This window comes from Phyllobates terribilis, unplaced genomic scaffold, assembly GCF_046119375.1.
Source record: "Phyllobates terribilis strain yellow unplaced genomic scaffold, ASM4611937v1 Scaffold_9__5_contigs__length_417890890, whole genome shotgun sequence".
Lineage (NCBI taxonomy): Eukaryota > Metazoa > Chordata > Amphibia > Anura > Dendrobatidae > Phyllobates > Phyllobates terribilis.
The window spans coordinates 35,045,410-35,320,000 of NW_027362769.1; the positions used below are offsets into that span (position 1 = coordinate 35,045,410).

Consider the following 274,591-nt stretch of genomic DNA (forward strand, 5'->3'; position numbering starts at 1 on the left):
CTGTGGACCAAAAAGCAACATGACATTTTCCTGGCATTTCTGCTTGGGGGGTGAAAAAAACCTCAGATTTTACTTTTGAATCAATTGAATTAGAAAAACATGCACAAAAAAACACAAAATGCCACAACTATTTTGTTGATTTAATTAAAGCATTTATTGACATGAATTTTTCCGCCAGGAAACCTGCCTGTATAGGAAAGTGTATTGGAAACAACATCAGCAGAACATCCTGCCACATCTTCTTGAGGCTGTGAGGAAGAAGAGAAGAAATATTTAGGCCTCAATTCAGCAGGATTGTGCTCAGTGAACTACACACACTGTCAGGTGGGCGACATTACACTGATTAATATACCACCTTGGTTGATGAAATCCGTCCTGTGGTTCTTGTGTAATCTTTACTTTCAGTTTAAAGATAATGATATGCTCGTGCTCAGGGTGGCCTGTGGGGGGCGCTCTATCTGGTGCGCCGCTTACTTATTCATCTGTGTGCTCTTATGACAGATCACTGTGCCTTCACTGACTTGCCTCCTATTTTACATAATGTGTCTAGTAGTGTGGGGTTAGGTAAAATAGAAGGCAGGTCAGTGATGGCACAGTGATCTGTCATAAGAGCATACAGATGAATATGTAAGCAGAGCACCAGATAGAGCCCACCCCACAGGCCGCCCCGAAGCACGAGCATATCATTATCTCCAAACTGAAAGTAAAGATTTCACAAGAACCACAGGACGGATTTCATCAACCAAGGTGGTATATTAATCAGTGTAATGTCGCCCACCTGACAGTGTGTGTAGTTCACTGAGCACAATCCTGCTGACAGGTGCGCTTTAAATGTTTTGTCCACTACTAGGACAACCCTTTCTTGATCTAAATGTTCGGCCCCGATTAAAATAAAAAAGCCTATACTCACCTCCTGTGCTGGCGCTGTTCCAGCTGTGTCGGCACTTGCGATATTGGGGCCCACGTGTAGTTGTTGTGACACGTGAGCCAGGCACACAATCAGCGCTGGCGTCACTGTCCCGCCTTCGAACGAATTGAACATGAAGAGGAAGTCTGGGCTGCAGCTGATCTCTGACTTCCTCTTCATGTTCAACTTGTCTGGATGCGGGGACAGTGACGCCAGTGCTGATTAGGCACCGGACTCACGTGTCTCAACAACATGTGTGCTCCAGGATCACAAGTACCTACAACTCTGGAATGGTGCCAGCACGGGAGGTGAGTATAGGCTTTTTTATTTTACCAGGGCTAAGTGTGGGATATTACAAAGAGTTGTCTGCACTGACACAGAATTGCACTGACAACACTTCTTAACAGGGCTGTGGAGTCGGTAAGCCAAACCACCGACTCCTCAATTTCCATGACATCGACTCCAACTTTGACTGCCTCATACATGGCTTATGTTTAAGTGATAAATTTACTGTAGCACAGATTCATCTCAGCTAAAAGTTTAGACCCTTAGATCAGGAATAGGACAGACATTTATAGGACATTTCATAACTTTCCCAAATTCTTATGAAAAAATATTCCCCACAAACTGCATTGAACTACTGTACCCAATTTATTATATATTGTAGGAGTCGGAGTTGGTCCATTTTATACCGACTCAGACTCCACCAAAATGGACTCCCGACTCCACAGCCCTGCGTCCTAAACTGTATGTACAGGAAGGCAGAGATGGTAATAAACCATGTCTGCTTTCTCTATGGGGAGTCTGCTCTCTCTGACAACAAATTCCCCTACTCTACCAGCTGCACGATCTCTCGTCATTGCAGAATGCGGTAATATGATGAATCTACCTTCAGTGCTGTTGGGTGATCTGCAAACAATTAAAATGCTTAAATGAAAGCCACAAATAAACACTTGCAAAGAATGCATAACAATGTTTTTATGAAAAAAGCCTTCAGATGGTTTCACACAGCATTTTGACAAGTTTTTCGTCAATGTTTTCTACATTGTATTAAGAATGTATGTACAAGCTGAAACTTTTCATAATAATGCTCAGTGTACTTGCTATAATTCTGTGCACCCTATATTACCTTCTGTTCCCCAACATATGATGATATGTGGGGTGGAGCAGCAGTCAGGCATGTGCACTTCCACTCCGTTCTACCCATCGGTGCCCGCGGTTTGACCTCCACTGATTAACAAGTTAATGACTTTCCTGTGGATAGGGAATAACTTGTTTTCACTGGGTAACCCCTTTAAGCATCACAGTATCATTTCATCTCAATTAACACCTTAAATGAGTGGTCTGAAACTACATTTTATTTTACTCTTAAATCTCTAATGTCATAAACTAATTTTTTTGCTTATATACTTTAATTAAAAATTCCCTATCCTTCCCTCCCTACTCAAACTGCTTTATTATTTTTTTTTACTATTTCCTGTGCTATGATGCTTTGAGAATCCCAGTGCATGCTGGGATACTCAAACGAAGAGTCATCACAGGAGGGGGCTAAGGCTGCGGTCACTGCCACAGCCTCTGCCCCCACCCTGAAGCAAAGTGTCATACGTGACCTCAAATTCAGAGGCTGGGCTAGTCTCTGCTCTACTAATAATGTGTCAGTTGTCAATTGCAATGGATGCTCAGTAAGATCTTGTCACTGTGTATTTTTGTTCTCCATGCACAGTGACAATGCGCTCTCTTGTAGTCTCTTATCACAAGTGTCAAGTCGGCAACAGAGCGCACTGTCATTGCACATTGTAAATAAAGAACGAGCCAGCAGATACCAGGGCCGCCTACTCAAGTGATGCCACTCCCGTGTGCGGGGCTGGTCTCTGCTCGCTCATTCTCTTTTTATATTATGCAATGACAGTGCGCTCTGTTGACCCTGAAACGGAGGTCACTGCTGATGCTTCATTTTGGGGAGGGGTCAGAGGCTTCAGCAGTCACTGCAGCCTCCTCCCCTTGATGACGACTCGTTTTGAAAGATTCGATTTTTTTGAGGATACAGCAGTTTTCTTTATTTTTTAATAGAGGAAAAGTGGGTTGATTTTAATTTTTAAATGAAAAAGAAAAAAAAGTCAATTTTTTTTTTTTTTTTATTTATATTTTTACTCTCTTGATATAAGTTCAACTCCTATTTCTCCCCCCCAGGTGATCCAAGATTGCAGTTATGGGATCTTCAGCTAACCCTTGCTGCCATGGTAATCTGTCCGGGGAGCTGAAGGAAGCCAGTGCGCAGGGTGTGCACAATCACTGATATAATTTAAATGCCCCTTTTGAAGCTTCAATGTCAATTAAATCCTGCTGTCAGCAAGTTACAGGCAGATGCCAGCTATGTATCACATCCGGCATCTGCTTTGTAGGAAGCAAGCTGAGATCATGAATCCGCTTCAACACATTCCTTATCGACCTATGATGAAATTGTATGTCATAGATTGTTGAGGGGTTAAACTTCAAGAAAATCAATCTGTTGAGGAGTTAAACTTCAAGAAAATCAACCTCGTGTCTGAGAACATAAGAGCATAAGCGATTGTAAATGAATGTCACCTGCTTTGGTGCAAATGAAAGTGACAGCAGGTGCACTGGAGAGGCAGCAGCAAGACAACCCCCAGAAATGGAATGGTTTTTCAAGTGGTGGCCACAGACAAGTACATTCTCTATATCCTTGGCTGATTCTTTTCTAGTTTTGTTTTGCTAATGTCCTTGTCACTACTGGTAGCATGAGGTGTAACCTGAATGGCTGCGGTTATCATAAGTAGCTCATCTCCTCCAGGTTGGCAAATCCATTAGTGCCATCCCAAGGTTTTCTATGTCTCTCAAGAGCATGGAGCAAGATACCAGAACACGGAACGTTATACAAGAAGAGCTGAAGTGGACATCAACCCAGTAGCAGGACGGCTATCTGCCCCTTTGTGTGAGGGGGGAACAGGAGCATTATCAGAGCCCTTAAAATGACCTCTAGTGGGCTACTGGTCTGCATATGCAAATGTGACATATGTGGTAAAATGTTTGGAGAAGACGTGTGGTGAACTTTAACTGCCTGCAAAATCTTCCAACGTAACTCATTTTGTGGTTTGCAGGTGAAGGTCTGGGAAGGTATATTTTTTAGGCTTGCACAAACTCCCAGTGACAGCAAAGAATTCTCTGACTGCTGGGATGAAATCGTAAGAGCCACTATCAAACTTTATGTTGGTGCAGTGGGCGCTGGGTTCCTCCTGGCACAGGACAATGCCCGGCCTCATGTGCCAACAGACAGATTGTAGGCAATTCCTGTATAACAACAGCATTAATGCTAGTGACTGGCCCTCATATTCTCCAGACCTGTCTCCAATTGAGAATCGTTTGGACATAATATATCAGTGCATCCGATACAGAACACCATCCACCAACTCATCAGGAGCATGCCCAGTTGGGTTCTCCTTTGAGTCCAATACTTACTTCCATTTTCAGAGTGATTTGGAATCCAGCGCTCAGTCGGTTCATGATTTGGGATCCCATTGATACATCATTATTTTGTCAATGAATTACACAATTTATATAATTAAAGATTTTCAAATTTAATATTTTGTGCAAGATATGACTGGGGATTTAAATTATTCCTTAATTTTTTTTAAGCATTGTCCTACACGCTTAATAAAGTGTAAAAACATATGCTTGTTTTTTTATTTTTGATATCACAATCTATATTGAAAAATAGAAATCTTGCAATTTTCACAGTGGTGACTAGAGCTGGTCTAGATTCATACTTTCTTTAATAAAAATACACTTATACATTAGCAGCAATATATTACTCAGACCCTACCTTCTGTACTGAAGGGTGTGCAAATGTCGCTGTGAAATCACCTGCTGTGAATGCTGGAGCTTGTCACAAGATGTGTAAGAGGTGTATATACAATGAGGTGTCTAAAATAGCCCCAGTTGCCAGTTTGAAAATGCAAGAATTCTTTTTCTGATGATACATTCCCTTTCAGGAGCATTATGATTGCAGTTGCAGAGGGTATGACCGCAACTGGGCTCATAGAGGAGAGGTGCCTGCCGACGCCAGCGCTGTTTGCAGCCTCGGACGCACATTCGGGTGAAGTATATAGCAGAGCAGAGAGCCACCAACCTCTTGCAGTGCAATAGTTATACACGCCACAGGCCAATCAGAGGACAGCAGCTGACATCCCTGTTATGCACCCCTTGGCTTTCTGTGCTGGATATGGAGGAGGCAGAAGAAGCGGCACATCATGGGAGTGGGGACAGGTTAGCAGAATCATTTTATTGTGTTGCAGAAGAGCAACAGGATGGGGAACATTGTTATAGGGAAGGTGCCAGGACAGTGGACATTACTAAAGAAATGGGTCAGGATGAGGTACATTATTAGAGAGGTTAAGGACCAGGATGGAGGACATTGTTAAAAAATGATTACAGAATGGGGGCCAGGACAGGGAGCATTATTATAGAAAGGGGCCAGGGTGGAGGATATTTTTACAGGATAGGGGCCAGAATAGAGGGACCACGGTGGGGGACATTTTTACAGGATGGTAGTTGGGACCAGGTACATAGTCACTGGATGGGTGCCACCTAGAAGTTATGATTCCTAAGTATATAGGAACACCTACTGTCTTGCCTAAGGAACCCGACATGTGCTGCTAACCACCAGCACTAATTGGATACTATTTATTTGCTTTTAACCCTCCGTCACATGCAATATCGGTTCTAACGAGTTCACATACAATGTGACTGTCAGGCGCAGGCTAGAAAAATACCTATAATATCTAATGTTTGCAATTTCAGTGCGCTAAAAGTGATCAGTGACCTTCATAGGGATGTAATAAAAGAGACTACACATAATCAGGTGCAAAAAAAAAAAAACATTTACTTAACATAAACTAATAACTCTGAAATACAAACATTTCAAAACTCCCGCCAAATAGTCCCCAGTTCGACTCTGTCAAAAAACTCTACAAAGAAAATTTATGGAAACAAACTTAATTTTAAGGTACCTTAAGTACTATTAAACACATATTCAATCAGCATTAGATCCTGAAGTTTCCCCAGAAAAATTACACTTGCAGAGCAAAGAGCAAGAATTACACATCATTTTTGCATGTGTCAGGCAGATTGCATTATGACATTTGTGACATTCATAATTAGAAAGCCTTCTGATTCCGCTTTCCGTGGTGCAGGTGGTGCATCTCCTTCTTTTGGGAGGTGGTGCAGGTGGTGAATTTTCACTATCATCTTCTGGGCGGAATCTTTTGAGCTGAATTTGAAGGCGAGAGGGGATACCGATTGTTTTCATACTTCTCCTGCGTAGCTCTCCAAGCACTAGTTCATGGGCCAATTTTTTCAGATAGAATCGTCTACGGAGTGGTTCAAGCTTGTTTTCAAGGTAAATGACTTGTGAATTTATACCACCCAAATTCAACATAGCAAAAAATATGACCATTGGCCAGCGTTTGGTGTTTCTGCTGACGTTGAAAGTTGAGCGCATCTGATCAGCTGTATCAACACCCCCTTTGGTTGCATTATAAAGTGTAATTATCTCCGGGGTTTTTTGTGCCTCAGTCCCAGGATCGATGGCATCATCATCATGAAGTGTTGATAGAAGAAGTACAATTTTTTTTGCTTGTGGTACATAGGAAACCAAAACCTTTCCATTATGGAATGCAAACATACTGCTGTACTGTTGTCTCCCTTTCACACTTACAAACTGTGTAGGCAATTCTTTTTTATTTTTTCTTACAGTTCCGACATATGAAAGCTTCTGCATTTTCAGATAATCAATCAGATCACAATTTGAAAACCAATTGTCAGCTGTTATATTGCGACCCGATCCAAATAAGGGCTCAGCCAGTCTTTTTACTACATCACTGGGTTTGTTGCTGACACAGTAAGGACCTTCTGGTTGTTTTCCTGCATAAACTTCCAGGTTGTAAGTGTAGGTCTTACTGGCATCAACAAGGGCATACATTTTTATTCCATATTTGTTAGGCTATGATGGAATATATTGACGAAAGGCACATTTACCACGAAAACCAGGGAACATTTCGTCAATAGTGAGATTCTCCCCAGGGCAATAGCTTTTTTTTACAGTTTTCAACAAATTTTTGGAATATATCACGAATTGGAGCAAGTCGGTCATGTGTTTTACGTTCGGTTCGGGTAGTTCTGTCGTCAAACCGAAGGCAACGAATTAGGAGCTTGAATCTGTTTATGGACATAACAAGGCCAAATTTTTCAACTCCATCCCCATCTTTACTCCAAAGTTCCTCCAAACTTTGTCTATTTGCCCTATAAGCTCCTGCAAGGTATAATAATCCAAAAAAAGCACGCAGTTCTATTTCATCTGTGGCCTTGATGGTTCTGTTGCAGATGAACTTGTCCTTTTATAATGTCTATATATTGGTTGGTATATGTGACAATAGAGTCCAGAATGTCATCTGTGAATAAACTATTCCAGCATTCAACTGCAGTTTTTGCATTACTTGCAGTTCCTATAACTGCAGGAAGGTGAGTAATAATGTTTTGAGGTTCCCTACGTTTTTTCTGGAGTGGCTTCTTGTTCCATTGGGTTTTTTTTTATCTTTTCCCATATAATAAGATTCTACATCTTCATCCTCATCACTGTCACCATCTTGCTCTGTTTCAGAATCCACTTCACATACTTCCACCTCATCATAAGAATCAATCTCATTTTCCTCTCCTAAATCCTCATTCAGTGTGGGGTCTGCATCATCTAACAGCATGTTTGTTACTTCCTTAACATCAAGGTTTTCAGCAGATAATCTGAAGCAAGAGAAGGAATATGTGTTAGGGAACTACTGTATATGCCTGAGCAGCACACTTTCTTTTTTAATCTGCCTTATTTCTATGAAATATCCTCACACTTTGTGCTATACATTCATAAAACAAGCTAAATAAACAATTGTGATGAATAAAAACATAAAATACCAACCTTATTGAGTGTGACGTGTTCACATACAATGAGCCTGAGAGATTAGCGCAGTTATATCTGTCCTCCTGAAGCTCTGCAATCCAACTGTGGTATGAGGTTTCACAGAGCTGCTAGAGACAGGAGACTACCTGGAGGGAGGGGATTTCCTCACAATCTGGTGAGGAAGGAGAAATGAAAGTAAAAGAGATGTGCCTGTCAGGCCTATTGTATGTGACGGAGGGTTAATGTGGATTTTGACGTGTGTTTAGGATCATTATCCATTTGTAGAAGCCATCCTCTTTTCAACTTCAGCTTTTTTACGGATGGTGTTATATTTGCATCAAGGATTTGTTGAAATTTCGTGGAATCTATTCTTCCCTCTACCCGTGAAATGTTTCCTGTGCCATTGTCTGTAACACAACCCCAAAGCATGATTGATCCACCCCCATGCTTAATGGTTGGTGAGGTGTTCTTTTCCTGAAATTCTGTGCTTTTTTTCTCCACACATACCTTTGATCATTGTGGCCAAAGTGTTCTATTTTTACCCTCATCGATACACAGGACTTGTTTCCTAAATGCATCAGGCTTGTTTAGATGTTCTTTTGCATACTTCTGACTCTGATTTTATAATGAGGACACAGGAGAGGTTTTCTGATGAAGACCATATTTGTGCAGGTGTCTCTGAACAGTAGAACAATGTACCACAACTTATCTTGACCTCCACTGTTCCTGTTAACTGCTATTTCTTAATTACATTTTGAACTGAGGAAAGGACAACTTAAAAACACTTTGCTATCTTTTTGTAGTGCCGGCGTCCCTGCCCTCTGCTAGGCAGGGACGCTGCTCCCCTCACCGCTCTGCCCCGTGCCCGGCGTCCCTCTCCCGCTCTGCTGTCAGCGCGCGCTCCTTCCCGGCGTCCTCCTCCCGCTCTGCTCTCAGCGCGCGCTCCTTCCCGGCCCCTGTGCTTAGGGCGCGCGCGCGCGCGCTCCCCTCCTCTTAAAGGGGCCGCGCGCGCCGTCCTAAGGAGTCCCCGGCCAATGGCCGGAGGACTTCATCATATATAAGGCACCTCCTCCAAAATGGAGGTGCCCGAGCAATGTTGTTTGCACCTGTGTCTCACCTGTGCTTCAGCCCTCAGGTCCCGTTGCCAGTTACCTGTCAGATTCCTGCCTGATTACTTGCTACCTGTCCGCTAGTCTGAGGTCCGACGGTCTGCCTTACTACTCCTGTCAGTCTGTCTAAGGACCAGCCTGCCCGCTCACCTGGGAGCGTACCTCAGCTACCTGCCTGCTTGCCTGAGGTCCGACGGTCTGCCTTACTACTCCTGTCAGTCTGTCTAAGGACCAGCCTGCCCGCTCACCTGGGAGCGTACCTCAGCTACCTGCCTGCTTGCCTGAGGTCCGACGGTCTGCCTTACAACTCCGGTCAGTCTGTCTATGGACCAGCTTGCCCGCTCACCTGGGAGCGCTTCTCCGTTACCTGCCTGCTTGCCAGCCCGGAGGCTCCGCTGTCACGTGCTGTGACCACCAGCTACTCCAGACTCTTGCCCGCTCACCTGGGAGCGCTTCTCCGCTACCTGCCTGCTTGCCTGCCCGGAGGCTCCGCTGTCACGTGCTGTGACCACCAGCTACTCCAGACTCTTGCCCGCTCACCTGGGAGCGCTTCTCCGCTACCTGCCTGCTTGCCTGCCCGGAGGCTCCGCTGTCACGTGCTGTGACCACCTGCTATTCCTGAGACTCTTGCCCGCTCACCTGGGAGCGCTTCTCCGTTACCTGCCTGCTTGCCTACCTGGAGGCTCCGCCGTCACGTGCTGTGACCACCTGCTATTCCAGAGACTCTCACTTGCTCACCTGGGAGCACACATTCTCCATCTGCCTTGCTAGCCTACCTGGAGGTTCAGCCATCACAGGTCGTACCTACCCTTTACCCAGAGACTGCCCCGATCACTTGCCGTGTCCTCCTGCCCGTACACCCAGAGACTGTCCTGGTCACCTCCTGTGACTACCTGCCTGGTCGCCACCCGCTCCCTTACAAGGACCGCCCCCTTGTATTGTAGCCCAGAGGTTCCGCCTCCCAGACCCGTTACAGTTTGCTCGGGCCATGGAACCCGGTGGCACCCAAGCTCCCTCGCTCTCGGACCTCTGTCTTGAACTGTCCCGTCAGAGGTCCCAACAGGAGTCCATCATGGGTCACCTGCGGAATGTCAATACTCGCCTGAACACTCTGTCTGATCCACCAACAACCTCCGCCAGTGCCATATCTTGCAATCCGGCAGCTCCGCTGCCCACTAATACCATGGTATCCTACCCCGGACCCCGGCTTTCTGCACCTCCTCGCTTCGGAGGCGACTCCGTCCAGGCTCGGGGCTTCTTAAATCAGTGCACCCTGCACTTTGAACTTTTGTCCCACCAGTTTAACTGCGACCGGGCCAAAATTGCCTTCATCATGTCCCATCTCACCGGGGAGGCCCTGGCCTGGCTAAATCCTCTATGGGAGAGAGGAGACCCCCTGGTGTCCAACTTGCCTGCTTTTCTCACGGCTTTCCGGAAAGTCTTCGACGAACCCGGACGGAAGACCTCATCTGCATCATCGTTGCTACGCCTCCGTCAGGAGAGTCTCACTGTGGGCCAATATGCCATACGGTTCCGTACCCTTGCCTCGGAGCTGGCCTGGGATAACGACGCTCTGGTTTCCGTCTTCTGGGAGGGTCTGTCCGGCCGTATTAAAGATGAACTTGCCGGTCGGGACATTCCTACCACTCTCGATGACTTAATGACTCTTGCCACCCGGATTGACCTACGGTTCCAGGAGCGTGCCAGAGAGGTCACCCGTGAGAGGAGGTTACCACGTCTAGCTCCTACTTTTCAGAAACCCGTCACTCCTTCTGTCTCTAACCAGGTACACCCTCCTGAGCCTATGCAGGTCGACCAGACCAAGATGGTCAAGACCCGTCAGGACTTACGCCGTGCCGAGGGGACCTGCTTCTACTGTGGCAGTAAGGAGCACCGGATTCATGCCTGCCCGGAGAGGTCGGGAAACGCCTGTGTCTAGGTTCGCTCAGAGAGGTCCACCTAGACAAGAATAAATCCTCTCCATCCCTGCTGTTGTCAGTTTCAATCGTCTACGGGGAGAACCGTTATTTCGAACTAGCCCAACTGGACTCTGGAGCAGCCGGGAATCTTATTTCACAGTCCCTGGTAGAGAAATACCGCATCCCCACCAAACCTCTGGCTGTACCCTTGTCTGTGGCGGCCGTGGATGGGGGGCTCTTACCACGCCCCATCCAACTCATCACCGAATCCATTACTCTGCAGGTGGGAATGCTGCATTCTGAAAGTATCTCCTTTCATGTTCTGCCTGGACTCTCTCACGCCCTCTTGCTAGGTCTGCCTTGGCTCCAGAGACATGCACCCGTGCTTGACTGGCAAACCGGAGAAGTCCTTCGCTGGGGACAAGACTGTCATAAGACCTGCCTGGTTCCCGTCCATCCCGTCCGTCCCTCTCCTACCCCAGCTAATCTACCTGGACTTCCAATTCCTTATTGGTCTTATGCTGATGTCTTTAATAAAAAGGAGGCAGAGACATTACCCCCTCATAGACCATACGACTGTCCCATCGACCTGTTACCCGGTACTACTCCTCCCCGTGGGCGTATTTATCCTTTATCCGCTGCTGAGACCCGGTCGATGTCCGAATATATTGAGGAGAATCTGGCCAGGGGATTCATCCGGAAATCTACCTCCCCGGCGGGAGCAGGCTTCTTTTTCGTCAAAAAGAAGGACGGCTCTCTCCGTCCCTGTATAGACTATAGAGGCCTAAACCAGATCACGGTGAAGAATAAGTACCCCCTTCCGCTCATTCCAGAATTATTTGATCGTCTGAGGGGGGCTAGAATCTTCACCAAACTAGACCTCCGTGGGGCGTACAACCTGGTTCGTATCCGTCAAGGGGATGAATGGAAGACGGCATTCAACACCCGGGACGGCCACTATGAATACCTGGTAATGCCCTTTGGTCTCTGTAACGCTCCTGCCGTCTTTCAAGAGTTGGTCAATGACATTTTCCGGGACCTTCTCTACTCCTGCGTAGTGGTGTACCTGGACGACATCTTGGTCTTCTCTCCGGATCTCCAGACTCACCGGAGGGATGTTCGTCAGGTCCTGCTCAGGCTCAGGCAGAATCACCTCTTCGCTAAATACGAGAAGTGCCTCTTTGAGCAGACCTCGCTTCCGTTTTTGGGCTACATTATTTCTCAGACCGGCCTACGAATGGATCCAGAGAAACTGTCTGCCATCGAGAAATGGCCCCGACCGGAGGGGTTGAAGGCCATTCAGCGGTTCCTGGGCTTCGCCAACTACTACCGCCTCTTCATACCACACTTCTCTTCCCGGACTGCCCCAATTTCCGCGCTCACCCGTAAGGGTACTAATCCCAAAGAGTGGCCGCCCGAAGCAGAAGAAGCCTTTCTTTCCTTAAAACAGGCCTTCTCTTCCGCCCCGGTGCTGCATCGCCCGGACGGCAACAAGCAGTTTTTCCTGGAAGTGGACGCCTCCTCCTCTGGAGCTGGAGCGGTACTTACTCAAAAATCTTCTTCCAGGAGGATGGTAACTTGCGGCTTCTTCTCTAAACTCTTCTCCTCCTCTGAGCGCAATTATTCCATAGGAGATCGAGAGTTATTGGCCATCAAACTGGCATTGGAGGAGTGGCGTTACCTGCTTGAGGGGGCTCTTCACCCGGTAATAATTTACACCGACCACAAGAACTTGGCTTACCTCCAGCATGCCCAGAGACTTAACCCGCGCCAAGCCCGGTGGTCCTTGTTTTTTGCTCGTTTTGATTTTGTCCTTCATTTTCGCCCGGCTGACAAAAACGTCAAGGCGGACGCCTTGTCTCGATCCTTTCTGGTATCTGATCTCGAGGAAGATCCGAAACACATCATCGATCCCGCCAGAGTAATGCAGGTGGCTCCCGTGAGTCTAAATCGTCTCCCTCCCGGAAAGACGTTCGTATCAGTACCTGATCGGGAGAAGATCCTTCACTGGGGTCACTCGTCTAAACTGGCTGGCCACGCTGGTCAGAAGAAGACCCTCCAGCTTATTTCCCGGCACTACTGGTGGCCTACCCTGCACAAGGATGTAATAGACTTTGTTTCTGCCTGTGTGTCCTGCGCCCGCAACAAGGTTCCGAGACATCTGCCAGCCGGTCGCCTCCTTCCTCTCCCAGTACCTGCTGCCCCCTGGCAGCATATTGCAATGGACTTCATAACTGACCTCCCACTCTCTGCCGGTTGTACGGTCATTTGGGTGGTCGCTGACCGCTTCTCCAAGATGGCTCATTTCGTTCCCCTGCCAGGCCTCCCGTCTGCACCCGAGCTAGCTAGAGACTTTATTCGTCACATCTTCCATCTTCATGGTCTGCCCCTCCACATCGTGTCGGATCGTGGGGTACAGTTCACCTCACGCTTCTGGAGAGCCACTTGTAAACTACTAGACGTCACCCTGGACTTCTCTTCCGCTTACCACCCACAGTCCAATGGTCAAGTGGAGCGGATCAATCAGAACCTGACCAGTTACCTCCGGCACTTCGTTAATGCCCACCATTCTGACTGGGTGGATCTCCTACCATGGGCCGAGTTCTCTTACAATAATCACGAGAGCGAATCCTCCTCCAAATCCCCGTTTTTTGTAGTCTTTGGTCAGCATCCTCGGATTCCTTCTCCTGTCTCCACCTCGGTGGACAACCCGGCTGCGGAATCTCTCGTTAGCAAATTTTCCTCCATTTGGGAGAGTACCCGATCCGCACTCCTTCAGTCGTCCGAGCGGATGAAAAGACACGCTGACAAAAAACGCCTGGATCCTCCTCAATTTCGTCCAGGAGATAAGGTCTGGCTCTCATCTAAATATGTTCGACTCAAGATACCCTCGTACAAGTTAGGGCCTCGGTTCATCGGACCTCTGGAGGTCACCAGTCAGATCAACCCGGTGGCCTATAAATTGAAACTCCCGGCCAACTTACGGATCCCTAACTCCTTCCATGTATCTCTCCTCAAACCTGTGATACTTAACTCTTTTTCCAAGTCTACAGGTACGCCTCCTGCTCCGATTTCTGCTGAGGACGAGTTTGAGGTAGAGAACATTCTTGCCACCAAAAGGGTAAGAGGAAAGACCTTTTTTCTGGTAGATTGGAAGGGGTTTGGTCCTGAGGAGAGAACGTGGGAGCCCCGGGAGAACATCCATGCCCCTCTCATCCTAGCTAAATTTCTGTCTGGCCTAAAAAAGGGGGGGCCTAAAGGGGGGGGTACTGTAGTGCCGGCGTCCCTGCCCTCTGCTAGGCAGGGACGCTGCTCCCCTCACCGCTCTGCCCCGTGCCCGGCGTCCCTCTCCCGCTCTGCTGTCAGCGCGCGCTCCTTCCCGGCGTCCTCCTCCCGCTCTGCTCTCAGCGCGCGCTCCTTCCCGGCCCCTGTGCTTAGGGCGCGCGCGCGCGCGCTCCCCTCCTCTTAAAGGGGCCGCGCGCGCCGTCCTAAGGAGTCCCCGGCCAATGGCCGGAGGACTTCATCATATATAAGGCACCTCCTCCAAAATGGAGGTGCCCGAGCAATGTTGTTTGCACCTGTGTCTCACCTGTGCTTCAGCCCTCAGATCCCGTTGCCAGTTACCTGCCAGTTACCTGTCAGATTCCTGCCTGATTACTTGCTACCTGTCCGCTAGTCTGAGGTCCGACGGTCTGCCTTACTACTCCTGTCAGTCTGTCTAAGGACCAGCCTGCCCGCTCACCTGGGAGCGTACCTCAGCTACCTGCCTGCTTGCCTGAGGTCCGACGGTCTGCCTTACTACTCCTGTCAGTCTGTCTAAGGACCAGCCTGCCCGCTCACCTGGGAGCGTACCTCAGCTACCTGCCTGCTTGCCTGAGGTCCGACGGTCTGCCTTACAACTCCGGTCAGTCTGTCTATGGACCAGCTTGCCCGCTCACCTGGGAGCGCTTCTCCGTTACCTGCCTGCTTGCCAGCCCGGAGGCTCCGCTGTCACGTGCTGTGACCACCAGCTACTCCAGACTCTTGCCCGCTCACCTGGGAGCGCTTCTCCGCTACCTGCCTGCTTGCCTGCCCGGAGGCTCCGCTGTCACGTGCTGTGACCACCAGCTACTCCAGACTCTTGCCCGCTCACCTGGGAGCGCTTCTCCGCTACCTGCCTGCTTGCCTGCCCGGAGGCTCCGCTGTCACGTGCTGTGACCACCTGCTATTCCTGAGACTCTTGCCCGCTCACCTGGGAGCGCTTCTCCGTTACCTGCCTGCTTGCCTACCTGGAGGCTCCGCCGTCACGTGCTGTGACCACCTGCTATTCCAGAGACTCTCGCTTGCTCACCTGGGAGCACACATTCTCCATCTGCCTTGCTAGCCTACCTGGAGGTTCAGCCATCACAGGTCGTACCTACCCTTTACCCAGAGACTGCCCCGATCACTTGCCGTGTCCTCCTGCCCGTACACCCAGAGACTGTCCTGGTCACCTCCTGTGACTACCTGCCTGGTCGCCACCCGCTCCCTTACAAGGACCGCCCCCTTGTATTGTAGCCCAGAGGTTCCGCCTCCCAGACCCGTTACACTTTTTATAGCCTTCCCCTGCTTTATGGGTCTCCACCATTTTCATTTTCAGAGTGCTAGCCAGCTGCTTAGAAGAACCCATGGCTGCTGGTTTTTGGATAAAGAAGGCTAGGTTTTTGTAAAGCTGAGAAATTAGCATCACCTGGCCTTTCCTAATGATGATAGTGAACAAGCCATAACCCTAAGGGTATGTGCGCACGTTCAGGATTTGAAGTAGAGATTTCTGCAGCGTTTCTGCATCTCCCTGGCAGGAAAAACGCTGCGGGAAAAACACGCATTTTGACTCATTTTTTGAGCAAGAATATGCTGCATCCAAAGCGCTGCTGCGTCCGGTGGGCACATGGCCTAAAAAAAAAAAAATGGCGTGGGCTCCCGCGTCATTTTCATAACCAAGAGAGGAAAAGTCGACCGCTGGGAGCTGATATTAGTTCCCTGGCTATTAATAACCGCCCACAGCTGTTTGCTTAGTCTTTTCTGGCTGGATTACGGGGGAACCCAGAAAAAAGTTGACGTAGGGTCCCCCTATAAAATCTAACCAGAAAAGGCTAAACAGACAGCTGCGGGCTGATATTAATAGCTAGGGAAGGGGCCATGGATACTAGCCCCCTCTGCGTCTAATAATATTACCCCTCAGCAGTCCCAGAAATGGCGCATCCATAAGATGCGCCAAATCTGGCACTTAGCCTCCGCTCTTGCCACTGCCCTGTAGCGGTGGTTTAATGGGGTTGGGGTTCATGTCAGCCTTGTATTGGAAGCTGACGTGAAGCTCAGGTTAGTAATGGAGGGCATCTATAAGACGCCCCCATTACTAACTGCGTAGTAAAGTTTTCGCCGCTTTTTCAATAAAAGACATGGCCAAAATAAAGTATTTTAATTAAATAAAATGACACATAATTTTAAAAAAAAATTATTTTACGCTAGTCCCCGAAGCCCTCGATCTTCTGTAAAAAAAAAAAAAAAAAAAAAAAGAAGAAAATAAAAAACAACCATATCCCTCACCTGTCCGCTGTCACAAAGTAGTCCATGATTACCGCTGTCATGATTGTACTTCGGCGATCCGGGTCACTTCTACAGCAGTGGCATCAGCAATCACTGATGTCACTGCTGTAGAAGACAGCAGTGTACACTGACAGGGGTGTAATCACTCCTATCAGTATACATTGCTGCTGCAGGAGTGAGGTCACTGGGATTCATCAGCTGATCAGCCCCAGTGACCTCAGCATCAGTACTGAGAATGTTTCCACGCAGCACCGGTGCCGTAAAGTGAGCTCTCAGTGGAAATTTCCACATCGTGTGCGCAACACATCAGGATTGCCATTGCAATAGCTGGCAGAGCGATTATCAAGCGTTTTTGATGCTTTTCCGTGCAGAAAAACTGCCGCGAAAACGATACGTGTGCACTTAACCTAACAGGCTAATTAAGGTCTGAAACCTTGGTCAAAGTTATCTGAGCACACAAATCTCCAAGGGTGCCCAAACTTTTGCAACCGCCCATTTTCCTTTTTGTAATTTTTAAAATGTAAAAAATGACTATATATATATATATATATATATATATACAGTCATATGAAAAAGTTTGGGCACCCCTATTAATCTTAAGCTTATTGTTTTATAAACATTGGTGTTTTTGCACCAGCTATTTCAGTTTGATATATGTAATAACTGTTGGACACAGTAATGTTTCTGCCTTGAAATGAGGTTTATTGTACTAACAGAAAATGTGCAATCTGCATTCAAACAAAATTTGACAGGTGCATAAGTATGGGCACTTCAGCAGAAAAGTGACAATAATATGTAGTAGATCCTCCTTTTGCAAAAATAACAGCCTCTAGTCGCTTCCTGTAGCTTTTAATGAGTTCCTGGATCCTGGATGAAGGTATTTTTGACCATTCCTCTTTACAAAACAATTCCAGTTCAGTTAAGTTTGATGGTCGCCGAGCATGGACAGCCCTTTTCAAATGATCCCACAGATGTTCAATGATAATCAGGTCTGGGGACTGGGATGGCCATTCCAGAACATTGTAATTGTTCCTCTGCATGAATGCCTGAGTAGATTTGGAGCGGTGTTTTGGATCATTGTCTTGCTGAAAGATCCATCCCCTGCGTAACTTCAACTTTATCACTGATTCTTGAACATTATTGTCAAGAATCTGCTGATACTGAGTGGAATCCATGTGTCCCTCAACTTTAACAAGATTCCCGGTGCCAGCATTGGCCACACAGCCCCAAAGCATGATGGAACCTCCACCAAATTTTACTGTGGGTAGCAAGTGTTTTTCTTGGAATGCTGTGTTTTTTTGCCGCCATGCATAACGCCTTTTTTGTATGACCAAACAACTCAATCTTGGTTTCATCAGTCCACAGGACCTTCTTCCAAAAAGAAATTGGCTTCTCCAAATGTGCTTTTGCATACCTCAGCCGACTCTGTTTGTGGCGTGCTTGCAGAAATGGCTTCTTTCGCATCACTCTCCCATACAGCTTCTCCTTGTGCAAAGTGCGCTGTATAGTTGACCGATGCACAGTGACACCATCTGCAGCAAGTTGATGCTGCAGCTCTCTGGAGGTGGTCTGAGGATTGTCCTTGACTGATCTCACCATTCTTCTTCTCTGCCTTTCTGATGTTTTTCTTGGCCTGCCACTTCTGGCCTTAACAAGAACTGTCCCTGTGTTCTTCCATTTCCTTACTATGTTCCTCACAGTGGAAACTGACAGGTTAAATCTCTGAGACAGCTTTTTGTATCCTTCCCCTGAACAACTATGTTGAATAATCTTTGTTTTCAGATGATTTGACAGTTGTTTTGAGGAGCCCATGATGCCACTCTTCAGAGGAGATTCAAACAGGAGAACAACTTGCAAGAGGCCACTTTAAGTAGCTTTTCTCATGTTTGCATACACCTGGCTATGAAGTTCAAATCTCAATGAGGTTACAAAACCAAAAAAGTGCTTTAGTAAGTCAGTAAAAAGTAGGTAGGAGTATTTAAAACAAGAAAATGATAAGGGTGCCCATACTTATGCACCTGTCAAATTTTGTTTGAATGCAGATTGCACATTTTCTGTTGGTACAATAAACCTCATTTCAAGGCAGAAACATTACTGTGTCCAACAGTTATTACATATATCAAACTGAAATAGCTGTTGCAAAAACACCAATTTTTATAAAACATTAAGCTTAAGATTAATAGGGGTGCCCAAACTTTTTCATATAACTGTATCTACACACACTGCTCAAAAAATAAAGGGAACACTTAAACAACTCAATGTAACTCCAAGTCAATAACAGTTCTGTGAAATCTACCTGTCCAGTTATGAAGCAACACTGGTTGTGAATCAATTTCTCCTGCTGTTGTGCAAATGGAGCAGACAACTGGTAGAAATGATAGGGAATTAGCAAGATATCCCCTATAAAAGGAGTGGTTCTGCAGGTGGTGACCACAGACCATTTCTCTGTTCTCATCCTTTTTGGCTGTTGTTTTGGTCACTTTTTCATTTTGCCATTGTTCTCACCCCTAGAGGTACAGTAGCATGAGGCGGTGTCTACAGTACAACCCACAGAAGTTGCTCAGGTAGTGCAGTTCATCCATGATGGCACATCAGTGCGAGCTGTGGCAAGAAGGGTAGCTGTGTCTGTCAGCACAGTGTCCAGAGCATGGAGCAGATACCAGGAGATATGGAGGGAGCCATAGGAGGGCAACAACCCAGCAGCAGGACCGTTACTTCCTCCTTTGTGCAAGGAGGAACATGAGGAGCACTGCCAGAGCCCTGCAAAATGAACTCCAGCAGGCCACAAATGTGCATGTGTCTGCATAAACGGTTAGAAACCGACTCCATGAGGGTGGTATGAGGGCCCGACGTCCACAGATGGGGGTTGTGCTCACAGCCCAACACCGTGCAGGACGCTTGGCATTTACCACAGAACACCAGGATTGGCAAAGTTGCCACTGGCGCCCTGTGCTCTTCACAGATGAAAGCAGGTTCACACTGAGCACATGTCGCAGAGTCTGGAGATGCTGTGGAGAGCGATCTGCCTGCAACATCCTTCAGCATGACCGGTTTGGCAGTGGGTCAGTAATGGTGTGGGGTGGCATTTCTTTGGAGGGCCGCACAGCCCTCCATGTGCTCACCAGAGGTAGCCTGACTGCCATTAGGTACCGAGATGAGATCCTCAGACCCCTTGTGAGACCATATGCTGGTGCGGTTGGCCGTGGGTTCCTCCTAATGCAGGACAATGCCAGACCTCATGTTGCTGAAGTGTGTCATCAGTTCCTGCAAGATGAAGGCATTGAAGCTATGGTCTGGCCCGCCCGTTCCTCAGACCTGAATCCGATTGAGCACATCTGAGACATCATGTCTCGCTCCATCCACAAACGTCACGTTGCACCACAGACTGTCCAGGAGTTGGCTTAAGCTTTAGTCCTGGTCTGGGAGGGGATCCCTCAGGAGACCATCCGCAACCTCATCAGGAGCATGCCCAGGCGTTGTAGGGAGGTCATACAGGCACGTGGAGGCCACACACAATACTGAGCCTGATTTTGACTTGTTTTAAGGACATTACATCAAAGTTGGATCAGCCTGTAGTGTGTTTTTCCACTTTAATTTTGGGTGTGACTCCAAATCCAGGCCTCCATTGGTTAATAAATTTGATTTCCATTGATGATTTTTGTGTGATTTTGTTGTCAGCACATTCAACTTTGCACAGAACAAAGTATTCAATGAGAATATTTCATTCATTCAGATCTAGGATGTGTTATTTGAGTCTTCCCTTTATTTTTTTGAGCAGTGTATATATATATATTTGCCTAAAATACAAAGGAAATGTGTCATCTCTAACTTTAAGCCTTTTAGAGGTCATTTCATCTACTTGCTTAAAAGAGTCGTCCACTACTATTCAAAATAGCCCAATGTGTTTTTATGATGAAAAGAAGCTTCTTTCTAATTACCTCCCGCTGCTGTTTCTGCCTGTGAGCGGCGCTATCGCGGGACGCTCACAGGCAGCACGTGACTCCCCCCCCCCCCCCCCCGCTGACGTCACGTCACGTGACTCAGCGCTGTGGTCCCCGCGGTGGCTGCTGGGTTGTGGCTGGGTTACCCCGGACGTCACACCCAGCATCCACAAAGCACTTTTGTGTCACCCCAGGCCTGGATGCCACAAATAATAAAGGCTGTGTCTTAGAGCAGGAGGGAGGTTCCCTGGTCAGGGACCATTAGCAAGCAGCACCTCCTGTCCCAGGCCAGTAGGGGGAGCAGGCTGCCCCTATAAAAGCTGGAACTGAGGGCAGGGTTAGAGAGACCAGAACCCACTTCTGAAGCACCCAGAAGGGTTCCCAGAGGAAAGGGACAGGTCAGCAGCAGCTGAGGAGTCCGGTAGGCAGAGGAGCAGCAGTGAGCCAGGGACAGAGGCGACGAGAGCCGGTCCTGGCTGAGAGAGAGAACTACACAACCGGACACTGGGGTCCTAGGCTGTCAGGGTTGCAAGCCCGGCAGCAGAAAACCAACCCGCAAGGGATTTCAGGTTCCTTGGCCTAAGAAGCCTGGAGGCTCCACCACACAGAGGGACTAGTACAGCACGGAGAAGTAACAGGTAGCTAAGCCCCGAGTCGCAAGCCATACAGGCGAAGTACACGGCCAGCTCAGGGACGTGGGCTATCACACCACGAAAAGGGGGATAGTCAGCAAGGGCAGAGAGAGAACGGTAGGCCTACCCACTCACCCTGACCAGTGGGGCTCGCCCGAATGCTCTCAGACACCCAGGCCCACTCCTACCCTGTACTCCTGTTGGGTCATTAGTACTAACTACAATAAAGACCCTGGACTGTTTGAAGCAGACTCTGAACCCTTATTATTGCGTCCTGCACCATCACCCCCAGCATCCTATTACACTGCCCTGAGGCTACACTCTTCCCGTGGGGAGTTATCCTATCCCTGTGCTGCATACCAACATCAGCCTCAGCGGTCTGCCTTGCAGCGGCGGTCATCCCTGACCGCAATCCACAGGTGGCGTAGTCGGACATTCAAAACCCTACAAATAGACTGCCACAGCATTTGGTCTGACCACCCTGAGCCACGGGATCGGGTTGCCACTACTACCCCCAACATTGCACTGAAGCCCGGTTCCGGGTGCCCCACGGCCCAGGGGGCGAGTCAGCTTTGGCGTAGTCGGCAGGATTGTGACCAACCCGCCACAAACGGGTATTGCGTGCCTGAAAAAGACTTCATACTTACCTGAAAAAGAGGGTTCCCGCCATCGGGCGCCATCTTCGGGACGCCGCGCGGGAAGAAGAGGGGCGTGGACGTCCAAACCGCGCGAGACCTGAAGCCCCGCCCTACGCACCGACGCTGCGCAAGGTCCTGGAAGGAGAGAGAGCGACGCTGACGTCGCCAGGACGCGACGCAAGGTCCTCGCCCGGAGCAGCACCAGCGGAACCGCGGCCTACAGAAGAGGATCATCGGAAGGTAGGCCACGGTTAACTAGGGGGGAGGAAGATGACGGACGCGGAAGGACCTTCTGCCACCAGCGTGGCTGCAGCAGCGGTGATGCCGCTCTCCATGCCCTACATCCCCGGAGCAGCCTGGCTGCCCCAATACTCAGGGGAATCCCATACCTTAACTGACTTTAAGGAAAGACTGCACAGTTTATTCAAAGTTTATCCCCTGACAGAAGAACAGAAAGTGAGCATTCTGACGGGGCAGCTAACCGGTGCAGCCCAGCGGGAAGTGAAATCATGGTCAGATGAAGAGAAAAGGACTGTAAAGGACATTCTGACCCGGCTGCGGAGTACCTTTGATACCCGTACCTCAGCAGAAATCAAAATGCGGTTCTATGGCTGTAAGCAGCGAGCCCAAGATAGTATCAGAGACTATGCCCTAAATTTACAAGAAGCTCTGGGAGCAATTAAACAATCTGACCCTGGCAGCATACAGGACACCGATAAACTGTTGACTGACCAGTTCATAGAAGGTCTGCTGTCCAGCGCCCACAGAACCCAGCTGCGCCTCATGGCCCTACAGAACCCCGATTTGACTTTTGCGCAGTTTAAAGATAGGGCCATCCGGGTGCTCCGAGAACCCGCACCAGGTGGCGCTGTAGCTTCCCGGCGCCCTGCCATCACTTACCACCAGGGGGCAGCACCCTACCCCGCAGACCTTGTGGGGGCTGATGCACAGGCCCTAAATCCATCCCAGCCTGCAAACCTGCACCATCAGGTCCAAGAGCTAACAAAGAGTGTGGCTGCATTGACCAGGACCGTACAGTCATTGCAGGTGGAACCGTCAAGACCAATCAAGCTGGCTTCCAGTCCGGAGGATGTCCCGTGGCGTCGACAGAGGAGGATCCCGTCGTTCAGAGGGAGGCCCGCCGACCGTTACACTGAGGATGGACAGCCGATTTGCCGCCGTTGCAGTCAGCCAGGACACATAGCAAGGTACTGTACTTTAAATGGGTCCGACCTGCGGCAGAGGGCCAACCCCCAGGCATAAGGTCATCAGGCCCGTCTAATTGGCGTGATAAGTACGTGGGGGGACGCCCGGTCTTACCCGTAGTGCTGGACAGTATCCCCATGAGTGCACTGCTGGACACCGGGTCTCAAGTGACTACCATCCCCTACGTACTTTTCAAGCGGAACTGGAGTGACGCTAACATAACCCGCTATCCAGACGATGACTTGAGCATCATCGCCAGCAATGGCCAGCCTGTGCCGCAGGTGGGGTTCAGAGAGATGACCATCAAGATTGGTAAGGTTGAACTGCCGACACAGGGAGTGATCATTGTGGACATTGACCGTCGTGAAAGTCACCCTAAAATAACCTTGGGTACTAATGTGATTGAAAACTGTCTTTCAGAAGTAATTGTGATTTTGCAGCAGGTGGCGATGAATGCGAGCTTCAGCCAACAGAGGGTCCTCCAGAAAGAGATAAGAGCCCTGATGAGACGGCAACAGGTAGAACTGTCTGGTGGTGAGATCGGTAGCGTGAGGATGAGCGACCCGTTCCCCATTGCCATGCCTCCCAAAAGCGAAATGATGATCTGGTGTCGGACTGCAATCGGGTTAAGAGGGAGAGACTACTAAGCCATGTTAGAACCCGTGTATTCAGACAGCAGGCCCACCATTTTGACAGCCAGGGGGGTGGTTGATATCCGCCATGGAAGGGTGCCCGTCCGGATCTTAAACATCGGGGAAAGGGAAGTACACTTGCCCCGGTACGCTACACTAGCCAAATTGTTTGCCGTCGAACACAATGCTATCAGGGTCGTGGAACCCTTGCCTCCATCTTCCCCGGTGGAGGGTAATGGCTCCCAGAAACACAAGGAGGACTGGTGCCAGAAACTCCATGTGGGTGCTGACTCCACTCCCCTGCACCAAAAACAAGGAGTCTACCGGGTGGTTCAGGAGTATGAGAGAATTTTTAGTAAGCACCCGCTAGACTTCGGACGAGTAAAGGGAGTAGAACACCACATCCCCACGGGGAGCCACCCACCAATAAAAGAGAGGCACAGACCTGTACCCCCTGCACATTATCAGAACGCAAAGGGCATGCTGAGAGAAATGAAAGAAGCTGGGGTCATTAGAGACAGCTGTAGCCCCTGGGCAGCCCCCTTGGTTCTCGTAAAAAAGAAAGACGGTACCATGAGAATGTGCGTGGACTATAGACAAATCAATCGTATCACCCATAAAGACGCGTACCCGTTACCTAGGATAGAGGAGTCTTTAGCAGCTCTAAAATCAGCTAATTTCTTCTCTACTTTGGACCTTACTAGCGGGTACTGGCAGGTTCCTGTGGCAGAGGCTGACAAGGAGAAGACCGCCTTCACCACCCTGATGGGATTGAGCGAATTCAACTGTATGCCCTTCGGGCTCTGCAACGCACCAGGGACCTTCCAGAGGCTGATGGAATGCTGTCTAGGGCACCGAAACTTCGAGACGGTCCTACTTTACCTGGACGACGTGATTGTCTATTCGAAGACTTACGAGGACCATCTAAAGCACCTGGCCGAGGTGTTCGAAGCCCTGGCAGGATATGGCCTGAAGGTGAAACCCTCAAAGTGTCACCTGTTGAAACCGAAAGTCCAATACCTAGGACACGTGGTGAGTGCAGAGGGAGTAGCCCCCGACCCTGACAAGGTTACTGCCATCAAGAGCTGGCCAAGCCCTTCTAACCTCAAAGAAGTGAGGCAGTTCCTCGGGTTGGTAGGCTACTACCGAAGGTTCATCCCCGGGTTCACAAAGATGGCAGCTCCAATGCAGGACCTCCTGATAGGCCAGTCCAAATCCAGAAGTCACAAGCCACCCTTCAAGTGAGACAAGCCGGAAGAGGAGTCCTTCCGCCAGTTGAAGATGGCCCTCACGGGGGATGAGATCCTGGCCTACCCCGATTATGGCCAGTCTTTTATCCTCCACATAGACGCCAGTAATGTGGGGCTGGGAGCCGTGCTGTCACAAAACCAACAGGGCAGAGAAAGGGTGATCGCGTACGCCAGCCGGAAGCTGAGGCCCACTGAAAGAAACCCGGAGAATTACAGCTCCTTCAAGCTAGAATTCTTGGCAGTGGTATGGGCCGTCACAGAACGGTTTAAGCATTACCTGGCCTCCGCAAAGTTCACTGTGTACACGGACAACAACCCGCTGACACACCTGGACAATGCAAGACTAGGTGCCCTAGAACAGCGGTGGATGGCCCGGCTATCCAATTATGACTTCACAATCAAGTACCGGGCAGGCAGGACCAACGCCAACGCAGACGCCCTATCAAGAATGCCCCACCTACCTGAAGGAGAAGAAGACTCGGAAGAGCTGGAGGAAGTAGAGCTCCCTGCATTCCACCGGTATGGGGCCACTCAGTATTCACACCGGGTAAGAGACAAAGACCTAACCACCGTCATGTTCAACCCCTTACCCCACCACGGCTGGGCTGAAACGCAAGATAGTGACCCTGCAATACGCCTGGTGAAAGACCTGTTAACCCAGGCAGACGCTAGCCCTGGCCCGGACGCTCCAGAAGAAGCCAAGCAGATATGGAAGGGGAAAAGCAGGCTATTCCTCTATGAGGGTAAGCTGTGCAGAAGGCTTGTCAACCACCGGACGCACGAGCTGACCTGGCAGGTAGTGGTCCCAAGGCAAGATGCAGCAATGGTCCTGGAGGCCTACCATGGCAGAGCGGGACACTTCGGGTGGAAGAAACTGGAGTTCCTACTGAGAGAGCGGTTCTACTGGGTCGGTATGAGAAGGGCCATAGAGAAGTGGAGCAGGGACTGCGGCCCATGTCACCTCAGAAGGAAGGACCGTACCAGCCAGCAGACACCCTTGAGGCCCATCATCACCAGGCAGCCTCTTGAGCTGGTAGCTCTGGACCATGTGAAATTGGCTCCAAGCCGGTCGGGCTACGTCTATGCCCTGACAATTGTGGACCATTACTCCCGGTTCCTGGTGGTGGTTGCTGTTAAAGACCTGACAGCCCAAACAGCGGCCAGAGCCTTCCAGCAACACTTCTGCCGTCCATATGGGTATCCGGAACAGGTCTTGACAGATCAAGGTCCAGCGTTTGAGGCGGAAGCATTCCTGGAGTTCTGCAACCTCTACAGCTGTAGGAAGATCCGGACAACGCCTTACCACCCGCAAACCAACGGGCTGTGTGAGAAAAGGAACAATATCGTCATTGATCTCCTCAAGACGTTGCCCCTGGAAGAACGCAGCCTGTGGCCGGAGAAGCTGCCAGACCTGATTGACTTGTACAACCATATCCCGGTGAATGCTACAAATTGCACCCCGGCTTACCTGATGCGAGCAAGACCAGGTAAGCTGCCGATAGACCTGGAGATGGGAGTCCCGACACCTGAGGACACCTCCCCAGACGCGGACTGGGATACGGAACGGCGGCTACAGTACAAGAAGGTACAGGAGAGTGTGGAGAGGAGTCTGGCTCAAGCGAGAGAAAAGCAAGAGAGGCCCTTCAACCAACACGCCCCTGCTGGTCCCCTGGAACCTGGAGAGCAGGTCCTGAAGCGGAAGAGAAAGCTTCATAAGCTAGATGACCAGTGGGAGAGAGACCCGTACACAGTACTGCAGTCCGACCACAACAACCCGAAGGTATGTGTGATTACCAAGGATGGAGGAGAAACCACTAGCACCGTCTCCAGAGACCACCTAAAACGGTGCCCCGAGCAACTACAGAGTCCAAGTGAAGATCAAGATGACCTTGAACCCGCAGAGGGCAAGGAAGAAATGATCAGCACAGTTCTCGGAGAGTTCCCCCAGACCTGGACTCGAATAAATGATGCGATAGTGGTACCCGTCCTACACTTCCTTCAGCCTACCCAGCAAGAGCCTACAGGAGAGCAGAAAGAACAAGAAGAACAAGCAGCCCCGGAGGCAGAAGAACCCATGCCAGCAGCCCAGGAGAGTCAACCCTCTGCTGACAGTGAGCCTGCCATGCCTGCGGTAAGCCAAAGAACCCGCAGACAGCTGCCTGCCCTGCCTGTGAACCCAGCTAGTAGCTGTACCCTTAATACTAGTGGAGAAAGCCAGGTTAGACCACCACCAGACAGTGGGTTACGCAGGTCAACCCGGAGCACTAGGGGTCAAATACCAGCTCGCTGGAAGATCTAAAATGCACATTGTATATATTTCTGTGTTATGTTTGTACCCTGGTTACTAATAATGTTTCTCCAGTTTTCCTAGATGCAATGGACTGACAGGTTATGGACAGTGAATAACCGGAACTACCATGTAGATAGTTGCACCTGGTGCCCTCTTTCGAAGTTGGCCACAGAAGAAAAACCTGTCCGGCGTGGCCTCTTTGTGGTCCAAAGTAGGTAGCTCAGCCTTGCCGCCACGCCCAAGGCCAGGAACTTGGGGTTTATAGGGACAGGTCCCCACATCGCTCAAAAACTTCACCTTATTGGGTGAAATGGACACCCGGTCACGGATCATACTGTGACCCTCTTCTTTTGTTGGTGAAATGGACACCCGGTCACAGACCACACTGTGACCTAAAGAAATCAATATGTGGTGTAGTTTGTTATTTCCTTCCCTGTTGTGTTTACGGTCATGTATTGATACCCTGTATTTGTGTTTCTTGTTTAGTCCCGGAGTACTAAAATTTACTAGGGGGGAATGTGTCACCCCAGGCCTGTATGCTTCAAATAATAAAGGCTGTGTCTTAGAGCAGGAGGGAGGTTCCCTGGTCAGGGACCATTAGCATGCAGCACCTCCTGTCCCAGGCCAGTAGGGGGAGTAGGCTGCCCCTATAAAAGCTGGAACTGAGGGCAGGGTTAGAGAGACCAGGACCCACTTCTGAAGCATCCAGAAGGGTTCCCAGAGGAAAGGGACAGGTCAGCAGCAGCTGAGGAGTCCGGGAGGCAGAGGAGCAGCAGTGAGCCAGGGACAGAGGCGACGAGAGCCGGTCCTGGCTGAGAGAGAGAAGTACACAACCGGACACTGGGGTCTGAGGCTGTCAGGGTTGCAAGCCCGGCAGCAGAAAACCAACCTGCAAGGGATTTCAGGTTCCTTGGCCTAAGAAGCCTGGAGGCTCTGCCGCACAGAGGGACAAGTACAGCACGGAGAAGTAACAGGTACCTAAGGCTCGAGCCGCAAGCCATACAGGCGAAGTACACGGCCAGCTCAGGGACGTGGGCTATCACACCACGAAAAGGGGGATAGTCAGCAAGGGCAGAGAGAGGACGGTAGGCCTACCCACTCACCCTGACCAGTGGGGCTCGCCCGAATGCTCTCAGACACCCAGGCCCATTCCTACCCTGTACTCCTGTTGGGTCATTAGTACTAACTACAATAAAGACCCCGGACTGTTTGAAGCAGACTCTGAATCCTTATTATTGCGGCCTGCACCATCACCCCCAGCATCCTATTACACTGCCCTGAGGCTACACTCTTCCCGTGGGGAGTTATCCTATCCCTGTGCTGCATACCAACATCAGCATCAGCGGTCTGCCTTGCAGCGGCGATCATCCCTGACCACAATCCACGGGTGGCGTAGTCGGACATTCAAAACCCTACAAATAGACTGCTACAGCATTTGGTCTGACCACCCTGAGCCACGGGATCGGGTTGCCACTACTACCCCCAACATTGCACTGAAGCCCGGTTCCGGGTGCCCCACGGCCCAGGGGGCGAGTCACTTTCCCAATGAATGAGGAGAGGGAGAGCACGCGGTGGATGCTGGTTGTGACGCGTGGGGTAACCCCGCCCATAACCCTGTAGCCACCATGGAACGCAGAAGAGGGACCCCTGGCTGCATCCAGAATCATGACGAGACATCAGCGGATGTCAGAGCCGGCTGCAGCCTGGGTTCACGTGATGCCTGTGAGCAGCCAAGGATAGCGCCACTCAGAGGCAGAAATAGCAGAGGGAGGTAATTAGAAAGAAGCTTCTATTCAGCATAAAAGCACATTGGGCTATTTTGAATAGTAGTGGACAACCCCTTTAACTGTTCACAATAATTGTAATTTTGACCACATTGTGGCCCATACATTATAAATTTATGCAGCCACAATTTTGAACATTTAAGCTGTATTGAGGTATAAAAGGTGGACACTATTACAATATTGGGCAGAAATGGTGAACATTACTACTGTATTGTTGCACTGGGGAGTGGGCATTACTGTTGTATTTGAGCACAAAGACAGACATTACTACTGAATGAGCACACAAAGATGAATTTTAGTGTTTTACAGGGTTTAAAAGAAGTGACATATGCATTAGTATTGTATTGGTGGCATTTCTACTGTGAGGGGTCACAATGGGAGACATCACTACTGTAATATATTTTATTTTTGTGGATACCATTACCTTGGAAGGAGCAATAGTTAGGTATTGTTACTGCGCAAAGCATCAGGGTGGTACTATGGCACTTTTTCTTCATCTTTTGCAGTGTAGAAGTGGGGGAAAAGTGTAGAGAGCACTGTAGAAGTGATCGCCATAAACGCATGTGTCTTGCTTTCTGCAGAGACGAGTATTGGCTGAAAGAAGTCATAGCAATCTGCACCAAAAGAAAAGCCAATATGAATGACCTCATGTGGAGGTGTTAAAGGTAAGTCACTGGATTTACCTGTATTATATACACTTATACCATCTACAGAGCTCATTTGTATAATGCCACTGGCGGTAATATTAGTGTTAGTACTTTGTTTTTTGATAATTTGATCAATATCATGCTATGACTCAGTGGTTGTAATATGTGGTCTGGTAATGGTGGGGCGGCATTTGTCCCTTGTTTGTGGTATTATTGCTGTATTGGTTTTGTATAGTGGGTTTTGTTCAGTAAGGATGGTGGTTATACTCAATGGTATACTAGGTGGTGATAATGCATGATCATTGTGTGGTGGGATTTATCCCCCTTATATGGTTTATTATTGGTGCATTAGTTTTGGTATGGTCATTAACAGTAGTGATATTTGGTAACTGTATGACTACAATTTAGAAGTATTACTTATAAAATTATCTTATTGCTGTGTTTTCTATAAGATTTATATATTTTATCTTTAATCTTTTTTGTAAAAATATGCAAACACATATGTTTTTATAGGCTGTAGAACACTACAAGGGCCCATACGTTTGATGGACATGCTCATTGGGGCACAGATCCAGATTTTATGCTAAGGCCCATAGGACTCTAGTGTTTCCATTGTTCCCTTTTAATGATCTTAATGAAGTGCTAATGCTGTTGACCTTAATTATACCTTATTTTGCACCATACTATTCCTTGGGAAATGTTCAGTGTGTCAGAGCCAAGATAGGTCAATAAAAGTACTAACATCACTGTTGACCAGAGTGCTGAAAAACATTAAGGGGTGTGAAAATTAAAGAAGGAATGAGGTTTACAGCCTGAAACTGGGAGAAACTTCCTTTAAAGGGAACCTGTCATGTGAAAAACACTATTAACCTGCAGACAAACTGATACTACCTGCTAATAGTAAATTAACTTTATTCCGTTTCAGTCAGGGGGCGACGATGCAGGTTCATTCACCGCTCCGTGTATAGAGGGCGGCGGCTGTAACAGCACCCGCCACTGACTGACAACTGGCTCTAATGCTGAGCTGCTGTCAGTCAGTGTCGGGGGCGCGGTTGTCCTGTCTATACACAGAGCGGTGACTGAAACCCGAACGTTACCGGGAGAAATAAAGTTAATTTCCTCCCGGCAGCGGGGGTTTAAGTGCCGAAGCAAGGTAGCTTCAGACCACTATTATCCTGCAGATTAACCCCATATCTGCAGGTTAATAGCGTTTTTTCACAAGGCAGATTCCTTTTAAAGGGGTTTTCCAGGATATATATTTTTGAATAACATGCTCTAGAATAAAAAACACAACTGGTACTGATGTGGAAACCTGTGTGGAAAGGTTTTAGAAGAAACTCAAAACAGAGAGTCAGTGTACAGGCTCGTCTGGCTCTCAGATGCCCAATCATCAGTTTTTATTACAATCACAGAGATAAGGAGAAAGGTGTAGCTTCATTCTTCTTTAGGTAAAGTATTTTAATTGGGGAAAGGAAAGTATTTTAATTGGAAATAACAAAATCGTAAATTATGGGCAGATGTCCTTGAAACTAAACCTAGTTCTCTCCAATTAACTATATTTAAAAAAAAAAAAAAAAAACAAGAGAAACTTCAAACACCTTTGTAGATACATACAATGCCCTATGCTATTGGTTATATTAATAACTCTTATAAAGCTAATATTAAAAGACAAAACTATCAAAGACATAAAGTCAGATTTAATTGTCTAAATAATAATCATAGTATAAAATCTTAACCATAACAATTCCTCCCTTTTTATTATTTACAGACAATTTATCCATCGGCTACTTCCCCATGCTAGGAGAGTCTGGAGGGGACAAATCTCATTCAGCGAAGGATACCTTGCTTGTAAATCTCATCATATATGTTTTCTGGAGGAGCACTGTGATATTTTGCTGATGTGTTAACTGACGGTCTATGATGTCTGATCTTGCGCGTCTCTTTACATAGTGTCGTCATAACAAATATACCAGTTCTAACGACTACATACACTAGTAGTACCAGCATTCCTATCTGTAGAATGCCTTGCAGAATGCCCATCAGCCACCCACCTATACCCTTGAACCAATTGACGGGATTAAGAAATGAAAAGGTATTGCTCCACCAAGAATCCTTGTTTTCATGTTGTTACTTTAACCATTTGTCCCTCATTTCATTAATTACCTCTAACTTGGCTCTTACTTGGAAATTCCCTGTGGGGTTTATGTAATGGCAACAGGTAGGGCCAATTATCTGACACATCCCACCCTCCTTAGCAGTCAAGTAGTCTAGTACTATTGTATGCTGGTTAACCACCGCAATGATCTGGGCCTGCACTGTATTGGTCTGATTTACTATTCCCAATATTTCCCATATCTGTTTATCTAGATAGTCAGTTGATTCCACCAGTTTATCCCACATTTGTGTAATGAAAGGGTAAATGAATATACTACTAATTATCTTATTCCCTATTCCTATTTCCACTATATGAGGTCTACCATTTGGTTTGGAGCGATTGTCTGCAGCTAGTTTATAAAGGGAATGTTTGGGGACAGCATTAATATCTAGGTCACCATGCGGAAGTATGAAGGTAGCAGGCATAAGGCGTGCTAGGGTGCAGGTTCCTTCTGCACCCGAGGGAAGCCATTTATAGGCCCGGTGACCACATACTAGATATAAATCCTTAGGCAATATGCAGGGTATGATGTCAGTGGGACTCCCAAGACAACATATATAAGTCAAAAGTCCTTGGATTGGAGGTTTGGCACACCAAGTTCGGTTGTTTTGGAAACCAACCTCATTTCTTGGGCATGTCTTAGACTCAAAAGGGTAATTAAATGGGTCCAGCTGCTCACAAGTCTGGGCAGAATCTGTAAACTACAACTCGCTATTGTCCAAAAGTCCATGTTTTTTTTTTCTGAAAACATCTATCATCATGAATCATGAAATTGCTCTCACATCTTTTCCAGTCCTCGGAGAGTGGGCATTGTAAACTTAACTTCAGTTCTTTTACTGGAATCTCACCTACTGGAAACTTCTTAGCCCTGTGTGTTATAAATTTACCTTGTACTAAGTCCAGCTCATACCAGTGTTTTAAGCAACCTGTGAGATTTATCTGTAACCATGGACTCTTCACCCACCCCGCAATCTGTACCAGAACCACATGGCTGCTGGTGAGGTTTCCTCCATTGTAATGAGCAGTATTAAAAGTCTCTTAATGGAAACAGCTATAGTTGAAAGCCTCATATGGGGTTAGGGGCACTGCGTGATATGGCATAGTATTAGAGGATATTGGGCTATGGGTGCGTATCCAGCAGTTCCTAGGAACGTCTTTAGAGTCCATGTCTCGGAGTAGGACTTGGTGATGCTTTATCAGTTTATTGTCCCAGTCAGGGTCGGACTGGGGTGCCTAGGGCCCACCAGGAGAACTGACTCTAGGGGCCCACACTACAGCCCACCATAAACGGTTTTATTACTTGTTATGCATTTCTATAATGCACTATAGTTACATGATTGGCTGCACTGTGAAGCACTGAGCGGCAGGACTTTCTTCGGACAGTCATTCCGTACTGCCAGAGTCCCTTTAATGGTAACTTGTCACCTTGAAAAACGCTATTTATCTGCAGATATAGGGGTAATCTGCAGGTAAATAGGGTTTAAAGCCTGGTTAGACGGCTTATTGGAAAAGCATTGGCTACACGGAGAAAATTACATTTTATTCTCCCTACTGCCACTCGCTTCCTGTCATAGGATCGGTGCAAGGAGGGAGACATTACAGTCACCGCAAACTACAAAGTGAGCGTGCTGCAATAACGTCCGGCACCTTGATTGTGACACTTCCATGGAGCCCAACCTCAGGCTGAGCTTCATTGAATGACTAACATGGCAGCAGCACCTGGCAATTAGTGCTGAGCGAGCGTGGTCGGATAAGGTGTGATCCCAGCATGCTCGGGTGTTATCCCAGTATCTTGTAGTGCTACTATGCTTGAATCCCCAGGGTAGTATGTTTTGCGGCGGTAGACAGACGCAACACATGCAGGAATTGCCGGTTTGTTAGGTAATCCCTGCATGTGTTGCTTCTGTCTACCGCCGCAAAACATGTTACCGCAGGGACTCGAGCATATTAGCAGAGCACTACAAGATACTCAGATAACACCCGAGCATGCTGGGATCACACCTTATCTGACCACACTCACTCAGCACTAGTTGCCAGGTGCTGCTGCCATGTTAGTCATTCAATGAAGCTCAGCCTGAGCTTGGGCTCCATGGAAGTGTCGCAATCAAGGTGCCGGAAGTTATTGCAGCACGCTCACTTTGTAGTTCGCGGTGACTGTAATGTCTCTTATCCGACCACGCTCACTCAGCACTACTGGCAACCCATCAGCAACCTGCAACTGCGTCACAGGGGGCTGAAGGGAACAGGTGACTGAATGCACCGACCATTGTGCTATCTAAATGCCGCTGTCAGTGATTGACAAGGGCACTTAAATACTCAAAACAGCAGCAATCAAGGCGAGCTCTGATCACTGCTGTTACAGGCAGACGCCGGCTATGTAACACAGCCGACATCTGCCCGGTATGGAGCAGGCTCAGCTCCTGAACCCGCTCCATACAAGCACATCCCAATGGTGACAGTTATGACAAGGTTAGCAAATTTCACTTGTCTGTTCCTAAATGTGGAAAGACAAATGGAATTCCCTAAAACATGTGAAAGATACCTAATAGATTTAGTAAAGGTGCCTCAAGCATATGAATGTTATTACACACCACAATGCACAGTTACATACACGCATCTTACAAAAATACATATTCTTACAGATACGCAGACGCGCACAAACACACAGACGCGCACAAACACATCAGTACATGAATACATCATCTGAACCACCATCAATTGTAATGTCAGGTCAGCCCCATATATCTTTCTATCACATAAACCTACAACTCCCAGTATGTAATTAACAATAGAGATACTGGGAGTTGTTATCAGTCATCATCAGACTGCGGACCATGCAGGAACCACAGTACTGATGAGACACAGGCAGGATCACAAATGAACATTTACATCCAGGTATCTTACCTGAGACGTCTTCTCTGATTAGAGTTGTTCTCTTTCTTTTCTTCCTCTTGTCCAGACTCCATGATGACTTTTCTCATCCACAGCTTGTCTCTGCAGACTTCCATCTTCTCCGGTCTTCTGCAGCACATCCCGACACGATGCCCTTAAAGATAGCAGAGTCATTATAATGCTCCTGAATAAAAATATCTACACTGAGCCCCTGAATAAACCTAACTCTTACAATGCTCCCTGCACAAAACATGACATACACTCTACCCCTCTTATGGTACCTGCTCTCCACACTGTCCTCTCCTTACCATACTGGGCCCCCTCTTCACATTGTCCTCACACTGTGTCCCCCCTATACTGCCCAGTGTATATACTGTGCCCCTTCATCACACTCTCCCCTCCTCGGCATACTGTTCCCCCCATTCTGTGCCCTCACACTGTTTCCCCCATACTGCCGCATCTCTATACCTTCCCCCACACTACCTAGTCTCTGTGCTGTGTGACCTCACATTTTTCTCCCTCCATACTGTCTCCTCACACTATTCCCCCACTCTTCATACTGTTTCCTCACACATCCCCCTTCCCCATTCTGCTCCTGCACTCATTCCCACCCCTCCTCTGGTTCACCATACTGTTTTTTCACACATCTCCCCATTCTGTCTCCTAAAATTTCTCTCCCCTCTCTCCCCAAATATAATAAATCTTCGGAAGACCACACAGACATGCAGAAGCGCTCTTACACACACGAAAGCAAGCGCACACAGACACATACTAAGGGCTCTTTCACACGTCAGTACATGCGGTGACAGTTTCCACACGTACCAGAGACATTGGTACACGCAGACCCATTCAAATGAATGTTTTTACCTGCTGCACCTCCCGCAAAACGTTCTGCACACTGATGACAGCGCTCTTCCCAAGCACCGGGTGCTGAACGCTGCTCTCATCATAGATCCCTGCCGGCGCTGTGATCAGCAGCAGCAGAGTCAATGATGAGAGTAGTAGTCTACTCCCGCCGTGTAGAACTGTAAAAATAGGAATAAAATAAAAAAATCCTTATACTCACCTCTCCTAAGCATCACCTGCTGTAATCCGTGCAAGCGCTCACGCCGAGGAGAACGACTCCTGCAGCGAGTGGGCCCTGGAGCTGCGCTCAACAAGGGGTGCCCTGTCAATCACTGAGCGCAGCTCCGGGGCCCGCTCGCTGCAGGAGTCATTCTCCTCGGAGTGAGCGCTCACACGGATTACAGCGGGTGACGCTTAGGAGAGGTGAGTATAAGGATTCTTTTATTTTATTCCTATTTTTACAGTTGGACACGGAGGGAGTAGACTACTACTCTCATCATTGACCCTGCTGCTGCTGATCGCAGCACCGGCAGGGATCTATGATGAGGGCAGCACTCAGCACCCGGCTCTTGGGAACAGTGCTAACTGTACACTGATTCCCAAGCGCCGGTACGTGTCACACGGATGACACACAGGTGGACACGGATATCTCCAGTCCCGTAAATATCAGGACATGTGAAAGAGCCCTAATATACACACGCAGATACACATACTCACAGAAATAGGGACACGTGCACACGCAGGCAAACACACACAGAAATGCACACGCAGTCATGCTCAGACACACTCAGACAATCGCACACAAAAATGCAGACACGCAGGGAAGTACGCACACACGTGTGAAGACACATATACACACGTAGACATGCAGGCACTCAAATACATACACACAAACACATGCAGGCAAATACAGTACACACACGCATGCAGGCATATACACACACACTGTACACACACATGCATGCATATACACACACACATGCATGCATATACACACACATGCAGGCATACACACACGCATGCATGCAGGCATACACACACACACGCATGCAGGCATACACACAGACACGCATGCAGGCATACACACACACACGCACGCATGCAGGCATACACACACACACGCATGCAGGCATACACACACGCATGCAGGCATACACACACACATGCAGGCATATACACACATGCAGGCATATACACACATGCAGGCATATACACACACACACACGCATGCATGCTGGCATTTACACACACACACACACGCATGCAGGCATATACGCACAAACGCATGCAGGCATATACACACACACACGCATGTATGCAGGCATATACACACACATGCATGTATGCAGGCATATACACACACATGCATGTATGCAGGCATATACACACACATGCATGTATGCAGGCATATACACACACATGCATGTATGCAGGCATACACACACATGCATGTATGCAGGCATACACACACACGCATGCATGTATGCAGGCATATATACACACACACATACATGCATGTATGCAGGCATATACACATACATGCATGTATGCAGGCATATACACACACACGCATGTATGCAGGCATATACACACACACGCATGTATGCAGGCATATACACACACACGCATGTATGCAGGCATACACAAACATGCAGGCATATACACAAACTGTACACACATGCATATACACACACACAGGCATATATATATATATATATATATATATATATATATATACACACACACACACACACACACACACACACACACACACACACACACACACACACACACACACCCATATAACTCACCCATAAAAATTTGGCACGGTGCTCTTGACATAAAATTGAAGCAGTGAGAGCTGTAGGCCTGCAGCCTTGTTTCCAATTCCAGGCCAGGCCACATTCCACATATCCAGCCCCGGAGCCGGTATTAAAAAGCCCAGAGTCAGAGCAGGAGAGAAGGGGGCGGTGCTCCAGTGCCACCACCTGGTCGGGAGCCGGTATTACTACAGGGGAGCAGGCCAGAACAGATATGGAGCCGGGATGGAACCGTATGAGAATCCCTGGAGCAGGGAGAGCAGAGCGAGACGTCGGGTTCTGTGGCTCCGGCGTATCATAGGACGGCCCCGGAGCAGAGAGAGAGCACTGCAGAGCGCGGCCGCGGCGTATCAGAGCCCAGACGAGAGCACCTTCAATGTCACCTGACACCACAGTCTGCCACAGAATCCATCCTCTTAGTGTCAGAGAGTCACGTGGTAAGTATGCTGCATGCACGTCACCGCAGGCCCGCTGTCACCAATGAATGTGCCGTGCGTGCGACGCTACATTTGATTCAGCCGCGCTTTTAAAAGGCTCACACTTTTAAAGGGCCCCCGCCACCAATTCTCTCACTCTCATGTCGGGGCCCACCGGGAAATTTCCCGATTTCCCGCCAGGCCAGACCGACCCTGGTCCCAGTCTTCCTTTAGTAGCTCATTGAGAGTCAGAGCAAGGGATGGAATTGCCATTAGCAAGATTATTATCTTTGCTGCTGCCGAGGCTCAGGACCTTTTTGCAGTGGCTGGCATGGACCCAAGTATCTTTGCCTTGGAGCTTGACAGAAGTGGCAGTGGTCAGTAGCACTTGAAATGGCTCACTGTATCTGGGTTCCAGTGGTTTCCTCATATGTCTCTTGACCACGACCCAGTCTCCTGGTACCAATGTGTGTGTGCCGCTTATGTAGTTGGGGTCTGGGATGGAGGAAAGAACACAGTTATGAGTAACAGTCAAGTGTTTGTACAACTCCAAGATATATTCAGTGAGGGAACCAAGGGAGGCCTGCAGCTGCTGCGGGAAAAACAACCCTGTCTTAGGAACACTACCAAACAGTATTTCATATGGGGACAGGTTCATCTCTACCCTTTCGGGCGGTCCTCACTGAATACAATGCAATGGGCAAGCAATCTCCCCAGGACAAGTGTGTTTCCTCCATGCACTTCTGAATTTTTAATTTCAGAGTACCGTTAATGCGTTCCACCTTCCCACTACTTTGTGGGCGATAGGGAACATGGAAAGCCTGTTCTATCCCCAGAGTGGCCATGATCTGTTTCATCAGTTCTCCAGTGAAGTGGGTGCCTCTGTCACTCTCTATGGTTTCGGGCACCCCATATCTGCAAACCACCCCACTTTATCGGCGGTGGTTTTTGTGTTAGCTTTCGTCACTGCCCAAGCTTCAGGCCACCCAGAGAAAAGGTCAATGCATACCGGGGCGTATTCATAGGTACCCGTCTTAGGTAGCTGTATGTAGTCCACCTGCAGTCTCTGAAACGGGTAATCTGGTATTCGTGTATCCCCTATCGGGTTTATGTTTTGCACAAACGAGACATCCCTGAACATACTTTGCAGCCACATTCGAGAACCCTGGGGCGCACCAATTTTGTAGCACTACTGCACACATCACACCCTTTGAATTATGCATCGGGGAATGTGCTAGGGAAGTAATCATGGAAAACAGGCTGCGAGGGAGGCAAATCCTGGTGTTTACCTGCCATACCCCTGACTCTGACCGTACAGCACCCGCTTTGGCCCATGCGTTCTGTTCGTGTGGGGGAGCCTGGGTCTGAAAGACCTGCAGTAGTTCACGATCAACAGTCTCCTCTGTCAAAGGGTAGCTTCCCGCACTCTCGGTCATTAAGCCTCCTAGCAGGGTCGTATCTGCTATGGCCAGTATTCCAGTCCGAGGTAGTCGTGCTGCTTCCTTAGCCGCCTGGTCGGCTAAGGCATTCCCTACGGCAAGAGAGTTTGTTCCCGTGTGTATGCCAATACTTTGACTATGGCTGCCTTTTGGGGAAGGGTGAGTGCTGTGAGTAGCTGCTCTACCGCCTGCGCATTCTTTATAGGTTTGCCAGCAAAGGTCAGGAAATGACGGCTCTGCCAAATGGTGCCAAAGTCATGTGCCACCCCATAAGTATATCGCGAGTCAGAAAATACATTAAACTCTTTACCTTTTCCCAGATTGCCGCTGCAGCAAGCGCCTTCAGCTCAGCATCTTGCGCAGAACAGCTGGAGGAAAGTGTTTCTTGTTTTACTGCCTTACCATTGTGGACTACTGCATACCCTGTGATGAACAGTCCTTGATCACTGTTCCGAGCTCTGGAACCATCTACAAAATACTCAGCAGAGGGGTTAGTGAGGGGTACATCAGTGATATTGGCCAAGCCCTTTGTTTCTGCCTCCATCAATGCCTGACAGTAATGTTCATGTGTCATGTCAAACTGAGCTTCATCTGCTAGTTTGAAAAACAGGGTTGGATCTTGACTCATGGTCCCTCCCTCTTCCCCATCCTGATATTCTCCTCCCTTTTCTAAATCCACTGGTAATAACGTAGCTGGGTTTAGAACATTACAGCGTTTGATAGCTATATGGGGCGGCGTGAGAAGGGAAACTTCATATTTGGTCAACCTGAATGCTGAGAGTTTGCGGGTTTGAGCTTGTAGGAGTATTTCAGATACTGCATGAGGAACTTGGTGTGTGAGGGTATTTCCTAGCACTATGTCCTTTGTCTTTTTAACAAGTTCCGAAGCAGCGGCCACAGCTCTAACACAAGCAAGAGATCCCATCATGACTGGATCTAGTTAGAGTAATTCCTTAAAGGGCGCTGTCTGCCACCGTGGTCTTTTGTGAGGACGCCAGATGCATGTCCACCTTGTTCGTGACAGTACAGGGTGAAGGACTTGTCATAGTTTGGGATACCGAGAGCTGGTGAGGCGGAGAGGGAGAGATTGAGGGTGTGGAATGCATCAACTGCCTCGGGACTGACGGTGAAAGGCTCGGTTTTGAGGCATTGGAACAATGGGGCCATGGCACTAGAGGCATTTCGAATTCAGAGACAGCAATACTGGACCAGGCCCAAGAATGCCCGAAGGGACTTAGTATACCTGGGGAGAAGTACTTTTAGTATAGCCTCTACCCTCACTGGGCTGAGATGCTTGATGCCTGGAAACAGGCAACGCCCAAGGAAGATGACTGTGGACTTACACAATTGGAGTTTTGAAGATTTGCAGCCATGTTCTGCTAAAAATATCAGCAGAGATTGAGACTCAGTGTGGCACAACTGATCTGTGGTACAACAAAGGAGGAGGTCATCCACGTATTGTAAGAGTATGGTGGATGAATTAAGGGGGTACCAGTTGTCTAATACTGTCTTTAAGGAAGTGGAAAACAAAGAAGGTGAGTTAGCGGCTCCCTGAGGAAGGATTGCTCATGCATACTGGGCACCTCTGTGGGTGAAAGCAAAATAAGAGGTGCACTCTGTGGATAGGGGGACAGAGAAAAATGCATTGTCCAGATCAATCACTGTGAAACAGGTAGCTGTGATGGGGACCTGATTCAGGAGAGTTACTGCATTGACCACCCGAAGATCATGGACTATACGATAGGCAACTGGCTGTCCAGGTGGCGTTTTCTTTTTTGACTGGGTACAAGGGGGTATTGAATGGGGAGGTTATAGGGACAATAAGGCCTCTTGTCAGGAGTTCTTGGACGTTTTCATGTATTGCTTCATCCTGGGCAGCGATTAATAGGTACTGCTTTATATGGGGAGTTGGGCACCTGGTTTAAGTTTTACTGTCACTGGAGGAATGGGCAATTTTCCCACGTCAAGTTTGCTATGTGCTCACAGCTGGCTGGGTATGTTCTCAAGCCAAATAGGCAAGGAATGGGGTTCAGAGTGCTTGGTGTCCAGGACTGTAGAAAGTGTCAAAGACAAGAGACTACACAGGGTGCCTTCGTCAAGGGGGGTAGTCATCTTGGGTCCATTTGGAGTGAATTCAATGCAGGCTCCAATTTTCTGCAACATGTCTGTCCCTAACAAATTGAACGGTACATCGGGGGAGACTAAAATCTGGGTCACAATTGAAATTGAATTATGCAAATTCAGTCGGAGGGGCTGAGTCATTTGTAATTTAGTAGGTCGTCCCTCTATCCCTTTGCAAGTCTCATATTCGGGGGACAGTATGTTCTATGGAACATGTTCCTTCTTTAAGACTGTACGGGTTGCTCCAGTGTCTACCATGAATGTAACAGTTTGTCCCTCCCCCAGGGAAATGGGAATAGTGAGTGTGGGTCCCAGAGGGGTGACAACAGGGCAGAGGGAGACATTTGGATTGCCAATTTCCTATGGATGGGTCAGGGAAGTAGCTGTTGATTTTGTGGGACATTTGGCTGAGAAATGCCCTTTCTGCCCACAAGACCAACATTCTACATTGCTGTAGTCTCTACCTCCTCCTTAATGGCTGTTCCTCCCTCTCCCTCTTCCCCTTCTAGGCTGCATGGTGGCCAAATTAAGTTTTTTCTTTGACATGGTTTCTAGTTCAGCTCCCCGGGCTATTTCTTTCAGGTCAACTCATTGCGTAGTGCGCCACTCCAGGCGACTAGTGCGTACTGCAGTCTGTAGGGTTGGGTTAAGGCCATTCATGAAACATTGCAGCAATAATCTGCGATCTTTATCATCATTATGCTCATAACCAATATCCAACCATGTTTGTTCTAACACAGAGGCATATTCTGAGACTGACTGAGTTTTGTCCTGTACTACAGTCTGCAACAGATCTTGGTTCTTATCCTGTTCTGCCCGAGCCCATTGTAGCATCCTCAGTACAAATTCTTGCCCTGAAGCTGTCGTGTCCTTAATGGCTGGTTCCTGCCCTGGCATCATTTGAGTAACTTCCATGAGTAAGGGGTCACTACCTTTTTGTAAAATGACTGAGACTAGGTCATCTTTTGTGGCCTGATATGCCTCCTGGACTCCCTGGAGGCGCGTTCTGAATGTTAGGGTTTTTTTTCGGGGATCCGGGAGTTGAGTGGCAAGAGCAATTAGCTCACTTGGGGACCAGGGCTTGTATGTCTCTATTGGCCATACCTGAGGGTGATTATGCAGTGGTTGATTATTTCCATCAAGCCCTGGGGGTATAAACTGTACATGACTTGTAGTCCTCATGGGGAAAAGAGGCACAGTGTGTGTAATCCCTTGGAATGAGGACATTGCAGAGGAAGAAACAAAATTGTCGAAATTAAATATGGAAATCGAATCCCTCAAAAATTCACTCAAAGAACGATTTGACAAAAGCATTTTTGATTATAAAATGCAAAATATGTATACAAACGTTTCTAAACTGGAAGGAGTTACTACCTCCAGAAAAAAATCCAGATTCATCAGGGACAATAATGACTATCAGCTGGACCAGGTGTATGAATGGGGAAGGTGGGAAAAAGTCCACACACCCAGATCAATACTGAAGCGTACATCTACATACAATAAAAAAACTCCACAGAACTTACATGTCAGTTTTAGTTCATCTGATCCAGATATATCAGATAGTAACACTAATGACTCATATTCCAGTCATTTAACTAAGGATTTTTCCTATTACCAAAATATAAAAAAACACAGAAGAAACGCAAACGAGGTGGATGGAAACACACCAAGCACCTCAAGAATGCGGACTCGTTACAGAAAGTAACAAATTACTTATCTCCCACGAAGAATGTTCTTAATTTATCCAAATGCCAGCTTACAAGTGAACAAATCCTAGTTCTATCCAATGGATTAAATTTTGCGCCAGAGAGGAAATTTGACCTTTTTAATACCCTAAAGGATGTCAATAAATTTGTAAGAAATTTGACAGTGAAAAGACATTTTTTTGATGAAACTATGGATGTACAAAACAATATAGATTGTGAACAAACAAATAACGAATTTCGCACTCTTAATTTTCAAGAGCAATCAGCACTACTGCATCTTCAAGACTTAGAAGAAGGAAATCTCTTCTCACAATATAATATCAGTTTAGCCCAGTCCTTTACAGGGCGGAATCCTTTTTTCTATCCTATACAATCGAGAATGGGAGCTATGGATAAATTTCAGGAAACGATTCATTTACCTATACTTTTGACCCCAAGTGTATAACATTTCTTGATCTAAAACTAGAGATTCTTGATAATTCCATCATTACCTCTACATTTTACAAGCCCATATTAGGGAATACCATTTTACATGCTAAAAGTGGACATCCGCGGCATACCATAAAAACAATACCTGTAGGGGAACTAACAAGAATTAAACGTAACTGTAACAGTATAGATAAATTGGATGAAGAAATCATCAAGTGTAAAAACAAATTGAAATCTAGGGGCTATCCAGATTGGTCTCTAAAGAGAGCAGAAAAAATAGTACATAAAAAAGATAGATTGGATCTAATTGATATATCTAGTACAAAAATTAATAAAAATAAAAATTCTTTTGAAATAAATCATAAAAAACGAAATGTAATTTCTTTCAAATATAGTGCACAGTTTCAGCTAATTAAAAACATAATATTAAAACATCTTCCTATCCTATATGAAGATAATGTTTTATCAAAAATCCTTGATTCTGGAGTTTTAGTGGTTGCGAAAAAAGCACAAACAATAGGAGTACTATTATCATCTAGTCACCCAAACAATAGGCATAAACGCCACACTTGGCTTAATTGTAAAGGGTTCTATAGATGTGGTCACACTAGATGCGGCATTTGTCGCTATATAAAAATTACTAAAACCTTTACTAATGCCGATCTAAGCGAAACACATAATATAAGGAGTTACTTAAATTGCAATAGTAGCTATGTAGTATATGTAATTAAATGTACTATTTGTAATTTGTTATATGTCGGATGCACTATGAGAAAGCTAAAACAACGAGTGGGAGAACATTTAAGCGATATTGGTAATGTCACTAATCATAATATCTCTTGTGCCTCCAGACATTTTATCGAACAACATAATAGAGAGACATCTTCATTTCAGGTCTTTAGTATTGAAAAACTTACGTCTAACCCACAGGGTGGAGACAACAGGAGACGCTTACTTGATCGAGAAGCATTTTGGATGTATCATTTGAACACTTGTCAACCAAATGGTCTAAATTTACGGAGAGAATTGTTGTTCCATTATAGCGAGTGAATTACCTCTATATGCGTGGTCTTTTTTGTCATATTACTTGTTTTATTTGTGTATATGTTTTGTTAATTTATTTTTAAATATGTGCATGTGAATCTATGTATCATGTGATCTCTATTCTGCATGCTGATTGGTGAACAATGGTTTATATACCATTGGTATGCCTTTTACAAGCCAGTCTTGACAAAGAACGCATCTCCCGCGTTCGAAACGCGTTGCCCTGGCTATATATTGTGAATATGGAATCTGATTTTTAAAGTTTTTCCTACAATAAAAGAATATTTTTGGGACTTTTTATGAAGCTGGAAATCCTTTCCTTCTATACTCTGTGGAATCACTGCGAGCAGTTCATCGCATCCGTGCTTCAGGACGATCTTGCTCAGGTGAGCTGGTGAAATTCCTCCTTCTATTATCCATAATGATATGCTGGTGCTCTCATTATGTATTCATGTATGCCTATCTCTGCCTTCTGGAAAACAAAAACAGTTGGAGCGCCAATTGTGAAGAGCCAGAGGTTTGGGGGGGGGAGAAATGGGAGATGTTGTGACCACTCACCTGGTCCTGTTGTGCCAAGGAGCCCGCACAACAAGGGAAAACGCTTCCAGGTGGGAGTCTGTATGATGACCGCAGCTTAACAGGGACTGCTGTGAGGAGTTTCTTCCTGCTTCAGCAGTCACGTGACCAGGACCGTGTGACCGAAGTGGGCTTCCCACAATGACATCACCGCAGGTCCTGTAGTAGGCTAGTTGTAAACAGAGCAGCTTCCACCGCTCTCCACACAGGAGATTAGCAATCAAGAAAGAGGGAATTGTGCGGTGTTAGGGAAGCGCTAGATCAACTAGACAGGGAATTAAAGTTATAAAACACAAACCTTTTATTGTTTAATACGCTCTCTAAAGCCACGACGCGTTTCTATATCAGAAGCTATCTTCCTCAGGTAGATTAGAGAGCAAATGAAAGATCAACCATTATATAGGATAGGTGCACCAATCAAAAGACACTAACAATTATGACAACACAGGAAATACAAAACAGGAAGGAAATACACAAAAAAAGGAAATAAATATTGTATAAATATGAATATAAATATAAAAACTACATTAGATCAAAAGATTAAAAAAGAGGATAAAAGATGCCACAATATACCCAATAATGTCATGATGTACTAAAAGCAGGGATTATAAATAAAATATAAATTGATTAAAAACTAGAAATGCATGAATAAGAACCAAGAGAGAACTAGGGCTAATGAATCACATTCTCAATTGTTATATTAACCCCTTTAAAGCCCATGACGTACTAATACGCGTCTGTGCCCTGGGACTAAAGGCCCCGTCACACTAAGCGATGCAGCAGCGATCCCGACAACGATACGACCTGTCAGGGATCGTTGCTGCATCGCTAATACATCGCTGGTGAGCTGTCAAACAGGCAGGCTCACCAGCAATGAGGGGAGCAGCGATATCGTGGAAAGAATCGTTCCACGATGTCCTGCTCCCGTTACCAGCCTGCTGCTTAAGCAGGAGCAGGCTGGTAACTATGGTAAATATCGGGTTACTAAGTGCACGCGTGCCCCTAGTAACCCGATATTTACCATGGTTACCAGCCAGATTGTTGGTCCCGCTGGTCACACACAGCGATGTGTGCTGGCCAGCGGGAGGCCAACGACCAAAAAATGGTCCAGGACACTTTGCAACGATCAGCAACCTCACAGCAGGGGCCTGATCGTTGCAAAGTGTCACACGTAGCGACATCGCTGGTGAGGTCGCTGGTGAGTCACCAAAACCGTGACACAGCAGCGATCTCGCTAGCGATATCGCTTAGTGTGATGGGGCCTTTAAGAGCCTGACCCGTATTAGTACGTCATCGCGCGTGCACACAGGCTGTGCGGGCGCGATCGCCGCCGGGTGTCAGCTGATTGTCACAGCTGACACCCGGCACTATGTGCAGTGAGCTCTCCCGCACCGCTCCCGGCACATTAACCCCCGCAATGCTGCGATCGAAGTTGATTGCAGCATTGCGGTGGCTAAGGGGAGGTGATCGGTATACTCACCTCCTCTTCCGGCCTCCAGCGCTGTCTGCCGCGGCTTCCCGGGTGTTGCCATGACGACCCAATGTCGTCTTGACAACATCCGGGTCACCAGACAGAGAACGATTATTTGGTCATGCGCAGTGCATGACCAAACAGTCTTCTCACTGTGCAGCGCTGACTGCCTGCATAGCACAGGGATGGTGCTCCATCCCTATGCTATGCAGGCGATCAGAATAAAAAAGTGAAAGTCCCACAGTGGGACAAAGTAAAAAGGTAAATAAAACTCTCAAAGTGAAATAATATATTTTTTAAAAAATTGTAAAAATATTTAAAAAAAATAATCCACCAAAAATAAAAATATAATGTACCCATCAATAAATATTATTATGAAAAAAAAAAACAATAAAAGTACACATATTTGGTATCGCCGCGTGTAACGACCTGACCTATAAAACTGTCCCACTAGCTAACCCCTTCAGTGAACACGGTTTTAAAAAAAAAAAAAAAAAACGAAGCAAAAAACAATGCTTTATCATCATACCACCAAACAAAAAATGGAATAACACGCGATCAAAAAGATGAATATAAATAAAAATGGTACCGCTGAAAACGTCATCTTGTACCGCAAAAAACAAGCTGCCATACAGCTCGATCATCTGAAAAATCAAAAAGTTATAGCTCTCAGAATAAAGCGATGCAAAAAAATATTTTTTTCTATGAAATAGCTTTTATTGTGTAAAAGCGCCAAAACATAGAAAAACTATATAAATGTGGTACCGCTGTAAACGTACTGACCCGAAGAATAAAGCTACCTTATCAATTTTACCACACACGGAGTAGAATAAAAAAATAAAAATAAAAAACAATTCCTGAATTGTTGTTTTTTGTTTATTCTGCCTCCCAAAAGCTGTAATAGAAAGCGATCAAAAAATGTCACGTGCCTGAAAATGGCACCAATAAAAACGTCAACTCATCCCCCACGCAAAAAACAAGCTGTCACATGACTCTGTCGGCCAAAATATGGAAAAATTATAGCTCTCAAAATATGGCGATGCAAAAACTAGATTTTACAAAATATGTGTCTCTTAGTGTGTGACAGCTGTCAATCATAAAAACCCGATATCATTCTGGTATCTCTGTAGTCGCACCGACCCGAAGAATAAGGTGGTCTAATCATTTATACCGCACTAGGAACGGCGTAAAAAATAAACGCTAGGGCTGGGGATGGGGTTAGGGTTGTTTTTTTTTCAAAAGTAAAAAAAAAAAAAAAAAAATTGACGATATGGCTACTTGAGTTGGCATTGGGTGCTCGGGTATGCATTGAATATCACGGGTGCTCGCGTCTCCGCCCCATATGCTTCGGGGCCAAAAAAACCTCGCGGGGATTGCCTGCAATGCACGAGCGATCCCCGCATGTTTTTTTGGGGGTGTCTAATAGCCATCAAACATGCGGGCGGGGACTCGAGCATTTCACTTGAGCACCCGTGATACATGGTGCATACCTGAGTACCTGATGCAAACTCAAGTAGCGAGCACTTGCGCTCAAGACTAATGACAACTTATTCAATATGATGACCTAATGTAAACAAATTCTGTGTCGTACCTCTGGGTTCAAAATGTTCACTATACCCCTTGAAAAAAATCCTTGAGGGGTGTAGTTTCCAAAATGGGGTCACTTGTGGGGGGTTTCAACTATTTAGGCACATCAGGGGCTCTCCAAACGCGACATGGCGTCCGCTCTCGATTCCAGCTTATTTTGCGTTCAAAAAGTCACACAGTGCTCCTTCCCTTCTGAACTCTGCCGTGCGCCCAAACACTGTAATTTCCCCACATAAGGGGTATTGGCATACTCAGGAGAAATTGCACAAAAGTTTTTAGGGTCCATTTTCTCCTCTTACCCTTGTGAAAATAAAAAAATTGGGGCTAATACATCATTCGTGTGGAAAATGTTAGATTTTTTTATTTTCACGGCTCCATGTTATAAACTTCTGTAAAGGACTTGGGGGTTCAAGGTGCTCACCACACATCTAGATAAGCTGAGGGGTCTAGTTTCCAAAATGGTGTCACTTGTGGGGGGTTTCCACTGTTTAGGCACATCAGGGGCTCCCCAAATGCAACATGGCGTCCGCTAATTATTCAAGCAAATTTTACATTCAAAAAGTCAAATGGCGCTCCTTCCCTTCCGAACCCTGCCGTACGCCCAAACAGTGGTTTTCCCCCACATATGGGGTATCTGCTTACTCAGGAGAAATTGCACAACAAACTGCATGGTGCAATTTCTCCTGTTACCCTTATGAAAATGCAAAAGAGGGGGCTGAAAAACATTTTTGTGGGAAAAATGTGAAAATTTTATTTTTACGGCTTAATGTTATAAACTTCTGTGAAGCACCTGGGGGTTCAAGGTGCTCACCACACATCTAGATAAGTTCCCTGAGGGGTCTAGTTTCCAAAATGGTGTCACTTGTGGGGGTTTCCACTGTTTAGGCACATCAGGGGCTCCCCAAATGCATCATGGCGTCCGCTAATTATTCAAGCAAATTTTACATTCAAAAAGTCAAATGGCGCTCCTTCCCTTCCGAACCCTGCCGTGCGCCCAAACAGTGGTTTTCCCCCACATATGGGGTATCTGCTTACTCAGGAGAAATTGCACAACAAATTTTGGGGTCCATTTTTTCCTGTTACCCCTGCGAAAATAAAAAAAATTGGGTCTAAAGTAACATTTTTGTGAAAAAGGTTAAATGTTCATTTTTTTCTTCCACATTCCAAAAATTCCTGTGAAGCACCTGAAGGGTTAATAAAGTTCTTGAATGTGGTTTTGAGCACCTTGAGGGGTTCAGTTTTTAGAATGGTGTCACTTTTGGGTATTTTTTGTCATAAAGACCCCTCAAAGTGACTATAAATATGATGTGGTCCCTAAAAAAATGGTTTTGTAAATTTTGTTGGAAAAATGAGAAATCGCTGGTCAACTTTTAACCCTTATAGCTCCCCAATAAAAAAAAATTTGGGTTCCAAAATTGTGCTGATGTAAAGTAGAGATGTGGGAAATGTTATTTGTTAACTATTTTGTGTGACATATCTCTTTGATTTAAGGGCATAAAAATTCAAATTTTGAAAATTGCAAAATTTTCTAAATTTTCGCCAAATTTCAGTTTTTTTTAACAAATAAACGCAAGTGATATCGAAGAAATCATGAAGTACAATATGTCACGAAAAAACAGTCTCAGAATCAGGGGGATCCGTTGAAGCATTCCAGAGTAATTACCTCATAAAGTGACAGTGGTCAGAATTGTAAAAATTGGCCTGGTCATTAACGTGCAAACCACCTTGGGTTGTAAAGGGGTTAAGGCCCTCAGGGGACAGAGTGCCCAATCTAAAAATCCAATAACTCTCACGATTAATTAAATGACCCAAGCGGTCCGTCGTGGTTTCAGCAATCTGATCAATAATTTTAAGCCTCAAGTCAGTAGGATCCTTATTATGCGCCACAGAAAAATGTTTAGAAACGCTATGTAGAAGGAAACCACTACGAATGTTAGACCTATGCTTATTCATCCGTGCATGCATGGCCTGTATCGTACGGCCCATGTACTGTAGGCCGCACGTACATTCAAGATGATATACCACGAACATGGAGTGACAGTTTAAAAATTGTCTAATGGTATATGTTTTGCCAGTGGTGTTCGAGGAGAAAGTCTTTGAACCACTCAAGATGCTCTGGCAATACATGCATTTTGGGGACCCACAAGAGAAACAACCACTGATCAAATTGCCCATACAGATAAGTTTGGTTGAGAATTAGCTGGTACAGCTGAAGGTACTGGTATAGTGGGAGGTTCTGGCAAAGGTTCAGGTAGGATTTGGTAAATCGTTTCATCAAGTGGAGAAAGGGACTGTGCTTGGGTTTTTTGGGAATAAGTTACTTCGTGTGTAGTTAATAGGGATAAATTAAGGGAATCCATATTACCTTGTGTGGAGACTAGTGGTTGTGAAAGGTCTAAACCAAAATCTAAAGTGGGGGGAATACGTGGAACAACAGGTTGATGTTAACAGCTACCTTTGCTTTGAGAGAAGACACCTCCCTAGATGGGTCAGAAACGTACAATATGGCCAATACTGGAGGATTAGAAAAAACTGTACCAATGATTCTGATTTTGCCCTGGAGGCCAAAATCCTCAACAAACGGTTCAGGCAAAAAGGATATCCACGGAAACTACTGAGTGATGCCTTTCAGAAATGTAGAGCATTATCTCAAGAGTCCTGTATCATAAAACTCCAGCTCCGTTCCCAAGACAGTATTGTTAAGAGTACGACTTCGGCCAGTGATAATACCCCTGATGACGCTACTGAGTTGAGTAACTGGAGCCTGGTGACTACTTATAACCAGTCTCACAGGAACATCCAGAAGTTACTAGACATATTCTGGTTCATCCTTAACAGCGATCCGGTCCTCTCTAGGCACCTTCCTGATAAACCAAGGGTGGTGTTCAGAAGGGGTAAGAACCTCCGCAATATGGTGGCTCCTAGCAACACGCTATGTGAATCCTCTCCAACCAAACCTATCTGTATGGGCAATTTGATCGGTGGTTGTTTCTCTTGTGGGTCCCCAAAATGCATGTGTTGCCAGAGCATCTTGAGTGGTTCAAAGACTTTCTCCTCGAACGCCACTGGCAAAACATATACCATTAGACAATTTTTAAACTGTTACTCCATGTTCGTGGTATATCTTCTTGAATGTACGTGCGGCCTACAATACGTGGGCCGTAGGATACAGGCCATGCATACACGGATGAATAAGCATAGGTCTAACATTCGTAGTGGTTACCTTCTACATAACGTTTCTAAAAAAAATTCTGTGGCGCATAATAAGGATCCTACTGACTTAAGGCTTAAAATTATTGATCAGATTGCTGAAACCACGACGGACCGCTTGGGTCGTTTAATCGTGAGAGTTATTGGATTTTTAGATTGGGCACTCTGTCCTCTGAGGGCCTTAATTTAACAATTGAGAATGCGATTCATTAGCCCTAGTTCTCTCTTGGTTCTTATTCATGCATTACTAGTTTTTAATCATTTTATATTTTATTTATAATCCCTGCTTTTAGTACATCATGACATTATTGGGCATATTGTGGCATCTTTTATCCTCTTTTTTAATCTTTTGATCTAATGTAGTTTTTATATTTATATTCATATTTATACAATATTTATTTCCTTTTTTTTTTTATTTACTTCCTGTTTTGTATTTCCTGTGTTGTCATAATTGTTAGTGTCTTTTAATTGGTGCACCTATCCTATGTAATGGTTGATGTTTCATTTGCTCTCTAATCCACCTGAGGAAGATAGCTTCTGATATAGAAACGCATTGTGGCGTTAGAGAGCGTATTAAACAAAAGGTTTGTGTTTTATAACCTTAATTCCCTGTCTAGTTGTTCTAGCGCTTCCTTAACACTGCACAATTCTTTCTATCTCTGCCTCCTGACAGGTCACGGTGCTTTCAGTGACCTGCCTACTATTTTACATACTCACTTTGTAATTTGTGTCACATTGAAATTTACATTCCCCAAGATGGCGGCTGACAGCGCATGCGCAGTAGCATCTCTCGTTTGCCGAGAGATGCTACTGCGCACATGCGGGTGCCATTTTGCTTTTGGAAAAATAATTTGGGTGTAGCAATATGGCGCAGCGCATGCGCAGTAGCATCTCTTGGCAATCGAGAAATGCTACTACGCACACGCGGGCGGCGGGGGCCATATTGCTGCAGGCAAGTTTCTTTTTCCTCTAGCAAAATGGGGTCCACGCGTGCGCAGTAGCTAAGCGACGCTAGCAGCGCCATGTTACTGCAGGAAAAGGAAATTGTCCAGTGCTTGTCCAGTAGCATTTCTCGGTAGCCTAGAGATGCTACTGCGCATTTGCGGCGCAATATTGCTGCACCCAAATTCTTTTTCCAAAAGCAAAAATGGCTCCCGCGCATGCGCAGCAGCATCTCTCGGCAAATGAGAGATGCTACTGTGCATGCACTGGCGCCACGGCCATCTTGGGGAATGTAAGTCTCAATGTGACACAGAAATTACAAAGTCAGTATGTTAAATAGTAGGCAGGTCACTGAAAGCACAGTGACCTGTCACAAGGCAGACATAGGAATACATGAATACAGAAGCAGAGCACATGCATATCATTATGGCAGAAATGAAAATGAAGATTAGAAAAGAACCACTGGACGGATTTCATCAACAAAGGTATCATTTTACTCAGTGTAACGGCACCCACCTGACAGTATATGTGGTTTACTAAGAACAATTCTGCTGACAGGTGCGCTTTAAAGGGGTTGTCCAGGACTGCCTAAGAACTAATAGGCAGGTAGTTGCTACCTACCTGCCTGCTGTACCCAGCGTCGGTCTCTGCCAGCACACAGCGGTCACAGACCGCTCCTGCCAGCCATTCACATGAATAGAGCAGAGGCTTCTCTTTGCTCTGTTGACAGTGCGTGACTGCTGACGTCGTGCTGATTGACAGCCAGCTCAACTGCATAGAGCTGGCTCAATCAGCATGATGTTGGCAGTCACACCCCATTGACAGAGCAGCCCGGAAGAGTAAGAGCTGCTCTGTTGACGTGGTGCATCTGAATTGCCGGTAGGAGTAGTCAGTCACCACTGTGTGCCAGCTCCGAGTAGAACAGACAGGTATTTAGCAAGTAACTGCCTGTTAGTTTTTAGGCCCATAGTAAAAAAAAAACAAAAAAAAACCAGTCCTCTATAAACCCTTTAAAGAGAACCTGTCACCAAGTCGGTGTCTATTTTGGTGGTGGACTCCTAAAATATATTGTAAATTGGGTTCAGTAGTACAATGCAGGATGTGTTGTCACTGTTTTCATAAGAATTTGAGAAAGTTATGAAATGTCCTATAAATGTATTTCCAATTCCTGATCTAAGGATCTCAGCTTTTAGTTGAGATAAATCTGTGCCGCACGTTATGCACATGCTCAGTAGTGACCAGTGCTGTGGAGTCGGAGTTCAGGGAAATGTATTCTCCCCAGCAGCATTCGCTTTCAGTCATGGGGGCGGCGCCAGCGCAGGTTCAGTCGCTGCTCTGGGAGGCAGCTGTAAGCGCACCCCTGGCCCTGATTGACAGCTGACCCCATTGCAGAGCAAGTATCAGTCAGGGCCTTGAGCGCAGTTACAGCTGTCTCTCTGTATTCTCAGCGCAGTGACTGAACCCGCGCCGGATCCACCTCCGTGACTGAAACCTGAATGCTGCCGGGTGGAATAAAGTTTGTTTTCTCCCTGCAGCGTTTGGCTACATGCAGGCGCCGGGCAGGTTAATAATGCTATTAACTTGCAGATTAACCCCATATCTGACTGGTTCCCTTTAAGGAGCCCTCCCTTTTTAAAACTGCCTAAGTGCTGCAGTTGCTATTAACTTTGGAATCTGAGGTGGATATAGTGGTTTTCTTTTTTTTTATGCTTCTTAGCTTACACTGGGGAAAAATAATAAAATCTGAGTTAAATATCATTCTAAGGTCCAGTGGTCTTTGTTGCCAGCGGTAATGTACCAACTAAAGCGCACATGATTACTGGCCCAAAGAGGTAGTGGCAGGGTGCAGTATAAGGCTGTGTGCCCGCGATGTGTTTTTAATGCGTTTCTGCAGCGTTTTTGCAGCTGCGGAAATGCATGAAAAACGCATGATAGAAGGGCAGCAATGATCCCCAATGATAATCCGCATGTGCTGTGCACATGCTGTGGAAATTTCCGCTGCGGATTATCATTGCGGAAAAAAACGCAGCACTACCAATTATTTTGCGGAAGTGCTGCGTTTTCGCCGCCATTGACTTGCATTAGAACGCACCAATTCCGCAAGACTGCATCTGTACTTGCATAATTGGCGCGTTCTAATGTGTGGATGGTACCCGGGTGTAGAGGAGGGGAGAGTCTCATCCACACCCAGGTACCATTAAAAAAGCTGTAAAAAAAAAGAATAAAATGAAAAATAAATGTATACTTACCTTCTGGCGGCCCGCAGTGCGCTCCTCCTTGCTTACCAGCGCTTTGCGGTGGAATGAAGGACCTGCGCTGACGTCAGAGTCATGTGACGGGTCACGCGACGCTGACGTCAGCAGGGCTTTCAATCCACCGCTGCCAGCAGCTGGGACGGTGAAGCAAGACAGCGCGGGCCATCGGAGGGTAAATATACATTTATTTTTTTATTTTTATACATTCTCTCGGGTCACACTGTATAAATCCATGCCGTTTGCATTTATATAGTGTGACCTAGTTGTCACAATCACTTTCCAAGTGATGCTAATCGCTTGGAAAGCGCTTGTCAATCCACATGCGGAAATGCCAGTGAATAACGCTTCATTTCCGCATGTCCCTGGCAGGAAAACTCATGTACAATCCGCATGCGTTTTTTTCTGCCAGGGAGATGCAGAAACGCTCAGGAAAAAATCCTGAGCATTTCTGCATCGTGGGCACATAGCCTTAAAGGGGCCGCCCTGGACCCGTGGAGGATAAAAAGATTAACAACAGAAAACACAAACAGTGTTATCTCTGGTCCCATCCATTTCAGCAAATGATGACGCAGATACAGCTCTTTTGTCCATGTTATCACTGTGCTGTAATTGTATGGCAGGCTAGAGAAATGTTAATGTCCTATTACGGCTTGGGGTAGGAAAGAATTAAGAAGAAATATTGTATAATGCTGCAGTCATAATGTGGAGTCACAACCTGTAATTTAGGATACTGACTGTGGGAGAATCCGACTCTCAGTGGCGACTGCCACATAAACAGCTTTCATGTGTTAGCTATGTGAAGTTTATTGACAATCCAGTAAAAGGCTGCTCAGTGATTCTGGAAGTCCTGCGGTTCCTATATTTTGTTAAAATGAGTCAAAAATTCCTTTCCCAGCATAGGCGTAGCCAATAGACTGATGGTACACTGTGTACACCAAGGGCTACAAAATAAAACCTTTTTAAATTGGCCAGTTATTGCTTATTATTTTATATAATCTATGTACATTTACCACTTTTGATTTGAAAATGTGGGGTTCTGTACAAATACTCTCATTAACTTAATAATTTATTTTAATACTTCATTAGTGTTGTATGCAGATAAGGTGGTCCAAGTACCGTGGGTGGGGCTGCAGAGTTTGGAGCATCCTCCACCGGACACTTTCACTGGCTAGCTTAGCCTCCCACATTGATAGACATGGCTGAGAATCAATGCAGGGGATGGAGTCGAAGAACAATATCACTCTCCCGTGCCGCACTACAGGAACCCTTGAGTGATTAGGAGTCTCTCTTACCCCCTTCAAATACACAGTTTTAATATACACAAATCACACGATTCGGTAATAATTTCATATTCTCATATCTGTTTCATGTCAAATTTCTATCCATACATTTATAAGGTAGCCAACTTGATTTCTAATTTTTTTTCCTGACTTGTCAAAAAATAATGGACAGCCAACGTTTTTTATGACACATTGCAAAACCTCAATATATCATTAAAATTTTAAGCCAATAATACTAATATGAACACATTACCATCACTTACTCTACACTGTAAAATGGCAAAACATTGCAATTATAAAACCTGTTCCAGTTTCTCAAGCTTCAAGAAAATACCACGCATCCATGGGTGTACCCACCGTGGGGCAGGGAGGGGCAGCTGCCCCCCCCCTAGAAGCAGGCACGCAAGCCGCACACCAGGGCCGGCGTCAGCACCTGGGCAAATGCCGCTGCCCTGAGCAGGCGGGTGGGCCTCTCACCGTCAGTGTCCGCTACCCCCCGCTTGCTCAGGGCCCCAGCACTCGGCACAATACTTACCCCTCCCCGTGCCTCCGCAGCAGCTCCTGCATCCTCCGCGGCTGCTGTACTGTGACGTCTCAGGTCAGAGGGCGCGGTGACGTTTTTACACCGCGCTCTCTCCTGAGCAGTCACGGTGCAGAGCGAGATGAGGCCGGCGATGCTGGAGTCCGGAGCAGCGGCAGCAGGTGAGATGTGAGGTGAGTATTTGATTTTTTTTTTTATTATATGGAGGCCTGTGGCAATATAAGGGAGGGGGTGAGGTGGGGGTGTGTGACATCCTGCATGGGGCATTATAAGGGAGGGGGGGGTGACATCCTGCATGGGGCATTATAAGGAAGGGAGTTGGTGTTATCCTGCATGGGGCATTATAAGGTGGGGTGACATCCTACATGGGGCATTATATGGGGGGGAACAGCCTGCATGGGGCATTATGTGGGGGGAACAGCCTGCATGGGGCATTATGTGGGGGGGGGACAGCTTGCATGGGGCATTATGTGGGGGGGAACAGCCTGCATGAGGCATTATGTGTGGGGAACAGTCTGCATGAGGCATTATGTGTGGGGAACAGCCTGCATAGAGCGTTATATGGGGGCCAGTATTCTGTATGGAGCGTTATATGAGGGCCAGTATCCTGCATGGAGCGTTATATGGGGGCCAGTATCCTGCATGGAGCGTTATATGGGGGCCAGTATCCTGTATGGAGTGTTACATGGGGGCCAGTATTCCGTATGGAGCGTTATATGGGGGCCAGTATTCTGTATGGAGCGTTATATGGGGGCCAGTATCCTGCATGGAGCGTTATATGGGGGCCAGTATCCTGCATGGAGCGTTATATGGGGGCCAGTATTCCGTATGGAGCGTTATATGGGGGCCAGTATCCTGTATGGAGTGTTATATGGGGGCCAGAATTCCGTATGGAGCGTTATATGGGGGCCAGTATCCTGCATGGAGTGTTATATGGGGGCCAGTATTCCATATGGAGCGTTATAAGAGGGCCAGTATCCTGTATGGAGTGTTATATGGGGACCAGTATTCTGTATGGAGCATTTTATGGGGGCCAGTATTCTGTATGGAGCATTATATGGGGGCCAGTATCCTGTATGGAGCGTTATATGGGAGCCAGTATTCTGTATGGAGCATTATATGGGGGCCAGTATTCTGTATGTAGTGTTATATGGGGGCCAGTATCCTGCATGGAGCGTTATATGGGGGCCAGTATCCTGCCTGGAGCATTATTTGGGAGCCAGTATTCTGTATGGAGCGTTATATGGGGGTCAGTATTCTGTATGGAGCATTATATGGGGGCCAGTATCCTGTATGGAGCGTTATATGGGGACCAGTATCCTGTATGGGGCATTTTATGGCGGCCAGTATACTGTGTGGAGCGATCGCTGGTTTCTGAGCTATTGTGGAATTTACAATAGATATCACTCATGTAATGTAAGAAGTAAAATCTTTGCATTGTACTATATATATATATATATATATATATATATATATATATATATATATATACATACATACATACAATGGGTACGGAAAGTATTCAGACCCCTTTAAATTTTTCATTCTTTGTTTCTTTGCAGCCATTTGGTAACTTCTAAAAAGTTCATTTTTTTCTCATTAAAATACACTCTGCATCCCATCTTGACTGAAAAAAAAACAGAAATGTAGAAATGTTTGCAAATTTATTAAAAAAAGAAAAACTGAAATATCACATGGTCCTAAGTATTCAGATCCTTTGCTCAGTATTGAGTAGAAGCACCCTTTTGAGCTAGTACAGCCATGAGTCTTCTTGGGAATGACGCAACAAGTTTTTCACACCTGGATTTGGGGATCCTCTGCCATTCTTCCTTGCAGATCCTCTCCAGTTCCGTCACGTTGGATGGTGAACGTTGGTGGACAGCCATTTTCAGGTCTTTCCAGTGATGCTCAATTGGGTTTAGGTCAGGGCTCTGGCTGGGCCAGTCAAAAATGGTCACAGAGTTGTTCTGAAGCCACTCCTTTGTTATTTTAGCTGTGTGCTTAGGGTCATTATCTTGTTGGAAGGTGAACCTTTTGCCAAGTCTAAGGTTCAGAGCACTATGGAAGAGGTTTTCATCCAGGATATCTCTGTACTTGCCCACATTCATGTTTCATTCAATTGCAACCAGTCCTCCTGTCCCTGCAGCTGAAAAACACCCCCATAGCATGATGCTGCCACCACCATGTTTCACTGTTGGGATTGTATTGGGCAGGTGATGAGCAGTGCCTGGTTTTCTCCACACATACCGCTTAGAATTATCACCAAAAAGTTCTATCTTCGTGTCATCAGACCAGAGAATCTTATTTCTCATAGTCTGGGAGTCCTTCATGTGTTTTTGAGGAAACTCTATGCGGGCTTTCATATGTCTTGCGCTGAGGAGAGGCTTCCGTCGGGCCACTCTGCCATAAAGGCCTGACTGGTGGAGGGCTGCAGTGATAGTTGACTTTGTGAAATTTTCTCGCACCTCCCTACTACATCTCTGGAGCTCAGCCACAGTGATCTTGGGGTTCTTCTTTACCTCTCTCACCAAGGCTCTTCTCCCACGTTTGCTCAGTTTGGCTGGACGGCCAGGTCTAGGAAGACTTCTGGTGGTCCCAACTTCTTCCATTTAAGGATTATGGAGGTCACTGTGCTCTTAGGAACCTTGAGTAATGCAGAAATTCTTTTGTAACCTTGGCCTGATCTGTGCCTTGCCACAATTCTGTCTCTGAGCTCCTTGGGCAGTTCCTTTCAGCTCATGATTCTCATTTGGTCTGACATGCACTGTGAGCTGTGAGGTCTTATATAGACAGGTGTGTGCCTTTCCAAATCAAGTCCTATCAGTTTAATTAAACACAGCTGGACTCCAATGAAGGAGTAGAACCATCTCAAGGATGATCACAAGGAAATGGACAGCATGTGACTTAAATATGAGTGTCTGAGCAAAGGGTCTGAATACTTATGACCATGTGATATTTCAGTTTTTCTTTTTTAATAAATTTGGAAAAATTTCTACATTTCTGGTTTTTTTTTCAGTCAAGATGGGGTGCAGAGTGTACTTTAATGAGAAAAAAATGAACATTTTAGAATTTACCAAATGGCTGCAATGAAACAAAGAGTGAAAAATTGAAAGGGGTCTGAATACTTTCGGTACCCACTGTATATATATATATATATATATATATATATATATTTCTCTTCGGTATCTGTGACCATGGCTTGCCCCCCCCCCCCCCCTAGTTTTGATCCTGGGTATGCCCATGCACACATCAATTATTTTTTTTTTATGATCAGGGGAAAAAAAAGCTCTATATTTACTGACTTTGCAGGAATTTCTGGACAGTTGGAAACCCTGTACATTATCCATTTCTGAGACATGGCAATTAACACAGTCTTTGACAACCACGTATATTCACGCTGAGTATGCGCTGCTTTCTTAAGTTCTTATGGAGACATCGCATGTAGCAGGTCCAGCATTCACCCACGCACACTTCCAGACTTTTCAGGGACACAATGTGGCCAAGCTCAAAGAAGGAGTAAATAGCATGTGGGTGTCCAATCAGGGAAAATGCACAGAAATGTAAAGTGACAAACCCAACAACGATAAATACAAAGATTACAGTTCTAAGTACATTACTGAACAGTCGTGAATAGTACATAAACGTATTACAAAATTGTGTAAATATCGCACAATAAAAATCATACTATTATCAGGTAGGATCAGTATATTTTAGTTTTGTGATATTTTTTCAATATTGTTTTATGTTGATGTATTATTTGCAATTGTCGTGTAAAATTCATTCTATTGTAATATTTGTATTTGTCAATGGTGGGTTAATCACTTTCAGGGATCGTTCACACAACCGTATTTTCAGTCCGAGTTATGGCCGTGGAAAAAACAGACTGCATTCGGACCAATGTTATTCAATGGGGCAGTGCATGTAAGTGATTTTCTGACTTGCACTATTTTCTTCTGTAAATCAGATGAGATTCACTCATTCAAGCAATGAGACCCATGTTAGTCTATGGGAGACCCGAGCATTTTTGCGGCGGCACCCCCGGCAGTCTGTAGAAAGCCTAAAAAGTGCCAAAACGATAGTGACAGTGCTCAAATTACATGGGGACAGCATGGGGATCGCCCCAGGAAGCATTTCTGACCCCCAGGTCACTGCTGTCAACAACGTGGTCAGAGGTATTAAGCCACTTTTACAGGCTCACAATAAAACGTTCAAAAACAAAACTGAAACTTTTTTTCCTGTGAAATAAGTTAAGGAACTTCCTTTCCAGGGTAAAGACTTGTGTATAAGGTAAAATAAATAACCAAAAACAAAAATACTCCTCCACACCTTGGGCTATGTTCACAAGGAGCATTTTTTATGCGTTTTTGCACTTTTGTATTGCTTTCAACTGTGACAAATGCATTCACCGGGAAATGTCATTTTAACATTTTACAACCTTATCTGGCCATGTGCTGTGTGACACATGCATACAGTGCTGAAAAGACATGGGAACAGCATAGGGAAGACCCCTGGAAGCATCTCTGACACCCAGGTCACTGCCTAAAAGTTTGCCCATCAGAAGTGATCCTTGCCGCATCAGAAGATGCAGACTTGCAACTTCAATTGAACCTCCCCATTCCTTGCAATGCAAGCGCAAGTATGCAGCCTGCCACCCACCCCCCACCCCCCAGGCTGCAATACCACACTGCTTGCTTACTTGCACTTGAAATTGGGCCTTTTAGGCATATGGAGGCGGAATCTGGCTGCGTTGGCGGCCTGGTATCCATACTCAGTCCCCAGCCGCCCAGCGGCCGGGTGTCCACAGTCGGTCCCCAGCAGCCAGAGGGCGGCCGGGTGTCCATGAACGGTCCCTAGCTGCCCCTATTTCTCTTGGGAACTCCCCCCACCACTTTTCTTAGCCTGGCCTGCTTTAGGGCAGCATTGGACGAGCCTACCAGAGAACCAGACTCCTCCGGTGGGCCCCGGCTTCTCCATCAGGGGAGTTGAGAGTGCCAAGGTGAGGAGCATGATGATGATGATAGAAGTTAGCATCTGCTTTGTTTTCTTGGAATGCAAGCGTAAGTGTGCAACCTGCCACCCACAAACCCCCAGGCTGCAATACCATACTGCTAGCAAGCATGCACTTGAAATTGGGCCTTTTAGGCATGTGGAGGCAGACGCCGGCCACCATGTCATGGCTGCGTCGGCGGCCTGGTATCCATACTCTGTCCACAGCCGCCCGGCGGCCGGGTGTCCACGCTCGGTCCCCTGCCGCCTGGGGGCGGCCAGGTGTCCATAAACGGTCCCTAGCCAACCCATTTGAAGGACAGCCTAACCATAAACACGTGGACAAGTGAATGTGGCCAGGGATGGTCCATCTGACTGACGCCTTGACACTGGGTTAATATTGTGGAAGCCGGGACACAGTTGGACACTGGGATGCAACACGTCCTTCAGACATAGAGGATTGCGGGTCCTGGGTCAATCAGACTTTAACACATAGTTCAGAAGGTAGACAGCAGCAGTGGTCGGCCTCCTACACAACGAGTAAATTATTCATGATCATAAGGCCATCCATCTCCTTAGCTTTCTGTTCCTTGGAATGCAAGCGTATGTATGTAGTAGCGGTTAGGCCTGAGGTGGGCAGCGTTTGGCGCATATCCTACCTCCTCCGAGGATTGCTGGATGTTTTCCTGCTACTATCCCAGTTCTATGACTCCCGTTAAAACAAAGCTTCAGGTGATGAATGATGGATGAGGTGGTGGCAAAGGAGAACGAGCAGGAGGAACAGGGACCATTCACATCAATATCAGGTCAGTCAACCACACATGTCTTGTAGGATATGTTTCTGTACCAAAAGGAGCGGTTCGGCTACATAGTTATAGGGCATACAGTGAGTGCAATGCCTACCAAAAATTTTGAGGCACTCCAATGCCCCTTAGAAGTGACATAGAGGTCAGAGGGCCTTAAATAAACCGTTTTTTTCATTTATAGCAACTGGGTCTCCTGTACACTGGTGGCCTAAGCAGTGAATGGAAGGTGTTCCAAAAATTATGAGGAACTGCAATGCCCCTTGAAACAGACGTGGATTACAGCGTACTAAAACCTTCTACCCATTATTGGGGAGTGGGTCTCCCTTAGTGTTTGCCTATGCATTGAAAAGCAAAAGCTGACTAAAATTAGGAGGAAATGCAATGCCCGTTGCAAGAGTCGTGGAGGTTAGAGGTAATTAAAAACAACATTTCAATGCCCCTTGGAAGAGCTGTGGAGTTCAGAGTGGTTTAACAAGACTGTTTTAATGCCCCTTGGAAGAGACGTGGAGGTCACAGTAGCTTAACAAGACGGTTTTAATGCCCCTTGGAAAAGTGGTGGAGGTCGCAGTAGCTTAACAAGACGGTTTTAATGCCCCTTACAAGAACCATGCAGTACAGCATATTAAAAACATTACTCCCATTATTGGGGAGTGGGTCTCCCATAGTCTTTGCCTGTGCCTTCCAAGCAAAAGCTGCCAAAAATTAGGACGGAGGAACTTGCAATGCTGGCAACACGGATCATGGTCACCCTGGTGGTATAGTAGTGGTGGAGGCTGAGGATAAGGAGAAGAGCAAAAAACAGCTGAAATGAGGAATCATATACCCATTTGTGGGTGTGAAGCGGTGCATGGGAATACACCTCCCGAAATAACACAGTGGATTTGACTTTATGTTACTCTGCTGTCATTAGGTGGTGATGAGAAGTCTGGCCCAATCCAGCCCTTGTTCATTTTGATAAGGGTCAGCATTGTCCGTTGACAGGCGAGTGCGCTTATCAGTTATAATTCCCCCAGTGGCACTAAAAACATGCTCCGATAACACGCTGGCGGCAGGGCAGGCCAGGACCTCCAAGGCGTACAGAGCGAGTTCATTCCAAGTGTCCAGGTTGGATACCCAATAATTAAAAGGCACAGAGGAATCACGGAGGACGCTGGTACGGTCGGCAAGGTACTCCCTCACCATCTTTTGAAACTTTCCACTCCTTGTGAGAGTACCCCGCGCCTCAGGGCCTGTAAGCTGGGCGGGTCTCAGAAAACTGTCCCAGAACGTTGACAGTGTTCCCCTGCCTCTGCTGGATTGGAGTTGCGTCTCTCTCGCCTGTACGCCTTGGTAGGGCAACGAACTGTGTCCTCTGCCGCTAGCGTGTTCAGATGAGATTTTTTTTTTAACAGTTCTGCAGCAAGGGCCTCCTGGTACTGCCATATTTTTGTAGACCTCTCCACCTCAGGAATAAAAGAGTGAAAGTTCTCCTTGTAGCGGGGGTCTAAAATTGTCACCAACCAGTAATGACTGTCACCCAACATTTTGACAACGCGAGGGTCACGGTTAAGGCAGCGTAACAAAGTCAGCCATGCGTGCCAGACTGGTAACGGGCAAGACTTCCGTGTCCTCACCAAGATGACGACTGACCATGCTCTCCTCCTCCTCCTCCCCCCTGTCCTCAGGCCACCCACGCTGAACCGACTGTATGACAGTTGCACAGGTACTACCGTCTACAGCGCATGATACCAGCTCCTGTTCTTCCTCCTCCTCCTCTCCCTCATTGTCCCCCAATGCACGTTGGGATGAGATGAGGCTGGGCTGTGTGTAATCACCTATTACAACTTCTTGATCCATCTCATCATACTCTAGCTGCAATGCCTCCTCTTTAATTCTCTGCAGAGAGCGTTGCAAAAGACAGACAAGTGGGATGCTGACGCTAATGATGGCGTCATCGCCACTCACCATCTTGGTGGACTCCTCAAAGTTTGTCAGGATGGTACATATGTCAGACATCCAGGTCCACTCCTGAGGTCTTATATGTGGAGTCTGACCTGAATATCGATGGCCTTGTTGCAGCTGGTACTCCACAACTGCTCTCTTCTGCTCACAAATCCTTTGCAACATGTGGAGGGTAGGGTTCCAAAGTGTGGGGACATCACACACCAGTCGGTGTGCCGGAAGCTGCAAACACTGCTGCAACACAGCAAGAGCGGCGGAAGCTGTATCCGACTTCCGAAAATGAGCTGACAGGCGGCGTACTTTCACGAGCAGATCTGGCAACTCGGGGTACGATTTAAGAAACAGCTGAACCACAAGGTTAAGCACATGAGCCAGGCATGGTACGTGTGTGATCTTGCCTCGCCTCAGAGCCGCCACCAGGTTACGGCCATTGTCACACACGACCATGCCTGGATGTAGGTTCAGTGGTCTCAGCCACAGATCTGCCTGCTCTTTCACAGCTGTCCACAACTCACAAGCAGTGTGAGGTTTATCATCTAAGCTTATGAGTTTCAGCACAGCCTGTTGCCGCTTGGCTGAGGCAGTACTGCAGTGCTTCCAGCTTGTAACTGATGTGGTGATATCTTAGATGGAGGCTGAACATGAGGAGGAGGAGGATGGGCAGGAGCTGTACACTGTGGGGGCAACTCTGACTGACATAGGGCCCGCAATCCTCGGCGTGGGAAGGATGTGTTCCGTCCCAAGGTCCGACTGGGTCCCGGCTTCCACTATGTTTACCCTGTGCGCCGTCAGGGAGATGTACCGTCCCTGGCCACAAGCACTTGTCCACGTGTCCGTTGTCAGGTGGACTCTCCCAGTAACTGCGTTGTTGTGGGCACGGCAGATGTTTTAGGACACGTGCTTGTTTAGTGCGGGGATGGCACACCGGGCAAAATAGTGTCGGCTGGGGACCGAGTACCGAGGGACGGCCACCGCCATAAGGTTGCGGAAGGATTCCGTCTCCACCAGCCTAAAAGGCAGCATTTCCAACACAAGCAGTCGTGAAATGTGCGAATTTAGGACTGTGTCCTGTGGGGCGTTGGCTGCGAATTTGCGCTTTCGTTCAAAGCTCTGGGATATGGACAATTGAACGCTGCGGTGGGACGTGGACGTTGATGCTGTTTCTTGAGAAACTGCCATAACAAGTGAAGACTGAGAGGAGTGGGCATCTTTGCATGCAGTATGGACAGGGGATTGCCTTGCACGCACAACAGGGGGTTCTATTACACGCACAACAGCGGAAGAAGCAGTGGTGACACCCGCTGACACTGGTAGTGGACCCTGGGGTTCGCCCCACAAAGTCGGGTGCTTTGCTGCCATGTGCCTGATCATGCTGGTGGTGGTCAGGCTGGTAGTTTTGTCACCCCTGCTGATGCTGGCATGGCAGGTGGTACAAATGGCCTTTTTGGGGTTATCAGCAGAGTCTTTAAAAAAATTCCAGACTCTGGAAGACCTACGGGTTGTACTGGCAACGTCCCTCGTGTTGGTGTTACGGGGAACTGTTGCCCGTCTTCTGTCTGCGGCCACCACACTGCTTCTTCCTGCCTGTTGGGGTACTCTGCCTCCCTCCCCCTGTGTGCTGCTGGCCTCGCTCTACGTGTCCTCCTGCCACGTTGGGTCAGTTACTAGATCATCCACCACCTCCTCCTCTTCCACTTGCGCACCACGATCCTCCTCCTCACTTCGTGGTAATTGTGTCTCGTCATCGTCCACCTCTTGTGACAAATTGCCAGCGTCGACTTCCTGTGGCCGTGGCTGTTCAAATATTTGGGCATCGGTACATGGGATCTCCTCTTCCACCACTTCAAGCGGAGCAGGCGAGGGGCACAAATATGGAAATGGACCAGTGAACAGCTCTTCAGAGTGTCCAAATGTGGGATCAGTTGCTGTCTGACGACACTCGGCATGGTAGGAGGAAGGAGCATCAGGGTGAGGAGGAGTATGCGGTCGAGACTCACGGCTACTAAAACTTGACCGTGTGGAAGACAGACCTGAGGTGGTGGTGCCCAGGTAACTGGAAGTATTATCTGCTATCCAATTAATAACCTGTTCACACTGATCAGTTCACAATACTGGTGTTGTAGTGTGCTTCCCTAGTAATTCGGTAAAGAAGTGGGAGCGAGAAGATGTGACTGTTGGTTGTGGCACATTTTTCACCTTGGCCACGGTCCCGTCCTCTACACGCACCATCACCAGAACGTCCAGTTCCAAGCGCCTTGCCCATTGTAAATGAAGTAAAATAGCTTACACTCGCACTATCAATGGAAAAAGGGTAATAAAAAGGAGCTTAAAACCATGGAAGAGGAAAACCACAGTTCTATTTCTCTGGCCTACAACAGACTATTTTAAACAGATATATTTGTGTCTGAACAGTCAGGGAGACACTATTACTGTTTTTTTTTTTACGGAAAAAATGCCAAAAGCAGGATAATACAGAAATTTGAACCGTGGAACTGCAAAACCACAGTTCTATTTCTCTGGCCTACACCAGACTCTTTTAAACAGATATATTGGTGTCTGAACAGTCACAGACACACTCAATTTTTATTTTTTTTTGGGGGGGGGGATACCAAAAGGTTAATAAGACGCGTATTTGTACAGTCTGACTGAGGAAAAAACAAATACATGATTTAGATGAAAGAAAAAAAAGGATTTTTCCTGGCCCCTGAGACCGGGGGATAAGTCTAGCAATTTGACCAACAGCAGCACACAGGACTGTAATGCAGCGTTTGCTGGTATAACTACTGCATCTCCTATACAGCCTGCCTGCCTGCCTGATATCTGGGATGGATATTAGTCCTGAAAAGGTCTGTTTGTTTGATTTTACAGGCTTTAGAGACCCCACACTACCTATTTCGCACTATATGTCTCTCCCTAACTCAGCAGCACTCTCCCTACACCGTCTGATCCAGAGCGACTGTGTCCAAGATGGCGGCACCCGGTTTTAAATACTCGAGGTGACGCTGTGCGGCCAGCCAATCACTGTAATGCCCACAAACAACATGGCTGCGGCATTACAGTGACTGGCTGGCAATCCCTGCATGTTCATTGGCTATGTAAAGAGCGCCAAACGTGCAGGGCGGAGACCCGAGCTCCCGCCCGAGTAACCCGGAAATGCTCGGTGCTCGCCGAACATCCCGAGTAGTGAGATGCTCGGGCAAGTACCGAGCAGTGTCGAGCATGCTCGCTCAACACTAATAGTAAGGCATCTGATCTTTACAGATACATTGTAATTCTGTAACATAGGAAACTGTAAATGGTTCTGTAAATGATTAATAGCTTCTGCTGTAAAAAAAACAGATTGTATACAGACTGTACATGGTTGATAAGTGAGAAAAAAAAATGATCCTACTTTTCTGGATGAAACTGAACTTTTTTTAATACAGGTGTATGAATCTACCCTAATGAAACATTCCCACGATGAGCTTTTGGTGAGTTTTTGATGTTGCAGATTTTCTGCACCTATTAAGTAAATTAGGTCACTTGCGGGTTTTTTTTACGTTGTTACATGCATTTTTGATGCTGTTTTTGTATCTTCTTAGTGTGTCATGTTTTAAATAAAGCTTTGTTGTTTTTCATACTTTCTGGTATTTGGCTTGGACCAAACTTTGATGTAGGCATGCGTGGATTATATGCATTTTTGATGCATTTCTGCCACAGAAATACACAAAATGCATGTGCATTTTTTACCTGCTGAGTTTCCAATGCAAGTTTATGGGGCAAATCTGCACAGAAAACTTGGTGTATCTACAAGAGAAATTGACATGTTGTGGATTTGAGAAACGCACCGCAGTTGAGTTTATACTAAGTAAAAAAAACAAAACACAGTGGACATGAGATCTCTATAGATTCCAATCACTTGCTGGAACTGTAAAATGCTTCATTTTTGATGCAGCGAAAATACATAGTGTGACAAACTCGTGGGCACACAGCCTAAATTTCAGTTCCTCTCATTTTATGATCGGTCGTCCACATGCTATTTAATCCTTGTCTAAGATCAGCTATTGTTGGCTGGTGGTACTGGTAAGGATCAGCAATTAATGAGGGTATGTATAATTTTATATGGTCATCCAAAAGAAAAAATGGTGCTTAGTATATGCATGTGTGCATAAGGTATCCATGGGTCCCAGATCCTGGCTAATTTAGTCATTTAAAGCACACCTGTCAACAAGATTTTGCTTAGTAAACCACATACACTGTCAGGTGGGCAACATTATACTGAGTAAAATGATACCTTTGTTGATGAAATCTGTCCGGTGTTTTTTTTATTCTGTATTTTCATTCCTGAGATAATGATATGCTCGTGCTTCGGGGCGGCCTTTGGGCAGGGGCTTCATCTGGTGCTCTGCTTATGTGTTCCTATGTCTGCCTTCTGACAGGTCACTGTGCCTTCACTGACCTGCCTACTATTTTAAATACTGCCTGTGTAATTGTTGTACGCATCAAGATATGCTACTGCGCAAGCGCGACCGGCTGCGCCATATTTCTTTTTTCCTCCAGCAAAATGGCGCCCGCACATGTAGTAGCATCTATCGCTTGCCGATAGATGCTACTGCGCTAGCGGTGTCATTTTGCTGGAGGATAAAGAAATTTGCCTATATTTATATGTAATAATAAACGGGGTCGTTTGTTAAATGAATGTTGAGATGATGCCCTTGTTTGTACATAGTGAAACATGTATTGTGCCAACTACTTCTCATATATGTGGCATGGATTGGAGAGCCCACCGGAGGATCCTCCTGTTCTCCTATGGGCCAGTCTGAGCCTGTCCATATGGCATCCATATTTATACATCAACATTTTATAATATACAGTACATGATCAAATATAATTTCCTAGGTCAATAATGATAATGTATCTGTAAAAATCTGATGCTATATGGATAATCTGTGTGGGATTTGATTTTTTTTTTTGCGCACCCATAGACTTGTATATACGAGTCTCATCCGAGCTAAGGAAAAGAAATGTTATCTGAATAGCATTATTGAATTACATTCATCAATGTGCTGCTGATTTTTATTTGGACAGCACACATCTGTATAACACACCTGTCAGTACGAGCTATAAAGCACAGTTTGTTTAAAACAAACCGCAGCCAGGGGAAAGGGGTTTTCCAAAACAGGAAAATGTTTTTAAGGCTCCCATACACATACAAGGTAACCTGACACATGCTGCCCCTGGCTTGGGCTATCGGGCATTGGTTGTATGATTTTGGAAAGGTATGTTTGACTTTGAAACACTGTGACATTTCAGAGAAAACCATAATTTAAAAGCTGCCAGGGACCGAGCTATATGGGAGACTAATCGGACAGGCGTGTCTCCGTTGGCTTCTCCTTGTCAGCTGCCAATGACTCACAGGTTTCTCCTTATACATGCCTACAGGGAGAGACCCGTCATTCAATGGGAGCAGGTGGGGAAAAGCCCCAGCCTTTTTGACTAGTCTCCAGTGCGGCTTGGTCCACAGACAGTTTTTAATGTTTTTCTATTAGACGCAACAATGTTTGAGTAAAATACACATGGCTGAAATCGTACAGCCAGAGCCTAATACATGCTGCCTGTGGTTCAGACAGCATGTATTAGCTGTCAGGTTCCCTTTGATGTGTATGGGAGTCTTAAAAGGGGTTTTCCTGTACTAGAAAACCCTGTGCTAGGGCTGATGTTTCTAAAAATCGCTGTCAGGTTCCCTTTAAAAAAAATAAAAATCGGATAAGCCATTGGGACTGGCCAACCATGTAATGTGTAAGGGGGGGCTTTCAACTCTACCTTGATAGCATGTCAAAGCAGAAACAGATCAAGCAGCTTAAACTCTTAGCTGAAAACGGTCACATGTATTGGGGAATCAGAGAGATAACTGTTAGCCGAATGAGCATTCACCCGACTGTTATCTATGGTGCTCAATTGCTATATGCCCCCTGTAAAATAATAACAGTCTATACTCACCTCTGGCTCCAGCGACATCGGTGCCAGGTCGCCAGGGCTCACATGACGTTATGTCACATGAGCTCTGCAGCCAATCAGCGGCCGATTCCCTGTCACTTCTTAGGGACAAATCGCCCCTGTTGCTGCCTGGCATATTCTAGGGACTATTTGGTTTGTACTCTTATCCTCTTCTTGGGAAATTTCTTAATTGTTAAACATACTGTATTTGGCCTGCTCCAACATACATGCCATATATAACTCCATAACTGACTCACAATTTTTACATGGTATTCTGCGGCAAAGTTTATACTCTATACCAAAGGGCTTCACCATACGCACCTCAGAGGGTTTATAATCCTAGTATTAATTTTACCAGATTCTGCAATCAATCCAATGTATTATAGACTCAAATAAAATCAATTTTTTTTAAGTATATATTAAAAAGTGTTGATTCATAAAATACAGATAGGACAGACAAAGAATACATCAAAAGTGTTTACAGCACTGCATATAGCTGTTAATTTATATATGGTACAATCCTGCAAAAGCCCATGCTGGAGAGATTTTTTTGAGATACACAGGTGCATATATGCCAAAGACAGGCTATGAATGACAAATTAGCACCACTATGGGTGGTAAATCCCAATGTCACACCTGTGTATCATAAATGAAATAAACACAGCCAGGTCATTATTTTACATTAAGTAAGCACATTGGTATTGTGTCTATCAAATATAATGTCCATAGATTACCAGGGAGCAGGATAGAAAAAAAAGAGTACAGCAGGCTGACACACAGAAACCCCCTAAGAGACCCCTACGCGCGTTTCCCTTTTAATGTTACCGCTTCATCATGGGGGATATGGCGATAAGTCATTAATGTAAAATAATGACCTGGCTGTGTTTATTTCATTTATGATACACAGGTGTGACATTGGGATTTACCACCCATAGTGGTGCTAATTTGTCATTCATAGCCTGTCTTTGGCATATATGCACCTGTGTATCTCAAAAAAATCTCTCCAGCATGGGCTTTTGCAGGATTGTACCATATATAAATTAACAGCTATATGCAGTGCTGTACACACTTTTGATGTATTCTTTGTCTGTCCTATCTGTATTTTATGAATCAACGCTTTTTAATATATACTTAATAAAAATTGATTTTATTTGAGTCTATAATACTCCGTATTCCTCCTGATTAACTAATGTCATAATTTGGAGTTTGATGGGGTTGCAGGGCCGTGATGATCCGGCTATGCTCCCAAGTATTTACATATATAATGCCTAATCTGGGATTATTTGTGCTAATCAATCCAATGTGTTTGGACGTTTTGAGCAGGGGGTTGGACCAGATGACCCAGGAGGTCCCTTCCAACTCTACCATTCTATGATATGATTCTATGACTCTGACACTCCCTTAGCATGAAAGCTTTATTGAAATGACATGCACATAGAGCAGAGCTGAACAAGCAAGTCCATGCTGCGCTTTAGGGCCTGTTCAGACGAGTGTATGAGATACACGTGTCAACCTGGCCAATGTTATTGAATAGGGCTGTTCAGATCACAGTTTTTCATAATGACCAAGTTTCCATGTGAAAAAAATCACAGCATGCACTATTCTCTTCCGTGTTTTGGATGGGACTTGCCCATTCAAGTCTATGGGAGCACAAAAAAAATTGAATTCCATATGGATTATCCGTACTGCATCCGATCTTTACACATACATTGCCATTATTAACATAGCTAACTGTATTTCATCATGTACATTTTACACTGCTGAAGTATGAATACAGATGTTACATGGATGACAAATCGAATGAAAGTTACAATGTTTATATTAAATGGGGTTAGGAGAGGTACTGTATATACATAATGTGGGGGTTATTCTAGCAATAAAATGTGCATTTAGACCAATAATGTACGCTGCTTGTGCAAACGTGATGGGATCGCAGGTCACATGATCGCTTCCTGTGATGTGGCAGGTCCTTTTGGTGTGACCCGATTGGAGTTCATGCATATGCTTGTGGACATACTCCTTTGGCGCCTATCCATACACCTATGGTGATTTGTCTGACGATCTTCCACACTTATGATCCCATATGAAGTGATTGGTGGGTGGTTGCTTAGATATTGAGATGCCAAGCTTGATAGGTTAACTGAGGAACAGTACATATGAAAATAATGGTCTAATATTTGCTTTGAGTAAGATTGGATTTTATGGATATCATATTTAAAATAACCTCTGTGTTAATGTATGGCTGTATGTTTTTTTTGTACTACATTATAATTATCTAATTATTATTGATGTGGGGGTTGTACCTTTGCAATGATTGGGGATCTATTGTGAACCACACTACATAAGGACGGCCCCTTGTTGGTTCACCTATACTTGACAAAGACCCACACAGGGTCGAAATGTTGTGTGTTTTGGGATGAGGGGAATAAACAACTTTTTTTGCTATTGAACACCTTGGTATGGACGCTGTCTTTTACTTTTGTAAATCGGATGAAAGTTGTCTGAATTTTGAAAGGATGTTGTTTGCTTAGTTTCTGCTGGAGGGACTATAGGGGTTAGTTTACACGAGCAGACAATGATTTCAGTGATGAACAATGCGATTGTAACACACGACTAGCAGATGATGTCAGACAAATGATTTGTACAGAACGAGAATCGTGAATGAAATGGTTGAACATCGTGCTCTGTGATCACACAAGATAATCTGAAGTGTATTTACTTCAATGTTCACATCCCGTAAATGACCACTAATTATTTAAATACATCAATCCAAGTATCGTGCAAACAATTCCGTTGAGACCGTACAAAAAAAGTAATCCAATTAGCGAATCAAAAACCTTTTCTATAATACATTTATGTACTTGTCCCAATGCTCCAACTGTTACTGGACTATTTTTTGCCTTTGAGCACGATCAACCCTATTGAGTCTTCACTCTTCCTTTTTGTCATTCTAATTTTACATTTACGTTACACACTTTTTGAAAGTTAAACTAGAATATTTTTTTGCTTGCCTAAACGATTTCATTCACGATGAATGAGAATTTTTGGACACATCAGTCACTTGCTCATCCCATTCACATTACACAATCATCGTGAACAATGGGTCGTTAGTGTTAGAATCTGACGCATTGGTCAGTGCAAATGCAGCTTAAGATGGGTAGAACGGATACTAAACATAGGTCTATTATGCACACTCAACGCAATTTTTTTTATAGATGGAGGCTCTGGTTAACACTTGTATTCATTTACTCTGGTCTGTTCTGTGATAGGCGCAGAACAATGAAATTAATGGAAATGCTGTATTCCTGTTTCTGCCATTGTGTCCATTTTTAAAGAGGACAAAATAGCGCCGAATTGTGCATTATTTTGGCTGCCATTCTTGATGGAATCTACATCTAACAGAGTAGCCAACACTATTGAGAACAAACCTGAATTTGCCCCTCTAACATGTATGAACCATCCCTCACTGTAGAGGCGAATGCCAGCAGAGGAAGCCAGGAAAGCAATGATTTGTAAAGTATATAAAGATCTAACAGAGGCTAATAAATCAAAAGTGTTTCCCTTATGAGGGAAGTTACATGAAAATAGTTTTCCGAAGTCTTTACATAACTGCAGCAAGAAAAATCTCACAAATAGGGCATGCCATTTACTGGTGGGACAAGATAGAAACACTGCTCTGGCTGGAGCCTTCCTATGTGTAGCACCAGTGTAGTGTTTATTATGACTCCTAATATGATATTATTATTCATTAATAATATTATAAACACATGTATGTACATTTGTAAAGTCTCTTGCAAATTGTAACTAGGTGACTTTCTGAACTTTGAGCTAACACCAATTTCCAGTGAAATTAGATAAGGAACTACTTCTCTTCCAGCAAACAAAATGATAAAAAATGACCACTAGTTTATGATTTTTAGTTCTCTCTTTAGAAGTTTGAGCTTTTTGGGAACTAAGAAGAGGAAGAGGAGGAGATACAAAATGTCCATACGTCAAGTTATTAGTGGTGACATGGACTCAATAGGCCAAAAGTCAGAGGTATGAATAAGCAGGCAGCTGATGGTTGGTCAACAAAAATATAAAATAATTACACTTAGGGTTCTTTCAGATTAGCCTATTATACGGACGTGTACTGTCTGGGTACGACACAGAGGCACCCACTCCTGTTTTTACAAACGTGCCTGTGCACAAAGCCTATACTCAATACGGAATGTGGAAAAAATCTCAGCGTGCTCTACATTGGTCTGATTTATGGAGCAGACTAGTGCAGGTAAATGGCAGGCGGCTTATGTACTCCCACTATATGTGCACGGGCACACAAAGCTGAATATTGAGTCACTCACATCCACAATCTTCAGACAGGACTGGCTCGAGTTTTCATACTGTCATCTGAAACTGGCCTTAGTGGGAACCTGTTACCATAATCTGTTTAATCTGCAGGCACCATATTATAGAGCAGGGAGAGATAAACAGATTGATATATAGATTTATGAGAAAATATTCAGTATAACCTGTGTTTTATTCATTTATACCTCTGCTCTTTCTGGGTTTTCGGTCCAGTGGGTGGTCTCATCAGTGGCTGACAGCTTTCTTTGTATAGGTGTGCATATAGAGATAGCTGTCCGTCACTGATAAGACCGCCCACTGGACCGAAAACCCCAGGAAGAGCAAAGGATTAAATTATTAAAACACAGGTTATATTGAATGTTTTCTTACAAAACTACACTGCTCAAAAAAAAATAAAGGGAATAGTCAAATAACACATCCTAGATCTGAATGAATGAAATATTCTCATTGAATACTTTGTTCTGTACAAAGTTGAATGTCAGGACAACAAAATCACACAAAAAATCATCAATGGAAATCAAATTTATTAACCAATAAAGGCCTGGATTTGGAGTCACCCCCAAAATTAAAGTGGAAAAACACACTACAGGCTGATCCAACTTTGATGTAATGTCCTTAAAACAAGTCAAAATGAGGCTCAGTATTGTGTGTGGCCTCCACGTGCCTGTATGACCTCCCTACAATGCCTGGGCATGCTCCTGATGAGGTTGCGGATGGTCTCCTGTGGGATCTCCTCCCAGACCTGGACTAAAGCATCCGCCGCCTTCTGGACAGTCTGTGGAGCAACGTGACGTTGGTGGATGGAGTGAGACATGATGTCCCAGATGTGCTCAATCGGATTCAGGTCTGGGGAAAGGGCGGGCCAGTCCATAGCTTCAATGCCTTCATCTTGCAGGAACTGCTGACACACTCCTGCCACATGAGGTCTGACATTGTCCTGCATTAGGAGGAACCCAGGGCCAACCGCACCAGCATATGGTCTCACAAGGGGTCTGAGGATCTCATTTCGGTACTTAATGGCAGTCAGGCTACCTCTGGCGAGCAGATGGAGGGCTGTGCGGTCCTCCAAAGAAATGCCACCCCACACCATTACTGACCCACTGCCAAACCGGTCGTGCTAAAGCATGTTGCAGGCAGCAGATCGCTCTCCACGGCGTCTCCAGACTCTGTCATGTCTATCACATGGGCTCAGTGTGAACCTGCTTTCATCTGTGAAGAGCACAGGGCGCCAGTGGCGACTTTGCCAATTCTGGTGTTTTGTGGCATTTCTTTGGAGGACCGCACAGCCCTCCATGTGCTCGCCAGAGGTAGTCTGACTGCTATTATGTACCGAGATGAGATCATCAGACCCCTTGTGAGACCATATGCTGGTGCGGTTGGCCCTGGGTTCCTCCTAATGCAGAACAATGCCAGACCTCATGTGGCTGGAGTGCGTCAGCAGTTCCTGCAAGATGAAGGCATTGAAGCTATGGACTGGCCCGCCCATTCCAAGACCTGAATCTGATTGAGCACATCTGGGACATCATGTCTCGCTCCATCCACCAACATCATGTTGCACCACAGACTGTCCAGGAGTTGGCTGATGCTTTAGTCCAGGTCTGGAAAGAGATCCCACAGGAGACCATCCGCAACCTCATCAGGAGCATGCCCAGGCTTTGTAGGGAGGTCATACAGGCACGTGGAGGCCACACACAATACTGAGCCTCATTTTGACTTGTTTTAAGGACATTACATCAAAGTTGGATCAGCCTGTAGTGTGTTTTTCCACTTTAATTTTGGGTGTGACTCCAAATCCAGGCCTCCATTGGTTAATAAATTTGATTTCTATTGATGATTTTTGTGTGATTTTGTTGTCAGCACATTCAACTTTGTACAGAACAAAGTATTCAATGAGAATATTTCATTCATTTAGATCTAGGATGTGTTATTTGAGTGTTCCCTTTATTTTTTTGAGCAGTGTATATATCAATCTGCTAGGCTCCTCCTGCTCTATAACCTGGTGCCTGCAGATTGGTCTGCATTTTCATGGTGACAAGTTCCCTTTAAATGGCTTGAAGGACAGATTGCCAAATGGAGAGAATGTGAGAAGGATAAAGCACGGGCACGGTGCAGACAAGAACTGCTTTGACTGGCATGTTAATTGTTATGCAGTTCTGCACTTAAAGCTGCTGTGTACCGGTAAAATCATGCAACCAATAATAGTCTATTTCTTACTCATGGCTGCTCTGCGTGGCCTTGCCCTAATTCCTGGTATTGTTTAGGTTTTAATGTCTGCTGCTGATTGTAGCGTGTTAATTTGGCCTTGCTTTTCTTACATTTGTCGCCAATTCGGACTCCTCTAAACTTATCAGAAATTAGAAAAATAAGGTTTTGTGTTTTTTAAAGAGACAAAGCTACTCTTGTTCCTGAGTTGTGTCTGGTATTACTCCTATTGAAAAGAATAGGAACTGCTCTATAGTATAGTACAGGCGGTCAGAGAGCGGCCGCAACACATGGAATTGAGCTGCAGAGCACAGTCACCTTCAATCCTTACATCAGGTCATCACCCGAGCTAATGACAGCTGATTAGTGGTACTGATGGGTGTCTGCTGAGGCCCTGTGGTATCACATCAAAAATACCCCAAAAATTACAGGCTAGAAATGTATATTCTCAGGATTTGTAGTGCTTCAAATTTAATAACATCCTTATAAAAGTCTTCAGATGGGTTTTCCTTATATCATCCGAGATATCTAGGTTTATGCCTGAAGTCTCTGTAAATTGGGGACATATATATATGTAATCAATGTAAAAAAAATTTTGCTTTTTATTTTTTATGTGTTTTTTTATGTAACTATTCCCTAACCCTAAAAAAAGAGACGGCTAGAAGATTAAAGGGGTTGTTTGGTCCAAATCGTTAAGTTTGTAGTCACTCCGTGTGACTGCAGACTCATGAATCCCCCCAGCACACGCACTGCAGGGATTCGCCGGTTTCTGAGTCAGGACTGGAGGATATGAATGTGTTATACATACTCCTAGGCAGAATCCATCCAGTGGACGTGGCCTTGCTCCATACACACAGAGTGACTGACTGCAGACTTACCATTTTGGACCAGACAACCCCTTTAAGTAGATAGCCCCAGGTGAGTGAAACTAGCAAATAAAAACATAGAATAAAACCCTAAAGAAAGACTTTAGTTAATCAAAAACTAAAAATGCTCAATGGCGTCCCCATTAGTTATGAGCGAGCACTAAAATGCTCAGGTGCTCGTTGCTCGGGTAGAGCAAATTGTAATGCTCAGATGCGCGACCCGAGCAATGAGCCCAATGTAAGTCTATGGGAAACTCGAGCATTTTTACGGCACCCCCACACACCCGGGAGCCCTGCAGGGAGCCTAAAAATTGCTGTGATTGATGGGAACAGTGCTCAAAGGACATGGTAACAGCATGGGGAAGACCCCTGGAAGCATGTCTGACTCCCAGTTCACTGCTGTGAACAATGTTGTCAGAGGTATTACGCCACTTTTACAGACTCACAATAAAACATACAAAAACGAAACCAAAATGGATTTTCCTGGGAAAAACGTTAAGGAACATTCTTTCCAGGGTAATGACTTGCATATAGGGCAAAATAAATAACCCCCCAAAAAATGCTCCTCCACACCTTGGCCTATGTTCACACGTAGTGTTTTTGATGCATTTTTGCTCTTTGGCATTGCTTTCAATGATGAAAACAACCTTCACCCGTAAATGTCATTTTAATATTTTACTATCTTATCTGCCCATGTGGTATGTGAGACATGATCAGACACATCCTGTTTCATTTATGAAGGAGGGACTCTGAAAGTCACAAAGCCTATTTTTATAGGACCATCAGGCGGCCCTTACTATTGTTAAAGGGCCAGCATTCGATCCTCACTATTATATTATTAAGGAGAGAGTCTCTTATACTGGTATAGCATATGCAGTGACTGTAAGGCCTGCCCAAAATTTAGAAAAGCCCCAAATACACCTTTAAAGACACATAGAGGGCCTGATTAAAAAAAAATAATTTCCCATTATTAAGGAGCGAGTCTCCTATAGTGTTATAGCGTATGCAGTAACTGTAAGGGCTGGCAAAAATTTGGACGCACTTCAATACCTTTTAGAAGAGACACAGAGGAGGGCCTCAGTAAAAAAAAATGTTCCCATAATAAAGGAGCGGGTCTCCTATACTGTTATTGCGTATGCAGTGACTGCAAGGGCTGCCAAAAATTAGGACACACTCCAATACCCCTTTGAAGAGAAATAGAGGAGGGCCTCAGTAAAAAAATGTTCCTATTATAAAGGAGTGGGTCTCCTATACTGGTAATGCACATGCACTAAGGGCATGGGCTGAAAAACATTTACCGCTGGGGGGGTATACAGGAACAGAACATACTGTATAACATACAGAATGTTAGCGGTAGGCCTCTAAAAAATTTTCCTACGGGCATAGTAAACACCATTACAAAAAATTATGTGGGTGTTGCATCACGGTCACACTGGTGATATAGTGGTGGAAGATGAGGAGAAGGAGATGGACAACAGAAAATAAGAAAAATCAGGAAGCGTATACCCATGTGTGGGTGTGAAGAGGTGCATGGGAATAGACCCCCCCCCCCAAAAAAAAAGCCACTGGATTTGATTTTATGTTCTGCTGCTATCATCTGGTGGTGTTGAGAAGTCTAGCCCAATCCAGCCCTTGTTCATTTTTATAATAGTCAGCCTGTCAGCATTTTCAGCTGACAGGCGGATGCGCCTATCAGTTGAAATGCCCTCAGCGGCACTAAAAACCCGCTCTGACAAAACACTAGCAGCAGGGAAGGCCAGGACCGCCAAGGCGTAGAGAGCCAGTTCTTGCCGCGTGTCCAGCTTGGATACCCAATAATTATAAGGCACAGAGGAATCACGGAGGACGTTGGTATGGTCAGCAAGGTATTCCTCCAGCATCTTCCAAAACGTTTCCTCCCTTGTCAGAATACCACACTCATCAGGGCCTGGGCGCTGGGAGGGTCTGATAATACTCTCCCACACCTTTCACAGTGTTCCCCTGCTTCTGCTGCGTCGTATTTGTGTCACCCTCACCTGTGCTCCTTGGTTGTCCAAGGAACTGTGACCTCCGCCACCTGCGTTTTCAGATGGGAATTTTTTTAATAATTCCGCAACAAGGGCCTTCTGTGTGTGAGGTTGCCTAGCTTCAGAGCCACCACCAGGTTCTGGCCATTGTCCGACCATGACTGGCTGTAGGTTTATCGGTGACAGCCACAGATCTGCCTGCTCTGTTACAACGATCAACAACTCTTCAGAGGTGTGCGCTTTGTCTCCAAAGCATATTAACTTCAGCAGTGCCTGTTGCCGCCTGGCCGAGGCAGTGCTTCAGTGCTGCCAGCTTGCGACTGATGTGGTCATTTCTGAGATGGAGGCTGAAGAGGAGGAGGTGCAAGAGCTGTAGAATGTGGGGGCAACCCTGATTGAACCAGGTTCCGCAATCATCGGCGTCGGGAGGACGTGTTCCATCCCAAGGTCCGACTGGGTCCCAGTTTCCACTATATTAACCCAGTGTGCTGTCAGCGAGATGTACCATTCCTCGCCACAAGCCGCCATCAGGTTGCGGAAAGATTCTGTCTCCACAAGCCTAAAAGGCAACATTTCTAGTGTAAACATTAGAGAAATGTGTGAATTTAGTAGTGTGGCCTGTGGGGCGTTGGCTGCGTATTTCCACTTGCGTTCCAAGGACTGGGGTAGGGACAAATGAACATTACGCTGGGGCAAGGACGTGGACAGTATCGCAATGGTTGCAAGTGTGCAATGACAGGTGCTGGGCGGGAGGCAACTTTGCTTGCGCCATGGACAGGGGATTGGTGTGCATGTACAACAAGCAGAGGTGTCACCCGCAGACACTGTTTCTGGACCCTGGCGTTCGGCCCACTAGTTAGGTGCTTTGTTGTCATGTGCCTGAGCATGCTGGTGGTGGTCAGGCTGGTAGTTTTGCTGCCCCTGCTGATGCTGGCCTGGCAGATGTTGAAAATGGCCTTTTTGGGGTTATTTGCATAGTCTTTAACAAAGAAGCAGACTTGGGAAGACCTAACAGTTGGACTTCCGTCGTGTTGGTGTTTCAGCCTTGTGTCTGTGGCCACCACACTGCTTGTTCCTGCTTGATTTGGTGCTACGCCTCCCTCCCCCAGTGTGCTGCTGTTCTCGCTATGCAGGTCACCTTGCCAGGTTGGGTCAGTGACTTCATCATCCACCACCTCGTCTTCCTCGTATGCACCCTGGTCCTCCTCCTGACTTTCTGGCAATTGTGTTTCATCATCATCCACTTCTACTGCTACAAGCGATCTCCTCTTGTCCCGCTTGAAGCTGGCCGAGCAAAAGGCCCAAATCTATAAATGGAAAAGTGAACAGCTCTTTGGAATGTCCAAGTGTGGGATCACCTGTCTCCGGGCACTCGGCATGGTGGGAGGAAGGAGGATCAGGGTGAGGAATATGTGGTTCAGACTCACGGCTATTGATACTTGACCATGTGGAAGGTAGGGTGGTGGTGGTGGTGGTGGCAAAGTGACTGGAAGCATTATCTGCTATCCAACCAGCAACCTTTTCACTCTGCTCTGGCTTCAAGAGTGCTGTTCTGCAGCCCCCTAGTAATTGGGACAGGAAGATAGTTCGACATGATGTGGGTGTTTGTTGTGCTTCCTCAGCAGGCACAGTTTCATCTTGCCCACCGTTTCGGCCTCTGCGTGCACCATCACCATCATGTCCACTTCCTCGTCCCTTGCCATAAGCCTTTACCATTTTAAATTGAGTGGAATATTTGGCACGCTCCACAAAATGTCTGAATTATTGCCGCAGTAATATGCGATCACGTGTGCCAACCACGGTTTTAGGCTTTGGCCTTGTAGTACAGTATTGGTTAGTGACAAAGTGTGAATAGGTTCAACAAATCACAGATGGCTGACTTTAAATGGAGTGCAATATTTGGCATGTTCTGAATAATGTCTGTATTATTACTGCAGTAATATGCGATCACGTGTTACGACCACGGTTTTAGGCTGTGGCCTTGCAGTATAGTATTGGTCAGCGACCAAGTGTGAATAGGTTCAACAAAACACAGATGGCTGACTTTACATGGAGTGGAATATTTGTCATGCTCCAAATAATGTCTGTATTATTCCTGCAGTAATATGGGATCACGTGTGATGATGGAAATGTTTCTCTGCCTACAGAATACAGCAATGTGAATAAAATAAAATAAATCTGCCTGTATTCTGCTAATATGCAAATAGAGCAGAAAAATGGAGTACTGTATTGCTTTTTAAGCAAATAATCAGGATTAAAAGGAAAAAAATAGCCCTGATATGCAGGGCTATGAATATCTGTAACAGTAGCAGCAGACAGAACGTGCACAAAACGTGCAATGGACCCTATTGTGCCGTATACACTGTCCACAAACCCTGCCTAGTAATATATGCAGCTGGATTAGTTCTCAGAAGGACTGTTAGTTCAGATGGATTTATATCTTGCTGTAGAATACCTATATCTAACTATTACACCACCTATTCTGTCCCTCACTCAGCAGCAGCTCTCCCTACTCTGCCTGTTTCCGGGGTTCGCTGTGATGAGCATAGGGTCACCAGGTCTTATATAGACCTGATGACACTATGCGGCCAGCCAATCACTGTAATGCCACAACCAAAAAGGCTACAGCATTACAGTTAGTGGCAGCCAATCTCTGCATGTTAATTGGCTGTCTAAAGAGCGCCAAACATGCAGAGAGGGGACCCGAGCTCCCGCCGGAGCATCCCGGAAATACTCGAGGAGCGCCGAGCATCTCGAGCAGTGAGATGCTCGGGCGAGTACCGAGAAGTGGCGAGCATGCTCGCTCATCATTAGTCCCCATACATGGTCATATATAACATAATAAAGTATAGAGGGATACTGGTGATAAAATACAGTATGTAACAACTAAATATTTATGTACTTTTAGTGTTTAAGAGCTGAAAGTATGACAAATAGGTAGATGTCACCTTTAGAAGTCACAAGATGGGTATATATAAACTAGGCTAATTATGACCCTTAACCCCTTCATGACATGGTGATATTCTGTTTTTTTTTATTTAGTTTTTTTTTCCTCCCCTTCTCCCAAGAATCATAACTTTATTGTTTTTCCTACAATATAGCCGTATGAGGGCTTGTTTTTTGCGGGACGAGTTTCACTTTTGAATTACACTATTCACTCTATCACAGTGAAATTGCAAAAAAAGTGTTTTAGATGTTTTATTTACTATGTTCGCTATATGGTAAAACTGACCAAACAATATGATTTTCAAGGTCAGTACAAGTACGTAGATACCAAACACGTATCGTTTTTTTTTTATTTGAGTGGTGAAAATAATTTGGAAATTTGTAATACAGAAAAATTGCGATTGTCGCCATTTTCCGAGACACGTAACATTTTCATTTTTCAGGATATGGGGCTATGTGATGGTCACAGCTGACATCCGGTGCTATGTGCAGGGAGTGGTCCCACACCGCTCCCAGCACATTAACCCACGCAATGCTGTGATCGAAGTCGATCTCAGCATTGCGAGGGCAAGGAGGGAGGTAAGTGCCGGTACTCACCTCCTCTCCAGCAATGTCTGCAGCGGCTCTCGGATGTTGTCATGACGACCCGATGTCGTCATGACAACATCCGGGTCACTAGGAGGCAGAAAGTTACTTTGGTCATGTGCAGTGCATGACCAAAGTAATGTCTCCCCTGTGTGCAGAGCTGACAGGCCGCATGGCATAGGGAGCTGCTGCTCTCTATGCTATACAGCCAATCAGGATGCAAAAAGTGAAAGTCCCATAGTGGGACAAATGTGTAAAAGGAAAAAAAAGGGTAGGAAAGTGGAAAAATAAAAATAAAATTGTAAAAATATAAAAAAAAAAAATTGTAAAAATAATCCCCAAAATATAAAAATATATTGTACCCATAATATTTATTTATTTTTCCATAATAAATAAACTAATAAAAGTACATATATTTGGTATTGCTGCGTTCGGAACGACCTGACCTATAAAACTGTCCCACTAGTTAACCCTTTTAGTGAACAGGGTAAAAAATATAAATAAAAAACGAAGCAAAAAAAAAATACTTTATCATCATACTGCCAAACAATAAATGGAATAACACGCGATCAAAAAGACGAATGTAAATAAAAATGGTACCGCTGAAAACGTCATCTTGTCCCGCAAAAAACAAGCCGCCACACAATTACATCATCTGAAAAATAAAAAAGTTATAGCTCTCAGAATAAAGCGATACAAAAAATGATTTTTTTCTAGAAAATAGTTTTTATTGTGTAAAAGCGCCAAAACATGAAAAAAAGATATAAATGCGGTACACGTACTGACCCGAAGAATAAAGCTGCCTTATCAATTTTACCACACGCGGAACAGCTTAAAAAAAACACCCCCCAAAAATTCTGGAATTGGTGGTTTTTGTTTATTTTGCCTCCCAAAAGCTGGAATAGAAAGCGATCAAAAAAATCACATGTCCAAAAATGGTACCAATAAAAACGTCAATTTGTCCCGCAAAAAACAAGCCGTCACATGACTGTCGGCCAAAATATGGAAAAATTATAGCTCTCAAAATATGGCGATGCAAAAACTAGTCTTTGCAAAAAAAAAAAAAAAAGCGTCTTTTCGTGTGTGACAGCTGTCAATCATAAAAACCCCATATGAATCTGGTATCGCTGTAATCGCACCGACCCGAAGAATAAAGTCATCTAATCACTTAAACCACACAAGTAGCGGCGTAAAAAAAAACAACTCTGGGGTTAGGGTTGGACCTGGGGTTAGGGTTGGGATTTTTTCAAAAGTAAAGAAAAAAAAAATGATGGCGATATGGCGACCAGTGTTGAGCGCAAGTACTTGAGTTTGCATTGGGTGCTAGGGTATGCACTGAGTATCGTGGGTGTTCGAGTGACATGCTCGAGTCTCTGCCCCATATGCTTCGCGGCCGAAGAAAACGTTGCTGGGATTGCCTGCCATGCACGAGCGATCCCCGCATGTTTTTTTTTTTAGGTGTCTAACAACCGTGAAACATGCAGGGCGGGGACTCGAACATATCACTCGAGCACACGTGATACATGGTGCACACCCGAGTACCCGATGCAAACTCAAGTAGCGAGCACTTGCGCTCAAGACTAATGACAACTTATTCAATATGATGACCTAATGTTATCAAATTCTGTCGTACCTCTGGGTTCAAAATGAACACTATACCCCTTGATAAAATCCTTGAGGGATCTAGTTTCCAAAATGGAGTCAATTGTGGGGGGTTTCCATTATTTAGGCACATCAGGGGCTCCCGAAATGCGACATGGCGTCCGCTCTTGATTCCAATTTTGCGTTCAAAAAGTCACACAGTGCTCCTTCCCTTCTGAACCCTGACGTGCGCACAAACAGTGTATTTTCCCCACATATGGGGTATTGGCGTACTTATTGCACAACAGTTTTTAGGTTCCATTTTCTCCTCTTAGACTTGTGAAAATAAAAAAATTTTGTGGAAAAAGTTAGATTTTTTTATTTTCACGGCTCCATGTTATAATAAACTTCTGTGAAGCACATGGGGGTTAAGGGCGCTCACCACACATCTAGATAAGGTCCCTGAGAGGTCTAGTTTCCAAAATGGTGTCACTTGTGGGGGGGTTTCCACTGTTTAGGCACATCATGGCCTCTCCAAACACAACATGGCGTCCGCTAATTATTCAAGAAAATTTTACATTCAAAAAGTCAAATGGCGCTCCTTCCCTTCCGAACCCTGCGGTGCGCCCAAGCAGTGGTTTCCACCCACATATGGGGTATCGACTTACTCAGGAGAGATTGCACAACAAGTTGCATGATGCAATTTCTCATGTTACCCTTATGAAAATGCAAAACTGGGGGCTGAAAAACATTTTTGTAGGAAAAATATGAAAATTTTATTTTCATGGCTCCGTGTTATAAACATCTGTGAAGCACCTGGGGGTTCATGATGCTCACCACACATCTAGATAAGTTTCCTGAGGGGTCTAGTTTCCAAAATGGTGTCACTTATGGTGGGTTTCTACTGTTTAGACACATCAGGGGCTCTCTAAACGCAACATGGTGTCCGCTAGTTATTCAAGCAAATTTTACATTCAAAAAGTCAAATGGCGCTCCTTCCCTTCTGAGCCCTGCCAGGCGCCCAAACAGTGTTTTTTCCCCACGTATGGGGTATCTGCGTGCTCAGGGGAAATTGCACAACAAATCTTGGGGTCCATTTTTTCTTGTTACCCCTGCAAAAATAAAAAAAATTGGGTCTAAAGTAACATTTTTGTGAAAAAAGTTCCTGTGAAGCACCTGAAGGGTTAATAAACTACTTGAATGTGGTTTTGAGTACCTCGAGGGTGCAGTTTTTAGAATGGTGTCACTTTTGGGTATTTTCTGTCATAAAGGTCCCTCAAAGTGACTTCAAATGTGATGTGGTCCCTAAAAAAATGGTTTTGTAAATTTTGTTGTAAAACTGGGAAATCGCTGGTTAACCCTAATAAAAAAAAAATGTTGGCTCCAAAATTCTGCTGATGTAAAGTAGACATGTGGTAAATGTTATTTATTAACTATTTTGTGTGATATATCTCTCTGATTTAAGGGCATGAAATTTCGCATTTTGAAAATTGCGAAATTATAAAAAACTTTGCCAAATTTCCGATTTTTTCACAAATAAATACAAGTGATATCACAGAAACGTTACCACAATCATGAAGTACAATATGTCACGAAAAAACAGTCTCAGAATCAGCAGGATCCGTTCAAGCATTCTAGAGGTATTACCTTATAAAGTGACAGTGGTCAGATTTGTAAAAATTGGCCCGGTCATTAACGTGCAAACCACCTTCGGGGGTAAAAGGGTTAATATTGCGCTTAGGGGACTTTAAGCTGCGATTGTCTGTTCACTTGTACTATACTGTGAAGATCACAATCTCCTGTGAATGGCAGCCACAGGCTGGCATTCACAGGAGTATCATAATGACAGCCCATAGTCCTCCATATAGTATAATGCACAGCCCATAGTCCTCCATGTACTATAATGCACAGCCCATAGTCCTCCATGTACTATAATGCACAGCCCATAGTCCTTCATATAGCATACTGCACAGCCCATGGTCTTTCATATAGTATAATGCATCCCATAGTCCTCCATATAATATAATGCATTCTCCATAGTTCTCCCTACAGTATAATGCACAGCCCATAGTCCTCCATATAGTATAATGTATCCCATAATCCTCCATATAATATACTGCACAGCCCATAGTCTTCCATATAGTATAATGCATCCCATAATCCTCAATATAATATAATGCATTCTCCATAGTCCTCCCTATAGTATACTGCACAGTGCATAGTCCTCCATCTAATATAATGATCCTCCATAGAGTATAATGCACAGCCCATATCCTTCATATAATATAATGCCCAGCCCACAGTCCTCCATACAGTATACTGTAATACATAGCCCATATCCTTCATATAATATGATACACAGCCCATATCTTTCATATAATATAATGCACAGCCCATATCCTTCATATAATATAATGCACAGCCCATGTCCTTCATATAATATAATGCACAGCCCATATCCTTCATATAATATAATGCACAGCCCATGTCCTTCATATAATATAATGCATAGCTCATAGTCCTTCATATAATATAATGCACAGCCCATATCCTTCATATAATATACTGCAAAGCCCATAGTCCTACATACAGTATAATGCACAGCCCATAGTCCTACATTCAGTATAATGCACAGCCCATAGTCATCCATATAGTAGTATGGCCACTGTGTACTCACTGATTTAAAAAAAACTAACTTGCATTCCCTCCACTCCTCCGCCACGCAATGTCCTCTTCTAACCCCGGCAGCTGACTTCAGCGTGCAAGTGACTGGGGCGCATGACGTTACTGCCATGCACACTCAGTCATGTGCACTCCGACGTTAGCCGCTGGCCTCTGATTGGCTGGCAGCGTGTATTGGCACTAGGGTTGAGCGAGTATGTTCTGTCAGAGTATGCTCGGGCCGAGCTCCAAGTATTTACAGCTGCTCGGTGATATGTTTGAATCGCTCCCGTGTGCATGATTTGCAACTGTTTGACAGCTTTATTACATGTGAGGAATGTGTAAGAAATAGACATTCCTCATGACGCACCCCTGGGCCTACTTGGTGTAGCGTTGCGCACGCGGGGACTACCCGGAGCCGGGCCTGTTGGGGGTAGTAGTCTCGTGGCGGTGACCCGGTCCGTGCCCAGGGAGTCAGACTAAGTGGCGGTATATTAGCAGTAGATGTAGGACGACTACGCCACCCGTTGAATGCAGCTATGGAGCTGCCGCTGCAGGGCAGACCGCTGAGGCCGGTGGTAGGATAGTGCAGCGTAGATGGTATAACCCCCAACGGGAGGGGTATGGCCTCAGGGCAGCCGACGTGGATGATGGGGGTAGCAAGAACCACTCAGAGACGATGCGGTGTAGTTCAGGGTCTTTACTGGTGACAAAGATAGACCCTCCCGGAGTACTGGCTAGCGGTCGGGGCCTGGTCAGTCCTTGAGCAGATGGGATTCCCCTTGGCCAGGTGGAGTTGTAGGCCTCCCCAACTAATTGTACTCTTCTGGCTTCCTTGCTAGAGGCGGGTAAAGGTAGCCCACGTCCCTGAGTGTACCGTGTGGTGCTCACCCGTATGGCCGGTGACTCGGGGCCTTCTAGTGGCTTCCGCTCCACGACGGCGGTGCTGGTCCCACGCGTGTGACCGTGCCTTCGGGTTTCTTGGCCAGAGGACCTGAAATCCCCTGCCGGGCGGTTTCTGCTGCTGGGTCTGGGTTAATCCCCACAGCCTCGGACTCCAGGTCCGGTGGTAACTCTTTAATCAGGGCGAGCTCTTCAGCTGCCAGCCCCTGATTCCTTTTAGCACTGCTCCCACAGAGCTCCTGATCTCTCTTTCCTATAGCTGCTTCTCTTCTTCTAAACTCTTCTTCTCTCTAACCCTGCCTCAGCCCCAGCTTTATATAGGGGAAGTTCTTCCCCTCCCAGGACTGGGCAGGAGGTGTGGCATGCATAGGATTCCTGACCAAGAGACCTCCCACCTGCTCTCAGACATAACATTGCTATTACTGTGGAGACCAGACCCCTGGGGTGCCACATTCCCCCCTAGTGAAAGTTAGTACTCCGGGACTAAACATATTTTTGTAACATAACAAATTACAAACAGAAACAACGCAATAAAGAAAAACATTAGGATGGTCACGGCGTGTCCGCAACCGGGTGTAACTTTTGAGGAAAACAAGGGTGTCCATTTCACCAAAACAGGGAGACGTAACCAGGTAGGGGTCTGTCCTGCCCCGAGTCCTTATCAGTCTTTTAGTCCGTCCTGGGTTACGCTCCAACTATATACACAAAGGATTCCCGGTAAATCCACCAAAGACTCCTATAAATAACTAGAAACACATAATTATACACAAGCAACAATAAACAGGTAAACATTAATAAAATAGCTTGAACATTTAGATCCTCCACCGTATGGGCAGCTGGCCTCTAGTGACCCTAGTGGACCTACGGAGCTGGCTGATTGGTCCTGAGCTACAGGGTATAGGGGCTGTCAAGGGTAAACTGGGCAGCCGTCTACGGACTCTTTGGCTCACTAGGGGTATGGCAGGCTCACTATAAGCAGAGGGTTGATTCTCCTGGTCTGCTTGTGTGGGGTCTTCTGCCTCCTGGACCGGCTGTTCTTCCAGCTCCACCTGTGTCTCCGTAGGTCCTTGGGATGCTGGTTGGAGGAACGTGAGGACGGGTACCACAACAGCACCATTGACTTGAGTCCAAGACCGAGGGAAGTCTCCGAGCACAGTACTAACCATATCTTCCCTTTCCTCTACGGGTCGAGGGTCTTCTTGTTCCTCTTCAGGGTTCCGTAGCTGTTCGGGACACTTCTTCAGGTGATCCCGGGATACAATGGCTGTGGTTTCCCCTCCGTCTTTACTGATTGTACAGATCTTTGGGTTGTCGTGGCTTGAGGGCAGTACGGTGTACGGGTCCTTCTCCCACTGGTCGTCCAACTTGTGGAGCCGTCTTTTCCTCTTCAAGACCTGCTCTCCGGGCACCAGGGGAACAGCGGGAGCATACTGGTTGTAAGTTTTCTCTTGTCTTTCCCTAGCTTGACAGAGACTTCGCTCCACGCTCTCCTGTACTTTCCGGTACTGCTGCTGCCTCTCTGTGTCCCAGTCTGCTTCTGGTGAAGTGTCCTCGGGTGTCAGGACTCCCATCTCCAGATCAACAGGAAGCTTACCAGGTCTCGCCCTCATTAGGTAAGCCGGGGTACAGTTGGTGGAACCTACAGGGATGTGGTTGTATAGGTCCACCAGGTCGGGCAGCTTTTCAGGCCACAGACTACGTTCTTCCAGGGGCAATGTTTTCAGAAGATCTATCACCACCTGGTTCATTTTCTCACAAAGTCCATTAGTCTGCGGGTGATAGGGTGTTGTTCTTATCTTCCGGCAGCCATACAGGGTGCAGAACTCCTGGAAGACTTCCGCTTCAAAGGCAGGCCCCTGGTCCGTCAGCACCTGCTCCGGGTATCTGTGCGGACGGCAGAAGTGCTGCTGGAAGGCTCTAGCTGCTGTTTGAGCCGTTAAGTCCTTGACGGGGACGACAACCAAGAACCGGGAGTAGTGATCCACGATGGTTAACGCGTAGACGTAGCCACTTCTGCTTGGGGTCAGTTTTACATGATCCAAGGCTACCAGTTCCAACGGCTGTCTGGTGATGATGGACTGCAGGGGAGTCTTCTGGCTGGCACGGTCCCTCCTTCTTAGGTTGCATGGGCCACAGTCTCTGCACCACCTCTCGATGGTTCCTCTCATGCCTACCCAATGGAACCGCCCGCGCAGCAGGAACTCCAGCTTCTTCCATCCGAAGTGCCCAGCTCCGTCGTGGTATGCCTCCATCACCATAGCTGCGTCTCTTCTTGGCACCACTACTTGCCAGATTAGTTCATGCGTCCGGGAGTTAACCATTCTGCGGCACAACTTTCCCTTATAAAGGAACAGTCGACTCTTCTCAGCCCACAGTTGCTTGGCTTCCTCCGGAGCGTCTGGGTCAAGGCGTGCATCTGGCCGAGTCAGCATCTCCTTTACCAGACGGACGGCAGGGTCACTGTCTTGCGTCTCCACCCAGTTGTAATGAGGTAAGGGATTGAACGTAGCGGTTTGCTTACTTCTTACACGGTGGGAATACTGGATAGTCCCATGACGGTGGAACGCGGGGAGCTCAACTTCTTCCAGTTCTTCTGAATCTTCCCCTACGTCCGGTAGGTTTGGCATCCTGGACAGGGCGTCTGCGTTGGTATTGGAGCGTCCTGCCCGGTATTTGATTGTAAACTCATAGTTGGACAAGCGGGCCATCCATCTCTGCTCTAGGGCACCGAGTCTTGCAGTGTCCAGGTGTGTCAACGGGTTGTTATCCGTGTACACGGTGAACCGGGAAGCAGCAAGGTAGTGCTTAAAGCGTTCGGTGACTGCCCACACCACTGCCAGGAACTCTAGCTTAAATGAGCTGTAATTCTCAGGGTTTCTTTCGGTGGGTCGCAGTTTTCGGCTGGCGTAAGCAATTACCCGTTCCTTCCCCTGCTGGATCTGGGACAGTACGGCTCCTAGCCCGATGTTACTGGCGTCGGTGTAGAGGATAAAGGGCCGGCTATAATCAGGGTACGCCAGGATTTCATCCCCCGTGAGGGCCATCTTCAGCTGGCGGAAGGACTCTTCTTCCAGCTTCTCCCATCTGAAGGGTGGCTTCTGGTTCTTGGCCTTCCTGGACTGGCCTATCAGGAGGTCCTGCATAGGAGCTGCCTTTTTGGTGAAACCGGGAATGAACCTTCGGTAGTAGCCTACCAACCCGAGGAACTGCCTCACTTCCTTTACGCTGGAGGGGCTTGGCCATTCCTTAATTGCGGTGATCTTATCAGGGTCGGGAGCCACTCCGTCAGCACTCACCACGTGTCCCAGGTACTGCACCTTTGGCTTCAGGAGGTGACACTTGGAAGGTTTCACCTTTAGGCCGTAACTTGCCAGAGCGTCAAACACTTCCGCCAGGTGCTTCAGGTGGTCCTCGTAGGTCTTGGAGTAGACAATGACATCGTCCAGGTATAACAGGACCGTCTCAAAGTTCCGGTGTCCCAGACAGCACTCCATCAATCGCTGGAAGGTTCCTGGTGCGTTGCAGAGTCCAAACGGCATGCAGGTAAACTCGCTAAGTCCCATCGGGGTGGTGAATGCGGTCTTCTCCCGATCCGCCTCTGCTACAGGAACCTGCCAGTACCCGCTAGTGAGATCCAAGGTGGAGAAGAAGTTAGCAGATTTTAAAGCAGCCAAAGACTCCTCTATTCTTGGTAAGGGGTACGCATCTTTGTGTGTGATACGGTTAATTTTCCGGTAATCTACACACATTCTCATGGTGTTGTCTTTCTTTTTGACCAAGACTAGTGGAGCTGCCCAGGGGCTACAGCTATCCCTGATTACCCCAGCTTCCTTCATGTCTCTAAGCATCCCCTTGGCGTGTTGGTAGTGTGCAGGGGGTACAGGCCGATACCTCTCTTTTATGGGAGGATGGTCTCCCGTGGGGATGTGGTGTTCTACCCCCTTGACTCGCCCGAAGTCTAACGGGTGTTTACTAAACACTCTCTCGTACTCTTGAACCACCCGGTAGACTCCCTGTTTCTGGTGGGAGGGAGTGGAGTCAGTACCCAAATGTAGTTGCTGACACCAATCCTCCATTATTTTCGTAGAGCCGTTACCTTCCTCCGGGTGAGATGGAGGCAAGGGTTCCACAGACTGTATAGAATTTTGGTTGATAGTATATAATTTGGCTAGCGTAGCATACCGGGGCAGGTATACTTCCCTTTTCCCAATATTTATTATGCGAACGGGTACCCTCCCATGGCGTACATCAACTACCCCCCGTGCTGTCAAAATGGTGGGCCTACTGTCTGAGTAGACTGGTTCTACCATGGCCTGGTAATCTCTACCTCTCAGACCAATAGCTGCCCGGCACCAAATCATAATTTCACTTTTCGGGGGCATGGCAATAGGGAAAGGGTCACACATTCTTACGCTACCAATCTCACCACCGGAGAGTTCCACCTGTTGCCGTCGCATCAGTGCCCGGATCTCTTTCTGGAGCACTCGCTGCTGGCCGGAGCTGGCGTTCTTGGCAACCTGCTGTAAAATGAAAATCACCTCTGCAAGACAATTTTCAATCACATTAGTTCCTAGAGTTATCTTTGGGTGACTCTCGCGCTTGTCAATGTCCACAATGATCAGTCCCTGTGCTGCCAGTTCGACTCTACCGATTTTAATGGTCATTTCTTTAAATCCGATCTGCGGCACGGGTTGACCATTGCTGGCAATGATACTCAAGTCATCGTCAGGGTAGCGGGTTATATCCGAGTCATTCCAGTACTGCTTGAAGAGCACGTACGGGATGGTGGTGACCTGTGACCCGGTGTCCAGTAGGTCACTCATAGGAATGCCATCCAGTACCACAGGCAAGACTGGACGTCCTCCCACATATTTGTCGCGCCAGCTCGATGGGCCTGGTGATCTTTTTCCTGGGGGTTGGCCCTCTACCCCAGGTTGTGCCAGTTTAAAGGACAGTACCTTGCCATATGTCCGGGTTGATTGCAGCGGCGGCAGATGGGTTGTCCGTCCTCGTTGTATCGGTCGCTGGGTCTTCCTCTGGCCGGTGGGGTCCTCCTTGGTCGATGCCACGGGATGTCCTCCGGTCCGGATGCCAGCTGGATCTTCCCTGGAGTGGAAACCTGTAAAGACTGCACAGTTCGGGTTAGCGCAGCAACGCTTTTAGCTAGCTCTTGGACCTGATGGTGCAGGTCTGGAGCCGGGTCATTGTTCAAAGCCTGCGCATCAGCCCCCACAGGCCCGGCCGACAAGGGCGCCGCCTCCTGGTGGTAAGTGATAGCTGGGCGCCTGTGGGTCACAACGCCACCCGGTGCCGGTTCTCGGAGCACCCGGATGGCTCTGTCCTTGAACTGTGCAAAGTCCAGATGAGGATCCTGTAAGGCCATTGCCCGCAACTGGGTTCGGTGGGCATTGCAATATAGTCCCTCTATAAATTGTTCGGTCAACAGCCTGTCCTCGTTTCCCACGCCGTCAGGGTCGGTCTGCTTAATGGCTCTCAGGGCCTCTTGTAGGTTTAGTGCATAGTCCCTTATACTCTCATGTGCTCGCTGCTTGCACCCATAGAATCTAAGCTTAATCTCGGCTGAGGTGCGGGTATCAAAGGTGTCCCTCAGCCGGGTTAGTATCCCTGCGACAGTCCTCCTCCCAGGTGGCCAGGACCTTACCTCCCTTTGGGCTGCCCCGGTTAGTTGGGCCACCAGGATGCTCACTTTTTGCTCCTCTGTGAGGGTGTACACCTGGAAGAGGCTATCCAGCTTTTCTTTAAAGTCATTCAGGGTATGTGACTCCCCTGAGTACTGGGGTAGCCAGGCTGCTCCCGGGATATAGGGCATGGTGGAAGGCATGACTGCAGCAGCGGTGGCGCTGGCGGGGGTTGAGGCAGTGAAGCTCTCCTCCGTATCCGACATCTTTCCCCCCCCCAGTGGACCGTGGCCTACCTTGCGATGATCCTCTTCCGTAGGCCGCGGCTCCGCAGTGGATCGTCAGGGTTGAGGACCTTCCGTCGCGCTCCTGTGACGTCGGCGTCTGCTGGGCTCCTTCCAGGACCTTACGCAACGTCCGGACGTGAGGCGGGGCTTCAATTCTCGCGCGCTTTCGGAGTCCACGCCCCTCTTCTTCCCACGCGGCGTCTTCAAGATGGCGTCCAACGGCGGGAAAACTCCACGGATGGCGGGAAGAAGGCAGAAGATGGCGCCGGATGGCGGGAAAACTTCGCGGATGGCGGGAAGAAGGTAGAAGATGGCGCCGGATGGCGGGAAACCTCCACGGATGTCGGGAATCTTCACCACTGGTAAGTTTGAACAGTCTTTTTCAGGCACGCAGTACCCGGTGGTTGCGGGCACGAGATCCTGCCGACTACGCCAAAAGTTGACGCACCCCTGGGCCTACTTGGTGTAGCGTTGCGCACGCGGGGACTACCCGGAGCCGGGCCTGTTGGGGGTAGTAGTCTCGTGGCGGTGACCCGGTCCGTGCCCAGGGAGTCAGACTAAGTGGCGGTATATTAGCAGTAGATGTAGGACGACTACGCCACCCGTTGAATGCAGCTATGGAGCTGCCGCTGCAGGGCAGACCGCTGAGGCCGGTGGTAGGATAGTGCAGTGTAGATGGTATAACCCCCAACGGGAGGGGTATGGCCTCAGGGCAGCCGACGTGGATGATGGGGGTAGCAGGAACCACTCAGAGACGATGCAGTGTAGTTCAGGGTCTTTACTGGTGACAAAGATAGACCCTCCCGGAGTACTGGCTAGTGGTCGGGGCCTGGTCAGTCCTTGAGCAGATGGGATTCCCCTTGGGCAGGCGGAGTTGTAGGCCTCCCCAACTAATTGTACTCTTCTGGCTTCCTTGCTAGAGGCGGGTAAAGGTAGCCCACGTCCCTGAGTGTACCGTGTGGTGTTCACCCATATGGCCGGTGACTCGGGGCCTTCTAGTGGCTTCCGCTCCACGACGGCGGTGCTGGTCCCACGCGTGTGACCGTGCCTTCGGGTTTCTTGGCCAGAGGACCTGAAATCCCCTGCCGGGCGGTTTCTGCTGCTGGGTCTGGGTTAATCCCCACAGCCTCGGACTCCGGGTCCGGTGGTAACTCTTTAATCAGGGCGAGCTCTTCAGCTGCCAGCCCCTGATTCCTTTTAGCACTGCTCCCACAGAGCTCCTGATCTCTCTTTCCTATAGCTGCTTCTCTTCTTCTCAACTCTTCTTCTCTCTAACCCTGCCTCAGCCCCAGCTTTATATAGGGGAAGTTCTTCCCCTCCCAGGACTGGGCAGGAGGTGTGGCATGCATAGGATTCCTGACCAAGAGACCTCCCACCTGCTCTCAGACATAACATTGCTATTACTGTGGAGACCAGACCCCTGGGGTGCCACACTCACATGTAATAAAACTGTCAAACAGTCGCAAATCATGCACACGGGAGCGATTCAAACATATCACCGAGCAGCTGTAAATACTCGGAGCTCGGCCCAAGCATACTCGGCGAAAGGGTTAACAGAATATACTCGCTCAACACTAATTGGCACGCATGGACCCGATGGATCTGTGCGCTGCAATACACTTCAACTGGATGTGTGTCCGATGATGGACATCCAGTTGAAGTTTCTGCTGGTGTCAGCGGGCCCCCAACCCGAACAGGCCCTGTCATGGTCGCGACCTCTACGACCTTGGTTGTTACTCCCCTGGTGTTAAGCCTACAAGTGCTTCTCACTAAATTAGAATATCATCAAAAAGTTAATTTATTTAAATTTCTTCAATACAAAAAGTGAAACTCATATATTATATTCAGTTGTGCTCAAAAGTTTACATACCCGGGCAGAATTTTCCCTTTCTTGGCCTTGTTTTAGAGAACATGAATGACCTTTTCTCCACTCATGGTTATTGGTTGGGTGAAGCCATTTATTGTCAAACTACTGTGTTTTTTATTTTTAAATCTTAATGACAACCAAAAACATCCAAATGACCCTGATCAAAAGTTCACATGTCCTGGTGATTTTGGTCTGATAGCATGCACAGAATTTGACACAAATGAGTTTGAATAGCTACTAAAGGTAACATCCTCACCTGAGACTTGTTTGCTTGTAATCAGTGTGTGTGCATAAAAGCTGAGTGAGTTTCTGGGATCCAGACAGACTCTTGCATCTTTCATCCAGCCACTGACGTTTCTGGATTGTGAGTCATGGGGAAAGCAAAAGAATTGTCAACGGATCTACGGGAAAAGGTAGTTGAACTGTATAACACAGGAAAGGGATACAAAAAAATATCCAAGGAATTGATGATGCCAGTCAGCAGCGTTCAAACTGTGATTAAGAAATGGAAAATCAGGGGCTCTGTAAAAATCAAACCATGGTCAGGTAGACAAACAAAAATTTTGGCCACAACTGCCAGGAAAATTGTTCGGGATGCAAAGAAAAACCCACAAATAACATCAGCTGAAATTCAAGACTCTCTGAAAACTAGCGGTGTGGCTGTTTCAAGATGCACAATAAGGAGGCACTTGAAGAAAAATGGGTTGCATGATCGAGTCGCCAGAAGAAAGCCATTACTGTGCAAATGCCACAAAGTATCTCACCTACAATACGCCAAACAGCACAGAGACAAGCCTCAAAACTTCTGGAACAAGGTAATTTGGAGTGATGAGACCAAAATTTAACTTTTTGGCCACATCCATAAACGTTACATTTGGAGAGAGGTCAACAAGGCCTATGATGAAAGGAACACAATTCCTACAGTAAAGCACGGAGGTGGATCGCTGATGTTTTAAGGATGTGTGAGCTACAAAGGCACAGGAAATTTGGTAAAAGTTGAAGGAAAGATTAATCCGCAAATACTGGAGGCAAATTTGCACTCATCAGCCCGGAAGCTGCGCATGGGACGTACTTGGACGTTCCAACATGACAACGATCCAAAACACAAGGCCAAGTTGACCTGTCATTGGCTACAGCAGAACAAAGTAAAGATTCTGGAGTGGCCATCTCAGTCTCCTGACCTCAATATCATTGAGCCACTCTGGGGAGATCTCAAGTGCGCAGTTCATGCTAGACAGCTAAGGAATTTACAGGAACTGGAGGCTTTTTGCCAAGAAGAATGGGCAGCTTTACCATCTGAGAAATTAAAGAACATCATCCACAACTACCACAAAAGACTTCAAGCTGTCATTGATGTTAGAGGGGGCAATACACGGTATTAAGAACTGGGGTATGTGAACTTTTGATCAGGGTCATTTGGATGTTTTCCGTTGTCATTAAGATTTAAAAAGAGAAAACACATTAGTCTGACAATAAATGGCCTCACCCAACCAATAACCATGAGTGGAAAAAAAGTTTTTTTGTTATCATTCATATTCTCTGAAACAAGGCCAAGAAAGGAAAAATTCTGCTGGGATATGTAAACTTTTGAGCGCAACTGTAGATTCATTACAAACAGAGTGTTAGGCCGGTACGCAGGAGTAGGGCTTTCTCACGGCGTCCGGCCAGGCCCTTTCCTGCTGGTCAGTAATTGTCAGCATTTAGGGTCCATTCTAGGGATTCTAAGTGTGGTTTCTGCATTTCTGCTCATGTGCCACTAAGCCATGCCCCCTTGTGGTCATGTGCCGCTAAGCCACACCCCTTGCGGCCATGTGACTCTAAGCCACGTCCCCTGCTGTCTGGTACAGCGTGGTTGGTTGTCCTGGGGGGCTGGGGCTGTCTCTAGTGTATTTAAGGGCTCTGTGGGCTCCGCCCCGGTGCCTAGTCTCTAACCTGGGGTGAGGTCTCTGGCAGTAAATGCAGTGTGTGAGAGTCATTGTCAAGGGTTCCTGCTGTGTGCTCCCTAGTCATCCTAGCCATCAATTAGGGCTAGGGGAAGGCTGTGAGCAGCACGCTCTACCGTGTCGGTTCACCGGTTGGTGTCCACGCCACGGAGGCGTCCTTGCTACCGATCCAGCATTCCAGGTCTCCGCCATTGTATGTGTGGTCACACTGTCGCTTTTACACCCATGTGTTGGTGCTGCAGAGATCCTCCTCCTCTTTAGGAACTTAAGTTCCAGGCCTTTCCTGGCCTGCAGCTATCTGCAGCTCTATATGCCGTCATCTAGTGCTCAGGCGTTTCTTGCTGCCAAATCCTTCCTGCTCTGCACAGCGGTGTCTTGCAGGGCAGAAGTTTATTAGTTTTGTTTCTGGAGTGTTGCTAACTCCCAGCATAGTACCATGTTTAGTTACTACTTGTGTGTACACATAACCCACTAGTTCATTTCTTTCTCTGTGCTTAGCTGAACATTCCTCTGGGACTCAGCTGCTGCAGCTCCTCTGCAGTCTGGTGGACCCCGTGTCCTTTAGGTTTTATTTTATTTTATTAAAGGACATGCCAGCATAACACAGAGTGATCTATTTCAAGTGTTTATTTCTGTTAATGTTGATGATTATGGCTTACAGCCAATGAAAACACAAAAGTCATTATCTCAGTAAATTAGAATACTTTATAACAACAGCTTGAAAAATGTTTTTTAAATCTGAAATGTTGGCCTACTGAAATGTATGTTCAGTAAATGCACTCAATACTTGGTCAGGGCTCCTTTTGCATCAATTACTCCATCAATGTGGCGTGGCATGGAGGTGAACAGTCTGTGGCACTGCTGAGGTGTTATGGAAGCCCAGGTTGCTTCGATAGCTGCCTTCAGCTCGTCTGCATTGTTGGGTCTGGTGTCTCTCATGTTCCTCTTGACAATACCGGCGAGTTTGCTGGCCAATCAAGCACAGTGATACTGTTGTTTTTAAACCAGGTATTGGTACTTTTGGCAGTGTGGACAGGTGCCAAGTCCTGCTGGAGAATGAAAGTTCCATCTCCAAAAAGCTTGTCGGCAGAGGGAAGCATGAAGTGCTCTAAAATTTCCTGGTAGACGGCTGCGCTGACTTTGGTCTTGATAAAACACAGTGGACCTACACCAGAAAATGACATGGCTCCCCAAACCATCACTGATTGTGGAAACTTCACACTAGACCTCAAGCAGCTTGGATTGTGTGCCTCTCCACTCTTCCTCTAGACTCTGGGACCTTGATTTCCAAATGAAATGCAAAATTTACTTTCATCTGAAAACAACAACTTGGACCACTGAGCAACAGTCCAGGTCATTTTCTCCTTGGCCCAGGTAAGACGCATCTGGCATTGTCTATTGGTCATGAGTGGCTTGACACAAGGAATGCAACACTTGTAGCCCATGTCCTGGATATGTTTGTGTGTGGTGGCTCTTGAAGCAATGACTCCAGCAGCAGTCCACTCCTTGTGAATCTCCCCAAAATTTTTGAATGGCCTTTTCTTAATCCTTTCAGGGCTACTGTTATCCTGGTTTCTTGTGCACCTTTATCTACGACACTTTTTCCTTCCACTCAACTTTCCATTAATATGCTTGGATATAGCACTCTGTGAACAGCCAGCTTCTTTAGCAATGACCTTTTGTGGCTTACCCTCCTTGTGGAGGATGTCAGTGACTGCCTTCTGGACATCTGTCGAGTCAGCAGTCTTCCCCATGATTGTGGAACCTACTGAAACAGACTAAGGGACCTTTTTAAATGCTTCGGAAGGCTTTGCAGATGTTTTTTGTTAATTATTATAATTTACTGAGATAATGACTTATTTGTGTTTTCATTGGCTGTAAGCCATAATCATCAACATTAACAGAAATAAACTTGAAATAAATCACTCTGTTTGTAATGACTGTATATAACGAGTTTCACTTTTTGTATTAAAGAACTGAAATAAATTAACTTTTTGATGATATTCAAATTTAGTGAGAAGCACTTGTACGTGAAAATGATAGCTGCATAATTAAAGAAAGATCAATGTCCATCAAGTTCAACTAAGGAATGGAAAAAGAGATGGATGAAGGGATAAGAGTAAGCTTTCAAACTTTGTTTCCCCATATTGATCCAGAGGAGGGCTTAAAAAAAAACAAATCAAGAGACAATTTCCTATAAAAAGGAAACATTTTCTTCCTGACCACGAGTGGTGATCCGACTGGATCAAAGTGGTTGTCCAATATTGAAATGAAACTTTTATTTAACACGTTAAAACGGTGGCCCGCTATTAAAATAATTTTTCTCTCTTCTGACATGATATAGTTGGAGGAGAGGGAAATGGCACTCCTTCTTTTCCAAGCCCTGTCGTGTGCCCAAACAGAGGTTTTCCACCACATATGGGGATTCACCGCACTCAGGAAAAATTGCACAACAAATTGTATAGTACATTTTCTCCTGCTACTCTTGTGAAAATGCAAAATTTGGGGCTAAAAGAACATTTTTGTGGGAAAAATGTGATTTCTTTTTGTTTTCACGACTCTACGTTAAAAACTTCCGTGAAGCACCTTGGGCTTCGAGGTGCTTACCACGCATCTAGATACATTCCTTGAAGGGTTTAGTTTCCAAAATGGGGTCAGTTGTGGGAGGTTTCCACTATTTTGGCACATCTGGGGCACTCCAAACGCGACATGACGTCCACTCTCGATTCCAGCTATTTTTGCGTTCAAAAAGTCAAAAGGTGCTCCATCCCTTCTAAGCACTGCCGTGCGCCCCAACAGTAGTTTTGTCCCATATATGGGGCATCGGCATACTCAGGAAAAATTGCACAACAAATTTTGGGGTCCATTTTCTCCTCTTCCCCTTGAGAAAATAAAAAATTTGGGGCTAAAAAAATATTTGTGTGGGAAAAAGTAAAATGTTCATTTTTTCCTTCTACATTCCATTAATTCCTGTGAAGCACCTGAAGGGTTAATAAACTTCTTGAATGTGGTCTTGAGGACTTTGAGGGGTGCAGTTTTTAAAATGGTGTCACTTTTGTTTTTTTCTTGTCATATAGGCCCTTCATAGTCATTTGAAATGTGATGTGGTCCCTAAAAAAATGGCTTTATAAATTTTGTTGGAAAAACGAGAAATTGTTGATCAACTTTGAATCCTTTTCTATCTTCCTAACAAAAAAAAAAATATTCAAGTATTTCAAAAATGATTCAGATTTAAAGTAGACATATGTGAAATGTTATTTATTAATTATTTTGTGTGGTGTAGCTATTTGACTTAACCCCTTTACGACCTTGGGATTTTCCATTTTTGCATTTTCGTTGTTTGCTCCACTTGTTCCCAGAGCCATAGCGTTTTTATTTTTTGGGCAATATGGCCATGTGAAGGCTTATTTTTTGTGGGACGAGTTGTACTTTTAAACGCCATTACTAGTTTTACCATATCATGTACTGGAAAAAAATTCCAAGGGCTGTGAAATTGCAAAAAAAAATGCACATTTTCTGAGACCCGTAGCGTCTCCTGGTGAGGGCTTATTTTTTGCGTGCCGGGCTGATGTTTTTATTGATACTATTTTGGGGTAGATATGATGTTTTGATCGCCCGTTATTGCATTTTATTGCAATGTTGCGTCGACCAAAAAAATTTAATTCTGGCGTTTGGAATTTTTTTCTTGTTACGCCGTTTATCGATCGGATTAATTATTTTTTATATTGATAGATCGGGTGATTCTGAACGCGGCAATACCAAATGTGTGTATGTGAGGTTTATTTTATTTTGAATGGGGCAAAAGGGGGGTGATTTAAACTTTTATATACGGTATATTTTTTAATTTTTTAAATATTTTTAAAAACTTTTTTTTACACTTTTTGCTTGCTTCCATAGTCTCCATAGGAGCCTGTGTAGCCTGTGCTACATAGAGGTGATGAATAGATCAACTCTATGTAGCAGAAATGCTCCTGTGCTATGAGCGCCGACCACTAGGTGGGGCTCATAGCGATCTGTAAATGACAACCACTGGGGTCTGCTGCAGACCCAGGCTTGTCATGCCCACCCATCAGTGACCCGCGATCACATGATGGGCGGGGCTAAGGCCGCACTTCCGGCGCTGTGCTGTTAAATGCCGCTGTCAGAGATTGACAGCGGCATTTAACTGGTTAACAGCCGCGGGTGGATCGCGATTCCACCCGTGGCTGTTGCGGGCACATGTCATCTGTAATAATCAGCTGACATGTGCTCGTTTCAGTGCGGGCTCTCCGCCGGAGCCCTCACTGAACCAGGGGGTGATGGCCTGGGGCGTACTAATACGCCCCAGGCCAGAAAGGAGTTACAGGCAAAAAAAATTAAAGTTTGAAGTTTGAAAATTGCATAATTTTCACTTTTTTTGTCAAATTTTTGATATTTTCATAAATATACACAAATAATATCAACCAAAATTTACCACTAATATGAAGTTCAATATGTCACAAAAAAAGAGAGTCTCAGAATCACTGGGACCCGTTGAAGCGTTCCAGAGTTATTACCACATAAAGTAACACTGGTCAGATTTAAAAAAATTGTTCTGGTTGTTAAGTTCAAAATTAGCTCTGTCACTAAGGGGTTAAGGTATGCACACGGATAGAAAAAAAATAATTGCATACTCAACTTTCAATGCCCCTATGGATCCTGCTTACGGAAAGTCTTCGCCTGCTCTATTCAGAAGTTAGAGTACATTGGACACGCCACTCTTAATGAAGGGATGTGGTACAGTAAGATGCGCCTAATTTAACACAACATTTAATGAATTAGGCAAATCATATCACTGTTATTCTTGTTCCTCATCAGAAATATTACTCTGGTTGGAAACTGGAGTACATTTCTGGTGCAAGTGACGCGCCCCATGGGCCGTGGGGTACCCGGTGCCGGGCCGGTCGATGCTGGGGGATGTCACAGTGGCGGTGACCCGGTCTGTGACCCAGGGCGGTCAATAAAAGGAGTTATGGATAGGGGATTTATAGTGTTTTTATAGAGTTTGTGACGCCACCTGTGGAATGCGGCTAAAGGGAGCCGCCGCTGCGGAGCAGTCCTCTGAAGCTGATGTTACTGCAGCAGGGATGGTGTAACTCTCCACAGGAAGAGCTAGCTCCAGGGCAGTGTGGATATTGCAGGTTGTGCTGGGCGTTGTAGTGCAGGGGTTGATGGCGCAGCAAGAAATACAGAGACAAGGAAGTACAGTCCCAGGGTCTTTACTGGTGCTGATTAAACAAGCCGGGACTAGGGTACTGGCTAGAAGTGGAAGTCCGGGCAGCCTGGAAGCAAGTAAAGAATCCTCCTTGCCAGGTGAAGTTGGAGGCCTTCCCTTTCCACTAAACTCTTTGGCCCTGCTGCTTGTAGCGGTGCGGTGACCCTCGTCCCTGAGTGCGGCGTTTCTGCGCTCACCCATATGGCAGGCAGCTCGGGCCTTGCTGGCACGTCACTCCCACGTGGCGGTGCTGGACCCTGCTGTACTGCTGAGCCTCCGGGCGTCTGATGGGGCCAGGAGACCTGCTGGGCCTGTCGGTGCCCCACAGTCTCGGACTCCGGTGTCCGGTTCTTCGGTGTTTGCTCCTTCTGGGGTGAGCTGCCGCGCAGCTCCAGTCCCCAGCTTCTCTCTCCTCGACGTTCTTGCTTCAACTCCTCACACTAAGACTAACCCCGCCCCCAGATCCCAGTTGCCAAGGGGAGGTGCTCCCCTTGCTGGTCTGGAGCCATGAAAATGTATGTTTAGTACCCCTGACTAGGGGATCCCTGCTTGCTTCCAGGCATGGCATTACCTCTTTTGAGGGAGGCAATGCCACTGTGGCAACCGGACCCTTGGGGTGCCACACAAGCAACCCCAATAAAGTGCCGTAACTTTTGAAAAATTTGTAAGGTGAACATAGCCAAGCCTTGTCCCCACCATTCTGTGCCCACTTAGGTGATTCTGGCTAGAATTGGCATCAATACACCAAAAGGCACATAATGTTGTGCAACTCAAAGTTGCGCAAAATTTTTTTAAGTGTTTTACGTCAGAAATCTAGCAAAAACACTTTGATTAATAGGGGCCTTGATTTTTCTCTTATGACATCTTGTCACCTGACTGCTGCAGTCAATCACATGCTAGCAAAAAACAGCTCAGTAACATGTTTACTTGTGAGACAGAACACCAAATACAGGTGCTTCTCACAAAATTAGAATATCATCAAAAAGTTAATTTATTTCAGTTATTCAATACAAAAAGTGAAACTCATATATTATATAGAGTCATTACAAACAGTGATCTATTTCAAGTGTTTATTTCTGTTAATGTTGATGATTATGGCTTACAGCCAATGAAAACACAAAAGTCATTATTTCAGTAAATTAGAATACTTTATAACAAAAAAATGTTTTTTTATAATCCGAAATGTTGGCCTACTGAAATGTATGTTCAGTAAATGCACTCAATACTTGGCCAAGGCTACTTTCTGCATCAATTACTGCATCAATGCGACGTGGCATGGAGGAGATCTGCCTGTGGGACTGCTGAGGTGTTATGGAAGCCCAGGTTGCTTTGATAGCAGCCTTCAGCTTGTCTGTAATGTTGGGTCTTCCTCTTGACAATACCCCATAGATTCTCTTTGGGGTTAAGGTCAGGCGAGTTTGCCGGGCAATCAAGCACAGTGATACTGTTGTTTTTAAACCAGGTATTGATTGATACTTTTGGCAGTGTGGACAGGTGTCAAGTCCTGCTGGAGAATGACATTTCCATCTCCAAAATGCTTGTCGGCAGAGGGAAGCATGAAGTGCTCTAAAATTTCCTGGTAGACGGCTGCGCTGACTTTGGTCTTGATAAAACACAGTGGATCTACACCAACAGATGACATGGCTCCCCAAACCATCACCGATTGTGGAAACTTCACACTAGACCTCCAGCAGCTTGGATTGTGTGCCTCTCCACCCTTCCTCCAGACTCTGGGACCTTGATTTCCAAATGAAATGCAAAATTTACATTCATCTGAGAACAACACCTAGGACCACTGAACAACAGTCCAGGTCTTTTTCTCCTTGGCCCAGGTAAGTCGCTTCTGGCGTTGTCTATTAGTCATGAGTGGCTTGACACAAGGAATGCAACACTTGTAGCCCATGTCCTGGATACATCTGTGTGTGGTGGCTCTTGAAGCAATGACTCCAGCTGCAGTCCACTCCTTGTGAATCTCCCCCAAATTTTTGAATGACCTTTTCTTAACAATCCTTTCAAGGCTGCGGTTATCCCGGTTGCTTGTGCACCTTTTTCAACTACACTTTTTCCTTCCACTCAACTTTCCATTAATATGCTTGGATACAGCACTCCGTGAACAGCCATATTCTTTAGAAATGTCCTTTTGTAGCTTCCCCTCTTTGTGGAGTGTGTCAAGAGATAGATGCTACGGCGAACGCGCATTTCTCGATTGCCGAGAGATGCTACTGCGCATGCGCGACGCCATATTGCTGCACCCAAATTCTTTCTCCATAAGAAAAATGGCGCCCGCGCATGCGCAGTGGCATCTCTCTGCAATCGATAGATGCTACTGCGCATGCGCCGGCCGTGGCGGCCATTTTGGGTGATGTAAATTTCAAATTGGCAGAGAAATGACAATGCAATATTTTAAATAGTAGGCAGGTCACTGAGAGCACAGCGACCTGTCAGAGTCCAGAGATAGGCATACATAATGATAGCACCAGTTACAGCCCCTCTCTAAAGTCCTGCCCCAGAGCACGAGCATATCATTAAGGCAGAACTGAAAATAACGATTATAAAAGAACCTCTGGACGGTTTTCATCAACAAAGGTATCATTTTACTCAGCATAACGGCACACACCTGACAGTGTATGTGATTTACTAAGCACAATCCTGCTGACAGGTGCGCTTTAAATTGGACACTCTTGGGACACTGCCGTACTACAATTTGTTTATGTGTGTGTGTGTGTGTCTATATCTATATCTATTAATGAACTGTTGCTCAGTAGTGAGCTGCATATTCCAGATGTGGCCTGCACTAATGTTTTGTAAACTGATAATATTATGTGCCTATTCTGTGAGTCCATGCTTCTTTTAATAGGTATGACAATATCCTGCTGGTCTTGACATCACATTCTGATATTTAGTCTTTTGATCTACAAGTTCACAGAAATTCTTTTTAACAAGTGACTCCCAACAAGGAACTTACAGATTAACTCCCCCTAATACAGATGGTACATGTAGATCACTAGTACCCAGATATATACCTTTAGATTCGTGCTCTACAATTTTGGCCAAAAGTTTTGAGACTAATGAAAATTTTGGTTTTCACAAAGTTTGCAAGTCTTTTAGATCTTTTAGTCAGATGTTTCCTTGATATACTTTGGTATTAATTGAACTATAGGGGTTAAACTGCTGAGGACTGAGGCAAAGACATTTTGTCTAATGAAGCCTCCTTTAGACTGTTCAGGACATCTGGAAAAATGATAGTCCAGAGAAGAAAAAGTCAGTGAACGCTACCATGAGTCCTGTGTCACGCCAACACCAAAGCATCCTGAAACCATTCAGGGAGTGGGGTCACTAACAATTTTACCTAAGAACCTAAGCAACTTCTCCCAACGATCCAGGAGGAATTTGGTGATGAAAAATGTTGTTTTTTCCGGCATGATGGAGACAATGTGACAAGGCAACAGTGATAACTAAGTGGTTTGGTGAACAAAACATTGAAATGTTGAGTCCATGGCCTTGAAACTCTCCAGATTACAAACCCATTGAGTCAATCCTCAACAAATACATAGCAATTGTGATAAATCTCCAAGCACTGATTAGACAAGAATGGGTGGTCATCAGATAGAATTTGGCACAGAAGCTGATCTCCAGCTGCTAGGGTGATTTGCAGAAGTCTTTAAACATAAGGATTATCAATGTACAGTACAGACCAAAAGTTTGGACACACCTTCTCATTTAAAGATTTTTCTGTATCTTCATGACTTTGAAAATTGTATATTCACACTGAAGGCATCAAAACTATGAATTAACACATGTGGAATTATATACTTAACAAAAAAGTGTGAAACAACTGAAAATATGTCTTATATTCTAGGGTCTTCAAAGTAGCCACCTTTTGCTTTGATGACTGCTTTGCACACTCTTGGCATTCTCTTGATGAGCTTCAAGAGGTAGTCACTGGAAATGGTCTTCCAACAATCTTGAAGGAGTTCCCAGAGATGCTTAGCACTTGTTGGCCCTTTTGCCTTCACTCTGCGGTCCAGCTCACGCCAAACCACCTCGATTGGGTACAGGTCTAGTGACTGTGACGCGCCCCCTGGGCCTAGCGTACACGTGTAATGGGTTACCCGGAACCAGGTCTCTGGGGGGATTGTACTCTCCGTGGCGGCGACCCGGTCCCGTGGCTCAGGGCGGTCAAACCAGTGGCAGTCTTTATAGGGTTTTAAGTTAATTGTCCGACTACGCCACCCGTGGATTGCGGTCAGTGTGGACCGCCGCTGCAAGGTAGACCACTGGGGCTGATGGTGTATGCAGCTGAGGTAGTGTGACTCCCCACGGGAAGAGTGCAGCCCCAGGGCAGTAAGAGTGGATGATGGGAGTGATGGTGCACGGGCGTCCCAGCACTAGTAGTGCTGGTGCGGCGATGAAGCACAGAGACGTGGGGTTGCTGTTCAAGTTCTTTACTCACAGTTCTTTATATTCCAAGTCACTCCGCCAACAATGACTGCCCGAGCCGTGCTGCGGCCACCAGATGCGGGACTCGGTCAACCCCTAGGCAATTCCTGAGTGTGTCACAGGACTCCCTTCTATTCCTTTCTCTGGCCGTGCCCCACCAGTGACACTACATCTGTCCATCTCCCGCGGGCCTTCTCTTGGGAGGGCTTCGTGCTCACCTCCCTGACCCTATGTGGTGTGCCTTTCTAGTAGGTGTAGTGAGGGGTCGCACCAAGATATGATCACGACCGCCGGTCCTTGGCTGAGGATTAGTCACCTCCACCAACTTGGGATCCGGTACCCTGTTCTGCCAACCCGTCACCCGCAATCTCCTGGGTCCTTAGGGTTCCTTCTGCCTTCATGTCTCTGGGCCTCTCTTGGTGTTCTGTTCCTTTCTGTTTCTGTTCCTTTCTTCTGGCTCTGGCCTTCACTCTAGGCCTGCCTCGTGGAGCTGGGCATAGACTGAGCCACAGCTTCCTGTCAGCCCTCCTGGCTGAACTCCTTCTCTCCTCCTCCTCACTGTCTGAACTCACTTCTTCTACTTTCAGAACTAAGATGGTGCCCACCTTTTATACCTCCCTCTCTGTGTATGAGCCCAGGTGACTTGAAACCAATGGGCTCCTGCCTATGCCCAGAAACCGTCCCCTCCTGCTCCTACATCACTGGGTTTTCCTCCCCCCTCCCCACTCCAGCCAGGGACAGATTCTGTCGTACCTGCATTACTGTCTAATGGGAGCACCGTTGAGCTGTCCCCCGGAAATGGGGTGTGTGTGATGCATGCAGCTAAACGAGCCCTGGTCCACACTCCATCCTTACCCGGGAGTGGAATATCACACCTCTGGTTTGAGGTGCAATACCCCTGTAGCGGCCGAACCCTCGGGGCGCTACAACTGCATAGGCCAGGTCATCTGGCAAAGCACCCCATCACTCTCCTTCTTGGTCAAATAGCACTTACACAGCCTGGAGGTGTGTTTGGGGTCATTGACCTGTTGAAAAATAAATGATGGTCCAACTAAACGCAAACCTGATGGAATAGCATGCCGCTGCAAGATGCTGTGGTAGCCATGCAGGTTCAGTATGCCTTCAATTTTGAATACATCCCCAACAGTGTCACCAGCAAAGCACCCACACACCATCACACCTCCTCCTCCATGCTTCACGGTGGGAACCAGGCATGTAGAGTCCATCCGTTCACCTTTTCTGCATTGCACAAAGACACGGTGGTTGGAACCAAAGATCTCAAATTTGGACTCAGCAGACCAAAGCACAGATTTCCACTGGTCTAATGTCCATTCCTTGTGTTCTTTAGCCCAAACAAGTCTCTTCTTCTTGTCGCCTGTCCTTAGCAGTGGTTTCCTAGCAGCTATTTTACCATGAAGGCTGACTGCACAAAGTATCCTCTTAACAGTTGTTGTAGAGATGTGTCTGCTGCCTGAACTTTGTGTGGCATTGACCTGGTCTCTAATCTGAGCTGCTGTTAACCTGCGATTTCTGAGGCTGGTGACTAGGATAAACTTATCCTCAGAAGCAGAGGTGACTCTTGGTCTTCCTTTCCTGGGGCGGTCCTCATGTGAGCCATTTTCTTTGTAGCGCCTGATGGTTTTTGCAACTGCACTTGAGGACACTTTCAAAGTTTGCCCAATTTTTCGGACTGACTGACCTTCATTTCTTAAAGTAATGATGGCCACTCGTTTTTCTTTACTTAGCTGCTTTTTTCTTGCCATAATACAAATTCTAACAGTCTATTCAGTAGGACTATCAGTTGTGTATCCACCTGACTTCTGCACAACACAACTGATGGTCCCAACCCCATTTATAAGACAAGAAATCCCACTTATTAAACCTGACAGGGCACACCTGTGAAGTTAAAACCATTTCCGGTGACTACCTCTTGAAGCTCATCAAGAGAATGTCAAAAGTGTGCAAAGCAGTCATCAAAGCAAAAGGTGGCTACTTTGAAGAACCTAGAATATGACATATTTTCAGTTGTTTCACACTTTTTTGTGAAGTATATGATTCCACATGTGTTAATTCATAGTTTTGATGCCTTCAGTGTGAATGTACAATTTTCAAAGTCATGAAAATACAGAAAAATTCAAGAACTAGATGTCAATAAAATAAATAAGTCAATAAAAATATAAAATGAGATGCTTATAATTGTATTTCAGTAACCATACAAACATCTGACTAAAATATCTAAAAACACTGACACAGCATACTTTGTGAAAACCAAAATTTGTGTCAGTCTCAAAAGTTTTGGCCTCGACTGTCCACAATAAATCTCATCAAATGGATGCCCAAACAGAGCTCGTTCAAATTGACTTGTAATTTCTGAACATCTTCAATAGACTGTATTATACTATGTAGCTTGGGGCCATCTGAATAAAGAAACAATACTATTCCCATTTGTGATAGCTACAGTGGTGGCCAAAAGTATTGGCACCCCTGCAATTCTGTCAGATAATACTCAGTTTCTTCCTGAAAATGATTGCAATCACAAATTCTTTGGTATTATTATCTTCATTTAATTTGCTTGCAAGGAAAAAACACAAAAGAGAATGAAGCAAAAATCAAATCATTGATCATTTCACACAAAACTCCAAAAATGGGCCAGACAAAAGTATTGGCACCCTCAGTCTAATACTTGGTTGCACAACCTTTAGCCAAAATAACTGCGAACAACCTCTTCCGGTAACCATCAATGAGTTTCTTACAATGCTCTACTGGAATTGTAGACCATTCTTCTTTGGCAAACTGCTCCAGGTCCCTGATATTTGAAGGGTGCCTTCTCCAAACTGCCATTTTGAGATCTCTCCACAGGTGTTCTATGGGATTCAGGTCTGGACTCATTGCTGGCCACCTTAGAAGTCTCCAGTGCTTTCTCTCAAACCGTTTTATAGTGCTTTTGGAAGTTTGTTTTGGGTCATTGTCCTGCTGGAAGACCCATGACCTCTGAGGGAGACCCAGCTTTCTCACACTGGGCCCTACATTATGCTGCAAAATTTGTTGGTAGTCTTCAGACTTCATAATGCCATGCACACGGTAAAGCAGTCCAGTGCCAGAGGCAGCAAAGCAACCCCAAAACATCAGGGAACCTCCGCCATGTTTGACTGTAGGGACCGTGTTCTTTTCTTTGAATGCCTCTTTTTTTTTCCTGTACACTCTATGTTGATGCTTTTTCCCAAAAAGCTCTACTTTTGTCTCATCTGACCAGAGAACATTCTTCCAAAACATTTTAGGCTTTCTCAGTTAAGTTTTGTCAAACTCCAGCCTGGCTTTTTTATGTCTCGGGGTAAGAAGTGGGGTCTTCCTGGGTATCCTACCATACAGTCCCTTTTCATTCAGACGCCGACGGATAGTACGGGTTGACACTGTTGTACCCCCGGACAGCAGGGCAGCTTGAACTTGTTTGGATGTTAGTCGAGGTTCTTTATCCACCATCCGCACAATCTTGCGTTGAAATCTCTCGTCAATTTTTCTTTTCCGTCTACATCTAGGGATGTTAGCCACAGTGCCATGGGCTTTAAACTTCTTGATGACACTGCGCACGGAAGACACAGGAACATTCAGGTCTTTAGAGATGGACTTGTAGCCTTGAGATTACTCATGCTTCCTCACAATTTGGTTTCTCAAGTCCTCAGACAGTTCATTGGTCTTCTTTCTTTTCTCCATGCTCAATGTGGTACACACAAGGACACAGGACAGAGGTTGAGTCAACTTTAATCCATGTTAACTGGCTGCAAGTGTGATTTAGTTATTGCCAACACCTGTTTGGTGCCACAAGTAAGTTACAGGTGCTGTTAATTACACGAATTAGAGAAGGATCACATGATTTTTCAAACAGTGCCAATACTTTTGTCCACCCCCTTTTTTAGGTTTGGTGTGGAATTATATCCAATTTGGCTTTAGGACAATTCTTTTTGTGTTTTTTCATTGAAGACAAATTAAATGAAGATAATAATACCAAAGAATTTGTGATTGCAATCATTTTCAGGAAGAAACTGAGTATTATCTGACAGAATTGCAGGGGTGCCAATACTTTTGGCCACCACTGTATAATTAATAAGTTGAAGAATAGCAAACACAACATTATACATGAGAGCAACACAGTTACTCCTCTGTCCAAGCTTCTATTCACCTGTTCAATTAAGGGGTTGTCCAGTCCAAAGTGTTAAGTCTGATGTCACTCTGTGTGACTGCAGACTTTTCAATCCCTTTTTAATGTGCTGCGAGGATTCGCTGGTTTCTGAGCCGGGAACAGCGGTGCTGTATGTGGCATACACACTCCCGAGCAGAAGCTGTCTAGTGGGTGCGGTCTCAATCCACACAAGTGTAAAGAGCGAGGTCGAGCCCACTATATGACCACGCCCATGCCCTCGCTCCATACACATGTATGGAGCAAAGCCATGTCCACTAGTCGGGCTCTGGACGGGAGTATGCATATCACATACATCACCTCAATTCCCGGCTCAGAACCCAGTGCGTGCGCTGGGGGGAAATCATAAGTCTATAGTCACACAGAGTGACTGCAGACTTTTCATTTTAGACAGGACAACCCCTTTAAAACAAATTAGGATGGTTCGTCAATTTGTTCGTCAGTAAAAACGTGCTGGCTATTGCTTATAAATACTATTTTCTGTTACATACTGATGAGTATAGTCCCTTAAAGAGAACCTATCACTTGTTAAAAAAATTAATGAAATATCTCGTAAAAATCCCTGCACTCCCCTGATTCTACCACTCTCTCCCATTTTGTGTTACATCACTCCATTGCAGAGATATTAAAAGATTGTTTCTTCTGGAGCACAGTATGTGAAATCTCTGCCTGTGGTCTAGCTGGGTGTTTCTTCAGAGTTTTCTCTACTTTCATCGCTCCCTCCCAAACGCTTCCAATCACAACAGCAGTTGATTCTGTTGTCTCAGATTCTGTGAAACTGTGATTGGCGACAACTAGCAGGGAGGGGTGAAGTGTATACCCCCAGAGAAGACTCTGAAGAAAAGCCTATTTGAACTACAAGTAGAGATTTCACAAAGTACGCTTCAGAAGAAAACAATGTGCATATCTCTGCAATGGAGTAACACATCGCAAAATGGAAATGAGTGGCAGAATAAGGGGAGCTCAGGAGTTCTTACAAGGCATTTAGCTCAAATTTTTTGAGGAAGAGACAAATCCTTTTTAACCCCTTAATGACCGCCAATACATGTTTTCATGGCGATCGTTAAGGGTACTTATTCCTCAGCACCGCTCTTTCACGGCTCTGAGGAATGAGTGAATAGATCCGTCCAGCAATTCCCACAGATTTCAGCTGCTTGTGACAGCTGATACCCTGTAGCATCACCCCCGGACGGTTTTGATGCCGATCAGGGCCAATTAACCCCTTAAATACTGCTATCATTCGTGACAGCGATATTTAAGTTGTTACAAGGGGGTCACAAAACTCCCTTAGCAACCATCGAACCCCTGCGATGAGAAACGAGGGTCACGATGGTTACCATGGTACCCTGAGGTCATGGGATGACTCCATGGTACAGTGGCCTGTGAGATCCATTAATAAGCTGGGTCTCACAGGCTGAGTCAGTGACTCACTGACTGCTCTCATGCACTGCAGTACACGAGTACTGCAGTGTATGAGATCAGTGGTCAGAAAAAAAAATACATGTCCTAGAGGGAAAAAGTGAAATAAAATATGTGAAAAGTAAACAAAAAAAACACAAAAAAGTGCACACAAATCACTAAAATATGTTTTGCCACTCAAAACGCAGCGTTTGTGATAAAACAAAAATAAACAAAAGTACACATAATTGGTATCGCCATGTCCGGAACGATATGAAAAAAACTAGGACATCATTTATTCCGTATGGCAAATGTCGTGAAAAAAAAAAACAAGAAGAAAACGCCAAAAATAACACTTTTTCATCATACTTGCCCCACAAAAAAATGAATAAAAAGCGATGAAAAAGTCGTATGTAAAAAATTGTATGAATGAAAACGCCAAAACGCACCACAAAAAACAAGCCCCAACATGGTTCATTCGGCAAAAAAAAAAAAGTTACAGCTCTCAGGATGTGATGATGCAAAAACAAATTCATTTTTGTAAAATATTGTTTTTAGCCTGTAAAAATAACAAAGCATAAAAAAATATAAATCTGGTATTGCTGTAATCGTATTGACCCAATGAACAAATCTGTCTTATCACTTTTACTGCACGGTGAACGGCGCAAAAAATAAAAACTATAACTGACGGTTTTTGTTCATTCTGTGTCTGAAAAATCTGAATAAAAAGTGATCAAAAATTACTTTGGGCCCCAAAATGGTACCAAAAAAATCTGAAACTCATCCCGCAAAAAATAAGCACTCATACAGTGCTGTTCGCCAAAAAATAAAATAGTTACATCTCTCAGAATATGGCGACAAAAATAACTACTTTTTATAAAAAAGCATTTTTACTGTGTGATAGCAGCAAAACCTAAAAAAAAACAAAAAAACCCCCATGTAAATCGGGTATCAGATCCCGAAGAATAAATCCGCCTTATCACTTATACCGCATGGTGAACCGCAAAAATATAAAAATAAGGACTATTCTTGTACTGCTGTCAAAACTCGGAATAAGGCTTGGCTCACATTTATCCTGCTCTCTCCGCTGAGCGTTTGTCGGGATTTCCTCGTAAATTCCCCAAAACCGCGATTCAGACAAAACCCCAGATGGAGCCACTCATGTAACCGGCAGATGGAGTCCCTTTGGACTGGTCTGTATTCCGGCGGTATCCCATCATTTTAGGCGTCTTTTTAGCGCACAAGTGTGGGCAACCACAGATCTGTGCACACCTAAAAAGATGGAGACCACCGGAGCAGACGCTGTTAAGGGAGGGCAATAACCCTTCACGGTTGACCAAGTGAGTGTCAAATTATTAAATTATTATGTTGATTGCAATCCACAGAAAACCAAACGGAAACAATGTTCTGTATTGGGAGGATTCAAAGAATCTCTGATCCCGTTTATTTTGCTTAGCATTTTATATTGTTTTGAGTATATCAAATAGACAATCAACTCTACAGCCATACTACAATACTATAGGCTAACTGATGTTAGTCTAATTATTACGGAAAACACATATATGGTCATATTATCATTGTTAGTTTGAAGCACTATGGAAATTTTACAAGGTCAAACTTGGCCTAAACAAGTTAGATAACAGAGTGTCTGACAAAATGTTCTCTTGAGAAAAGGTTAGTGTGAGATAAGTTCTATGGGAAGAGAAAGAAAGAATGTATGTTATGCAAGGAGTGATAATAACATGATTTTAAAGCGAGTAGACAAAATGGAGTTGCTCTAGCATGAGTATCAGTATGTCCTCTACAATGCCAAAAGGAGCCTAAAGTGTCTCCATCAGCCTAATTATGGTGGGTGGTTAGGTTGGGGGTTTCGTCTGAATTGCATTTTTGTGGGATTTACAGTGCCTTGTGAAAGTATTTGGCCCTCTTGAACTTTTCTACCTTTTGCCACATTTCTGGATTCAAACATAAAGATATAAAATTCTATTTTTTTGGGAAGAATCAACAACAAGTGGGATACAATGGTGAAGTGGAATGAAATTTATTGGATATTTTAAACTTTTTTAACAAATTAAAAACTGAAAAATGGGGCGTGCAATATTATTCGGCCCCCCTTGAGTTAATACTTTGTAGCGCCACCTTTTGCTGCGATTACAGCTGCAAGTCGCTTGGGGTATGTCTCTATCAGTTTTGCACATTGAGAGGCTGAAATTCTTGCCCATTCTTCCTTGCAAAACAGCTCGAGCTCAGTGAGGTTGGATGGAGAGCATTTGTTAACAGCAGTTTTCAGCTCTTTCCACAGATTCTCGATTGGACTCAGGTCTGGACTTTGACTTGGCCATACTAACACCTGGATATGCTTATTTTTGAACCATTCCATTGTAGATTTTTCTTTTTGTTTGGGATCATTGTCTTGTTGGAAGATAAATCTCCGTCCCAGTCTCAGGTCTTTTGCAGACTCCAACAGGTTTTCTTCCAGAATGGTCCTGTATTTGGCTCTGTCCATCTTCCCATCAATTTTAACCATCTTCCCTGTCCCTGCTGAAGAAAAGCAGGGCCAAACCATGATGCTGCCACCACCATGTTTGACAGTGTGGATGGTGTTTTGAGGGTGATGAGCTGTGTTGCTTTTAAGCCAAACATATCGTTTTGCATTGTGGCCAAAAAGTTTGATTTTGGTTTCATCTGACCAGAGCACCTTATTCCACGTGTTTGGTGTGTCTCCCAGGTGGCTTGTGGCAAACTTCAAACGAGACTTTTTATGGATATCTTTGAGAAATGGATTTCTTTTTGCCACTCTTCCATAAAGGCCAGATTTGTGCAGTGTACGATTGTTGTCCTATGGACAGACTCTCCCACCTCAGCTGTAAATCTCTGCATTTTATCCAGAGTGATCATGGGCCTTTTGGCTGCATCTCTGATCAGTCTTCTCCTTGTTCGAGATGAAAGTTTAGAGGGACGGCCGGGTCTTGGTAGATTTGCAGTGGTCTGATACTCCTTCCATTTCAATATGATCACTTGCACAGTGCTCCTCGAGATGTTTAAAACTTGGGAAATCTTTTTGTAGCCAAATCCGGCTTTAAGCTTCGCCACAACAGTATCTCGGACCTGCCTGGTGTGTTCCTTGGTCTTCATGATGCTCTCTGCACTTGAAACAGAACCCTGAGACTATCACAGAGCAGGTGCATTTATACGGAGACTTGATTACACACAGGTGGATTCTAGTTATCATTACCAGTCATTTAGGACAACATTGGATCATTTAGAGATCCTCACTGAACTTCTGGAGTGAGTTTGCTGCACTGAATGTAAAGGTGTCGAATAATATTGCACGCCCCACTTTTCAGTTTTAAATTTTTTTAAAAAGTTTAAAATATCCAATAAATTTCGTTCCACTTCACAATTGTGTCCCACTTGTTGTTGATTCTTCCCAAAAAAATAGAATTTTATATCTTTATATTTGAAGCCAGAAGTGTGGCAAAAGGTAGAAAAGTTCAAGGGGGCCAAATACTTTCACAAGGCACTGTAGATGGAAACCTCAACGTAAATGCTCAGTGTAGAACACAAGATTGTGATCCCAGCCTTATTCTGGAAGAGATCGAAAAATATTATGTGCCCCAAAATGTTACCAATAAAAAACAAAATTTATCCCGCACATAACCAGCCACCACTCAGGTCCATCATCTGTCACTGGAACTATAGGGGGTTCCCATGTTACTGGAAGAACAAAGACTCTGGAAAAGCAACATGCGCTCCCAAATCCAAATGCCCCCCCTCCTTCTGAGCCCCACTGTGCCTAATGCCTAAACTGCAGTAAGCAGCCACATTTTTGGCATTATTGTAGTGGGGAGAGAGCACTTAATTTATGGACTGTGTTTCTCCAGAAGCACAAGCTGGGCACAATGTATGGGGGCAATACACTGTATGGGGGCACAATGTATGGGCACTAAACTGGCAGATTTGCAATTCTCCAGAAAAAAGAATGGCATGTATGTTACAAAATAGTCACTGCAGCCATAGATGAATTCATTAAGAGGTGCAATTTCTACTATGGGGTCAGGGTCACTTTTGGGGTTCTTCTGCTGTTCTGGCACCTTTAGGGCTCCACAAATGTTGCCCACAAACTATTCTACCAATATCTGTGCTCCAAAAGCCAAATGGCGCTCCTTCTTTCTCAGCCCTGACGTGTGGCCTAACAGTAATTTCTGACGACATATGGGGCATCACCGTGTTCAGGACAAATTGTGCAATAAATTATAGGGTCCAGTTTCACCTATTAACCCATGTATACCTGACAAATTTGCAGCAACTACAAAAATTAAATTTTTACCACAAAATGTCATATTTCCATGTTCCAATGTTATAAAATTCTGTGAGGCGCCTATAGGTTCAAAATACTCACTACATCCCTAGATGAATTCCTTAGGCAGTGAAGTTTCCAGTTTGGTTTCACCTGGGGGGTTTCTGCTGTTCTGGCACCTCAGGGGCTCAGCTAATGGAGCCCACAATTTATTAAAACGAAATCTGCATTCTAAAAGCCAAGTAGAGCTCCTTCCCATCCGACCCCTGATGTGTGCTCAAACAGTAGGGTTTAACCACATATGGGGTATCACTGTGTTCAGTAAAAATTGCATAACAAATTAGAGGGGTTCATTTTCTCCTATTACCCCTCGTGTAAATTATAAATTTGGTGCTAAAACAGTATTTTAGTGGGAAAAAAAAATGTTCTCACATCTGGAAGTTAAAAAACTTTTGTGAATAACTTGTAGGTTAAAAATGCTCAGTACATCCCTAACTGAATTCCTTGAGGGGACTAGTTTCCAAAATGGGGTCACTTGAGGGAGGTTTCTGCTGTTTTCACATGTCAGGGGTTCTCCAAATGTGACATGGCATTCACAATCTATTCCAGACAAACAGCGCTCTTTCCTTTCCTAGCCCTGCTATGTGCCCAAACAGAAGTTTTTGACCACATATGGAGTATCATCACATTCGGGAGAAATTTCATAACAAATTAAGGAGTCTGTATTTTCCTATTGTCTATTGTGAAAATTACAAATTTGGGTCTAAAACCTAAATTTTCGTGAAAAAAATGAAAATTTTCAATATGACGACCTAATGTTATCAAATTATGCGTAGCACGTGACTGTTCAAAATGCTCACTATACCGCTGAATAACATCCTTGAGGGGTGTAGTTTCCAAAATGAGGTAACTTGTGGGGGGGTTCCACTGTTTAGACACATCAGCGGCTCTCAAAACGCGACATAGCGTACGCTAATTTTTTCATCAAAGTCTGTGTTCCAAAACATCACTGCTTCCTTTCCAAGCCTTCATGTGCACCCAAACAATAGTTTCCCCCTACATATGGGGTATAGGTGTGTCACCCTGGCCTGGATGCCACAAAATGTATTAAAGCTGTGTCTGAGAGCAAGGGGGAGGTTCTCTAGTCAGGGGAACATTAGCATGCAGTACCTCCTGTCTCAGGCCAGTAGGGGGAGCAGGCTGCCCCTATAAAAGCTGGTACTGGGGGCAGGGTTAGGGAGAAATTGATGGCCTGTCTCAGTACTGAGACTTGTCCCAGAGCAGAGCAGGGACAGACAGTTGCACTGCACCTAAGAGGAAGTGTGGCAGGAGGAGAGCCACAAGCCAGAGACAAGAGGCGAAGCAAGCCTGTCTTGGCAGATAAGAGACTGACTTTACTAGACTTTGGTGTCTGAGGCTGGAAGGATTCCACATCCCCCAGCAAAGAACCAGTCCGCAAGGGACTGTATATTCCTTGGCCTAAGAAGCCTGGAGGCCCTGCCACAACGAAGGGACCAGTAAAGCCGTACAAGGCTGGGAGCAGAAAGGAACCCACGTCGCAGGCCATACAGGCGAGAATACACGGAAAGCTCGGAAACGTGGGCTGTTACCCTATAACGAGGAGATAGCCAGAAGGAGCGCAGGAAGCACGGTAGGCCTACACCCTCACCCTGACCAGGGCCAATTTCCCCGTTGCTCTCAGACATCCAGGTCCCCTCCTAGCTGGAACTGTTTATGGGTCAGTTTACCTGTTTCAGTAAAGACCCTGGACCGCAACCTATTGTCTGTGTGCTCCTTCGCGGCTCCAGCACTACCGGTACCAGGACTCTCACCACCATCACTCCCACCATCCACTACACTGCCCTGGGGCCGCACTCTTCCCGTGGGGAGTCACACCATCTCAGCTGCACACCTCATCAGCCCCAGCAGTCTGCCTTGCAGCGGCGGTACCTAATGACCGCAAATCCACGGGTGGCGTAGTCGGACATAATCAATAGCACATAACGGACTACCACTGGCCTGACCACCCTGAGCCACGGAACCAGGTTGCCTCTACTACTCCCATCGTTCCCTATTGCCCGGATCCGAGTGCCCCACGGCCCAGGGGGCGAGTCATAGGCATACTCAAGATAATTTGCACAACAAAGGCGTAGTCGGCAGGATTTCGTGCCCGCAACCACCGGGTACTGCGTGCCTGAAAAAAGACTTTTGTAACTTACCTGTGGCGAAGTTTTCCGCCGTCCAGAGTCGTTTCCCGCCATCCGGAGCCGATTTCCGCCATCAGACGCCATCTTGGACCGTTTCCCGCCGTCTTCTGCCGTCTTCCCGCCATCCGCAGCTGTTTCCCGACATCGGACGCCATCTTCAGGACGCCGCGCGGGAAGAAGAGGGGCGTGGACGTCAAAACCGCGTGAGATCCGAAGCTCCGCCCCACGCACCGACGCTGCGCAAGGTCCTGGAAGGGAGAGAGAGCAACGCTGACGTCATCAGGACGCGACGCCAGGTCCTCGTCCATAGCAGCAGCAGCGGAGCCGCGGCCTACAGAAGAGGATCGTCGGAAGGTAGGCCACGCTTAACTAGGGGGGAGGAAGATGTCGGATACAGAGGCGCCCACTACCACCAACGCAGCTGCAGCAGCGGTGATGCCCTTTTCCCTGCCCTACATCCCTGGAGCGGCCTGGCTGCCCAAATACTCAGGGGAGCCCCATGCCCTAACTGACTTCAAGGAAAGGTTATACAGTTTGTTCCACGTTTACCCCCTGACAGAGGAACAGAAGGTCAGCATATTAACAGGGCAGTTAACTGGCGCAGCCCAAAGGGAGGTAAAATCATGGCCCACTGAGGAGAAAAGAACCGTGAAGGGTATTCTGGCCCGGCTGCGGGGTACCTTTGACACACGTACCTCCGCTGAAATTAAAATGAGGTTCTGTGGGTGTAAGCAGCGGGCACAGGACAGCATCAGAGACTATACCCTAAATCTGCAGGAAGCCTTGAGGGCTATTCAACAAACTGACCCTGGCAGTGTGCAGGAAACGGACAAGCTGCTAACAGAACAATTCATAGAAGGTCTGCTGTCTAGCGCCCACAGGGCCCAACTGCGCCTCATGTTCTTTCAGAACCCTGATCTGACCTTTGCCCAATTTAAGGACAGGGCTATAAGGGTGCTCCGTGAATCTGCAATCAGTGGCGCTATAAACCCCCGGCGCCCTGCTCTCACCTACCACCTGGAGGCGGCGCCCTCCTCTATGGACCCCATGGGGGCTGATGCACAGGCCCTGAACCAAGCCCCGTCGAAAGACCTGCACCACCAAGTCCAGGAGCTGACCAGGAGCGTCGCGGCGTTGACCAGGACCTTCCAGGCGTTGCAAGTGGACCCGTCAAGACCCATCGAGCTGGCTTCAAGTCCGGAGGATGTCCCGTGGCGTCGACAGAGGAGCATCCCGTCGTTCCGAGGGAGGCCCACAGACCGCTACGCAGAGGATGGACAGCCCATTTGCCGTCGATGCAACCAGCCCGGACACATTTCCAGGTACTGTAATTTAAACGGGTCCAACCTGGGGCAGAGGGCCAACCCCCAGGCATAAGATCACCAGGCCCTTACAATTGGCGTAATAAGTACGTTGGGGGGCGCCCGGTTTTACCCGTGGTGCTGGACGGTATCCCCATGAGCGCCTTGCTGGATACTGGGTCACAAGTAACCACTATCCCTTATGTACTTTTTAAGCAGTATTGGACTGATGCTGATATCACACGGTATCCAGACAGTAACTTGAGCATCATCGCCAGTAATGGCTTACCCGTGCCGCAGATGGGGTTCAAGGAGATGACCATTAAAATTGGTAAAGTTGAACTGCCGGCACAGGGAGTGATTATTGTGGACATTGACCGTCGTGAAAGTCACCCTAAAATAACTGTGGGTACTAACGTAATTGAAAATTGTCTTCCAGAGGTAATTGTAATCTTACAACAGGTGGCGGTGAATGCTAGTTCCAGCCAACACAGAGTCCTCAACAAGGAGATAAAAGCCCTGATGAGACGGCAGCAGGTAGAACTGTCTGGGGTGAGATCGGTAGCGTAAGACTGAGTGACCCATTCCCCATTTCCATGCCTCCCAAAAGTGAAATGATGATCTGGTGTCGGACTGCAATCGGGTTGAGAGGTAGAGACTACCAAGCCATGGTAGAACCCGTGTACTCAGACAGCAGGCCCACCATTTTGACAGCCCGGGGGGTGGTTGATGTCCGTCATGGGAGGGTGCCCGTCCGCATCCTCAACATTGGGGAGAGGGAAGTACACTTACCCAGGTACGCTACACTCGCCAAACTGTTTGTTGTCGAACACAAAGCTATCAGGGTCGTGGAACCCTTGCCTCCATCTCTACAGGCGGAGTGTAATGGCTCCCAGAAACAAAAGGAGGACTGGTGCCAGAAACTCCACGTGGGTGCTGACTCCACTCCCCTGCACCAAAAACAAGAAGTCTACCGGGTGGTACAGGAGTACGAGAGAGTCTTTAGTAAGCACCCGCTAGACTTCGGACGAGTAAAGGGGATAGAACACCACATCCCCACAGGGAGCCACCCACCGATAAAAGAGAGACACAGACCTGTACCCCCTGCACATTATCAGAACGCAAAGGGCATGCTAAGAGAGATGAAAGAAGCTGGTGTTATTAGAGACAGCTGTAGCCCCTGGGCAGCCTCCTTGGTTCTGGTCAAAAAGAAAGACGGCACCATGAGAATGTGCGTCAACTATAGACAAATCAACCGTATCACCCACAAAGACGCATATCAGCTGCCTAGAATAGAGGAGTCTTTAGCCGCACTAAAATCAGCTAACTTCTTTTCTACTTTGGACCTTACTAGCGGGTACTGGCAGGTTCCTGTGGCAGAGGCTGACAAGGAGAAGACCGCCTTCACCACCCCGATGGGACTGAGTGAGTTCAACTGTATGCCTTTCGGGCTCTGCAACGCACCAGGGACCTTCCAGCGGCTGATGGAATGCTGTCTAGGGCACCGAAACTTCGAGACAGTCCTCCTTTACCTGGACGACGTGATCGTCTATTCGAAAACCTACGAGGACCATCTAAAGCACCTGGCCGAGGTGTTCGAAGCCCTGGCAGGCTACAGCCTGAAGGTGAAACCATCGAAGTGTCACCTGCTGAAACCAAAGGTCCAGTACCTAGGGCACGTGGTAAGCGCGGAAGGAGTGGCCCCCGACCCTGACAAGGTCACGGCAATCAAGAGCTGGCCAAGCCCCTCGAACATCAAAGAGGTGAGACAGTTTCTCGGGTTGGTAGGCTACTACCGAAGGTTCATCCCCGGGTTCACTAAGATGGCAGCTCCTATGCAGGACCTCCTGATCGGACAGTCTAAGTCCAGGAGCCAAATGCCGCCCTTCAAGTGGGATAAACCGGAAGAGGAGTCCTTCCGCCAGCTAAAGATGGCCCTCACAGGGGACGAGATCCTGGCCTACCCTGATTATGGCCAGCCTTTCATTCTCCACACAGATGCCAGTAATGTGGGACTGGGAGCCGTACTGTCCCAAAACCAACAGGGCAGAGAAAGGGTGATCGCGTACGCCAGCCGGAAGCTGAGACCCACCGAGAGAAACCCGGAGAATTACAGCTCTTTCAAGCTAGAATTCTTGGCGGTGGTGTGGGCCGTGACGGAACGCTTCAAGCATTACCTGTCCTCCGCAAAGTTCACCGTGTACACGGACAACAACCCGTTGACACACCTGGACAATGCAAGACTGGGTGCCCTAGAACAGCAGTGGATGGCCCGTCTCTCCAACTATGACTTCGTGATCAAGTACCGGGCCGGCAAGACCAATGCCAACGCTGACGCCCTATCGAGGATGCCTCACTTACCTGAAGGTGACGAAGACCCAGAAGAGCTGGAGGAGGTAGAACTCCCCGCGTTTCACCGGTATGGAGCCGCTCAATACTCCCACCGCGTGAAGGAGGAGGATCTAACAACCGTGATGATAAATCCCCTACCTCACCACAGCTGGGCCGAGACCCAAGATAGTGACCCTGCCATCCGCCTGGTGAAAGATCTGCTGACCCAGGAAGATGCCCGCATAGATCCGGATGCTCCAGAGGAAGCCAAGCAGCTATGGAAAGAGAAGAGCAAGCTGTTCCTCTACGAAGGCAAGTTGTGCAGAAGGATTGTCAACCACCGGACGCACGAGCTGACCTGGCAAGTCGTGGTCCCAAGGCGGGATGGAGCTATGGTCCTGGGGGCTTACCATGACAGAGCGGGACACTTCGGTTGGAAGAAACTGGAGTTCCTACTAAGAGGAAGGTTCTTTTGGGTCGGCATGAGAGGAGCTGTAGAAAAATGGTGCAGAGACTGTGGCCCTTGTCACCTGAGGAGGAAGGACCGCACCAGCCAGAAGACACCCTTGAGGCCCATCGTCACCACGCAGCCTCTTGAGCTGGTAGCTCTGGACCACGTCAAATTGGCTCCAAGCCGGTCTGGATACATCTATGCCCTGACAATCGTGGACCACTATTCCCGTTTTCTATTGGTGGTCCAGGTAAAGGACTTGACAGCCCAAACAGCGGCCAGAGCCTTCCAGCAATATTTCTGCCGTCCACACGGGTATCCGGAACAGGTCCTGACAGACCAGGGTCCAGCGTTCGAGGCTGAAATCTTCCTGGAGTTCTGCAACCTCTATGGCTGTAAGAAGATTCGGACAACGCCTTACCATCCACAAACCAACGGGATGTGTGAGAAGATGAACAATATAGTCATTGATCTCCTGAAGACATTGCCCCTGGAGGAACGCAGCCTGTGGCCAGAAAAACTGCCGGACCTGATAGACCTATACAACAATATCCTGGTGAATGCTACAAACTGCACCCCGGCTTACCTGATGCGAGCTAGACCAGGTAAGCTGCCCGTAGACCTGGAGATGGGAGTCCTAATACCTGAGGACACCTCCCCGGATGCGGACTGGGATACGGAAAGGCAAATGCAGTACAAGAAGGTACAGGAGAGTGTGGAGAAGAGCCTGGCCCAGGTGAGAGAGAGGCAAGAAAAACTCTTCAATCAACACGCCCCTGCTGGTCCCCTAGAACCTGGTGAGCAAGTCCTAAAGCGAAAAAGAAGGCTACATAAGTTGGACGACCAGTGGGAACGGGAACCCTACACCGTACTGCAGTCTGACCACGACAACCCAAAGGTGTGCGTAATCACCAAGGACGGAGGAGAAACCACTAGTGTCGTCTCCAGAGACCACCTCAAAAGATGCCCCGAGCAACTCCGTAGTGCAGAAGAAGATCAGAGTGACCTTGAACCCGCAGAGGACAAGGAAGAAATGATCAGCACCGTTCTCGGAGAGTTCCCTCAGTCCTGGACTCACATAAATGATACCATAGTGGTACCCGTCCTGCATTTCCTGCAACCGGCACAGCAACAACCAACACCAGAGCCGGAAGGTGAAGAGGAACAAGCAGTTCCAGAGGCAGAAGAGCCTGTACCAGCAGCCCAGGAGAGTCAACCCTCTGCTGACAGTGAGCCTGCCATGCCTGCGGTAAGCCAAAGGACCCGCAGACAGCTGCCTGCCCTACCTGTACACCCAGCTGGTAGCTGTAACCCTAACGCTAGTGGGGAAAGCCAGGTTGGTCCACCACCAGACAGTGGGCTACGTAGGTCAACGAGGAGCACAAAGGGGCAGATACCCACTCGCTGGAAAATATAGAGCGCGCTAAGATTGTAAATAACCTTGTTGCCAAATGTTAAAATGTTTGCCAAAGTTACTTGCATGTTTATTAATAGTGTGTTTCAGTTTCTTGCAGCTACCGTAAGGACTCAAAGGTTATGGACTTTTTATAACCGGGACCTTGTATGGACTGCATTCGGAGCCTAACCCAGGAATGAACTAAGACTGTGAAGGACTTGGGGTAGGACAGACCCCCACCTGGTTAAGGCTCCCCGTTGTATTGGTGATATGGACACCCGGTCACAGGCCACACTGTGACCTTAAGAACTCAATTTGTGCGTCGTCTGTCTATTAATGTTTTATTGTTATGCATATTATCTTTGTTTATTGTTTAGTCCCGGAGTACTAAATTTCACTAGGGGGGAATGTGTCACCCTGGCCTGGATGCCACAAAATGTATTAAAGCTGTGTCTGAGAGCAAGGGGGAGGTTCTCTAGTCAGGGGAACATTAGCATGCAGTACCTCCTGTCTCAGGCCAGTAGGGGGAGCAGGCTGCCCCTATAAAAGCTGGTACTGGGGCAGGGTTAGGGAGAACTTGATGGCCTGTCTCAGTACTGAGACTTGTCCCAGAGCAGAGCAGGGACAGACAGTTGCACTGCACCTAAGAGGAAGTGTGGCAGGAGGAGAGCCACAAGCCAGAGACAAGAGGCGAAGCAAGCCTGTCTTGGCAGATAAGAGACTGACTTTACCAGACTTTGGTGTCTGAGGCTGGAAGGATTCCACATCCCCCAGCAGAGAACCAGTCCGCAAGGGACTGTATATTCCTTGGCCTAAGAAGCCTGGAGGCCCTGCCACAACCGAAGGGACCAGTAAAGCCGTACAAGGCTGGGAGCAGAAAGGAACCCACGTCGCAGGCCATACAGGCGAGAATACACGGAAAGCTCGGAAACGTGGGCTGTTACCCTATAACGAGGAGATAGCCAGAAGGAGCGCAGGAAGCACGGTAGGCCTACACCCTCACCCTGACCAGGGCCAATTTCCCCGTTGCTCTCAGACATCCAGGTCCCCTCCTAGCTGGGACTGTTTATGGGTCAGTTTACCTGTTTCAGTAAAGACCCTGGACCGCAACCTATTGTCTGTGTGCTCCTTCGCGCCTCCAGCACTACCGGTACCAGGACTCTCACCACCATCACTCCCACCATCCACTACACTGCCCTGGGGCCGCACTCTTCCCGTGGGGAGTCACACCATCCCAGCTGCACACCTCATCAGCCCCAGCGGTCTGCCTTGCAGTGGCGGTACCTAATGACCGCAAATCCACGGGTGGCGTAGTCGGACATAATCAATAGCACATAACGGACTACCACTGGCCTGACCACCCTGAGCCACGGAACCGGGTTGCCACTACTACTCCCATCGTTCCCTATTGCCCGGATCCGAGTGCCCCACGGCCCAGGGGGCGAGTCATAGGCATACTCAAGATAATTTGCACAACAAATTATGGGGTCCATTTTCTCGTGTTACCCTTGTGAAAATAAAAAATTTGGTTCTAAAACGACATTTTTGTGGAAAAAATTTGATTCTTTATTTTCATGCCTCTACGTTATAAAATTCTGTGAAGCATCTGGGGGTTCAAGGTGCTCACCACACATCTAGATACATTACTTGAGGGGTCTAGTTTCTAAAATGGGGTCACTTGTGGGGGGGTTTCCACTGTTTAGGCACATCAGGGGCTCCCCAAACGCGACATGGCGTCCACTCTTGATTACAGCCATTTCTGCATTCAAAAAGTCAAACAATGCTCCTTCTCTTCCAAGCCCTGCCCATGCGTCCAAACATTAGTTTTACCCCACATATGGAGTATCAGCTTACTCAGGAGAAATTGCACAACAAATTTTGGGTCCATTTTCTCTGGTTACCCTTTTGAAAATAAAAAATTTCGAGCTAAAATAAAATTTGTGAAAATTTTTATTTTTTTCCCTTCCACATTGCTTTAGTTCATGTGAAGCACGTGAAGGGTGAATGTGTAGCACCTGAATGTGGTTTTAAGTGGTGCTGTTTTTAGAATGGTGTCACTTTTGGGTATTTTCTGTCATATAGATACTTCAAATGTGATGTGGTCCCTAAAAAAATGGTTTTGTAAATTTTGTTGCAAAAATGAGAAATCGCTGGTCAACTTTTAACCCTTATAACTTCCTAACAAAAAAAATTGTGTTTCAAAAATTATGCTGATGTAAAGTTGACATGTGTGAAATGTTATTTATTAACTACTTTGTGTGACATATCTCTCCGATTTAAGGGCATAAGAATTCAAAGTTTAAAAATTGCAACATTTTCAAAATTTTCGCCAAATTTCATTTTTTTTTCACCAATAAACGTAAGTCATATAGAAGAAATTTTACCACTGTCATGAAGTACAATATGTCACGAAAAAACACATTCTCAGAATCATTGGGATCCATTGAAGCGTTCCAGAGTTATTACCTCCTAAAGTGACAGTGGTCAGAATTGTAAAATTTGGCCTGGTCATTAAGGACATAATTAGCTCGGTCACTAAGGGGTTAATAACCTTTAAAACATTTTTCCCACACTGGATGCCACGCTTACTATAGCCACCTGTGTAGACCTAAAGTCCTTTCTAAAACTGGGCTCCACATAGTACTTTGACATTATTCCTGAATATTATAAACTGGTTACAAAAAGACAGAAATTAATTAAAAAGGAATCAAACTTTTTTTGTTAAGAGACTGATGCATCTCCTCTCTTTCATATTATGTTTTGTGTTTGTTTAAAAAAAACTGCAACAAAAACTGTATGTGTGAATTTTAGGCTTATGCCTTGTCTTAGTTCTTCATTCTGTACGTGCATCCATGAATGTTCTCCACCGTGCAGGGAGTGGTGGGCCACAGTATTCAAAAGATTTGTGTAATCCTTCTGTCCTCTATCTTTTTTGGACACTCATTCAATTTATCTGTTCATTCCTCATTGTTAGTCCAGATGCAGATTGTCACATCCACCGCACTCAGGGGCTATACTGTCCCTCCCAGGAAGGCAGGACATGCTGGCCTCACAGGAGAAGATGAATCACAGTACTTGACTCTGCCCAACAGCTGCAGAGAAATTCATTTCATATGTGACAGCAGCAACTACAGAGGTAAGTTCTATTTCTCCCGCTACTATTAGATCTACGCAACATGTCAGTACCAGAATTAGTGTGAATTGTTACATGAGGAGAGAGTTGTCTTTTCTAACAAAGCATTGAATATTCATTGATGAGAATAGTGTACAGCATAGGGTTGTATGTCAGATCACTTTGGAAAAAAAAAGTCATTTTGTCAATATTAGTTTGTCACTACTGGGTGAAAGTATTGGGGATGTCATGGATTCTGCATGGAAAGTAAAATGAAAATTTACTCTTTAAAAACAATTGTGCCAATTGTTAAGATTTCATTGAAATACAGTTTAGATAAAGTTTACAACATAGTTTATACTTTTAACTTTTTTTAAAGAAAACAAAACTGTACTTTTTATCCGTGTACTGAAAAGGGGTGCTTCATTGCAAGAAATCTTTTAGATGGGAGCTACTCCACAGAACCTCGGCAGATAGCTAATTTTGCTGGATGAAGCCATGGACCGACAGACATTTGCCTACAGTGGGCCCTTTCAGAAAAATAATGGTTAATTTACTTGGCTGGCTGTCCATATAACGTATGGATGCTGGAGTCTGTTAGGGCGAGATTCACTGTTTTCAATAATAACCACTTTAAGAATTTTTTTCTCTACTATTTGTACTTACAGCACATATTGGAGAAAACATACCAGTGTTTGTACACCAGATTTATGTCATAAATACATTGGAAAAATGTTTGCATTTTGTTCTCATGAGAAAGCAAATGTTAAGTGGCATATAATGCACTATTACCATAGGCTGGTGCCAGTCTAAATAAACAGAGCCTGACAGTTATCTTGTGACAGTTTTCAGGCATGCAACCTAAAATGTATAAAATGTCTCACCATGTGAGGAATGTGTCATATGTAATGTAACGCTTCTATAAGTTATCTGAAGTGGTGTTTTCCGTATTTTACGTAACAACATTCCACATGTCTGTACTTTGTGGATGGCACTCCACATGTCTGTAGTTTGTAGATGGCACTCCACATGCCTGTAGTTTGTAGATGACACTCCACATGTCTGTAGTTTGTAGATGGCACTCCACATGCTTGTAGTTTGTTGATGGCACTCTACATGCCTGTAGTTTGTAGATGGCACTCCACATGCCTGTAGTTTGTAGATGACACTCCACATGTCTGTAGTTTATAGATGGCACTCCACATGCCTGTAGTTTGCAGACGCCACACCACATGCCTGTAGTTTGTAGATGGCACTCCACATGCCTGTAGTTTGTAGATGGCATTCCACATGCCTGTAGTTTGTGGGTGGCACTCTACATGCCTGTAGTTTGTAGATGGCATTCCACATTTCTGTACTTTGTGGGTGGCACTCCACATGCCTGTAGTTTGTAGATGGCATTCCACATGCCTGTAGTTTGTAGATGGCATTCCACATGTCTGTACTTTGTGGGTGGCACTCTACATGCTGGTAGTTTGTAGATGGCACTCCACATGCCTGTAGTTTGTAGATGGCACTCTATATGCCTGTAGTTTGTAGATGGCACTCCACATGTCTGTAGTTTGTAGATGGCACTCCACATGCCTGTAGTTTATAGATGGCACTCCACATGCCTGTAGTTTATGGATGGCACTCCACATGTCTGTAGTTTGTGGATGGCACTCTACATGACTGTAGTTTATAGATGGCACTCCACATGTCTGTAGTTTGTAGATGGCACTCCACATGCCTGTAGTTTATAGATGGCACTCCACATGTCTGTAGTTTGTAGATGACACGCTGCATTTTTGTACTTTGTGAATGGCACTTAGAGAGATTTGTATATTGCTTGGAACATTTTTAGAACTGTGTAGAATTAAAGGGAATCTGTCTGCAAATTTTTGCTATTTAATCTGAGGGCAGCATGAACTAGGGCCTGAGTCACTGATTTCAGGGATGTGTCACTTATGAAGCTGTGTGCTGTTGTTTCAATACAATGAGTGTTTTATCAGCAAGATATTATCCCTGCTAGACTAGCTCTTTCTTGCCATGTTGTCCTACTCCGTCCCCAGCACTGAGTAGAAGCTTTTTGCTAATATACAATGTCCATAGAAAGCTGTGGTGTGGGTGGGATAAGTTTTCTGAGCTCTGCTACATGCTACATTTAAAACTCTGATTGTATCACAACTGCTGCACCCAGTAAGCTAAGTGGTACACCATAGGAATCAGGGTCTCTTTCTTACATTATGCTGCTCTGAGATGAAGTTATTAAAAACCTGGTGAATGATTCCCTTTAAAATAGGGTTACAAGACCCAGCTTGCAGCATTAAATGACCTCTGATTGGTAAATATTTACAGTTTGATGATTGTTTAATAGCATATTTACTCAGGCAGATCACGCTTAACAATGTGCACTGAGCTATCTGTAATAGATTGTTCAGCATAGGTTGCCTTTATTCTTAATAGCGCAAGTCCGGTTTCCACAGGATATGGTGCAGGTGAGAACGATGATCTTTTGTGCAGCACACATCTCACTGAACGAACAAGTGTTTTGCTCATTCATTGGGTGACCAGCAACTTGTTTAGACTGAAATATTATTGTGAAATGAGTGTTTCTCATTTATCTTGCGAATGTACTGTTGCAGCTGATGGTGAAAAAAAATGCTATAAGAAGTAAATTCTGTCATTTATGAAAAGGAAACCTTAACTAATAATGCAGCACACAACTAATAGCTCTATAACAAACATGATTACAGGTGTGGATTATCTCTTAACACTGTTGGACTACTTTAAAGGGGTTGTCCAGTTTCATAGTTAGGCCACGTTCACATGTTCAGTATTTTACATCAGTATTTGTAAGCCAAAACCAGGAGTGGATGAAAAATACAGAAGTAGTGAGATGTTTCTATAATACTTTTCCTCTGATTGTTCTACTACTGGTTTTGGCTTACAAACACTGATGTAAAATACTGACAAAACACTGAGGTTAAGTGCACACGTAGCGTTTTTGATGCGTTTTCGCATTGGTTTTCCCACGCGGAAATGCATAAAAAATGCTTGGCAATTGGTCTGCCCGCTAATGCAATGGCAATCCTGATGTGCTGTGCACATGATGCGGAAATTTCCACTCAGGGTTGTCATTGCTTTTAAAAATGCAGCATGTCCTTTCTATGTAGCGTTTCCTGCCCATTGACTTTAATTGAACCGCAGCAAATCCACAGGTATAATATTTATATCTGCGGATTTGCTGCAGTTCAATTAAAGTCAATGGGCAGGAAATGCAGCATAAAGCACATAGAGTGGTACCCGGGGCGGCTGGAGAAGACTACTACTCCAATCATCCGATCGCTGCTCCTGCTGATAACAGCGAGAGCGGCGCAGCTGACGGGGAGTAGTAGTGTTCTCAGCCAAGCCGGGGCTGCGCGCTGTGTAAAAAAAAAAAAAAAAAAAAAAAAAAAAAAACAAAACACACCTATGTTACAGCGCCTCATGATGTTTCCAGCGATGTGTTCAACCCGGCGGTACACTGACGGGAGCGCACTCACTCCCGACAGTGTACATCACTGCGCTGCCAGGACCTGAGGTCATGTGAACTCTCAGCTCACCTTACGGCATCGGTGCTGCGTGGGAACATTTTCAAGAATGTGCCTGCGTACCACTGATGCTGAGGTCACCGGGGCTGATCAGCTGATGAACCCAAGTGACCTCACTCCTGCAGCAGAGCCATGTACACTGACAGGAGTGATTTTACACTCCTGTCAGTGTACATTGCTGTCTTCTACAGCAGTGACATCGGTGATTGGTGATGTCACTGATGTGGAAGTGATCCGGATTGCCGAGGGACAAACTGGATTGCGTCGTTACGGCAGACAGGTGAGGGATATGGTGTTTTTTTTTTTTTTTTTTTTTTTTTTATAGAACATTGAGAGATTCGGGGACTGGGCGTGCAATAAAAAAAAATTAAAATACTTTATTCTGGCCACGTGCTTTATTGAAAAAGCAGCAAAAACTTTACTACGCGGTTACTAACCTGGGCTTCATGTGAGCCGCCAATACAAGGCTGACATGAACCCCAACCCCATTACCCCACTCGCCACCACTACACGACAGTGAGAAGAGTGGAGGTTAAGCGCCAGACTTGGTGGATCTTATGGATGCGCCAGTTCTGGGACTGCTGAGGGGTGATATTAGCCGTGGAGGGGGCCAGTATCCAAGGTACCGACCTTGGCTATTAATATCAGCCCGCAGGTGTCTATTTAGCCTTTTCTGGTTAGATTTTAAGGGGGGACCCTACGTCAATTTTTTCTGGGGTCCCCCTTTAATCTAGCCAGCAAAGACTAAGCAAACAGATGTGGGTTGATATTAATAGCCAGGGAACATTTTTAGCTAATGGCCCCTTCCCAGGCTACTAATATCAGCTCTCAGTGGTTGGCTTTCACTCTGCTGGTTATGAAAATGATGCAGGAGCCCACACCATTTTTTTTTTTTTTAATTTTAGGCTCTGTGCCCATGATTCAGACTTAGCAGCGCTTTTGACGCATATTTTTTCTGCATCCAAAATGTTGTATTCTATTGAACGCAGGTAAATCCACATGTGTTCGCTGAACCATGCGTGTTTACCGCATTCAATACATTCTAATGGTCAAATTTCTGTTACGGAGACTAGTGACTCCGCAAGTGGATTGGACATGCTGTGGTCCTGAAAGACTCGCCGCATGTCCGTGTCCGCGGGTGATTCACAGCCTCTGATGCACGCATAGTGGACATGGGATTTCTAGAGATCCCATCCACTATGCTGTAACATCTGGACGCTGTGGGTTTGACGCTGTATAAACATGCAGCATCAAATCTGCAGCGGCTCCTGATCGTGGGCACATACCCCAACTCACCCAAACTCACCCACAGCATGTCAATTTCTGTAGCGGACACGTTAGTCTCCGCTGCAGATTTTTACCGATTTAAGCGTCATTATATGCGGTGGATTCATATGTACCGTCAAAAGTGCGGTATTAGAAAACTGCATTTTGAACGCAGCAAAAATACGCTGCGGCCAAAGCGCTGCTTGTTGCTGTTCGTGGGGACATAGTGGCTAACCAAACAGCTGTGAGCTGTTAATAGCCAGGGAACATATTTGCCTAATGGCACCTTCCTAGGCTAAAAAATAGCAGCTCTCAGCTGCCCCAGAAACTACATGAATGGGGTGCTAATGAAGATTGGGTATATGGGATTAGCAGACACCTAACCCTTTTGTTTGGTGATGACAAGGTGTCAATCAGACCCTTTCATTACCAAAGCTACTTAAAGTAAAAGTAAAAAGTTAAATAAACACAAAGACACAGAGCAAACATTTGTTTGAAATTAAATTAAAGCAATGTCCCACGTTCCTTTTCAAATAACTTTATTTAGCTCCAAAAAGCACTCATATGTACAAAAGCGCATTAAAAACGCTTCAAAAATCGCGCAAAACACGTGTTTTTTTTCTACAGCATTTTTCCTGCCAAGTAGATGTTGAAACGCTGCAGAAATTTCTGCTTCAAATCTTGAACATGCGCACATAGCCTGAATGTGTGAACGTGGCCTTAAAGGTAACATTTCACCTCCAAATATGCTATTTATCTGCAGATCTAGTGTTAATCTGCAGATAAACAGTGTTTAAATCTTGACTGGCTGCCTTACTGGAGCAGCCACTACAGGGAAAAAAAGTGACGTTTTATTCCGCTTGCAGCCACTCTCTTCCAGTCGTTACTGTTAGGCTATGTTCACACATGTTGGGTTTTTCAGCGTTTTTTTGCTGCAGATTTCTATGCAAATTTTCAGCTGCGTTTTGCAGTACTAGCAAAGTCTATGAGACACCAGAATTCTCTGTTCACACATCTTGTTTTTTTGTTGTTGTGTATTTTGTACCTTGGTTGGGTTTTTGGAAAATAGAGCATGTCACTTCTTTCAGCGTTTTTCACCCATTGGAAGTAATGGGTATTGAAAAAAACATGGTGTGAACATAGCTATCAGGTTTTGCTGCTTTTTTAGTGAAAATAAGTACAGCAGTATGTGAAACTCATTTATTTGTGATTTTACCATCTTGTCTTGGTCACTGAGATGGTAGTTTGTATTAGGAGACTTTAATTAACCCCTTCATGACCGGAGAATTTTAAATTTTTTGCTCCCCAGAGCCAACACTTATTTTTCGGTTAATATGGCCATGTGAGGGCTTATTTTTTGTGGTACGGGTTGTACTTTTGAACGACATCACTGGTTTTCCCATATTGTGCACTGGAAAACAGGAAAAAAAAATCCAAGTGCGGTGAAATTGCAAAAAAAGTGCAATCCCGCAGTTTTTTTTACCATGTTCACTGAATGCTAAAACTGACCTGCCATTATTATTCTCCAGGTCATTACGAGTTCGTAGACACCAAACATGTATAGCTTCTTTTTTATTTAAGTGGTGAAAAATAATCCAGAGCTCGCAAAATGGCGCACACGGGACCAGAGCGGCGCCAGCAAGAGCAGAAGACGACGGCTGGTAAGTAAAATACTAGGCGCAGGGAACTTAGATTAGTGGCACCACTCCAGCTCTGAAGTAAAAATGATTTCCGGGCTATTAAAACTTCTACCACCAGAAGGAACCAGTTTTTAAAAGCATGATTCAGGCTTTATCTTCTGACAGTCTGACAGGTGAATGCTTCCTTCTTGAACAAGCAGTGCTATCTATGAAGTATGATGGTGGCACAGTAGTAGAAGAAGTAGGACAGTAGGGTTGTGTTTCATGCCTTCTGCTGAGTCCCATACAATAATGTTATTCTAGAGAGTTTTCTTTCAACTTTGTGACAAAAGATTGAGGAAAGCTGGTTCCCATTTCAGCATAAAAGTGCAAGTGCAAAAATGCAGTCTCCCAAAAAATGATGTATTGTGTTTAATCTGAAATCCCCCATAAAGATGCTCATGTAAACAATGGAAGTGAATCCTCATATGACAACTCTACAATATAGTGACAAACTTCTCAGAAGAATGACATTTATTATACAAGAAAAGGGGGCTTCAACACTCCCATAAGGAAATGCAGTTAAACATGAGAAATTTATCTGATCGATCCATGAAATGCTAATTAGTAGAAATATGAAAATGTTACTTTAAATTAAGGGGGGGGTAGCTATGAATTTAGATCAGTTTTGACATCAGTTGGCTAAAAATTGTAGCAAATCATTGAGTGCACTTGTGCAAAAAAAATTTTTTCCAGTTCTTTGGTCGCTTGTTATAGCATTTTGCGGCAACCCAAAAAAAAACCCCACGCAATTTTTACATTTTAATTTTTTTCTGTTTACCTTGTTTGCCAATCAGGTTAATTAATGACCTGGGTATTCTGGTTACAAGTAAGCTGAGCAGCAGTACTCAATGTCAAGCAGCAGCCGCAAAAGCAAACAAGATTTTAGGATGTATGAAAAGAGAGAAAATCCCATGATCCCAACATACTGTTACCCCTTTATAAATCACTGGTGAGGTGACTTCTGGAATATGGGATCCATTTTTGGGCTCCACATTTTAAAAAGGATATTCAGAAGTTAGAGTCAGTTCAAAGGCGGCAACTAGATTATTACAAGCGATGGAAGGCCTCTCATATGAGGAGAGGTTGGAAAAGTGGAGTCTGTTTAGCTTAGAAAAACGAAGCCTCAGAGGAGATCTCATTTACATGTATAAATATATGTGTGGTCAGAACAAAGGACTAGCACATGACTTATTCTTTCCAAAGACAGTACTAAGGACCAGGGGCACTTATTACTGGTGGAAGAAAGGTGATTTCGGCACCTAAGCAGGAAAGGGTTCTTTACAGTCAGAGCAGTCAGACTGTGGAATGCCGACCACAAGAGGTAGTAATGGCTGACACTATAACAGCTTTCAAAAAAGGGCTGGATGATTTCCTCAGTACACATAACATTGTGGGTTATAGATAATTTAGTGACAAAATGTACAATTGGGGAAAAAAGCTTAACTTGATGGACCTAGATCATTTTTCAAACGTATGTAATTAACTTTATATTTTGATAGATTAGAGTTTGAGGCGCTGATACCATATGTGTTTTTTTATTTTTTTTAATATCTTTATTTTTAATGGTGAAATTTGGACATTTCATTATTTCTTTTATAACAATTTTCTCAACTTTTTTTTTTTTTCTTCACTTTTCACTGTATTTATTAGTTCCCTTAGTGGACTTCAACCTGCGATTGTCTGATCTGTCTGATTTCGCTGTATATAGAAAAAAAATCACGCTCTCCTTTGAAGTCCAGCCAGAAACTGAGTTTCAAAGGAGCTTCATGGTAACAGGCTGGAGGTCTTTAACAGACCCCTTGCTGTGATAGCATCCCATTGGTGCCCTGTGATCACATCGCAGGGCAGCCATTGGGCACATAGAGAAGCACACCCATGCCGGGGCGCTGTTAATGCTCCTGTCAGAGATTGGCATGTAACGGGTTAACAGTGGCGGGCCGAGCTCCGCTGCACCCGCGGCTGTTAGAGGTAGGTCCTGGCTGTGTAAGGCCATGATGAGTTTGGTGAGTATTTTTATGCTGTGTTTTTTTTGCATCAAAATCTCAGAGTCTTACAGTTCCAGCAAAGTGAATGGGATTCATATAAATCTCCTTCCTACTGTGTTTTTTACTTTTCAATAAAGTTGTCAAAGACAAATACCAGGAAGTATCAAAAAGAAAGCAGCTTTATTTAAAACAAGACAAACAGACAAAAAAACACAGCAATAAAAACGCAACTAACCTAATTTACCTAATAGGTGCAGAAAATCGGCAACATCAAAAGCTCATGGTGGGAACGTAGCCTTAGAGGCAGACCATGGCTGTCAGGTAAGGGGTGAGCTCACCCCATCAGCCTGCTACATACACCCACTCACAACTTGTGCAGTACAGCGGATGTCAGGAAGGAGATCACTAGAATGCCTATCTCATCATAATAATTACTGTAACAATACTTTCGTCACAAAGTTAGAGGGAAAAAAGGAAGTTTATGTTTCTAAACACAATGTATTTTGTCTGGCAACACAAAAAGAGAACGTCACTCATGATGGGATTACTGGTATTTTGCTATTTCCCAATAAGTACTAGTAGACTTGATTCACCAGGCTGCATATTCCGGCAGAGGGATTTGTATTTTAGAGAGTTATAACCCATTAAGCTAACCTTTAAAATTATAACATTGAGAGCGCAGTCAGACGGCCATATAACACGGACGACGATCGCTTCACAGTGCACAGACTCTCCTGAGCGTGACAGCTGCATAGAAATACATACTGTCACACTCAGGTCATGAGAGCAGCCGGCCAGTCCAAGCATTGCGATGTGGTAGTCATCCGTGTTATACAGCCGTCTGACTGCGCCCTGAAAGTTATCATCTGTGAACAGGATAAAATTCTGATGATTGGTCCAACTGCAGGGACCCACAAGATTCCTGAAAATGGGATTTGTAAAGGGAATCTGTCATCAGGTTTGCTTTACCTAATCTGAGTGCAGCATAATAAGGCGATAGAGAGCCCGATTCATTCCAGTGATGCATCACTTACTAGGCTGAGACCCGTGATTTCCCTATGTAGTGCAATGCTTTGGTAATACGATGTATAGTATAAGCCATCGGGAATCACATGTTCACGTCCCCCACAGGGAGGTAAAAATAAAAAGTAAAAAAATAAAACTTTAAAGAAATATAAAAACTTGAGTCACTCGCTTTTTCCTTTATTAAAAATAAAAAAAATATATATATATTTTTTAATATACAGTACTTGGTATTGTCGTGTACCAAAAAAGACCGCTCCACCAACATATAAAATTATTAAAACTATACGTTAAATGGCAAAAAGTAAAAAAAGAAAAATTCAAAATGACAAAGTTGCTTTTTTTTTGGTCACTGCACTTCTAAAAATATACAAAAAAAAAAGCTATAAAAATGTTTTATACATGCCAAAATGGTAACAAAAACATCAGCTCAGCTTGTGAAAAGCAAGCCTTCAAACAGCTCTATGGATGGAAAAATAAAAAAAAAGTTTCAGGTCTCAGAAAATGGTAATAGAAACTTTTTTTTTACAACTAAAATAATAAAAAAAAGAAAAGTTTGGTATTGCTGTAATCACACAGACCTGAAGAATCATTTTTACTCCACATTAAACAGCATAAAAGCAAAATCCCCAAAAAAATTGCATGCTTTTTTTTACTGCATTTGAATTTTTTCCTCCATTTTTTATCAGTCAAAACTTCAATTTGTCCCTCAAAAAACAAGCACTACGTTGACTGAAAAATAAAAAACTTATGGCTCTTGGAAAAAGAGGAGAGAACAGAACAAAAGCGCAATAGGGAAAAAATTGCTGTATCCAAAGAGGGGTATTTCTGGCTCAGACATGTATGACATGGCCCTCTTCATTAACCCCTCTGGAGGTCTACGAAAATAGCCGACAACAATGCCGTATAGGGGCTTGTGGGTTTTGCAGGATCAGTTTTATTTTATTTTTTTATATTTTAGGGTTCATAGAATTAATTGACTATCTTATAGTTGTTTTCATCCCCATTAGAAAAACTGCACATTTGTCATATTTTTTATGGTTCTATGGGTCATGATGATTGCAGAATTACAAAATAAGTATGTTTATGCTGAAGCAATTATTAAAAATCAAATAACTATGTGATGTGTCGCAGCAATCACTTACATAATGCTTTAGCATACTGGCTATCTTCAGGAACCAGCCTGACCCATGTTACTTTGATCCTAAGTTCATCATAAAATTGGCGCTGCTACACATATGGCAGATTTGTTGCAAAAATATCTGCAGCTAAAAAGCCACTTTTTTTCATGTGAATAAAGTTTGTTTCTGCCTCATGTACAGAGATTTCTGCAAATCCCATACAAAATACGGGACAATCACAGAAACGTGTTCAACAAGTCTGTCATATAAGCAGTTAAATTACTCCCTATCAGTTTTGGAACTTCAGCCTGGAGATTATTCCTCTAAGGCAGGGGTGTCAAACTCAAAACACACAGAGGGCCAAAATGAAAAACTTGGACAAAGTCGTGGGCCAACCAGTATACAGAATAATGGACCCCACATACTTGCAGTCCTCCATACAGTCTAATGGCCCTGCATAGTCCTCCATCTATCTATATAATTGTCTTATTCTGTCTGTCCTGGAAATCCCAGGTCGCTGATTGGTCCGGCCGCGGCCAATCAGTGACGCGGCATTTCAGAAAAACATGGCGGCCATTAGCGGCTCATGTGTGGCACGGAGGTCAGCGGCGATGCAGCCGGCTGCTCGCAGCACAAGTCCCCCGACCGCAGGCGCCGCTGACCTACATGCGGCTATAGTCGGAAGATCAGCAGCTACGGCCGCTTATCTCCTGAGGACAAGTGTGACGCCCCTCCCCTCCCCTCTCCTCCCGTCCCTCCCCCCACTCGATCAGGACCCCGGCACCCAGCGTCATACTTACTCCTCCCCGTGCCTGCGCAGCAGCTCCTGTGTCTTCCGCTGCTGCTCTGTGACGGCCCAGGTCAGAGGGCGCGGTGACGTCTTTACACCACGCTCTCTCCTGACCGGTCACATCGCACAGCGGGAATATGCCGGCTACGCTGGAGTCCAGAGAAGCAGTGAGGCGAGTATTGGATTTTTTTTTTTTTTGTATGGGGCAATAGGGGACCTGCATGGGGCATTATATAGGGGGGGATGTGACATCCTGCATGGGGCATTATATAGGGGGGATGTGACATCCTGCATGGGGCATTATATAGGGGGGATGTGACATCCTGCATGGGGCATTATATAGGGGGGATGTGACATCCTGCATGGGGCATTATATAGGGGGGATGCGACATCCTGCATGGGGCATTATATAGGGGGGATGCGACATCCTGCATGTGGCATTATATACGGGGGATGTGACTTCCTGCATGGGGCATTATAAAGGAGGGTCGGGAGACATATGCTAGAATACCTGATGCGTTAGAATCGGGCCACCATCTGGTACAGAATAATGGCCCCACATAGTCCTCTATGCAGAATCATTGGCCCCACATAGCCCTCCATACAGAATAATGGGCCCCACATAGCCCTCCATACAGAATCATGGGCCCCACATAGCCCTACATACAGAATCATGGGCCCCACATAGCCCTCCATACAGAATCATGGCCTCACGTAGGGTTGAGGATTCTGGTGTCGCGGGCCAAATCTTATCACCCTGCTTTTGACACGTATGCTCTAAGGCGTAAATTAATAGCACTTTATACATAATAGTGAAAGAAGACCTGTCACCTGGTTAATAGTGGCCAGTTTTTGCTCTTATCCTACTCCTGCTGCTCCTCTGAGTATTCCAATTTGTGATCTTGTATAATTCGCCCATATGGTTCCATAGATATGGGCCTTTTTATTTAGTGCTAATTTTTTTTATCTTTACAAGGGGGCATGTCTTACAGGTAATCATGCAGAGCAGACTAAAGGCACACCCCCAAAGAATCTTGTGATCTACACCCCATTGATAAAAAAAAAAATAAAACAGAAATAGCACTCAATAAACAGGACTGTATCTCTGGAACTGTATAATGGATTTATAGAGAAAAAAACAGAATGCTCAGGAGAGCAGTGGGAATAAAATAGAGCAAATACTGGCCACTTTTGACCTGGTGACAGGTCTGCCTTTACGTGAACTATTGCGTTTGCTGTTCAACTCTCCCATCAGACCGTTCCAGTTTATAGATGACCAACAGGAGGGTCTCACATTGCCCTTTATTGTAATGTGAAGAAAACAGGATTTCTCCTCTCATGATGGTATTTAATTATGATTTATAATCCATGTATACACACTATACTAATACAGTATCTCCAGAATAATAAAAGTGTAATAATTAGAGCTTACAGGGACTCGTTATCAGCTTCTCAGTAGCTTTCTGTGACTTGTGCCCTCATACATCCCTCCGGTTTCCTTCCTGTGATAGTTTATCTAGCCCTCTTCTGCAGTGTAGGAACAGCCTGGCTTCCCTCCATCATCTTGTAAATAGCTCGGATTCATTTGCCGGCTGAATTCTTTCAGCTTTTCAATAATTGAAGATCAGTGAATGGGGGCATTCTTGTCCGTTCTAATTTGTAAGCAGAGAGGAAAAACATCAGAACTTGCATTAATGTCTGTGTTCAAAGAGGTGCAGATTAATGCTGAGCAAACATTGCCATTAGAAGGAAATAAATGATATATAGAAGGAAAATAATGATTACATCAGTATTGCCATATATCAAGCACACATTGTATATACATGAAGAACTATGTATCTGTACATGAATGCATGTGCATAGAAATCTATGTATGGATGCCTCATCTATGGATGCACCGTTTGTACATAGAGGTGTTTGGTTGCACACCTCAGTCATACGTCCATGTGATGTACATACACCTATTTGTACAAGAACCTTACAAAATCAGGGTGGAGAAAACACACGTCATGTTTATCAATCCTATTACCTAGCAATGCTGATTCTGGGGATGGCAGAATTCCCCTATTAGACACAAGATATTTTTTTCCTTATCTTAGGTGTATTGCGGCGGTGTTCACACTGTGCGGAACTATTCTCCAGAAACTCACAAAGTAACGGTAATTGGCATCCTCTAGATCGCAGCCGAGCCGTCAAAGTACAGTCGGTTTCCAGACCCATTGCCGTGGGTGACTGCACCGCCGTAACACTCTGAGGTGCGTCAGAGTTTTGCCTTCTTAGGCTCTGTGTTCAGGTCACACAGGCCAGTATTGCAGAGCCTCCTGCTCTGCAGCTTGCAAACACAAAACTGACACACCCAAACCTTTGCTGCAGGTTTTAAATGAAATCTGTGGCCATGAGCCACTTGTAAGACCCGGGCTGGAGGAAGTGGACCGCTCCACTGCCATCCTGTAGTCCACTCCAAGAATAAAAGCCCATGCCGGGTTTTACTAAATCTGCCTTGGTCAAATAGCTTGACCAAGTCCAAACTTACTTTTATTCTGCACTGCAACTACAGCTGTGTCTGTGATTGACATGCACTCCAGAGGGTTCAATATGCTTCTATACACATTCTGGAGGATACATACTGTCCCTCACATATAATTCCCCTCACTGCCTCACATAGGGGAGAAATTTCTTTTTACTCCAAATATTGCAGCCAGCCATACAAACAGTTGTTGGTGAGACGCAAATGAGGAGGGTGGGGGGCAGTTTTGATAAAACTGATTATGTTAGAGGCTTTTTTCTCTTTGCACCCAACTCTAGTTCTGGAATATAATTGACTCATTTCATTCTTACTTTTAAGCACAGATGTAGCACCCCCCACCTAAAAAAAAAAAAAATTGCCAAAGCTCTAGATTCCATGGTGGTGTACAAGAGCTTGCAGCAGAGGTGGGGATATCTGGTGAGCATCATTTGTAGGTGTGCTCATGAGAAAATATATATAAATGTAACAAAAGGACTGTAATAAAACCACATTGTCATAGATATCAGCCCCATGTAAGTTATTCCAAGAATTGGAAAAAATGCACTTCATTATATTAACCGTATTACTGTCCAGTGCCACTTTCACCATTATTAGCCTGCTTACTTGCTTCTCTGCAGCTTTTGGTATTTTACTTGTCCCACATGACCAGCAAGCTGAATCTTCCAGGAGTACATGGCATTATAGGTCGTATGAAAACACCATAATAACAGAATAAAAAACACTCAAGGAACTGTTATATGGTAAAATAATGGCCACGGTCTTGGTCACAATAATACATAACTTTGTATATATGAGGGTGAATTAAAAAATTTTCAAACTCCAGTTATATTAAAACTACTGCTGGCCACACTGTTGTATCAGCATTTTCTGTACGAGGTCGCTGTCTCCCCAGTCACTGCTCTGCAGGTTAGTAACCAATATAGGATCCAAAGACCCATACTAAAATAGCACACAAATATTATTGATCAGAGTCTCCCAAAAGGCAGTATAAACCAATAGTAGACTCATCAAAGAAAATGATATTGTAGAAAAAACTATATACCATAATAATTTTATTAATCACAAACAATTGTAAAAACGCAAGAATTTTTAAGGTAAAACTTAAAACACCCCATTAAAAAAACCCCAAAAAGGAAAGGCAGTGTGGTCAAAAATCCATCGTATTATGACGAGAGACAGTACTAAAATCAATAAATTAATAATAACTCAAAATGGCAAGGAAGGTTTTGAAGTGCTTCACAAAAACAATCAAGAAACCATAAACATGATTGTATTTTAGTTAATGTACCCCAGCATTAATTCATACATAGACCCATCAATGAGTCTCTGACCCAACTGAGTAATAAGATATGAAACAATTAACATGCAGGAGAGAGTACCCTGACAGGGCTTCAAGATGAAGTGCAATGTGCATTAGCACCAATACCCACCAACACTCGCCATCATTAAAGTGCAATATGAATGACCACACTGTCCAGTACCCTTTGAACGTGTTACGTCATTCATGTGTGACTGCGGTGCAAGAAATAATGGCTGCCCCACTAAGGATTTGCACAAAAGAAGAGCAATGCGCAGTGATTACATTTTTGTGCCCCGAGGGTATATCTGGTGCCAGTATTTATCAAAGACTTTGTGCACAGTATGGATAAAAAGAAAGTGTCTCGAAGTGTGTATGAATGGACAGAGAAGTTCAAGGAAGGGTACCCAATTGTCAGCAATGAAGAAGGAGCCGGACACCCATCCATGTCTACAAATGATCACAAAAGTGTTAAAGCATCCTGCCTATATTCCTGATATTTCCTCATAAGGTGATCACCTGTTTGATACCCTGACAGAAGCTCTGCAAGAATGAAGATTCACATCTGATGAAGAGCTGAAGAAATGGGGTTATTCTTCATGTACACACACAGTTCAATGTATTCTAAAAAGTTACTTGAAAGTATGATTACTCTTTAAGATACCAATTAGAATAAATTAAATCCCAGCCGTAGACACAAGCACTAAAACCATATAATTTGCTTATAAGAGCAATTTTACACCCAGTCTAAAAGCTGTCCATGACAACATATTCAGACCACATCGGGTGAGGATGTACAGTAGTCTTTGAATGTTAGCATGTGTAGGTTTTTTGTGTAATTTTAGTTATATCAGAGAGATTGGATAGTTTGTTTGTTTTGTTACTAATATACATAATGTATATTGCTTTGCCATGTACATAATGTTCTTTTCTTTAGAAGTTGCTCAAACGGTGCATGGCAACTACATGGGTAGTGGTGGGGGTAGAGTTGGTGGCGTAGACCCAGGTACAGTGAGCACCTAGAAGATGCGCATGGTGATCCTGCAGAAAAGAGTAAATAAAGGAGAGGTTTGTTGCCAATAGGGGTGTGTGGTCCATAATTGGCACCGATTAGAGCTACAGTTGACCTCCTAAGAGAATTAAAAAAGAAAGCTACACACAGTATTCCATAATGTGGTCAATCAAGTGATTTGTATAAAATCATGTGCATCTATGGACCTCTTCATGCAGTACAATCCATGCGTCACATGGCTTTCTTTTAATTTTAGAGTTGAGAAATCCCTGTGATCTTAAAATTCTTTCTAAAATTCGATTTGGTCATTGGCTCTAGATATACAATAATGGCCGAAAGTGTTGGCATCCTTGAAATTGTTCCAGAAAATGAAGTATTTCTCCCAGAAAATGATTGCAATTACACATGTTTTGTTATACACATGATTATTTACTTTGTGTGTATTGGAACAGCACACAGAAAAGGACATGAATTCCAAAAAACATCACAGAAAAGAAACCAGTCTTACCAAGACCAGGTCAGATTACCAATGCACTAGCAGGATGCAGCAGACTCCCATGATAAATGCGGGGGCAGCACAGGGCAAAATACTGATGCAACAGCCACCCCCTTTGGTCTAATGTGTCCACAAGACGCTTTCCCAGAAGGATTTTGGCTTACTCAGATACATTTTGGCAAACTGCAGTCAAGCTTTTTTTTATGTCTCTGTGTCACCAGTGGGGTCCTTCTGGGTCTCCTGCCATAGCGTTTCATTTCATTCAAATTTCGACGGATAGTCCGCGCTGACACTGATGCACCCTGTGCCTGCAGGACAGCTTGAACTTCTTTGGAACTTGATTGGGACTGCTTATCCACCAACCGGACTATCTTGCACTGCAACCTTTCATAAACTTTTCTCTGCATCCACGTCCAGGGAGATTAGCTGCAGTGCCATGGGTTGTAAACTTCTTGATTATGTTGTGCACCATGAGCAAAGCATCAAGATCTCTGGAGATGGACTTGTAACCTTGAGATTGTTGATATTGTTCTCAGAGAGTTCTCTTCTCTTTCGGTTCTCCATGCTTAGTGTGGCACACAGAGACACACAATGCAAAGATGGAGTCAAAGTCTCCCCTTTTTATTTGGTTTCAGGTGTGATTTTCATATTGCTCACACGTGTTACTTGCCACAAGTGAGTTTGAACGAGCATCACATGTTTGAAACAAAGTTGTTTACCCACAATTTTGGAAAGGTGGCCCCGTCATACCCAATCCTAGTATGCATGGCCCCCTTATCCCCATCCTGGTATGCATGGTCCCCTCATCCCCATCCTGGTATTCATGGCCCCCTCATAACCAATCCTGGTATGCATGGCCCCCTCATCCCCAATCCTGGTATGCATGGCCCCCTCATCCCCAGTCCTGATATGCATGGCCCCCTATCGCTACATACATGAAAAAAATAAACAATTCTACTCGCCTTCCTTCCGTCTGCTCCAGCCTTGTGTCCTTAATAGCGCACACTGTCAGTTGCAGCCGCTGGCTTCCTGCTGCTGCTCAGCAATCCTGTGTTCCTGCTACTAAAGAGAATGAATATTCACTCCTCTCCATGGCCATGGGAGTGGGGAGGAGTGAATATTCATACTCTCTAATAGCAGGCACAGAGGATCGCTGAGCCGCTGCAGGAGCCGGCGGCTGCGATTGACAGTGTGCGCTATTAAGGAGAATGAATATTCACTCCTCTCCACTCCCCTGGGCGTGGAGAGGAGTGAATATTCATTGTCTTTAGTAACCTACTGCCTGTGCCCCGCTCTTCCGCCGCTGCTACCCCCACCCACCATCCACAGCCAGAAAGTAAGTGGGACCCTCACTCGAATATAAGCTGAGGGAGGTTTTTTCAGCATAAAAAATGTGCTGAAAAAGTCGGCTTATAGACGAGTATATACGGTAGTTCATTTTTGGAAACAGGCCAATGTCTTACCCCCTTTCCGCCCCAGCATATTACTTTATTTCCCTTCTTGACCTAGGATAGTTATTGAAACCATCAGCACATTGTTAGTGTTGTGAATCACCTAGTCATCTTTATAATGAAATCTACCCTCAGTTGTACATATCTAGCAGAGCAAGTATTTCCACTTTAGATGCACAGATAGTTGCAGATGCTGAAGGGCCATGAAGAGACAAGGGAGACAGATAGGAACTGTGGTATCTTTGCATTGCTGGATCTGGATAGAGAGAAGCCTGGATATAATTGCATTGCAGGATATGCGAGTTTGATTAAAGATCCAATTATGTGAACATTTTTAATAAAACTCTACATTGTACCATTCCTCTGGTACAGAAACTAGATTTCTCATGTCAAAAGAGATGTTTCTGTAGAGTTTGGCAGTGCACCAAAATTGTCAGAATCACAAAAGCCAGACAAAGTTTATACCTGTATTAATAGATGCAATAGACTTGTAGTTATGCCCCATCCAAAACACATGGTACCTGAAATTTTGGCAACACTACTGAGACAAAAACCTACAACCAATAAATCGATGCCACATAAGTAATACGAAAAAAATATCAAAATCTTTGTGTCACGGGTTTACACAACAAAGAGGGGCCAGAAGACGGCAGCGTCTGATTTCACGTACTCCTGCGCTGATTAGAACCACTTCACCATCTTATTAAACAGCGGAGGTTTCCGCTAGCAGTGCACGGGTTAATCTGTTCAGTTGAGAGCTCATGGAGTTTTCCTGCTTTGATGGTCTCAGCTATTCAGTGTTGACTACTCCCCTATGCTATATATACTCGCCTCTGGCAATCAGGGATTGCCAGTGTTAGTTCATACTGTCTGGTTCTGGAGTTGGAGGTGTTGGTTGTTGAAGGTGGTGTTTGGAGAATTGTTCAAAAGACTGTCCTCGGTGTTCGTTTGTGTGCACGTCGTCATCCTCTCCTATTTGGGTTTTCCTTCTTTAACTCACTGATGTTTCACTCTGTTGTTTGTGGGAGCATTTTTGTATGATTGGTATATTCATTTAACCCTGTCTGTTTTCCCTTGTTTGTCTGGTTGGTGTATTCTTATACACTCATACTCCCCACTTCCCTGGCTGGGGGAGGGGACAGATAAGGGTTGAAATAGGAGCACAGCAAGGCACGTGGCCCTGGCATCTTCACCATCAGAAGTAATCCTGGGAGCAGGCAGAGACTAGTTGAGGGATAGGGAATAAGCCTTTATCTAAAAAAAAGTGTGCATCCATGATTAAAATAGATAAAACAAAAATTGATCACATGATAGGGAATGATGGGCAGCATCATGTGATCATTTTTTTTTATCTATTTTAACTATGTGTACACCTTTTTCTATGAAATAAAGAGTTTTTTACATTTTTGTAATTTTGTGAAGTATTACCTGAGGTCAATTGCTTGGAAGTAAGTTTTGATTTAGTATCTGGCAGTGTCAGGTCTGATTGGAGAGCATCACATCAGGCAGAGTACGAGCACACCACTATTGGGAAATATTCATTCACACATTTCTCGGAGGACTAACAGAGACATGGCATAATGTAGGGTTCTAAGAAAACATGTTCATTTGAGGAAGACAAGTAATTACTAAAACAGACATGTAGACAAGCTGACAGTTCTCTTACAATCACAGATATCTTCTAGTGAAATAAATGGGGGTCAACAGTCATGAGACTAAAGCGTAACGCGGGCCGAAACCCACCAATAACAATGAGTGCGACCAACAGTCTAATGTCTATGGGGGCCACGGACAGATGATTGTCAGGGGAGTTAAGGATTCAGCATGTCCGATTTCAGACTGCTGATCCTTTTGTTCTTGTTGCTGCCAGAGGTGTCCAGTAGCAGCTCTCACACAAGAGCGATTGGTCAAGTCAAGTGCTCCTGTGTATGGGAAAGATGGCTGGCCTGACCGATGGCCATTTAATGTGTATTGAGGGCTTAATTACAATTAGATATCGCAAGTTTAGTACATTTCTGTTTCTTTCCATTACCGTGTTCTCCTTACACACACCTCTATTTAGTAACTCCAGTTGAATACGAACTCTATTCTGTAAGCCTATGAAGGGAATCACTGTTCCAGATTTTGAATTCAAAGCTAAAAATAGAGGGGTAGTACGCTTTTCTTGGCAATGTTTCACTTGGCTTGAGTCACAAGTAAAATTATTCCGTCTCCCAGTAATATTTGGTTTTCTCCTATTTGTATACATAAGCTACTTTTGGAAGAAAATAAATTCAGGGTTTCCAAGATAAATGTAGTAAATCTTAAATAAAACATGAATTTACAAGATTTACAAATCCAAGTTAATCTTGAGATTTGCTGCAAAAATCAGATTATTGCTCCTGTTATAAAACTATAATTTTCCAGTCTAGCAGTGTTTGGGTGTTGTGCTAAGTATGTTTTCCATGTAATTAGGCTGAAGGGAGGCTCCACGGCTTTATATTTTCTCACTGACTACACCCTGCTCAGTGTCTAGGGACAACTGTATCATGGTAAGTTTCTTGCTTTATTCAAAATATAAACTACCACAGTTTTGCTATACGGGTTCCTAAGAAAGCTGGGTAAGCAATAATAGATATATTGGTTAAATTGACCATAGAGTTTGTCATACAGGTTCCCTAAAATGCTTAAAGGAATTGGTCAACAGTAAAATATTTTTTGTCAAGCATGGATTGTTTCCAAACAAAAAAAACGTAAGCATACTTAGCTTCCAGCGCCACTGTGGCTGCTGCCAAGGTCTGTACTGGCTCCGGAACCAGTGCCTGCTCCATTCAAAAGTCACACTACCGCTGCAGCCTGTGATTGGCTATAGCGGTCAGGTGACTAGAAGAGCACGTCATCAGAGACATATCCAATGAAGTGCTTTTCTAATCTCCTGACCGCAGCAGCGGTGTTGCGACTTCCAGACCAGTGCAGACCTCTAGAGTGGCCTGCATTGTATCCACAAGGTGGAGGGAGGTAAGTGTGACCCCCTTTGTAATTTTCAAACAATCCATGCCAAAAAATATATATATTTTACTGTCAGACAACCCCTTTAATAACCAATCTGCATAGTACATAGAAGCTGTTCAGGAATTTAGGCAAGCGGGGTGATATTCCTTTTGGGAAGTCATAAAGATTGACACTCACCTACCTTACATTCATAACTTGCCAAAAAAAGAGGTGTGAACTCAAGGATAAAACTTAATGTGCTAAAAGGCTATCAACCAACAAACTTGATGTATTTTAGCAAATCTAAACCAGTATTGGTGAAGTCTCATTTTACACATATGCTGATAATATACATACCTGCATTTGATATCTACTTTAACTGACAGCAATCTGGGACTGATTTGGTCTTGTGAAATTTGCTCAGCCGAGTTTAGATTCCTTTAGGAAATGACTCAACATTTCTCAGTTTTATTTTTTTTTTCCTGGAAAACATATTTTGACGTGTCCTACAAGAATGATTTGTAATGATTACACTATATAATTTGCAGGAAAACAGTCACAGTACAACGTGTCGATTACTTCCAGTACCCACTGATTTACTACAACAATGTGGAGGCAGATTTATCAATACTGACACATCTCCCAGTATCCAGCGATGTCTGTAACATATTTTTTTAGAATATGAAAAATAGATCTGTTTTGAGTGTCTTTGGTTCTGTTCTTTCCTCATTTTCCTTTTCCCTATATTCAGGGTTTATGTTGAATGTGTTCAGACAGCATTTCCTAAGGAAATCCTGAAAACATAATCTCTTGGTAGCCCTTGAGGTCTGGAGTTGGGGAAGACTGCCGTACGGTATCATGAGCCTGATGTATGCTACAAGGGGTTATCCACTATACAGTGGGGAAAATAAGTATTTGATACACTAACAATTTTGCAAGTTTTCCCACCTGCAAAGAATGGAGAGGTCTGTAATTTTTATTGTAGGTACACTTCAACTGTGAGAAACAGAATCTAAAAATAAAATCCAGAAAATCACATTGTATGATTTTTTAATACTTAATTTGCATTTTATTGCATGAAATAAGTATTTGATCACCTACCAACCAGCAAGAATTCTGGTTCTCACAGACCTGTTAGTTTTTCTTAAAGAAGCCCTCCTACTCTGCAATCATTACCTGTATTAATTGCACCTGTTTGACCTCATTACCTGTATAAAAGACATCTGTCCACACACTCAATCAATCACACTTCAACCTCTCCACCATGGCCATGACCAAAGAGCTGTCTAAGGACACCGGGGACAAAATTGTAGACCTGCACAAGGCTGGAATGGGCTACAGGACAATAGGCAAGCAGATTGGTGAGAAGGCAACAACGGTTGGTACAATTATTAGAAATGGAAGTAACACAAAATGACTGTCAATCTTCCTCGGTCTGGGGCTCCATTCAGGATCTAGCCTCATGGGGTAAGGATGATTCTGAGAAAGGTCTGGAATCAGCACAGAAGTACACAAGAGGACCTGACCAATGACCTGAAGAGAGCTGGGACCACAGTCTCAAACATTACTGTTAGTTACACACTATGCCGTCATGGATTAAAATCGAGGAGGGCACGCAAGGTCCCCCTTATCATGCCAGCACATGTCCGTTTAAATTTTGCCAGTGACCATCTGGATGATCCAGAGGAGGCATGGGAGAAGGTCATGTGGTCGGATGAGACCAATATAGAAGTTTTTGGCATCAACTCCACTCGCCGTGTTTGGAGGAAGAAGAAGGATGAGAACAACCCCAAGAACACAATCCCAACTGTGAAGCATGGTGGGGGAAACATCATACTTTAGGAGTGCTTTTCAGCAAAGGCGACAGAATGAATGCACCATATTGAAGGGACAATGGATGGGGTCATGTATCGCGAGATTTTGGAAAACAACCTCCTTCCCTCAGTAAAAGCATTGTAGATGGGTCAGGGCTGGGTCTTCCAGCATGACAATGACCTGAAACACACACCAGGGCAACTAAGAAGTGGCTCCGTCAGAAGCATTTCAAGGTCCTGTAGTGGCCTAGCCAGTCTCCAGACCTGAAGCCAATAGAAAATCTTTGTAGGGAGCTGAAACTCAATGTTGCCCAGCGGCAGCCCTGAAACCTGAAAGATCTGGAGAAGATCTGTATGGAGGATTGGGCCTAAATCCCCGCTGCAGCGTGTGCAAACTTGGTCAAGAACCACAGGAAACATCTGACCTCTGTAATTGCAAAAAAAGGTTTCTGTACCAAACATTAAGTTCTGTTTTTCTATTGTATCAAATACTTTTTTCATGAAATAAAATGCAAATTAACTATGTAAAAATCATATAGTGTGATTTTCTGTTTTTTTTTTTTTATTTTTAGATTCTGTCTCTCATAGGTGAAGTGAACCTATGCTAAAAATTACAGACCTCTCCGTTCTTTGTAGGTGGGAAAACTTGCAAAATCGGCAGTGTGTCAAATACTTATTTTCCTCACTGTATTTTATTTTATAATGTACCATGAGTTATGTTCTCAACTGTAAAGGATAAAGTTCTATATGTTGTGGTCTTATGCTCCACATATACACCTGAAGTACATCCCAATATGTATGATGGGGGTGAAAATTAGAATTTTTAACTGCTTTATTTCATTTATGTTTACTAAGTTTGTAAACATACGTTTCCTTTGTCGTCCAAAAGACGTGAACTATAGAGTTACTACCATCCATAGTCTTACCACAAAATTACCAAGGTCTCAAGCGTTACCCCTGCTGGAATTTGAAAGTAAATGATTCTGTCTTCTGGAGTCTACAAGATAGTCAGTCCTGTAACCCCTCACTGACCATGGAAATGAGGGATCTCCAAAAATGGTGGTGTGCACTCTCATTGTGAGTTGTTACTATTCTAGAACAGTACTTTGTATTGCATTTACCTAAATGTACTCCAAGTTCTTTCGAAACACTGGACTCTTGACCATTTCTCTACCTGGATGCTACCTGGCTACAGTGGAGGACTTTCTTGTGCCTCCACAAAGCCAATGGAGGTCTATGTCCCTCATGTCAGATGACATGCAATGGAGCTGGACTGGCTTTGACTTCTTTTATAGTGATATTGTAATGACGCGCCCCTGGGCCTTCTGTGTCGTGCGGCATCGCGCGCACGGGGGCTTACCCGGAGCCGGATCAGATGGGGGTAGTAGTCTCGTGGCGGTGACCCGGTCCGTGCCCAGGGAGTCAAACTAAGTGGCGAGTCTATTAGCAGTAGATGTTGGATGACTACGCCACCCGTTGAATGCAGCTTTGGAGCTGCCGCTGCAGAGCAGACCGCTGAGGCCGGTGGAAGGATGGTGCAGCGGGGATGGTATAACCCCCAACGGGAGGGGTATGGCCTCAGGGCAGCAGGTGTAGATGAGGGGGGTTTTGATGGTGCGGTAAGGAGGCACAGAGACGTGGGATGCAGTTTCAGGGTTTTTACTCACTGGTGTTGCTTCAGTCACTTCGGCCGGGAGTGACCACCCGAGCCGTGCTGCGTCCACCAGGTGCGGGACTCGGCCAACCCCCAGGCAATTCCGGAACGTGGTCCTGAGCTCCCCTCTCTCTCTCTCTCTCCGGCCATCCCCACCAGGGATCCACCTTTGTCCGGTTCCCTTGGGCCTCTATATGGTAAAACCTTTTAAGGCTTTCCTGACCCTACTCGTGGTGTACCTTCCTGGTGAATGTGGTGAGGGTCGTGGCAAAACTTGACCACGACCTCCGGTTCCTGATTAAGGATGTTTTGCCCCCGTCAGTTTGGGATCCGGTGCCCTCTTCTGCCAACCCTTCACCCTTTTTAGCTCACTCGTGGGATCTCAGGGTTCCCTCTTGGTCTTATGCCTCTGGGCCTTTCTTCCTCTTCCTCTCTGCTTCAGGCCTGGCCCTGGAGCTGGGCCCAGCCGGAGCCACAGCTCCCTGTCAGCCCTCCTGGCTGAACTCCTCCTCAGAACTCTCCTGACAGACTGACCCTATCTCTAGATGGTGCCCACCATATATACTCCCTCTATGTGTGAGCCCAGGTGACTAGCACCCAATGGGCTCCTACCTCTATGCCCAGAGCCCCTCCCCTATCTGCCCCTACACTACTGGGATGTTCCTCCCCCCCTCCCACTCCAGCCAGGGACAGACGCTGTCGTACCTGCACATCTAACTGGTGGGAGTACCGTAGTTCTGTCCCCCGGAAATGGGATGAGTGTAGTGCATGCAGCTATCTGAGCTCAGTCCCACATTCCATCCTTACCCGGGAGTGGAATACCACACCTCTGGTTTGAGGTGCAATACCCCTGTAGCAGCCGAGTCCTCAGGGTGCTACATTAATATGCCTTTTTACTAATGCGCATCTCTGTGTTGTACTGATGTCCCTGAGTTACCCACATTATTGTCCCTCACCAAAAGGTCATTGTGATCTTGTTTCTTTTTAACCCCCTCATGACTGGATGATTTCCTGGTTTTGCTCCCCTTTTTCCAAGAGCCATCACTTTAATTTTTTTCTGTAAATATAACTGTATGAAGACTTGTTCTTGCGGGACCAGTTCTAGTTTTGTATGACACCATTCACTTTATAAATATAATGTACTGAAAAAAGGAAAAAAAAATAAAGTAGAATTAAATTGTGAAAAAAAGCAAAAAACAAAATGCAATTCTGCCATTGGAGGTGTCATTCTCTGATTGGAGCGATGAGCAGATTTTGCTAGGGCATCCTATAGCTGAAATATATGCAGCTGCAGACATTTGTAAAGCCTAAAATGCCTTAGTAGGGGAATAATTAAACAAGCATCTATGATGGGAAGGATTTCACAAGGGCCTATATACAGTGGGTACGAAAAGTATTCAGACCCCTTTAAATATTTAACTCTTTGTTTCATTGCAGCCATTTGGTAAATTCTAAAAAGTTCATTTTTTTCTCATTAAAGTACACTCTGCACCCCATCTTGACTGAAAAAACCCCAGAAATGTAGAAATTTTTGCAAGTTTATTAAAAAAGAAAAACTGAAATATCACATGGTCATAAGTATTCAGACACTTTGCTCAGACACTCATATTTAAGTCACATGCTGTCCATTTCCTTGTGATCCTCCTTGAGATGGTTCTGCTCCTTCATTGGAGCTGTGTTTTATTAAACTGATAGGACTTGATTTGGAAAGGCACACACCTGTCTATATAAGACCTCACAGCTCACAGTGCATGTCAGACAAAAAAGAAAATCATGAGCTCAAAGAAACTGTCAAGGAGCTCAGAGACAGAATTGTGGCAAGGCACAGATCTGGCCAAGGTTATAAAAGAATTTCTGCATTACTCAAGGTTCCTAAGACCACAGTGGCCTCCATAATCCTTAAATGGAGGAAATTTTGGACTACCAGAAGTCCTCCTGAGCAATCGTGGGAGAAGAGCCTTGGAGAGATAGGTAAAGAAGAACCCCAAGATCACTGTGGCTGAGCTCCAGATATGCAGTAGGAAGATGGAAGAAAGTTCAACAAAGTCAACTATCACAGCAGCCCTCCACCAGTCGGGCCTTTATGGCAGAGTGGCCCGACAGAAGCCTTTCCTCAGTGCAAGACATGAAAGCCCGCATAGAGTTTGCTCAAAAACACATGAAGGACTCCCAGACTATGAGAAATAATATTTTCTGGTCTGATGAGATGAACATAGAACTTTTTGGTGATAATTCTAAGCTGTATTTGTGGAGAAAACCAGGCACTGCTCATCACCTGCCCAATACAATCCCAACAGTGAAACATGGTGGTGGCAGCATCATGCTATGGGGGTGTTTTTCAGCTGCAGGGACAGGACGACTGGTTGCAATTGAAGGAAACATGAATGCGGCCAAGTACAGAGATAACCTGGATGAAAACCTCTTCCAGAGTGCTCTGGACCTCAGACTTGGCCAAAGGTTCACCTTCCAACAAGGCAATGATCCTAGGCACACAGCTAAAATAACAAAGGAGTGGCTTCAGAATAACTCTGTGACCATTCTTGACTGGCCCAGCCAGAGCCCTGACCTAAACCCAATTGAGCATCTCTGGAGAGACCTGAAAATGGCTGTCCACCAACGTTCATCATCCAGCCTGACGGAACTGGAGAGGATCTGCAAGGAAGAATGGCAGAGGATCCCCAAATTCAGGTGTGAAAAACTTGTTGCAACATTCCCAAAAAGACTCATGGCTGTACTAGCTCAAAAGGGTGCTTCTACTCAATACTGAGCAAAGGGTCTGAATACTTATGACCATGTGATATTTCAGTTTTTCTTTTTTAATAAATTTGCAAAAATTTCTACATTTCTGTTTTTTTTCAGTCAAGATGGGATGCAGAGTGTACTTTATTGAGAAAAAAAAATGAACTTTTTAGAATTTACCAAATGGCTGCAATGAAACAAAGAGTGAAAAATTTAAAGGGGTCTGAATACTTTCCGTACCTACTGTATAAGGTCCTAGCAGTGACTGACAGCTTTCTGTGTATAAGTGTACATACAGAGGCAGCTGTCAGTCACTGATAGGCTGCCCCTGGACCGAAAATCTCAGAAAGAGCAGAGGTTTAATTGATTAAAAAGCAGGTTATACTGAATATTTTCTCACAAAACTATTTATCAATATGCTCATCTCCCCCTGCTCTATAACACGATGCCTGCAGATTGGGCTGCATTTCATGGTGATAGGTTCCCTTTAAAAGAAGGAAGTTTTCTGCAAGCCATTGCATGATGATGGCTGGCCAGTATGACTAGTTAAAATGTTATAGAGCTCTGTAGCTAAAATAGTATTGTGGCTGCAAAGATATATAAATATCAAAACAAGGGCAACATCAGATAATGTGCTAAACCAGACCTGGGCAAAGTGTGGCTCGCAGGCCGGTGAATACATTGATGGAACAGGGAGTCGTCAGCTCCTTGTTCCATTATTGAGCTTGTGCCCCTGAGAGTGCAGCAGGCATGACGATACCACTACAGCGCGCCAGCAGTGCCTCAGTGTCAGCGCAGACCGGAGCAGCGGGGTTATGTGAATAGGCGTTTTTCTTTTGTAATTAACAGAATATCATTGGAAATTGTGGAGACAAATACTGTGCCATAAGGGGCATGTGTGAGGACATAATACTGTGCCAGGGGGCTGTGTGGGGACATCATTCTGCATGGGGGGGGCTATATGAGGATGTAAAACTATGTAAGGGGGCTGTGTGGGGACATCATACTGTGTAGGGGGACTTTGTGGGAACATCACACTGTGTAGGGAGACTGTGTGGGTTCGTTATAGTGCATGGGGGCTCTGTGCGGACATCATACTGTGTGAGCACATCATGCAGTGTGGGGTGCTTTGTGGGTACATCATACTGTGTGGGGGCTGTGTGGGGACATTATACTATGTGAGGGCAAATTATACAGTCTGAGAGGGTTTGTGGGGACATCATACTGTGTCAGGAGATCATACCGTTTGAGGGGACATCATACTGTTTGATGTTTGAGGGGCTGTATGAGAACATCATACTGTGTGAGGGAAAATTATACAGCGTGAGAGGGTTTGTCTTGACATTATACTGTGTGTTGACCTCATACTGTGTGAGGACATCATATTGTGTAAGGGGATATTATAGTGTGTCAGAGGGTTTGTGGGGTCATCATATTGTGTGAGAACATCATTCTGTTTGATGGGATATCATACTATGTGGGGACATCATACAGTGTGTGAGGACTGTGGGGGCATCATATTGTGTTGGGAGCTGTTGATCAACATACAAGAGCTGAATAACAGGAGCAGCATGATTAGCGTTTTACCAGCGTATATGCTGCGGAATTTCCGCAGCATAAACGTGTAATAGTGGGGAAGGGCGTAGCCTTCCCTTGGTACTGAGATAGCTAAAGGAAGTGTTCCTAAAGTCAGACCTCTCTGAACTGTTGGTAGACCAAGCCAGGGGTTAGCTTTAGTGGTCCAGTCAGTAGAGTAAAGGGGGGACTTAGTGCCCGGATCAAGCCTTGAGTGATATAGAGCTTGTTCCCGGCATAATTCAATGTGGGCTGCAGTACCTGTAAACAGCCGCAAGATGCCACTGTTCTGGGTGCAGATGTCAGGTTGAGTCTGCTAGCAGGGTTACAGGCAGTGATGAGTTAATGCTGTGTGATGACAGCTCACCGAGGGTGGGCACTTTAGGAAGATTCCTGCTTAAGTGTCTAGAAAGCAGGAGGAGTCACTCAGTAAGAGACAGTATGGGAAATCGTGCGGGCAGCCTGACTATAGTGGCTGCTAGGGTAGACGGGAGCTCTACACCCTCAGACAGTGAGATCACTACTGTGCAAGTCTCCTCAAGCAAGAGCAAGAGTCCTGTTAGCTGGTCGGAGAAACTCATCAGAGCTAGTGAGGACCCGAGGCACTTCTAGTCTGCAGGAAGCAGAAGAAGATAAAGAGGACTCCAGGCTAGGACGTGGGGGAGATATTTGATCCAGGTCACTGTTAATGTTACAGAAGAGTCTCGTGGACTAGAGATAGAGTCACAAGAGATGCTTCACTTAAAGAGGGAACCAGGGCTGAAGATGTTGTCAGTGCCTGTGAGAGAGATGATAGCCTGTCGGGCCTTATCCATTATATCTGCCTGTAAATACTGTATATATCCCTCTTCCCCAAGTAAAGTTCAAGTTCTGGTTAAGAACCTTGTGTCCTCTGAAGTTCTTGCTGCCCTGGTCCCAGAAGAGAAATGCCTGGAGACAGCCGCGATCGGATGGCTTGAAGTAAGTGAAGAGCAACACATACACAGCCACACTTCAGAGGGAGGACACGTATTGTCTGTAGGGTGCCATAGCGAGTGGGGACTACAGCTCGCCCACGACTACCTCGCTGGGGCACCTTACAAACGCTTGTGAAACGCTAGGTAATCCGCCCCCCATGCTCCCCATGGGGAATCCGCAAGTTCTATGCCCATGCTGCGGATTTTTCCGCAGCGTTTTTGATGCGCGCAAAAATCCGCAGCATGTCAATTAATTTTGCGTTTCCGCAAGCGGAATGCGGAATTGCCTTTGCAATGCAATGCATGTCGAAAACGCGCGATAAACGCACGATAAACGCGTGCGGAATTCCGCATGCGTTTTTCCGGGAGAGGACATGCGGAAATGAAGCAGAAATTTTCTGCTTCATTTCCGCAATGTGGGCACATAGCCTTACATGAACTTTATATAAAGCGATAAATTATATGGTTTTGATTAGCTGTTACTAGTAAGAATTCATGTTACAATAAGCCCTATTTTAACATGTATTAACAGTAGCAGCTATCACGGGTGTGTCAGAGGTGAGAGACAGTCGCCTCTACATTTGGGATTACAGACATCTTCTTAGAGGCTGTATCTAGGACCCAGCGGCTACCTCCCTCTGGCTAATTAACACCCTGCCTGGGTGTATAAATACCTGCTGTGTTTCAGAGTGAGGTGCCGGCGATATTTATTACTACTTGTGAAAGCTTTAGCAAGAGCAGTACTTCGTCCTCTCTGGAGCTTGAGGACGTGTGCGCATTTGTCTGGAGTTCGGCTAAAGCTAAGCAATTTCCCAGTTTGTCTACCCCTGTTGTCTATAGTGTTTCGTGGAGATCGACTAGTGCTCATCTCCTCCCTTCCCAAGCCTTAGTCATACGCCAGGGAAAGACAGGGCGAGGTACGCGTGCGGTGATTGGTGAAGAGCCAATACAGGGACGTTAGGGGAGACAGGGTGATGCTAGATAAACCTAGGATGTTTCCACTCCCCCTCCCCTTTCCCTAGAGTCTGGGCTCCCTTTCCCTCTTCCCTTTATGTAGCACTAAGTCTTTCCCACACCTTGCTTGACATTATCGCCGGCCGAGCACATTTTGAAAAGAAAAAAAAAAGACTAATACTTTCTTTGTTTTTTTTCCCCTCTGTGTGTTTTTGGGCGTGGACTTTTATTTTTCCTTTCTCCCTTGGTATGGGTACTGTTGCAGAGCTCGCAGAGCAGTTCCGCTATCTGTCCATGGAGGTGAATGACCTCCACTGTGAGGTTCAGCAGCAACATCAGTGGCTACTGGTCGCTAATGTGGGGGTCTCTGCAGGTAGGCCTGCCCAGCCTGAACCCAAGATTGCCCTCCCGGTCAGGTTTTCAGGAGGTAGGGACAGGTTATTTGTTTTGAAGGAGGCCTGCAAATAGTATCTTAAACTTCGTCTTTACTCCTCGGGAAATGAGGAGCAAAGAGTTGGTATTGTGATCTCTCTACTGCAGGGAGATCCTCAGTAGTGGGCGTTTTCCTTACCCCAGGACTCGGTTTATCTCCAATCTGTGGAGAGTTTTTTTGGGGGCTCTGGCCCTCATCTATGATGACCCTGACCAAGACGCCTTGGCTGAGTCTAGGCTATGTCGTCTTCAGCAGGGGAATCGGTCAGTGGAGACATACAGTTCGGAATTTGGGCAACGGATTCCAAATGGAATGACTCAGCCATTAGAAGTCAATTTTGTGAGGTGCTTACTGAAAGGTTGAAAGATGCCTTGGCAGTACATGAAACCCCTCAGTCCTTGGAGGCTGCCATGTTGTTGGCCATACGTCTTGATAGACTCCTTCGGGATACACGGGTGAGACCAACTTCTCCAGGGCCTTCTTGTCGGGGTTGTGTACCTCTGCCGGGGGAGTGGTCTGGGGTTGAGACAGTACTGTGGGAGGTGGAGGAACCCATGCAGTTAGGGGGTGTCTCTACATCATACATCTCCCCGGAGATTCGCAGGAAAAAAGCTTATGTTTTTCTTGTGGGAAAAAGAGACATTTTGTTGGGACCTAAACAAAAGGAGTCTCGATTTACTCTTTGTAGTCTGGAGTTGGATAAGCAAGGGGTGCATTTGTTACCAACCTGCAGTTCCCGCTTTGTCCTGCCATCAGAGGTGGTGCTAGAGAGCAAAACCGAGAAAATTTCTGTGTTTGTTGACAGTGGAGCCGGAGTCAGCATGGTTGATGCTGAGTTTGTGAAAACTCATGGTCTTGCTTGCTGTGCTTTAGCTGAACCTTTTCCCATTTTTGCCATTGACTCGGCGCCACTTGCACAGAAAGCATTTACCCAGATTGTACATAATGTAAAACTGAGGGTGGGGTCAGTTCATTGTGAAATAATCTCTTGCTATGTCCTGGACAATTTTTTGTTTTCGGTATTCCTAGGCTTGTTAAACATAATATGTTGGTGGATTGGCAAACAGGGGAGATTATTGAATGGGGAGATTACGGCAATGAGAACTGTGCACGAGGTGCACGTGTTGTAACTTTGTAGTCAGAACTGATAAATTCATCTCCCTAGTCACTAACAAGGAATATAACATTAAATCATATATAAGCTGTAACACTGCGTTTGTGGTTTATTTGATCACATGTACGGCATGCAACCTACAGTATGTGGGGTGCACGACAGGGGCATTAAAAATACGCACAAGAAGGCATATCTCTGACGCCAATAACAAATTAAGGGTTAAAAGTTCTGCAGCCTCCAAACACTTTATTGACCACCACAATGGCGATACTAGCACATTTAAAATTGTAGCTATTGAAAAAGTCCATAGACCTGCTCGTGGGGGTGATCATAAAAGGAAACTCATCAATAGGGAGTCTTGGTGAATATACAGCTCTGGCAAAAATTGAGAAACCACTGCAAAATTTTCATTTTCTCTGATTTTTCTCTTTATAGGTATATTTTTGAGTAAAATGTACATTGTTGTTTTATTCTATAAACTACTGACAACATGTCTCCGAAATTCAAAGCTAAAAATTTTGTATTTATTTGCAGCAAATGAGAAATTATCAAAATAATAAAAAAGAAACAGTGCTTTCAGACCTCTAATAATGCAAAGAAAACAAGTTCTTATTCATTTAGAAACAACTATACTCATGTTTTAACTCAGGAAGAGTTCAGAAATCAATATTTGGTGGAATAACCATGATTTTTAATCACAGCTTTCATGCGTCTTGGCATGCTTTCCACCAGTCTTTCACACTGCTTTTGGGTGACCTTATGCCACTCCTGGCACAAAAATTTAAGCAGTTCTTCTTTGATGGCTTGTGACTATCCATCTTCCTCTTGATTACATTCCAGAGGTTTTCAATGGGGTTCAGGTCTGGAGATTGGACTGGCCATGACAGGGTCTTGATGTGGTGCTCCTTCAATCACACATTGATTGACCTAGCTGTGTGTCGTGGGGCATTGTCCTGCTTGAAAAACCAGTCCTCAGAGTTGGGGAACATTGCCTGAGCAGAAGGGAGCAAGTGTTTTTCAAGGATAACCTGGTATGCGGCTTGATTCATACGTCCTTCGCAAAGATTAACCTGCTAATTCCAGCCTCGCTGAAGCATCCCCAGATCATCATCGATCCTCCACCAAATTTCACAGTGGGTGCAAGACACTGTGGCTTGTATGCCTCTCCAGGTCTCCGTCTAACCATTAGATGACCAGGTGTTGGGCGAAGCTGAAAATTAGACTCATCAGAGAAGATTACCTTACTCCAGGCCTCTATGGTCCAATCCTTATGGTCTTTGGCAAACTTCAGCCTGGCTCTCCTTTGCTTCTCATTGATGAAAGGCTTTTTTCTAGCTTTACATGACTTGAAGCCTGCCTCTAGGAGCCTGTTGCGAACTGTTCTGGCCATGCACTTCACTCGAGCTACCAAATGCCACTCATTTTGTAGGTCACTTGATGTCATCCTGCGGTTGCTGAGTGACATTCGAATAAGATGACGGTCATCCCGGTCAGTGGAGAATCGCTTTTGCCCTCTGCCGGTCTGTAGCTTTGTTGTCCCCAATGTCTGCTGCTTGAACTTGTTGTAATGGACTGCCTTCTTTGAAATTTTAAGGATGGAGGCAACATGGCGCTCACTAAATGCCTTTGCTAGTAAAGCCAGAATTGAGCCCTTCTTTTCCTCACTCAAGACTTTTCTTTTCAACTCCTTTGGCATGGTTAAAGAAGATGTCCAGTACTTTATTCCCCCCCCCCATTGTATCCCCCCGGGCCCCCTAAGATTTATTGTATATACCTTCTGTTGCTGATAATGCCTGTGAGCAGCGCTATCAGTGGGCGCTCACAGGCATCACGTGACCCGCACTGACGTCATGACAAGTGAGGCGTGACTCAGTGCTGGGGTCCCCGCGGTGGCTGGCTGCTGGGTTGTGGGCGGGGTTACCCCGCCCACAGCCTGGCATCCACTGTGGAACCAGGAAGATAAAGACAGACAGTCGCCCTGCAGTTGGTTTCAGGAGATCTCTACGTTTGACATTACAGACATCTTCTTAGAGGCTGTCTCTAGGAACCAGCGGCTACCTCCCTCTGGCTAATTAACACCCTGCCTGGGTGTATAAATACCTGCTGTGTTTCAGAGGGATGTGCCGGCGATATTCAATAATACTTGTGAACGCTTTAGCAAGAGCAGTATTTCGTCCTCTCTTGAGCTTGAGGACGTGTGCACATTTGTCTGGAGTTCGTCTAAAGCTAAGCAATTTCCTCGTTTGTCTACCCCTGTTGTCTATAGTGTTTCGTGGAGATCGACTAGTGCTCATCTCCTCCCTTCCCAAGCCTTAGTCATACGCCAGGGAAAGACAGGGCGAGGTAACCATACAGCGAATGGTGAAGAGCCAATACAGGGACGTTAGGGGAGACAGGGTGACGCTAGATCAACCTGGGAGGTCTCCACTTCCCCCCTTTCCCTAGAGTATGGGCTCCCTTTCCCTCTTCCCTTTGTGTTGCACTAAGTCTTTCCCACACCTTGCGTGACAGCAGCGAGTCACCAGCCTTAATTCTGCACAATATTAAGTGCTAAACATTGATATAAAACAATAATAATGAGCAGAATAAAGTTTGGCCAATTTGTTTGGTTTCCGCAACAGTCACGATCTGTCAAGTGGCCCCTTGGGAAAATTAATTTGCCATCTCTCTGCTAAGCTAAGCTGTAATGCTTCCTATCGTTTTGCCGCTGCTTAAGGGCAAAAATTAGATGCTGATTAATTTTTTTTAATTAGTTAATTATTATAAAATAAGGTGCTTAAAGTTTGTTTTTTTGTTTTAGAGACACCTTCAAATCAACTGCATGTACAGTACAGACCAAAAGTTTGGACACACCTTCTCATTTAAAAGATTTTTCTGTATTTTCATGACTATGAAAATTGTACATTCACACTGAAGGCATCAAAACTATTAATTAACACATGTGGAATTATATACTTAACAAAAAAGTGTGAAACAACTGAAAATATGTCTTATATTCTAGGTTCTTCAAAGTAGCCACTTTTTGCTTTGATGACTGCTTTGCACACTTGGCATTCTCTTGATGAGCTTCAAGAGGTAGTCACCGGAAATGGTCTTCCAACAATCTTGAAGGAGTTCCCAGAGATGCTTAGCACTTGTTGGCCCTTTTGCCTTCACTCTGCAGTCCAGCTCACCCCAAACCATCTCGATATGGTTCAGGTCTGGTGACTGTGGAGGCCAGGTCATCTGGCGTAGCACCCCATCACTCTCCTTCTTGGTCAAATAGCCCTTGCACAGCCTGGAGGTGTGTTTGAGGTCATTGTCCTGCTGAAAAATAAATGATGGTCCAACTGAACGCAAACCGGATGGAATAGCATGCCGCTGCAAGATGCTGTGGTAGCCATGCTGGTTCAGTATGCCTTCAATTTTGAATAAATCCCCTATAGAGTCACCAGCAAAGCACCCCCACACCATCACACCTCCTCCTCCATGCTTCACGGTGGGAACCAGGCATGTAGAGTCCATCCGTTCACCTTTTCTGCGTCTCACAAAGACACGGTGGTTGGAACCAAAGATCTCAAATTTGGACTCATCAGACCAAAGCACAGATTTCCACTGGTCTAATGTCCATTCCTTGTGTTCTTTAGCCCAAACAAGTCTCTTCTGCATGTTGCCTGTCCTTAGCAGTGGTTTCTAGCAGCTATTTTACCATGAAGGCCGGCTGCACAAAGTCTCCTCTTAACAGTTGTTGTAGAGATGTGTCTGCTGCTAGAACTCTGTGTGGCATTGACCTGGTCTCTAATCTGAGCTGCTGTTAACCTGCAATTTCTGAGGCTGGTGACTCGGATAAACTTATCCTCAGAAGCAGAGGTTTCCTGGGGCGGTCCTCATGTGAGCCAGTTTCTTTGTAGCGCTTGATGGTTTTTGCAACTGCACGTGGGGACACTTTCAAAGTTTCCCAATTTTTTGGACTGACTGACCTTCATTTCTTAAAGTAATGATGGCCACTCGTTTTTCTTTACTTAGCTGCTTTTTACTTGCCATAATACAAATTCTAACAGTCTATTCAGTAGGACTATTAGCTGTGTATCCGCCAGACTTCTGCACAACACAACTGATGGCCCCAACCCCATTTATAAGGCAAGAAATCCCACTTATTAAACCTGATAGGGCACACCTGTGAAGTGAAAACCATTTCCGGTGACTACCTCTTGAAGCTCATCAAGAGAATGCCAAGAGTGTGCAAAGCAGTCATCAAAGCAACAGGTGGCTACTTTGAAGAAACTAGAATATAAGACATATTTTCAGTTGTTTCACACTTTTTTGTTAAGTATATAATTCCACATGTGTTAATTAATAGTTTTGATGCCTTCAGTGTGAATGTACAATTTTCATAGTCATGAAAATACAGAAAAATCTTTAAATGAGAAGGTGTGTCCAAACTTTTGGTCTGTACTGTATATAAATTAGGATAGCTTACTGACCCCCCCACAGTCACCAAAAAAAGAAAGCTTGGAGGGTTATTAATTTGGATAATGCTTTTAAAGAAAGCCAATTTTGCAATTTACTGCTTATCAAATTTATTTTACCATTCTTGAGATATTAAAGGGATTGACCGGGACGTTAATATCGATGGCCTATTTTTGGAATAGGGCATCTATGAGTGATCACTGTGCACAGCTCCGTCAATGGAATAGTGGCCACAGCGGGGTACTGTACATTCCTCTAATTGATTCAAATAGGAGGCGGATGTGCAGTACCCGGCTGCGGTCACTATATAGTTGACACAACTGAGTTGATCGGCGGGGATGCCAGGTGTCGCACACCCATCAATCAGACATTGATGATCTATCTTAATGATTGGCCATCAAAGTTAAAGTCCTAGACAACCCCTTCAACACTTTTTCTTTTCTTTATAGCTCGTTGCCTTGGAGAGCGACTGGCGCTGCTAGATAGCAGAACATGCGCAGTGCCTACAAACTCTACTCTTTTAAGCTTATAAGCACTGTTTTGAAGCTGGCCAGGATCACTGAAGCATTCTGGTACCTCAGACACCATTCTGTTAGACAGCAGAGGTGGTCAGTTTCCATGGCAATGAGCTGTAAGAATGGCTAAAAATTTTATTAAGCAGTAAATTTTAAAAGTGCTTGTTTTTACAGACCTCTCTAACAGTGTAATTCACACTGTTCAGCACCTCTTAAATAGTGTTGAGCCACCCCCGTAGTGTTCGAGTTCGGTTCGGTTCGTCGAACACCCGTGTGTTTGCCGAACTGTTCGTCGAACTGTTCGTCGAACACCTTCGAACACCGTTAAAACCAATGGCAGGCAAACAAAAACACATAGAAACACATAGAAAACACCTTCAAAGGTGTCCAAAAGCTGACAAACTGCTCAGAAGACACAACTAACACATGGAAAAGTGACAAGTACATATAGTCATGCAAAAATAAAAGAGGTGGAGGAGTAAAAGGAGGGGGAGACACAGATATAGGCATGTCATGCCCTTCTAAAATCCAAAAAGTGAGAAGCCGACACGGCCAGTCCGCTCCTGCCCGTGCCACCTCCGTGTCGCCGGGTTTGTGCCAGAGCCGCGGTGAACCCTGATGGCCAGCCCCCCTCTCCCAATACTGGTGCCTGTCCGCTGGTGGGTCGAGCGAGCCCCCCTGTGGTGGAGGCAGCTCTAAGCTTTTTAATTTAAATTGTCTCTCTAATTTGAATGAATACACTTTAAATCCATTTACAAGGATCTATTGGAGGGCAAGTCTCATGCCAGCAGCCGCGTAATTCCAGCTCCAGTAGCGTCCACTAAAGCTGCTGCAGTTAAAAAGCTTTTATAAGGATCGAGCTTGGCTGTCCACCGCAAGGCATCCTACTGCCAGTCCCAGCCCCTATGCCTTGGGGTGCCTCCTGATGCTCTTCACTGAGTATCCCATGGTCCCGAAGCATTTCCTTTGAAAAAATTAAGTGTCTAAACTACAGGTGGTGTAGCTTGCTTAACAGCCGGGATAATCCGCTGACTAGCAGACACTGCTACTAGGCACAAAGTATTTCCTGGGCTAGATGCAGTTAAAAATTTGTAATTAGATACTCTCGTTGGATGCTGAGAAAGCATTCCATAGAGTCTCCTGGCACGCCATATATGATTCTCTTAAAAAGCTTGGGGTAGGGGTCTAGGGGACCCTTTTATAGCCAAAATCACGGCCCTGTATCACAATACGTCACCTAGGCTGAAGATAAATGGAACTGTAGCACCCTGAGGGCTCGGTTGCTACAGAGGTATTGCACCTCACCCAGAGGTGTGATATCTCACTCTCAGATAAGGATGGAGTGTGGATCAGGACCCGACACCTGCATGCATTACACCACATTGCCGTGGGGCAGGGCGACCAATATGCCTCTGAGATGGGCACGACAGTCCCTGTCCCTGGCTGGAGTGGGGGGAGGGAACACTGAGGAAGGGGAACCCTGTAGTGCAGGAGCAGGGAGGAAGCAGTTCCTGGGTGCATTGAGAAGGGAGTATAAAAGGTGGGCACCATCTTAGTTCAGTGCAGAGAAGTCTGAGCAGAAGTGGCAGGGAGCAGGGGCTCTGCATGAGCTCTGCTCCGGAGGCGGGCCTAGTAACAGAGGCCCAGGCCTGGAAGAGGGAGAAGGAAGGAAGAGGAGCGGAGAAGGCTCCAGGAACGAGGAATGAAGGGATCCCAGGGGTGCGGACGGGCGAGTCGCCACCGCACGCCCGAATCCACCTGCGTGGAGGGGTCAGGCCAAAGGGGGAGACCGGTCCCCGAAACTAGTGGAGGCAGGAAACGACCCTCAGCTAGAAACCGGAGGCTGTGACATTTTATGTGGCGCAGCCCCTCGCTACACCCGCTAGGAAGGCACCACATAGGGTCAGGGAAACTGGCGCCAAGTTTACCAAGAGGAGGCCCGAGGCAGCCGGACAGAAGGGTTGGTAAGAAAGGCCAGACAAAGGACACACAAAGGGGGTCCTGTGAAGCGCTCCAAAGTTATATGGGAGTTGTCTGAGCCCCTCACCTGGTGAGCACAGTACGACGTGGGCAGCCGTTACCTGCAGACGTGGTCTGGATAATAAGAACTGTGAGTAAAGGCCCTGGACTGCATCACTGACTCCGTGTCGTTACTGCTGCTGCCCTGCACCATCACCCCCATCCTCCGCATACACTGCCCTGAGGCTATACTCCTCCCGTGGGGTGTTATGCTACTCTCTGCTGCACCCACAACACCAGCCTCAGCGGTCTGCCCTGCAGCGGCGGTTCACTCTGACCGCAATCCACGGGTGGCGTAGTCGGACATTTAAACATCAAAACCACATAAATAGTTCCGCCACTGGTTTGACCACCCTGAGCCACGGAACCGGGTCGCCGCCACGAAGACTACAACCACCAGCATCCACCAAAAAGGGTCCGGCTCCGGGTGTCCCAAGGCCCAGGGGGTGCATCAGAACATTTTCATCACCTTTCACAATCACCAATGGGACAAGGCAGGGATGTCCTCTGTCCCCTCTCTTATACATCCTAGTGACGGAGCACCTGCTCTCATCAATTCGCCATAACCCCAATATTAGGTGGATTGAGGTGGGAGGCACTGAGTACAAGTGCTCTCTATTTGCTGATGATGTCCTAGTATATATCACTCAATCACATATATCCATCCATGCTGTTATGGCTGAAATAGATCACTTTGTTACATGGTCAAATTTTAAAATCAATGCAGCGAAGTCTGAGGCCCTCGATGTCTCCCTCCCCAAATCCATATAGGATTCCATCCAGTCCAACTTTCCCTTTGCCTGGCCCTCACAGGGTATCAAATACTTAGGAATTCCTATTCATAGAGACCTCTCCCATCTATGTTATCTTAATTTTGGGCCCTTTATTGAACAACTCCATACAGACCACGGTTGGCAAGTTAGAACTGTAAGATTCACTACGTGAACCACTGGTGTTTTGTGGAAAAGCACATGTACACTGCGTTCCAAATTATTATGCAAAAAGTGTTTAGGAGTGATAAGGGAAGAATTTGTTTGTTTGTCAGTTAAACTCATTGATGGTGATGTGTGTCAGGGCTCTTTATATCACTGTAAGCAATTGCAGAAACCTGTGCTAATTAGTTTGGCAGGTGTGTCCAATGAAAGGCAAGACTACTTAAGAAGGCTGTCTCACATTATTAAGCAGCCTACATTTTCTGCCAAAATGGGAAAGAAAAAGGATGTGTCGGCTGCTGAGAAGCAACAAATTGTGGAGTGTTTAGGTCAAGGCATGACTACAATCAACATTGTGCGATGATCAGGATGAAGTGTCTTGGCAATCAAGAAGTATGTAGCTGATTCACAGTACACACGTGTGCGTGCTGATAAGGGCAAATTGAGGACTCTTTCCTACAGGCAATTACGTCAGGTTGAAAGAGCAGCGGCAAAAAAGCCTTGTCATAGCAGCAGACAAGTTTTTGAAGCTGCTTGTGCCTCCAACGTCCCCCGAACAACAAGATGCAGGGTCCTTCAGAGGTTTGCAGCTGTGCATACGCCATCCTGTCGACCTCCTCTATCCACTTCACACAAGCAGAAACGGCTCCAGTGGGCCAAACATTACATGAAGACTGATTTCAAAACTGTTTTGTTCACGGATGAGTGCCGTGCAGCGCTCGATGGTCCAGATGGATGGAGTGGAGGATGGCTGGTTGATGGACACCCCACGCAAACACGGCTACAGCGCCAACAAGGAGGAGGTGGAGTAATGTTTTGGGCTGGAATCATGGGGAGAGAGATTGTCGGCCCCTTTAGGATCCCTGAAGGCGCTAAAGATGAACTCCATAATGTATGTGGATTTTCTCAAACAGCACTTCCTGCCATGGTTCAAGAAGAAGAACTGTGTATTTCACAGCAAGATCATTTTTCTGCATGATAATGCACCATCTCATGCTGCACATAAAACATCTGCATCTCTGGCTGATATGGGCATAAAAGGGGACAAACTTATGGTGTGACCCCCATGCTCCCCTGACCTGTACCCCATTCAGAACCTTTGGAGCATCATTAAAAGGAGTGTCTATGATGGCGGGAGGCAGTTCACATCTAAGCAACAGCTCTGGGAGGGTATTCTGTCCTCATGCAAAACAATTGAAGCAGAAACCATCCAAAACCTGACAAATTCAATGGACGAGAGAGTTCAGAAGCTCCTTTCGAACAAGGGGTCCTATGTGAAAATGTAACATCACCTAGAATAAAGTTTTGAGTTGAAAACTGTTTGATTTCAGTTTCTAACAACCTGCTAATGCTTATAATTTCAAAAATGACCATTTTTTTGGTCTTTATTAAAATGGAAAGGTTGATCGAAAAGTTTGGGGGATCTAAGAGTGTGGCAACCCAGTAGTCATGATTACTTCGAATTCTGACAATATGAGGGTCATGCTGCAGGTAGTGCAGCAAGAAGGCACTTATGTGTCTTGCGCATCTCGGAGCCCCAAAATTATTTTCCGGGCTAGATGCAGCTAAAAATTATTATTAATTTTAAATCTGGTGAAGATTTAGTATAGATGGCCTAATAGGATCAGTGCTGCACACTGCTACAAAGCCCAAATTATTTTCCAGTCAAGATACAGATAAAGATGATTAGTAATTTTAAATCTGGTGGAGCTTATTATAGATGGCCTAATAGAATCAGTGCTGCACACTGCTACAAAGCCCAAATTATTTTCCAGCCAAGATACAGATAAACATGATTAGTAATTTGAAAGCTTAAAACGGTTGCTAGGGTGATTTTAACCAATCATCAAGCTTTTACTCTCCCCAGGATGACACAGGGGTAGAAAAGTCGTTTCGGATCCATGATTTGTTCATCTTTATGAACGTGAGTCTGTCTACATTATCAGTGGAGAGCCGCGTGTGCTTATCTGTCAGCACACCACCAGCAGCGCTGAACACACGTTCAGACAGAACGCTGGCTGCGGGGCATGACAAGATCTCCAAGGCGTAAGTGGCTAGCTCCGGCCATTTATCCAGATTGGAAGCCCAAAAAGAGCAAGGGTCCAGTGACACAGTCGTGGCTTCAATGTTTACTTGGAGATACTCCTGTACCATCGTCTCTAGGCGTTGACTATGTGTCAGGCTTCTTGTCTCCTGTGGCCTTGCAAAGGATGGGCTAAAAAAGTGGTGAAATGATTCCGCAAAATTGATGTTACCAGCAGATACTGTGGTTCTGTTACGGTTTGAGTGCTGAACACTTGACGGTCCCACGGTTGGCAAGTTGGAACTGTGAGATTCACTACGTGCACCACTGGTATTTTGTGGAAAAGCACATGTAAGATTCTGCAACAGTCTCTGCTGATACTCCTGCATGCGTGCATCCCTTTCTATGGCAGGAATAATTTCTGCAAATTTACTTTTGTACCGGGGATCTAACAGTGTGGCAACCCAGTAGTCAGGATTATTTCTAATTCTCACAATTCGAGGGTCATGTTGCAGGTAGTGCAGCAAGAAGGCACTCATGTGTGTTGCGCATCCAGGAGCACCAAGTCCCTGTTGTGTTGGTGGCGAGGTAACAATCATGCTTCCTTCCTCTGTCCTCTCCCCCCAACCTCGCACAACAGAAATGTGATCAAGGTCTCCCTCATCTGATGAGTCTTCCATCAGTTCGTCCTCCACTTCTTCCTGGGCTCCTGCACCTTCCTCACTAGTTTGGCTGCTACCATGCGCCCTGGTAAAACCATCTCCCCCACCCTCACATGCCTGCCGCCTTGGTGCTGCCGACCGTCTGGACCTTGCAGATGTTAGCCCTTCCGCATACAACTCCTCCTCCTCTACTTCCTCCACCTCCTCTTGTGCCACCACCTGACTCCGAATTCTGTTTAACATGTGCTCCAGCATGTAAATCACCGGAATAGTCATGCTGATAATGGCATCGTCAGCACTAAACATCTTCGTCGCCATTTCAAAACTGTGCAGAAGGGTGCATAGGTCCCTGATCTGAGACCACTCCTCCAGCGTGATTTGCCCCACCTCTGAATCTCGTTGGCCCAGGCTATACGTCAGAACGTATTGCACCAGGGCTTGTCGGTGCTGCCACAGTCGCTGCAACATGTGCAGAGTTGAATTCCACCGGGTAGGCACATCGCATTTTAGCCGGTGAAGTGGCAGGCCCAACGACTTCTGTAGAGATGTAAGTCGCTGAGCTGCGGGATGCGAACGGCGGAAGTGAGCACACAGCGACCGTGCCCTCTGCAGAAGTCCATCTAGTCTGGGATAGTGGGCTAAAAATTGCTGGACAACCAGGTTCAACACGTGAGCCATACAAGGCACGTGTGTGACATTGCCCCGGCGAAGGGCCGCACCCAGGTTTGCAGCATTGTCGCACACGGCCTTCCCTGGTTTCAGGTCCAGTGGAGACAACCATTCATGAAATTGGTTCTCCAGAGCTGACCACAACTCCTCAGCTGTGTGACTCACATTTCCCAGACATTTCAATGTAAAAACCGCCTGATGACGTTGAGCCCTACTGCCAGCATAGTAAGGAGGTGTGCAGGATCCCTTCTGCGCAGTTAGAAAGCTTGTGGCATGACCAGACAGGCTTTGGGTGCAGGTGGAAGACCGAGAGGAGGTTGAGGAGGCAGAAGCAGTGGAGGAACTTTGACATAAAGAGGATTGACGCACAACTCGTGGGGACGGCAAGACTTGGACAGCAGCCCCTTGTCCTGCTGTCACCATAGTTACCCAGTGCCCAGTCAGCGACATGTAACGCCCCTGTCCATGCCTACTCGTCCAAGTGTCTGTGGTGAAATGCACCCTGTCACACACAGAGTTTCTCAAAGAAGCGGTGATGTTGTGTGCGACATGCTGGTGGAGCGCAGGCACACCTTTCTTTGAGAAGTAGTGCCGACTGGGCATCTGGTACTGGGGCACTGCGACGGACATAAGGTCTCGAAAATCCTCTGTGTCCACCAGGCGGAAAGGCAGCATTTCTGTAGCCAAGAGCTTGCAGATGGTGAAATTCAACCTCTTACCTTTCTCATGGCTAGGAGGAAATGGTCTTTTACTTGTCCACATCTGAGGGACCGAGGGCTGGCTATTGTGCTTAGACGGGGTTGATAAGGGTGTCCCCGGCAAACTGCCGGTCTGTGAGGAAGATGCAGGCGGACATGTTAGGTTGCCTTGATCCAAAGGTGGTGCTATCGATGTCGGACAGCGCTCAACACCAGCTGGTGTTACCACCTCCAAAGAAAATGATGACCTGCCAATCACGCTGGCTGTTGCGGGTAAAGAGGTGGCAGGTCTGCGCCCCAAAACAGGTGTGACTGCTGTCCCCCCAGTCACAGAGGATGAAGAGGCCGCGGATGCACAAGATATGGCAGACGGTGGTTGGCCCGGCCGGCTAGGCCGCATTGTAGCACACTGAGCTTCCCACTGCAACTTATGCTTCATGTCCATGTGCCGGTTCATGCATGAAGTACTCAAACTATGTATTTTTTGGCCTCTACTTAGCTTTTGCTGACAAATGTTACAGATAACACGAGTTGGGTCATCTTTATCGATCTGAAAAAATGCCCAGGCTATGCAAGGCTTAGCACCCATGCGACCTGAAGAGCCACCACGACTTGTGGTGAGAGGCAGAGTTGTGTTTGAGGATGCAGTTGTTGACGTGCTTCCAGTACTACGTTTCTGTCCAGGAAGGCGCAACCTGACCTCGTCATCACTAGCATCTTCCTCCACCTCCTCTGCTGACCTCATCTCTTGGCTGACTGTGGGTTGACAGTAAGTGGGATCTCCAACCTCATCATCATCACCCTGTGCGTTATCACACCCGTCGTCCTCAGAGCCAACCTGTTCCTGCCCTGACAAAAAACTAAAGTTGTCGCTCCAATCAGGTATTTGAGTCTTATCATCGTCTTCCTCATTGTCTCCACCAACAGGAGTTACAGTTTGGGAATGAGGGTCTACATTATGGTCAGAACCTTCTGCGTCTGGTCCTGGATCCGACTCATAAAGATTCTGGGCATCAGTGCAGATCATTTCCTCGTCTGGATTCACAGAAGCGCTGGAGTCGACCTCTGATTCCCAGGCTATAGTATGAGTAAACAGCTCTGCAGACTCAACCATCTGTTCTACCTCATACTCAGACGGGCAGCTGGAGATTTGGGAGCTGTGAGGAAGCAAGTGCGATTGGGGTGACACCTTTGAGGACTGGAGTATTTGTGATGTTGAAGTTGATGTGGAGGAGAGCCCACTTAAAGGAGCACTTGATATCCGTTGAAGCACCTGCTGTTTTTGTGCCTCATCTGGAATTTGTAGCGATTGGCGTGGCCGTAAGAAAGGGATCTTATCACATTGTCCGCTAAAAGAAGTAGACATTTTAGTTTGGCTGGAAGATGGTCTTTCTTCTGCAGATGTTACTGTTGCTTTAACACCTACCCCACGGACACAACCTTTTTTCGCCTTCCCAACACGCCTATTCCCCTTTCCACCAGCAGCAGGCCTTTTTCCACTCATTTTGGTGGTTAACTAATTCACAACTCTGGAGTTGTTTGCACAAAAAGACAATGGATGGGAACCGAGCAGAGCTGAGTGGCCAAACTGTGGTATTAGGCCAAAACTATTGGCTGGGTTAGATGCAGAAAAAAATTATATTCAATTTGCAACCTGATGGAGGTCTGTATAGATGGATTAATAGAACAAGTCCCACACACAGCTAGAAGCCCAATATTTTTTCAGAGGTAGATGCAGAAAAAAATATATTCAGTTTGCAACCTGATGGAGGTCTGTATAGATGGATTAATAGAACAAGTCCCACACACAGCTAGAAGCCCAATATTTTTTCAGAGGTAGATGCAGAAAAAAATATATTCAGTTTGCAACCTGATGGAGGTCTGTATAGATGGATTAATAGAACAAGTCCCACACACAGCTAGAAGCCCAATATTTTTTCAGAGGTAGATGCAGAAAAAATTATATTCAATTTGCAACCTGATGGAGGTCTGTATAGATGGATTAATAGAACAAGTCCCACACACAGCTAGAAGCCCAATATTTTTTCAGAGGTAGATGCAGAAAAAAATATATTCAGTTTGCAACCTGATGGAGGTCTGTATAGATGGATTAATAGAACAAGTCCCACACACAGCTAGAAGCCCAATATTTTTTCAGAGGTAGATGCAGAAAAAAATATATTCAGTTTGCAACCTGATGGAGGTCTGTATAGATGGATTAATAGAACAAGTCCCACACACAGCTAGAAGCCCAATATTTTTTCAGAGGTAGATGCAGAAAAAAATATATTCAGTTTGCAACCTGATGGAGGTCTGTATAGATGGATTAATAGAACAAGTCCCACACACAGCTAGAAGCCCAATATTTTTTCAGAGGTAGATGCAGAAAAAATTATATTCAATTTGCAACCTGATGGAGGTCTGTATAGATGGATTAATAGAACAAGTCCCACACACAGCTAGAAGCCCAATATTTTTTCAGAGGTAGATGCAGAAAAAAATATATTCAGTTTGCAACCTGATGGAGGTCTGTATAGATGGATTAATAGAACAAGTCCCACACACAGCTAGAAGCCCAATATTTTTTCAGAGGTAGATGCAGAAAAAAATATATTCAGTTTGCAACCTGATGGAGGTCTGTATAGATGGATTAATAGAACAAGTCCCACACACAGCTAGAAGCCCAATATTTTTTCAGAGGTAGATGCAGAAAAAAATATATTCAGTTTGCAACCTGATGGAGGTCTGTATAGATGGATTAATAGAACAAGTCCCACACACAGCTAGAAGCCCAATATTTTTTCAGAGGTAGATGCAGAAAAAAATATATTCAATTTGCAACCTGATGGAGGTCTGTATAGATGGATTAATAGAACAAGTCCCACACACAGCTAGAAGCCCAATATTTTTTCAGAGGTAGATGCAGAAAAAAATATATTCAGTTTGCAACCTGATGGAGGTCTGTATAGATGGATTAATAGAACAAGTCCCACACACAGCTAGAAGCCCAATATTTTTTCAGAGGTAGATGCAGAAAAAAATATATTCAGTTTGCAACCTGATGGAGGTCTGTATAGATGGATTAATAGAACAAGTCCCACACACAGCTAGAAGCCCAATATTTTTTCAGAGGTAGATGCAGAAAAAAATATATTCAGTTTGCAACCTGATGGAGGTCTGTATAGATGGATTAATAGAACAAGTCCCACACACAGCTAGAAGCCCAATATTTTTTCAGAGGTAGATGCAGAAAAAAATATATTCAGTTTGCAACCTGATGGAGGTCAGTATAGATGGACTAATACAACAAGTCCCACACACAGCTAGAAGCCCAATATTTTTTCAGAGGTAGATGCAGAAAAAAATATATTCAGTTTGCAACCTGATGGAGGTCAGTATAGATGGACTAATACAACAAGTCCCACACACAGCTAGAAGCCCAATATTTTTTCAGAGGTAGATGCAGAAAAAAATATATTCAGTTTGCAACCTGATGGAGGTCTGTATAGATGGATTAATAGAACAAGTCCCACACACAGCTAGAAGCCCAATATTTTTTCAGAGCTAGATGCAGAAAAAAATTATATTCAATTTGCAACCTGATGGAGGTCAGTATAGATGGACTAATAGAATGATGCTATGCCCAAAAGATTTTACTTCACTAGGTGCAGTAAAAAAATTGGTATTCTATACACAGGTGGTATATCTTGCAACACAGATAGGCTACTCCACTGACTAACACACTCTGCAATAGGCCAAAAAGGATTAGCTTTGCTAGATTCAGCCAAATGCTGTGAAAAAAACTTGCACAGCACTGGCACAGACCTGCCTGGCAAAAACTGATAGGAACTGATGTAACCTAGTCCTGAAAAGGACTCCAATTACAATTAGTCTTTACTCCCACAATCTATTTAAGAGCACAGACCTGCCTGATAAAAGTCATAGGAAATGCTGTAACCTAGTCCTTAAAAGGACTGCAATCACAACTATTCCCTACTCCCAAGCTATCTGTAGATTTGTGCGAAAATTGGCTTGAAATTAACAAGGTATAGCGCACACAGCAACAGCGGTGCCGTCTAACACGCAGCTGCAGCAGTGAGAAAATGGTGGCGACGGGGAAAATGGCTTGGTCTTATAGGGCAAGGACATGTGACATACACTGCCAATGACACATGCCCTTGCTTGTGTGAAAAAAAGCACTTCGCTCCGTGTGTGCGCTGCTGATAGGCTGACAGATTGCACCTCCCCACTGCAAATGCGGGAAAGAGAAAAAAAAATGGAGATCTTCATTGTTCCTGCAGAGATCCATCCCCTGCCCCTCCCCCCACCCCGCTGTACACTCAAACTGCGTATTAACATTAATTTTCATCATTACTGAGAAAAAATCCAGTTATGATTTTGGTGCACGAACAGTTATCGAACATAACCTCGAACAGCCGAATTTTTTTCAAATTGTTCGTGTTCGCCGAACGGCTCGAACACCGCCCAAAACAGCTCGAATTTGAGATAACGCCAATATTCCATGACACTCCCACACTACACAAGTACATTTTCTCCACCTCCATTGAGATATATTATAGCGGGAATAGGATCGGGGATGTCAATTCATCTACTAAGGCGTTCATTCATTCAAACTACAACCTCTTGTTAAATGTATTCCGGGATATTTAAAGGACAGTGGTGATATAGTACATACATTCTTTAGATTTTCCTGGTCCTTTTAATTGGATCTGTGCACTCAAGCCAGTGAGCAGTCAGTTAACCTGACAAAGGTGGGGATAGGTGGAGAATAAAGCAAGGGAGACATTTCCAAAGCACTTTAAGGGATTGTCCACAACTCAGACAACCTCTTCTTAAATTCTATAATCATCGTTGTAAAATAAAAAACACCTTATACTTTTACTCCCACACCAGCGCCATTCCAGTGATGTCGGCGCTGAAGCTTCTGAGGCTTGCGTGACATTTTTTATGCCAAGTGAGCCCTGCAGCCAATCAGCGGCTGGTATTAGTCTGCAGTGCTCACACCTCACCTGGACATACAAGGTTCATGTGAAGGCTGTGAGAGCAGTTAAATATTTGCTGCTTGTCTCATGTGTTACGGGAAACCTGGCACTGACATTGCTGCAACGATGCCGATATGGGAGATGAGTTTAAGGTGTTTTTATTTCATGAGGGCGGATATAGTATTTAAAGCACCACTCCAGCGGTTTTTTTATTGCTGCACTGGAGTGGTGCTACTAAACTAAGTTCTCTGCTATGGTCTTATATTAACCAGCTGCCATCTTCATCTTTTATCAGCGCCGTTCCAGTCGTCTTCAGCAGTTTATGACCAGTGTTTGTGGGGCGATCCGGAAGTCATTACTCAGTGTAGTGTATGAGAGCCAGAACCAGGCCAGAAATAGCCTCTCATAGACTTACACTGAACTTAGATTAGTGGTACCACTCCAGCGCTGAATTAATAAAAACACTGGAGTGGTGCTTTCAGAAGGGGTTGCAAGGGGTGCAAGTAGTGAACATTTGCATATGAATTTAAACAGAATTTTTTTTTTGTGCCAGGAAGCAACAGGTGTGAACAACATTATCTTTCAAAGACTAACATGCCATTCAAACTATTTTGGGTGGGTGGATCATTCTGACAGATTTCCTTTAAGTTCCAGTAAAGAAATTTTAAGAAGATAATATAAAATTGTATGTAACAAGAGCAACAGACAGTCAGTCCTACACACTATAAATGTTAACTATATTTGTGATGCATCATTTTTTCTTTTGTATTTTTTCTTCCCAGCTCCACAAATTAGAAAATGAACGCAACGATGAATGACTCTTCGCATGACTACCTGTACAACTATATGTATGACTACGACGATTTTGAAGAAGTATCGCACAATGAAGCACAAACCCACGCGCTTCATGTGGCATCTATTGTTATTTACGCACTGGCATTCCTTCTCGGAGTACCCGGAAATGCCATTGTCATCTGGTTCACTGGATTTAAATGGAAGAAAACTGTAAGCACTGTCTGGTTTCTCAATCTGGCCATTGCCGACTTAATCTTTGTGTTGTTTCTGCCGCTGCACATCACATACGTGGCCACCAACTTCCACTGGCCTTTTGGGAAGATGCTTTGCAAACTGAATTCTTTCATTGCAATTCTCAATATGTTCGCGAGTGTGTTCTTCTTAACAGTCATTTGCCTGGACAGATACCTAACGCTGGCCTGGCCTAGCATTGCACAGAAGCATCGGACAATGAGGACATCAGGAATTGTAAGTGGCTTTGTCTGGTTACTAGCTACATTTATTGCTAGCCCTTCCTTGTATTTTCGAGACACAGAGATGAAAAGGTCTACTGTCATATGCTTCAACCATTTCCATGAAACTGATTATGCCATGGTCCAGAAGATCCACACATCTCTGACATTGGTAAAGTTCTTTATAGGGTATCTCTTTCCTTTGCTAACCATGGTGATTTGTTATGCCATCCTCTCCATCCAAATGAAAAGAACCACACAAACAAATAGTAAATTCTTCTGGATGGTCCTGGCCATTGTGGTGGCCTTTTTCCTTTGTTGGACTCCTTACCACATATTTAGCTTGCTGGAATTGCACGTTCACCACGGTGATGCCTATAATGAATGGCTTTGGATTGGAATGCCCATTTCAACAAGCCTGGCCTTTGTTAACAGTTGTATTAATCCTATCCTTTATGTTCTGATAAGCAAAGCCTTCCGGACACGTTTAGAGGCCTCGGTAGCGGAGATATTTAAGAACACAATACGAGACATCAGCCAGACAGGCATTAAAAGTGATGACCTGGCGCTGTCGGAAAACAACTGTACACTCTGTGAAACAATGTCTTGAAAGACGAAATACAAGTAATATGTGTATTCTGCATATAGATAATATAGAACCAAGAATATTTTGCAGATTAGATAAATAGCAATTTTACCATGCAAACATGTTCTATTCTAAAATGCAAAAACATTCTCAAAAGACCCGATGATGACAAATCTATGGACTGTACAATCGTTGATACAGACCTGCCATGGTAACAAATGACTTCTGGAAGAGTTTCACAAGCCATGTTCTACTTTACACTGTGATTCAATGTATAAATATCAGCAAGTGACTCTCAGTTTGTCTTCATCTTAATTCTAGAACAGGGATGTCAAACTTAAACACACAGAAGGCCAAAATGAAAAACTTGGACAAAGTCATGGGCCAACCAGTGTACAGTATAATGGGCCCCATACAGTCCTCCATACAGAATAATGGGCCCCCCATACAGAATAATGGCCCCACATAGGGGTGGCAGTTCTGGTGTCAGGGGCCAAATATAACCATCCAGCATGCCAGATTTGGCCCACTAGCCGGAGTTTGACATGTATGTTCTAGAAGAATGACTGGTCTTTGCAGGAACAGTTTGCTGAATATGGAGGCTTCATGGCAGTGGTCCAATTGGCTGTACAACTTAAAAATTGAGGTGCACGAGATTGTAAGTCATCCAGTTCAATACTATTTAGCTTTCATAAAAAGTGTAGTAGGCCATACTGTATGACAGCAAAGCTTCTATAGTACTCCTACATAGTGGATGGCTATTATACAAAACAATACAAATTGTAATCCAGCACCAGTTTGAAAGAACCACATATAGAAAATAAAATATCGCTATGCGTTGCCTATAGCTCAGAACAATGCAAAATTGCCATACATTACAAATATAGAGGGTTCAATGTTAACATAGTAATGACAATACAATAGTATAAAAAATTATTGGATATGTCAGAGAATATTGTGATTTGTAAATATCGAAGAGCAGCATAACAGCACCAGCTAACATTAATACTATGCAGTGCCCACGCTAACCAGCACCAGCGGTAACCACATTGTGCCCCACTTATTGCCATGCTTCACCTATTCCATTTCTGTAAACTAGAAAGATCCATGCAATATATGATTTATCCTAAAACATGGAATTCTTAGTGTGTACTGCAAACTAATATATATATATATATATATATATATATATATATATATATATATATATATATATATATATATATATATACACAGGGTGGTCCAAAAGTAGGTGGACAGAAAATAATAACATTTATTTTGATTTATATATAAAATTAGATTTACTAACACAAGCATAACATTGACAATTACATTTTATTCTGAACAATAATACAAAAGCCCTTAAATTTTATCATCGCAGGTGCTCAAACTGTTTTCCATTACAATTTGCACAGCTTTGAAGTCTGCCTCTTAAGCTTCGACAAACTTTTGTGCACAAGTCTCTTTGGGTATTAATTTCTTGAAATGCATCTCTTATGTAATTTTTCAAATCACTGACACTTTTTGGTTTTCGACTATAAACTTTGTCCTTGAGCACTCCCCAAAAGAAAAAATCTATTGGGGTCAAGTCTTGTGAACGTGCCGGCCAATCAAGTGGGCCTCTTCAGCCAATCCATTTATTAGGAAATGTTTCATCAAGATACTCGTGGACTACTCTTGAATAATGTGGAGGGGCCCCATCTTGTTGGAAATAAAGGTCAGTTGAATTAGGCTGTTGCTGCAACTGGGGAACAACTTGATTCATTAGAATTTCGAGATACTTCTCTCCTGTGACTGTTCCATCAAAAAATATTGGTCCTAAAACGCCAAAACTTGAAATACCACCCCAAACATTGACACCAGGCTCATTTAGTTGTTGCTCTAATGGTAAATGCATGTTCTCATTATACCAGTAAATACAATTATGTCTGTTAATATGGCCGGATAATTTGAAAGAAGCTTCATCACTCCACATAATGTTATCTAAAGTTACTGGATTTTCTTCAATTTCGTTAAGCATAATCTCACTAAATTGCTGCCGCCTGTCTGGATCATCCTCCAATAAACCATGAATTAGACGTGAACGATAAGCTTTCCACCCAATAGATTTCAGGATTCACATGATAGAAGCTCGTGAAATTCCCAATTCCAAAGAGGCTCTTCTGGTGGACTCTTTTGGACTCTGAGCAAATGTTTCAGCAACAAGTTGTTTATTATCTTCTGTACAGACAGTTTTGGGTCGACCAGTTTTTGGAGCATTAAGGATTGAGCCAGTGGCATTGAATTTGTCACGAATGCGGTAAATGGTTTGTCTCTTTGGGGCTTGAGTACCAAATGTTTCAACCTAATTTGCTCTAACGGTTTCAGCATTTTGAGATTTTCAATACTCTGTTAAAATCCATTTTCTTTGATCTGTATTTAAATTATTTGCCACTATGTGTTATCTTAATTATCTGAAAAGAAAACAGATTTGGGGGAGATCTATCTGTGAAAACTAGATCTGTGAAACTGGCTCAGTTGCCCTTAGCAACCAACCAGATTCCACCTTTCATTTTCCAAAGAGTCTGTGAGGAATGAAAAGTGGAATCTGATTGGTTGCTAAGGGCAACTGAGACAGTTTCACTTTACACCATGTTTGATAAATCTCCCCCTTCATAACCTTATTACACTTCCTGTCCACCTACTTTTGGACCACCCTGTGTATATATATATATATATATATATATATATATAAACATTTGTAAATATTTCCACTTCAAATGTCAGTTTTCTATTCTTGGCTTTGGAATAAAAAGGAGTCTATTATAAGAGCAATTCTGTCAGAGGGAGTCAATTTTCTTCCAGCTTACCTTACCGGATAGTGAATAGTCTACAATCGATATGACTTTCTCTGGACTAAATGCAATTCACTGACATCAGTAAACTAGAGTCTGCCATGGCTCTATGATCCCACGCTTCCTTCCCTGCCCAGGAGCTGTGGTATGATCAGACCATGTTCCCTACACGGTCAGACACAGACATTACACAGCACACAGCAGGGACATATTTTTTAGCATATCCCATTGTGGAACTTTTTATTCCAAGTTCTATTACAATGTACTTTAGTTGTAGGACAATCCCGTTAAGCTATTCTCACTTAAAAAAAAACTAAATTAAATTGGAAACCCTTTAAGAAAAAGGAAAGTTAAAGAAAGTACATTTTAATAGAAAACCGCACAAGGGTCCAGCATTTAGCACCTTTGTCTTGAAGAAATAGGGTACTGGGTGCATATGCAAACAAACATCTGCAAAGTTTTAATGTGTTGGTTTGTTCCATATACTCAATTTTCTTCATGAACTCCAAAAGACATCTCATAAAAAAATGTCCATAGATCACGTGGGAGACAGCAAAATTAGATTGTAGCAGTGTATTACAGGTACTGATGTGAGGAGACAAAAAATACCCCAAGAACTTACAGGCAAGTAGTTGCTAAGTACATGCCTGTTCTGCCCTGTGGAAATCCAACGTCTCAGGCTGTGACTCTCCTGCTTTTGACCTCATGTCAACAGAGCAGCTCTTCCCCTTCACTGTAGACAGGTCGTCACTGTCGACATCATGCTGGCTGACAGTCAACCCAGTTAGGCAGTGGGAAGTCGACTGTCAAACAGCATCACATCATCATAGACGCCCCGTCAGCAGAGTGGAATTTATGAAGCTGCGGTCATCGGAATGAGGATCACTGGCAGTATCAGTCAGTGACCACTCTGAACAGGAACAGGGCAGAAGTTATCAACTACCTGCCTGTAAGTTTTGTGTTTCTTTTTTTTAATCAGGAACCAGATGGCAGAAGTATACATAAAACAAAACACAACAATCTAAAGCATAATACTCAGGGGAGCAGCAGAAACAACATAAGAGCTAAAAACTGGTCACGACTTTCCCTTTAGAAAATTGCAAATTGTCTCTACAGAGAGGAAGAGGACCAGAACTCTAGTGCCACCTACAGGAAGAAGCAATCCTAAAATTCAATAGTGACCCTTTAACGAGTTTTATCACATGACTTAGAATATAATCCAGAATCAGAAACTCAAATTCCAGACACTGTGTTTCGGGGTACTGCCCCTCGTCAGTGCAAAGTGTGAGTTCTGGTTTGGCTGGGTGAGAGGCGTCAGACCGGTATCCAAAGGGGTAACATTTCTCCTCACGGAGAATTTAGAATATTAAATGAACACTCTAGTTTATCTGCATATGTTGTAATAAACATTACTGCATGGTCAGATGTTTGTTTTTTTTTAAATCACGATTCGATCCATTCTATAAATTTCACTTTTCTCCTCCTATAAAACAGATCCATCATTTTAGGATTAAAATGGAGTCTGCACAGTATCCGTAGGCTACATAGCTGCACACACCCCAAGGCCAAGTCACGACCTAGGCATTCTTCATCTGCAGGGTACAGATACGCACCTTGAACAGAGATTCTACTGTTCTGCTCCCAAAATACCACAGAATCTACCAGTTAAAGAATTCCTATAAATTCATACAAGAGTTACATTTACATGTCATAAGTTTGAGAAAGAATATTGCTACGATTTCACATATATAAACGAGTCCTCTCATTTTAAAGTTGGTCTACATCAACTGATTGTGACTGCACTAGTCTTTTTCCAAGATAAGCAGCATTATATACAACATCCAAAGCCCGGATTCATATTAGCTTGAAACGTAAGCACTTTTGAGCAAATTGTAGCAGTGAAACATTTTTTGTAATGGAGTTTTTAAGTCAAATTTTTGAAAAATGAGCAGAGCATTGCCCAAAAATGAGATTTTACACCACACAACTAGAACATTTGAATACATTTACTTTAGTCATGCATGTTGTCATTTCAGAAAAAATAGACTTTCAGAAGCTGGCCAGGAACTTTCTATGATGACTACTCAGAGGTCACTGGCAGCTTTTCTGCCCGTCCCACCCTAGACTGAAGTGTGTCAAGAGACCCTTCAGTCTGGGGGAGTGTGCACGATCCGCTGGGGACACTATATAGTCCATGGATGCCTTTTCAATATAGGTTTTTCAAGGTAAAACATTCAGCTGCAATAACGCAGCGAGTGCCCAATTCATGCTGCCTGTGGTTCAGGTAAGATGAAGCTCATGCCAAGTGGAGGCTGTGACAGATGCATAACAGAGGTTCCTGTTCTTCATAGGCAGTGGTATTAGATTACCATATTAAAAATGCATGACATACTGGACATTAACCCCTTTACCCTCCGAGGAAGGTGTGCATGTTAATGACCAGGCCAATTTTTACAATTCTGACAAATGTCACGCTTCTATGGATCCCACTGATTCTGAGAATGTTATGTTTCGTGACATATTGTTCTTCATGATAGTGGTAAAATTTCTTCGATTATGACTTGCGTTTGTGAAAAAAATTGGAAATTTGGTAAAAAACTTCGCAATTTTCAAACTTTCAATTTTCATGCCCTTAAACCAGAGAGATATGTCACACAAAATAGTTAATAAATAACATTTACCACATGTCTACTTTACATCAGCGCTATTTGGAACCAAATTTTTTGTCGTTAGGAAGTTATAAGGGTTAAAAGTGGACCAGCGATTTCTCATTTTCCAATAATTTTTTATTTTATTTTGGGACATCACATTTGAAGTGACTTTCAGGGGCCTTGGGGCCTTTAAGCCAGAAAATACCCAGAAGTGACACTATTCTATAAACTGCACTCCTCAAGGTGCTCTGCTCAAAACCACATTCAATAAGTTTATTAACCCTTCAGGTGCTTCACAGGAATTTTTGGAATGTAAAAGAAAAAAAAATGAACATTTAACTTTTTTCACAAAAATGTTACTTTAGACCCCATTTTTTTTTTATTTTCACAAGGGTAACAGGAAAAATAATGGACCCCAAAATTTGTTGTGCAATTTCTCCTGAGCATGCCACTACCCCATATGTGGGGTAAAACCACTGTTTGGGTGCACGACAGGGTTCGGAAGGGAGGAGCGCCATTTGACTTTTTGGATGCAAAATTTGCTTGAATAATTAGCGGATTCTATGTTGCGTTTGGGGAGCCTCTGATGTGCCTAAACAGTGGAAACCCCCCACAAGTGACAACATTTTGGAAACTAGACCCCTCAAGGATTTTATCAAGGGGTATAGTGAACATTTTGAACCCAGAGGTACGATACAGGATTTGATAACATTAGGTCATCATATTTAATAAGTTGTCATTAGTCTTCAGTGCAAATGCTTGCTACTTGAGTTTGTATCGGGTATGCACCATTTATCGTGGATGCTAGAGTCCCTGCTCCGCATGTTTCACGGTTGTTAGACACCCAAAAAAAAAATGTGGGGGATCGCTCGTGCATGGCAGGCAATCCTCACAAGATTTTTTTGCCTGCGAAGCCTATGCGGTGGAGACTCGAGCACCCGATGAAAACTCAAGTAGCGAGCTCTTGTGCTCAACACTAGTCACCATATCGTCAGCATTTTTTTTTTTCTTCTTTACCTTTGAAATAATCCCAACCCTAGAGTTTATTTTCTACACCGCTCCTCATGCGGTATAAGTGATTAGATGACTTTATTCTTCAGGTCGGTGCCATTATAGCGATACCAGATCCACATCGGGATTTTATGATTGACAGCTGTCACACACTAAAACCCCCCTTTTTTTTTTTTTGCAAAGACTAGTTTTTTCATCACCATATTTGGAGAGCTACAACTTTTCCATATTTCAGCCGAGTCATGTGATGGCTTGTTTTATGCGGGACAAGTTGACGTTTTTATTGGTACCATTTTCAGGCATGTGACATTTTTTGATCGCTTTCTATTCTGATTTTTGGGAGGCAGAACAAAAAAAAATCCAGAATTGTTTGCTTTTATGCCGTTCGAGTGTGGTAAAATTGATAAAGAAGCTTTATTCTTCGGGTCAGTACGTTTACAGCGGAACCACATTTATATATTTCTTTATGTTTTTGAGCTTTTACACAATAAAAACAAGATTTTTTTTGTATCGTTTAATTCTGAGAGCTATAACTTTATTTTTCGGCTGATTGAGTTGTATGGCAGCTTGTATTTAGTGGGACAAGATGACGTTTTCAGGGGTCCATTTTTTATTTACATTTGTCTTTTTGATCATGTTTTATAGATTTTTTTTGGCAGTATGATAAAGCATAGTATTTTGCTTATTTTTTTTTTTTCCCCCAGTGTTCACTAAAGGGATAAACTATTGGGACAGTTTTATAGGTCAGGTCATTCCAGACACGGTGATACCAAATGTGTACTTTCATTGGTTTGTTTTTTCTTCATAATATTTAGGCTATGTGCCCACGAAGCAGAAATGAAGCAGAAAATTTCCTGCAGCATTTCTGCATCTCCCTGTCAGAAAAAACGCATGCAGATTGTGCATGTGTTTTTCCTGCAGAATACATGCGGATTCACATGCGTATCCACATGCGTTAACACATGTGTTTCCATATGTGGACTGACAAGCACTTTCCAGGCAATAGCATCACTTGGAAAGTGCTTGACAACTAGGTCACACTGTATAAATCCATGCAAACAGCATGGATTTATACAGTGTGACCGTAAAAATAAAAAAATAAAGCTATACTTACCCCCGATGCTGCCGCGCTCCTTCCTGGCTTGCCGGCATCTCGCGAGACAGCCTGCGGTCACATGACCGCGACGTCATCTCAGGTCCTGGAAGGAGAAGCGCTGCAGGGGCCGCCGGACAGGTGAATATAAACTTTATTTTTTATTTTATTCTATTTTTTACAGGTACAATGGTACCCAGGTCTGGACGAGAGTCTTCTCTCCTCCAGAACTGGGTACCCTCCGCACATTGAGACGCATGATATCCGCTTGTACAAATGTACAGACACGGATTCTATGCGTCTCAATGCAAGTCAATGGCGGCAATTCTGCTGCGCTTCCGCAAAATTAATGAACATGCTGCGGATTTATGAGCGCTGCAGAAAAATCCGCAGCATGTGCATTTACATTGCAGAATGCCATTGGGGACCATGGGGTGCGGATTACCATGCGTTTTTGATGCGTTTCCGCTGCGGAAACGCATCCTTCTTGGTACAGTATATTTATTTTTTTAAACATATTTTTACAATTTTTTCACTGACTTTTTTACTTTTACACTTTGTCCCACTATGGGACTTTCACTTTTTGCAGGCTGATCACTTGCATAGCATCTCTATGCTATGCTGCGTGTCAGCGCTGCACTCTCAGAAGTCACTTTGATCGCACACTGCACATGATCAGTGACTTCCTGCAGTCTGGTGACCCGGATGTCGTCATGACGACATTGGGTCACAATAACAACTACCGGGACCCGGCACAGACAGCACGGGACACTGGAGAGGAGGCAAGTAAGCCGCGCTTACCTCCCATTGCTCCTGGAATGCTGCAATCAACTTCAGTTGCAGCATTTTGGGGGTTAATGTGCCGGGAGTGGTGCGGCACCACTCCTTGCACATAACACCGGGTGTCAACTGTGAGAATCAGCTGACACTCAGCAGCGATCGCACCCACACAGCTTGTGTGCAGGCCCGATCGCTAAGGTGTAATAATACATATCTGGTCCAATAGGCCCAGGGCAGATACGCATTATGCCTGACGTCAGAAAGGGGTTAAGAAGTTGCATTCATCACTCATGGGCTCCATTTTAAAAAAAAAAAAAAAAAAAAAAAAAAAAGGGCCCCATTAGTCTAAAAGCCCCATGAACATGCTTATAATTTAAGTTTGGAATTTTCTGGCATACCCATTACGTGTGTGTGTGTGTGTGTGTGTGTGTGTGTGTGTGTGTGTGTGTGTGTGTGTGTGTGTGTGTGTGTGTGTGTGTGTGTACATACATATAGAGACACTGCTCAAAAAAATAAAGGGAACACTTAAACAGAATATAACTCCAGTAAATCAAACTTCTGTGACTTCAAACTGTCCACTTAAGAAGCAACACTGATTGACAATCAATTTCACATGCTGTTGTGCAAATGGAATAGACAATAGATGGAAATTAATGGCAATTATCAAGACACCCTCAATAAAGGAGTGGTTCTGCAGGTGGGGACCACAGACCACATCTCAGTACCAATGCTTTCTGGCTGATGTTTTGGTCACTTTTGAATGTTGGTTGTGCTTTCACACTCGTGGTAGCATGAGACGGATTCTACAACCCACACAAGTTGGTCAGGTAGTGCAGCTCATCCAGGATGGCACATCAATGCGAGCTGTGGCAAGGTTTGCGGTGTTTGTCAGCATAGCGTCCAGAGGCGCTACCAGGAGATGTGGAGGGGGCCGTAGGAGGGCAACAAACCAACAGCAGGACTGCTACCTCCGCCTTTGTGCAAGGAACAGGAGCATTGCCAGAGCCCTGCAAAATGACCTCCAGCAGGCCACAAATGTGCATCTGTCTGCACAAACTGTTATACCACACTCATGGAGTTGGTTTCTGAGGACCCGACGTCCACAGATGGGGGTTGTGCGCACAGCTCAACACTGTGCAGGACGCTTGGCATTTGCCACAGAACACCAGGATTGGCAAAGTCGCCACTGGCGCCCTGTGCTCTTCATAGATGAAAGCAGGTTCACACTGAGCATATGTGACAGTCTGGAGATGCTGTGGAGAGCGATCTGCTGCCTGCAACATCCTTCAGTATGACCGGTTTGGCAGTGGGTCAGTAATGGTGTGGGGTGGCATTTCTTTGGAGGGCCGCACAGCCCTCCATGTGCTCGCCAGAGGTAGCCCGATTGCAATTCGGTACCAAGATAAGATCCTCAGACCCTTTGTGAGACCATATACTGGTGCTGTTGGCCCTGGGTTCCTCCTAATGCAGGACAATGCCAGACCTCATGTGGCTGGAGTGTGTCAGCAGTTCCTGCAAGATGAAGGCATTGAAGCTATGGACAGGCCCGCCCGTTCCCCAGACCTGAATCCAATTGAGCACATCTGGGACATCATGTCTCGCTCCATCCACCAACGTCACGTTGCACCAGACTGTCCAGTTGGCGGATGCTTTAGTTCAGGTCTGCCAGAAGTTCCCACGGGAGACTATCCGCAACCTCATCAGGAGCATGCCCAGGTGTTGTAGGGAGGTCATACAGGCATGTGGAAGCCACACACAATACTGAGCCTCATTTTGACTTGTTTTAAGGACATTACATCAAAGTTGGATCAGCCTGTAGTGTGTTTTTCCACTTTAATTTTGGGGGTGACTCCAAATCCAGGCCTCCATTGGTTAATAAATTTGATTTCTATTGATGATTTTTGTGTGCTTTTGTTGGCAGCACATTCAACTTTGTACAGAACAAAGTATTCAATGAGAATATTTCATTCAGATCTAGGATGTGTTATTTGAGTGTTCCCTTTATTATTTTTTTTTGAGCAGTGTATACATAAAAGGGAAAAAAAAGGGCACTGGGGTCAAATCCCATCAAGGACAAAATCTGCAAGGAGTTTGTATGTTCTCCCCGTGTTTCTTGTAGGTTCTCTGGTTTCCTCCCACACGTCAAAGAAAGTGAATTTAGATTTGAGTCCCAATGGGGAGAGAAGATCGTAAAGTGCTGCAGAATATGATAACACTACTGTATATAATCAATGAAATAAACTTAGAGGTGAATACAAGCAAGAGAGTACATCTGATGTTACAGCAAGTTTATTAAAGTGCTCAAAGTAAGAAAGAATTGTGGCATTAGATCTTGTTGAAAGCAGCTACATCCATAGACTGTACGAAGTCCTCAAATGCTGTGATCTTTTCCTCCAGGACATCTGTGCCAACCTTGTCATCTTCCACAACACACTGGATTTGTAGCTTCTTGATGCCATATCCAACCGGAACAAGCTTAGCTGTTGGGAAGAAAGTGGTGATCAGCTATAGCATAGCCAACAGATATTCTACCTTGCATAGGCATTAAAGAATGAAATAATTCAGCTCTATTGGTGTCCAATTACACAAAAATTACTACCAATAAAAGGTCCATTATGTTACTACAGAGGAAACCAGAGTTCGTAAATACATTTTCCAGAAAAACTAAACACTACAGTGATTAGAAATTCTAGTATCTTACATCAAGGGTTAAACCACAAAGACCCATCTACAGAGCCTCTAGTTGTGGCAAGTCAGAAGTAAAAAGAGTCATCATTACCATCAGCCGAAAGATGGTGATCAATTTAGCTCATCATGTATGCCACAAGTTATACCCTGTAGTTCACATGCACAATGACAAGTACTTACATGCTCCCCACACTAAGCCATCCATCTGGATGCTTCTAACACATTCTTCTAGCTTTGCCATATCTGTTTCGTCATCCCATGGCTTCACATCAAGCAGGATGGAAGATTTAGCGATAAGTGCTGGTTCTGTAGAGAATACAAAATATTAGCTAAGCCCTCTGCAAACTAACTACCAACTCTACAATAACTAGAGGCTTGAAAACCTCACATCAGTCTAGTGGACTCAAGCCAAAGAGCCCAGTAAGTCACAGCTTAATTTATATGTCGAGTCTACAGATGGCTCCCATCAGATTAACTGAAAGGAAGTGTCTGCAGAACACATTTCTGTGCCACAGGAGGAATGCTGGAACTGCCACATGGCCACACAATTCCAGACCAGTATCTGTGGACAAAGCCCTAGTTCTCTAGTATTCACTACAAAAACGGTAGACAGCCTGGTCACAATTAAAGGCATTACTTAATGTAATACAACCATCGCCAAGCTACGATGCCAGTAGTATGGAAAGTTTCTGTTGCTGCCACTTTTGTCACTTGGAATACTACATTTTAGAATTTGGATAATGCCTTTAATTGAGACACAGGTTTGTCAGGATGAGCACTAGATAGAAGCCTCTTACAAAGTACAGGCTACTTACTTTTGGATTTCTTTGATTCATACTGTGCTAGTCGCTCCTCTCTAATGCGCTTGGCGTCTTCATTTTCCTGTAAAGAAATCGCAACAGTTACAAGTAGAAGACAGAACCAACAGGGTAAATCCACAAGTGCACCTGGTAGACTCAGAAAGAACATGTGCATCACATATCAGCCGAAAGATGGTGATAAGAGTTCAATCATCACATTACCAGTCAGATGCAGCAACACAATCTCTTGTGATCTGTTCACAGAGGGCCATTACCCATCTTTCTACACAGTTCAGCTCCCATTAGTCATAGCTTTTCTGCCTTTTTAGGGAGTAACAATTGTTTTAACAGTGACTCAATCTTATTAAAGTTAACTTAAGGTGAAAATTGAAGGTGCTTTTTGTTTGCCATTATTATTGCTGTGGTTTTAGTTATTTCACCCTTTTTATTTGCAGTTTATCAAATCTTCAAAAACGGTTTTGTGCAATTGTATTCCAGTAAGCCATTGTATTTTACGGACTATAAGACACTCAAACAGGGGTGCGTCAGTCCGAAAGATACAGAATACAGGAGTAGGGGAAAAAATAAAAAATAAAATAAAATTTCTCTCCTGCAGTTGAAGACCACCATGGGACATTTTAAGAGAAACTTCCTACTTCGTTTTAAGAAAGAATCTTTAAATTTGCACAAACATTAATCAACCGCAGTGCACCACTGAGGCATTTGATGCAAATTTCACCAGAAAAAATTAGACAAAATAATCTGGAAGAAAAGCAGCTTATGAATTGGCCCCTTTGAGCTGCAAGTTCTCACTGTTGTATCTAAAACTAACCTCCAACACAAGTTTATATTGACTTTATGCAGACAAATTAAGGAAGATTATTGCATCAGATGTGAAGATTTATAATGGAAAATTATAATTGACTCTTGGCAGCGATTGAGTCTGTTGTAAACTATAAGAACAGCAGTTACCTCCTCCTCATCTGAGCCAAATAAATCGATGTCGTCATCATCGTCCTCTTTAGCATTTTTAACAGCGCTGTCTGTTGTGTCTTCAATATTCACTGGGCCATATTTTCCCAAAGGTTTCTTCACACCTGGTAGGCTAAAGATAGAAGGATCAGCCATTGACTTGCATTAAAAAAAAAAAAAAAAAAAAAAAAAAAAAACTTCCCAGTTTACACATGAAATAAATGTTGTATATTCCATCCTTGCACTAAAGATATAGACTAAAAACCTATTCACATCAGTGGCTTTCTGTTTGGAGTCTCTTGGCTTGTACTCTGGCACCGACTGAGGTCCACACACTGCATATATAGGATATAATCCCATTGAATGTAATATATTTAAGCACCACTTCAGCTTTCTTTAGAGCCAAAGGGGTGCTTCTATTGCAAGATTCCTGGTATAACACTCACCATCCAGCATCCTCACCTTTTTTTGGCACAGTTCTGGTTCCCTGGCGTTATCTTGTGACAACAACATCTAACTGGCCAAAAATCAGAAGTTACGTCACAAGTGCTCAATGTAAGTCTATGAGAGCCAGAGCGAGGCTCTCATACTTGTATGTAGTCGTGACCTCCCGCTCCCTTCACAAACCATGGAGCGATCCAGCAGGTCACCAACTGCCAGAGACCAAACGGGGCGGCGGAAATAGAAGGGGAAGACTGCAGCACGCAAGTATGAGACTAGGTGCAGGGCCCTGAAAGGGGTTGTCCAGTCAAAACCGATAAGTCTGCAGACTTATGAATCCCCCCAGCGCACGCACTATGCACAGCGGGCATGTCTGAGTCACATCACTCTGGTCCCAGGTCTGAAACCAGCAAATCCCCACAGCGCATGCATTCCCAAGTTTGCAGTCACTGCAGACTTATCAGTTTTGACTGGACAACCCCTTTAAGTTAGAAGCAGCACTCCAGAAAAAAAAAAATATATATATTAAAAGAAAAACTGTACATGCTGAAGTGGTGCTTTAAGCCTTTAATGTATACATCTCCCACAGTGTAGTATACCTTCATATCACAGGCAGGAATGTTGTAATTTTGCAATATCTAGCCAGCCAAAGATAGATGAAGCAGCGTTACTGTATAGCAGGGTATGAAGTCAGTCTACAAGCCTGACAGTGGTCAAAGGGAGAAGCGTTTACCTTACCATAGCAACAGACCCTCTGCTTAGTGCGCAGATCCAGAGCTTCTCCTTGTATACAAGCTAAATGGAGGCCATCAGCATCATCTGAACAGGGCCTAAATCTTAAAATGCCAGATTTTCAAACCTTTCAGGGTTTTTTCTCATGTGCCCTTTTATTTAGCCTTCAATGTTTTCATCAAGGTACCATAGAATAAAACATTGTATCCATAATGCTAACCATGGCAGATAAAATCAGAAAGAACATTTGCATCACATATCAGCCGAAAGATGGTGATTGAGTTCATTCATCATATTAGCAGCCCAGTGTGCCAAGTGCACATGCAACTCTAGAGGAGTGCGCCATGATGATACATATCTAAGCTGTATTATCCCCATCTGCCAGGACTCGCTTACCTGCCTTTTTGCTTTTCATAAGACTTGATGTGGTTGTACCAACGAAGTGCATGGAATAGATCAGCCGGTGGAGCGCCAGAAAGAGCGTCAAAGACAGCTACATCAGCCTGGGAGGGCACGTACCTGAGGAGGACAACATGGGGACATTGTAAGCCAAAGATCAGTCATGACTGCAAGTCTGCTCAGCACCAGGTCTACTGTGCAGCCGGACAGATGGTGACAGCCTGTGATCAGTGCACGGATGGAGGGGTAAAGGTGAACTGTCACCCGAGTGTTGGCAGCTTCTTCTAAATATAAAAGGATGTTACCCTCTGCAGCTGACACATGGGGGAGATTAGGTTTATACTGACACTTGTGGCTTGTTATCCTTTACATATAAAGCTTTTGAATCCTGCCCTCATTAAAGGCTATATTCACACACACAGTTTTTGCAGCATATTTTGCTGCAGATTTTTATGCAAATTTTCAGCTGTGTCTAGCAGTACTAGCATAGTCTATGAGAAACCAGAACTCTGTTCACACTTTTTTGCTGCGTATTTTGTGACTTGGTTGTGTTTTTGGAAACTAGAGCATGACACTTTCAGCGTTTTTTGCAACAGAAAACGCACCTGCATTTTTCCCACCCATAGGAACCATCAGGTGGTCAAAAAAAAGCAGCAAAACCAGAGTTTAAAAATTTGCAGCAGAAAAAAAAAAACAAAAAAAAAAAAAACACATGTGTGAACATAGCCTAAGGCGGCAGCAGCTGATGCAGCCAATGGGTACAGCAGAGAGGTCTGAGACGGCCGTGCACCATGTGACCTGTATTGGGGCAGACACCGGTCACCAAGAACCAAGTGAGGACATCAGTCCTGTGTTCCTCAGGGTAATACACCTGTCAGAGGGCACATGTAGACTGCAGTGCTGCCAGGAGGCCTTCACATTAGTAGGATGTGAGGGATAGGCCGTAAGGCTATGTTCACATGCTGCTTTATTTCTGCAGGCAAAACCTGCTCTTGGCAGTAGAGACTTATAAAAAAAACAAACCAAAAAAAAAAAAACAGATTTTGCTGAGTTTTTTGGTAAAAGATTTTATGCGTCGTCATTTGACTACAGTACGTTTAATAAAGTTAGTTTATTCAACACAACGCATGGCTGCGGTCTCTGCACTTCCTCATTGCTTTTTATGGTGAAGAGAAAAAGGCTGCAAAATCACTCTGAAATTATGAACAATGCAAATTTAAAAATAATTTTTTTCCCAATTCAATCAGGGACAAAAAAAGGCAAAAACAATTGTGTGCAAGAAATTTGAGTTATAGCTTTTGCTGGTACAGCGTAAAAAGCAGCTTTAGGCTATGTGCCCACGTTGCATTTATGAAGCAGAAAATTTCTGCTTCATTTCTGCAAGTCCTCTCCCGGAAAAACGCATGCGGAATTCCGCACGCGTTCATCGCGCATTTTTCGCGCGTTTATCACGCGTTTTCCACATGCGGAATTGCCTTGCGTTTTTTATGCATTGGACAAAGGCAATTCTGCTTGCGGAAACGCAAAATTAAATGACATGCTGCGGATTTTTGAACGCAGCATAAACGCTGCGGAAAAATCCGCAGCATGTGCATAGAACTTGCGGAATCCCATTGGGGACCATGGGGTGCGGATATACATGCGTTTTTCAAGCGTTTACGCTGCGGAAATTCCGCATCAAAAACGCTTGAAAAACGCTACGTGGGCACACAGCCTTAGGCTGTGTGCCCATGTAGCGTTTTTCAAGCGTTTATGCTGCGGAATTTCAGCAGCATAAACGCTTGTGAAACGCTAGGTAATCCGCACCCCATGGTCCCCAAGGGGATTCCGCATGTTCTATGCACATGCTGCGGATTTTTCCGCAGCGTTTATGCTACGTACAAAAATCCGCAGCATGTCATTTAATTTTGCGGAAGCGCAGCGGAACTCCCGCCATTGACTTGCATTGAGACGCATAGAAACCGCGACTGTACATTTTTACAAGCGGCTTCTATGCGTCTCTATGTGCGGATGGTACCCAGTTCTGGAGGAGAGGAGACTCTCATCCAGACCTGGGTACCATTGTACCTGTAAAAAAAGAATAAAATAACAAATAAAGTTTATACTCACCTGTCCGGCGTCTTCTCTCTGAATGCCAGCAGCGCTGAAGGACCTTCGGTGACGTCACAGTCATGTGACCGCAGGCCCTTCACCGCTCTGTCTCGCGATATGCCGGCAACCAGACAGGAACGAGCGCTGCTGCACACACCGAGGCCTCGGGGGTGAGTATAGCTTTATTTGTTTTCATTTTTACGGTTCACACTGTATAAATCCATGCTGTTTGCATGGATTTATACAGTGTGACCTAGTTGTCAAGCACTTTCCAAGTGATGCTATCGCCTGGAAAGCGCTTGCCAATCTGCATGCGGAAAAGCATGTGAATCCGCATGTATTCTGCAGGAAAAACGCATGCACAATCTGCATGCGTTTTTTTCTGCCAGGGAGATGCAGAAATGCTGCAGAAATTTTCTGCTTCATTTCTGCATCGTGGGCACATAGCCTAAGGCTGTGTGCCCACGTAGCATTTTTCAAGCGTATATGCTGCGGAATTTCCGCAGCGTAAACGCTTGAAAAACGCATGTATATCCGCACCCCATGGTCCCCAATGGGATTCCGCAAGTTCTATGCACATGTTGCGGATTTTTCCGCAGCGTTTATGCCGCGTTCAAAAATCCGCAGCATGTCATTTAATTTTGCGTTTCCGCAAGCAGAATTGCCTTAGTCCAATGCATAAAAAACGCAAGGCAATTCCGCATGTGGAAAACGCGTGATAAACGCGCGATAAACGCACGATAAACGCATGCGGAATTCCGCATACGTTTTTCCGGGAGAGGACTTGCATTTATGCAGCAGAAATTTTCTGCTTCATAAATGCAACGTGGGCACATAGCCTTACATTTGCAAAAAAACGCAACGTGTGGACACAGCCTTATAAGGAAGTGGCTTTGCCCCCTCCACACAGCGCACGTTGCCGGTCCCCCCTATAGGAGCCCGCGCACCGCCGTGCTATTGTGCTACGTGGCTGCCTGGCTCAGCGGAGCGGCGCCTCCCGCACGTGTCTAGCACAGGCCGGGCACAATGGCGCTGGAGCCGCTCCCCGCACGGAGACATTTATCAGCACTGACCCCTCGATGTAGCTTTTGTCGGCCAGGAACTCGTTGAGGACCGTCAGGCCGGCGGCGGACTTGAGATCTCCGAAGCCCATGATGACTGCTGCACTGAGAGGAGGCGTGCGAGAGAGAACCTCGGGCCCGGCGCCGCGCCTTATATAGTCAGGCGCGAGCACGTGACCCAGGAGGAGGAGCGCAGCCGGCCTCGGTGCTGGGACCCCAGGAGATAACGGGACTGTAATACCGGAACGTACTCGTGTAAAGTAAATGCTCACCTGCTTCGTAAAGTACCAGAGGAAAATCCGGTCAGCAGCGTAGAAAGGTTTATTTCCTGCGCTCTCCTGTATATCGGTGACGCGCTGCAGTACCGGAAGTTGTTGTAGCGCTCTCCGGAAATCGCCGAATGTTGGCTACAATTTCCGAGTGTCTCCGGAGATTGCCGAGTCGGCCATATTGACCGGGGTCAGATAGACTCTGCTGTGGGCTGTAAGGCCAAGTAGCTGCAGAACCCCGAAGGGCAGAAAGCGGGGTGAGTGAGGGGCGCGGGGGGCGTGCGGCTCTGGTGCGGCTGCAGGGGGCGCAGTGTACAGGGGGACGGCAGAGGAGGAGGAGGGAAGGCGGGGTCACTGTTGTGTCCTTGACAGCTCTGCCTGCTGTTGACTGCGCTGCTGCCAGTGCCATCCCAATACCCAGGAGCTCTGCTGCCAGTGCCATCCCAGTGCCCAGGAGCACTGCTGCCAGTGCCAACCCAGTGCCCAGGAGCTCTGCTGCCAGTGCCATCCCAGTGCCCAGGAGCTCTGCTGCCAGTGCCATCCCAGTGCCCAGGAGCACTGCTGCCAGTGCCAACCCAGTGCCCAGGAGCTCTGCTGCCAGTGCCAACCCAGTGCCCAGGAGCTCTGCTGCCAGTGCCAACCCAGTGCCCAGGAGCTCTGCTGCCAGTGCCATCCCAGTGCCCAGGAGCACTGCTGCCAGTGCCAACCCAGTGCCCTGGAGCGCTGCTGCCAGTGCCATCCCAGTACCCAGGAGCTCTGCTGCCAGTGCCATCCCAGTGCCCGGGAGCTCTGCTGCCAGTGCCATCCCAGTGCCCAGGAGCACTGCTGCCAGTGCCAACCCAGTGCCCTGGAGCGCTGCTGCCAGTGCCATCCCAGTACCCAGGAGCTCTGCTGCCAGTGCCATCCCAGTGCCCGGGAGCTCTGCTGCCAGTGCCATCCCAGTGCCCAGGAGCTCTGCTGCCAGTGCCATCCCAGTGCCCAGGAGCTCTGCTGCCAGTGCCATCCCAGTGCCCAGGAGCTCTGCTGCCAGTGCCCAGGAGCTCTGCTGCCAGTGCCAACCCAGTGCCCAGGAGCTCTGCTGCCAGTGCCATCCCAGTGCCCAGGAGCTCTGCTGCCAGTACCAACCCAGTGCCCGGGAGCGCTGCTGCCAGTGCCATCCCAGTACCCAGGAGCTCTGCTGCCAGTGCCAACCCAGTGCCCAGGAGCTCTGCTGCCAGTGCCAACCCAGTGCCCAGGAGCTCTGCTGCCAGTGCCATCCCAGTGCCCAGGAGCTCTGCTGCCAGTGCCATCCCAGTGCCCAGGAGCTCTGCTGCCAGTGCCATCCCAGTGCCCAGGAGCACTGCTGCCAGTGCCAACCCAGTGCCCTGGAGCGCTGCTGCCAGTGCCATCCCAGTACCCAGGAGCTCTGCTGCCAGTGCCATCCCAGTGCCCGGGAGCTCTGCTGCCAGTGCCATCCCAGTGCCCAGGAGCTCTGCTGCCAGTGCCAACCCAGTGCCCAGGAGCTCTGCTGCCAGTGCCAACCCAGTGCCCAGGAGCTCTGCTGTCAGTGCCATCCCAGTGCCCAGGAGCTCTGCTGCCAGTGCCAACCCAGTGCCCGGGAGCGCTACTGCCAGTGCCATCCCAGTGCCCGGGAGCTCTGCTGCCAGTACCATCCCAGTGCCCGGGAGCTCTGCTGCCAGTGCCAACCCAGTGCCCAGGAGCTCTGCTGCCAGTGCCATCCCAGTGCCCAGGAGCTCTGCTGCCAGTGCCATCCCAGTGCCCAGGAGCTCTGCTGCCAGTGCCATCCCAGTGCCCAGGAGCGCTGCTGCCAGTGCCATCCCAGTGCCCGGGAGCTCTGCTGCCAGTGCCATCCCAGTGCCCGGGAGCTCTGCTGCCAGTGCCATCCCAGTGCCCAGGAGCGCTGCTGTCAGTGCCATCCCAGTGCCCTGGAGCGCTGCTGTCAGTGCCATCCCAGTGCCCTGGAGCGCTGCTGCCAGTGCCATCCCAGTGCCCAGGAGCTCTGCTGCCAGTGCCATCCCAGTGCCCAGGAGCGCTACTGCCAGTGCCATCCCAGTGCCCGGGAGCTCTGCTGCCAGTACCATCCCAGTGCCCAGGAGCGCTGCTGCCAGTGCCAACCCAGTGCCCAGGAGCTCTGCTGCCAGTGCCATCCCAGTGCCCTGGAGCGCTGTTGCCAGTGCCATCCCAGTGCCCGGGAGCACTGCTGCCAGTGCTCGGGAGCGCTGCTGCCAGTGCCATCCCAGTGCTCGGGAGCGCTGCTGCCAGTGCCATCCCAGTGCCCGGGAGCGCTGCTGCCAGTGCCATCCCAGTGCCCGGGAGCGCTGCTGCCAGTGCCATCCCAGTGCCCGGGAGCGCTGCTGCCAGTGCCATCCCAGTGCCCGGGAGCGCTGCTGCCAGTGTCATCCCAGTGCCCGTGAGCGCTTCTGCCAGTGTCATCACAGTGCCCAGGAGCTTTTGGATACGTTTTTCATCCCCTGAAGTGGTGTGGAAGACTTTTTGAAGTGTTTTTTTTTATTCTACTTCCTGCAGCCTGTTGATTGGACAGTGCCTAGTTTGGAGCGGATTCCACCGGGAGCTGCTTTTTTCCCAGGAAGCATTTTTCAAGACCTGAAGTGGACAAACGCTGAAAAGCCTGAACATAAGAACAGCAAAGTGGTTTTTCAATACAAGTGAATAGGAAGAGCCGTTCTAGTGTTTTTTTAAGCAATATCTTTTTCAGGCTTGCGTTGGATACAATGTGTATCCATTATATCCCATAGTCCCATTTGCACATTTTTTTCCTTTATTTTAAGATCACTGTGCTGCATAAAAGAAGTTTGTTCTGATTCACGTGACTGAATGGGTCAGGGCTGTATGGGCAGCACATGGGTTCCCTTCATATCGCATCTGTGTAATGGCCTTAAAAACATCGGTGAATTCTGCCATCACCATATTCCACCCCTCTTAGTCGTGCCTCCTTGTCGAATGACATATAAAAAGTGTCTTATAGTATAACTGTTGCTTCAAGAAGCTGTGATGTGTTATACAAAGATGGACACGGGGGGCAGAGACCTCCACTGTTCAACAAAACGAGGCTGCAGACGCTGATCTGAACCCTGATCTCCACCGACACTGAAGAGTGGAGAGTCCATCTATGCAGGCTGACTGCAGCCTTGGATCAGCGCTCAGCTAAACACTTCTTCATTATAGCAATCAACCAGGGTTCCAGCACCTTAATTGTCACAGAACATAACTTTTGACATGTTGGCTTACTTTTTTACCCAACAATAAATAGGTCTAAACTTTGACATGATGTTTTGCACCAAACATTGGCACATTTTTCACTAAGGTGTAGGTGCAGACATCTCATAAGTCTGCCTCAGTGTTTCACTTAGAATTAAAGGGACTCTGTCAGCACAGAATGACTGTCCAAACCAAGTAGAGACACTCGGTGCACCCTTCCTTCCCAACTTATTTTACCTCTACTTCAACACCCCCCCCCCCCTTTCTTTGATTGACAGCTCTGGCTTTAAAGTGCCAGAGAAGGGAGGAGATCGTTGGAAAACAAGCAGGTGTCAGGTGCACTTAAATGACTGGCCGCCATGATGTCAGTGTTTGATTTGAATAGTCATTCTGTGCTGGCAGAGTCCTTTTTAAAATAATGAAAAAAGCTATGAGAGGATCCATAAGTTATAGGATCCAAAAGACAAAGATGGAAGAGCACCTATTGCTAGCACCTCCACAGTCCTAAAGACTATGGGAGTGAGATCATTGTTCTCATCAGAGAAGATTTTAATGGTGGGTGGGGGGATCTGTGCAGGAGGATATCTACGTCTCCTCCAACATCTGGGACCAGCGGATATGGGATAAAGTCAGGAAAGCATTATATGGGGTGTGATACGTTGCTACATGCACCCTCGGTGTGACTACAAATATCTTCTGCATATCCCCCTTATTAAAATGTGTACGTTATCATGGATTTGGCATTGATTTCGGGTTGTTTTTCTCCACTCTTCCCTTGCACTTTATAAGTGCCGCCTATTTGTGGGAACCAGAGGATCGCCGCCACCCCCCTGGACCTGCATACAGATAAGCCCTGTAGTGATGCCGTGGATTTATCAGTGGTGGTCTGGGACTTCTGTGTGGAATCCACAGCAGTAATGAGTTCACAGTTGAACCTAAAATCTACAGTGTGCTTATTATTCTGTGCAGAATTTTTTTTGTAGATCCGGTTTACAGAATTTACTTCTGTTACTTGCTGATTGGAGAACACGACATTTGATAAAAATATGTAAACTTTTTTTATATATACAGTACAGACCAAAAGTTTGACACACCTTCTCATTTAAAGATTTTTCTGTATTTTTATGACTATGAAAATTGTACATTCACACTGAAGGCATCAAAACTATGAATTAACACACGTGGAATTATATACTTAACAAAAAAGTGTGAAACAACTGAAAATATGTCTTATATTCTAGGTTTTTCAAAGTAGCCACCTTTTGCTTTGATGACTGGTTTGCACACTCTTGGCATTCTCTTGATGAGCTTCAAGAGGTAGTCACCGGAAATGGTTTTCACTTCACAGGTGTGCCCTGTCAGGTTTAGTAAGTGGGATTTCTTGCCTTATAAATGGGGTTGGGACCATCAGTTGTATTGTGCAGAAGTCTGGTGGATACACAACTGATAGTCCTACTGAATTTGTATTATGGCAAGAAAAAAGCAGCTAAGTAAAGAAAAACAAGTGGCCATCATTACTTTAAGAAATGAAGGTCAGTCAGTGTGAAAAATTGGGAAAACTTTGAAAGTGTCCCCAAGTGCAGTTGCAAAAACCATCAAGCGCTACAAAGAAACTGGCTCACATGAGGACCGCCCCAGGAAAGGAAGACCAAGAGTCACCTCTGCTTCTGAGGAGAAGTTTATCCGAGTCACCAGCCTCAGAAATCGCAGGTTAACAGCAGCTCAGATTAGAGACCAGGTCAATGCCACACAGTTCTAGCAGCAGACACATCTCTTCAACAACTGTTAAGAGAAGACTTTGTGCAGCAGGCCTTCATGGTAAAACAGCTGCTAGGAAACCACTGCTAAGGACAGGCAACAAGCAGAAGAGACTTGTTTGGGCTAAAGAACACAAGGAATGGACATTATACCAGTGGAAATCTGTGCTTTGGTCTGATGAGTCCAAATTTGAGATCTTTGGTTCCAACCACCGTGTCTTTGTGCGACGCAGAAATGGTGAACGGATGGACTGTACATGCCTGGTTCCCACCGTGAAGCATGGAGGAGGAGGTGTGATGGTGTGGGGGTGCTTTGCTGGTGACACTGTTGGGGATTTATTCAAAATTGAAGGCATACTGAACCAGCATGGCTACCACAGCATCTTGCAGCGGCATGCTATTCCATCCAATTTGCGTTTAATTGGACCATCATTTAGTTTTCAACAGGACGATGACCCCAAACACACCTCCAGGCTGTGTAAGGGCTATTTGACCAAGAAGGAGAGTGATGGGGTGCTACGCCAGATGACCTGGCCTCCACATTCACCAGACCTGAACCCAATCGAGATGGCTTGGGGTGAGCTGTACCGCAGAGTGAAGGCAAAAAGGCCAACAAGTGCTAAGCATCTCTGGGAACTCCTTCAAGATTGTTGGAAGACCATTTCCGGTGACTACCTCTTGAAGCTCATCAAGAGAATGTCAAGAGTGTGCAAAGCAGTCATCAAAGCAAAAGGTGGCTACTTTGAAGAACCTAGAATATAAGACATATTTTCAGTTATTTCACACTTTTTTGTTAAGTATATAATTCCACATGTGTTAATTCATAGTTTTGATGCCTTCAGTGTGAATGTACAATTTTCATAGTCATGAAAATACAGAAAAAGCTTTAAATGAGAAAGTGTGTCCAAACTTTTGGTCTGTACTGTATATAAGATTAAATTTAGACAAGTGCTGAACTTTGCGGACCAGCCATATTCACAAGAATGTGACCAAAAAGATAGGCATCTTCCAATATAGAAAGGGCTCTATACAACAATATCTAGCACGCATGAATAAATGGAAAGCTCAAAAAGCGAAGGAATACAAAAGTATATCAAAGTTTTTCATAAATATAGTATATCATAAAGTACAAATAATAAACATGGATGCGTGAGCAGTACAGCTAAAAACCATATGGGGAAAGATGGAATAAAACCCCATACAGAAGAGACCGGAGATCCTAAAATAGAGCTCCCACAGATAGGTAAATATGACACCTCCTGACGAAGCCTTGAGGTGCTCAGCTGATCTCTTTGAGCTCCACTTGCGTTGTGCACAATGACTCAAAGTACTGTTATAATTCATTTGTTTTGCGGACGCTTACTGTTCCTTATAATCATCTAAGGGCATGTTGCTTTTTGGACTATAGCTTCCCTCCATTCATTGCATGTTGTTGCATTATGCTAGTGTAATATGAGTTCTCCCTGCTAATACTCTATATCGTTATACTTTTTTGAGTGTCACTATTTTGAGCACATCAACAATTGTGCTCGGGGGGGTCTCTTTATATATCTATTCAGATTAGATTACTTAACCCCTATTAGTTGGGCTGTTCCATAGTCCTCTCATTTTTAGGGTTATTACTACAGGGAGATCTTAGTTCTTAGTGTAGCCACTCTGCCTATCACCTTTGTGGTTTTTCTAGTTTCAACTTTTGGTGCTATATGTTATGTTTTACTGTACATATATATATTCCGTAATATTGTGGAGGATCCTATATTTTTCTCTATTATGACATTCAGTATGTTGTAGCCTAACTGTTTTCTATGCTGTCATCTTCCATTGATCTTAGATATATGACCGTATATATGTAGTCCTTTTATCTTTTTTCGATATATCCGAGGTCTAATTATTTACCTATCTGTGGGAGCTCTATTTTAGGATCTCCGGTCTCTTCTGTATGGGGTTTTATTCCATCTTTCCCCATATGGTTTTTAGCTGTACTGCTCATCCATCCATGTTTATTATTTGCACTTTATGATATATTATATTTATGAAATAAACTTTGATATACTTCTGTGTCCCTTCACTTTTTGGGCTTTGCATTTATTCATGCGTGCCAGATACTGTTGCATAGCGCTCTTTCTATATTGGAAGATGCCCATCTTTTTGGTCTTGTCTATAATGTGAGGATCGTAGTTCACGCTCTATTGATCTTTTTTATAGGGTAACACACATTCACAAGAACGTGGCTGATTCTGTGTCCAGCTCCAAGCTCTTGTCTGCATAGCAGAAGTTGGGATCTGCCTACTAGTTACTTGCAAAAGTACGGTCCATAAATCAGATCAGAGCATCGCTCGCTCACACAGATACCAGGTTTTGGCACACAGTTGCCCATGTGCAGTAGTACATAGTCTACAATTGCTCCATGTGCTCTCAGTGGGACAGAAAGAACGTTGATGTGAACGTACCGTGAAGCCTGACTGGCACGGTTTGCCGTTATGCTAGGTTGTATGACCACAATCATGGAAGCATTTCATTTTGCTATGCCTTGTTGTATCATAAAATCAAGCACTCTCACATCCTTACTCACACCGTCCACTGTGTCCCAGAGTTGTTCCTGTCTGTGTGGGCTGTGCTGCAGATTGCAGAGCACTGACTGGCTGCAGCGCCTCTCTGCTCGATGTGAGACTTGGCACAGGTACGGTGGCAGCCTGAATAGTCACATAATACAGCTCCTGAGGGGCCACTAAACCCACAGCCATGACTCTCATGTTACCATGCGTGTAACCAGTGGGCAGACTACAGGGCCAATATTATTTTTTTAATTTGCTTTCTAGTTGTTTTTCTTCATTCATGGCACAGACCGAAAATATGGCAGCATGAAAATCTTAATTCTAATTAAAATATGTTTTTATATATCACCTGTGTTTTTCCTCAGCACCATGCTGCTTCTCCCTGCTGTGCGCAGAGCTCTGACCAATGCCACTAAAAGCAATGGTGAGTATGTGCGGGAGGTATCGATGGAAGTAATGGTGGTACACAATGGAGGATGTATTACAGCTAGCCCCAGAGACGTGCTGAAGAAGGCAGCCGTGCCTTAAGGAGGTGTGAGCACACAGCGTCTTTAGAGCTCAGGCGAAACCCCGACGGGTTTCTCAAGTAGAAGATGCTTCAGGAAACATTTTTTTGTTTGTTTGTTTTTTCCTGTAGCGTTTTGTGTCCTTTATTCAATCGTTTTATGAACATTTTTCTGACCGGTTTTGTCACTGGTGGTTTTCATGGAGGTTTTTTCATGGTTTTTGTGATATCTTTTTTTTTTTTTTTTTTTTTTTTCAGAGTTTTTTCATTCCATTGAATAATTAAGAAACCGCTACCATTTTTTTATTTTAAAAAAGGCAAAATGCTCCAAAAGACATCTACGCAACTTCCAGGCATCTTTTGAGCTTTCCCATAGACTTGTATAATAAAGCGGAAAACACCAGAAGAATGGACATTATTTCTTTTAATCTATTTGATGTTATTAGAATACTGAAGTGGTTAAAAGACATTCAAAAGACTGAACATGTGCACAGCAAGCCTTTTTTACATAGAAATGCATATGTTCATTCTTTTGAATGTTTAATGATAGCGCTGAAAAAAAAAACTTTCTGCCTGAAGAAAGACATCATGTGTACATGGCCTTAGTGTTATTGGCCGCTGTTCCACTCTTCCCTTATACTAGCTTTGATTAAATATTCCGCATTCCTCATCTCCATTTTGTATGCTAACTGCCTATCCCACCCTGGTGACTGCATTGCCTAATCAGCCCCACCCCCCTCCCCCTCCGGTGGCTGCATTGCTTTTCCCGCCGCCCCCGGTGACTGCATTGCATATTCCGCCCCACATGGTGAGTGCATTGCCTCTCGCAACCCCTTTCGTGCATTCCCTATCCACCCCGGTGAGTGCATTTCCTATCCCACCCCGGTGACTGCACTGCCTATCCGGCCCTCGTTATTTTATATCTTTTCTTATTTATATTATGGGACTTACCAGTGTGCTTGGCTCAGTTCATTTGGTGTTTTTGTATCAATTTGTCACAGATTTTTAAAAGTCTTCCATAGCAAAAAACTACTTTACTTGCATTTTATTCATATTTTCTGTTGTATTTTTAACCCTAATTTATTTATTTTTAATAGTCCGAGCGACAAGCACCGTTGCCAGCAATCTGTTGGAGGTGTTTGTGGATGGCAAACCGGTAATGGTGGAGCCTGGCACCACAGTGCTGCAGGTACACTCCAGTCACTCTTAGTTTCTTCATTTTTTTGGATATTTATGATTTATATAGTGAATTATTTTTTACAATGAGCGCTTATCCAAGGACTCTCCTCAAAGGGGTTATCTAGCGCCTCTTGCTCACAGGTATGGAGAGGTAGAGTGCACCCATCCTAGTCTAAGTCATAGGACTCCAGCCGAGCACAAGGACTGGCAGCTCCAGATGTAAGTGAACTGAATAACCCATTTAAACGAAAGTTAGTTTTATGTATACCTCTGAGGCTGTCATTTACCATCTTTATATATTTAGGTTTATTTCTCTATACTAATTCCTAGACCATGGAAATTTAGAGAAGACAATCTTAAAATGCTCCTGATTTATCACAGTGGTTCATAGTGGTCAATCTGGCATATCTTTAGACTTTCTATTCTAAAGTCATACCAACTATTAGTTGGCTTCTTTGTGGGAGACATTTGCACCAAATTTTGGTGTGTTGTAGGCCACGTCCTTTTCCAGTGACACAGCGTTTCCTTGTCAAGGACTTTGCAGAAAGTCTCAAACACTTAAAGCATCACTCTCGATATTTTTTATTTCACTGTCAGAGTGGTAGTACTAGTGCATGTTCCCTGCCCCTAGTAAAGTACCAGCCTCCATCTTCTGCTCCTCCCAGCGGCGCTTCAGTCCCGTTCTGCTAGCTTGTGACCGCAGTTCCTGACTGACCGGAAGTCAGAGGTAACGGTCACAAGCTCTCAGTGTAAGTCTATAGAGCCTCGTTCTGGCCCTCATAGACTTACACTGAGAAGTGACCGCCAGCCGCCCAGCAAACACTGAAGCGATCCGGCAGGTCACAACTAGCAGACTGACCAGAGCGGTGCTGATGGTGTCAGAAGACAGAGGCTGCTAATTATTTTACTATTGGCAGCGATAATTACTACAGGCACCTGTGAACTTACAAAACAAAATGCTCTAGTGGTACTTTTAATCAATATGGTACAAGTCACAAATGTCAGGGTTTTGTTTTTTTCATACAAATTGTGCCATAATTTTCCCATTTAGCTTAATAAATCTCCCTTCGGTGGGCTGCAGCACATAAGATTCATTTTCCAAGTAAAACACATTTCCATTCATATCTGTGGTGAGTGGTTGCCCTCTTTTCTACTTGTTTGCCCACCACGAGGGTCCGTGACCACTAGCTGGTCGCATTACTATGATTTTAATGTTTCTATTCTTCTCTAAACAGCAATTCTATTGTCTTATTTTGTTCAACCTTTGTCGTCCTTCTCTTCATTTTTATTTCCGTATAGTCCAATGAATCTGGGCAACAGCCAGAATTTCTATCCTGAGTTACAAGAGATTTTAATAACTGACTGAGAACTGTAATTTATTCTTGTAATGAAAGCTGCCTCCTTCGTTCTTTCCCCTCAGGCGTGCGAGAAGGTGGGCATACAGATACCTCGCTTCTGTTACCATGACCGGTTGTCAGTCGCTGGAAACTGTCGCATGTGTCTTGTAGAGATAGAGAAAGCGCCCAAGGTTTGTAAAACGATATGTACATCATCCAGACGTCCCGCTAGTTACACCTTGCAGTTTTATTGCCTTACGGTAGTTACAATGTTCTGCTCCATGGAAGTAATTTATTAAGACCATTGTGTCATGCGCCAATTTTGAATCAAGAGCCTGTCCATCTTGGGGCTGCCAGTACATGAGAAAATGAAATCTATGGCGAATTTGATCTGGCAAAGCTTCCGTACATTGTAGTTTTAGTAAATTTGTGGTTCTGTGAATCTCCACGTCCCGTTTTCTCAGGATGATCTACTTTTTAGAAACATTGGAGCTGGTACAAATAAAAAAGCAATATTTTTGCAGGTGTATTTTGAATTTGTGGCACCAGGAAATGATAAAAGCTTCCCTGCGCATTGATGTGTTCATTATATAGAATAACGATTTACTAACCTCTTATTATATGTAAAACAGCGCCAATGGTTTGGACTTTAAAGGAATCTCACAGTACAACTTTCCATCTCTTCTCAGCCGGTGGCAGCTTGTGCTATGCCCGTCATGAAAGGTTGGAATATATTGACGAATTCAGAAAAAAGCAGGAAAGCAAGGTGAGCAAACCAGAGGGACATTGAGCATGTATATCAATAGCAATGGCTTAAAGTAGTGGATGCTAAAACTGCCAACCAATTTCTGTGCTGAAAATGACCTGTCCACTTTTTGCTTCAACTAGGGAGGGAGTAATGGAGTTCTTGCTGGCAAACCACCCATTGGATTGTCCTATTTGTGATCAAGGCGGAGAATGTGACTTGCAGGTAAAGTTTATTGGTGTAGATGGTTAGAACTGGCAGAAAGGTATAACTTGCAGCGTTGGACCTCCTATGAACAGCACTCCATGCTGATTAGACCCTGCAGAAGTAGAGCAGATGCTTATATATTGAGCAGTATTGTACGGCTCATGTGTTTGTACTATTTTTAAATCAATTTTAAGAGGATTTTCTCAAGTTTAAAAGTTATCTCCTATCCACAAGATAAAGGATAATGTTCTGATCGCTGGGGGTCCAATTGCCATGGCCCCCCACCGATCCCGAGAACCAAGGCTCTGATGAGCCCCTGGTGAATGGAGCGCGGGTCAATCGTGCCCACTACCGCACCATAGATTGCCGAGTGCTCGGTTGAGATTCAGTGCTCCTATTAGAATGAATGGAGAGGCAGTGCTCATGATCAGCCGCAGTTACATTCAGCTGGTTCTCTTCAGAGCCATGATTGTCATGATCATTGGTGGCCACGATGGTCAGACCCCAAGCGATCAGAACGTTCTCCCCTTTATCATGGATAGGGAATAACTTGCAAACTTGAGAACAACCCATTAAGCTGAACAAAGATGAACTTTGTAACTTATTTTTTTTCTCTGTATTGCAGGATCAGTCAATGATGTTTGGTAGTGATAGAAGCAGGTTTACAGAAGGAAAGCGTGCTGTGGAGGACAAGAACATCGGACCCTTAGTTAAGACCATCATGACACGATGCATTCAATGTACCAGATGTATTCGGTAACCGCCTGTTATTGCACATTTCCTGATGCTATATAATAAACTGGCTTATGCCTCTTATTTCTTAATTACCCCTATTCATATGCTCTACCAGATCATATGGATGTTATACAGGGAGGCTTTCTTGCTCAGGACCTAAATGTAGAGTGGCTAGTCCTTCTGTATGTTGTGTGGATGACTATTTGTTTCGGTGGCCTGCACATATTGTTACAATTCGTCTGTAGCTGATCATTGGGGGAAAGATACCCTTAACAGATATTAGTCAGTGCCTTCATCCATTTTTACAAATAGAAATGTACAAAATTATTGTTGAGAGCAGATAGTTTTACCATTTTTTTTCAGCTCTAGATTTGTAATTTTTCCAATAATTATCAACTAAATTTGACAGTGTAGAGTAGATAGGGAAATAAAACATATTCCCAATTTGTTATGGAACACTTAATATAAATATACTTACCCAGTATTAATGTAATGTCTGATCCTTTACAATTTGAAGCAGAACTCAAGTCATTTTTGAAAGGTCTGGTTCCTGTGAATGGGGTTTTTCTTCTCAGATTTGCCAGTGAGGTTGCTGGTGTTGACGACCTTGGAACGACAGGGAGAGGAAATGACATGCAAGTTGGAACTTACGTAGAGAAAATGTTTATGTCCGAGTTGTCTGGCAACATCATAGATCTGTGCCCTGTTGGAGCGTTGACCTCCAAACCGTATGCATTCACTGCTCGACCCTGGGAAACTAGGTACGTAAAGATCTGAAACTTAACATGTGAATTTTATATTCACTATGCTTCACTATATCACTGTAAACACTGGTTAAATTGCATATTTTTATATTAGAATCAATGAGTCAGTACTATATGGAATTGTCTCCAACAGTTGGACACCATCAAACGGACATTTATAACTTTTTGACATGTTGTATATATCGACTGGGAAAACCCTATAGAAGAACCTAATTTGTCTTTACTCTGAACAGGAAAACCGAATCCATTGATGTCCTGGACGCTCTGGGTAGTAACATTGTGGTCAGCACAAGAGGTGGAGAGGTGATGAGAATATTGCCTAAAATGCATGAGGATATCAATGAAGAATGGATTTCTGATAAAACCAGGTTTGCTTTTCATTTCCATCATTCACCACTTTTCATCTAGCCAATTTTTTTTAATGTTCTATGCAAATAATGTTATAAATAATTTCTCTGTGAACAGATTTGCTTATGATGGGTTGAAGCGTCAAAGACTTACTCAACCCATGATCAAGGATGACAAAGGTTATCTGGTTCCAGCTGCATGGGAAGATGTACTGACTAGGGTGGCTGGAGTGGTAAGCATTATGGACCTCTAAAATAACGCATGCATTATAGTGCAAGAAACATAAGTAATGGATTCCTGAAGGGGTTGTCCCAGAAGTACAAACCCTATTCATGTTCTTTGTCAGGACATATAGATGTCATAGTGGGGCAGAAGGAAGTCTCCTTGTGACCCGATCTAGCTAGATAAGACGGCTACTGCAAAAGCACCTCCCATTGTAGAGGACTCTACGTGACCTTGTGTTACATGAAGTCATTTCTAGCTATACAATAAAATATAATACCATAAATATATGTGGACAAATATCCCCCCCATCCCAAAGAAAAAGACCTCACACAATGGCATCAACGGATAAACAAGTTATTGATCTTGGAATGTGGCGAGGCCAAAACAACAAAAATGGGCTGTGTCCTTTGACGAATTTGCTTGTGCCAAAGTCTGCTGGGTGTCACTCCTACATCGCAGTCAATGGGAACATATTGTGACCCAGAGGGCCCTGCCACCATGGCAAGTAAAAAAAAAAAAAAAAAGTCCAGCCATGGTATATGTTTTGCTTGTTGCAGTTGCCGTACCCTCGCGGTTGCAATTTGATCCCATTCACTTGTATTGCACTGCGATGTAGCAGCGACACCCAGTAAAGTTTGGCCCCGTAAAAGTTGTCACTGCCCAAGTTGTCATGATTGGCATCCCTCATTTCTCCTGTTGCCTCAATGGGGTTTTTAGCTGCTGGACCCACAACTATTAGTTGATCGCCAAGGGGTCCTGGTGAAGAAGTTCACTAGGTGGGACAACCTCTTTCAACATGATGCAATGATTGCCGCACATACATCTTGTACATATTGTGGCAGAACCACTTTTACAATCGTTACCAATTATTAATCTTATGTTTTAGCTGCAAAGTGTCCAGGGCAGAGATGTAGCTGCTGTTGCTGGAGGCCTGGTGGATGCTGAGGCTCTAGTTGCTCTCAAAGATTTTCTCAACCGTCTAAATTCGGATACTCTGTGTACTGAAGAAGTTTTCCCAAATTCTGGAGCTGGGTAATAGATTTCACATTATTTGTCTAATAAAAATAGTACTTAAAATAAAACGTAACTTCTTCCCGCTGAAGCCAATTTTCACCTTCGTGACCCAGCTAAAATGTTAAATTCTGACCTGCATTACTTTGTGGTAATAACTTTGGACAGCTTCTTCGTATCTCAGGGATTCTGACATTGTTTTTTTTTTACATGACCCATTGTACTTTTTAATGGTAAATTTAGATTGATATGATTAATTTTTATTTATTAAAAAAGATCTGAAGTTTTTCGAAAATGTAGAAAAATTATCAATAACATTTACCACATGTCTCCTTTTGGGTGCTAGACTTCGTTTGGTAGCCTTTAATGAGTTTTTTTTTTTTTTTTTTTTAATGTTGAAACATTTTTCCGATTTCTTTTTATTCGTTCCTACTTGGGTGTTTGTTTTTTTACTTAGCCCACTATGGGACTTGAACACTGAATAGTCTGATCTTTAGTTTAATGCAGGGCCTTACAGGCCAGCTGTTAACATATGGTAGGTAGCCTTAGATCATTGATGATTGTTTGGCCTGTGGTTGCCATGACAACCATTGACACACTATTGATGGTAAAAAAATAAAGTTTTGGGTTTCAGAATATGTCAACGCAACTTGAAGTTTTTTTTTTTTAAAGTTTCTTTTATTTTTTTTGTAAAAGTAGTTAACGCTAACCTTCCCGCCACCCCACTTACCTCCCTCCCCTCTAACAAAAATAAAACACCTATATAATGTTGAATAATAAAACACCTATATAACACCTTATTGAAGTCACCACAGAATAAAGTTAACATGTCATTTTTACTGCAGAGAGAATATCATAAAAAAATATTAGATGTTGTCTGGGCAGCTAATATTGATGACCAATTCTCAGGATAGGTCATCAATATCAGTAGGAGTCTGACCCTTGGAACCCCCACTGACCAGATGTTGTCAGGCCAGGGGCCAGTGGGCGGGGCTATCTTGATATAAGTGTGCATACAGAAATAGCTGTCAGTCACTGATAGGACCGCCCACTGGACCGGAAAGCCTAGGAAGAGCAGAGGTATAAATGATGAAATCACAGGTTATACTGAGTCTTTTCTCACAAAATCACATATCATTCTGCTCACCCCCTTCTTCTCTATAACATGGGGCCCGCAGATTGCATTGCATTTTCTTGGTGACAGGTTCAAAGAATATACAAAGAGAGTATTGCCACCTAGTGGGCTGACTTCCAGTATAGACAAGCAATAATACAGGTTGCAATTTCTTCCTTAATCTTTAGACCCAGATGCACAAGGTATAGCATGGACTTATATTATTAATCTACCATTCTCCATATATTTTAAGTACCTCCAAACTCAAAAAAGTGGAGCTGCTCGTGCAATATATGGGAAAAACAAATGTATAGTTTATAGTGATTTATTAATACTGAGAATACATAAATATACGCAAATATAAAGTACTTAGTGCATATTAAATCACATAAATTGCATTAGGTCCAAGCCTACACATTACCCATACATGATAATTACCAATTCTCAAATGTAATGGCCAGCTGCACACAATTTTTTAAAATTGTCATTTATTGGCTTATTTATCAGTATTCATTGTTTTTGTATATAGTCAGAGGGTCTCTTGATGAGACAGCCACTTTTGAGCTGCATGTCGTATTAAGTTGTGATTGTGGGAGAACCCCTTTGTCACCTGTCTGCAGGATAAGTTGCTGAATATTTGGGGTCTGTGACCTTTACTACATCCCAGACAGCCCCATAGACTTTGAACGGAGGAGCAGTGCACATACTGACCTGCCATTCTCGTGGTTGGTGGTGGGACCCCTGCAATTAACAACTTATCACCTATCCTGCCTGGAGGACATGTGATGGGTTGTGATTGGGGGACAACTCCTGTAACTTGGCATTAACTTGCTGCTGTTCTTTTATCTATATTATTTTAAATGTTTCTTCCCCTGATGTATAGCTCTGACCTGCGATCAAATTACCTGCTGAATTCAAGGATTGCTGGTGTGGAAGAAGCTGACGTTTTGCTGCTTATTGGTACCAACCCACGATATGAAGCTCCACTTTTTAATGCAAGAATTCGCAAGAGGTTTGTCCCTTTTTACCAGGTTATTCCGCCATCAGGCTCCGAATGTCCCTACTGATAACCGCTGCACATGCTGCATGCTATGACCCCTTCATGTTAGCTCCATCAGATGTGCTCCTAATACGAAAATGAATATTTCCTCCATCTGACATTTTATTATAATAATTAAATTGCTAAAAATATTAAAATGAATTAATCATGTGTGTCCTCTGTAAAGCTGGCTTCACAATGACCTCCAGGTAGCTGTGGTAGGAAGTCCTGTGGATCTGACCTACACCTATGATCATTTGGGAGACTCTCCTCAGATAATCAAGGATATTGCAAGTGGAAAGCATCCGTTTAGTAAGGTACGTGGTGAGTAGTACACATTTTATGTCCAGCAAGGGGCCGTGCTCAGAATAGTCTGCCTCCTCAGCTGCTGCCTGCCAGATGTAGTAGAGTATAACCACTACTACCGATGGGACAACAATTAGTGCTTACAATTTTGCAGTGTAACAATAAGATGTTGTAGGCCATGATTTCCTTGAGTGGCATGTTATAATTAAGCTGTCATTTTTCCTTTGAGTATGCATCATTGTTATGAACATTATTGCAGCCCAACCTTGTTCCTCATGGAGACTCGTATCTTTTGAGGTATACACAAGTGCTGTATGCGTCTGAAAAAGTGGAGGTGTTGGGGCCTAATTTAGTGCCAGCAGCAAAGGGGCGGAAGTGCAATAAAAACTGGCCTTAATGCCTGCTGCTGTCACTGCAGTTAGAGGTTTTCCAGCGCTTCTCACCTCTGTATCGGGAGGTGTCGGGCACTGCTTCCATTGCATCTGATATATCTCACACTATTGTCCAATTGTAGTTAGCTGACCCTTGTGTAAAAGACCTGCTGATACCTAGAAGGTGGCCATAGCAAGATCAGCAGTAGTTCTCACCACCCAAAAACAGGGCTGTGGAGTCGGTAAGCCAAACCTCCAACTCCGACTCCTCAATTTCCATGACTCCGACTCTCTCATACATGGATCATGTTTAAGTGATAAATTTACTGTAGCACAGATTCATCTCAGTTAAAAGTCTAGACCCTTAGATCAGGAACAGGACAGACATTTATAGGACATTTCATAACTTTTCCAAATTCTTAGGGAAAAATATTCCCCACAAACTGCATTGAACTACTGTACCCAATTTATTATATATTTTAGGAGTTGGAGTTGGTCCATTTTACACCTACTCTGATTTCGACTCCACCAGTATGGACACAGACTCCGACTCCACAGCCCTGCCCGAAAAAAAGAGGAAATCAGACCATCAATGACTCATTTTTAAAAAGACCTATCCCCAGGTGTAAAGTAGTCAGTTTGTACTCTTATCTTATTCCTGATGCTCCACTGAGTATTGTGTGTGTTGTATTTTTTTTTTTTTGTCACTCATTGGTAACTTGGGATAACTGGATCTCTGTAAAGTGATCGTCTTACTTTTTTATATATTTATAGGTTCTTAACCAGGCCAAAAAACCGATGATTGTGGTAGGCAGCAGTGCCCTGCAACGCAAAGATGGGGCAGCGATCCATGCTGCTGTATCTACTCTTGCCCAAAATGCTAGGAGCAGTAGCGGGGTCTCCGAGAATTGGAAAGTGCTGAATATTCTGCAGAGGTAAAGTTTGGATAAAGCAACACTTAAAGTAAAACGCCAAGCTATAGATATTCCATAACTATTTTACTTCTCATGTCTTTTTATAATTGTGATAATTCCTAAAATATCATCTGTTTTATAGCTCTGGGGTCAGACATGTAGTCCTACAAAGAGGATCGCTCCAGTGTTTGGTATTAAAGCCAATCTGGCACTGAAAAGTGACTGCACATTTGTCATGTATATTTTTCATACTCTACCTGGTGTCTCTGTCATGTATGGGCACTCTACCTGGTGTCTCTGTCATGTATGGGCACTCTACCTGGTGCCTCTGTCATGTATGATCACTCTACCCGGTGCCTCTGTCGCGTATGGTCACTCTACCCGGTGCCTCTGTCGCGTATGGTCACTCTACCCGGTGCCCCTGTCGCCCATGGCCACTCTACCCGGTGCCCCTGTCGCCCATGGCCACTCTACCCGGTGCCCCTGTCGCTCATGGCCACTTTACCCGGTGCTCCGGTCGCCCATGGCCACTCTACCCGGTGCCCCTGTCGCCCATGGCCACTCTACCCGGTGCCCCTGTCGCCCATGGCCACTCTACCCGGTGCCCCTGTCGCCCATGGCCACTCTACCCGGTGCCCCTGTCGCCCATGGCCACTCTACCCGGTGCCCCTGTCGCCCATGGCCACTCTACCCGGTGCCCCTGTCGCCCATGGCCACTCTACCCGGTGCCCCTGTCGCCCATGGCCACTCTACCCGGTGCCCCTGTCGCGCATGGCCACTCTACCCGGTGCCCCTGTCGCGCATGGCCACTCTACCCGGTGCCCCTGTCGCGCATGGCCACTCTACCCGGTGCCCCTGTCGCGCATGGCCACTCTACCCGGTGCCCCTGTCGCGCATGGCCACTCTACCTGATGCCTCTGTTTGCCTCCCACTGTGACTTTCATTGAGAATGGCGTTCCAGTCTATCTGCATCCAAGATGGCCACATGGCATTTGGAGCAATGGTAAGTCTGAGTCTCCCCTGTGCTGTGGAGGTTTGGGTTAGACTTACCACTAATCCATATGCCACTGCAGAAGCCATCTTGGAGGTATGGGGAGGCAGCGTGAGGCAAACAGAAGGCACCAGATAGTGACTATATATGACAAATGTATAGTTACTTTTCAGCACCAGGGAGGAGGATCAGTTTAGCATATACATTGGTTATATGGGCAGTATAATAGGGAAAACCTTAACAATACCTGGTTTTGCTATTCAGTGTAGGTGTCCATACAACTTGCTTATATTAGGGTTTTGGCTACATCAATTGTAACTTGTTGCTCACAGTTCAGATTTAACATGTTTTCACCGGGCAACCCCTTTATCAGTGGGGGGTCTCACCTGCGCTGATTAACAGAATGGGGAACCTTTTTTTCCCCTAAGAATAGAGGAGCAGTGCGCATGCCTCGACCACTACTCTCTTCATTCCCTAGAGGACTACTCTGAGCTGCACTTGGCTTTTTCCAGGAGCCCCATAGAGACTGAATGGAGCTACAGTTGGCATCTAACATGCCGCTCCATTTTGTAATGGGGATACATCTTCCCCGTTTTGCCAGTCAGTGCAGGTACCATCTGATGGACTCCCACCGATCAGTAAGTTATCATCTTTCCTGCAGATAGGTGATGACTTGTTTTCAGCAGACAAGCCCTTAAGTAACATTGAAGTATTACTATAGGAAACTCCTGGGTTTTTGCTGGTGTTCCCTGTATTTTCACACATTTGTATTCCTGGTTTTCAGTTTGTAGTCTTGGCCTTCCAATTTGAGGTCCAGCATGAACATATTGATGGTTTTATCACAGTGGATAGAACCTTATGAATGGTTTGGTCGGTATCTGGCCAGGAACAGTATTTGTACTTTGGATTTTCATGCCCGTATCGCAAATATTAACCCCTTAACAACATTTGACGTACTAATACGCGTCTGTGCCCTGGGACTTAAGAGCCAGACCCGTATTAGTACGTCATGGCGATTGCGCGCGCACACAGGCTGTGAGGGCACGATCGCCGCCGGGTGTCAGCTGATTGTCACAGCTGACATCCGGTACTATGTGCAGGGAGCGGTCCTGCACCGCTCCCAGCACGTTAACCCCCGCGATGCTGCAATCGAAGTCGATCGCAGCATTGCGGGGGCAAGGGGAGGTGATCGCAGATACTCACCTCCTCTTCCAGCGCTGACTGCCGTGGCTTCCAGGATGTTGCCATGACGACCCGATGTCGTCATGACAACATCCGGGTCACCAGACAGCAGGAAGATTTTTTGGACATGCGCAGTGCATCTCCAAACAATCTTCTCACTGTGCAGCGCTGACAGCCTGCATGGCACAGGGATGGTGCTCCATCCCTATGCTATGCAGGCGATCAGAGAAAAAAAAAAGTGAAAGTCCCACAGTGGGACAAAGTTTTTAGACTTTATTACTATCTAAAAAAAAAAAAAATTGTAAAAATCTAAAAAAAAAAATTAAAAAAATAATCCACCAAAAATAAAAATAATGTACCCATCAATAAATATTATTATAAAAAAAAAACTAAAAAAACAATAAAAGTACACATATTTGGTATCGCCGCGTCCGGAACAACCTGACCTATAAAACTGTCTCACTAGTTAACCCCTTCAGTGAACACGGTAAAAAATAAAAATAAAAAACGAACAAAAAAACAATGCTTTATCACCATACCGCCAAACAAAAAATGGAATAACACGCGATCAAAAAGACAAATATAAATAAAAATGGTACCGCTGAAAACGTCATCTAGTCCCGCAAAAAACAAGCCGCCATACAGCTCCATCAGCCGAAAGATAAAAAAGTTATAGCTCTCAGAATAAAGCTATGCTAAAAAATATTTTTTTCTATAAAATTGCTTTTATTATGTAAAAGTGCAAAACATAGAAATACGATATAAATGTGGTACCGCTGTAAACGTACTGACCCGAAGAATAAAGCTGCCTTATCAATTTTACCACACGCAAACAGAATAAAAAAAAAAAAACAATTCCTGAATTGTTGGTTTTTGTTTATTCTGCCTCCCAAAAATCGGAATAGAAAGCGATCCAAAAATGTCACGTTCCTGAAAATGGAACCAATAACAACGTCCACTCATCCCGCAAAAAAAAAGCCGTCAAATGACTGTCTGCCAAAATCTGGAAAAATTATAGCTCTCAAAATATAACGATGCAAAAACTAGATTTTACAAAAAATGCGACTTTTAGTGTGTGACAGCTGTCAATCATAAAAACCCGATATTCTGGTATCGCTGTAGTCTCACCGACCCGAAGAATAAGGTTGTCTAATCAATATACCGCATGAGGAACGGCGTAAAAAATAAACTCTCAGGTTAGGGTTGTGCTAGGGTTAGGGTTGTGCTAGGGTTAGGGTTGTGCTAGGGTTAGGGTTGTGCTAGGGTTAGGGTTGTGCTAGGGTTAGGGTTGTGCTAGGGTTAGGGTTGTGCTAGGGTTAGGGTTGTGCTAGGGTTAGGGTTGTGCTAGGGTTATGCTACGGTTAGGGTTAGGGCTGGGGTTGGGGTTAGGGTTGTGATGGGGTTGGGATTTTTTTCAAAAGTAAGAAAAAAAGATGACGATATGGCGACTAGTGTTGAGCGCAAGTGCTCGCTACTTGAGTTTGCATCGGGTGTTCTGGTATGCATTGAGTATCGTGGGTATTTGAGTGACATGCTTGAGTCTCCGCCCCATATGCTTCACGGCCCAAAAAACTTTGCGGGGATTGCCTTCCATGCACGAGCTATCCCCGCATGTTTTTTTTTGGGTGTCTAATAACCGTGAAACATCCGGGCGGGGACTCGAGCAAGTCACTCGAGCACATGCAGTACATGGTGCATACCTGAGTACCCGATGCAAACTCAAGTAGCGAGCACTTGCGCTCAAGACTAATGACAACTTATTCAATATGATGACCTAATGTTATCAAATTCTGTGTCGTACCTCTGGGTTCAAAATGTTCACTATACACCTTAATAAAATCCTTGAGGGGTATAGTTTCCAAAATGGGGTCACTTGTGGGGGAGCTTCACTGTTTAGGCACATCAGGGGCTCTCCAAACGCGACATGGTGTCCGCTAACAAATTGAATGGAAAATCGGCTCAAATTGTTAGCAGACGCCATGTTGCGTTTGGAGAGCCCCTGTGTGCCCAAACATTGGAGTTCCCCCACAAGTGACCCCATTTTGGAAACTAGACCCCCCAAGGCACCTGTCTAGATGCATAGTGAGCACTTGGAACCCCCAGGTGCTTCACAAATTGATTAGTAAAAATGAAAAAGTGAAAAAAAAAAAACACTTTTTCATTTTTACTAATCAATTTGTGAAGCACCTTAGGGTTCCAAGTGCTCACTATGCATCTAGATAGGTGCCTTGTGGGGTCTAGTTTCCAAAGTGGGGTCACTTGTGGGGGAGCTCCAATGTTTGGGCATACAGGGGCTCTCCAAACGCAACATGGCATCCGCTAATTATTCAAGCAAATTTTACAATCAAAAAGTCAAATGGCGCTCCTTCCCTTCCGAGCCCTGCCGTGCGCCCAAACAGTGTTTTTTCCCCACATATGGGGTATCTGCGTGCCCAGGGGAAATTGCACAACAAATTTTGGGGTCCATTTTTTCTTGTTACCCCTGTGAAAATAAAAAAAATTGGGTCTAAAGTAACATTTTTGTGAAAAAAGTTAAATGTTCATTTTTTACTTCCACATTCCAAAAATTCCTGTGAAGCACCTGAAGGGTTAATAAACTTATTGAATGTGGTTTTGAGCACCTTGAGGGGTGCAGTTTTTAGAATGGTGTCACTTTTGGGTATTTTCTGTCATAAAGACCCCTCAAAGTGACTTCAAATGTGATGTGGTCCCTAAAAAAATGGTTTTGTAAATTTTGTTGGAAATATGAGAAATCGCTGGTCAACTTTTAACCCTTATAGCTCCCTATCAAAAAAAAATTTTGGTTCCAAAATTGTGCTGATGTAAAGTACACATGTGGGAAATGTTATTTATTAACTCTTTTGTGTGACATATCTCTCTGATTTAAGGGCATAAAAATTCAAATCTTGAAAATTGCTACATTTTCAAAATTTTCGCCCAATTTCCGTTTTTTTCACAAATAAACGCAAGTGATATCGAAGAAATTTTATCACAATCATGAAGTACAATATGTCACGTAAAAACAGTCTCAGAATCAGGGGGATCCGTTGAAGTGTTCCAGAGTAATTACCTCATAAAGTGACAGTGGTCGGAATTGATAAAATTGGCCTGGTCATTAACGTGCAAACCACCCTCGGGGGTTAAGGGGTTAAGCACATACTGTTAGTTGGATTGAACGTTACAGTGCATCCTGATGTGTAGATAAGATATCGAACCCCTGTTAGTGACAGAGGCCATTATGTTCAGTCTTTCAATGTCTCACCAGAGTTGCCAGCCAAGTTGCTGCCCTAGATCTGGGCTATAAACCAGGGGTGGACGCAATACGCAAAAATCCTCCAAAAGTTCTCTTCCTCCTTGGTGCAGATGCAGGGTGCATCACTCGTCAGGACTTGCCGAAAGGTTGCTTGATCATCTACCAAGGTGAGTCACTGAGGCTTGTACTATAACCTGTGTCCTGTCTATATATACTGTGTATGCAATTTATAACGGCTACCTCTGTCTCACCGCGGACCTTCTCACATGCGGAGTTACAGACATTGCAGCTGCATCCCCCTCCTCCCTGTCTAGTATACATTGTATTAAACCAGATTTGTTGGAGACTGAGGAGGTTTCTGAACAAATACAGGGTGGTCCAAAAGTAGGTGGACAGAAAATAATAACATTTATTTTGATTTATATATAAAATTATATTTACTAACACAAGCATAACATTGACAATTCAATTTTATTCTGAACAATAATACAAAAGCCCTTAAATTTTATCATTGCAGGTGCTCAAACTGTTTTCCATTACAATTTGCACAGCTTTGAAGTCTGCCTCTTACGCTTCGACAAACTTTTTTGCACAAATCTCTTTGGGTATTCATATCTTGAAATGCATCTCTTATGTAATTTTTCAAATCACTGACACTTTTGTTTTTCGACTATAAACTTTGTCCTTGAGTACTCCCCAAAAGAAAAAATCCATTGGGGTCAAGTCTGGTGAACGTGCCGGCCAATCAAGTGGGCCTCTTCAGCCAATCCATTTATTAGGAAATATTTCATCAAGATACTCGCGGACTACTCTTGAATAATGTGGAGGGGCCCCATCTTGTTGGAAATAAAGGTCATTTGAATTAGACTGTTGCTGTAGCTGGGGAACAACTTGATTCATTAGAATTTCGAGATACTTATCTTCTGTGACTGTTCCATAACCTTTATAACCTTATTACACTTTCTGTCCACCTACTTTTGGACCACCCTGTATATACACTTTAAGTTACATGTGATCTTTTCTAATAAGATTATTATTTCATTCTTGCATATAACCTGTTATATAATGGTTAGTTTCAGTAATGTTCTATTATTCTCCAATTAACCAGGTCATCATGGAGATGTAGGGGCTCCTATAGCAGATGTCATACTACCCGGAGCTGCTTATACAGAAAAGTCTGCTACTTATGTGAATACAGAAGGCAGGGCGCAGAAAACATTGCTTGCAGTCAGTCCACCTGGGATGGCAAGAGAAGACTGGAAAATCATCCGTGCCCTGTCCGAGGTACTATGATTACATCAAAGGCTTCACTTCAGGCAAAATGGGCAAATTGGCTGTAAGAAATGCCTGACCACTATACATGTTTTATCTGCATAGCTTATACTTGAGGCAAGTCTAGGAAAACCCCCACTGTGTCCATGCCCACGACAATAGAGGGCATATCGTCTATCCTGGCATATCTATTATAGTTAATACATGCATTCTTTATTAAATATTCTGGAGCCTCTTTTCTTAAAAGTCTGCCTTGTGCCATCCTAGGAGCCTCCTAGACATGTTAGAATAAATTGACAACTGGGTGTTGCCTACCCTGTCCAATCAGTGCTGACGATATCACTAAGTATAAGGACGATACCCTTAGGGGGAAGGGTAATGACCAGCACTCCATTAACACCTTTGCGTGAACAGACATAACTGTACATCTCAGGAGCTGAGCCCGCACCATACCTGGTAGATGCCAACTGTAATATCGAGTGGCGGGACTTAGTTTGATCAGTAATTCTGTGCTGATAGTGTCCCTATCTGAGTTGTCTATCAAATATACAATTATTTAACCCATACGTTTGAACAACGAAAAAAAAAAAAAAAAAAAAAAGAAAATGATAGATCTGTGTTTTCTTTTCAGTCATCACACCCCTCCCCCCAAAAAGTATAATAAAAAGTGATCAGTATTCCCCTAAAAAATGGTATCTATAAAAATGTCAGCCCCATACACAAAAAAACAATCCATCACACAGCTCTAGTTAATGGAAAACTTTTAAAATAATAACAGGTCTCAGAAAATGGCGACAATTCTTTTTAATTTCAGCATTTGTTTCTCAATTTCACTTCACTTGGATTTTTTTTACCTGTTTTTCAGTACATTATATGGTAAAATATACAGTCTTATTCAAAACTACAATTAGTCCCACAAACAAGCCCTCATATTGCTATATAAAAACAAAACAAAAAATGGCCAGTCCCAAAGGGGTTAATAAATATTTAGGAGAAATGGTGCAACACTGAGTTATGAAGCACTGAAGAATCTGGTCGTATCACTAATTTTCTTACGTTTAATCTGACCTTTTTCCCGTATTACAGGTGGCGGGTGTAACACTCCCATATGACAACCTCGATGCCGTAAGGAACAGACTACATGAAGTGTCGCCAAACCTGGTGCGATACGATGATGTGGAAGAAGCAAATTATTTCAAACAGGCAGCAGAGCTCTCGCAGGTACTCACAATGGCAAGCTGGCCAGAAAGACGCCTAAAAAATCCAGATCTCTAGTAATGTTTTTTTATTTGGATTTCAGCTTGCGAATCAGCAGCTCCTCGCTGACCCATTGGTGGCTCCTCAGCTGTCAATTAAAGATTTCTATATGACAGGTAAGTCATGGATTCATTTTCCTCTGGCTTCAGTAGAATGGCCCATGGGCTATGTATTTTATATATACAGTGAAGGAAGGAAGTATTTGATCTCTTGCTGTTTTTGTAAGTTTGCCCACTGACAAAGACATGAACAGTCTATAATTTTAAGGGTGGGTTAATTTTAACATTGAGAGATAGAATATCCCCCCCCAAAAAAATCAAGAAAATCACATTGTATAATTTTTTTTTATTTATTTACTTTACTCATTTATATAGCAGCATTAATTCCTCAGCGCTTTACAGACATTATGGGCACTGTCCCCATTGGGGCTCACAATCTATATTCCCTATCAGTATGTCTTTGGAGTGTGGGAGGAAACCGGAGAACCTGGAGGAAACCCACGCAAACACGGGGAGGACATACAAACTCCTTGCAGATGTTGTCCTTGGTGGGATTTGAACCCAGGACACCAGCGCTGCAAGGCTGCAGTGCTAACCACTGAGCCGCCAAAATTAGATAAATTTATTTGCATTTTGCAGTGAGAAATAAGTATTTGATCCCCTACAAACCATTATGAGTTCTGGCTCCTACAGACTAGTTAGATGCTCCTGATCAACTCGTTACCTGCATTAAAGATAGCTGTCTTACATAGTCACCTGTATAAAAGACTTTTGTCCACTGACTCAATTAATCAGTCAGACTAACCTGTACAACAGAGTTTCCCAACCTCCAGTCCTCACGGCCCCCACAGGTCATGTTCTCAGGATTCCCTTAGTATTGCACAGGTGATGGAAGTATCATCAAGACATCAGGAATTCTATCACCTGTGCAACACTATGGAAATCCTGAAAACATGACCCGTGAGGACTGGAGTTTGGGAAACACTGCTCTACAATATGGGCAAGACCAAAGAGCTTTCTAAGGATGTCAAGGACAAGATCATAGACCTACACAAAGCTGAAATAGGCTACAAAGCCATAAGTAAGACGCTAGGTGAGAAGGAGACAACTGTTGGTGCAGTAGTAAGAAAATGGAAGAAATACAAAATAACTGTCAATCAACATTGATCTGGGGCACCGTGCAAAATCTCACCTCGTGGGGGTATCCTTGATCATGAGGAAGGTGAGAGATCAGCCTAAAACTACACGGGGGGAACTTTTTAATGATCTCAAGGCAACTGGGACCACAGTCACCAAGAAAACCATTGGTAGCACATTACTCCTTAAAGGTTAAAATTCTGCAGTGCCTGCAAGGTCCCCCTGCTCAAGAAGGCACATGTGCAGGCCCGTCTGAAGTATGCCAATGAACACCTGGATGATTCTGTGAGTTATTGGGAGAGGGTGCTGTGGTCAGATGAGACAAAAATTGAGCTTTTTAGCCTTAACTCGACTCACTGTGTTTGGAGGAAGAGAAATGATGCCTATGACCCAAAGAACACTGTCCCCACTGTCAAGCATGAAGGTGGAAACATTATGTTTTGAGGGTGTTTCTCTGCTAAGCGCATAGGACTAATTCACCGCATCAATGGGAGAAAGGATGGAGCCATGTACCATAAAATCCTGAGTGTCAACCTCCTTCCCTCCGCCAGGACATTAAAAATGAGTCGTGGCTGGGTCTTCCAGCAAGACAATGACCCAAAACATACAGCCAAGGCAACAAAGGAGTGTCTCAAAAAGAAGCACAGTAAGGTCATGGAGTGGCATAGCCAGTCTCCAGACCTTAATCTCATAGAAAACGTATGGAGGGAGTTGAAGCTCCGAGTTGCCAAGCTATAGCGTCAAAATCTGAATGATTTAGAGATGATCTGCAAAGAGGAGTGGACCATAATTCCTCCTGACATGTGCGCAACCCTCATCATCAACTACAAAAAACTTCTGACTGCTGTGCTTGCCAACAAGGGTTTTGCAACCAAGTATTAAGTGTTGTTTGACAGAGGAATCAAATACTTATTTCTCACTGCAAAATGCAAATAAATTTATCTAATTTATACAATGTGATTTTCTTGATTTTTTTTCAGGGATATTCTATCTCTCAATGTTAAAATTAACCTACCCTTAAAATTATAGACTGTTCATGTCTTTGTCAGTGAGTAAACTTAAAAAACAGCAAGGGGTCAAATAATTATTTCCTTCACTGTATGTGTATATATAGCACAAGGCTATTTATAGACATAAAAATATATATAGCTTCAGTAAATTGTGTGTGTGTATATATGTGTGTGTGTGTATATATATATATATATATATATATATGTATATATATATATATATGTATGTGTGTGTGTGTGTGTATATATATATATATATATATATATATATATATATATATATATATATATATATATATATATATATATAATATATATATATAATATATATATAAAATATATATATATATATATATATATATATATATATATATATATATATATATATAAATAATCGAGAGAGAGATAGAGATATGAATAGGCTTGTGTTACAGATCTGCAAAGGTGCATTATTCCCTGGTGCTATGGACTGGTACCAGAGTAGATCTGGTGTGACCCGGCGCAGCCCCAATAGTGGTAATTGTACATTTAGTGCAGAATTGCTGCTGATTTTCCATCTAGATTTTTGGATGTAAACCTTGTAGTGGAATAAGGTAAGAGGAAAGTGGATGAGATTGCAACAGGTCAGTTCCTGTGTGCTGCAATGGAAAGTCAAAATCTGTAACAAACCCCAGTTGTTCTAGGGCTACTCACACATTTTTAGTGAAATCTGCATGCCCAGCTGTGTTTAAAATGTAAAACCCTTAGACTTCCTTCTTGCTCCAGTGGCAAAGCTTCTCTGGTTACATGCTGATCTCTGTACACCAGCCTCCTGTTGCGATATCTCATCACATGTGGCTGAAGCCTTTGATTGGTGGCAGCAGTCATCCCTGATGAGATTTTATCGTGGGAGGTTGGGTGTAAGATCAGCAAAGAACTAGAAAAGAATTGCCAGGGAAAGTGTTTTTTTAATTTTTTTTTTAACTTTACATAATCACCTGTTTTTTTTGTAGGTAGACTCACGACAGTCATGATTTGCTGTAATAATTTTCCCAACACAATTATGTTTTCCTTTTTTTTTATACTCCACTTCACTTCACTTTTTAAAGGCATTTTTTGAGCTAAAGTAAAGTGGAATGGAAAATATTAATTCTTTTTACAAAAATGTGTGTGAATCTTCTAATAGTTGCACAAAATTGAGCAATTTGGGCGTGTAAATTGCTAACAAAACAGTACAAATATCAAATGATAATCTGACAAATAAAAAATCATTGCCAATAAACTAATATGTGCTAAAAATACCGTAAGGGTGTGTGCACACTGGGTCTTTTTGCTGATGAAGCTAAGCTGAAACTCTCCAGATCCTCCTCCACAACTTAGTTTCTCCTCCAAAAACTCAGCCAAAAGACGCAGTGTGCATATACCCTAAGGATTTGTGCACATTTAGGTCTTTTTCAGGCGGATTCCTCCAGGAACCATCCTGAAAAAACACGGCATAAAATGAACATGGTGCACAGCAATGTAAAAACGACGTTGCTCTGAAGATGTTCAATCCTGTTCTGTTTCTTTTAGCCGCTTCAGGGTTTGAAAACTGTGAAGTGCTTGATTTTAAGCTTCATGTTCATCCGACAGACGGATTCTGCTAGAAAGCCACTATAGAAAAAAAGACGCCGGCAGCAGAGTCACTGCAATAATGATGGCAAATTTACCAGCGAAACTGCTTTAGGAAAAAGGCTGCCGTTTTTTCCCTTAACTGGATTTTTCCTCGTAAGGTTCACCAGCCTATTAAGACACCATGTGCACATAATTTACGGGGGGTTTTCATGCTGAAAAGAGTGACCGCCGAATTGTGCCAGTGTGCGATGTGCACGCTGTCATGACTCCCCGGCTTTGCCGTTGTCACATGATCACAATTATGTGATTTTTCATAGTTGTGGTCACATGCCGGCTAGAGTCTCTCTTGGTTTTCTCAAGGATTTATGACTTGTGACTGCTGACTGTAAGTGCTGGGAAATCGTGACAGTTTGTGCATCTCACACTTTCACAATTCGGCTGTCTGCTATCACATAGGGTGGCCGCAAACTTTTCTTCCCAGGCCAGAAAACCCCTTTTAGTTACAGTTGAATTGAAAATTAAATGGATTTACAAATTGGTTATAAAACTGATAAATTCTGTATTGTGAACTATAACCGGTGTTGTCGGTGTTTCGCTTTTCTCTGTTGTAGTTTTGCCATAAAAATACTAACAAGATTTCATTACTTTGGAAGGGTGCTAACTAGAAAACGTCTTGTATAGCTTTATTCAGGCCTCCTTGTTTACTCTCTCTCGTTCTGCAGATCCCATTACCCGTGCATCACAGACTATGGCCAAGTGTGTAAAGGCCGTGACTGAAGGAGCACAAGCCATAGAAGAGCCGTCCATCTGCTAAATTGTTACCCAGCAAACTGTAACTGTTAGGACCTGTGTTCCGCTCACTGAATTATATCAGGAAATGAAGCTGATTATTGCTTTGCTCTTTGTAGGACCAATGTCCGAGCAATTTAGGATTTTGACTTTTCATCTTTGCTTGTTTTGAAGCAACTTCTATCTTAAGGCACACCAGAAATCCAAAACCGTGTGTACAAACTACTTGTAAGCGTATTAAATGGTTTACTATGTATGCTGCTGGTGTCTGACTTCTGCGCTCTAGTTGTCTATTACCGATGGTGTGAACCCAAGGCACCTCTTCGACTGTTACTTTTATCAGGGCAAGTTCCTCATATATACACGCTTCTCATGGCCCTGAGACTTTCATCTGCCCAGTCCTAGGCCTTCCTGGAAAATAAGTGGCACCATAAGTCTGGCATCTGCTCACCTAATTAACCCAGTATTTCCATTCTCCTAACTGCCATGTTTGGGACAGTCAGGAGAAGCTTATTTAGTCCACAACTCTTTTACTTAAAGAGGTTGTCCACTTCTTTAGCATTGATGACCTACTCTTAGGACAGGTCATCAATATCTGATTGGCCGGGGTCTGGCAACCATCTCCCCCGCTGATCAACTGTTCTCGTGTCAGAGGCCACCAGCCAGCCGGAAATGCTCCCTTGTGGAGCTGTCAGTCTTCTGCTAGTGGCTGCGACTGGGTACTATACATCTGCCTCCTATTGATTTGAATAGGAGGCGGATGTGCAGTACCCTGCCACCGCCACTGTCAGAAGACGGCCAGCTCTGCCAGTGAGTATTTCCGGCCGCCGACACCGATAACAACAGCTGATCGGCGGGGGTGCTGGGTGCCGGACCCTGGCCGATCAGATATTGATGACCTATCCTTAGGTTAGGTCATCAATGCTAAAGTAGTAGACATCCTCTTTAAGGTTTCCATTAGACTGGAATCTAAAAGCCAGGACTAGATCCAGTAGGAAAGAGATGTATATGTATTTCCTTTTATACTTTCTCATTCTCTTATAGCCGTTTTTGGCTTTGTCTTAAAAAAAAGAAAACATATATTTTCATGAGACTTAGTAGTTTTTCCTTTTTGGCTGCTGTGATTTCTCAGGTTCTCAGATATCTCCTTATATTCCTGGTGAAATCTGCCTTCCTTTTCTTTACTTTACAAATGTCACTTACAGGTCGCAGTCTTTATAGTACAGAAAGGGTATCCAAATGAGATTTTTTTTTTTTTATTATTATCACAGTTTTAAAAGCACATTGTAAGATGGCCGCCGGACAGGTCCTTCAGGGGAGATATGTATTATTGAGGTTGGTAGCTTCGGTGATGTAAACCTGGGAAAGCATGCTCCAGCATAGTGCTGAGAGGGTTAATAGGGCGTACCAGGGCTGGGTTTTTCCAGCAGTCATAAGAGATGGGAGGGAATGGCTGCTCACATCCCCTCCCCAGGGAGTGGTTTTGTACATTAAATGGAGACCCAGTGTCTTGAGGTGTGATGACCTCCAGGGTGTATTTGCCAAAGGACACTGACCGTAAGCAGGCGAATCCGCGCTACTGAAGTTTATTTTCTGTTTTGTCACTATGCCGGAAAAGGCTGTCTTTTTGTTTACTTTTAAAGTGCGGTTTATGCAGTTGTAATAAACCTGCCTGAGATATTTTAAAGAAACCGGGTTTCTGTGCCTACCTCAAACCCCACTGAGTGAGTAAACCCTACAACATGTATGATAAAACCTGAAAATGTGCCTGATGAGGAACTAGTTAAGGACCCAATGGCTTTTCGTTCTTCTGCTTTGCTTTTTCCCTCCCCTTCTTCCAAGAGACATAACCTTTATATTCTTCAGTTGATATAGACATATGAGGGCTTGTTTTTTTTGTGGGACATGGTAATGTTATGAATGACACTATTTATTTTTTTATTTTACTATATATTATTCTTAACACAGAAAATTGTGGTGACATCTTTTTTTTATGGTGCTCACTGTGTGTAATTTTTCAGGTCAGTATGATTATGGCAAAATCAAATTTAGGCTATGTTCACACATCGTGTTTTTTTCTGGTGCGTTTTTTATGCAAATTTCCAGCTGCGTTTTTGCAGTACCAGCAAAGTTTATGAGATTCCAGAATTCTTAGTTCACACATTATGTATTTTTTTTGTTGTTGTTCAGGACTTTGTGCCTTGCATGTTTTTTTTGCAAAATAGGGCATGTCACTTCTTTCAGCGGTTTTCACCCATTGGAAGTAATGGGTAGTGAAAAACCGCTGAAAAAAACTCCTATTGTGAACATTGCTATCAGGTTTTGCTGCGTTTTTAGTGAATAGCTATGATCTGCTTAACATACAGCAGACTATTTTCCTCAGTATTAACAACATATAACAGCCACGAGGTATCTCTTAAAATATAACCTGTAATAAATCTCTAAAAAGAGAGTATATAATAAATACCTCCAAAATCTGATACCAGTCCTTAATTACATCTTATTTATATCCAAATTGACAAATATTACCTCTAAAAATATACCAGACAAGAGGCAGAAGATGCCAAAAAAATAGCCAAAATTAATCTAAAACATATAATATCTGAACAGCCCTATTAGAATGCAAACATATGACCTCCAAAAGGCCAATAATTTCCAACCAATCTTGGTCAATTAATGAAAAAACAGTGTTATCAAATATTAGTGACATGTGTGGATCTCACCCATTTTTTTGCATGTGGGCATCGGTGGGTTTCTTCATCCCCTTCAGTCCATTGGTTCCTCCGAAGAAAATCTACCCTGTCGTGCCCCTGGTGTTAGCGCCCGCCCTAACAAGGGCACTACCCAAATATGTCCTAACAATGTCACCCACAAAAAAGATCCCTCACGACGCGTTTCTTCCTCCTTTTCGGGGATTCATCAGGGGAGTGTATTTGGTATTCTTTGGGGAGCACCGGCCATACAGAAGAGCAAAAAAGTGACTCTGTGCCATAAAGTGCCAAGTGACCTAAAAAACATAATGAACCTCACAGAAGTGAGCGTCCATCTCAATGGTACAGAATGCTGCTACCACTTTCTCCAGATGCAAAAATGGGGGATGCACACACATCAACCTTCTCTGTTTAAATGCATTCATTTTCCCTCCATTTCTTAGCGTTCTATGTCATTTCCTGGGTGGGGCTTATTTTCTCATTTCAATTCCTTGCCATAATTCATAATTTCTTTTCCATGAAATGTAACATTTCACTCCTTCCAGATTAGGTTTGGTAATAAATCTCGACCAAATAGATTTGAGTGCAATACATCTACTTAATATACTCTCATAATGATGTCATGTGACTCCATACACTCCCATAATGATATCATGTGACCTGTCCCCGAGTCAAATGCTGCATGTATGTTTTGATTCCCTATGTGGCTTTCCTTAACCATATATATATATATATATATATATATATATATATATATATATATATTAGTACAGACCAAAAGTTTGGACACACCTTCTCATTTAAAGATTTTTCTGTATTTTCATGACTATGAAAATTGTACATTCACACTGAAGGCATCAAAACTATGAATTAACACATGTGGAATTATATACTTAACAAAAAAGTGTGAAACAACTGAAAATATGTCTTATAATCTAGCTTCTTCAAAGTAGCCACCTTTTGCTTTGATGACTGCTTTGCACACTCTTGGCATTCTCTTGATGAGCTTCAAGAGGTAGTCACCGGAAATGGTTTTCACTTCACAGGTGTGCCCTGTCAGGTTTAATAAGTGGGATTTCTTGCCTTATAAATGGGGTTGGGACCATCAGTTGTGTTGTGCAGAAGTCTGGTGGAAACACAGCTGATAGTTCTACTAAATAGACTGTTAGCTGCTTTTTTCTTGCCATAATAAAAATTCTAAGTAAAGAAAAACGAGTGGCCATCATTACTTTAAGAAATGAAGGTCAGTCAGTCTGAAAAATTGGGAAAACTTTGAAAGTGTCCCCAAGTGCAATTGCAAAAACCATCAAGCGCTACAAAGAAACTGGCTCACGTGAGGACCGCCCCAGGAAAGGAAGACCAAGAGTCACCTCTGCTTCTGAGGATAAGTTTATCCGAGTCACCAGCCTCAGAAATCGCAGGTTAACAGCAGCTCAGATTAGAGACCAGGTCAATGCCACACAGAGTTCTAGCAGCAGACACATCTCTACAACAACTGTTAAGAGGAGACTTTGTGCAGCAGGCCTTCATGGTAAAATAGCGGCTAGGAAACCACTGCTAAGGACAGGCAACAAGCAGAAGAGACTTGTTTGGGCTAAAGAACACAAGGAATGGACATTAGACCAGTGGAAATCTGTGCTTTGGTCTGATGAGTCCAAATTTGAGATCTTTGGTTCCAACCATCGTTTCTTTGTGCGAAGCAGAAAAGGTGAACAGATGGACTCTACATGCCTGGTTCCCACCGTGAAGCATGGAGGAGGAGGTGTGATGGTGTGGGGGTGCTTTGCTGGTGACACTGTTGGGGATTTATTCAAAATTGAAGGCATACTGAACCAGCATGGCTACCACAGCATCTTGCAGCGGCATGCTATTCCATCCGGTTTGCGTTTAGTTGGACCATCATTTATTTTTCAACAGGACAATGACCCCAAACACACCTCCAGGCTGTGTAAGGGCTATTTGACCAAGAAGGAGAGTGATGGGGTGCTACGCCAGATGACCTGGCCTCCACAGTCACCAGACCTGAACCCAATCGAGATGGTTTGGGGTGAGCTGGACCGCAGAGTGAAGGCAAAAGGGCCAACAAGTGCTAAGCATCTCTGGGAATTCCTTCAAGATTGTTGGAAGACCATTTCCGGTGACTACCGCTTGAAGCTCATCAAGCGAATGCCAAGAGTGTGCAAAGCAGTCATCAAAGCAAAAGGTGGCTACTTTGAAGAACCTAGAATATAAGACATATTTTCAGTTGTTGTACAATTTTCATAGTCATGAAAATAAAGAAAAATCTCTAAATGAGAAGGTGTGTCCAAACTTTTGGTCTGTACTGTATGTATGTGTATATATATATGTATATGTATATATATATATATATATATGTGTATATATATATATATATGTGTATATATATATATATATATATATATGCAATTTTAATATGTAACTTAGATTATTCTCATATTTATCTTATCATATTTAAGTACAAAAATTTTTGTGATTTTACCATCTTGTCTCTTGTCTTGGTCGAGATGGTAGTTTGTATTAGTACAGTGTAATTAAATTAGTGATGTGTACAGTTGGTTGAGCTTTGTGTGAGATTGAACAATACTTGTGGCCCAGGCAGGTGTGAAATTGAATAATGACTTGAGCAACTCAATAGCAGACCCCATAGTATTAAAAAGTAATTAGTGTCCTACAAACTCAATGCACTGCCATTGTCTTAGGTAAACTATTCCTGAACAATTCACCTCCCCCCACTGTTAAATTTGTAATTCTGATTTAATATGGTTTCACATATGTATTGCATTGGTGACCTGTGTTCGTGCTTCTGTGGTGAAAGCAAAGCTGAACTTTGGCTATGTCCACACATCATGTTTTTTTAGTGTTTTTGTGCCTAAACCAGAATGAGATTTTTTTTTTTCACTGAACTTTATGTACATGCCTAACAGAGACAAAAGGACAGTGTGAAAAACGCTGAAAAAAACACACCAAAATAAAAGCAAAAAAAGCAAACGGCGGCAACAAAAATCCTGAACAACCTCCTGGCAAGAGATCAGGTTTTGCTGCAGAAATGAACACTGAAAAAACATGATGTGTGAATATCGCCTTAGAGTATATGCACATTATGTTTTTTCAGGCGTAATCCACCAGAAACGCACCTGGAAAAAGTGCAACAAAAAAATGATCATAATGCATTGAAATGTAAAAATGACATTGCTACGGATATATTTAGTCTGATGTCACTTTAACCGGTTCAGAGTTCAGAAACCATAAAGCAGTTAAAAGAAGTGGCCTGCACATTCTTCTGGCAGCTTCTGCTAGAATCTGCTCGCCAGTTATAGTTTAAACTATAGAAAAAAGATGCTTCAAAAACAAGGCCATATCCACCAGCGAAGGTGCTTCAGGAAAAAGATTGCCGGCTTTTTCCCGAAGCAGCATTGCCTAGGAAAACCATCTCCTTTAAAGATGTCATATAAACATAACCATATAAGGTTTATGTACAGTATATGTTAATGGTGAAAAAAATTCAGAACTTTGTAAAAAAAAAAAAAAAAGAAGGTTTTGCTTGTGACGCTATTTTTTTTAAAGATTACGAAAATAGCAATACTAATATTTTGTTTTCATTTTGCCATTTACATTTATAAAAACCTAAAGAGATTAACTGGAATATAAGTTGGTATGCATGCAACATGGCCTCCCTTTTCTTTGAGCCAGACATTGTTTATATAGCTCCCCATGGCTGGGTGTCTATTAGTCAGGGTCTCAGTCCTACTCGGCCCTTATTCACATTTATGTCATTTGACATATGGTAAGGTTTTAATACTAGAGGTTAAGACCATCCCGAATAGGGTCACTTTGACGTGGCGGTATGGTTTTTTCATTTTTTTTTTATCAAAATAATGTTAACTAAGTACTCTGTTATTTTCATGCACTATTGCCATTATTTATTTACTGCAGGGTATTTGCTCATTTTGTTTTTATCTTAGGTTTTGTTAATTTACATTTATAGAAAGGGGGCGATTTTAAAAAAATGTAATTTTTTTTTCTTTGCTTTTTTACACTATTCCAGACATTTTGAACTTGTAATCTTCTGGTTGTCTATACAATAGTGCAGGGTTAAAAGTACTAATCATCTATGAGTGGGTTTCATAGGAATAATAGCATGGCTGGCACAGAGGCCTTCAGAAGGATGCAATGACAATTGACTGGCATTCCACAATTGCATTGGGTATGGGGCCAATGGGCTCCCGCTGACAGCCTTCATGTTGGAGGATTTTGAAATGCTGGTGTGACACTCCATAGCAGTATTCAAGAGGTTAAACTCTATTGGATTTAACTTGGATTGCATCAGTTACTCTTGGACGCCGGCTATGTAACACAGCTGGCAACCTTGCTGTACACTGCAGGCTCCATTTCTGAGACAGCTCCATATGGTGATGAATAGCGTGTCACTAGGGTTATAGCTGTGAGGTGCCCACCAATTTTTGGGAAGGCAGTTTTAACAAATGTGAAGGTACATTGCACTAATATCTTATGTAACAACATGATTGCCCCTTTAGTGTTTATTTTAATGTTATACTGGGTTCAATACAGAATACATGAAAATCGTAGATTTAATTTTGGCATGGACCGGTGACTGGGTCCAGGGATTACCATTTTCAGACTTGATGAGGCCACAACAGAAAACAGATTTCAGATTTTCATGTAAAAAAACAAATGATTGCGGGGAAATTCATCATACATGGTTTTTGTTTTTGGATTTTTTTCAGACCACTAAAGAAGACATTTTTTCTGTATGATCAGCATCAAATTATTTCAACTCCAACTCCTGGCATCCTGCTAACCAGCTGATTGATGGGAGGGACGGCAGAGCTCCCCTTTATTGCTTACTAGACAAAATTCCATGGGGGGCAACTCATTAATAAGTGGCAATATTTTTGCGCAACTAGCTAGTTCCAGCTAGCTAAGTCAATAAGGGTGTAGCATAGGTGGGATGGGGTGTGGTCACACCCACCCAACCAAATTCATCTTAAATTACACCACTAAAGTGCATGCGAGTGCAAAGGATGAAATCGGTGACGAACATATAATACGACAATGTGCTCTCCGAGTAAGTGTGACAGCGCACTGACCAATGTAATTCAATAGAGCTGTTTAGTTGACAGATTTTTCACACAGTATAAAAAAAAATGTTTGCAGGCACTATTGTCTGTTGTAACAATATAATAGAAAATGGAGAATACACTGCTGATAATGACCATTAAAAAAGCAGATATAATTAATGTTCTTCTATTGGTAAGATATTAAGGCTATGCCTTTCGATACCAAATTGGTGTCTTCATTTGGCCTGATGAAGATACCAATTTGGTATTGAAACACGTAGTCAAGATAGCTTGCCAATAAATGAGCCTTAGTTACATCTTCTCTTTGGATGGTCATTACCAACTGTGTCCTTGTCCTGCATTCTCTTCTATATTGTGTATCCTGCAGTGTTTTGTCCATCATTTCTCATGAAAATAGCAGCAGCCGACAGACCAGAAATCTTCAAGATTTTACCAGTGTTGTGGCTGCATTTGCACAAACCGCAGTAGGTGTCCATGTTCCCCACTAATCTACCTATATCTCCAACTTATATTGGGTTCATTGTGCAAGGAGGCGAATTGTCTTTTTTTTTTATCTTTTGCAGCAACGATCACTGTTCTCTTCTGTATCTTGAACAAGACTCACCCACTCAAGTCAATGGGTTCATTAAAAAAAAAAAATCGGATCCCATATGGATTATCTGTTTTGCATCAAATTTTTATGCATACATTTTCATTATTGACCTTGGAAGTAGTGTTGCACTAATGTCCTCGGATAAGACGTTATCCAAGCACCTTTGAGTCCTAACCGAGTATCTTCGGTGTACTCGCAAAATATGTTCACGTCGCTACGGCTGCATGTCTCGCGGCTGTTTGACAAAAAGGCAATCCCTGCATGTATTGCAGCTGTCCAACATCAGCGGCGACATGAACATATTTTGCGAGCATGCCGAAGACATTTGGTTAGGACTCCAGCATGCTAGGATAACAACTTATCTTAGCACGTTCGCGCAACACTGCTTGGAAACTGTAGTTGATCTTGTACATTTTATTGATCACCCACAATGGCACCACGAGAGAGGGGATCCGCCCACTAAGGACAGGCAACCTACTGGCATAAAAGGGTGGCACTTCTCCCATGCATCAGTTGGTTTCCTGTCCTTGACGGGTGAACCTCTGAACACAGGCATACCTGAAGATCAGAAGATTTCTCAGACCCGGCTGGTTGGTCCAGGCAGCGGTCTTCCCTGCTTCGGCCGGTGCGGAGTACCTGGAAGCGCCACAGTGGGTCCAAAGGGATTTTCAAAATTGTGTGCGGACGCAGGTGGGCGTTATCCCAGGTGAGGATAGCTAGCTCCAGGTGGCATGAAAATGAAGAAGTCTCCTGATGCGTGAGTATATTGCAGCCTAGACACTCCCAGATGACGCGGGCGCCCTGGTGACGCCAATACGGGCCCCAATGACGGGCCGGCCTCTGATGACACTGTGGCCGGGGCGGGCTCTGATGACACTGTGGCCGGGGTGGGCACTGATGACATGTCGGCCGGGGCGGGCACTGATGACACGTCGGCCGGGGCGGGCTCCGAAAACACGACGGCCGGGGCGGGCTCCGAAAACACGACGGCCGGGGCGGCTTCGATGACGCGACAGCCGGGGTGGACACCGACGACGCGACAGCCGGGGTGGGCACCGACTACGCGGCCGTCCGGGCTTGCCCCGATGACACGACAGTCGGAGCCGGCCTCGACACAGGGGGTACCCTGGGGTCATGGGGCGGGCCCTGTGATGCGGCTGTTGTGCGCCGGGTCATGCTGGGAAGAGGATCCGGTACTAACACCGGGAAAATGAGCCACGACCTGCTGACCTGGAACTTACTGGGGCTACTGGTGCCTGGAGGGGCGGTCACAACCCCAGTATTTAAAGAAGAGCTGAGGTAAGAGTCAGTGCTTCCTTGTCCAGATTCCCTCCAGGAGAATGGATACCGAGCAGCAGCGTGAGCAGCAGCAACAGCTGGTTGGGAAGCCCCAGCAGCAAGCAGAGCTGCATCGACCTCGTGTCAGTACTGGCGGCGGCTGTATTGGAATAGGCGGAGTTCTGCTGGCAGTGGCAGATTCAGTCAGAGGAGCTCCAACAGAGTGGATGACTCTTCAGCTCCAGAGATTCGTCCAGCAGAGATGTGTCCTCCCCTAAATCCGGTACCTTTTGATTGCTTCACACTGACAAGTGATCTACGTGAAAGTTCACTTGGTGATTTAGCCTTTCCCCTTATTTTTCTTTCTGTCGCCAGGGAAAAAAGTGTACAGCAAAGTCCAAGCACAAGGAGTGTGCACTTTGCAGGAACCTATTGCCCAACTCCTACCCAAAGAGGCTTTGCCAGTCTTGCATTGAACAGACTGTGGCAGAGGAGACCCCTAACTTTGCCACTGATCTTGGATCAATGATTAGGGCAGATGTTAGCGAGTCACTTAAAACCCTTTCCCAGGAAGAGGTTCCTAGGTAGGAGAAATGTAAGAAAGCTAACTTGCAGTCTGAAAGGGATATTGGGTGCATCAGAAAGGGATATGGATTCCTCCGTATTCTCCTCATCCGCCTACTCCTCCTCGGACAATAACACAGGCTGTCTCTCTTTCCCTGTAGAAGACAGACAGGCTAATAAAGGCAGTCAGGAATACGATGTGGCTAGTTGAGTCCGAACCAGAAAAATGTTTCTGAGGTTTGGACCAAAAAAGGCGTAGGTCTTTCCCCTTGAATGATAAGATTCGCGCCTTAATACAAAACGAATGGAAAAGACCCGAAAAGAGAGGCTCTCTACCCCCCTCATTCAAAAGAAGATATCCCTTTGATGAGCCTTCCTCATCGAACTGGGATGAAACCCCAGAACTAGATGCCGCAGTGCCAGAGGTACAGTTAAAACCAGAAGTTTACTTACACTATATAAAAAAAACACATGTCAATATCTGACATGAAATCAGAATAAACCTTTCCCGTTTTAGGTAAATTAGGATTACCATCATTTTCAATATTTGCCAAATGCCAGAATAATGAGAGAGAGAATGTTTTAAGTCATTTTTATTACTTACTGCAGAGTGAAATGTTTACATTTTCATTAGTATTTGGTACCATTGCCCTTAAACTGATTGACTTGGGTCAAACGTTTGGGATATCCTTCCTCAAGCTTCTCACAATAGTTGGTCAGAATTTGGGCCCATTTGTCCTGACAAAACTGGTGTGGCGCTTTACATGTGAAAAGGGGTCACCAACTGGTACAAGAGGAGAGAGGACCCTGCCTGCGAGGGCGCACAAACAATCTACAAGGGATGGGTGAGGATACAGTAGGTCAGGGTACAGCTAGTCGTGCAGCTGTATGCTGGAGTGAGGGTTACCGCAGATTGTACGCTTGTCAGAAAAAGTGGGTCTTCAGCTTCCTTTTCAAGGTTTCCACGGTAGGCAAGAGTCTGATGTGTTGGGGTACAGAGTTACACAGTAGGGGAGATGCACAGGACAAATCTGCTGAGAGTCTAAATGAAGGTAAGCTTACAGGAGTTCACAACAGAGCAGATTAACCCCTGTACCGATTAATATGAAGGCGAAAGGCTTCTCAATGAGTGCAGGAGTGGGAGGAATCAGACGCTGCGGTCTTCTGGTTCCTCTCTGTCACTGTAAACCCGTGACACCTTGCAAGCTTCAATACAATGTTTACAAGGTAGACAGCAGCTGTGGTCGGTCTCTTAGACAGCGAGCTAACTCCTTTATGATAGAGGCCACCATCTCCTTAGCTTGCTGCTGGCACTTTTCTGTGGGAATGAGCTTGTCTCCAACCAGTCTGGAATATTTCCAGTGAATTATAGCACCCCATGGTATTAGCAGGGCACCCAGTACCAGAAGCTAATCCATCCACAATTTCCTTCTCAAGAATTTTATTTGGTAGACTGAGTGACTGCCCAAACATTAGTTTCTCACAAAGGAGCTGAAGACAGAGTGGCAGTAAGTGCAAGTTTCTCCAGGATGTTAGATATCAGAGGGAGAACAGAGAGGGCAGCACAGTGGCTCAGTGGTTAGCACTGCAGCCTTGCAGCACGGGGGTCCTGGGTTCAAATCCCACTAATGACAACATCTGCAAGTAGTTTGTATGTTCTCCCCGTGGTTGCGGGGGTTTCCCCCGGGTTCTCCGGTTTCCTCCTCAGTAAAAAAGCAGCCATACAGTGCCCAGGAACCTTCACACAGACTTTTCTTAGGAAGGAGAATCCTCCAGTGGGCCCTGGCTTCTCCTTCAGAAGAGTTCATAGTGCAAACCTATTGGGCACTTGAGCGGGGGAGAAAGGTGGGCCCTCAGAATCAAATCCTCTGGTGGGCCCAATGTTCTTCAGTCTGACACTGCTTCTCGGTGACAGTTGTATTTCACCTCAGCCATATTCTTTAGGACAGTGAATAGACTGGCATAGAGGGAAACCGTATCTACTCCAGCTGTCATTTCTACCAGTAAGTCCTCTAATACAGCTTGTTCCATAAGCAATGGCAGCCCGTCCAGCATCATCTCACACTTCTCGGTGGTGCTTAGTCACACACAAAGATCTTTCTTTATGCCTTGAATTTCATGACTACAGAGTTGGTAAATGGTTTGATCTGCAATGCGTTTTGAGAAATAACATGCATAAGAAAAGCCACGGTTTAGGCTACTGAAGGTCATCATTAAGTGAAACTCGTACAGCTTTCACGCAGACTGAAAGAGGGGTATCAAGACAGCCAAGACTTCCCTGTCCTCACCAAGAGGACGACTGTCCATGTTCTCCTCCTCATCATTATCACCCAATCCGCGTTGAGATGAGATGAGGCTGGGCTGTATAGTTTTTTGCTCCACCTGCAATGCCTTCTCTTTAACTGTGAGCAGCAAGGGTTTCAGTAGACAGAGAAGCGAGATGGTGATGCTGGTGATGGTGGAGTCCTCAAAATTTTGTAGGACGGCACAGATGTCAGACATCCATTTCCACTCATCAGCTCTTATGTGCGGAGCTGACCTGAATTCCAGTGGGCATGTTGAAGCTGGTACTCAACAACTGCCCTCTGCTGCTCATAAATCCTTCCCAACATCTGTAACGTTAATTTCCAACATGTGGTCACATTTCACACCAGTCGGTGAGCCGGAAGCTGCAAACGCTGCTGAAGCACTGCCAGGGTGGCGGAAGCTGTAGCTGACTTTCTGATATGGGCAGACACACGGCATACTTTCACAAGCAGATCTGGGTAGGTTTTGAGAAACAGCTGAATTACTAAGTTGACCACATTTAGTGCTCGCTCATCACTAATGTGTACTCCTGTATGGAGAACAGTATCAAGACCAAAAGAATTAAAAGATGAAATGTAGCCTGCTTTATATACCACGGTAGTAATAAAACCAATTTCGATTATATCATGTGTACTCCTGTGATAACAATATCTGCACCAAAGAATTAATTTCACTAGAGTAGAACTAGTATAAATAATGGGAACCGACAACTCTTCTACTACAGCCAACCCAGCAGATGGAGACCCAATCAGGAGTGTTCACATTTCAAAAAATTAGGGCCTGACACCACCATTTCCGTGGCCAACAGATTGGATATTGTGGAGTTCAACCTCTTAGCTTTGTCATGTGTAGGCGGAAAAAATCTTTTACGTGACCACAACTATGAGACCGAGGGCTGGCTGCAGTGCTGAGAGAGGGCAGAGTATGGTGAACCAGACAAACAGCTGGAGCATGAGTGAGATGCAGGCGGAGATGTTACGATGGCTTGATAAAGTTGTGGTGTGCTCTTTCTTTGAGATCGGTCAAAAACAGCAGGGATGTCCGCTTCCATTACAGCTGACTGGCTCTCACTCAGCCTGACTGGAGCGGGTAAAAAAACGGAGGTTCTGCGGTGGGAGACCTGCGTGACAATACTTGGCACAGTAACAGAGGAAGAAGCAGCAGATGCGGCTGATGGTTGTTGCGGTTTGCATTTTATCACAGTGAGATTGCCAGAATAACGCATGTTGATTTCGCATGTGAAGGTTCATGCATGTAGTAGTCAAAATATTGCACTTTTTCCCTCTACTGATTTTTTTTCTTGTAAAGTTGCCAGATAACGTGAGTTGGCTCATCCTTTGCAGTGTCAAAAAAGCCCAGGCTAGACACCCCTTGCCGCCCCTCAGAGCTGCACACCCGCGACCGCTTCTAGTCACTGCTACGGTTGTGGCTACAGATGCAGTGCTCGTTGCGCTTGCATCACTCCATGTCTGCGCCATAGGATGCAACATCACCTCCTCATCTTCCTCCTCCACCACCTCCTCAGATGAGCTACTCAGCTGCGTGCCTCTGGGTTCACACCAAGTGGGATCTACAACCTCATCATCATCCAATGTGTTATCCCATTCCTCATCCTGAGAGTCACCCTCCTCCTTTTCTTGCCCTGACAGCACAGTACAGTCGAGGGTCAGTCAGCTGAGCAGACACAAACTTTTTTTTTTTCCCCTGTATGGAGAACAATATTTGCCCTAAAGAATTTTAAGCTGAGATGTAGCCTGCTTTATGTAAGAAAACCAATTTTGAGTTTATAATGTCTGTGTACCCCTGTGTGGAGAACAATATCTGCCCCAAATAATTTTAAGCAGAGATGTAGCCTGCTTTATATACCACAGTGGAAATAAAACCAATTTCTATTTTATCATTCACGTGAGAACAATATCTGCACCAAACAATTAATTTGAATAGAGTATAAGTATTATAATGGGGACCGACACTTCTTCCACTACAGCCAACCCAGCAGATGGAAACACTATCAGGAGTGTTCACATTTAAAAAAAAATAGGACCTAACACCACCATTTCCATGGCCAAGAGATTGGAGATGGTGGAGTTAAACCTCTTAGCTTTGTCATGTGTAGAGGAAACAATCTTTTATGTGACCACAACTGCGGGACCGAGGGCTGGCTGCAGTGCTGAGAGAGGGTGGAGTACGGTGAACCGGACAAACTGCTGGACCGTGAGTGAGGTGCAGGCGGAGATGTTACGGTGGATTGAAAAAGATGTGGTGTGCTCAGTGAAACAAACACAGCAGGTATGTCCGCTTCTGTTACAGCTGACGGGCTCACACTCAGGGTGACTGGAGCGGGTATACAAATGTAGGTTCTACGGTCGGAGACCTGCGTGACAATACTTGGCACTGTAACAGAGGAGGAGGAAGAAGCAGCAGATGCGGTTGATGGGGTAGCTGATGGTTGTTGAGGTCCGCATTTTATCGCAGTGAGATTGTCAGTGTAAAGCATGTTGATTGCGCATGTGAAGGTTCATACATGTAGTAGTGAAATTATTGCACTTTTTCCCTTTACTGCGTTTTTTCTTGCAAAGTTTGCTGATAACGTGAGCTGGCTCATCATTTGCGGTGTCAAAAAAGGCCCAGACTAGGCAACACTTGCTGCCCCGGAGAGCTGCAGACCCGCGACCGCTGCTAGCCACCGCCACAGTTGTGGCTACGAATGTAGTGCACCTTGCGCTTGCATCACTTCGTGTCTGCACCATAGGACGCAATGTATCCTCCTCGTCTTCGTCCTCCTCCTCACATGAGCTACTCAAATGCGTGCCTCTGGGTTCACACCAAGTGGTATCTACAACCTCATCATCATCCAATGTGTTACCCCATTCCTCAATCTGAGAGCCAACCTCCTCCTCTTCTTGCCCTAACAGCACAGTACAGTACGCGTGACCCTCAGGTATTTGATTCTCATCAGGATAACCCCCCTTCCCGGGGGTTAACGTCTGGTGACAAGGATGAGGAAGCTGCGCGGACCCTACTTTTTTTTTTTTTCCCCTGTATGGAGAACAATATTTGCACGAAAGAATTTTAAGCTGAGATGTAGCCTGCTTTATATACCACGGCAGTAAGAAAACCAATTTTGAATTTATCATGTTTGTGTACTCCTGTGTGGAGAACAATATAAGCACCAAAAAATTAATTTCACTAGAGTATAACAATTGTAAAGGAGACCAAAACCTCTTCCACTACAGCCAACCCAGTAGATGGAGACTCAATCAGGATTCTCCACATTTACAAAAATTAGTGGCAGACATCACCGAAGTGGCATCAATTTCAGTACAGTAGAAATAGTAAAATTAGGAACGACACCTCTTCCACTACAGCCAACCCAGGAGATGGAGACTTAATCAGGAGTGTTCACATTTAAAGAAATAGCCCCTAAAACCACCAAAGTGGCACCAATTTCACTAGAGTATAAATAGTATAATGGGGACCAACACCTCTTCCACTACAGCCAACCCAGCAGATGGAGACACAATCAGGAGTGTTCACATTTAAAAAAATAGGGTCTAAAACCAGCAGCAGCAGCAGCAAGGGCAAGCACAGAAGCCATATCATAGACTGCAATTCCGCAAGATCAGTGCAGCACACTAAAAACTACAACATTGCCTAGTCTGTACAGTCTGCGATTGGGGTGCAAAAGTCCTTGGAGATTCATGACTTGTTCATCTTGATGAAAGTTAGGCAGTCTACACTTTCAAGGGACAGCAACCGGCTGCGCTTATCCGTCAGGACATCACCAGCAGCTCTGAAGACACGTTCTGAGAGAACGCTCGCTGCCGGGCATGATGAAACCTCCAAGGTGTGACAGGCGAGCTCAGGTCATTTATCCATTTTTGAAGACCAAAATGTAAAAGGGTCCAAATCCTCTCTAATGGTATTCATATTGAGCTCTAGATACTCCTGCACCATCTTCTCCAGTCGTTCACCACGTGTCAGACTTGTACTTTGTTGTGCTGGTGCACGAGCTGTTGTAAAAAATGTGTGAAAGGACTCACAGAAATCGCTTCTGCCACTTACGCTGCTGCTGCTAATGTTTTGGCGTTGACGAACTGACGTGCCGGAGGTTGAAAGACTACAGCTGCGATGCACACTGTGTGCCTCACTGCTATCTTGGGGAAAACCTCTCTTAAGCTTGCTTAAAAGCTTGTTTAGATACTCCAGCATTCGCGGGGCCCTTTCCAGGGTGGGAAGCATCTGGCAAAATTTACTCTTATAACGTGGATCTAACAGAGTGGCACCCCAGTAGTCATCATTATTTTGAATCCTAACTATACGGGGATCATGTTGCAGATAGTGAATCAAGAAGGCGCTCATATGTCAGGCTCTTCCAGGAGGTCCAAAGCCAGGCTGTATTGATGGCTGCGTAACACTGATTCTTTTTTCCTTCGTTCCCTTTTGCCAACCACATACAACAGAGAGGGGATGATTATCATCCTCATCTTCTGACTGTTGCTCGCCCATCACCTCTTCCTCCTCCTTTTGTTCCTTGTCTTTTGCACCTTCACTAGCAGTCTGTCTGGTATCACCAACCTTTCTTGATCGCAGTAATCCACAATCATTTGGCATACGCCTGTGTGAGAATCTGGAAGTTTGAAACATTCTTAGCCCTTCCGCATCCTCTTCTTCTGGGACCACCACCTCCTGCCACAGGCTATTCAAAGTCTGCTACTGCATGTAGATGACCGGAATAGTGATGAAGATGGCATTGTCAGCGCTAACCATTTTAGTAGCCATTTCAAAACTATGCAGAAAGGTGCAGAGGTCCTTAATCTGTCCCCACTCCATAAACGTGATATGCCCCACGTCCGTACTACAATGGCCCAGGCTATACAACATGACCTACTGCATCAGGGCTCGATACTGCTGCCACAGTCGCTGCAACATTTGCAGAGTGGAATTCCACTGTGTCGGCACATCGTATATCAACCTGTTAACTGGCATGGACAAAAGACATCTGTATCGATGCAAGTCAATGACATGAGGGGTGCGAACGGCGGAAGTGAGCACACAGCTTCAGTGCTTTCTGAAGCAGCTCATCCAGGCCGGGATAATGGTGGAGAAATCGCTGTAACACCAGGTTGAGGACAAGAGCCATGCAAGGCACGTGTGTGAGCTCGCCTCGGCTTAGGGCCACCAACAGGTTCGCACCATTCTCATACACTGCCTTCCCTGGCTCCAGGTTCAGCGGCGACAGCCATTGTTCAAACTCAGCCTGGAGAGCTGTCCACAACTATTCAGCTCTATGACTGTGATCTCCAAGGCATATTAATTTTAAGACTGCGGTGAGTCCTGACTGCGCAGTACGGAGGTGGTTTGGATTCGCTCTGCACTGTTGGAACGCGTGTCTTATTAAGGCCGAGGTTGAGTGTGCAGGTGGAGGAAGTGTGAAATACAGAGGTTTGTCCTGTAAGCCTTGGGGATTCCAAGATTTGTGGAGCAGCCCCTTCTCCTCCTGCTCCCACAGCCACCAGTCACCCAGTGCCCAGTCAGCGAGATGTAACACCCTTGGCCATGCTTACTCATCCAGGTGTCTGTGGTGAAATGCACCTAAGCAGACATAGATTTAGTCAAGGAATGGGTGATGTTGTTTGCGACATGCTGGTGTAGTGCAGGCACAGCTTTTTTAGGGAAGTAATGGCGACTGGGCAACTGGTACTGGGGGACTGCGACGGCCATCAACTCTCGGAAACCGTCTGTATCAACCAGGTGGAAAGGCAGCATTTCTGTGGCCAACAGATTGGAGATGGTGGAGTTCAATTCTTTGTTTCATCCTACAAGTTAGAAAACTATCTTTTACGTGACCACTACTGCGGGATCGAGGGCTGGCTGCAATGCTGAGAAAGACAAAAAAACAAGCAATGTGAACTGAAGTCTAAGATGGTACACATGCAAGAAATAGGAGCATGTTCACACTAGCAAAAGGATACAAAACCTACAAAAGACAAAATATATATAATGATGGTAGGGTATGTGATATATTTTTTGTCTTTTAATGCTGAGAAAGAGTAGAGTAGGGTGAACACGACAAACTTGTGGACCGTGAGTGAGGTGCAGGCGCAGATGTTACGGTGGATTGAGAAAGATGTGGTGTGCTCAGTGAAACAAACACAGCAGGCATTTTCGCTTCCGTTACAGCTGACGGGCTCTCACTCAGCCTGACTGGAGTGGGTAGAGAACCGGAGGTTCTGCAGTGGGAGACCTGCGTGACAATACTTGGCACAGTAACAGAGGAGGAGGAAGAAGCAGCGGATGCAGTTGATGGGGCAGCTGATGGTTGTTGAGGTCCGCATTTCAGCGCAGTAAGATTGCCAGCGTAATGCATGTTGTGTGTGCATGTGAAGGTTCATGCATGTAGTAGTCAAATTATTACACTTTTTCCCTCTACTGAGTTTTTATCGCAAAGTTTGCAGATAACGTGAGTTGGCTCATCGTTTGTGGTGACAAAAAAGGCCTAGGCTAGGCAACCCTTGCCGCCCCTGCGAGCTGCAGACCCGCAACCGCTGCTGGCCACAGCCACGGCTAAGGATGCAGTGCTCCTCGTGCTTGCATCATTACGTGTCTGCGCCGTAGGGCGAAACATAACCTCATCTTCCTCCTCCACCTCCTCAGATGAGCTACTCGGCTGGGAGACTCTGGGTTCACACCAAGTAGGATCTTCAACCTTTCATCTAATGTGTTATCCCATTCCTCTCCCTCAGAGAGGTATCTGAGTCTCATCAGGATCCCTCCCAGGTGGTTAACGTCTGGTGACTAGGTCAGGAACCTGCTTGGACCCTACTTCGTCCTGCTCTGAATCCAACCTAAAAAAATTTTGGGCATCGGTGCAGATGCTTTCCTCCTCTTGACTCTATGAATTTTTGGAGTACACTTCTGATGCCCATGGTATAGAATGAGTGAACAGTTCTACAGACTACGCCCATCTGTGGTTCACTACAGTCAGTTGGGCAGTTGTGACGCGGGGGGAAACAAGGGTAATTGGAGTGCCACCTCTGTGGACTGTACTGCGTGTGATGTTGAGGTGGAGTTAGAAGAGGAGAGACCAGTTGAAGCAGTGCTTGCCATCCACTGGAGTATCTGCTGTTTCTGGCCCTTATCAACAAGGCATAGCGCTGTGCGGCTGCCAAAGAAAGGGAGTGGAGTAGCCCGTCCAGTACCAGAAGTTGTCAGTTGTCTTCGGATAGGACATGACAGCATTGGTTCACTAGTGCTTTCACTAACATTACCACCTAGCCCACATATACCTTGAACACCAAGCCTATTCCCCCTTCCACCACGACCTCTCTTTTTCCCACTCATATTGCTCAGATAATGTGGTAGGAGCACACTATTAGCAAAACAAAATTAGATTTTGTCCTCTGCAACAGCTCTGCGAACACCTGAATTTCAGCGGCACTAAATGATAAGGTAAGATATGGCTTGCAGTATAACATTACTAACAGAAGAAAGTATTTTTTTTTGTGTGGATGAGGCCTGTATAACATAGGAGATATTCTACGAACAATTTCAAACTGAGATGTCCCCTGCTGTATAACGTTAGGAATCAACGAAAGTATTTTTGTTAGAAAAAACCTAACAGGAGAGTTCTATCTTGCTGGTCACATGACCTTTTTTGCCTATTTAATCCTGCTCCGCCCTCCTGGCCTTGCTGGACTTCATTGTAATTTCTACTCTAAAACTAGCCTGGTGCTTAGTTACCTTTCTCAGTCAGTTTAGCTAGGTCTTTGGACCTTTATGTTCTATGTTGTGTGTTTGTCTTTTACTGCTACAATTTCTGCTAGGAGGTGTCCATCTTTATCCCAGTCCCTAGTTGTTGTAGGGATCCCTCCCTTGCATCTATAGGTCTTCGTACAGACTAGCCAAGGACTTTAGCGGGTCTGATCGCAGGATCAGGTTCCCGGTTACATCGTAGGGATCTAGCTTAGTTCTATTGTAGGGACAGATCTCCTTTCTTTCCTTAGTGCTTGTAGCAGATCATAACAATTTTTTTACTGTGGATGAAGCCTGTATAACATATAATATTTGCTCTAAGACATTTCAAACTCAGATCTAGCCTGCTGTATCACGTTAGTCACAACGAAAAATTGATTTTTTTACTCTGCATAAGCTCAGCATACAGCTGAATTTCACCACCACTAAAGGATTACAAGCGTGCTGCTCCTCTGACCTCTTCTGAGCTCTCCCCAGCCCCTCCACTCATCACACACGTCCCCCCGCTCTTCATACACAAGCACTATGCTAGCCAAACTGTTAAAAACACTGTAGTTGCCCCGCAATCATTTTCCCGCACTTATTCGCTGAACGTTACCGATTTTTCCCGAATTTAAGTAAAAATGCTTGTGTTTCTGATCACAAATCCGAATGTGCCATATTTGTGCTGAATTTAACTTTTGAGATCGGATTTTGAACATATTCGCTCGTCATCACTAATCTTCACAAGGTCTTTTGCTTTTGTCCTTGGGTTGATATGCACATGTCGGAACAAAGCACGTTCATCTCTTGGACACAGAACCCGTCTCCTTCCTGAGTGGTATGATGGCTGGACATTTCTATCTTGTTTGTACTTGCGTATAATTGTTTATACAGATGTACGAGGCACCTTCAGGTATCTTGAAATTGTACCCAAGGATGAGCCAGACTTGTGCAAGTCCACAATTCTCTCCCTCATATCTTGGCTGATTTGTTTGGACTTTCCCATGATGCTCCCCAAAGAAGCAGTGTGTTTCAGGTGTGCATTAAAATACATCCACAGGTGTGTCTCTAATTAAGGGTATGTGCACACGATGCAGAAATGAAGCAGAAAATTTCTGCATCATTTCTGCATCTCCCTGGCAGAAAAAACGCATGCAGATTGTGCATGCGTTTTTCCTGCAGAATACATGCGGATCCACATGCAGATTCACATGCGTTTCCGCATGCAGATTGACAAGCGCTTTCCAGGCGATGTTAGCATCACCTGGAAAGTGCTTGATAACTAGGTCACACTATATAAATCCATGCAAACAGCATGGATTTATACAGTGTGACCCGAGACAGTGTATATACTTACCTCCGATGGCCCGCGCTGTCCTGCTCACTCCGTTCTCCCGGCTGCCGTCAACTTTGAATTGAAAGACCTGCCGACGTCAGCGTCACGTGACCCGTCACATGACTCTGACGTCACCGCAGGTCCTACAACTCACTGCAAGTGCCGGGAACCAAGCGGGAGCGCTGCGCGGGCCGACAGAAGGTAAGAATACATTTATTTTTTATTTTATTCTTCTTTTTACAGCTTTTTTAATGGTACCTGGGTGTGGATGAGACTCTCCTCTCCTCCACACCCGGGTACCATCCGCACATTAGAACGCACCAATTACGCAAGTACAAATGCTGTCTTGCGGAATTGGCGCGTTCTAATGCAAGTCAATGGCGGCGAAATCGCCGCGTTTCCGCAAAATTAATTGACATGCTGCGGATTTTTGACCGCAGCGTTAACGCTGCGGAAAAATCCGCATCATGGGCACAGCACATGCGGATTTCCATTGGGGAACATTGCTGCCCTTCTACCATGCGTTTTTCATGCGTTTCCGCAACTGCAAAAACGCCGCGGAAACGCATGAAATACGCATCGTGTGAACACAGCCTAACTCTGTTTTTTTGGCAACATCTATCAGAAGCTTCCAAACACATGACATCATGATATGTGCAGTCCAGAATTGTTTAAAGGCATAGTAATCTTAGTGTATGTAAACTTTTGACTTTGCAGTAAGTAATAAAAATGCCTTAAAACATTTTCTCTCTCTCTCTCATTATTCTGGCATTTGGCAAATATTAACAATTGCCAATCCTAATCCTAATTGACCTAAAATGGGAAAGGTTTATTCTGATTTCATGTCAGATATTGAGAAAAACATGCATTTTATATAGTGTATGTAAACTTCTGATTTCAACTGTATCTATAAGTTCCTCTCTCCCCTTTGAGAACATGGGAAATATAAAAGACCCCCTGGATAAAAAAGTGAGTACATTTTTAAAAGGTACATGCGAGACGTCAGCAGGGGGCCTGACCAGCAGTATCTGATACATGCACAGCCAGATCCCTAATGGTCTGGTTGCATAGTCTAGAAACCCAGTTAAAAGATAAAACTCCCAGGGACAGCATCCTGAACACCATCCCGCTTTTGCAAGGAGCTGCAGCCTTTTTATATGACTCTGTCCGTTTAGCTGCAAGGTCTGCAGCCCTCTTAAATGCAGCCCGTAGGGCCCTATGGTTGAAGTGCTGGCCAGGTGACATCCAGGCTAGAACTAAGCTCTGCTCCATCCCATGTGAGGGCAAGAACCTATTTGGCCCAGCCCTCGATGAACTGTTGGAGAAGGCTGGACACGCCAAGAAAAAATTTCCTACACTATCCATTCCAGGCTACAAGTGTTTCTTAAGGAAAAGAAGGTTCACCAGACGAAAGCCCTCCAGATATCAGGACAAATGGGAGGACCGAAAGATGAAAGGTAGAGACTTCATATTTGGAACCTCCTCCCTGGACTCCAAAAAGCCAGGCTAATGACTGCCGGCCCAGGTGGGAGGGAGGCTTTCATCCTTCATCACGGCCTGGGAAAATATATCAGGGAGTAACTGGATTCTCGGCCTAATAAGATCTGGGCTTAAAATAGAATTCCACTTATTCCCACCATAAAAAAATTATGATTACCCCCTTCTGTCTTCACTAGCAAAGCAACAGGCCCTGGAAGCCGAGCTCTTGGAGCTTGTGCAGAAATCGGTTATATTGGAGGTGCACATATTAGAAAGAGGGAAGGGGTTTTATTCCCCTCTTCCTGATTAAAAAAAACAGACCCCTCCTTTAGAATAATAATAAATCTGAAAGACCTTAATAAATTCTTAGGGGTCCGTCCCGTTAAAATGGAATCTGTGAGATCGACAATAAAATCGCTTTTTCCACACCTGACCCTGCAACTGGTGGGGAACCCTGGCTTTCTCTTATCCCGAAGGTACGGCTAATGGTGCCGAGGTTCGAGCCTTCAGCGTATCCCTGACTCCTACCGAAGCCCTGTCAGTGACGCCTCTTCCCCCCGGGAAGAAGGGAACAGAACCAACATAACAGGGGAACGCAAACAGGGATAACAGAAAAGCAAGCTCCCCAAAAATACACACGCAGCCACAAAGGTAAACACCGGTAAAGAGTAGGTAGGAAAACTAAATGGGACAGAGGATAAGAAAATAGTCAAACAGCAAGCAGAAAACACAAGGAAAACCTCCAACTTTTCCAGATGACAGACTCCTACTCCTCACCACCAGGTTAGGCAGAATGAACTGAACACTATCATCAGCTGAAGGGGCATGAGACTATTTATAAGGTGGAGCAAGAGGCCACACCCACAACAGCTGAACAATCAACACATCAAGCTAGACAAGGAAAACTGACATTAACCTCTGACAGCCCAAAAGGAAAAAAACGCATTAAAACAGCAAAGAAGATAGGGCCGCCACGAATCATTTAATACTTTGTGACAAGTGCTTCCTGGCAGTGTTATATCTTAAGGATGCCTACTACCATGTACCCTTACATGTTGATCACCAACAGTTCCTTAGGGTGGCGGTGGCCATTAAGAGGGTAATCAAACACTTCCAGTTTAGAGCTCTTCCCTTTGGTCTCGCTGTCGCCCCTCATCTATTCACTAAAGTGATAGTAGAGGGTATGGCCCACATTCGGGAAAAATATATATTGATTATCCCCTATTTGGAGGATTTTTTATAGTGGATAATTCGGCCCAACAATGCACTACCTAGCTGGAATGGGTGATGTCCACTCTAGAGCGCCTAGGCTGGTTGTTAAACCTTAAAAAATATAGGTTAGAACCCCTAAAGTTACAGGAATTTCTGGGACCTCTGCTAGACCCAGATTGCCCTCTCCCAGACAATAAAATAGAAAACATCCATAATCAGGTGTTAAGAGCCCGACAATTACTCCCTATGTCCCTTAGAAGTGCTATGTCCCCTCTAGGTTTCCTAAAATCCTGCATCCCAGCAGACCTGTGGGCCCAAATCAATAGTAGAGCCTTACAGTGGGACATGTTAGAAAATTATATTTCCCTTAGGAGGCCCTTGGAGGGTAGGATGACTTTGTCCCTGACAACAATACAGTCCCTCTCTTGGTGGCTGAACATTGCTAATCTGTCCAGAGGGGTTCCCTGGGTGAACAATATATCTTGTGGTGTTACCATGGATGCAAGCCCTTGGGGATGGGGGGCTCATCTGGGAGAGTCGGTAGTCCAGAGCGCTTGGTCAAACAAAGAGGAAAATTTTTCTTCAAACCTGAAGGAATTGTTGTCCGTTGAATTGGCAGTAAGAAGACTCCTTATGTCATTACAGGGTCGCCAAGTAAGGATTCTCTCCGACAACCAGGTGACAGTGGCCTATATTAACCACCAGGGATAACACGTTTCAGACACCTAATGGAGGAGACAAAGCGTTTGTTCAAACTAGCGGAAGATCATCTCCTATCTCTGACAGCTGTGCACATAAGCGGAAAGGAGAACATCAGAGCAGACTTTTTAAGCCGCAATCCTCTCAGGCAAGGAGAGTGGGTGTTAGATCAGGCGATCTTCAACCACATAGTGCGCATGTGGGGCTGTCCAGGTATAGATCTCATTGTCACCAGAATGAACAGAAAAGTATAAAGGTTCTGTTCACTCATTTCCAGGGTGCAGTCCCAAGGGGTAGATGCCTTTCTGCTCCCAGGAAAATCAGGGAAGATGGAACAAGGATCATCCGAATTGCCCATTTTTGGCCAAAAAGACCATGGTTTTCTTGGTTGAGGACAAGATCTGTCACCGACCCGTGGGTCCTCCCGGAGGACCCGAGCCTCCTCTCGCAAGGTCCAATCTACCATCCTCAAGTAACCAATCTGCACCTGACGGCATGGAATTTGAGAGGGCACTATTAATAGGGAAAGGTTTTTCTCCCAATCTGGTATCCACCCTACTCCAGAATAAGAAGGTATCCACAACCATTTTATGCCAGGAGATAGAGAAAATTCCTAACCTCCTTAGGATCAAAGGTGGAGGAGAGGACTCCTGTGGGATGTATTCTGGAATTTTTACAGAAGGGTCTCAAACTAGGCCTATCCACCAGCACCCTCAAGTTCCACGTCTCAGCTTTGGGGGCCCTGTACAACTGTGAGCTGGCACAAAATTATTGGGTGGCTAGGTTTATTAGGGCCTCACCTAGGTCTTGGCCCATTCTAAAAGAAAGGGTAGTACCGTGGTACCTAAATTTAGTCTTAAAATCGTTGACGGAGCTGCCCTTCGATTCAGCATCTGTAAAAATCCTATCCTTAAAGACAGCCCTGCTGGTAGCCTTACCATCTGCCCGTAGGGTTAGCGACATTCAGGCCCTTTCCAGAACTCCACCAATCGTCTCGATTTCAGAGGGTACAGGAGATAATTCTTCCCTATTTCTGCCCTAGTCCTAGGAACCAGAGGGGGGGGGGGGGCATCGCATGTTAGAAGTCAGGAGATGCCTACTAAAATACCTGGCGATGACGGATCCTTGGAAGAAGGATAGCTCTTTATTTGTATCCTTCCAGGGACCTAGAAAGGAGCTTAAAGCATCTAGATGCACAATAGCTAGATGCATAAGTGAGGCCATGTCTTTGGCTTATTCGGCAAATGGCAAAGTGGTCCCTGAAGGTCTGAAAGCTCACTCTACAAGGGCAATGGCAACCTCCTGGGTGGTGAGATCAGACGTGTCGATCGAAGAAATCTGTAAGACGGCAACTTGGTCTTCTCCTTCCACCTTCTATAGACATTATAGGTTGGATATTGGTTCCTCTTTGGAAGAAGGGTGCTTCAGGCTGTGGTCCCTCCCTGAAATCCTTACCTTCTCTGTAATTCTCTCGTGGTGCAGTTGCCGTTGTGGGTGATCGATAAAGTCTTAGTTACTTACCGGTAACAGGATTTTTCGGAACCCATGACGGCACCCTTATATTCCCTCCCGTCATGTGTGGGTGAGCACTTCTGCTAATGTATAGTTCACGTGTGTTTAATTGTGGTGCATGATATTTGTGTGCTCAATAACCTTTGGAGGTCCTCTCGTGCTCTGTAATCCAACTGATACGTGAGAGGTGCTGCCCTTTTATGCCTGTAGGTTTCCTGTCGTTGGTGGGGAATCCCTTCTCTTGTGCTGCCGTCATTGGTTTCGAAAAATCCCATTACCAGTAAGTAACTAAGACTTTTGAATTTGGATATATGAAAACGGATGTCAGAGAGCTGGGAAAAAAAAATGGGCACCACATGGATGAAAATTGTTCGAGTTTTCTGGATGAAACACAGACGATTTTTCGTACACTCGTCTGTCCCCAGTCTTGCCTGCACAATGTTCAGAACTATATCTGCAGTGAATAAAAGCATAAATAAATGATTAATGAATAGGATAAATTCAGGCCTGTAACTCATCACTTTTCCCCAGGACGTCCCTCCTGACAGCATAACGGGAGGTTGTCCTTCTCATCCTCTAGGGACAGGAAACACATGAGAGGTTAAAATCCCCCCCCCACCCTCCACCACACCCTCAGTGTTTTTCCTGTCTCTAGCAGGACAGACGCAGAGAGGAGTGCATCGGCGCAAAGATTCATACCTGAGAGCCCAGTGGGATCGAGGGAGAATCATCTCTCCCCTTCCTGCTGTCAAGAAGCTCCTGGCCGAAACCTTACTAAAGAGGTCCCTCAGCCTGTCAGTAGGGAGTCCCTGGGAAGTGTAAGTACATGGACCTATTCCCTAATGTCAGATCCAGGGATTTTACACTAAAAACGCTCCTATTCTCTTTAAAATATTCACAGAAGAGGGACACACTGGAATCAGGCACAACAGCCCGTAAAAAACCAAAGAGATGCCCTACATGCAATAGCCACTTACCGGAAGCACACAAGAAACAACTTTGTGCAGAGTGTATAGCGAAGGTCTTTAAGGAGGAACAATCCACCCTTATGGCCGACATGCGATCTATGATCCGTGAGGAAGTTCAGAGTTCAATCTCTAGCCTTATGCCACCTCAGTCAGCACAGGAACCATCCCAAGCTAGATGGGAGATGGAGGACTCTTCTGACACAGAAGATTTTTCTTATGACTCTGATCAAGGTTTACAGACAGGATAAATGTCCCCACAGGCCCCTTCTGAAGATCAGAAGAGATATCTCTTTTCATCTGAAAACACAGATGAATTGGTTAGGGCAGTAAGGAGTACTATGGGGATTGAGGATGCTCAGATCCCACACACCATACAAGACGAGATGTTTAGGGGTTTAAGAATCTAGAGTAAAAGAGTGTTCCCAATCAATGAACACTTGAAATCTATGATCTTGAATGAGTGGGAAGATGCGGAAAAACGTCTCACCATTCCAAGCGAGTTCAGGGCTCGTCTACCCTTCAGCCCAGAGGAAGTCAAAGTTTGGGATGAAGTCCCTAAAATTGACATACCTATGGCCAGTGTAGCAAAAAAGACCTCAATTCATTTTGAGGATTCATCTTGCCTTACAGATGCTATGGATCGGAAAGCGGATGGGCTCCTGAGAAGAAGCTGGGAAGCCTCAGCAGCAGTTAAGACCAATATAGCCGCAACCTCGGTAGCAAGATCTATATGCCTTTGGATAGATGAGCTGTCGTCACTAGTGTTGAGCGATACCTTCCGATATCGGGAAATATTGGATCGGATTGGATCAGACCGATACCCAAAAAATATCGGATATCGCCGATTCCGATACCGGAAACCAATACAAGTCAATGGGACACAAATATCGGAATGAAAATAAACCCTTTCTAAACTAAGAATAATGTAGAATGTATTGGGGGAGGTGGGGGAGACAATAAAGGCATAGAGATTTAGCGCAATCAAATGGAATAGCAGGAATTAATATTTTTTTAAGACGTTCTGAGTTACAAAAATATTGACTGTTAAGTTTTTTTATATTTTGTCAGATATTTGTTTCACTACTTCCATGCTCTTCACCTTCTTTTTTACTTCTCCCACACTTTCTCCTTCATCATCCTCCGCATCAGCATCTTTTTCATCAACTTCTTCTTCACCTTCTTCATCTTCTTCTTCTTCATCTTCTTCGTATTATTCTTTTTTTTTACATTCTTCATCTTCTTCTTAGTCAACTATTATTCTTCTTCATATTCTACTTCTTCATCTTCTTCATATTCTTCTTCTTCATCATATTCTTATTTGTGACAGGCATTCCTGTAGTTGTTATCTATAAAAGTTTGAAGATTACACCTTTCGTTCTGCCTGTCACAAAAGATTTACAACAGGATTTGTCTTCGTTCAGTTTGGCCTGCAGCAGCAGGTCTTCTCCAGGGGCACCACGAGGAGGAACGGACTCACGCCCATACACTGCTTAGTCTTCTTCTGCTTATAATTTAGATATCTTTTGCTCTGATTTTTAGTCTTATGCTTAATGTTCTTCTGCTTTTTGTTCTGCAGCTTCATGTTCTTCTGTTTCTTGGTTTTCTGTCTCTTGTTCTTCTGTATCTTGGTGGTTGTCTTCTTGTTCTTTGTCCTCTTGGTCATCTTCTTCAGGGTCATCTTCTTGGTCTTCTTCGGGGTGGTCTTCAGGGTCGTCGTCTTCGGGGTCCTCGTCTTCTTCGGGGTGGTCTTCAGGGTCGTTGTCTTCAGGGTCGTCATCTTCGGGGTCCTCGTCTTCCTCGGGGTGGTCTTCAGGGTCCTCGTCTTCAGGGTCATCGTCAGCCTTCATTGCCAGATCCCGCAGCCCACATAGGAGTCACCTAAACTGCAGGCACCATAGAGTGGGCTAACCCGACTGCAACACGACAGGACAACGTATTGGAGGCAAAGTGACATTGACACTACCCGGAAACAGCTGGCGTGCTGGAACCAGGCTGGGCAGGAGGGAGTACCCATGCCAAAGACACTGCCGGGAAACAGCTGACGGTACTAGAACCCGGATGGGTAGCAGAAGGTACAAGAGCCAATGGAACTACCGCGGACCAGCTGACGGTACTAAGCAGGAGGTACCTGTGCCAGAAAGCACTACCAAGGACCAGCAGACGTTGGTGGAACTTGGATACCGAGAAGGAGGCACCTGAGCCAAAGGCACTGCCGAGAACCAGCTGACGGTACTGGAACCCGGATGGGTAGCAGAAAGTACACATGAAAAAAAAAGTTGTAAGGCCGCGAGCCGGCCTGAGTTACCGAAACCCACAGTCCTACAGGGGGTGCTTGTCCTATTGGCACTATGGAACCAGCCTTCATTGCCAGATCCCGCAGCCCACATAGGAGTCACCTAAACTGCAGGCACCATAGAGTCGGCACACGACAGGACAACGTATTGGAGGCAAAGTGAGGTTGACACTACCCGGAAACAGCTGGCGTGCTGGAACCAGGCTGGGCAGGAGGGAGTACCCGTGCCAAAGACACTGCCGGGAAACAGCTGGCGGGGCTGTAACCCAGGGTAAATACAGAAAAAAGAGTGGAGCCAGAAGTGTAATTGGAGCAAGTTTTAAATCTGTAGTAGTAGTGAGAATGTGGACAGAGCAGGAGAATTTGCCGGACACACAGCTGGGGATCAGCTGACGTTAACACAGCAGCAAGTGTTGACTGTGCAGACGGCACTTCTGAGCGGCAACTGGCGGTGTTGGAGCTCAGGGATAATACTGAAAACAGAGAGGAGCCAGAGGTGTAATTGGAGCAAGTTTTAAATCTGTAGTAGAGTGGATGTGGACAGAGCAGGAGAATTTGCCGGACACACAGCTGGGAATCAGCTGACGTTACTGAACCCCAATAACACTGAACCAAGCGTTGACGGCACTTCTGAGCAGCAACTGGTGGTGTTGGAGCCCAGGGATTACAGTTCAGGTGGTAGAAACATGAACACAACAGGAGACCTGGATACTGTTACCATCAATTATTTATTCTGGAAGAGGACTGGCAAATTCATGCGAGATCCAGGCCTTGTTCATTTTCAGAAAAATAAGCTGGTCAATGTTATCGGAGGATAGTCGCATGCGACGGTCTGTTAGTACACCACCTGCGGCACTAAAGACGCACCTCCAATGCATACTGGCTAAGCTCTGGCCATGTATCCAGCTTAGAGGCCCAAAACTTGAAAGGGGAAGAGCCGTCTGGGAGTACACTGAGAGGGCAAGACATGTAGTCTGTCACCATCTGACGGAAACGTTGCCTCCTGCTGACTGGAGCCGTCTGTGATGGTGTAGACATTTGTGGCGGGGACACAAAACTTTGCCACATTTGGGCCATACTGGTCTTGCCTTGTGCTGAGGCCATGCTTCTGCTCCCTCTTTGTGCAGAGCTTCCTCCACTGCCTCAGCGCACTGAGATGCTTTGTAAAGCACTAGCAGCACTGCTCTCGGGTGGAATGGAGAACATGATGGAATGCACCAGTGCGTCTTGGTACTCCCGCATTTTACGCTCCCGGTTCAACGGTGTTATGAGGCTTTGTAAGTTGTCCCGGTAGAGAGGATCTAGGAGGGTGGACACCCAATAATCAGCCGTGTTGAGAATGTGGGCGATGGGGTGGTCGTTTCTCAGGCACTGCAGCATGAAATCAACCATGTGCTGCAGACTGCCAACTGGCCAAGAAACGCTGTCCCCTGCTTGAGGTGTGATCTCTGCCTGCTCTGCATCACCCCACCCTCGCTCTAGATACTGACTACTAGAGCATTGTGTACCTCCCTCCTCTGGACAGATGTCTTCCTCCTCCATTGACTCCTCCTCATCCTCCTCACAAAGTGTCCCCTGCCTAGGCCTTTGTGAGGAACCACGTTGCGCAGACTGTACAGAAGCAGATGGCATTTGTGACTCCTCATCCTCCACCTCTTCCAAAACCTCCTCCCTTAGTGCTTGCAGTGTTTTTTTCAAGCAGGCAGATAAGGGGGATAGTCATGCTGACTAGTGCATCATCTGCACTCGCCATCCGCGTGGAATAATCGAAGGCACGCAAAATGTGGCAAATGTCCTTCATAGAGGCCCACTCAGTGGTGGTGAAGTGTGAACGGCGCGCACTGCGTCTTGTTTGCGCCTGCTGCAGCTGGTACTCCATTACTGCTGCCTGCTGCTCACACAACCTCTCCAACATATGTAACGTTGAATTCCACCTGGTGGGTAGGTCACATATGATGCGTTGTTCCGGAAGACGTAATCAGCGCTGCAGAGCGCGATCTTGCATTGCTGGAAAGCCGCAAGGGAGCGCACTGTATGCGGACCTTGTGCAACAGTGCTTCAAGATCCGGATAGTCCCTCAAAAAACATGGGATGTGAGTGAGGTTGCCTAGGCCCAGAGCTGCCACCAGATTTCGGCCATTGTCACACACTACCATGCCTGGCTGGAGATTCGCTGGCACAAACCACACGTCGCTCTGCTGCTTGATGGCATTCCAGAGCTCCTGCACTGTGTGGCTTCGATTCCCCAAAGAGATTAATTTTAATACGGCCTGTTGACGTTTGGCCACGGCTGTGCTCATATCGGTCGTAACAGTTCACGGGTTGATGTGGAGGTAGACTGTGACGGCTCCTGCAGCGCTGATTCAGAGGAACTGGAGTATGAGGAGGAGTCAATGTATACAGACTGGATTCCTGCAATCCTTGGATTTGGCAGAACACGTACAGTGCCACTCTCAAGATCTGTACCCGGCTCCACAACATTTACCCAATGGGCAGTGAGGGAAAGGTATCGTCCCTGTCCATGCTTACTGGTCCACGCATCGGTGGTCAGGTGGACCTTGCTACTGATGGCGTTTTGTAGCGCATGTTTAATTTTTCCCTCCACATGCTGTTGCAGGGCAGGGACGGCTTGCCTGCTGAAATAAAAGCGGCTGGGCATGTGGTATTGTGGGACTGCCAATGCCATCAAGTTACGGAAGGTGTCAGTCTCCACCAGCCTGAATGATAGCATTTCAAGGGCCAGTAGTTTTGCAATGCCAGCATTCAGAGCCTGTGCTCGGGGTGGGTTGCCGAGTATGGGCGCCTTTTCTCCCATGCCTGTGCTAACGATGGCTGCAGACTGGCCTGGGAGTGTGAGGATGACAGGGAACGTGGTGCTGTGGGTGGAATGACACTGTGTCTCTGTACAACAGTGCCAGAGGTTCTTCCATGGCGATCCTGTGAGGAAGCCGAACCAGCTGTGTGTGAGCTGGAGGAAGAGGCTACAACACTAGCTGAAGAGGTGATAGGTGGCGCTGTAGGTTGGCCTAGGTCTTCAGAGTGTCTTTGTAACTCCACCACGTGCTTGGTCCGCACATGTTTCCACATATTTGTGGTATTGAGGTTGCTGACACTTTTCCCTCTTTTCACCTTCTGATTACACAGCTTGCATTTGACAAAGCAAATGTCATCTGCAACTGTGTCAAAAAAGGACCAGGCACTGCAAGTCTTGGGAGCAAGTCTTGGGAGCACCCGCTTTGGGTTTTGGAAGAGCCATGCTCCTAATGGGTGCCGAAGTGGAGGCTACAGGCAACCAAGTCCGCCCCCTCCCTCTCCCTCCTTTTTGGGCCGTTCGGGGAATCTCTTCCTCAGAGCTGCTCCCACCACCTTCCTGTCCCTTACGCCATGATGGGTCAAGGACCTCATCATCTACACCACCCTCTTCAAACAACTGCTTCTCCTGGGTAGTCTCGACAGCACAGTACGCACCAGAAAGTGGCACCTGAGTCTCATCATCAGATGCGTACTGAGGTGTGCTGCTGACCATAGGCACTGGCCCACCCGCCTCTTCAGATTCAGAGAGACAAAACAGTTGCGCATCACTGCATACTACCTCTTCTTCAAATTCTCGAATTCTGCTTGGCTGGCCCCCTCTTTCCAAGCCAAGAGATTCAGAGAACAGAAGTAGAGATGGCTCCTGTCCAGGGCTCTCTGACTGCCTGGGCAATTTGGCAGGTGGTGAAGAGACAGATGGGTGCTCTTCAGTGCTCAGGACCTGAGAGGATCAAGAACTAATTGAAGTCGATGCGTTAGCTGCCATCCATCCCATAACGGCTTCAATTTGGTCCTCCCGCAGCAGTGGGGTACGGCTAGCTCCTACAAAGCTGCGCATAAAGGACTGTTCCCTGGTAAAACTGGGGGATGCTGAGTCACTGGTGCCCGCAGCAGGCACAGAATCCCCACGTCCTCTCCCTGCAGGTACAGAATCCCAACGTCCTCTCCCTGCAGAAACTCCACGCCCACGACCATGACCACATGCCTTACTCCCTGCCTTCTTCATCTTGGTAGACTGATAAAGATAGGCAGAAAAGTACTAATGGCTTAGTGTGCTTATTCCTGAACAGCTGCTAACAGGTATAAGAAACACTAATTTTATATAGTGTGGACTAGACTTTAATATGAGCTAATGTGGCCTACACAACTGTAAAGTGGAGTGTTTGGTGAACTTTTAGTTTTTTTTTGTCACAAAAAGACACTGGATGTGCCCAAAGATGTAATACCGATAGTATCACAAACTTTTTGTAGCTATTACAATGCAGGAAGGTAACCTACAATGCAATAGATGAGGCTACAAAAAATAGGCTAATACTAATCTGGCTGGGGCTGCAGGGCACAAGGCTGCAGAAAGGCTCCTCTATCTACTCCTATATAGTGTGTTTGGAACCAATCTAGCTGGATACGGATGGAACCACCACACTAATAGGAGAAATCAGGAAAAATGATCAATTAGCAAAAAAGGACAATGTATGAGGCAGTGACGCACGCTGAGCGCACTGCAACCAGACGTGGCTGAAGCACACACTACAGCGTGAGCTGCACTCACACACAGAGACCTTGCAGACAGCCGTGAACAGCACAGAGAACTGTGCACTAGCACTGCAAGGCACAGCGGTTTATAAAGTAGCTTGGGTAAAGCAGAATAGAGCAAATAGGTAGCTAAAACTGTCCCTCAGAACAGCAGCGTCCTATCCCTAACTGAATTCACAGCAGAGTGAGCTCAAAATGGCGGCGGCGGCTTTTATAGTACATCATGACATCATTTCAGCAGCCAATCACAGCCATGCCATTAGTTAACATGCCTACATGCCTAACAGGATGTGCCCACACTTCTTAGGATCCTCATTGGCTGAATAAAATGAAACTGGCTCATTGCATTATGGGAACTTCCGATTCCGGTATCCGATATTCTAAAAGTATCGGAACTAAGTATCGGCATTCCGATACCGCGAATATCGGCCGATACCCGATATTTCAGTATCGGAATGCTCAACACTAGTCGTCACTAATTAAAACTAATACTTCTTGGGAGGTCATCCTAGATACTCTTCCCATATTAAAATCAGCCACCCTTTTTATGGCGGACGCATCTGCAGAATCCATCAGATTCTCAGCTAGAGGTAGCGTGTTATCCAATTCGGCAAGACACACTATATGGATAAAATCCTGGTCAGGAGACTCCCATTCTAAGAATAAACTTTGTCCAATCCCTTTCTCAGGGGGCAATGTGTTTAGTCCGGTCCTAGATAAGATCTTAGAAAGAGCCTCAGATGAAAAGAATGGGTTTCCGGAGGAAAGAAACAAAAAGTATCACTCCTTTCGTAAATCCCCAGTATCCCAGAACCAGGATTACAAGGGGAAAGGTAAAACCGGAAGGTGGAGTTATTCCAAGGGAGGTAAAGGTAGATCAACCCGATTCGCTTCAGAGTCATCAAAAAGGCCCTGATGCCATACCAGTGGGGGCGATACTCCGGTCCTTTTCCACGGGTTGGCAAACCATAACCAAAAACCCATGGATATTAAAAACAATAAAAACTGGTTACAAAATAGACTTTATACACCCCCGCCTCACAAATACCGACTTACCGTTTCCCAGACTCCAGCCGCTTCAGAAAGACTCTGGAAAGACGTGAGTTATCTATTACAGATAGGGGTAGTCTGGCCAGTTCCACCCTTGGAAATAGGACAGGATCAGTACTCTACTCTTTTTTTCCCTAAGGAAAGCCTCAGGGAAGTTCCGGACGATCATAAACCTGAAACCCCTGAATCAGTGTATAGTTTACAAAAGATTCAAGATGGAAACTATAAGAACTATCGTTCCATTAATAAAACAGAACTCTGTAATGTGTACGATAGATTTAACAGATGCATACTACCATCTACCTATTCATCCATCCTGCCATGCCTTCCTGAGGTTCGCATTAAGATACCAAGGGAAAATTCATTACTTTCAGTTACACTGCCTGCCTTTCGGCCTATCTTCAGCACCCCGGATCTTCACTAAGTTAATGACGGAGGTAGCAGCAGCCATAAGGAAAGAAGGCGTAAATATAATACTATATCTAGACGATCTACTTTTGATAACGGATTCGGTACCCCTCCTCAATCTACATCTATCCCGGACCATTCAGCTTTTAGAAGACCTCGGTTGGGGTATAAATTGGAAAAAGTCCAGTCTACATCCAGAAATGCGAAAGGTGTTCTTAGGAGTTCTTCTAGATTCGCAGCAAAGAAGATCCTCTCTTCCTATAGACAAGATGAAAGATATCCAGAGAAGGATTTGTTTGTTCCAGAAGGAAGGGGCAGTATCCGTGAGGTATGCCATGAGGATTCTAGGACTCATGACATCCTGTATACCAAGTGTTCGTTGGGCTCAAGCACATTCAAGAGATCTACAACAGGTGGTCCTGAGGAACTGGAACAGACTTCAATCAGGTCTGGACAAACAGATGAAAGTTTCCTCGGAGCTAAAGTCTTCCCTAACCTGGTGGACATCTCGGATCGACCTACAGAGAGGAATATCCTGGACACAGTCTCCGCAGTTACAAGTTACCATGGATGCCAGCCAACTTAGTTGGGGGGCGGAAGTAGAAGGTCGGCACATATAGGGTACATGGACCCAGAAGAAAGCAGGCAATCGTCCAACTACAGGGAGTTGAAGGCAGTTTGGAAAGCACTCCAGAAATTTCAACATATCCTCAAAGGGAAGAATGTAAAAATTTATTCAGACAATGTAACAACTGTCTCCTTCATTCGGCACCTAGGAAGCCCAAGAGGAATGCTCCTACAGTGCCTAGCCAAACAAATATTTTGATGGGTGGAGATAACAGTTCCTTCCATAACAGCAGTCCACCTCAAAGGGTCTGACAACTTAGTGGCAGACTTCCTCAGCAGGAAAACAGTGTCATCATTCGAATGGGAACTAAATCGCGACGTATTCCATCAACTCACTCACCGCTGGAGCATCCCGTCAATAGACCTCTTTGCCACCCGCAAAAATGAAAAAAAAAATTCTCTAGACCCAGGGGACACTTCCAACGGGATAGACGCTTTAGCCTAGAACTGGGGCGAAGGCCTGCTATATGCGTTTCCCCCCTTTACTCTAATTTCCAGAGTTTTAAGGAAGATTCACAAAGAAGGAGCCACTGTGATGCTAATAGCCCCTTGGTGGCCCAAGAGAAGCTGGTTCCCGCTTTTAGGCCACATGGCCATAAAAGGACCATTTTTCCTACCAGAGAGAAGTGATTTGTTAACCCAGGGTCCTCTAACATATCAGAACGTGCAGTTCTTACAATTGACAGCATGGATCCTGAAAGGCAGATCCTAAGTGCTAAGGGTCTGTCAGATAGAGTAATTTCCACCATGTAAGCCAGTCGTAAGCCTATCACCCGTGCCATCTACACCAAAGTTTGGAGAAAATATTGCTCTTATGTGGGAAAACCTCTGAACCAGATATTCCAAAAATCCTCGAATTCCTTCAACAGGGTTTCGAGAAAGGTTTAAGGCCCAGCACGCTTAAAGTACAGATTTCAGCTCTTAGCGCCTTTCTGGATTACCCTCTGGCAGATCATCCTTGGGTAACAAGGTTTGCAAAGGCAGTCACTAGGTTGAAACCTACAAGAAGGAAGCTAATACCCCCATGGGACCTAATTTTAGTTTTGACATCTCTGTGTCAAAGTCCCTTCGAACCTCAGGAGGAAGCTAGTGTAAAGTTACTTTCAATGAAGACTGCCTTCCTAGTAGCAATAAACTCAGCCAAGAGAGTTGGGGAGATCCAGGCCCTGTCAACTACAGATCCTTACCTCCGTATCCTAGATGACCGGATAATTCTCAAACTCGACCCGTCCTTTCTTCCAAAGGTGGTATCCCAGAAAAACTTAAATCAAGAGATTATCATACCATCATTTTGTCAGCACCCAAGGAATAAGAAAGAGAGTCAGTTCCACACGCTTGATGGCAGAAGGGCGGTGATGAGATATATTGAGGTCACAAAACCATGGAGACAGGATTTGAACCTCTTCATTCAACATTCAAGGAAAAACAAGGGCAAAAAAGCTTCAAAAGTAACCTTGGCCAGATGGATAACCACGATCATTTCAATGGCATACCAGTTGCAAGGAGAAGAACCTCCATCGGACATTAAGGCCCATTCTACTAGGGCCATATCAGCCTCCAGTGTAGAAAGAGCTGGAGCGTCTTTAGAACAAATCTGTAGGGCCGTAACATGGGCCAATATAAATACCTTCTGTAGACATTATAAGTTGGACATTTCATCTTCTCAACATTTAGCCTATGGAAGGGAAGTCCTTCAGGCAGTAGTCCCACCCTAAAAATGTGCCATCTGATTTGGTATTACTCTCATCGTGCTGTCATGAGGGACGTCCTGGGGAAATAAAGAATTAGTCCTACTGGTAATTGCATTTCCAGGAGTCCATCATGACAGCACTATCACATTCCCTCCCCGAATTCCTAATACATTTGCAACCCAGAACATCTGTGTAAAGAGAATTCAATAAAGCAGAATAAAATTCATTCATCCTGGTGTGGTGATTGGAAAAAGCACTGAGGGTGTGGTGGAGGGGCTTTTAACCTCTCATGTGTTTCGTGTCTCTAGAGGATGAGAAGGACAACCTCCCCTCGTGTTGTCATGATCGACTCTGGGAAATTCAATTACCGGTAGGAATAATTCCTTATTTTTTGTTAAAAGCCCCCCATAACATGCCTATGGCTGCATTGATATAGGCATAAAATACATTCATAAATATATAAAGAATGGGAAAGAAACGGAATTAAAATCCCCTGTTGCAGAGTAAAAAAAGGAGAGTAACATCGCGATGAAACAGATGGCAGAGCGCTAAGTATCCCCTAGCCACAAATAAAATAACCCTAGTCTCACAGATAACATTCTACTAGGGAGCTTAACCTATAAAAAGAGCAGGTCTTAAGATAATGGCATTAGGTAGGAGGTCATATTAGAAAGGTAGGTTATACACAGGGAAGAAAGCACTGACTAGATCTAGCATAGCCACCAATGAATTACTGTAAATGGAATATATCAAGGAGAGCAGAGACACAGGTAGCCACTATTTTTGCATTCGGGTGTTGTCAAGGCTGCAAATGTGGAAAACAAAACTTCAAAAACGTTTCAAATCCACTTAAGCTACGTGTATATGGGGTCTTTAAAAACCTGGTGGAATCACCGAGTTTTTCAAGGTGAAAACACCTCAGAAAAGCCGTGTCAACGTTTTCTTAAAGTGTCTTCGCCGGCGGCTTTTTAAGTTGTTTTTCTGGCAGCTCTGCTACTGGTGTCTCTATACTTTTAATAAAATGCTGAGGCCAGCTTCCAAACTAAGCCGCTGGAAGAATGAACATGAAATTTCTTTTAACTACGGAGTCGGTGCATGCACAGATTGAGATCTCGGCTCGTCATTGAGCCGAGATCTAAATTTACACATGGGTCTCCTCCGGTGGCCATTTTCCGGCAGCCGACCACTGGGAGATCAATGTACAGAGCAGGGACTCCGCTCCTGCCTCGCACTGCCGACATTTTCTTGAGGCCAACCACTGGGACACCACATCTTCCCAGCCCAGGGTACACAGCATCGCCCCACTCCTGCCTCTGCCGGCTTCCTGCAATGGAGACACTACCTCCTGGGAACCCGCTCTACAGCCCCCCTCCGTAAGCTACATTCGGACTATAAGACGAACCCCCATTTTCCTCCTAAATTTTGGTGAAAAAAAGTGTGTTATAGTCTGCAAAATGCAGTACATACATACATATATAAATACATACACACACAGTTGTGTGCAAAATAATAGCAGCGTGTTTAAAACAACTGAGAAAAAGTTCAATCCTGATAATAGCATATATTTCCATATAAACAAGGGCACTGGGAGCTGCACATTCAATTCCAAATGAAAACATGAACAAAATATCAATTTTTAAACTGAAAAATAAATAATAGGCTGCTCAAAAAATAGCAGCGTCTGCATTTTCATTTACAAACTGGAATATTTACAGTATAAACTGGAATTTGTTTCCAGACTTCGCTTTTCTGTTATTCACTGACCTAATATTTAGTTATATAACCTTTATTTCTGATAACTGCTTTACATCTGTGTGACATGGAGTCACCTGCGGACAGATATTCCAGTTTACGCTGACTGGACTACATTCCACAGGACATTGGCATTTTTAGGTTTTGTTACAAAAACAGCATTTTTGATGTCACTCCACAAATTCTCAATTGGATTGAGGTCTGGTGATTGGGCTGGCCACTTCATAACATCAATCTTGTTGGTCTGGAACCAAGATGTTGCCCACTTGCTGGTGTGCTTGGGGTCGTTGTCCTGCTGAAATACCCATTTCAAGGGCATTTTGACCACTTCCATTATTTTGATATATTCAAACTGGTCCATGGTGCCTGGTATGTGATAAATGGGCCAAACTCCATAGTATAGAAACATTGCCAAACCATTAAGCTTGGGAATTACTATACTATATCTATACAGAGTATATAGATATAGGAGTATTATACACTGCTCAAAAAAATAAAGGGAACACTCAAATAACACATCCTAGATCTGAATGAATGAAATATTCTCATTGGATACTTTGTTCTGTACAAAGTTGAATGTGCTGACAACAAAATCACACAAAAATCATCAATAGAAATCAAATTTATTAACCAATGGAGACCTGGATTTGGAGTCACCCCCAAAATTAAAGTGGAAAAACACACTACAGGCTGATCCAACTTTGATGTAATGTCCTTAAAACAAGTCAAAATTAGGCTCAGTATTGTGTGTGGCCTCCACGTGCCTGTATGACCTCCCTACAACGCCTGGGCATGCTCCTGATGAGGTTGCGGATGGTCTCCTGTGGGATCTCCTCCCAGACCTGGACTAAAGCATCCACCAACTCCTGGACAGTCTGTGGTACAACGTGACGTTGGTGGATGGAGCGAGACATGATGTCCCAGATGTGCTCAATCGGATTCAGGTCTGGGGAACGGGCGGGCCTGTCCATAGCTTCAATGCCTTCATCTTGCAGGAACTGCTGATACACTCCAGCCACATGAGGTCTGGCATTGTCCTGCATTAGGAGGAACCCAGGGCCAACCGCACCAGCATATGGTCTCACAAGGGGTCTGAGGATCTCATCTCGGTACCTAATAGCAGTCAGGCTACCTCTGGTGAGTACATGGAGGGCTGTGCAGCCCTCCAAAGAAATGCCACCCCACACCATTACTGACCCATTGCCAAACAGGTCATGCTGAAGCAGATCGCTCTCCACGGCGTCTCCAGACTCTGTCACGTCTGTCACATGTGCTGAGTGTGAACCTGCTTTCATCTGTGAAGAGCACAGGGCGCCAGTGGCGACTTTGTCAATCCTGGTGTTCTGTGGCAAATGCCAAGCGTCCTGCATGTTGTTGGGCTGTGAGCACAACCCCCATCTGTGGACATCGGGCCCTCATACCACCCTCATTGAGTCGGTTTCTAACCGTTTGTGCAGACACATGCACATTTGTGGCCTGATGGAGGTCATTATGGAGGGCTCTGGCAGTGCTCCTCCTGTTTCTCCTTGCACAAAGGCAGAGGTAGCGGTCCTGCTGCTGGGTTGTTGCCCTCCTACAGCCCCCTCCACGTCTCCTGGTGTACTGGCCTGCCTCCTGGTAGCGCCTCCAGCCTCTGGACACTACGCTATCTTAGAGCTAAATCTAAACCTATGTCCTCTATCTTATCCTTTCCCTATATGTAATACAACAGTACATTATATCTTCTTCAAAACACAGTTGAGATCCACATCACTTATGTATTATTAAAAGTATATAAAATTACACATATAATATCATTCACATTATTGTACATAAACTGTCCTCATTAGTGCCGTGATATTCCATGCACTTAATACACAAAAGCGCACCCGTTTTATTAGAGAGGAATAAGAGCACGATTGTCCCTGACACACTTACACCAACACTGAAGGAGGACAGGGGGCTTTACAATGTGTGATGGATAGAACAGCCTCCTCCTGCCACAATGTAGCAACAACGCTGTAACACTGCCGGAAATCCTGAGTCGGCTGACAGACACAGCAAACCTTCTTGCCACAGCTCGCATTGATGTGCCATCCTGGATGAGCTGCACTACCTGAGCAACTTCTGTGGGTTGTAGAGTCCGTCTCATGCTACCATGAGCGTGAAAGCATAACCAACATTCAAAAGTGACCAAAACATCAGCCAGAAAGCATTGGTACTGAGATGTGGTCTGTGGTCCCCACCTGCAGAACCACTCCTTTATTGAGGGTGTCTTGATAATTGCCATTAATTTCCATCTATTGTCTATTCCATTTACACAACAGCATGTGAAATTGATTGTCAATCAGTGTTGCTTCCTAAGTGGACAGTTTGATTTCACAGAAGTTTGATCTACTTGGAGTTATATTCTGTTGTTTAAGTGTTCCCTTTATTTTTTTGAGCATTGTATATTATTACTATAGAGAATACATACAGGTGCAGCTCATAAAATTAGAATATCATCAAAAAGTTAATTTATTTCAGTTCTTCAATACAAAAAGTGAAACTCATATATTATATAGAGTCATTACAAATAGAGTGATCTATTTCAAGTGTTTATTTCTATTAATGTTGATGATTATGGCTTACAGCCAATGAAAACACAAAAGTCATTATCTCAGTAAATTAGAATAATTAACAAAAAAACACCTACAAAGGCTTCCTAAGCGTTTAAAAAAGTCCCTTAGTCTGTTTCAGTAGGCTCCACAATCATGGGGAAGACTGCTGACTTGACAGATGTCCAGAAGGCAGTGATTGACACACTCCACAAGGTCTCAGAGTTCTAATTTTCATTTGGAAATCAAGGTCCCAGAGTCTGGAGGAAGAGTGGAGAGAGGCACACAATCCAAGCTGCTTGAGGTCTAGTGTGAACTTTCCACAATCAGCGATGGTTCGGGGAGCCATGTCATCTGCTGGTGTAGGTCCACTGTGTTTTATCAAGACCAAAGTCAGCGCAGCCGTCTACCAGGAAATTTTAGAGCACTTCATGCTTCCCTCTGCCGACAAGCCTTTTGGAGATGGAAATATCATTCTCCAGCAGGACTTGGCACGTGTCCACACTGCCAAAAGTACCAATACCTGGTTTAAAAACAACAGTATCACTGTGCTTGATTGGCCAGCAAACTCGTCTGACCTTAACCCCATAGAGAATTTGTGAGTCTTGAAATAGATCACTCTGTTTGTAATGACTCTATATAATATGAGTTTCACTTTTTGTATTGAAGAACTGAAATAAATAAACTTTTTGATGATATTCTAATTTTGTGAGATGCACCTGTACATAGTTACATAGTTTCATAGTTTATACTGTATTATATATTACTACTATATAAAGTATATTTACATGTATAAATATATGTGTGGTCAGAGCAAAGGACTAGCACATGACTTATTCCTTCCAAAGACCCTACTAAGGACCAGGGGCATTCATTACGGGTGGAAGAAAGGCGATTGCGGTAGCTAAACAGGAAAGGGTTCTTTACAGTCAGAGCAGTCAAGCTGTGGAATTCCCTACCACAAGAGGTAGTAATGTCAAAAAGGGCTGGATGATTTCCTCGATACACAAAGTTGTGGGTTACAGTTAAATTAGATAAAATGTTACACCTATAGTAGTACTTTTCATCCATGGATCTTGTACTGACAGCCTTTCTCGGGGTCAAGAAGGAATTTTTCCCCATGATGCAAATTGGCTGAATGTATCCTGGGGTTTTTGCCTTCCCTTCTTCTGGATCAACAGATTTAGGTACAGGGATTTTAGTAATACCATAACAGTAATACAAAAATAAAACTAATTTAAAAATTATAAACTGGTTTATTTGTAATAGTGCAGTAATAATAAAAATTGTAATAATACATTTGTGAGGCCTAGCTCCAGTAAGTTAGTGATGCGCCCCCTGGGGCCGTGGAGTACTCGGCGCCGGGCTGGTCGGTTCTTTTGGGATAGTCACGGTGGCGTGACCCAGTCCGTGGCCCCGGGCGGTCAATAACAGAGGGGAATAAAATTTTGGGGATAAAGTTTTGTGACACCACCCGTGGTATGCGGCTATAGGTGGCCGCCACTGCTGTTCAGATCCACTGGGGCCGTTGGTGACGCAGCAGAGATAGTTCAGCTCTCCACGGGTAGAGCTAGGCCCCAGGGCAGTTAAAGAGGTAGCTTTGTTGTTGGCGTAGTGCAAGGCAGGTGACACAGCAATTAAGTCAAGGAAACAGCGGGGTGCAGTCTCCAAGTTTTTACTCACAGTTCTTATGATGTTCCAAGTTACAACTGCCAGCAGGTTATAACAGCCCACCAAGTCCTGTGTCCTCCGGGGAAGTGATCCAGCCAACTCTCAGATGACTTGGGTGCACTTGATCGGGACCCCCTTCTTGTGTACCTTTCCCAGGTCGTCTCTCTCTGCGCTGGCTCTCGCCCTCCTGCCCTGCGCCTCACACACAGTGTCCTGAGCCAGTGGCCGCGGGCCTTGTCGGGCGACGTCCTACCTGTTCCCTTGGTCCTATATGGCCACCTTTTCAGTGAATGTGTGTGGTTTTGGTACGGCACTTAGAGATACCGCAGCCTCCGGTTTGCTAGCTGATTCTTGCAGTCCTCCACTAGTCTGGGGCCGGTCCCCTACTGCGACCTGATCCCTTCTCCCGACTACGGTCAGCGTGAGTTCGGGCGCACGGGTGGACTCTGCACTTCTCGTGCCCCTAAGATCTCTTCTCTGTCTCTGGAGCCCTTCTCTGACTCCCTCGCTCCTCTCTCCTACTAGGCCCTTCTGACTGGGACCTCACTCTATCTGGCCCTACTCCTCAACGGTCCTCACTCACTGGGCCCTTCTAGATGTTTCTCTCTGTCTTTTTATAGTGTCTGTCATGTGACCCACGTTACTGTCACTCACAAAAAATATATAAAACCCAGCACCACCTTATGATAAGACATATACCTGTGCCAAAATCCCTGAAAAGTGAATGAGAGAAAAAAAGCAAAGGGTAGAGTAGGCACCAGGCATAGTAAATAATCAGGGGTACCCCTGAGGAAGCCAGGATCTAATGGCGTAACGCGTAGGGTCACGCATCGGTGACATCCCCTGTATCCTATTGTGAATCCACATGGTCAGTATCATACTTTTTGATTGATTCATGTAGCCTCTTTGTTAGATTCTTACCTGTCAGATATGCACCTATTTCTGGGAGGACATATTCTTCCCTGAGGTTTGAATTCACTATTTTAGTGATACCGTATTTCTATTAATTATTTAGAGGGCTCATTATAGTAATTTGTCCGCAATATTAGGATTATTGGATTTTATATTATACATACGTCATACAGATCATTCAGAGGGCTTATCATAGCAGTTTTCTTATATTACCAGGATCATTGGATCTCACATTATATTTGTGACATATATTCTCTGATGTAGATATCTGTATGCACACTATATTGGATTCACATATTAGAACTCTCTAGGGGGTTATTTTTTGTCCATGCGTTTTTTCTTGTCTTATATGTTTTTTTAACTGTATTTTTTAATTAAGTGGTGCTGTATGTCTTTTCTACAATAAAATTTCTACAATGTTTTCAATACACTGCCTCTATATTTGATGATTTACTATGCCTGGTGCCTACTCTACCCTTTGCTTTTTTTCTCTCACTAACTGTCACTCTACGTGGCCCCCTCTTCCTTCAGTCCTTACTTGTGTGCTCCCCTAAACTACTTCCTCCACCCACCTCCTCTACCTAGTTCCCTCCTCCAGACAGGGACAGGGACTGTGCTCTCCCTCAGGAGCAATCTCACCCTTCCCTACTGGAGGGATGTGGTGTTGGATGTGAGTGTGTGGGTCCTGGGTAGTGCTACCTCTTTACCCGAGAGTGGGGTACCACACCTCTGGCTGAGATGCATTACCTCTGTGGCGACTGGACCCGCAGGGGTGCCACATTAAGTGTAGTGTTGGTATGGGGAGTACAATTGGGGGAGAAAGGTTGAACTTGATGGACCTAGGTCTTTAGTCAACCTACGTTACTATGTTACTAATGCTGCCCACCTTAAGGGTATGTGCACACACAATGTGTTTTTTCTGCACCGAAATCTGCTGATAACTTTTCTCTGGCAGTTAGATTAGCTGCGTCAAAAACGCCGGTTTAGCTGTGTTTTTTGTTGTGTTTTTTCAGCGTTTTTTTTCACTGTCGTTCTGTCTCTATTTAGTAATGCACATAAAGTTCAGTGAAAAAAAAAGACTCCCATTCTATTTTGCCATCAAAAACGCTGCAAATACGCAGGTGCGTTTTTTGGTGCGTTTTTGCTGCGTGTTTGTAGAGTGTTTTCATCCTCCCCATTACTTCCTATGGGTGAAAAAACGCTGAATGAAGGGACATGTCACTTCATTCAGCATTTTTCTAATCACTGAAAATACGCAGCAAACAAAAAACAACATGTGGGAACAGCGAATTCTGGTTTCTCATAGACTTTGCTGGTATTGCCAGACGCAGCTGAAAATTTGCATAAAAATCTGCAGCAAATACGCAGCAAAACACAACGTGTGTGCACATACCCTAAGTCTATGGCAATGACTTGGCATGCCTAATGGGGTTAAGCTATTTAAAAATTCAATAGGAAAATGTTCCCTTTCATTGTTGTCATCTACAACAGTCATCGCTCCAACGTCAGCTGATGTTTTTCTTGGACTCACCTCAACATT

The 274,591-nt window shown here is 44.9% G+C and overlaps 3 protein-coding genes and 1 non-coding gene across 7 annotated transcripts; 2 read left to right on the top strand and 2 right to left on the bottom strand.

Moving 5' to 3' along the window:
* Window positions 1–127,997: 127,997 nt before the first annotated feature.
* Window positions 127,998–182,168, top strand: CMKLR2 (chemerin chemokine-like receptor 2). Of its 4 annotated transcripts, none has more exons than XM_073646387.1 (2): window positions 127,998–128,144; window positions 178,304–182,168. In XM_073646387.1, exon 2 carries the CDS (start codon window positions 178,320–178,322, stop codon window positions 179,376–179,378), a length of 1,059 nt encoding a protein of 352 aa, XP_073502488.1. In that variant the 5' UTR covers window positions 127,998–128,144; window positions 178,304–178,319; the 3' UTR covers window positions 179,379–182,168. The 4 variants fall into 4 exon arrangements, with proteins under 4 accessions (XP_073502488.1, XP_073502491.1, XP_073502489.1 ...); XM_073646390.1 differs by lacking the exon at window positions 127,998–128,144 and adding an exon at window positions 130,536–130,597; XM_073646388.1 differs by lacking the exon at window positions 127,998–128,144 and adding an exon at window positions 148,828–148,873.
* A 7,828-nt stretch (window positions 182,169–189,996) lies between these two features.
* EEF1B2 (eukaryotic translation elongation factor 1 beta 2) lies at window positions 189,997–197,074 on the bottom strand. The gene is made up of 6 exons (XM_073646393.1): window positions 196,920–197,074; window positions 193,753–193,875; window positions 192,184–192,316; window positions 191,227–191,293; window positions 190,592–190,717; window positions 189,997–190,203 (listed from the first exon to the last, which is right to left on the bottom strand). Exons 1-6 carry the CDS (start codon window positions 196,997–196,999, stop codon window positions 190,049–190,051), a joined length of 684 nt encoding a protein of 227 aa, XP_073502494.1. The 5' UTR covers window positions 197,000–197,074; the 3' UTR covers window positions 189,997–190,048.
* Window positions 193,582–193,658, bottom strand: LOC141162738 (small nucleolar RNA SNORD51). The gene has a single exon (XR_012250805.1). It is a non-coding gene; the product is annotated as a small nucleolar RNA SNORD51 (small nucleolar RNA).
* A 202-nt stretch (window positions 197,075–197,276) lies between the features above and the next one.
* On the top strand, window positions 197,277–228,246 carry NDUFS1 (NADH:ubiquinone oxidoreductase core subunit S1). The gene is made up of 19 exons (XM_073646392.1): window positions 197,277–197,433; window positions 205,073–205,131; window positions 206,310–206,401; window positions 207,812–207,919; window positions 208,418–208,494; window positions 208,617–208,698; window positions 209,306–209,436; window positions 209,991–210,176; window positions 210,413–210,547; window positions 210,645–210,759; window positions 211,639–211,784; window positions 213,761–213,889; window positions 214,104–214,233; window positions 215,368–215,528; window positions 220,946–221,100; window positions 222,042–222,217; window positions 223,292–223,426; window positions 223,506–223,578; window positions 227,924–228,246. The coding sequence occupies exons 2-19, from the start codon at window positions 205,077–205,079 to the stop codon at window positions 228,013–228,015; spliced, it is 2,178 nt and encodes a 725-aa protein (XP_073502493.1). The 5' UTR covers window positions 197,277–197,433; window positions 205,073–205,076; the 3' UTR covers window positions 228,016–228,246.
* The last annotated feature ends 46,345 nt before the right edge of the window (window positions 228,247–274,591 follow it).

Coding starts and splice junctions, on each gene's coding strand:
- CMKLR2 (XM_073646387.1), top strand. CDS start 178,320: ATGAACGCAACGATGAATGACTCTTCGCATGACTACCTGTACAACTAT.
- EEF1B2 (XM_073646393.1), bottom strand. CDS start 196,999: ATGGGCTTCGGAGATCTCAAGTCCGCCGCCGGCCTGACGGTCCTCAAC. Junction 192,317..193,752: donor TATGAAAAGCAAAAAGGCAG/GTAAGCGAGTCC, acceptor TTCTATCTTTAG/CCTACCAGGTGTGAAGAAAC. Junction 191,294..192,183: donor TTGGCTCAGATGAGGAGGAG/GTAACTGCTGTT, acceptor ATTTCTTTACAG/GAAAATGAAGACGCCAAGCG.
- NDUFS1 (XM_073646392.1), top strand. CDS start 205,077: ATGCTGCTTCTCCCTGCTGTGCGCAGAGCTCTGACCAATGCCACTAAA. Junction 209,437..209,990: donor CAATGTACCAGATGTATTCG/GTAACCGCCTGT, acceptor TTTTCTTCTCAG/ATTTGCCAGTGAGGTTGCTG. Junction 210,177..210,412: donor GCTCGACCCTGGGAAACTAG/GTACGTAAAGAT, acceptor TACTCTGAACAG/GAAAACCGAATCCATTGATG.